General features: G+C 37.2%; 2 protein-coding genes across 9 annotated transcripts; one reads left to right on the forward strand and one right to left on the reverse strand.

The window, feature by feature from the left end:
- Nucleotides 1-11,481: 11,481 nt before the first annotated feature.
- Nucleotides 11,482-137,701, forward strand: Pals2 (protein associated with LIN7 2, MAGUK p55 family member). Of its 7 annotated transcripts, none has more exons than XM_046463496.2 (12): nucleotides 11,483-11,617; nucleotides 61,949-62,067; nucleotides 86,036-86,188; nucleotides 89,161-89,313; nucleotides 90,066-90,293; nucleotides 105,419-105,550; nucleotides 107,388-107,487; nucleotides 107,820-107,888; nucleotides 109,693-109,854; nucleotides 118,588-118,790; nucleotides 120,076-120,204; nucleotides 133,962-137,701. In XM_046463496.2, the coding sequence occupies exons 2-12, from the start codon at nucleotides 61,951-61,953 to the stop codon at nucleotides 134,136-134,138; spliced, it is 1,623 nt and encodes a 540-aa protein (XP_046319452.1). In that variant the 5' UTR covers nucleotides 11,483-11,617; nucleotides 61,949-61,950; the 3' UTR covers nucleotides 134,139-137,701. The 7 variants fall into 7 exon arrangements, with proteins under 7 accessions (XP_058441338.1, XP_046319452.1, XP_046319456.1 ...); XM_046463495.2 differs by having other exon boundaries at nucleotides 11,487-11,617; nucleotides 61,946-62,067; XM_046463498.2 differs by lacking the exon at nucleotides 11,483-11,617 and adding an exon at nucleotides 11,891-12,294 and having other exon boundaries at nucleotides 61,946-62,067.
- Nucleotides 137,702-142,175: 4,474 nt separating this feature from the next.
- Gsdme (gasdermin E) lies at nucleotides 142,176-215,289 on the reverse strand. 2 transcript variants are annotated; one of them, XM_046463502.2, is made up of 10 exons: nucleotides 215,187-215,289; nucleotides 192,130-192,359; nucleotides 185,665-185,857; nucleotides 161,240-161,411; nucleotides 160,688-160,808; nucleotides 156,547-156,711; nucleotides 154,548-154,675; nucleotides 152,826-152,991; nucleotides 150,679-150,752; nucleotides 142,176-142,920 (listed from the first exon to the last, which is right to left on the reverse strand). In XM_046463502.2, exons 2-10 carry the CDS (start codon nucleotides 192,338-192,340, stop codon nucleotides 142,687-142,689), a joined length of 1,464 nt encoding a protein of 487 aa, XP_046319458.1. In that variant the 5' UTR covers nucleotides 192,341-192,359; nucleotides 215,187-215,289; the 3' UTR covers nucleotides 142,176-142,686. The 2 variants fall into 2 exon arrangements, with proteins under 2 accessions (XP_046319458.1, XP_046319457.1); XM_046463501.2 differs by having other exon boundaries at nucleotides 152,826-153,027.
- Nucleotides 215,290-238,775: the final 23,486 nt, after the last annotated feature.

Consider the following 238,775-nt stretch of genomic DNA (forward strand, 5'->3'; position numbering starts at 1 on the left):
GACACATGTATTCATTGAACTGGTTAGTTTCGTAAGTACCTACCTGGTACAAATGATTGTATCAGGAAAGGAATAAAAACTAAGCCTTTTGTCAATAAGTAGCCTATACTCCACTTGGGATTAAAGAATCATAGCACAATATTTCTAAAGCTAAATGTCATCAAATCAGTTATATGGCAACATCTCAAAAGACTTCCCCACTTTTTCCTGTCTATAGAATCTCATAAAGGGCATAATATTAAAACATTGCCATAATTCTACTAATATTCCTTTAGCATATGAAGATATGATTAAGATGTAAGAAGAGAATGAAAAACATCAAGTTCATAATGATATGCAAATTATATTGATCTAATCAGTCATGTTTGCTGTCATAAAGAAGTCCACATGGTTATAAAATATTTCACATATTGTGTGAATGTTATTATAGTGTATATAATCATCATTAAGCACCCATCTGTGTAAGGCATCCTGCTAGGTACTATGCAAAAGGCTTTAATTAAAACACATTTAATTTCTATACTTTGCAAATCAAGATCACTCGTATAATTATCTCTGTTCCCCAAAAAGTTCACTGATACTTTGTTTCAAATTATTTGAGTAATCAGATCCCATTATATTGACACTTTCACTTACCTTCATAAATTAACTGTAAAAGGTGAATCCTGAAGAATGTTGATTTAACTAAGCTTATACATGTCATTTTCCAATTTATTTATTCATATTTATATTGATTTTTAAAAGGAATTCCTTCTATGTGACTCAACACTTAGCCATACCTTTCATTTTTATTTCTAAATTTATCATTTGATTTACAGCCTTTTTTCCTTAAGACTTCATATAATCACAATTTTTAGTCTTTTGGCTGTAGTTTCTGTCTTGGTGTGGATTTTTTTTTTTGTTGCTGATGTTGTTTTGTTTTTTTAATTGTTTGATTTAGTTGTAGATGGACACAATACCTTTATTTTACTTATTTGTTTTTATGTGGTGCTGAGGATTGAACCCAGTGCCTCACACGTGTTACCACTGAGCTACTTATCCCTATTGTGTTATTTTTAAATTCTATTTATAATTATATCTTTTAGATATAAATCTTCAGTTCAATTAGAATTTATATTTTGGATTATAATTTGAAACTGTTTTGCCAGTTATCTTCACATTATTAATTGAGGTTTTCATACTTTCTCTACCAATTAGAAATAATAACTTTTACATTCCTAAATCTCCATACATACATTAATTATTCATTAATCTCCTTATTCTTTCTCTAATACTGTGTAATTAACTTACTTTGTCTTCATGTATCAAATTCTGGTATAGAGCACATTTCTGTTGCAATTATGAATGGAGTATTTTCTTTGTCAGCCTAACTTTCTGTCTTCTTATTACACATATGGAAAATAAATCTTTCAAATCTTTGTCTTTAGTTCTATTAGCTATTTTAGTTGATTAACTTGGGTCATTACAAGAGAAAATTTCATTACCAATAAATAATGATAACTTTATCTCTCCTTTCCAATATTAACACCATATTGCTTATGTATCACTTCCCATAAATAATAACTATCCTTTCCAATGCTTATATCATATCACTTTATCTCTTCCCTTTTTTGTCTTATCACACTGGTTAGAACTTTTAGATCAATACTCAACCCTAATAGACAAAATGAAAAAATTGTCTTCTTTGAGAGGGAAAATAATCTAAATAAGAGCATTATATACTAAAAGTAATTAGCAAATGACCATTTGCTGTTCTACAACTATTATGAACCCAGTAATAATCAACAGTCACATTCATCTCTGAGAAGCAACTCTATCAAGCATTCTGTAGGTTTTGTTGATAACCCCTAAAACATTCTACCAGGTAGGCTTATTATATCCATTTTGGAGATGAGGAAAGGAAGGTTCTTGTCTATTTAAAACATGCCTGCTGGGTGTGGTTTAAGCATACCTGTAATCCCAGTGACTCTGGAGGCTGAGGCAGGAGAATAACAAGTTTGAGGCCAGCTTCAGCAACTTAGCAAGTTCCTAGGCAACTTAGCAAGACTCCTTCTCAAAATACAAAAATTTAAAAAGGCAGGGGGATGTGGCTTAGTGGTTAAGTGACCCTGGATTTAATCCCTGGTACCCCCCTTAAAAATTATAAAACCATACCTAAAGTCCTCAGCTCATAAGTAGTGAATCCAGAATCTTTTCTACCATATTACCTGTACACAATGACTTAATTCTGATAGGTGTAAAATGATATCTCTGATCAATTGACATAATGATATACTTTCATACACCTTGAATACTATTCAACATGTAAAAATTATATTTTGATTAGAATACAGTGAATTATAATTTTTATTTCTTAATTTTAAAAATTAGAATGAATCAAATAAATATTAAATATCCATAGTATGTGAATATCTTCATAACTATTTACCTAACCAGATCATGTAATTGCCTACTGATTACTTTGTAACTTAACATCTCATAAATATATAACTTTTCCCTTAAATCAATTGTCTGTAAGTCAGAACTCTATTCATGACCAGTGATAGAAACACATCTCAAATTAGCTTAAATTTAAAAAAAGATCTCATGAATTTATGTAACCAGGAAGTTCTAGGTAACATAACCACTCCTATGGTTTATGGGTATAGGAAGGGTATGGTGATTAGCAGCCCTGTCAGAATCTAATACAATGAATAAGGACAGATATATTACCCCAAGCAGAGAGATGGGAATTCTCATTGGTTAATAAAAATGACAAGTGTTCATTATAAATTATAAGCTCTTTTCTATAGTTTAAATGCATGCATTTTCCCTGAACTCATGTTGAAACCTAACTCCCAAGGTGATGGTATTAAGAGATGTGCCCTCAGGAGGTAACTATGACATAAGGGTGGAGCCCTTGCCAATGGGACTAGTGCCCTTGTGAAATAGGAGCATTTTGTCCCTTCTACCATGTGAGGACACAGAACCAAGGTGCCATCTATGAAGCGAAGTCCTCACCAGACACTACATCTGTTTATGCCTCCATCTTGGAGTTCCAAGGCTTCTAGAAGAAGACTTCAACTTCTGTGAGAAAATGAATTTCTGTTGTTTATAAGCTCCCCAGTCTGAGGTATTTTCTTATAGCAGCCCAGATGGACTAAGACAATTCCTTTTCAATCAACAGTTTCTTTAACTTAGTTGTATTCCTCAGTGACAAAGAATTATACAAGTATACACATGGATATACTTCAATAGATCCTGTTAACTATGAATCTCCCTTAAAACGATTGAAAGAACATCTATGACTTGCTTATGTTTTCTCACTGAGATAATGTGTGATGCATGAATCAGAAGGGGTCCTTTTTCTTGTTGCCTGCTATGTTCTCTTGAGACCAATTCTGAGATACTTTGGTGTGGAGCTTACTAGGTGCCCCTGCATCATTCTGTGGAAGGAAAGGGGACAGTAGCAGATTTGGACAGAGGGAGAAATCATTGTGCAATGCAGTTCTGAATGACAGCCTCAGTTTACCCACAGTGGCTACCCTGGAACAAAAATGGTCTCTCAGACTTGCCACACTGAGCTATCATGACTGGGCCATTATACTTCCATCTCCATCAGTCAGTCAGTGTGGACCATCCTAGGAAGAGCTGGGGTCATGTGTTTGATCACAGCAGGCTAGCTGCAGCTGATATGATATGATAAGATAAGGACTAACATCTGAAGGCTTTCCTTTGACACCTCCTCCAAGGTTGGGCAACAAGTCTTTTCTTGAAGGAGGCCTCATGGTGCATATTTGCATCTAGCATTCTCTACAAAGTTGAAGCCAATGGATATCAAGGTGGGAAAAGCAAGATAATAGTTTTTTCAATGCTCTGTTGCACATATTTTACATAAGTTGTGTTTTAAGAGTATTTCATTTAATTCTAGTACTATTTTTTTTCCTGGTAGAAAAGTGGATTTACATTTGGTAAGGCTAAATTGATATTCTCCATTCCTGTATTACTTGGCAAATTCCTGTACTTTAAATTTTCAGTGGAATGTATTGAGCCTTAAATAATTGCCATATCCTACTAAACAAGTAAAAGATACTCTTTAAAAACAAAACAAAAAACTCCTTTGGGGCTGGGGTATAACTCAGTAAGTAGAACACTTTCCTGGAATGAGCAATACCTGGAATTAGATTCCTAGCACCCCCGAAACAAAACAACAAAAAATACACACACAAACTCCTTTCAGTGTATTATTTATTTTTATTACTTACTACTTTTACTTTTTTATTTCTTGTAAAGAATAGTTAAGAATTTTTGCTTGTCTATCATATAGTTCTACTATAGCAAGAACAAAAATAGCCTTTGCACAAATTCTACATTGCTAAAATGCACGTGTACAATGAGTTTGCAGATCATGGTGATGAATCTGAGTTAAATAACATGTTACAGAGAACCCTTCATTGTGATGACTTTTACTGTAATTCATTCTGGTTGAGTTGACCTGAAAGCTACAAAGCATTCTGTATGAAGTGAGGGAAAGGCGGGAGTTTTGCACCATGGTTGCCTTCCATACTTCCTAGTGCCAGAGCCTGGGCAGGTGAACTTAACCCCTCTTCACTTGCTTTCTTGTTTATAAAACAAGGATGATTATGATTTTAATGGGATGCTCTACCTGAAGAGATATGGTAGTGTCTGAAACATAGGTGTGAGCTCATTAGATAGTTGTTAATCACTATTATGACCAAAGCAGAATTTTCCCCATATTTTATTAGCGCATTATAATTATATATAATGGTAGAATTTCTTGTTATGCATTTGTACATGCACATGATTATAATAATATAATTTGGCTAATATCATTCCTCAGTCTTTCCCTTTTCCCTCCCCTCCTCATTCCCTCTGATTTCTTTCCTCTACTCTATTTAAAGTTTTTACAACCCCCTCCCATCTTTCTTTTCCTTTTCTCTCTCTAGCTTCCACATATGATACAGAAAACATGACCCTTGACTTTCTGAGTTTAGTTTATTTCATAAAAGCAGGATCCCTAAAGACCTAGTCTTCCATATTTACCATAGCAGATATTTTAAGAAGGAACTAAGTGCCCTGTACTTTCTACCATGAAGGCTGTAGTATCACTTTAACATGAGCTATGAACTTTCTGGATTTTGAACAGCCAAACAGTTTTCCCTGGCTGTGTGTTCCCATATGCACCTACTTCCATCTTTGTTTGTAGATGGAATTCTGACCATATTTCAGTCATTTTATTTTTAAACACAAATGCATTAAATGCTTACTGTTTTAGGACTGTTTTACCCTTATGACCTCTCTCTGATCTTCTGGAGGAGTTATCAGCTATACAGTTTGACTCTGTGTTTTGATGCTTAATCACTACTAAGAGACTCTTTTGTTTATCTTGTCATAGGGTTTTTCAAAAACTGCTCTTGGGGACTTTATGCCTCTTTATCCCTCCAGTAAGATCAGGACAGTATCCTGGCACAATAGATATTTGCAGTTTGTTTTTTTTTTAAATTTCCATTTTCATATATTTTGGGAGGAAAGGATACCAGGCTTTAAACCCAGGGATGCTTAACCACTGAACCATATCCCCAGCCCTTTCCATCTTTTATTTTGAGACAGGGTCTCACTAAGTTTTAGGGCTTTGCTAAGTTGCTGAAGCTGGCTTTGAACATGCATTCCTCCTGCCTTAGCCTCCCAAGCTGCCAGGTTCATAGGCTTGCACCACTACCTGGTTCCATATAATTTTCAAACCTTTCTTTTAATACCTGAGCAGAAGTGCCCCCCCCCCCAAAACTCACATATATAGTAGTGGGAGAGATGAGTTTAGAAGTCAATCTTAAATGAGAACCCCAAAGGATTAATTAGATATGCATGTTGTCGGCCAGCAGGATAACCTCAAGCAGCTTTACCTTATCTGATTGTCCTAGTAAGAGCTTCTCAACTGCAACCCACATATTCAGGAACAAGCATTCAATTATAATTAACAACAATTTTTTTCACTCAATTTTCTTTAATTTTGGCAGTCCATCAGCTAACAGCTTTGTTTCAATAAATGAGCTCCTACTATGTACAGCACTGTGCCAAGCACAGCAGACTTTCTTGTACACACCACCCTGGGCTCACTCCTACCTGCAAGCAAGAGGGGGGTTGGAAACTGGGTTGCAATGAAAAGAACATAAAGATAAGTATTTCAAAATATAACTGATGCTATTACAAAGCAAAATAAAAAAGGGCTGTAAGAAGTAATCAAAGTATTACAGAAATCCAAATGAGAGCAATTACCTCTGTTTGGGTGAGGAGGAAAAGTAGGGTGTAAGATGGACATAAAAGCTTGGATTTTGACCAGCAAGAAAGACATTCCTGAAAAAACCAAGGGATAGAAACATAATGGTGCCAAGAAACGGCTGACTGTAATATTCAAACAGGAAACCTTGAATGTCATTGTGAATGACCTCAGGACAGTAAACACAGAATGACTGTACCATAAGCAGTTAAGGAGATGGGACAAAAATGACTGGCCTCTTACAGTCAGGTGCAGATTAGATTAGGCCAAGGAGGCTTTGAGGTAGGAAGGAGAGCAAGGAGATCCTATAGGGCCAGAGGAAATAGACAAGAAAATCCATTCCCATATCTTTGAGGAAGTGAGTTTCAAGAGAACTGGGTGCAGGCTAAATATATGCCTTTTAGGGAGAAAATAAGAGACGTAATAGAAAGGAAAGTGCCAGAGAAAACTGAAGGCAGGCTTAGGATGGCCAGAAGCAGTGAATTTGATTTTAGACATGTTAATCTGAGCTGTTATTGGCTTATCCTGATAGAGATACTCAACAGGGAGTTGAAAACGTGCCTCCAAAGAAAGAAGAGAGAGATGTGGGAGCACTGGTGCAAGAGCCCCAAGGCTCCAAGAAATTCCTTTTTAAAGGGTTTTCCTGGTTCTGGGGATTAAATTCAGGGGTGACCTACCACTGAATTACAACCCCAGACCTTTATATTTTTGAGCCAGGATCTAAATAGCCCAGGTTGATATCAAATTTTCGATCCTCCTGCCTAGCCTCCCAGGTAGCGTGAATTGCCCTGACCTGCAAATCCATGAGATTCTTGAAAAAACCAGGACTATTTTCTTTATATATACTTTCAGAAATCTCTTACAATCTTAGTGAAACATATTTATTTAAGAAGTGGGAGGAGATTAAGCAACCAGATAAGGGTCAGAGATGGAACAGAGAAGTAGGAGGAGTTTGTATAGTATCAGGAAAGGAGAGGTTCAAAAACTAGGAGTGGGTTTTACCTCCTCAAACACTATAGAGAGACTGAACTGCATGAACACTAAGCAAAGACCCCAGGCTCCACCATAATTCCATTATGTCCTACTAAGATGACTGGCATAGCACTTACCAAGTGATATTATAATTGCTTAGTATTTATCCACCATTAGGTAAAGGCTATTTGATATTGTTAATTGTTTTATTCCTAGCACTTATCACCAGTAAACTGGTAAATTAATAAGCACATGAATGAAAATGTCAGGTGTGAAAGTCAAATTCCAATGCTTAAATTAATAATGGTAAGAATAGGTAGGGATATGCCTCCCAACACACAGAGCTTTTCTTTTGTAAGAAACAACCCAAAACTTTTAAATTCTTACAACTATTGGCTTTAATAGTAATGATTTTTTAAAATGAACTGCTATTGTGCTTGGGGATGTTATTTCAGGTAGCTAATTTAGAGTAGAAAATTCTGCTAAGAATAATATTTTTGTTTATTTTTGATTATCTGTCAACCCGGTGGAATTTTGAAGAGATTAAGATTACAAGAAAAGCCTCTGACAGATATCTATGAAAGCAAGATTAAAACAATAATATACACAGTTAACTGTGGTTCAAGGTTTTGTAAACCAGTACCAGTAGGAATGCTCAGAGAGGTGGGAACAGTGATCTTCAGGCAGCCAGGTAAGACTAATCTAGGGAAGCTTTAGGAAGGAGATAAATTTAAGCTGTTTTGAAAGGGGACTATTCTAGTCAATTGGCAAAGAGTCTTAAAGCACAGGATTAGGTATTTTAATTTGTTTACTTGAGATAATTTGGAGCTACCCCAGTGTTCTGAAAAGACTTGGTATAAATGTTGTCTAGAAGATGATTCATTTCCACAGTTCTTAAGTCTGGCTGCATATTAGAATTACCCCGGAGAGGTTTGGAAAGTCCTGGTGCTCAGACTGCACTCCAGACCAATTAGATCTAGGGGTGGGACTCAGGCATCAATGTTTAAAAAGTTCTTTGGATGATTCCAATAAACAGCCAAAATTGAGTGTAGAGTACATTGCTCTGAGTGTAGGGTAAAATGCAAGCAATTAAGACAGAGGCTAGAATTGGAAAGGGTAGCAAGGAGTCTGGAAATGGGAGTCTGACCTAGCTTTGGTACAGAGATAAAAGAGGCTAAGCTAAATAAAATATTCTGGAGGAAAATTTGGTTGGACTTTGTGATGCATGTCAGTTGCAATTTTTCATGAAGTTTTCCTCCAGGAGCATTTCTGCTCTTATTGTGATGGATTAGTTGGAAAATGAACAGATAGGACTTGCTTTTGCTAAAATTTGGGGGTTCTTAACTATTACACAATTCTTCATTTTGTTGTAGCAAAGCAGGTCAGAAAATAAAACAATCATGTAAACCTTTTGGTCATATTTGAAGGAGGAAAATAAAAGCAAATGATGATGTTCTCCAATTAAGAATCAAAATACAGATTTTTAAATTGAATTATGATTAGGAGATAGACTATGGCAAAATTTTGATTCCTTTAGAGTAACCTTAAAGGAAATGAAAAGTCAGAACCTCAAGGACACTAAAATGAAAGATTCACCATTATTTTCAATCATAATGTTCACCTCTCCTACAATGAAGGCTTTGTAACAGGTATGGGAAATGAATGGGTGGTGTCTTAGAAATGATGACCTCTCAGCAAGGTGAGCTGGCAAGCAGTGATAGGAGTTCCAGGGTTCACATTAGATCATTTTACATTTGCTCTGATATGTTCCACCTTTAAAGTTTAGAGGAAGGGCAGAATGTCATAAGGTGGGGCTATTACTTATATAAAGACGTAATGTTTCATAATATAACCTATATAGCATTTGATAAAATATGGATACTGAAAGAAAAACTTCACTGGCAAGAGCTCCCTGGAAGGGAGTGATTGAATATAGTTATAGGAGGAAAATCATTTTTCTGATTCTGAGGATGAGGCTGAGACTTAAAATGATAAGCCTCTAGTAGCTGCTGTCATTATTTAGAGAACAGTTTTGGAATTGAAAGTAATAGATACTTGTTCTTGCTTCTAGATGTTGAGTCCCTGGTACACAGAGACAATGATGTTGGTCAGGGCTTATTCTAGATGTAAGTAGAGTTCATGTGCATGTTGTGATTTAAGGAGTAGAGACTACCCTTATACCCTAAAACTTCCCAAGCTAACTTTATCTTACTTGCCATGAGTGGAGGTGGTGGACTAGGACGTTGGAACATTGTTTCTACAAGATCCTTGAGAAAATAAAAATGCACTATAAGGGATCAGCAACACACCCAGAAATGTCACCCACACCCCAGACCTGCTCCAAGAGCAACTTAGGGCAAGTACACTAGCTGGGTAGGAGAGGGTGTGGTAAGGTGGGAATAGAAGAAGAGAGGTTTACAGAGTTGAGGTAGGGTGAAGCAGGGAAAAGCCATTGGGAATTCTGGGGCAGCAATTACCTGAGAAGAGAAGTCTGCTGATTCCCTGAGAAAAGAAACCACATGCTTTCCTACTGCCTCTACCTTGACAGGCTATTGGACCCATTCCATGTTATTTCATCCAGCTGGCCTGACTACAGGGGGTCACAACATCTGCCCAAAGTTATACTGTGCACTTTCGCACATTCAGGTTTCCTTAATTGCTTTCAATTTCCCTTCCTCAGGTTTGCTGTTCCAGGAAAGAAGGTTCTAAATTAAAACTCTAAAAAGTGCCCCTATGTATTAGTTTGCAAAATTAATGATCCTCATGGAAAAGCAAATTAATCTTTGATGTCTGGTTGAAGCTAAAGACAAAACTCACTGCTTTGAGCACTGGGCCCTCTTAACACCCACATCCCCATGGCATTATCTTCCTCCTTTCCATGCCTGCCACGTTAACATAACTCCGTCTCTGAATCCAAAGGGCCATGATACATTCACTAGTTTTATAAACATTTATGAAAAACCTGGATTGGGCAGCAGCTGTGCAAAGGTGCCTAAGAGAAACCAGGAAAGGATGCATAGAGGAAGCCACCTGATGTATTGTCACATGAGAAGTTTTACTCGCACTTTCTAAGTTCATGGTTTGAAAAGGCTGCAGTAAACATTTTGTTCCACTGAAATAACAACCTAATAGCTTCTTCAGCTTTAGGAAGAACACGACAGCTTTTCCAAAAACATCCATCCTTGGGCTGAGGGTTCGCAGAAAAGTCCAAGGGGATAGGGATCGGAAGTGCTTTGACTGCGTTGCTGTGGTTTTGTAGCTAGAAGCCTCTGCTGCACTGCGTTGCTCACTTCCTTTCAACTGAAAAATTAAATCTGCACTCCTGTCAAAATGTGTCATCTGCACACCCGGACAGTCCACAATTCACTACGCTCCACGAGGAGCCAGGACTGAGAGGATGGCGAATCCCCTCCGTTCCAGGTCTGGGAGGGCCAGATGTTTGGGAGGAGCTGAACAACTGTGTCCGGGGAGTGTCTGGCAAAGCCGGCTCCAGAGTTCCATGGGAGCTTTGGTAATACGAAAAGAACTAGTGTCGGTCCATTTCCTAGGGTGTGAATCACACTCTCCTGTTGAGCCCTTGGGAGAAAATTCATGAAGGACATGATGCTGCAGAACCTGACAAATACACATCAAAGTCAGGGGTGTGTAAGGGAGAAGGGGCAGATTTCCCATAGGCTTTTCTTTGAGGTTTGTTTCTCCTTTGTGTCCCTTGACTGGATACTTTCACTGTAAACTCTCAGAAAGGGCAGGGAGGGGCCTCTTTCATGCCGGGTGGAATATCTTGGCCAACAGTAAATGCTGAATGACAACGACGATTTCGGCCTGGAAGATCAGCGTGGACTGGGTGGGACAAACCCTCCTGCTAGACTACGCGGCGACAGCTGTGCCCTGACTGCGAGCCCGAGGCTAGGCGACTGGGCGCGCGCGGGTAGGCAGGCCGGGCGCTCAAAGGGGGCTCCACCTGGCCGCCGCGCCGCGGCCGAAGGGGCGGGGCCCGGCTTCCCGGAGGCGGTGGCGCCTCCTCGCGCCCGAGCGCGCGCTCCCCGGCGTCCCGCGCACGCGCGAGGCCGGGAGGGAGCGCGCCCCGGCGGCTGCAGCAGCGCGGGGAGGAGGAGGAGGAGGAGGGTGGCTGAGGGGAGGTTGGCCGCGCGCGCGGTGGCGGTAGCGACCGGAGCCAGGGCGGAGTGGGTGGCGACGAAGGGGGCGGAGGGAGGGGAAGGCGGGGGACAGTGAGAGACGCATTTCTAATACCCAACTACAAGCCCCGAGTTTGTAGATGGGGCTGCTCAGCGGCGCCTGCGGCTGAGGGAGAGCAGCGGCGGCGGCGGGAGCAGAGGAGCGGCGGCGCGGAGGCGGCTGAGGTGCGAGCCGGTGAGTTGCTGGGGCCCCAAGCCACTCGGGTAACGGTTTCGGCGCTCGCCGGCCGGCCTGGGGGCGCCCTGTTGCTTTTTTGCAGCGCCACGCGGGACCCTGGCCCGCCCCGCCCCTGGGCACCTGGGCTTCCGCGGAGGTGGGGGCGGCGCGAATAGGGAGGCTGTTTGCAGCTCCGACGCCCGGCCCGCCCGACTCGCGGAAGGGGCGCCCTGGGCCGGACACCTAGCTTGCGGGCTGCGTGCAGCGGTCGGGCGGGTAGGAGCGCGGCAACGTGTCTGGCGCATGCTGCTGGCAGCCGCGCGGCGCCTCGCGCTCTCCGGCGTGGCCCAGGCTGGAGCTGGGGTTGGGGCTACCGGCGCCTACGGCCCTCTCTAGGCGCGGAGCTCTGGTGCTGACACCCTCTGCGGCTGGAGTAGCGTTAAAACATGAATGGAGAGACGCGCCGGGGGCGGTGTTGCTGTGACTGACACCTTCGGGGTCAGTCCCGAGAGGGGGCGATTCCGCCGGTTTCTGGCTCTCTCTCGAGCTCGGAGTTCGGCGGGGAGGAGGCTTTCTGCAACTACTGCTGCTACTTCCGAGGCACGAGATTCCAGTTGTTTGGCCAAAGTGGTTGTGGGCAGAGCACGCACTGCTCCGGGGGCGTTCGCTGCAGAGACCGTGCCCCCTGATTTTAGGTACATTTATCCGGAACCAGAAAGGTGCCGGGGCCCCCCCTCGCCCTCTCCCTCCCTCTCTCTCGGGGCGGGGGGTGGGGGGTGGGGTCAGGAGGGAGTTGGTTGAAGGATCCCACAGTGTGATGACAGCTTGTGGATAGGTTGGTGGGTGTTTTTTTGCAGAAGACTTTTTGATACTTTATTGGGAGTTTAGTCTCAATCCTATCAGCTCCTGGGATTATATCTATTAAACTTCATCTGTTGAGGCGTGCATTTGTGTAGGTGGGGGAGGGAGAGGCGAAGAAGAGAATTGAAGACTGACCGGGAGGCTCAGAAAATTCTCCGCATTACTTATAAACAGCCGGTTAAGGTCAGGTTAGCCACGTTTTCCTCTTCCTATGGCTTTGAGAATTGTCGGAATATTACTTCATGCTTGCTGAATTGGTTACCTTGTAGTATAGCCAAGAACATTGCGGGGGAGGGGGGTGGCGGCATTAAAATGCTCTTCAATTGGAGTATGATTTAGCATTCATTTCTTCCTGTGAAATCTTTGAAATAATAGATCAGAAGCTTACATTTGTCAAATGTATTAGGCGAGATAATACACTGTTATTAATGAGGAGATAGTTTTGGTACATAGGTCTAACAAGGGACCTCAGCTAATAACGTACTGCTTATTTTAGGTGTCTACTGTGCAATTATGATAAGCATCCAGGCCTGATTATAGTTGTCTTCAGGGCCTGATTACTGTAAATAAAGAACTTTAGTGATTGTGTCATTTTGAGGTCATTTGTATCTTAAATCTATCATACATTTAAATACATATTTAAATACATGTTTGCTCAATGTTTTACTCCTTAAGGCCCATGTTTTTTTTCTTCTAGACTACGGTTACATAATACACACATGGTAACACTTTTAATTGCTCTAGTTTGTCCTATAGAGACCACACAGGGTGAAAGGAGTGTGTATGTCCTTATTGATGCCACTGAATTCTTTTTCCACCTAGAAATCAAAATGACTGCATGTCCACCTCTTTACACAGTACAGAATTCCCCCACCCGCTTTAGGGTAACTGTTGGATTTTCAAAAATGAATCATTTTTCTTAAACATTGGAGGGAGCAATTTGCTTTTTGGAGTCTCATTTCAGGCTGAAATTGTTCTATCAGACCACCCAGACTGCTTCTCCCCACCTTGTTTTAGCTTGGGATAAGCAAGAAAAATCTTGAGAAGCTGTGTTACCTTAAAAACAAACAAACAAACAAAACTGTTTTTAACATTAAGTTGGCTGTTTGAAAATTTACCATCCCTTTATATTATTCTTCAGTATTGAATAATGAATGGTTAGTGAAAGAAAACAGATGTTTAAATTAAATCCCTTTTGCATTTTTGACATTTGAGCCTTATTAAAAGTGGGTAGCATCAGCAAATTATTGCTGAGGAAGTTTCAAATAACACAAGGTTCATGTTAATCAAAGCCTGTTACAAAAATACCAATAAATAAATAAATAGAAGAGTCAAGAGGACTCATTTGAAGTTTTTACATGATTTAATGTAAGTTACCTAGTTTTCTGGTAAAGAAAATTTTGTTAATTTTACTTTCCAAAGTATTTCACATGATGAGGGATTAAATTTGTATCATACCTCTGCTTCAAGTAAATACTTAAATTGGAAGGGATGTGCTGATCTTTATTTCAGAAAGAATGAACACATGCCTTTTTCTCTGCTGCTTTGAGATATTGTCAGCTCTGAAAAAAATTATTCTAGTTTTGTTTTACCCATAGGTTCTTTCTTACCAAAATTAGTCTTCACATATGTAAATACTGCATCACAAGAGCAGATAACAGGAGAGATAGCTCTACTGATATGGTGCTAGTGAATTAAAATTTTTATTTTATTTTGTAGGGATCATTTTTGCTTAGAGTATATTGGTCAGTCTCAAAGAAGCTGCAGTGATTTTCCCACACTTTTTTTCTTTTCTTTTTTCTGTTTGTGTGTGACCACTGGGGGGAGACTTTACAGTTTAGCTTGACCAAATCCCTCCTTTGCCTACACTGGCTGCTAATTATCTTGGGCACTTTGCCAAACTGCTGGAAAGTATGTACTAAGGAGGATGCTCTCAGAATCCAGTCTTGATCAAGGTGTTTAATGACTTTTCTTTCTTTAACTCACTCCACACACACAAAGTACCTCTCTTTATATGCTGTATTATTTTAACAGTGTTGTTCTTGGGCTATTACTAAGTGGGCTAACTGAGGATCTAACATAGTATGCAAGAAAAGAATCATGACTGTTATAGTTTTCAAAGATCTAACTTTACTGACATTAATCTTAGAAGTACTGTAGCTTTAGTTACATGCTTGAAATACACAGATATTGTCTGAAAGGATCTGGAGAGATTATCTCTCTTCTGTGAGGTATATTATATCCAAACCTTTTTAAGCAGATTGGTCTCCTGTTTTTAAAAGCTTTAGAGGAGGAGATATTGAAATATCCCTTGTAACCAAGTTTAGTGTTCATTTCACTACAAAAGAGAATTTCATCCTTTATCAGAGTCATAAAGATAAAGAGTAAAGCCTACACCTTGTTGACCATTGAACTGTGGTTATTCTTATAAAGTATAACAAAGTTGGAAGTCTTGTTTTTACTCTTTCTATACCTGATGGTATTTTACTTTGCTAATACTCAATTCATAGTAGTGAACTCAGTAAACAAGCGATTTGGCATTTATAGTAGTTTAAGACAACTCAAGTTTTATGACTTTCCTTAATCATGATAGAATAATTTGAAGATGTTTTTATAATCTTTATCATTGTAAATTCATCTATGGAATAACAAAAAGGACAAAATTTGGAGTAGTGCCTATCATTGTGGATTGTTCTCCTTTTTTCCCTTAATATGGTTTTTCTTTTGTTCTAAAGTTCCTTTCTCTTCCTTCCTTTCTTCCTTATATAGTATTCTAGTAAAAATATGTTTCTCACTAACTTTCGGATTGTGTTAAATACTCGAGGATGGTAATTTCTAAAGGCTTATAAATTGAAATTATCAATAATTAAGAAAAAATGAGATTAAAAGATAGTACAGTGAGTTTTCTTTAAAAAGTTTATTTTCAAATCCTTTCACAACTCATTAGCTCCTATACATGATCTCATCTCTACTTACCTTATCAACGTATGTGTTTTCCTCTTAGACCTTCCGGTCTCTGAAAACTTTTTTCCATTCTCCTTTTTACTGTATTCCATCAAAATCCTGCAATTCTTTTTTTTCCCAGTAATACCAGTGTTTACTCGTAAGACTTTTGTTTGCTTGGTCTGGAACTCTTTTCCTAATCATTACATGACTGGCTTGCTTCCTAGAGTAGAGTAGAGTAGAATAGAATAGAATAGAATCTAGTCTCAAAAGCATTGCTATTTAACCATTCTTCCAGAATGATAGCACAGACTAATCTATCTCATTACTTTTTTTTGTAAATGTTTTTTGTAAAACATTTTCATTATTTGGAACTTTTATAATATTATCTGTGTGCTCTCACCAGAAGGTAACCCTGTGACACTAGTGATCTGGTTGTTTTTGTTTTATTCTGTGTTTCAAGAACTTAAGACATGTTCCTGGCACATAGCTATCATCAAATGAATAATCATTTTTAAAACTCTGAGATTATGGCCTGCCTGAGTTTTTGCTGTTAAAATATTCTATTATAAAATATGAATATATGGTAGGCTTTTTTTTTGGTCATAAGTAATTAAAGTCCATTCTATATAAATAATAGGGGAGTTGGGCATGGGTGGTACACACCTGTAATCCCAGTAACTCAGGAGGCTAAGGCAGGAGGATTGGAGGATTGCAAGTTTAAGGCCAGCCTCAGCAATATATAAAGGCCCTAACCAACTTAGCAAGACCTTGTCTCAAAATTTAAAAAATACATAAATAAAAAGGGCAGTGGTAAAGTACCAATGAGTTCAATCACCAGAACGGGGGTGGGGGGTAAGGCCTGTTGCAGAGTGGGGAATTATTGTTAAAATGTAGTGAATGCCTCATGGAATCTCAGTGCTGGAGCTTGGGAACTCCAGTGCTAGTAGAACACACTACATCTTTTTATTCTGTACCATGCTTTTGCCTTATTTCTTCTCTGGCTACAGAGGACCAATTCCTATTCCTCTTAATGGAAAATATGGCAGCCAGCAGCTTCTATGATTTCATGGTATTAGCCCAGACAACTAGAAATGGAGTCATATAGTACCAATTTCTTCCCTGTTTGACAAATTATATTTTATTACCAGATCTTGGTGTACTTACTGTGCCCCTGTGATAATTGATATATATCCTTGGTCATTCCCCAAAACTCATCTCTCCCCCTTCTTACTTGATCTTTAGGTCTAAAGCTCTGAAAAGTACTTTCCTAGGGATGTATAAAAGAAATGTCCTTCATGGGAAGAATTTACAGTTTGGTTAAGGAAGATATATGTATATACACATATATGTACATGTGTATGTAAAGGGGGAAAATATCATGATAATAATGGAGAAACTGGGAAAATAATTGCAATTTGTATCACAAAGACTAACTTCCTTAATATATAAAGAGTATCTGCAAGCCAGAAAGAGAAAGATCAACCATCAAATGGGCAAAGATCATGAACAGATAACTTTCAGAAAAGAAAATTCAAATGGTTCTTAAGCATATGTTAAGACATTCAACCTCACATAAAATACAAATATTAAGCAAAACAATGAGATACCATTTTCACCTGTTAGATTGTCAGATTTAAAAAGTTCCATAAACACTTTGGAAGAGGATAAAGGTTCACAAGTGCTCTCACATTGCTGGTGGAAATATAAATCTATAATCTATAAATATAATATCTATATATTATAATCTATAAATATAATATCTATATAAAAATATAATATCTATATAAATATAATATCTATATAAATATATAAATCTATAAATATAATATCTATATAAAGTTATATAGATATTTATGAGAGGGTAAAGAGCTAGTATACAATTTATTTATCTGAACACTAACATTTATTGCTATGTTTTGGTTTTACTCATGTGCTTTAGTTGGCTTTTTCACTGCTGTGAATAAAACACCCCACAAGAACAATTGTAGAGGAGGAAAAGTTTATTTGAGGGCTCAAAATTTCAGAGGTCTCAGTCTATACACAGCACTCCATTCCAGGGCTCCAGGGGAGGCTGAACATCATGGCAGAAGAGTGTGGCAGAGGGAAGTGCTCACATGATGATCAGAAAGCAGAGAAAGAGATCATTTGCCAAATACAAATATATACCCCAAGCCAAGCCCCCAATGCCCCTCCTCCTCCAGCCACACCCCACCTGCCTCCAGCTACCACTCAGTTAATCCCATCTCAGGGATTTATTCATTGATTGGGTTAAGGCTTTCATGACCCAATTATTTCTTCTCTGAACCCTCTTGCATTGTCTCATGTGAACTTTTGGGGTACACCTCACATCCAAACCATAACACTCATGAGACTACCTCATTGGGCCTTTCCCTCTTCTTATCCCCACTAAAAAGAGATTCCTTTTAGGGTCCTATTTAGTTTTTCTCCCACCTTCCCAGGCCCCGTTTCTTCTAGTATTTATAAGGTTGTTTACTGTGCCTGTGTGCTTGTGTACCTGCACACATGCTGGTGCGTCTACTGATGCATATTTGGTGACTGAATCCATCTACTGGTGCATATTTGGTGACTGTCTCAGGCTAAGCAGGCTTTCTACCACTGAACTCCAACTCAACCCCTACAAAGGTGTTTCTAAATCACTTGAGATTTTCGTATTCTTGGTATCCTTCATAGAGCCTAGTGCTTTGTTAGCTATTTAGTAGCACTGAGTAAAGATTGTATAGACCCAGTTCATAATTTTATATTTTTGGAAGAAATATTTTGTAAAATGTGGTAAATGTACTTGTTTATTAAGACAAGTGTGTGTCAAAGCAGTTTTCATAAATTTTGATGTATTATTTGTTATATTAATGGAACTTTACTTTTTCGTGTTTCCTCTGTTCTGTATATATAGATCTTAGTAGGGTCGGATAGATGTTGTTAAAAGCTGGAGGCACATAGGTCTGTTTCCAAAAATTTGTGAGAAAGGAGGAGGAAAATGACTGAGTAGATTAAAGGCCATATATTTAAGAAAGGAAAACTGAAGAGTGAGAGATTAGTTTAAGGAATTGGTGAAACTCAGAGGGACTACATTTTTAAAATAGGAAAATGCTAAGCTGATTTAGTTAAATGCATACATCAAGAATACATATTTAGTGGAAGCTGGGTGGGGTAATCCCAGCTACTTAGGAGACTGAGGCAGGAGGATCACAAATTCAAGACCAGCCTGGGTGATTTAGTGAGACCCTAACTCAAAAAGGCCCTGGAATGTAGTTCAGTGGGTAGAGTGTTTGGTAGCATGCACCAAGCCCTGGGTTCAGTCCCTATTACCCCCCGCCAACCACCCACTGTTTATGATATCTATTTTGTTTTATAGATCATTGGTCATTTTGTCATAAAGTAACTCTGATGTGGGAGTTCTCTACCTAAGTGGGCATCAATCCTTTGGAACTATCCTACACTAAAGGATTCTAATTAGTAGGTCTGGTGTGGGGCAGGAACATGTTTATATTGTTGAAGTCCCCAGGAGGCATTACTTGAGTGAAAATAATACGCACTATGGAATATTCTATTTAATAATCAAATCATTCAGCACAACTTATAGGTCCTATATCATTTAGAAAACCATAACCCTAGAATTTAGTCTGCCTCCCTGGTCTGTATTTAAGCCAGATCCACACTGTGACATACATCTCATTGGTTAGCATTGCTTTGCTCATATCCATACTCTTTTCGTCCTTTGCCCTCTTGTTTTTTCTTCAAGAAGCCATCACTAATTGACCTCATCCACAATTTGTCTTTTCAGCATGGAACAAATTATAATACAGCACTTATGTAAATGGCAAGTATGGAAGTGAGTGAATGATTTAAGTATTCATGTGAGTGAATGATGTAAGTATTTTGTTCATTGGAACCTTGAATATATATGACCAGTTTTCCTATTTGGACTTACCTTTTTTTCCTTTTGTTATGTTAAATGTTCTCTACACATTATCTCATTTGCTCATTGTGGATCCAAAATCAGATTTAAAAATCAAAATGAAATCCTTATGATTCTAATAGTTTCCTATAGCTGCTGTAACAAATTGGCACACTTAGTGATTTATAAATAAAAGCAGAAATTTATTCTCTCACAGGCCAGATATCAGAAATCAGTATTATTGAACCAAAATCAAGTTATCAGTAGGACCATGCTCTCTCTGAAGGATCTAGAGCAGAATCCATTTGTTGGTTCTTCAGGTTTCTGGTGCCTCTTGGTATTCCTTGGCTTGTGGCTGTACCACTCCAGTCTTAAAGGCCAGCATTTCTAATCTCTCAGCTCTGTTTTTCTCCTTTCTTTTCTCTATGTGTCTCTTACTTTCTCGTCTCATAAGATCTTTTACTTCACATCCAGAAACTCCTTTTCTTAATAAGGTAACTTTTATAGGTTCTAGTAATTAAGACATAGATTTTTAGGGACAGGATATTAATCAGCCTCCCATCATGATAGTTCAGATGGTTCAGAAAAAGGAACAGGGTCTAGTAAAAGTTCTTTTTCCTCATCCTCATTCATTTCTAAACTAGTGTTTCTCAACCAGGGATGATTTTGCTGGTCTTCTCCCCTAGGAACATTTGAATGTCAGAACTAAGGGGGATTGCTTTAGTGTTCATGGGGTTCAGGGGTTCTGCAAACAATTTTATAGGACAGTCCCCCACAAGAAAGAATTATCTGGCCCCTAGTGTCAGTAGTCCTGGGCTTGAGAAACACAGTTGTAAAGGTATGTATTACCAATTTTTGTGTATCGTTCCACAAAAAATTGTACGCCAATATCAGTATATATCATGATTAAAACCCTCTAATATAATTTCATCGGATTGGTGGTGGTTTTGGCTGATTGAAAGTTGATTTAGTGAAGAGTCATAAAGTACCTTATATAGTACATAATTACTTAAAAGTATAAATATATGTTCATACGTCAATCTTTTCTTGAGGATGCATCTTGGCAGGAGCTCTGGCTCATCATTCTTAACTAGTGTGTTGTCCTTGATAACCAGCTTTGGAATGTGAAACAGTGTATTTTATGACTCCTTAATTGTTAACACTTACCTTGTTCACCCTTAAGGGTTTTTTTTGTTGTTGTTTGTTTGTTTTTTGTCACTTGGTCTCTTAAAGTCTTTCCAAATCATTGAACTAGGTTTTAATATAAAGACCAGTATAACTACCATGGTCTTGCATCAAATACATTATACATAAAGAAAAAGAAATTATATTTTGTACAAAAAAATGACTAAGGAATTGGAAGAACTACTCCAGTTGAAGTTCATACACACACACACACACATATTTTTTTGTACTGGGGTTGAACCTAGGAGCACTTTAACACTGAGGTACATCCTCAGCTCTTTATTTTTTCATTTCTAGCCCTTTTTATTTTTTATTTTGAAATAGGGTCTCATTAAGTTGCTGAAGCTAGCCTTAAATTTGTGACCCTCCTGTCTCAGCCTTCCAAGTCACTGGGATTACAAGTGTAGCAGCACCATGCAGGCTCCTTTTTGTATCGTCTAACATAGTGATATAGTGAGAACTAATGCCACAATTGTTCACAAAGTCTTGGAAGTTTCAGGAAATTTTATTTAGTACTATACTGGAAGTTTGTAAATTACCATAGACTATTACTATAAATACTGTACTAACATGACTAGTTTAATGATGAGTTCATTTTCTGCTAAGAGAAATACTGATTTTTACTAATCATGAAAAATATTATTTAAAATCTTATTTACTGGGAAAATAATATTCATAAAGTTTTTTATATAGTTCAATCATACAATTCCTTGAAATTAGTTAATATAGTTTATTCTTTGATCTCTTAACATGGTAGGGGAGTTAGAGACGAGGTTATAACCTCAGTTTTTCTAACTTCTAGTTCTTTTATGTTAGTTAGGACACATGGCTATATTTAGTATCAACAATAAATTATCTGTCCCAGAATGGTGGAATTTGAAGTATACATCAGTATCATGAGATGTACACCAATGTGGAATAGGAAATGAAAGATTGACAGTGTCAACCTAATTCCAAAATTTGAGAAGTGATAACATTGTCCAAAGGACATACATGACCCATTAGCAATGATGGTTAAGAACGAAATTAAAATATTATTTTTGCTTTCCAAAAAAAACCCAATAAATTATCTGGTAGAAAAGTCTGGAGTTGCTGCTGAATTCAATATGCCTCTTATCTAAAATAGGGGTATAATATCTACAGGATTGAAGTAAAATTTTAATGGCTAATATAAATCACAGCCCAGAGTCTGGTATGTTTCAGGTATTCGGTAAATGTCTTTATCTTTTTTCTTAGTCAGGTACAATATTGAATGTACGGTGGATAATAGTGGTTGAATAAACATGTTTTTAGTTGCCTTTGCTTAATTCACAGCTTTCTTTTTCCTATAATATAAGAGGAAGGTCTCATTTAGTAGACATTTTTAAAGGAATCTTGATTTTAAAGTACTTCAATAACCATTGACTAAAGTTAATATCATTTTACATGACATTTCAACGTGTTTACTAAGGCGAATTAAATATTGGGTGGCAAAATGAACTAGGTAATCTCAGATTCCTTCCAACTTAAAGATTTTATGAAATTGACATAGTCCTGGTTTATTTCTCATGTGTTTCCCCTAAAAGTGTACCAAAGTTAAATAGTGTTTGGTAATGTAACATTTTGTTTTGAATAAAGGTCCATTTTCACATAATAGTCTTTTGAATGAATGTAGCTGTCTTCAAGTGAATATCTTTCTTTTTATTGCTAGATTGGGTATGTTCTATGTACATGATAAAATATTTTGTAGAATTCTTAACTTTAGTAACATAGATAATTTATCTCTTTCTCATCTTTTAAATATCTAAATAGTCCTTTGTATAAGAAACTTAGGTAACTCAGTGAAAAAAATTAAAGCATTGATGTTGTTTATTTTAGAAATAAAATGATCATGCATATTTTTATCCAAATTGATTAAATTGTTTTGATTTTCTTAAGTTAGTGTTCCTTATGAAGGAGAATAAATGAATAATTTTAAACCATGTTTTTAAGAATGTTGCAATATCTTTTTTTAAATATATTTTTTAGTTTTTTAGGTGGACACAATATCTTTATTTCATTTTTATGTGTTGCTGAGAATCGAATCCAGTGCCTCATGCATGCAAGACAATTGCGCTACCACTTGAGCCACATCCCTAGCCCAAGAATGTTGCAATATCTTGTGAGACAAAGTAGTCACAGTATACCCTCTCCAAACTTTAGTATAAAGTTCCTAAAAAACCTTAGGTAGACACATTTTTTCTATGAAGGAGTTTAAGACATTATAGGGTAAATAAGGTTAAGGAGACTGGGATTATGAATGAATCCATACAAATTCTTTTAAGGTTTAACATTCACCCAATTAAAACATTAGGTAGGACGGTGAAGCACACCTGTAATCTCAGCAGTTCGGGAGGCTGAGGCAGGAGGATTGCAAGTTCAAAGCCAGCCTCAGCATTTTAGGGAGGGCCTAGGCAACTTAGTGAGACTCTGTCTCGAAATAAAATATGAAAAGGGCTGGGGATGTGGCTCAGTGATTAAGGGCTCCTGAGTTCAATCGCTGGTACCAAAAACAACAACAACAAAAAGTAAAATATATCAGATTATCAACATTTTATTCAATGTGGAAATACCAGGTAATATATAATTAGTTTCCAGTCATCACTACTTTCTTGAAAGAAACTTTTGAGGATTTCCAGTCTGGGCCAAAATAAAGTGCTCATAAATACTAAAAGGAATTTTTGAGAATGTCTTGGGTGTCTTAGTCAGAACCTTTCTTAAGTGTGTACTGAAAGTATCTTCTATTCCTACTCTGCCATTTCTTTTATTCCTTTCTTTTGTCATCCAAACCTGGAATTCCCTCTTTCCTTCGCCAACTCCAAAAAGAATAACTAAGAATTTGTTATTATCAAGTAGAAATTTTCAGTAAAAGTAAATATGAATATATATATTCTGAAATTTCACATAAGGATTGCTTTATATAAGTTTGAGAAAAGAAACCACGTCTTTATTTCCTCTAGCCAAGCATCATAGGCTATGCTTTTTATTATTTTTACTATTAAATGTGTTAGGAGAAAACAGTTGTTCATATAAATGGTGTTATGTACAACACACTATAAGTTCTTAAAGAATTCAGAAAAAAATTCTCACCTGTGGGGAGAGACTCGTTGATTAATTTTGAATTGATTGAATTAATTTTGAGGCAAGTTTGAAGGCCCATTTAGCTCTACAATTGATTCTACAAAAGTAGGAGTTGGGCCATAAATTTATTAGGTATTGAATAACCAAGGGAAAAATAAAGCATACTTAGATGGGATGAGTAACATGAGTGAAGGCTTTTAGGTAGGAATGGGATGTGTGGTTGTGCAGATAGGAAATAAAAAGATGTAGTTAGAAAAGAGAGTTTATAGTAAGGAAAAATGTGAATTAGGTTGAGTAGATGGAAATCTAGGGTTTAAGAAGAGAAATTTAAACATTCCAGATGGCAGAAAACCAAAAATATTCTAATGTAGTATAGTTCTTAAAATATTTTAACAGGATCACTGTAATAGCTTTATGTCAGGCCAGCCTCCACAATTTTGCAAAACCCTGTCACAGGATAAAAAACAATTGTAATTTCAGTGGGACCTCTGGTGCTTTCAGCATGAACACCCAACTAGCATTAGTAAATTCATTTTAATTCTTGAAATATTTTAGTTAAGAAATATTTGAAGAGACTGCTTCTGTGAGCCTAGGAATTCGAGGGTAGTCAAGTGCATTCCTTTTTCCTTGGTTCTCTGAATAGCCCATTATATCTGGAGGAAGGGATTTATGTTAATGAGTAAGGTAGTTCTCCCTTCCCATTGCTTATTTATGATGAATTTATTTTTTAGGTAAACTTTAAAAAAAATGAATGTTACACTATAAACAATTGAGTATGGAAGAAAGAATGCACCATGTATATTAAATTTCTGTCCTTAATCCATATACTTACTCATTGCAACAGTTTCCAATTGAGTTATATTAGTAAAGTGTTTCTCAACAATTCATGACTGGCATTTTTGGCAGTACTGTGGTTTGGGTCTTGGGATTGTCCTGGACACTACTTAATGTTTTGTGCCCCTGTTCTCTCTCATAGTCACTGACAATAAAAAATGCCCTAATACACTACCAAATAATGCCTTGGGAGAGGTGTGGTATTGTAATTTTTAAAATTATACCATATGTTAGAAGACATGTTTTCAACCAGGCATATAACTAGTGACTATACTGTAAAGAAAGAATATTTGAGCATACATATACTTTGCAAGGAGGCCCAGAGAACTATGGAAGAACTATGCTTGCCTGTGAAGTCTTGTATTACAAGATTATTCAGTCTTACCTGCTTTCTACAATGATAGCATTACTTCCTTGTGTTTTCAGTTACCTTTTTTTCCTTTAGTGTTTTGTGATTTTTGAATTGTGCACTCTTGCTTAGCTGCATTTTTTTTTATTTAACTCATTAATTTATTTTTTTAAAATTTTTTTATTGTTGGTTGTTCAAAACATTACATAGTTCTTGATATATCATATTTCACACTTTGATTCAAGTGGGTTATGAACTCCCATTTTTACCCCGTATACAAATTGCAGAATCACATCAGTTACACATCCATTGATTTACATATTGCCATACTAGTGTCTGTTGTATTCTGCTGCCTTTCCTATCCTCTACTATCCCCCCTCCCCTCCCCTCCCCTCTTCTCTCTCTACCCCCTCTACTGTCATTCATTTCTCCCCCTGGCTGCATTTTTATTCAAGGGAATTCTGTGCAGCCAGGTTAGAGGGCACATTTCTCCAGAGATTTGCTGAGGTTTTCTTTGGCACCTGGGGAAACTCCCAACACAGGATCACTGTAACTTTTCTGCTTGGGGTTTTTTGAATCAGGTAGGTATATTTGAATCCTGAATCCTTAAGTGTAGGCTGTGATTACAAATTCTCAGGTGACATTTCTTCCCTTTAATGTGGACTAAACTGAGACTGCCTAATTTTCTTGTCCTCTTTGGCCAGCAGTCAGGCTTCTTACTATACTATTCTTTTACAAGGTAGGAGTTAGTCCTGGCCTCTTGTGCAGGGTTTCAAGTTGCAGTTCTCCATTTTTTCCAGTCTATGGCCTACCTAGCTGCCTCTGAACTTCTAGGTGCTGAAATTAGCAAATACACAGAGCAAGCATGATTTTAGCTCCTGCTTACCAGTTTGTTATTCCCCTTCGTCTTTGCCCAAGGGGATTTTCTTGGTGACTTACTATTTAAAAATAATTATTTTTTTTTGTGAGGATGTTTTTGGTATTTTATTAAGTATTTTTAGATGTTTCATGAGAAGATTAATTTCAGATTATGAAGTCTACCTTTTTGCCAGATAGCTAAGCCTCACTTATCTGCTTCCTAACCTCCAGGTATTTCCTAATACTTTGGTTTGCTAATCTCTTTCTCTTTCAATACCCTACCATCTAACTTCAAGTATTATTTTCTTAAAATAATTAAAAAAAAATCTTTAGTTGTAGATGGACATAATGTCCTTAATTTGTTTATTAATTTTTATGTGGTGCTAAGGAGGCCCAGAGAACTATGTAAGAACTACGCTAGGCAAGTGCTCTACCATTGAGTTACAACCCCAGCCCTGTTAACGTTTTCTTAATGTACCATTTTATAATTTCAGTGAGACCTCAGGAGGGAGGGACCATAAACTATAAACATGAATGTTCAGTCTTTGACTTTGACTAGACATGTCTAATAGTTTTTAGGCCTAAGCACATTAGAACTAACTGACCTGAGAAAAAGTAAATATCTGGGAATGCCTTTCCATTTCCATTCCATTTCCAAATCTAAACCTGTGATTTTAGATTTGAACTTTTTTAAAATTTTGTACCAGGGATTGAACCCGGGGGCACTTAACCACTGAGGCACATCCCCAGCCCTTTTTTACCTTTTCTTTAGAGACAGGCTCTTGCTGAGTTGCTTAGGGCCTCACTAAGTTGCTGAAGCTAGCTTTGAACTTGGAATCTTCCTCTTCCTGCTTCAGCCTCCTGAGCTGCTGGGATTACAGGCATGCGCCACCATACTTGGCTTAGATTTGAAGTTGAAGAGCATAGTCTTTAGCTGTAAAGGAGGTGAAGGAGCAGGAGTGGATGATGACATTCAGACCACTACCTCTGTAATTGAGTAAGACCTCACTGAGATGGGTGGCGTGTGTAGCAGTTGACCTACATGGGTATTTTTATGATAAATTCTAAATATTTAAGGTGAATCACATTATAGTGATTTGAAACCATAATTTTAAAATTTTATCAATTAACTGCATGTGTTTGGTATAATACAGAATTAAGAGTACAAAATGAATGAGATACCATGTATATATACTCAAGAGAGCTCACCAATTTTGTATTATAGATAGACATGTAATTTAAAATATGGTTAGTTCTCATGATTCATGGTAACTGTGGTCTATAAAGTTGCTGCAAACACCGAATTATTGAATATCGAACTATTTCTTTTAGGGGAAATACAGGATTAATTTCCTGTAAGCCCTTGGTCACAATGTTTTTATGAACTAGTCAATACATAACCTTGTTTTGGGTATGTTTCTGTTCAGAGACACCTTATTTAATGTATATTGTTGATAGTCAGTGACATTGAGCTAACCTCACTAATACTCATGCTTCAATATATATTTTCTCCATAATGCACATCACAGCTTTCTGTGTTAAAAACACCAGATAAGGGGCTGGGGATGTGGCTCAAGCAGTAGCGTGCTCGCCTGGCATGAGTGCGGCCCGGGTTCGATCCTCAGCACCACATACAAAGATGTTGTGTCCGCTGAAAACTTAAAAATAAATAAATAAATAAATAAATAAAAACACCAGATAACACTTCAGTACTATGATTGGGGCCTTTTATTTAGACAACAAACTTACAAACAAAAAGCACAAAAAATGTGGCACTAAATAGAGTGAAAAGGACTCTTGTTTTTGCTATGAGAGCTGAAACATGAAAGCAAAGTGTCACTTTGTTCAATTGCAACTGTGAAATATTGGTTGGACTCAAACTTTATAGCTCTGAGCATACCCACAAAAGCTCTCTGAGTATTAGTTTGTGGTTTACAAATAAATTTTAGCAAGTAGGCTAATTTATAAAATAAAAAGTCTATGAATAATAAGGATTGACTTATAATACATACTATACAATAAGTGCCATATATGCTAAATCTGATAGGATGGGACAAGTTGGGAAAGTTAAATGAAGTTATAGCAGTTTGAATAATGGGTTTAGGGTATAGCAAATGGTCTAATGTAGTTGGTATTAGAAGAGTCTAGAAGGGAAATTTGGACTGGACAGTTAACAGGAGGATATGAAGGCACTTATTGCCATATTATGGATCTTGGAGTTTATAGGGGATGAGGAACTAGTGAGTAATTTTAACCAGGGGAGAAACTGCTGAGAGCCACAGCCAAGTCAGAATGGCCCCCAAGAAACATGGTTGTAGTCCCATTTAGGAAAGCTTATTCTGATGGTGTTATTGGTGATTGCCCCTGTCCATTTTCAGTTTCTAATAACACATACTGAGTAAGTTTTAAAAGAGGGTTTTTAAATTTTTAGTTGGTGTGTGGGGGTGGTCTGTTTGTGTTTCTGAAAGTCTAAGACCACATCTGCTGATGGCTTGTTTGTTGGCAGAGGCCCAGGATAGTGTCAGTTATCACACGGCAGGGATCATGTCATGTGTGTATCCTGGTCTCTCTTCCACTTCTTATAAAGCTACCAATATTCACTCAGGAGCTTCACCTTGATGACTTTATGTAATCTTAATCACCTCCCAAAGATTATACTTCTAAAATGATAGTTGAATTAAATTTCCATAGTCTTAATATCTCACAATGGGGATTAGACTCCAGTTTAAATTTTGGAAGAGCAAGCCATATTCAAATTATAAGAGGTATAGGAGAAGTAAGAAAAGATAATAGGTTTTAGATTTAAATGTGAGAGATAAGAATATGAACTAATGCATAGATAGTGGAGATAGAGAAAAGGGGATGTTATTTGAACAATATAGGAGATATCAAAATGAAAGATCTAGTTGGCAGATTAGAGAGAATATGGGAAATTGAACAGTTGGATGATATTATTAAGAGAGGGAATATAGAGGAAGATTAGATTTGTAATGTGATAAGTTTTGGAAATGTTGAGTGTATGATGCTGATGGGACATTTTTATGGAGATGTGGGCAAGGAAATATGAGCCTAAGCTTAGCTTGAGAGGCATTGGACACTGGTAAATATCTGAATGCCAGGTCACTGTCCTGGTGCTAGAGGAGACAGAAGCATAAGTGAATCTCTAGTGAAGAGACAACAAGCAGAGTAAATTTCAGATGGGGACAATGATGAAAATGAAACTAAGAGGGTTGAGAGTATCAGGCTGTGTGTGAGGTGGGGCTGGTTTAGTTGGTTTTTGACTTTACTTTCTGGGGAGATGACATTTATTCTGAGAATAAAAAGAATAACAGTACACATGTAACTCTCTGGAAGAGATTTCAAACAGTAAGAAAGGAAATCGTAAAGATGGGGATTGGGGAAAGGGAATGAACTGGATACTTTTGATGAAGAGAAAGGAGGTCAGTATGACTGGAGATGAGCGGACAAGGGGGAGGGAGTTGTAGAAAATGAACTCACAGAGGTCCACAGATGGGGTGCCAGATCTCCAGGGCTCTGGCAGGCCGTGGACAAGGGTGTGGTTATTCCTCCAAGTACTGTTGGAAGCCTTTGGATCGTTTCAGCAGGAGGGTAACAAAATCTGTTTTATGTTTTGACATGATAACTCTAGGAACCCTGTGAAGAGTTCTGTTGAAAACTAGACTGAAAGGAAGGAAACAGGTCTGGTGAGGACTTTAGCAGAGATGATGGTGGCTTAGAATATTCGATAGCAGTGGATAGGTGAGGGAGTCACCTCCATCATGACTGAATTTAAGAACCAGTTTTTCATTGGATGTGATATGAATCTAGTGTAAGTGCTTGTATAAAGGAAATGTAATCTTGAATATAAACTGTCAATGAAATTCATTATCTAAAAATTATATAGTTTGAAATATTAAAAATATTCAAATTTGTGTATTTAATGTGGCAGTGATATCCTATGTACTATTTTATGTTTATTAGTACTTACTAGATGTATAAAAACAAAAACTTTCAGAGAGTTCTGATTATTCAATTATAACACTGCATATTTTCTTATAATTAAGATAATGAAGCTTTGTTAATTAAAGGTTAGGTCAATAAAAGCTTCTTCCAAGTAGGGCCACTTTGTTGTGAGAACACATTAGAAATAGCACTACTTAAGCCCTGTTTTAAAAAAGAGAATCTCTGTAGATCTAGCTTTTTTTGTTGTTGTTGTTCCTTCTGTCTGAGCACTACACTTTATACCATACTGTACTTCTGGACATAGTGTGGAGCATGGACTATGATGGGGAAGGGTCGGGGGAGAGTAGTTAAGAGACTTTTTAAATTTTAGGCCAAAGAAAATAAAAACTTTTTAACAAAAACTTTTAGCCCAAAGAATAAAAACTTTTAACAAAAGGACAGAGTGGAAATTGTAAGGAGATGACTGAGAGTTTTGTGAAGCTGGAAAAGATTTGGAGAAGAATTAAATATCTAGAGGTTTGGGAGAACAAAAATATTGGACAATTCTGGGCTTATAAGCTTTGGAGAGAATAGGCAGATGGTGATGTCATAATACACACGAGAGGCAAAAGCTATGGGGGGGCGTGTAGGCTTGCTTGGGTGGGTGAGTAGTTTTGAAAATGCTAAATTAAAGTCACCATCTGTGGGACTCCAGGGGAACTACATTAAGAAGGCAGTTGGAGAAAGGTGAGTGCTATAGCTAATATGTAGAAATCATCAGGTAGAAACTAGTTGAAATCCCAGAAGTAAATAAAATCTTTCATGAGAACAGTGAAACCTGAGGGATGCCTCAATAATGATGCCCTCAAGCAGGACAAGGTCAGAAGTTGTGATTGGCTTGTCAGGCCATTCCTAATCTTATTCGAGAAGTTTGCAGAGAGCAGTAGCTGAGAGGAGAATGAAGAGATGTCTATGCACAGTGCAGGCCCCTCTGTAGAGAAGCTTGTAGTGGTGGGACAAAGGAGGGATATGTCAGATATAACTTCAAAGGGAAGTGGGGTTCAAAATATAGATTTTAAAAAATAATTACATAAGATGGGGAAGATGTTTACATTTATAGATGTTGAAGTATCAGATGAAGAAGAGATATTAAAGTTACAAAAGAGGAATAACTCATGGATCATGGTCCCACAGCAGGCAGAAGGGACATAACTCATTGCATAGGTATCAGGAAGAAGGCAGCAGATTTCCTTCTGAGATTTGAGGAAACAAGGTAAGTTATTGTGCTGATGTATTTAATTCTACAAGTGGAAGGGAAGGTCAATAAATAATAAAGTATAACCTCTTTTTTGCTTTTTCTTTTCCTTTTAACAAAATCTGTTAATTTAGTGTGGACAATGTTTAAACAGTGGGTATGAGAGAACCCAAAAAAAGGAAAGCATAGAATTGTGTTGCCATGTTTAAAGCCTTGCTGATTTTTTTTTTTTTTTAAGAACCATGACAGTTTGCAAGTATTACAAACAAACAAACAAAAAAAAAAAAACACTTGGGAATTAGAATAGAAGGAAAGTACAGACCTGGAGAAAAGGGGTGTGGAAATAAGAGGCAAGGTGAGATGATTTCCTCATTTTTGTTTCCAGGCCTACCCATGTTGAGTGTGTACAGGCAAACTGTCGCTAAGCCACCAGGCAAATATTTTCAGTGAGTCTAAATGTAAAATATGCTATTAATGCTGTTTTCTCAAACCAAAATATATAAAGGGAGTTCTGTTAAAACAAGTATAATTATAGAAACCAACCTGTAAAATATTCTGTAATATTTGAAAATAGTATTTGTATGCAACCTTTTACAGGTTTTTGAAAGATACAGATTATTAAATTTTAGTTTTTGTTCCCAAATTTTCCAAAACATGGTACTATATATCTTTAATTGCCAAAAATGAAGCCTGGCAAGGATATCCAGTTGTCGCAATGAGAACAAGATACTAAAATAGTACCATTGTTCAATTGTGATTTCATCTGTTTAGAGTGCTCTTTCAATAGTGTGAATAAATTACATATTGCTTATGTTTCTTATAAACAGAAAATCATAGTAGAAATGTGGGGTTAAAGCCTAAATAATCTGTTCATTTTCGATAGGATACAATCTTTGTTTTCACCAGATAGGACCTCTTCAGACTTACTAAACATCTAAAACTTTAAATATCATATGCAAGTTTTTCATCTGGTTACATAGAATAAAAATTTTCTAATTGTGGACTATGTTGACATTGGCATGTTCCATGTGAGGATTCTCTGAGGTTGCCAGTGTTCCTGCCGCATTACCTGAGCATTCGTGCCTAGAAGGAAGTACTGAGTGGCATTGAAGCTTTGGAGAACAGAATTTGTTTCCCACCTTTTTTGTTGTTGTTGTTGTTGTTTGTTTTGTTTTTAACCATCAAAATTATATATTTTTTGCTTATTTTTAATGTAGTGCTTTGCCTTCCCTGCTTTAGAGGGTGGTATAAACAAAAGTTGAGTGAGGTAAGAATAAAATATTCTAAATTGATGAGTTTATTCTACTAGCTTATAAAATATTTTATATAGCAAGATGTTTCAGTATAACATAATACTACAAGCTGAATTACATTTGATGACAGGGCAATGATTTTTGAGCCTCAGTTCCTTATTAGAATGGAATTGGTAGTGTGCCAGTTAAGGAAAATGATTTAGGTTGACACCAGATAAACATGGCTGAAAGTAGAAGCAGTTTTATGATGATTTAAATAAAGTAAGATTGGCTGAAAAGTTTCCTTTGGTGTAAATTGAATCTTCATCTTTGCAAATGTAGAGAGTAATTTTATCTTTAAAGAGTGGAAATATTCTTTATATTTTACAGATTTTTAAATATTAATGTTTATGTGTTACATTTTAGTTGAATGTTTTACTAAAACATATTTCATGTCATAGTACATATGCATAAAGAAGAATTGAATGAAACATATCATTAAGGATAACTTTGTCTTCCCCAGGTTTTTAGCCTCATGGTAGGCAAGCCTTATACCACTGAGCCACATCCTCTGACCCAAGAGCTACTTGTTTTTAACTTAAGAAGTTGATTATAATTTTGTTACTTTTCTTATCAATAATTTAACCACCAAATCCCTACTAATTGTCTAAATCAAATTTAAGTGTATTAATTCAAATTTATCAACTTCATTTTCTTTTTTTAATATATTTTTTAGTTGTAGTTGGACATGATATCTTTATTTTGTTGTATGTGGTGCTGAGGATTGAACCCAGGGCTTTGCACATGCTAGGTGAGCACTCTACTGCTGAGCCACATCCCTAGCCCCCAACTTCATTTTCTAGAGGAGTGACTCCTGGACCCTTCTGGCCTGTCTATTATGCATTCCCTGTTCTGTGTTCTGATGCACACTTCTTAACCATCTTTGGAATTTCCTTTGTCTTTCTTCTGAGTTAGGCTCTTGTATCTCACATCTTCCATTTTGCTACTTTTATGTTTTATGCAGTAGCTCTTGGGTCAGGGGATGTTTTATTTATTTAAATAAATTTTTACTCATTTAAATAAATAAACCATGTTTATGATAGTTTAATGAAACTATAAGCAAGTCAGGAAATTATTTTTAATGAAACAATAGTTTAGCAGGGTAATGAGTTTTTGACTGGAAATGTTTTGAAAGGCATTGTTTTATTGTCTTTCATCTTTAGATGTCATCATTGATTCCTAACATTTTTTTTTGGTACTAAGAATTGAACCCAAGAGTGCTTAACCACTGAGCCATATCCCCAGCCCTTTTTTAAAATTTTTATTTAGAGACAGGATGTTATAGTCAGCTTTTTCATTGCTATGACTAAAAAGACCTGACCAGAACAATTGTAGAGGAGGAAAAAGTTGTTTGAGGGCTCACAGTTTCAGAAGTCTTAGTCCATACACAGCCAGCTGCATTCCTCAGGGCTGGAGGTGAGGCTGAACATCGTGGCAGAAGAGTGTAGCAGAGAGGAGCAACTCACCAGATGGTCAGGAAGCAGAGAGAGAGAGAGAGTCCACTTGCCAGATACAAAATATATACCCCAAATGTATGCCGCCAATGACCCACCCCTTCCAGACACACACCTACTCACCTTTAGTTACCACTCAGGTAATCCCACCAGGGGATCAATTCACTGATTGGTTAAGACTCTCTTAATCCAATCTTTTCTCCTCTGAACCTTCTTGTATCATCTCACACATGAGCTTTTGGGGGACACCTCACATCCAAAACATAACACAGGATCTTGCTAAGTTGCTTAGAGCCTTGCTAAATTGCTGAGGCTGGCACTGAATTGCGATCCTCTTGCCTCAGCCTCCAGAGCCACTGGGATTGCAGGCACGTGGGGCTGATTCTTATCCTTGACATGTGATTTTTTTCTTTCTGTATCTCTAGTGTTCTGAAATTTCACAGCAAAGTCTATTTTCATCTATTTTTCGGGTGCTCAGTGCCCCATTTAGTCTAACAACTTACAGTTTTCAGTTTTTGGAAACATTAAGTATTTCATTAACATTTGCCTCCTCTCCATTTTGTTATTTCTTTGCAGAGCTTGTCTTATTAGATGTCCTTAAATCAGTTCTCCTAATTTTCTGTGTTTTGTGGTGTTACTGTGAATTTATCTTCTATAATTTCTATTGAATTTTTTGTTTCTGCTTTTGTCTTTTTATTTTCTAAGAGCTGTTTCCCCTGAAATGTTCATCTCCTATGGCAATAATATTCTAGTTTATAAATATAATATATTTTTTTCTTCTTTGAGAATTTTAATTTTTGTTGGTTTTTCACTAGAATAGTTTCATTATTCTAAGTACATTTTAAAGTTGTTTATTTTAGTCTTTTTCATGTTATAGGCTTTTCTCAGTCACCTAATATCCCAAGGTTTTTCGCTCCTTGTTGAAAGTAGTACGGTAAAGTCTGGAGGCTCTGAATGCATATTGAGCTTCACTGTAGTTGGATTGTTTAGAGTAAACCTGATCTTCATGCCTGTGTCTTTTCTGTCAACTAATCATATTCTCTAGAGAAGACTTCACATCTGCCTAGAAAGTAAAGACCAGGCTGGCTAAAGACTTCTGATAGTCTACAGGAAGAATCAGGTGACAGGGTTTGTCTTGGCACTTAATAATCCCATTTTCCATATATTTTCATTGTCTTTGGTTCAGTAACATATCTTAGTCTTCCAAGAAAATAACCTTCTAGTTTTCATTTCTCTGTAGTAGAGGGTAAAGGGCAGAAAGAGTGAAAGTGGGAACTGGCGTACACATGGAAATAGTTTTTTATCCCAATCTCCTTGTTGTCCTTTCCCTCACCTTTGGTACTTCTGCTGCAAATTCCTGAGCTTTGAAAGATTTTTTTTGTATAGATGAAGTGGTTTAGAGTTTGTCTCTTTGGGTCTTAGTAAGTCAGTGACTCCTTTGTCTATATGTTTTATAGCTTCCCAAAGAATTTTTCTCTTTTTATCCCCATCTTTATAAATTTATGCCTTATAATAATACACGCACACATATACAAGTATTTATTGCATTTTTAGAGGATTTTTAAAATGAAAGCAGAAATAGATAAGTTTAGTTTATCTTTACCACTTTAATCATGCATTATGTCATTACTTTTATAGTTGCTTTTGCAAAACGAATACAAATTTATTTTTCCTTTCTCACAATTTCACAGGTAGAAGGTTTGTTCTTACCATATATTTTAGCAATCTCAGCATAGGAATTTTTAAAATTTCTTAGTAAGTCCAGAACGTCTACCTTCTACTTAAGGGAAGCACTTCATTGTTTCTCTTTGGTCTAACTACATTGCCAGCAACACTCCTTTTATGCTTTGGGGGCCATTGTTAATAAAATAAGGGTTACTTGAATACAAGCACTGCAATATTAAGTAGTCAATCTAGTAACTATGATGTCTAAGTGACTAATATGCTGGTAGTGTTTTGCAGTATAGATATACTTGATAAAGGCACAATTCATGTCCCAGGCTGAGCTGAGCAGATTAGTGTGAGATTTCATCATGTAACTCAAATGGTATGTAATTTAAGACTGTCTTGTGCATTTTTTTTCTCAGGGATTTTCTATTTAATATTTTTGGACCACAGTTGATCATGGGTAAATGAAACTGGATAAGGGAGGACTGCTATAGTGATTGCTGGAGAATTATCTTTCCCCTTGTTTTGCCAGGTATTTTAATTTAAAAACTATTTGGGAAATGGGAAAATATATTACGAATAGATGGATTCTCTTTGAATCTAGAATTCATTTAATAACCATTATAATGGGCTGAATGTGTATCCCTCAAATTCATATATTGAAATCCCAATTATATTTTGAAACCCTAATCCTGTGTTGGTTTTAGGAGGTATGGGGCCTTTGAGAGGTTAATAGATCATAGGATTGGAGCCCTCATGAATACAATTAGTGCCTGTATAAAAGGAACCCTAGACCGCCCTCTAGCTCTCTTGTCTACCCATATGAAGATACAGTGAGAACTCTGTAGACTAGAAAAATGCCTTCACTGGAACCAACCATACTGGTACCCTAATCTCAGGCTTCCAACCTCCAGTACTCTGGGAAATAAATATCTGTTGTTTATAAAACCACCTAGTCTGTGATGTAGAAGTGCCTTTTTGACAGCAGTTTAGTTTTTATGGTTTCACTTACCTGTGGTCATCTGTAATCTGAAATTAATACCATAGTACAATGAGGAATTACAAGATAGAGACAGACAGACACTACATTTTATGGTAATATAGTTATATTATTGCTCTATTCTAAGTTGTTATTATCAGTCTTTTACTATGCCTAATTTATAACTTAAACTTTATCTTAGGCGTATATGTATAGGAAGAAACAGTTATATAGAGTTCACTGTTGTCTGTGGTTTGGGACATCCATGGGGAAGGGTATCTTATAATGCATGGTTAAGAGAAGACCATTATGCTTTGTTATAGCAGTTCAAACTGAGTAACATAATCATGATCATAGACTTCTTTGGAATTACATAATGTTCAGGGACATTATTAGAATATGTGTCTCTTACCATTCTTCAACTTTCTCCTTAATTCTTGGTATTTTTACTCTAAAAGATTAAGCAAGAATATGAGAGAAAAAAGAAGATGGGTAATTTGAAAGACAGGAAAATTTTTGTATTTAATGTTTCCTTCTCTTTTAGGTTTCAGTTGTTAGTTCAATGGAAAAGAACTAACAATAATAAAAAGTTAGTAATAATTGTCTCTTTTTACCTTTTGCAGTTTAGGGAGATGGATAAGGAAATAAAGTGTGAAACATATTTTAATACTGCTCATCAGTAGCATCTACCATCTCTGGACCCTCCTGACTACAAATAGTTTCTAATGGATATTTTTTACTGTTAATCCTGCTTGCTTAATAATTTCAATTATTGTTCTTGCATGTATGTGTTTCATTCACCTGCTTATTCTGGAGCAAGTTGTTACTGGCAACCTAGTTTTTTCCATCTTCCTAAATTTTGCACCCACTTCCAAGTTTCTCAAGGATGTTTCTGATTCCTTCATTACTTCATTCGAATACTTGTCACAGCAATGGAAGTGATGAGAGATGGTTGGTGTTGACCCATTGAAATTTGTGTCTCTGCTCCTTCGGGACTAAAATTAAAATAAAACCAAATTGCATAGTAGCAATTCTAGAACTGGAAACATTTTTTTTTCATACTCAACACTCTTCTAGTCAAAATAAATTATTTTATTCCATGATTTTTCTGTATATCTGCTACTTATTGATATACATGCCCTCAGTGACAGAACGCAGCTTATAGTATTCGTATGCCCTTTGTCAGTCCTTTACAAAATGTCCCTATTTGTTATCTTTCCAGCCTCAGGGTATTCTCCTTCTCTCTATTTTAGGGAAATATCGAGATCATTTTGGTGATATTGGGGGCATAATACTTGGGAAATGCTGCTTATTATCTATGAATACAGCTGCAAAGAATGAGCAGGGTTTAGGGTCATTCAATTAAATCAATCTCTAGTATGTCTCAACCTTTTGGGGTCTTACTATTCTCATCTTAAAAATGGAGATAATATTTATCTCATCTAGTTTCCAGGAATGTTTCTTGAGTCTTAAATGCAATAGAAACTGTAGAAAAAGGAAATAAATTACATATAAAGTGATTATTATTTGAACTCAAGTAGTGGTTTAGAGCAATGCTTAGGATTCATTAAATTAGGGAAAACACCAAGATGAATCTTGAAGTAATTGATCAAAGGTGGGAAGCAATGGACAACTGACCTAAAAACGAAATTAAAGTAATGTAGTCTGAATATCTACAGTGGTGTGCAGGCATGATTCAGTGAAAAGAGAGATGTAAAGAATAAGAGGTTATAGAGACTTTTTTCTATTGATACACTTGATGACTTTAATTAAATTAGCATGTGTAGGGGTGTGTGTGTTTCAGCAGAGAAGTCTGAAAGAAAACTCTTCAAAAGGGACTCCTTGAAGCAACACTAATAAATTCTTCCTTGGTCACTCAGTAAAAATAGAAGATATTGTTTATTTTATAATTTTACAATTATGAGGGGGAAATAGTATTTCAGGAGAGTAAAAAACATCCTGTGAGGGGCTGGGGTTGTGGCTTAATGGTAGAGTGTTCGCCTAGCACGTGTGAGGCCTAGGTTCGATCCTCAGTACCACATAAAAAAATATATTGTGTCCAACTACAACTATCAAATAAATACTAAAGAAAAAATCCTGTGACTTATAATATTTATCAGAAATCAATATAGAACTCAATTCTTAGTAATCTCAGACTAGATACCATGGAGCTACCTGTAGGAACTACAGTTTTCATTTTGTGTGTGTAAGGCTACAATTAGAAGATAATGTTTTCATTTATTTTCACAATGTCTGTAAGTCTATTTCCTTTTTGAAATCTAAAAAGATTGTGATTTAGGTAAAATATTTTTTGACAAAAAATCTGATTTATAGGATGAAATTTCAAAATGAAGAGTAATTGTTAATGTTTCTTTCATTGCAGTTCTTATGTGTAGGCCTTGAAGAAGCTTAAAGTGTGCCTATTAAAGTTATTAAAAGATATTAGTTATGTGACAGACTAAAATGGCTTACTAGGAAAGAAATCTGTGAGAAAAGTACAAAATAATATAAGCCATGTATATTGAAGGGATGAATGAGGAGATTATCTTTGGAGAGACAAATCCATGACTTTTAGAAATGATGCCAAGCATTTCTTGCCTAATAAAATCTTCCATAAAATGGAACTTAATTTTATTAGGCAAAGTGATTTCCTTTAATCCTTTTGAATCTGTATAGAAACTGTTAGAAACCCTTTTTATATTGGCTCTTCAAATAGCAGGCAGTTAGTTGACAGCTTGGGCAAGTCATATATTAAATTATTTGTCACACAGTTGTATATAAATATATTAATTTTATTAAAAATTTAAGATATTACCAGATAAAGCCAAGAGCCTTTATGTCTGCTTTTAATCCCTGCTCCTTCTCCAGTGGTGGTTCCTATTATACATTGCTTTATATCTTCTAGACTTATTCCTATATATTTATATACATGTACTTATATAAAATTGAAGCATGCTTCATTTCTTTAAATACTTTTATAAATATACATGTATAAAATAAGATCTTACTGTATTAGTAATATAATACTATATACACTTGCTTTTTTCCCCATAGAAGAATGCATACTCCATATTATAAAACCATGTTATTGTTTTTAATTGACAATTCACAGGATGAGCATAATTTATTTAGCTATTCCCCTGTTGAGAATCATTGAGGTTGTTTCTATTTTTTCTTATGTTTTCAAATAATGTCACAATTAACATCCTGATATCTGCCTTGTTAGAAGCAATTTTACTCATATCATGATGATCTCTTTTACTCGATAGTAAAGTTGTAATCATGAAGGTTTAAGAAAATTAAAACCTTGAAGCTTATTTAAAACATTACTTAAATTCTGGTATTATTGGCATGAAAAGGTTGGCAGTGCCCTCTTCAAAAAAATCAAATATACGTGTGAGGTCCTGAGTTGGATCCCCAGTACTGAAGATGGGGGTGGAGGAAGCAAATATAAAACTGGGCAAAACTGTCAAAAACAGCCTTCCATATATACTGGAAATTGACTAAAGACAGTTAAAAAAATAAGCTTGAGGTAAGAACATTGTGATTCAGTGGTCTTTTTGCCCGGGATTTCCCATATGTATTTCCCCAAGCCTCCAAACTCAGCTGGTCAGAACTGAACCTTCCTCAGGTGCTGTGGAGTGAGTGAGTGTGTCTCCTCAAATTCCTCTGTTGAAACCCTAATTCCCAATGGGATGGCATCTGGAGGTGGAGCCTTTGGGAGATGATTAGAGCTGGATAAAGACATGAAGGGAAAATTCCTATAATGCCATTAATGCCCTTATAGCGAGATGAAGAGACAGCCCATAGTAGTAGTATTATAATATCCTGAATGACTTAAGACAATCAGTATTGAGAGTTGGAGTGAGTTTTGAGGGTGGAGTGAGAGGAGACACAAAAACCTATGACTTTGGTGGGAAAAGTGCTGGCTTTGGTTGGAAACAGCCGGAGAAAACCTGCTGCTTTGCAAGTTTGACATTGTGGACATGACTTGGTATAAGCAGTGGATCAGTAGAAATTTAATAGGGAAATCTTAGAACCATAGAAAGAATAACCTACACATAAGGAGACCCAAGAGAGCCTGGCAAAAGTGAAAGCTAAGGGAGATATGAGAAGGGGTTGCAACTTTGATTGCATTTCCCAGTCCACACACAGTTAAACAGGCAAAGGGTAGAAGTCTTGCAGGCTTGAGGTCTGTGGGTACAACCTTTGCCCAAGTCATTGGCTGATCATTAAGCTCTACAGACACCAACACAGCCTCCAGGGAGCCAGGCTAACCTCAACATAGGTGTCCTAGTTGCATACCTTGAGGGAAACAGATTCTACAGTTTATGGCCAGACTAATTACTGAATAACCTAGTAATTCTGAAAAACTAAAATGAATCCAAGTTGCTGTAATACATTAACATTTCAGTATTCAACACAAACTGCTAGACATTCAAAAAAGAAAAACTAGGAAAATGTGAACCATAATCAGGAAAAATAGTCAATAGAAACTGACATCTGGGTTTGGTGAAGTCTTTACATTGACTGTCTTAATATATTGAAAAAGTAAAAGAAAACATGCTAACAAGACAATGAATAGAAAATCTCAGAGAGACAAGTTAGAAAAGAAGAACCAAATAGAAATTTTAAATTTAAAAATATGTCAAATGAGAAATTCACTGGAGAGGCCCAACAGCAGATGTGAAGATCTGAGATGATAGAAAATGTGCAGGTAAATGGATGGAGTTACTCCAAAGAAATTAATATTTAACTAAAAAATTAAAGGAGAGAGAAAAGAAATATCCTAAAAATAAAAGGATAACAATAATTATCAGGAGTTGGAGAATATACTAAGTGAAGTAAGCAAATCCCCAAAAAACAAAGGCTGAATGTTCTCTCTGATAAGTGAATGCTGATCCATAATGGGGGCGGGGCAGGTTATGGGGAAAATGGAGGAACTGTAATTGGGCGGTGGGAAGGAGGAATGGGGGCAGAAAAGATGGTTAAATGAGATGGACATCATTACCCTAGGTACATGTATGAATCCACATAGGGTGCAACGATAAAACATGTACAACCAGAGAAATGAAAAGTTGTGCTGCAGTTGTGTACGGTGAATCAAAATGCATTCTGCTGTCACATACACCTAATTTAAATAAATAAATAAAAAGAAAGAAAACATGAAGATCAATAAAAAGACTTCATTCCAAAGAAGGGAGAAAACATATTTGTAACAGAGACCTGTGGGACAAATGTCAAACATTCCAAATACACATAATGAGAGTTCTAGATGAAGAGGAAGAAGAAAAAATGACAGAAAAGATATCTGAAGGGAAAAAAAATCCTAAATTTCCACCATATTTTGGTAAAAAAAAAAAAAAAGAAGAAAAGAAAAAAAAAGTGACATGCAGAGTTCCAGTAAGGTGGAAGAAGCATATCATCATCGTAGAGTGGCTATTTGCAGAACTGAAAAGCAAATAGCAAGCAGTTACAAAAGGTAGTCAGTCAGTAAGTTACACTAGATCAGTAATGAGGCATTTTATTATTGTTATTTTACTTTAGTGTCCCTGTCCCTGTCACCTGAACTCAATGTAGCTCTCAAAACTCGCTTGTACTCAATTGAAAAGCAGGAATGGGGTTTCTTGATGCTTGTCAAGAGTACAGAAACCTCAGTTTCTCTCCTTTTCTACCTTGTCCATTTCTGTGTTCTCTTGTATTCCAGTCCCCAGGAAATCCTCTGGCAGCAGCATTGGCACAGCTACAACAGAGGATCTTAAACTTTCCTCTTCAGTCGGAGGAGCTGTGGTTTCAAAAGGGTAGGGCAGATCCCTGTTATCTTTTTTTCCCCCTGTGTCTCCCACAGCTTGAACCTGGATATGAGTGTAGTGGTAGGAAGTATGTGTTGGAGTGGCATAAATAAAGCCACAGATTTCTAGCTTGAGAATTAGAAAATGGCATCCGAGAGAACTGGAAGTACCAGACCGATTATGGAGAGGGAGGAGGTCTGGAAAGAGACCCTTTCAAATTGTTTATATAGTTCTGGGTTCACCCCTGAGCTGTTCATTTGTGGATCTGACCCTCAAGAACATGATATAAAACGTGTCCTGAAAACTGTTAGGCCACTGTCCAAGTCTCAGACTAGCCAATAGGTGGCACCTATGTGGTACAGATCCTAATAGCATTATGAAAGTTTGAAGAGTTTAGTGACTTCTTATAAAATTAAATGTATGGCTTCCTAGTGACCCAGCAATACCACTTCTGGATATTTACCCCAAAGAAATTAATATTTAACTAAAAAATTAAAGGAGAGAGAAAAGAAATATCCTAAAAATAAAAGGATAACAATAATTATCAGGCAAATGGAAACAGAGTGAGGATATCATCCTGATATTAGATAAGATAAAATTTAAAAAAATTAAAAAGGACAATTCTTTTCATATAGAGTACCATTTATAAATATGTATCAAATAATAGCAATCTCCTTTATGAAGCAGGACTATAGGAGATGCAAGAAAATTCACTAATAATAGGAGACTTTAATGTACCACTTCTCAACCATATGAATCAACTGAACAGAAACAAGGGAGGAGATTGAAGATCTCACTATCAACCAACCAAGTGTGGTGGTGCACTACTATAGTCTTAGCTACTCAGGAGGCTGTGGTATGAGAATTGCAAGTTCAGGGCTACCCGTGGTGACTTAGTGAGACCTATCTCAAAATAAATATTTTTAAAAGGGCTGGGGATATAGCTCACTGGGGAGTGTTCCTGAGTTCAATCTCTAGTATCAAATAAAAATTTTAAAATAAATAAATTTGAAAAGCTGAGGATATAACTTAGTGATAGGTAGATTGCTCCTGTATTTAATTATCAGTACCATAAAAAAATAACACAACCAGTAGGGTAGATTTTATTGCATCCTCATGATGGAGAATATATAACACATTGAAATTCTATGAATACAAATTATCCTATAGTGACAGATCATTGGTTACCCAGGTACAGTGGGAGGAGAGATGTAAGGGCTTGGGGGCAGGGAAGGATTCAAGAGGTGTCTTGGGAACTTCTGAGAGTGATGAATATGTTCACTATCTTAATTGTGTTAATGGTTGCACAACTGTATTCATATGTCAAAATCCATCAAATTGTATACTATATCATTTGTATTTAAATTTTAAAGAACTTTAAAAAACAAATGATTATAGAAGTATGTTATTAGTTGCTATTATTTCATGAAATACCAATAAGGCAATATCTATTAAAACTTCACACTGTATATACCCTCTGAGAGAGGAGGGATATTTCATTTCTAGAAACTTATCCTGTAGGCATGCCCATATAACTATGTAAAAGTATCTGGAAACAACCTTAGTGTTTCACATGGAAAGTTACATAAAGTGTAAATAATACATATACACATTTAAAGTACTATATTTTACATATCTACAGATTACAATACTCAGTATTAAACAGGTGAGGTAAAGGTATTAACATAAAAATATGACTTCTAAGATACCTGGAGGATGAAAAAGTATGTAATGGTAAGTAGTACCTAAAACTTTAAATGGCAAGCACATACATAAGATATGCATTTCAAAGTGTGCACATGGTGGTAGATATATTTACTCAATCTTCTTAGAAAAGAGGAAAAAAATCTGTGAAAGGAATTCAGGTCAGTTCTAAACGGCCTTGTAAAGCAGTTTTTCATAACTCATTGGTGGCGAAACTGACTTGAACTGACATCAGGCTCTTTTCTTCACCGTACTTAAACATGAATACTCATATATATTTTTTTTTACTGCAGATAATTTAATGTCACATTTTGTTATGTAAAGTTTAAATACTAATTGACCATATCTAGAAAGCTAAACAATAATGGTAAATCTGACTAAAATAATTATATGATGAAGAACTATGATCAGGGTTATCTGATGTTTCCATACCCAGTTGGGGCCATAGGATTTTATACACAGAAAATACAATTTTATGCTAATTAATTTGAAAGATTCCTGAATGAACACAAATTTGTAAAACTGATAAAAGAAGAAAGAAAAAAATTCTGTGTTTTTAAGAAAAATTAAATCTTTAATGTAAAACTTTCCCACAAAGAAAATGGCTCAGTTGTCTTTACTGGTAAAGGAGGATAACTGTGACATACATCCTTGTGCTTGTAGAAAATCCAAACAAATCTACAGATAAACTATTAATATTATTAATGAATTAAGGAAGATTGCTGGATACAAGGCCAATATAAAATAAAATTTTAAGAAATATCTTAATAACACAAAACACTTGAGAAACAAATTAACCTATGAGAAGATGTCAAGAATATGACAGATAAAACTACTGAGCATATGAGAGAAATTGGAGACAACGTAGTTACTTGATGGTTTTGTACAATAAATACAAAGATTTCCTTGAGAAGATGTATATTGTGGAAAACTTTTTGTATTTCTTTATATCTTTGGGTAAAATACAAATTTTTCTTTAAGAAGAAAATAATTTTATAGATCATGGAAGACCTAAAGAGATAATTTCAAAATAAATATAAGTTCCATCTTTATATTTTGGGCTCCTAATTTTTATATATCTTCAGTGGAGTCCAGAGTATAGTACTTTAAAATTTCCTTTTATCAGAATTTGATTTTTTGTTGAGTTTTCTTTTAACTTTTTTCTGAAAGCATTGCACATAATAGAAAATTGTTATTAAGAAGTCAGATTGTCAGAAAACTATAATAGCCACTTTTCTAAGGCACATCGTTTATAATAAGAATATTAGTTCTTTATAAAATGGTAGTTCACTTTCCTTTCTAAATTAAACCTCCCATTCAAAGACAACAAAGTGTAAAGTTGTGAGTTAAGATGAATAAAATGAGGGGAACCCAGTATTTGAATTTTTAAAAATATCATTGTTTTTAAGTTGAAGAAAAACTACAAATAAATTGTTTCATTGATTAATTTTTCATCGACACTTTGAATAATTAATATGGTCACAATGAAATATGGTTGAAGAGACTAAGTTGCAGAATATGGATTAAGCAGAATATTTAGCATTTACATTTTAATAGATTAATCGTTTAAATAAAATTAAACTTATGAGTTATGTCAATGTCATTTACATATTACAGGTAAGGAAATAAATATGTAGTTAAGTTTTTAAAAATACTTCACTGGGGAAAATGAGATTAGAATTCAGAATTCAGTTCCTGTCATGCTTTAATTGCTCCAGGTGCTGTGCATCAGCCTTTATATTAGTGTCTTAGGAGACAATTCATTATTATTTTTATGACAAATAATAAATGAAGGACTCTTGATGGAAATGTCCTTGCTGCGCAACCTGGTTAAAGAAACAGTATGACAGTATCAGATAATTGAAAAATATCCTTTGACTTAAAAATTTTACTCTGAGTATTTACTTATTAATGTAGGACCACATGCATATTTTTTGGGTTTTTCTTTTTTGCGTGCTGATTATACCTGCAACAAATAGAAGCAACCTGTATATCTTTTAGTAGAGGACAAACTAAATAAATTTTGATGCATCTGTATTCTGAACTACCAGGTATCTTGAAAAGAATGAACTCCAATATGAAATGATCACTAAGATATTTTATTAAATAAGCAAGAACTGCATTTCTGTAAACATAAAATAATTATTCAAATACAGGCATAAATTTTTTTTTCCTGGAAAGCTAGAAAGGAAATCTTGAGGGAGAAGTTTAAAAAATTTTTAATATAGTTAGATTATTATCTTTTACCACATTGTGTGTATACATACATACTTTTGTGTTACATGTGTGACTGTGTAATGACTTTTAAAAATTATATATGTAAAGGATTTTTAAAGTTATTTTTCATCAAAACTTTGAAGTCTGTTATCTTTTGGTGGTGTTTAGTAATAAATGTCATGAAAGTTTTGTTATTATTCCTATTAAATAACTCTTACCTTTTTCTCTCTGAAAATATTTGTTTTTCCCCTTTTAATCCTCAGCATTCTGCAGTTTCAGTTAGGTAGGATTTGACCTAGGTCTTTTTTTTTTTTTTAATTAAAACCTCATGATTATACATAGTAATTAGGTTCATTTTGACAAAATTATATACATGCAAAGAATTTTATTTCAAACTCCATCCCCACTTTTCTTCCCTTCTTCCCTCCCCTATTCTCCGTCTTCTACTTTATTAAGCCTATACATAAAAGTGAAATTCCCTTTGGTATATTTATATATGAACATAACATGATTTTGTTAAATTCATTCCATTTATCTTCTCCTTTCCTCCTTTTCTCTCTCTGGTTGTCCTTCTACTCCACCAGTCTTCCCTATACTTTTATACTTTTATATCTGATTCCCTCCCCAGTTGCCTTCTTTGCCTTATTTTGCTCTAGCTTCCAAACATGTAAGAGAAAACATTTGAGCCTTGATTTTCGGCATCTGAGTTATTTCACTTAACATGATTTTCTCCATCCATTTATTGGCAAATGCCATTATTTCATTCTTCTTTATGGCAAGTAAAACTCTATTGTGTATTATATGCCATTTTCTTTCCATTCATTTACTGATAGGCATCTGAGTTGATTCCATAATTTTGCTGTTGTGAATTTATGCTGCTGTAAACATTGATATGGCTGTATCGCTGTAGTATGCTCATTTTAGATCTTTTGGATGAACACTGAGGAATGGGATAGTTGGGTCATATGGTGGTTCCATTCCTAGTTTTTTGAGGAGTCTCCACACTGCTTTCCAGAATGGTTGGTACTAATTCGCAGTCCCACCAACAATCTAAGAGTGTACCTTTTCTCCTACATCCTTGCCAACGTTTATTATTATTCATGTTCTTGATGATTGCTATTCTGATTGGAGTGAGATGAAATTGTAGTGTAGTTTTTATTTGCATTTTCCTAATTGCTAGAGATGCTGTACATTTTTTCATATATTTCATGACCATTTGTGTTTCTTCTTTTCAAACATTTCTATTTGATTCTTTTGCTCATTTATTGATTGGGCTGTTTGTTTTTTTGGCATTGAGTTTTTTGTTTATGTATGTATATATATATATTATATATATATATATATATATATATATATATATATATATATATATATTTCATTCATTCATTCATTCATTCTGCTTATTAATCTTCTGTCAGAAGAGTAGATGGCAAAGATTTTCTCCCATTCTGTAGACTCCCTCTTCATGCTCTTTATTATTTCCTTTGCTATGCAGAATCTTTTTAATTTGATGGCATCTCACCTGTTGATTCCTGGATTTATTTCTTGAGCTTTAGGGTCTTTTGAGGAAGTTGGTGCCTGCACCTTTATGAAGCAGTGTTGACCCTATGTTTTATAAGGTGCAAGTTTTCTGGTCTAAGTCTTTGATCCATTTTGATTTGACTTTTGTATGGCAAAAGGAGGGGTACAAATTCATTCTTCTATGTATAGATATCCTGTTTTCCCAGCACCATTTATTCAAAAGGCTCCAACATATATTTTTGGCACCTTTGTCAAATAGCAGATAAATTTGGGCTTATCTCAGTATCTTCTCTTCTGCTTGTCTTCATGTCTATGTTGATGCCAGTACTGTGCTGTTTGTTACTGCGACTCTGTAGTATAATTTGAGATTGGGTCTTGTGGTGACTCTGCATTGCTCTTCTTGCTCAGGATTTCTTTGCCTCTTATGCGTCTCTTATTCTTCCAAATGAATTTAAAGACTGGTGTGTGTGTGTGTGTGTGTGTGTGTGTGTGTTTCTATAAAGAATGTCATCGGTATTTTGATGGGAATTGATTGAATCTGTGTATTCTTTTTGATAGTATGGTTATTTTGACTATATTAATTATGTCTATCTAAAAACATGGAAGTAGACCTAGCATTTTTGCATTCAGTCTGCTCTGCATTTGGAAGGCCTTTAATTCTAAAAATTTGCATGTCATTTTAATCCAGGAACATTTTCTTCTGTCACTTCTTCAACAGTTTCCCTACCCTTTGTCTTTGATCTTATGAAACTCCTAATAGGCATTGCTAGACTTACTTATGTGCTTTATCTTTACTTTAGTATTTTTCATGTTTTCTTCTTTATTCTGCATTTGGAAAGTTGCCCTGACTCGATTCTCTGGATTAGCAGTTTAAACCTTATAATTTTTCATTTAGTCTGTTGTTGGATTTTAATTAGACAATAATGTTTTAATTGCCTCAAGATTTTGGGCTTCTTCATTTTTTCATTCTTAGTGGTGTGTTCTTTTACAAATATAGTAGCTTCTCACCTATTTCTGAGAATGCTAGCTAGCAAAAGTGAAATTTCAAAGTTGTATTCTCAGACTCGTCTGCCTTCTCCACCCAGCCACCCCCACTGCAGTTTAGTTTTTTCAGCTTTGTTCACTGTTGTTGATGTTTTCTTCAAATGTCTGGCGATCTGTAATTGTTGGTTATATTTATCAAGAATTAATCCATATTTAGATACCTGATGAGGATTTCCTTTGCAGTCCTGTAGGGTGTCATATGGCTCCTCCCCACATGAGCCCTTCCTGGAATAGAGGGCATAAGCAGACTTGAGTGGTAGGTTTGTCCTCAGGCAGACTTCTTGGAATTTGTAGGCAAAGAACAGGTGGGAACCCTTAAAGTAGCTACAGAAAGAAAGAAGAATGGTCTAGAAATAGAACATATTAATGCAAGGCTTTAAGTTGGAAGAACAGAAGGAGAGAAGGTGGTACCCATAGAAAGTGTCAGCAGTGTAGTAAGAGGAGTTTTGGGTTGTTAGAACAACTCTGGAACACTGCAGGCTTTTGATGGAGAACATTCATGTGCAAAAAGAAAATCTTGCTCCCCAAATGCCAGTAGTTTCTTGTTTGACAAACACTGCTCCCATTCCCTCACTCCTAGGCATTCTCTTCCTCCATCTCTGCTCTAGTGTCTTACAGAGAATCAGATTTATCTCAGCCTTTTCTTTCCTGTTTTTAGGCCCCAATATCCCCAGTAGGAACCCTTCCCAGGCAGAAGGAATGCTCACTGTCTCTAGAAAGAAGTTGGTGGTATTTAGGTAACCAGGGCACTCATGTGGGGCGTCTTTATTGCCTCTTATGTTTGCATCTCTGCTATGCCTGTCTTCTTTTGTTGTTGCTGACTCCCAAGTTTGGATTTTCTTTAAGAATCCTCAGCGGAATTCAGCACCACATTTTGTTTTAAGGCTTTAAATGTTGACCACAAATTCAATATTTTTAGTAGGATGAACTTAATTTAGTTATTCTTCCTAAGATGCTGTGCACTGGTGTTTCCTCTGGTTTTTCCCATCTTTATACCACTCACCAGCTCCTTCAAAGCATTAACATTGAACTTCTTTCCTGTACTCCCTCAATGTTAATAATGCACTGGAAGGTGTTGTCCTAAGACTTTTCCATGTATTATTTAGCAACCGAAACCCTAAGAAATAGATACTATTGTCATTTCCCGCTTAACAAATAAAACTGGCTTTAGGAGGCTAAGTCATTTACCCAACTTTTCAGGACCAGTCAAATGGCAGAGTCCAGGCTCTTATTCACTATGCAAAGACTCCACTCTGGCTTACTTCATAGTATTTGTATCATTATGCTTCATACATCTGTTTACAAACTCAGTTTATTAGACTAAAGTGTGTAGACTAATGTGGAGGACAGATAGTGTGTTTTCTTCAACATCTAACCCCATGTCTGGCATCTAATAGTAAATATTGATTGAATTTCAAGATATTAGTTTGAGAGCTAGGATATGGACAGCATATTTTCGTATAATAGAAAGTTGTTTTTGTTTTTATTGACTGGATTATCTTATATGATTTTATGGTTTGGATGTGAGGTATCCCCCAAAAGCTCATGTGTGAGACAATGAAAGAAAGTTTCGGGAAGAAATGATTGGGTGTTAAGAGTCTTAACCCAATCAATGATTTAATCCCTGATAGGGATTAATTGAGTGGTAACTGAAGTAGTAGGTATAGCTGGAGGAGGTGGGAATTAGGGTGTAGTTTTGATGTATGCATTTGTATCTGGAGAGTAGAATCTATCTTTCTGCTTCCTGATCACCCTGATATGAGCTGCTTCCCTCTACCACCCTCTCCCACCATAATATTCAGCCTCATCTGGAGCCCTGATGATTACAGCCAGTGTTCTGTTGACTAAGACTTCTGAAACTGTGAGCCCTCAAATAAACTCTTCCTCCTCTATAATTGTGCTGCTCAGATCCTTTAGTCACAGCAGTGAAAAAGCTGACTAAAACGTATGATCTGAGCTATCATGGTCAAATTACTTTTGTATCAATTTTTAATCTCAAGGTATCATGATCCAAATTTCAATAGGTTCTTTTTTCTCTATCATTTCTTATAAATGTATTTTTAAAAAGAATTTTGCTGTTTTATCACAAGCCCTTTAAAAATAATCTGTCTCTTTTATGTACTTCCTTTAAAAAAGTGCTTAAATATTTCCAAATATAGAATGAGATTGTTTTTTTCATTTCATGGATTCTGTAAATTATGCAGCATGACTCTGGGGAAATAATTGTTATTTTTATCTGTAAAATATAAGCAGATTTTCTTGCCATCTTATGAACATTTAATTTAGCTATCATATTTTCACTGAGGAATTCAGTTTATTTAATTAAATGAGTGTGAACATACCACTAAATGTGGTTAGAAAGGATTTTTAATATTAAAATAGGCTCTAATCTATTCTAATTTATTAAGAATAGCTCATTTAATTAAAGTTCTAAAATTGAGTAGAAATGCTTTGTAAAACAATTCTTATAATTATATAGGTGGGAAAATACCATTCATTTTATAAAATTTGGTTTACATAATGAACTTATATTATAGAAAGCTAAAAATATACTTATCAGCAATTAATACTTCTTAAAAACTTGCTATTTTAGTAGTTTAAGAATTATAGATATTCTTCTGTCTTGTCACCCAATTCATGTATAACTTTAAAAAAATTGTCTACAAATTATACCACATTTTGCTGCTTTCAGTACTATATAGTTATATTTGTAAATAAGAAGATATAATTAAAAACTATTAATGATTTTGATAAGAAAAAGATGTTATATTTTTGTGACAAAAGCTGTATTATCAAGAACACATGATGTGCCAGTCTGCAGCCTAATTTGGGGGGGACACAGGTTGGAATAAGACATAAATGATTTCTATGCACCGTAAGACTTAGAATTTAGGGAGGAAATTATACATTAAACAAATAACAAGATGTTTAATTGTATTAGGAAGCATAGAATATTAATAAGAATATTTATCCTAATTGGGGCAGCCTATAACATTCAAATCTGGCTCCTGAAGGATGAGTGTGAACTACGTATGTGAAGGTGGTTGTGCACATGTGGTGACTGGGAGAGAGCCATGCATCAGCACTAGGGGAAGATTAGTATGATGATTAGCAATATGGAACATTTTTTCATTTATTTATTGGCCATTTGTACTTTTGAGAAGCCTCTTTTCACATCTTTTGCCCTTTTTATTGTATTACTTGTTATTTTGATGTTTTTAAAAATTGTTTTTATATTCTGGATATCAATCCTCTCTGAGATGGATAGCTAGCTAAGATATTTGTCCATTCTATAGGTTGTCTTTTCACTGTTGATTGTTTCCTTTGCTGTGCTGAAGCTTTTTATTTTGATGTAATCCCATTTGTCAATTCTTTTATTTCTTGAGCTATAGGAGTTCTATTCTGGAAGTTGTTGCCTTTTCCTTTATCTTGAAGTGTTTTATGTTTTCCTCTAATAGTTTCAGAATTTCATGTCTTACATTAAAGTCTTTGATCTATTTTAAGTTGATTTTTGTACAGGGTGAGCAATAGGAATCTAGTTTCAATCTTCTACATGTATATATCCAATATTCCCAGTACTGTTTGTTGAAGAGACTGTCTTTTCTCTAGCATATGTGTTTAGCATTTTTGTCAAGAATCACTTGGCTATAGGTATATGGGTTCATTTCTGGGTCCTTATTCCATTCCATTGTCCTACCTGTCTGTTTCTATGCCAATTCCAAGCTGTTTTTGTGACTATAGCTCTGTTGTGTGTCTTGAAAATCAAATATTGTGATGCCTCTGGCATTGCTCTTTTTGCTCAGGATTGCTTTGGCTATTTGGGTCTTTTAATGGTTCCATAAAAATTTTAGGATGTTTTTTTCTAGCTTTGTGAAAAATGACGTTAGTATTTTAAAGGGGATTGCTTTTAGTAATATGATCCTTTTAACAATATTCTCCTAGTCATGAACGTGGGAGGACATCTTCTAGCGTCATCTTTGATTTCTTTCTTTACTGTTTTGCAATTTTCTTTCCTTTTTTTTTTAAATTTCCTTTTTTGGACCAGGGATTGAACTCAGAAGCACTTGACCACTGAGCCCAATCTCCAGTCCTATTTTATATTTTATTTAGAGACAGGGTCTCACTGAGTTTCTTAGCACCTCACTTTTTCTGAGGCCTCTTTGAACTCACGAGCCTCTGCCTCCTGAGCTGCTGGGATTACAGGCATGTGCCACTGCACCTGGCTAGTGTTTTACAATTTTCATTGTAGAAATTTTCATTCTTTTACTACTTTGGTTAAGTTTATTCCTAGATATTGTATGGTATTATATTTTGGTATGTATATCATTCTTTCTCAGCAAGTTTGTTATTAATATATAGAAAAACTAGTGATTTTTGTAGTTTATTTTTGTATCCTGTTACTTTGTTGAATGGTTTATCTGTTTCTAAGAGTCTTTTGGTGGAGTCTCTGGGTCTTCCAAGAGTATAGAATCTTATCATCTTAAACAGGATAATTTGACTTATTTCCTATTTTATTTCTCTTGTCTGGTTGCTTTGGCTAAAATTTCAAGTACTATATTAAATAAGAGTAGTAAGAGTGAACATCTCTGTGTCATTCCTAATTTTAGAGGATGTGCTTTCAGTTTTTTCACTTTCACTATGATGTTGGCTATGGGTTTGTTGTATATAGCCTTTATTAAGTGAAGGTATAATTTATTTTAACCTAATGTCTTTAAATCTTGTATCATGAAAAGATACTGCATTTTATCAAAGGTGTTTTGTGTCTATAGAGACGAACATGCGATTTTTGTCCTTGATTCTATTTATGTGTTGTATTAGGTTTATTGATTTGCATATATTGAATCATCCTTTCATCCCTGGAATGAAACCACCTGGATCATGGTGTACGTGTACTGTTTCACCGTATAATCACTGTTACCATGTAATCATTGCAGCCAGTTTTTTCAATCCAAAACTTTGCTATAATCTTTTATCCTGTAATGGTAGCATGATATAATTCTGTTCTTCATGCTGTTCAAAAGATAAACAGAGCAACAATGTATTCACTAGTAGGATATGGATGCACAATTGTCTTCTCACACATTAAATGCTGGGAACCTAGAATTCTCAGCATACACTTATTGTTAGTGTGTTTCCCAAAGCCAAGTTGTATGGTGTTTGGAGTGCTGCAGTACTAATGGTAATCATATTACATGAGTGGCACATCAGATAATAAAACCAATGATAGCAACACAGAATCTATGGACACAGAAGATTAAATTTTCTAAATCCATACTTTACAACCCTGTAATAATATTTTTCAAGTTAATATTTTGAGTATAACAAATAATGTGTTAATTTTTGTTTTTTTGGTTTTTCCCAGACTGGAAAAATGTTCACTAAACTGTGTGAAGAAGTGATATGCATTGATTTGGACATTCTTTTTTAACGAACATTCACAAGTATTCATTGCATCCTAATCTTACAATGAAAGACAGTTTAGTAATGATTTTTAAGTAATGCTAGCGCAATTTAAAAAAAAAAACATTTTATGCATGGTTACAAATCACAATTTTGCAAACAAGTGTATAAAATGTGCATTGATTATGTGGTACAATGTGGTTTGATCTTTTTAACGTGTTGAATTAATTTGCAAGATTATATTGAATATTTTTGCATCTATGTTCATCAAGGATATTGGTTCATAGTTTTCTTTTTTGTTGTTGTGTGTCCTTATCAGGTTTTGGTAGCAGTTTAATACTGGCTTCATAGAATGAGTTTGAAAGGATTTCTTTCCTTTTTATTTTGTGGACTAGTTTGAGGAGCATTAGTGTTAATTCTTTTATAAAGTCTGATAAAATTTACCAGAGAATCCTTCTAATCCTGGACTTTAGTTTGTTGGGAGACTTCATTACTACTATAGTTTCATTGCTTGTTATTGATTTATTTAGTTTCTGTAATTTTCTTGGTTTAATTTTGGTGTGGGTCATATGTTTTTAGAAATTTGTCTCTCTTTTAGATTTTCCATTCTGTTAAATATAATTTTTCAAAAATAGTTCCTAGCAGTAATTTAGAATTCATTGGTATCTGTTCTGATATCCACTTTTTCATCTATAATTTTGATCTGCTTTCTGTTTGGTTAATTTTTCTAAGAGTTTGTTAATCTTGTTTATCTTTTCAAAGAACCAACCCTTTGCTTCATTCATCTTTTGTATTGTTCTTTTAGTCTGTCTTTCATGCAGGGACAGCTCTGTTGAGTTTTCTTTGTTCTTATTTTCTGAGACCTTGAGATGCATCATTAAGTTATTTATTTGAGGTCTCTGAGTCTTTTTAAGATAAGCAATCATAGCTATAAACTTCCCTCTTAGTACTACTTTTTCTGTGTCCCACAGATTCTGGTCTGTTATGTTTCTATTTTCATTTGATTCTAGGAATTTTTAAACCCCACTTCCAAATTTCTTTAGTGACTCTCTGATCATTCAGAAGATTATTGTTCAATCTTCATGTGTTTGTACAGTTTCTGTAGCTCCTCTTGCTGTTGATTTCTACTTTCATTCCGTTGTGAACAGATAGTTCGTAGGAAATTAGTTCCTTTTTTGAGACTTGCATCATGACCTAAAATATGGTCTATTTTAGAAAAAATTCTGTGAACTTATTATAAGAATGTATGGGCTGTAGCTGTTGGATAAAATATTCTATAGAAGTCTCTTTAAGTCCATTTGATCTATAGTGTAGTTTAACTCTAATATTTGATTTTTTTGAGGGGGGCTCTAGATGATTTATTGATGAGAGTGGGGAACTAAAGTTATTCACTATTGTTATATTGGGACCTATCTCTCCCTTTATATCCAGTTGTGTTTCTTTTATAAAATTGGGTGTTCCCATATTTGGTATGTGTGTATTTATAGTCATTATTATCTTCTTGATGGATTGTTCCCCTTAGCAATGTTAGTGGCCTTCTTTATTCTAACTTGATTTTGTCTTGAAGTTTCTTTTGTCATATCTGACAAAAGATATGAGTGCATTAGATATGAGTGTAGCTGCTACTGCATACTTTCAGATTCTGTTGGGTTAGAATTGTCATTTTCCATTCTTTCACTTTCAGTCTGTTTTTGTCTCTGTTGGTGAGGTGAGTTTCTCACATGTTGGGTCTTTTCAATCCAGTTGACTAGTCTGTATCTTTTTTTTAATATTTATTTTTTAGTTGTAGATGGACACAATACCTTTACTTTATTTATTTTTTTGTTGTGCTGAGGATCGAAACCAGGGTCTCAGACGTGCTAGGCGAGCACTCTACCCCTGAGCCACAACCCCAGCCCTCACTAGTCTGCATCTTTTAATTAGAGAATTGAGACCATTTACATTCAGGGTTATTATTGAGAGATATATACTAATTCCAGCCATTTGGTTATTTTTCTTCTGATTATTTCAAATAACCTATGTTTATTTCTTTATCTCTTATTCATCTTAGAAGTTTGGTTTATTGAATTAGTAATGTTTCTTTCCCAGGTCTCAATTGTTTATCCACTCTTCTAGTGAGATTTGTTTTTTCCTATGCTCTCATGATAGTGTTTCTCTTGCTTCCTCTTCTGTGTGTAGGATTCTTTATATATTCTCTATAATGCTGGTTTAGAGGTCATGAATTCCTTTAGTTTATACTTATCTTGGAAGGTCTTTATTTCTCCTTGATTCTGAAGGATAGCTCTGCTAGATATAGTAATCTAGCTTGGCAGTTATTTTCTTTCAAAAAGGGCTTAGAATATTTCATTCCATACTTTCCTGGCCTTAAGAATTTCAGCTGAGACTAGACTTTGTGTTTTTCTCTCTCACAGTTTTCAATATTCTTTATTTGTTCTGCTCTTTTGGCAGTTTTACTATAATATAATGTGAAGAGGTCCTTGTTATATTTATTTGGGGTTCTAAGTTTCTGTACCTGAATGTGCATAGCTTTCCCAAGGTTTGAGAAATTTCCTGTTGTTATTTCACTGAATATGCTCTTTATGTCCTTAATCTGCACCTCTGTTCCTTCTTTATATATATGATTCACTACTTGGATCTCTAATTGTGTCCCATAGGTCTGTTCATTCTTACTTTTTTTTCTTTATTACTTCTGAATGTGATAATTCATCAACCTTGTCTTCAAATCCTAATATTCTTTCTTCCACTTGATCCTAGTCTATTGTAGAAGCTTTCAACTGATATATATATATATATATGTATATATATATATATATATTTTTTTTTATTTGACTTATTGAGCTTTTCATTTCCAAGATTTCTGTTGGGTTCTTTGTCAGAATCTCTACGTCTTTATTGAATTGTGCTTTCATATCCTACATTGTCTATCTTAATTCATTAAGCTGTTTGTTTGTATCCTTTTAAATTCATTCATCATTTTTAACATCTTTGTTTTGAATTTTTCATCCAGCATTTGATCCTCTTCAATATCTCTGGAATCATTTACTGTTATGAAGTTTTGGAGGAGTTGTTCATTGTATTCTTGATTAATCTTCTTTATACCTGTAATTATTTTCTCATTTCATTTCTCATATAGTTTGTGTCTTTTTATAATCAGATTAAATATTTGACTATTTTATTGTTCTTTTGAAATAGCAGCTATTTATTGGCTTATTGATTAAATCTTTCATATATTTGTATTTTTTATTGATTTCTGCTTTCCCTTTTAAATTCCTTTTTTGTACTTCTGGATTTGTAAAATTTTTTCTTTCCAGATTCAGAGCGGGCTGTTTTCTCATATTTTTTTCTCTTTGTTTGCCTTTTGCTTTTTATTTTTTATTTTTCCCCAATGATGATCAAGCTTAGGGCCAAACATATGCCAGGCAAGTGATCTACCTGTGAGCTACATCTCCAGCCCATTCTGCACTTTTTTAGTGGGAGGATTCTTCAACTTTTCCTGGCCATTATAATTCAATTTTCATTTTTTCTCCCTTTCCTCTTTCTCTTCCTCCTCCTCCCTCCTCCTCCTTCCCTTTTCCTTTCTCCTTTCTCCCTCCTCCCTTCTCCCCTTCCCCCTCTCCCTATCTCTCCCCCTTTTTCTTCCTCCTTCCTTTACCCCCTTCCTCTTTCCCCTCCCCCTCCTCCCCCTCCCCTCCCCTCCCTTCTTCCTCCTTCTCCCCTCCCCTCCCTTCCTCCTCCTCCTCCTCCTCCTCCTCCTCCTCCTCCTCCTCCTCCTCCTCCTCCTCCTCCTCCTTCTTCTTCTTCTCTCTCTCTCTCTCTCTCTCTCTCTCTCTCTCTCTCTCTCTCTCGGAATTGAACCCAGGGGTGCTCTACCACTGAGCTATATCTCCAGAGTCCATTTTATGTTTTTACTTTGAGATAGGGTTCTGCTAAGTTATTGAGGTTGACCTTGAACTTGTGATCCTCCTGTCTCGGCCTCCCTAGTTGGTGAGTCCTCTCTCTTTTCCTTTCTTCTCTTTTCCTTTCTTCTCTTTTCCTTTTCTCTCTTTTCTTTTCCTTTTTAACTGTGTTTCTTTGGAGGTTAGTGCTTCAATCTGAGTCTCATTCTTGATGCTTATTTGTTGATTCTTGATTTATTCAGATTTAAAATTAAAGAGCCTAGGTTAACTATATAAGATTTTCTCCAGCTCTAATAAGAATTCCTTTTATATGTCATCAAGTCTAGGTTCTGATTAAAGGGTCTATCCTCCAATGATTATAAAGGAAGAATGGAATTTGCAGGTAGTTTACCTTTGAGTTCTGAGACTTTCCCTTTTTCCTGAATCTCTTAAGTAAATTTGGGACATTTTCCCACCTCTTTTCAAGGCCCTCACTGCAAAAATTTTCATTTTTTCATTTCGATTTTCATTTTTTACTTCATATATGAAGCTGTTATGTACACTAGAATTGTCTTGTGGTTATCCAAGTCTGAGCTATTATATACTTTATCATTTTGTAATGTTAATTCTTTCTCATTACTTTTCTCTCCCCCACTCCTTTTTTTTTTCTTACCATGAATGTATTTTTTTCCCCCAAATTTGGTGAAGAAAGGACTTTGGTGGAATAAAAGGCAATTATTTGCATTTGAAGGAAAAAAATAATAGGAGGGATTTCAGTTAGAAAGTAACACCTCAGACTCTGTTGTTCATAATATTGGTGAGAAACTCTGCAGATCTTTTTAGTAAACTTGGAACAAACCCATTTATCATTATCCTTTGTTAAAATTATCTCACATTTTATCTTTTCATGTGCTTTTAGGATAATACAGTTAAAAAGAACTATGTATTATATTTTGATTGAAAGTCCACCCAATGTTCAAATTAGTTACAAATGATTGTCAGCCTTATAACATTTAGGATTCCCTTTCTGGGACATAGGATATTGGCAGATGTGTCAGAGTTTTAATTAAATTACTTTTGATAAAGAAGCAGTTAAAATTTATCTTCAAAATAGCCACAGGTATATTTCATAGTCACCAGCATTTTTCTACTTAGTTAATTAAGCACCAATAAAACAATAAACAGTTGAATTACCAATAATGAAGATATATTTTTAAAATCTTCAATACAAATGGAGATTTAAAAACATACCAGATAGTTGAAAACACTAAAGGATTATTGTTAATGTGATAGCTGTGTTAACAGTATTTGGTTATATTGTTTTAAAAGTGAATTTTTCTACATACACACTGAGATGTTATCTGGGATTTGCTTCAAAGTTGTGTGAGGTAGAAAGTATATACGAGTGTGAAACAAGATTGGTCATAAGTTGCTAAGTTAGAGTTGATAGTTGTTGGATTCATTATACTATTCTGTTTCCTTTTGTATATGTTTTAAATTTTCCATAATAAAAAGATAAATATAGAATGCCAAAGGAAAGAACTATAAGTAATTATGACAAGTAGAGCTAACTACATTGATAAAATCAGGACAAAAATACTTTTCAAAATTGATTCTGTGGTTCCCTGCCTGCTTAAAAGTAAACTTTGAACTCAAGCAAAGTTATTAAGTAGGCTTTGTTATATTCTTCACTTGATTTTAGCCAAAGGCTGAGAAGCAATGTTTAAAATATTGTTTATTTCCTAGTGTCTTCTTTCATCTTAGTGTAGTGTGGTTTTCCTCCTTCTTGGTTTAAGTGTACATTGTGTTGCCATTCACCTCTTACTTCTCTTTTCCTTTCTTCTCTTTTCCTTTTCTCTCCTTTCTTTTCCTTTTTCCTTTTTAGCTGTGTTTTTTTAAATATAGAGTAGGAGACCTAGAGGTGAATCTGTACAAATAAAAGCACAGAATAATGTTTTGGGAGGGGAATCATGGATAGAAGTCAAGAAATATAGCTAACAGAGTATTAGAAAAGTATTTGAGCATTTGGAAGAATACTGATAGAAATGTGATGATTGCTGGAACATTTGGAAAAAACTCAAGAGTTCTATATGAAAAGAACTGTTGATTTTATTAAAAATTCAAAGTTGGGGAAAATAGGGCAGATAAATGATTATCTCCAGTGACCCACCTCCTACCATCCACACCCCACCTGCCTATAGTTACCACCTAGTACAGTAGTCCTTTCAAATTAGGATGGTTTGGTTACAACTCTTTTAATATAATCATTTCATCTCTGAATATTTGTGCCTTGATACCGCTTTTGGGGGACACCTCATATCCAAATGATAACACACTGTTGGTTTTATTTTAATGAAGATAAGTATTCTAAAATTAACTGCAGTGTTAATAAATTTATTTTAAAGTAACATCAAAATGAGATAAAACTAAAAATTAATTCTAATAAAATTAAACTATAATATTGATTGAGGGAGGGAATCTAGCTTTATTGTCTTACATGTGCATTTGTCTCAGTATCAATTTTGGAAAAGACCATTTTTATGGGATTGTTTCTGGACTCTTGTTACTTGTATATATGTTAGTACCACACGGTTTTAATTATTATTGCTTGTTAGTTTTGAAACTAAAAAATGTGTATTTCATTCTTCTCACTAAAGATTATTTTTGCAATTCTGAATCCTTTGTGGTTCATATGAATTTTAGAATTAGCCTGTCAATTTCTGTAAAAAAAAAAAAAGATAGCTGTAATTTTGAGATTTTGATAGGAATTACATTACACCTGTACATCAATTTGGATAGTACTGCCATGTAAGCAATATTAAGTATTTTAGTCCATGAACATGAGATGTTTTTCCATTCATTGAGGTCAACATTCAATCTTTATAAAATTTTTTCATAAAATTTTAGTAAGCAAATTTTATGGGGTTTTTTTTGGGGGGGGGTTACATTATTGTTCAGCTTTTTTTTTTTTTTGAGGCTACTATAAAAGCAGTGTTTTGTTTTTTGTTTTTGGATTATTTGTTACTAATGTATAAAAATACATTTGATTTTTGTATATTGATTCTCGTATCCAAAACTTCAGTGAATTAATTTATTTATTCTAATAAATATTTTGTGTATTAGGATTTTCCATATGGAAGATCATATTTTCAAATAGAGATTGTTTGACTTACTCCTTTTTCATCTGGTTGCCATTTATTTATTTGTTTTGCTTATCTGCCCTGGCTAGAAACTCTAATACAAAACTGAAAAGAAATGCTAAAAAAAAAAAATGGGTAACTGGTTTCTTATTCCTCATCTTCAAGAGCAACCATCTAGTCTTCAAAGTTTGCTTCAGGTTGTTGTGGATGTCCTTTAGGAGATTTGAGAAATTTTTGTTTTACCCCTAGTTTGGTTATTAAAAAATATATATATTTTTCTCCTGAATCATGAGAGGGCTTTGGTTTTGTCAAATGCTTTCTTTTTTGTCTATTGAGATGGCATTTTTTTTGTCCTCAGTTTCTTGGTATATTATATTGATTGACCATTTTGTGTTCATATATTGGACCATTTTGTATTCCTGAGATAAATTGAACATGGCATTTGTGTACAGTCCTTTTTACATGTTGCTGGATTCACTTTGCTAGCATTTTATTAAAGGTTTTTGCATCTGTATTCATAAGGGATATTGACTATGATTTTATTGTGATGTCTTTATCAGGGAAACTGGTTTCACAGAATGAGTTGTAAAGTGATCCCACTTCTTGTATATATTTAGAAGAATTTGTGAGGAATTAGTTTTAACTCTTTATAAATGTTTGGTGGAATTTGTCAGTGATGCCTCATTCTGGGCCTGTGGGGAGTTTTTTGATTACTGACTCAGTCGTCTTATTTATTTATTATTGACTCAGTCTTCTTATTTATAATATAAAGCAATGCAAATTCTAACATGTATAAGGTGTAGTCTGATACAGCCCAAATTGCATATAAATTTTTATCCTGTTACGAATGCACAAGAAGTCAACTTGAAACTCATACTCTTTAACTATTTCGTTTTTAAAATGTGATTTTTCAGAGTGTTATTAATGTGTTTATTTGCATTATTTTATAATCGTTGGCTTAGAATTTAAGTGGTTTTGTTTTGTTTTATTTTGTTTTATGTTGCTTTTATCTCAGCAGCAATGCAGCAAGTCTTGGAAAACCTTACGGAGCTGCCCTCATCTACAGGAGCAGAAGAAATAGACCTAATTTTCCTCAAGGGGATTATGGAGAATCCTATTGTAAAATCACTTGCTAAGGTATATTGGTTTATGCATAAGATTGTTGGATTATGTTGGAAATCGTTTTTATAAAAGTCTTTTGAGATACTACTATTTTAGAACTTGGTTGATATGCTTTAGGCATAGTTAGCCAGTAGTAAGTAACCCTTATCACATAATGAAATCCTAATGTGGGTGAAAATCAGGCCACTTTTGCCCTTTCTGTTCTTCTTTAAATACAGAATGAAATAACACTAGTTTTTGGCCTAACGCATTTAAGGTTTAGAGAGATCACAGGAGCACAGTCTTAAAAAGATTTTGGTTCTACCTCTAGTTTTAATAAATTAATATTTTAATTGATTATTTTCTTTTACATTATCCACATGTACCTTTTTTCTCATTTATTTTCTTAACTTCCTTTATGTAGTACATTTAAAATTTTTCTTTTTTTGCATAAATTTGACATTTTAAGTCTGTTTCTGTAGTCAACTCTGGAGCAGCCTTCTTACTTCATTCATAGTTTACAACCATTTTTAGTGTGGGGGGGTCCACTTTTATTTCATTTATCCTACTTCCCCATATGATTATTAAGTATTTCTGAAGTATAATCCCTTCTACTTACCTCTGCTCTCCCATTCTTTACAGTTGCTCAAAATGGTTCTGGCTTCCAACAACGTATATGACATGCCTTCTCTGACCTCTCCTTCATATAGTCACTTCATTCTTTTTTCTGTTGTATACCTAGAATGTTGATTATATCCTCTCCTATGATCTTTTGAAGGCCAGTCTCTTGTTCAAGACTTCTAGAAAATCATACCTTTTACGAAGTATTCCATTAATATGAATTAGTAAATGATACAGATTTTTCATTTTGTTCTTGCAGTTACTTGTGCTAAGGTCATGTTATAAAGATACCTATGTAGAAATGAATCCACTTGCAGATTGCAACAGGAATTTTTATTTTTATTTTTATTATCTTTTATTGCAGTTTTCCCAAGTTTATTACTTATTCCTATATTTCAGTAATAATACACAGGATATTATTTACCTTTATGTTCAGACTTCTTGTCATTAATCACTTCACCTTGTTGAGATAAAGTAATAACTTCCAGGGCTTGTTAAAATAAGCAGGAGTGTTTAAGTCAATATTAAATAGCTTACCATGCATTTATATTGGTACTTTAAAAATAGTTTTTACCCTTTCCTTGATGTCAAACTGTTATTATTTTTTATTTCCATGAATCAGTTATCCCCCTATCCCCAAGTTTATTTAATTAAATGGCTTTTGATCTATAGATTTATAAACTATAATAATAGTGTAAGTCACTCTACAGCATGATTATAGCTTATACAGGTCTTTAAAATATTTTAAAATATTTTTTTAAAAAATGTTTTGTCTTTGCAATAGCATTATGAACTTAAAATATACTATTTTATATTTGTAAATTGAAAACTAAGACTCAAAGTAGGCAAACAATTTGATTAAGGTCACTTTATTAGTAAATGACAGAGGTAAGGCTTAGAGCAGTTGTTCTGGCTTTAAATTCTGTATTGTATCTACTGAAATACAGGTGTTGGGGTGTGTGTGTGTGTGTGTGTTCATTTCTTAACAACCTTTATGTATAATTTTTTTATTAATTTTGCCATTGATGATGACCTTCCAGAAGGTCATCTATTCATTATTATTAGCAGTTGAAATGACTGGATAACTTTTGAGCAGGTAAATTGCAACTGTACTCTTGTTAATGAAAAATGAAATAAAAAAAGAATCATCATATAATATTCAATATTCAAGCAGATTCTCCGTAAATAAAAGCAATGCTAGCTCTGTATTCCTAAAATGTATATAAAGAAATTGCAGGAGTAAGAGAAGACTTCTACTTCCAAGAAAGGGATACTGAATCACAGGCCAGTGCTTTCAATACAAGTAGAAAACAAAGAGGCGTGCATTGCTAGATATGCTGAAAGGTGAGAAAATATGACCAATAATCAGGAGAAAACAAAAGAAGCAGCACCATAGATAGATTGGACTTTGTAAATAAGCATTTTAAAATTACTAATATATCTTATATAATAAAGTTACTAATATATTAAGTTACTAATATATTTTTAATAGAAGAGAAAAACATGGAGACATTTAAAATATTATTAGAAAATCTGAAGTGAAATTAATTATAGACATTTTAGAACTCATTATTTAGGACACAGTATTTGAAATTAGCTCGTTTGATGTGATTAATAGAAGACTAAACATAGCAGAAGAGGGAATTAGTGAATTTGAAGATAAGTCAATAGAAAAATCCAAACAAAAGTGCAGACAAAAGAATGGAAAAACCAGGAAAAAAAAAGAATATGTGAAGTATAATCAAAAGATCTGACATACATGTAATTAATATCCCAGAAAGGGAGGGGAGGGGGATGAAGAAATATTTGGAAGTACAATGGTCAAGAATTTTCAAAACAATAGCATTAACTGTGACAGTTTCAGGAAGCCAAGTAAACTTTTGAACAGGAGAAATATAAACACATAGCTAGGAACATCATAAACTCCTAAAGCTCAAAGATAAAATGAAAATTTACAAACAACCAGAGGAAAAAAGACACATTACCTTTAAGAGAAAATAAGAATAATGGGTAATACAGAGTATGTTGGCACATGTCTTTAATCCCAGCAGCTTGGGAGGCTGAGACAGGAGGATTGCATGTTCAAGCCCAGCCTCAGCAATTTAGCAAGGCCCTAAGCAACTTAGTGAAACCTTATCTCAATATTAGAAAAATAAAAAGGACTGGGGATGTCGCTCAATGTTAAAGCTACGGATTTAATCCCTAGTATACCCTGTCCAAAAAAGAATAATGGGAGCAATGAAACAGAAACAATGAAATTCATAATATAGTAGATTGAAATTTTTAAAGTCCACCCCCCAAAAAATTACACTGCCACTTTTGCATTCCTTATCTAGCAAAAGCAAACCCAAAATGTGAAATCCAAAAAGAGTTTTTTTCCAGACAGACAAAATCTAAAAAAAAAAAAAAAAAAAACTTTTAAGAAGCACAAGAAGGCTAGAGTTGTTGGCTCAGCGGTAGACCACTCACCCAATACATGTGAGGCCCTGGGTTGGATCCTCAGCACCACATATAAATAAATAAAATAAAGGTATTGTGCCCACCTACAACTAAAAAAAATATTTAAAAAACACAAGAGAAAGTCTGGCAGAAAGGATGACAAAGGAAAGGGAATATTAATGGATAACTACAAAATAGTTTTGATTTTAAGATGAAGTAATAATGTCTTATGACATTTTATAAAACACACACACACACACACACACACACACGGAGATGGTAGTCCAAAAGGAGGAAGAGACTTAATTATCAAATAATTGTTAAAAAGACTGGGGATGTCGCTCAATGTTAAAGCTACGGGATTTATCCAAGAAGAGATAAAAGTACTGGCTTAAGTAGACTGTATGTATGTCAGGGATGCATATCAATACTTTAGGTTAAAAACCAAAAGTTACAAGAGTTAATTTATTTCACCCAAGTCATAAAGGAGAAAATATAGTTTGAAAATATTCTCACTCACTCCTGAAAGAACTAGAAAAGTTACCCAAATAAAGAGGAGAAACCGTCTTCAGATATTGAGCAACAGATAGCACAGGATTGTGATCCCTAGAGAAAGGAAACAATTGAGGTGGACATTTTGAAAACATCTGGGGTAATTTTTAGACAAACACAGCCCAGTAGTTTTGACAGTACTTGGAATTCTGCAGGGTCTAGGCTAACTGGAATTTATGGAGCAGAATATCAGAGAAGAGGAAACTGAACACAGAATGAGCTTTGGAATTCTACACAGGGATGTCCTATATCTTTGGCTGAGTGACCTGAACATGTTTGCAGTGTAAACCTCCTCAGTCTCAGGAAAGATCTACTGGAAATTAGTATGCCAAACAATTTCTGGAGCTCACCAAGGACAGATAATCATTAGAATTCCTGCTATCCTGAATATCTTCACAATACACAAGACACTGGACAGAATTCATATCCAGCATATTATAGAGAGTGGTCTTGGAAACTGATTTTATATATATATATATATATATATATATATATATATATATATATATATATATATATATATATATATATATATATATATATATATATATATATATATATATATATAATTTTGCAGCAGAAATAAACTGAGAATCTATAACAAAGTCATTTGGAAAACCAAAAAATCCCCAGACAGTTGGAAAGTAAATAGCATTATTCTTCTAAAAAACCATTAGTCTTGCCTAGGGATGTATTTCAGTGGTAGAATGTTTGCCTAAAATGTCTGATGCCTGGGTTTTCAATCCCCAGCACCTCAAAAAAAAAAAAATAGACAGTAACTAAATAACTATGAGTCATAGAAGAAATCACAAAACCTATTTTTAATTGAATGAAAATTTTAAAAAGACATGTCAAATCTTATGAAGGTACAATCAAACAATACTTAGAGGAAAACACCTATATTGAAAAGAACAATATTCCAAATCAGTGATCTAAATGTCAGCCTTAATAAAAATATAAAAAGAACAAATGTAATCCAATATATTCACAAAGAAGTAAATGATAAAGCTAAATGTGGGCCTAAAAAGACAAACTAGAGAAAAAAAATCAGTGTAACTTCGATATATCAATAAAACTGATAAAACTCTATTTAGACACAAATTTCCAGTATCAGGAATGAAAAAGAGAACATCACTACAACTCCAACAGACATTGTAGGGATAATAAGAAAAATAATGAGCAACCTTTTGACAGCAAATACAACTTAGATGAAATTGATTAATTCCTTGAAAGACACAAAAGTCCCACATGAGAATAGATAACCTCAATAGCCCTATATATATTTTTTTAATTAAATATTTGAAGTTTCTAATCTTCCTTGAAAAGAAGCTCCAATCCTAGATATCTTCATCAATAAATTGTATCAAACAATTAAGGAAGAATTATATTAATTTTGTATGTTTTTTTCCAGAAAAAAAGGAAGGAAATGAAACACTTCCTGTCTTGTCTTATGAAGCTAGTATTATGTGATTATTAAAACCAGCTGGTGAACACAGATGTGAAGTTCTTAAGAAAATATTAGCAAATCAAATAATACCAAAATACAAAAAAGATTATATTCCATTACCCAAATGTGTTTTGTTTCAGAAAATGCAAGATTGCTATAACATTTCAAAACTGATCAATGTATATCACATGTTAACAGACAGGATGAGAAAAACCATTTGATCAGTTAATATTTTCAGTACAAGAATTTTACAAAATTGAACATCCAGTTCTAATAAAAAATTCACCAAACTGGGAATAGAAGGAAATTCTCTCAACCTGATGAAAAGCTTCTATTTAAAATCTCCACAGTTAACATCATAATTCATGGTAAAAGATAGAATGCTTTTAAGATCAGAGGCCAGGTGAGGATACCCACTTTAATCATTTCCAATCACACGTACAATGATGGAGTTCTAACTAGTGCAAAAAGCCAAGGGGAGAAAAAACCAGAAAAACAGAAAAGAAAAGGCATACAAATTGAAAAGAAAAATAAGCCATCTGTATGTAAAGACAACATCAGCAGTGCTGAAAATCTTCTAGGTTTAGTAAGTAGAACTGTTATATAAATTTATGATGATCAGGGATATAAAATCCTCTATATAAATCAATTATATTTCTATATATTAGCAATAAAAATTAGTAATTGTAATTTAAATAATTAGGTATAAATTTTTTCACAATATGTACAAGACCTATAAAATGAAATCTAAACATTACTAAAATTAATGTTTTTAAACATTAATTACATTAAAATTAATGTAATATTACTGAAAATTAAAGGTTTATACCCATACCTATAATGCATATAGATGAAGTGATTAGAACGCTCATTATTCCTAAGATGCCAGTTTTCCCACACTGATTGATCTATAGAAACGCATAATCCCAGTCAAAATTTCAGGAAATTGATATTACTAAGATTCATAAAGAATCTACACTGACCAAAAAATTTTTGAAAAATAACAATTTGAGGTTTTTTTCAATCTGATTTCAAGAATTACTGTGCCCCTATAGTAAAGAAGATAATATAGGATCAACATTTATATCAACGGCACAGAATAGAGTCCAGAACGAGACAAAAACATACTGTGAACCAATTTTTTTTTAATGGCTTGGTAATTTATTGGAGAGATGTGGTCTTTTCAATAAATGTTGAAAATTAAATATGAATATCATCTTTTATGTAAAAATTAACTCAGATTACTGATCTAAAAATAAGAACTAAAAATATCAAAACTTCTAAAACAACACATACAGAAAGCTTTTGTGACTTAGAGTTAGACAAAGTCTTCTTTAAAAATTGTCAGTTAATAATTGTATATATTTGACCTGTACAGCATATTGTTTTATAACTTGTATACATTGTATGACTCAGTTGAGCTACATAACATAGGAATTACTTCACGTAAGACTTCTTAGAACAAGACATAAAAAGCATGAAACATAATAAAAAAAATTTGAGCAATCAAATTTTATCAAAATGAGAAACTTCCTCTTCAAAAATGCTGTTATCAAGAAAGGTAAGCTGTAGACCAAGAGAAAATATTTGAAATGCATATCCTGGAAGAGAACCTGCTTTTTCATTGCTGGTAGTAATACAAAATGGTACAACTACTTTGGAGGACAGTCTGACAGTTTCTTAAAAAGGTAAACATAGTCTTACCATATGATCCAGTGATAACACTAATTGGTATTTACCTGAGTCGACCATTTATATGCACACAGAAACCTGCACACAAATGTTACTGGCAGCTTTATTCATAATTGTCAAAACTTGAGAGCAACAAAGATGCCCTTCAATAGTTGATGTTAACAAAATGTGGTTCTACATGTTACAAAATATTATTTGGTGATAAAAAGAAATAAGCTATCAAGGTGTAAGAGAACATGGAAGAAACTTTAGTGCATATTATTAATTGTAAAAAGCCAGCCTGAAAAAACTTCATACTGTAGGATTCCAACTACCTGACATTCTTGATAAAGCAAAAAGTAGAGACACAGTATGTGTGTGTGTGTGTGTGTGGGGGGGGTCATTAGTGGCCAATATTTTAAAGGGAAAATGGCAAGAGAGGATGACTAGGTAAAACAGGGTGGGATTTTAGGGCAGTGAAGTTATTCTGTATGATATTGTTAAGATGGATAGATGACATGCACTCATCAAAATCCATGGAACTATACAACACAAAGAGAGAACCTAATGTAAAGTATGCTTTAGTTAATGTATAAAAATTGGTTTATCGATTGTAACAAATGTACCACACTAATGCAAAACGTGAATAATAAACTGTGTGTAGGGGCAGGGAAGAGTGAATATATGGGAACTCTCTGTACTTCTTAATTTTCTGTAAATTTGAAAGTTGTTAAATAAGTCTGTAGACTACATTAGGGTTCACTTTCTGTTGTACATTCATATAATGTCTTTATCTGGTTTTGCTACTAAAATATTATGGCCTAACAGAATAAATTAGGAAGTATTCTCTCTGGTTCTATCTTCTGTAAGTGATTGTAGAAAACCAGTATATTTTATTTCTTAAATTGGGTCAATTTGGGGCCTGAGGCTTTCCCTCTGGGGAAGTTATCAATTATTGATTTAATTTCTGTAGCAGATAATAATAATCATAGCATCCATATCTCCTTTGTTAATTTTGGTAGGTTGTCTTTTTCTTTTTTTAATTTATTCTAATAATACATTATAGTAGAATGCACTTTGACATATTGTACACAAATGAGCACAACTTCTCATTCCTCTGGCTGTACATGGTGCAGAGTCACTCCAGTAGTATAATTCATATATGTATATAGGGTAATAATGTCTGTTTCATTCTACTATCCTTCCCATCTCCAAAGCCCAATTCCCCGCTCTACACAAAGTTCCTTCATGCTTCCCTCCCCTCCCCACAGCATCCACTTATCAGAGAAAACATTCGGCTTTTGGTGTTTGGGGATTGGCCTGTTTCACTTAGCATGGTATTTTCTAGTTTCATCCATTTACCTGCAAATGCCATAATTTTATTCTTCTTTAAGGCTGAGTGATATTCCGTTGTGCATATGTACCACATCCATTCATCTGTTGAAAGGCACCTAGGTTGGTTCCATAGTTTATTATTGTGAATTGAGCTGCTATAAATATTGATGTGGCTGCATCATTGTAGTATGCTAATTTTAAGACCTTTAGGTATAAACCAAGGAGTGGGATATCTGGGTCAAATGGTGGTTCCTTCCATTCCAAGTTTTCTGAGGTATCACAATACTGCTTTCCATAGGGGTTGCACCAATTTGCAGTCCCACCAGCAATGTATTAGTGTATCCTTTACGCCACATCCTTGCCAACACTTCTTACTGCTTGTATTCTTGATAATTACCACTCTGACTGGAGTGAGATAGGTTGTGTCTTTCAAGGACTTGGTCCATTTCATCTACATTATCAAATTTGTGAGCATAGAATTCTTCATGTCTGTGGCATCAGCAATGGTCTCTTGTTTGTGATATCAGTCAATTTATGTCTTCCTTTTTAAGCTACTAAGGGGTTTATCAATTTTGATGTTTTTAAAGAACCAAGTTTAATTGCATTGGTTTTTCTCTGTTAATTTCTTCTAAATTTTATGAATTTTCTTCTAATTATTTTTGATTTAATTTTCTCTTTTCTTGAGTTTAGAAGTATAGATTGTTGATTTTAGGCCTTCTTTTCTAATATTTTTTTGTTCAGTGCTATTAATTTCCTTTTTAAACTACTTTTGCTGCATCCCACACAATTTTATAAGTTGTATTTTCATCTTCAGTTCAAAATTTCTTATAATTTCTCTTAAGACCATTTCTTTGACTCATGCAATATTGAAAAATGTGTTTTTAGTCCCAAAATATTTTAGAGGTTCCCAGCTATACTTCTAGTTCTGTTTTGTTAAGGTCAGACAGCATACTTCATAGAATTTTTATTCTTATAAATTTGTTAAGGTGTGTTTCATGACTCAAACTGTTCTAGTTTGAATGTTCTGTGTAACTGTGAGAAGAATATATACTCTATTGTTGCTAAATGAAGTATTTTATGGATGTTGGTTAGTCTGATTGATTGATGGGATCATCCAGTTTAGCTTAGTGAGTTTTTTGCCTGCTGGATCTGTCAGTTGCTGATAGAAGGATATTGAAGCCTCCAATTATAATAATGGATTAATCTATTTTTCCTTGCACTCTGTAAGATTTTGCCTCGTATATTTTGGTATTCATTTGTTAGGCACATGGATATTACAGACTGTTGTGACTTCTTAGAGAACTGACCATTTTCTTTTTTTTTTTTTATTGTTGGCTGTTCAAAACATTACGTAGTTCTTGATATATCATATTTCACAATTTGATTCAAGTGGGTTATGAGCTCCCATTTTTACCCCATGTACAGATTGCAGAATCACATCAGTTACACATCCATTGATTTACATATTGCCATACTAGTGTCTGTTGTATTCTGCTGCCTTTCCTATCCTCTACTATCCCCCCTCCCCTCCCCTCCCCTCCCCTCCCCTGCCCTCCCCTCCCCTCTTCTCTCTCTGCCCCCTCTACTGACATTCGTTTGTCCCCCTTATATTATTTTTCCCCTTCCCCTCACTTCCTCTTGTATGTACTTTTGTATAATTCTGAGGGTCTCCTTCCATTTCCATGCATTTTCCCTTCTCTCTCCCTTTCCCTCCCACCTCTCATCCCTGTTTAATGTTAATCTTCTTCTCATGCTCTTCGACCCTACTCTGTTCTTAGTTACTCTCCTTATATCAAAGAAGACATTTGGCATTTGTTTTTTAGGGATTGGCTAGCTTCACTTAGCATAATCTGCTCTAATGCCATCCATTTCCCTGTAAATTCTATGATTTTGTCATTTTTTAATGCAGAGTAATACTCCATTGTGTATAAATGCCACATTTTTTTTATCCATTCATCCATTGAAGGGCATCTAGGTTGGTTCCACAGTCTAGCTATTGTGAATTGTGCTGCTATGAACATCGATGTAGCAGTGTCCCTGTAGCATGCTCTTTTTAGGTCTTTAGGGAATAGACCGAGAAGGGGAATAGCTGGGTCAAATGGTGGCTCCATTCCCAGCTTTCCAAGAAATCTCCATACTGCTTTCCAGATTGGCTGCACCAATTTGCAGTCCCACCAGCAATGTACAAGTGTACCCTTTTCCCCACATCCTCGCCAGCACTTGTTGTTGTTTGACTTCATAATGGCTGCCAATCTAACTGGAGTGAGATGGTATCTTAGGGTGGTTTTGATTTGCATTTCTCTGACTGCTAGAGATGGTGAGCATTTTTTCATGTACTTGTTGATTGATTGTATGTCCTCCTCTGAGAAGTGTCTGTTCAGGTCCTTGGCCCATTTGTTGATTGGGTTGTTTGTTCTCTTATTGTCTAATTTTTTGAGTTCTTTGTATACTCTGGATATTAGGGCTCTATCTGAAGTGTGAGGAGTAAAGATTTGTTCCCAGGATGTAGGCTCTCTATTTACCTCTCTTATTGTATCTTTTGCTGAGAAAAAAACTTTTTAGTTTGAGTAAGTCCCATTTGTTGATTCTAGTTATTAACTTTTGTGCTATGGGTGTCCTATTGAGGAATTTGGAGCCCGACCCCACAGTATGTAGATCGTAGTCAACTTTTTCTTCTATCAGACGGCGTGTCTCTGATTTGATATCAAGCTCTTTGATCCATTTTGAATTCACTTTTGTGCATGGCGAGAGAAAGGGATTCAGTTTCATTTTGTTGCATATGGATTTCCAGTTTTCCCAGCACCATTTGTTGAAGATGCTATCCTTCCTCCATTGCATGCTTTTAGCCCCTTTATCAAATATAAGGTAGTTGTAGTTTTGTGGATTGGTTTCTCTGTCCTCTATTCTGTACCATTGGTCCACCCGCCTGTTTTGGTACCAGTACCATGCTGTTTTTGTTACTATTGCTCTGTAGTATAGTTTGAAGTCTGGTATCGCTATACCGCCTGATTCACACTTCCTGCTTAGCATTGTTTTTGCTATTCTGGGTCTTTTATTTTTCCATATGAATTTCATGATTGCTTTCTCTATTTCTACAAGAAATGCCGTTGGGATTTTGATTGGCATTGCATTAAACCTATAGAGAACTTTTGGTAATATCGCCGTTTTGATGATGTTAGTTCTGCCTATCCATGAACAGGGTATATTTTTCCATCTTCTAAGATCTTCTTCTATTTCTCTCTTTAGGGTTCTGTAGTTTTCATTGTATAAGTCTTTCACCTCTTTTGTTAGGTTGATTCCCAAGTATTTTATTTTTTTTGAAGATATTGTGAATGGAGTGGTTGTCCTCATTTCCATTTCAGAGGATTTGTCGCTGATATACAGGAATGCCTTTGATTTATGCGTGTTGATTTTATATCCTGCCACTTTGCTGAATTCATTTATTAGCTCTAATAGTTTCTTTGTAGAGCCTTTTGGGTCTGCTAGGTATAGAATCATGTCACCTGCAAATAGTGATAATTTAAGTTCTTCTTTTCCTATTTTGATGCCTTTAATTTCTTTCGTCTGTCTAATTGCTCTGGCCGAGAACTGACCATTTTCATCACTAACAAATGCCCATTTTTGTTCCTAGTGATTTTCCTGTTTTGAAGTTTGCTTTGTTTACAATTAATATAAGTAATACAGTTTTCTGCTAACTGATGTTAACATGGTTTCTGTCTCTCCATACCTTTTAATCTACCTGTATATTTTAAAGTGTTTCTTTATAGACAACAAATACTTGGATCTTGCTTTCCTAACCACTTGTTGTTTTCTAGTGTGTTTAACTCATTGATGTTTTTAGTGATAATTGATAGAATTGGATTAATATCTACAATATAATTACTATGTTCTAATTATTGCCCTCATTCTTTCTTTTCTTGGTCTGCCATTCATTTCTTACCTTCTCTGTTTTAACTGAGCATGTTAATAATTTGTTTCATTTTTCCCTCCTTTCTTAGCATATCAATTATACTTTTTAGTCCCCCCCCCCTTGATTTTGCAGTATATACATTTATGGCTAATCTAGATCCACTTCCAAGTAATACTGTATCAACTCATGGGAAATGTAGCTACTTTATGACACGATATTTCTAGTTTCTCTGTCCTGTCTTATAATATTGCTGTTGTTCATTTCACTTATTCATAAGCCATAATTAGCAGATTTATCATCGGTGTTCAAAATCTATTAAATAAGAATAAGAAAATAAAAAGAAAAATACAATTTTCTTTATGTCTTTTTTCTCTCTAGTGGTATATCTTTCTATAGATCTGAATTTGGACCTATACCTTTTTTCTTTTTAAAGAACTTCATGTAATTAAAAAGAAATTTTTTTTAAAAAGGAAATCAGATAAACTCTGAAGTTTCTTTAATAACATATGTTGCTTTCTTAGTTTTGACAAAAATCATGTGGAAACTTGCACATTGACAATATGGGGATTGGATGAGGGAGATGGAGGAATTTTTTTTTTTTTAAAGGAATTCTCTGTATGTTGGCAACTTTTCTGTAACTCTAGAATTATTTCAAAATTAAAAATAACTTTTAAAAAGAGAACTTCATTTAATATTTATTGCAAGGCAGGTGTGCCAGTGACAAATTCCCTCAATTTGTGTTTGCATTGTGACGTGTTTATTTCTTCACTTTTGAAGGATAATTTCAGTGCATAGATAATTCTAGGTTGATAGATGTGTTAGTTTTCCATTGCTATGGTAAAACGCCTGAGAAAAATAATTCAAAAAGACAAATGATTTATTTTGACTCATGGTTTTGGAGGTTTCAATCTATGGTCATCAGGTTTCATTGCTTTTGGACCTGAGTGGAGGAACAACATTATGGCAGTAGTGTGTGAGAGCAAAGCTGTTCAGCTCATGGCAGCCAGGAAGAAAAAAGAGCTTACTATTATAACAAAGTCCCTTCCCTTTGAACCCATTAATCTATGGATCCATGAATAGATTAATCCATTTATGAGGTTAGAGTCTTCATGACCTGGTCACCTCTCAAGAGCCCGCCTCTGAACTGCTTTGTGGGGACCATCAAGCCTTCAACACACAAACTTTTGGGGGACATTTAAGATTCAAACCCTAATAGTGAGTTGTTATTTTTTTCAGTGCTTTAAATATTGTACTTCATTCTTTAATTGCTTTCATAGTTTCTGAAGAAAAGTCCGATGTAATTCTTATTCTTGCTTCTCTATACATAAGGTGTTTTTCACCTTCTCTAGCATTTTTCAAGGTTTTCTGTTTGTTTTTGATTTTTCTGCAATTTGAGTATGATATGCCTCAGTTTAGATTTTTTTTTTTTTTTTTTTTTTTTTTAGTTTTTATCTTTCTCAGTAGTTCTCTCTGCTACCTGGATCTATAGTTTTTTGAAAATCAGTTTTTCATGTAATTGTTTCTTTTCTTTCTCTCTTCTTCTAGTATTATGATTTTATATGTATCTGTACCTTTTTCTGATTGTCTCACAGTTTTGGTTATTCTGATCTGTCTTGTTTATTCTTTTCCCCTTTGTATTTGAGTTTTAGGAGTTTGTATTGCCATATGTTCAAGTTCATTGATTCACCTTTGAGTTGTGTCTACTCTGAGCCTACTGAAGGTGTTTTTTTATTTTTTTTTCATTTATTACAATGTTTCCTTTTTCTAGTAGTTCTGTTTGATTTTTTTTTTTTCTTTTTACTGTTAGAACTTCCAGTTTTCTGCTTACATTACCTGTCTATTCTTTCATGGTGTCTCCTTTCTCCATTGGAGCTTAGCATGTTAATCATAGTTGATTTAAATTCCCAGCCCAATAATGCCAACATTCTGCCATATCTCAGTCTGGTCCTGATGCTTGCTGTGTACTTTGAGACTGAGATTTTTTTGTTTCTATTTTGTTTTCTATGATTTTTGTTGAAAGTGGGACACAATATGTTGGATAAAAGAAACTGAGATGAACAGACTTTAAGTGTGAGGTTTTTGTCTGTCTGGGATCAGGTTGTAAGTGGCAGAAGCTAAAATTTCCTTTGATGTCCTTCCTTTTGTCTCCTGTGTCTGGATTTCCTAGAGATTTTTTAAATAAAGTTTGAGATGTGCAGCTATTATTGATGTGAGGCACAAGAGGGAGAGAAAGGGTTCTGTTGATTAGGTTTGAATCTTAGTTTGTTTTTCCCCAACACAGGAACCAGGAAACGGAGTTGGGACAGAAATTGGGATTTTTCTTCCCTGCTGACTGCTTAGGTTCTGATAAAGTAGATTCCCTTGAGGACAAATCTTAAGGGAAACCAAATAAATGCTCAGTGAATTTCAAAATGGCTAATTTCCCCTTTCTCCTCCAAAAAGCATGAAGGATTTTCCCTCCAGTTTTCGTTGTGAGAACTTGGTAGGTGTCTGGAAGGTAAAAGAAGAGTGTGAAGGTCCCCCTAAGACTGGGCCAGCCCTGCCTCCAATTTCTTTTCTTTATTTTTACTCTCTACCTTGTAAATACTGAGCTCCAGCAGTTCAAGTAATTCTCAGTCTTTTTAAGTTTTCCTCTCCCAGTATTTATTGTAGTAAAGGTTTCTGTTCAACTAAACTGTGATTCTGTGTTTTCGTTTTGTGTCTCAGGTTTGAGGAATAGCAATTATCCATGTGACCTTAATTTCTCTGGTGAAGCTCAGAAGAGTTGTTGATATTTTTTTTGTTCAAATTTTCATTGCTATGAAGACAGAAGAAATGCTTTCTAAGCTCATAACATTCTGAATCACCTTTGCTTTTGGCAGCTGAATAATATTTCTTTGTTTGGCTATATCCCACTTCGTTCATCTGTTCAACCACTGATGGACCTTTGGGTTGTTATACCCTTTGACTATTATAAATAGTCATCCTATAAATATAGCACTAGTGCTACTAAAAATATTCATGCACAAATTTTCGTGTGGACATATGTTTCAGTTTTTTTTGGACATATACCTAGGAGTAGAATTGCTAGGTCATATGGTAACTGATTGTTTGAAGATCTGCCAGACTATTTTCCAAAGTGAATGAATACATGCTTTATATTCCTACCAGCAGTGCTGAAGAATTCTCATATCTCCATATTATCTCTAATACTTGTTATCTGAATTTTTGGTTCTAGCCATCCTTATCGTTTTGAAGTTCTATGTCATTGTGGTTTTGATTTGAATTTCTCTCATAACTAAGGATATTGAGCATCTTTTCATGCATTTAATGACCATCTGAATATATTCTTTGGGGAAATAACTATCTATTCAGATCCTTTGTCCATTTTTTCATATATTTTTTAAGTTGTGTTATTTTTTCGTTGTGGGATTCTAAGAGTTTTTTTTTTTTTTTTTTTACATTTTCTAAATACAAGTCCCTTTGAGAATTCTCTATCAGTCGTCTTTCAACATTCTTCAGAGTGTCTTTTTGAAACACAAAAGTTTTTTTTAATTATTTTTTCTTTATATCTTTCATGAACAATTTTTTTGTTCTTTTTATTTAAACCTGACAGTAGAATATATTTTGAATATATCTTAACATATATACTTGGGCTATAACTTTCCATTCTTGTGGTGTACATGATGTAGAGTTAATACTGGTTGTGTATTCATATGTGAACATAGAAGTTATGTCTGATTCATTCTACTGTCTTTCTCATTCCCATCCCATGCCTCCTGCCCTTAGCCCATATCCCACTTTCTGTCTAATCTGGAGAACCTCCACTCCCCCACATTTATTGTAAGTGAGCATCTGCGTATCAGAGAGAACATTCGGCCTTTGGTTTTTTGGGATTGGCTTATTTCACTTAGCATAATAGCCTCCAGTTCTATCCATTTACTGGCAAATGTCATAATTTCATTCTTCTTTAAGGCTGAGTAATATTCCATTGTATATATGTACCACATTTTAATTATACATTTATCTGCTGAAGGGCACCTATGTTGGTTCCATAGCTAAGCTATTGTGAATTGAGCTGCTATGAACATTGATGTGGCCATATCACTATAGTATGTTGATTTTAAGTCTTTTGGGTATATACTAAGGAGTGGAATAACTGGGTCAAATGGTGGTTCCATTCCAAGTTTCCTGAGGAATCTCCATACTGCTTTCCATCCTGGTTGCACCAATTTGCAGTCTCACCAGGAGTTTATATGTGTACATTTCCCCCCCATGTTCTCACCAACATTTATTGTTACTTATATTCTTGACAATTGCCATTCTGACTAGAGTGATATGAAATCTTAGTGTAGTTTTAATTTGCATTTCTTTTATTGCTAGAGATGTTGAACATTTTTCATATATTTGTTGAATATTCATATTTCTTCTATAAAGTGCCTGTAGAGTTCCTTTAATCATTTGTTGGTTGGGTTATTATTATTATTATTATTGGTGTTAAGTTTTTTGAGTTCTTTATATATCTTGGAGATTTAATGCTCTATCTGAGGTGCAGATGGCAAAGAATTTCTCTCATTCTGTAGGCTCTCTCCACGTTCTTGATTAGTTTGATACCATTCCATTTATTGCTTCTTGATTTTACTTTTTGCACTTTTAGAGTCTTGTTGAGGAATTTGGTTTCTAAGCTGACATGATGGAGCTTTGGGCCTACTTTTTATTCTAGTAGGTATAGGATCTCTGGTGTAATGCCTAGATCCTTGATCTACTTTGAATTGAGTTTTGTGTAGGGTGAGAGATAGGGATGTAATTTCATATTATTGCATATGGATTTCCAGTTTTCCCAGCACCATTTTGTTGAAGAGGCTATCTTTTCTCCAATGTATCTTTTATGGCACCATTGTCTAGTCTGAGATTACTATGTTTATGTGGGTTTGTCTCTGTGTCTCCTATTCTGTACCATTGGTCTTTGTATCTGTTTTGGTGCCAATGCCATGCCATTTTTGTTACTATAGTTCTGTAGTGTAATTTAAGGTCTGGTGTTGTGATGCCTCCTGCTTTGCTTTTCTTGCTGAGGATTGCTTTGGCTCTTCTGGGTCTCTTATTTTTCCAAATGAATTTCATGATTGCGTTTTCTATTTCTTTGAAGAACATCATTGGGACCTTAATAGGAATTGCATTAAATCTGTATAGCACTTTGTGTAGTATAGCCATTTGAACAATATTAATTCTGCCTATTCAAAAACATGGGATGTCTTTCTATCTTGTAAGGTCTTCTTCAGTTTTTTTCCTTAGTGTTCTGTAGTTTTCATTGTAGAGGTCTTTCACCTCTTTTGTTAGATTGATTCCCAAATACACACACACACACACACACACACACACACACATATATATAAAGGCTATTGTGAATGAGATAGTTTTCCTTGTAGTTCATTCATCACTACTGTATAGGAACACAATTGATTTATTGGTGTTAATTTTATATTCTACTACTTTGCTGAATTTATGAGTTCTAGAAGTTCTTTGGTGGAGGTTTTTGGGTCTTCTAAATATAGAATCATGTCCTCAGCAAATAGGGATAATTTGAGCTCTTCTTTGTATCCTTTAATTTCTTTTTTCTGTCTAATTGCTCTGGCTAGAATTTCCAGAATGATATTGAATAGAAGTGGTAAAAGAGGGCATCTCTGTCTTGTTCCAATTTTTAGAGGGAATACTTTCAATTAAAGTTTTTAATTTGATAAAGTCTAATTTGCTTACTTTTCTCTTCTTTCACTTGTGCTTTTGAATGCATATATAAGAATCCTTTTGTCAGATCTAAGATAAATGATTTACCCATGTTTCATAAGACCTGTATAGCCTTAACTCTTACATTTAGATCTTAGATGCGTTTGAGTTGATTTTCATGTGTGGTATGGGGTAAGGTTTGAACTTTTCTATAAGTGCCTATCCAGTCCATTAGTTGAAGACTGTTAATTTTCTCACTGAATAGTTTTGGCACCCTTGCCTAACATGCAACAGTTGATTATTGATACATGAGTTTTCTCTTGGGCTTTGAATTGCATTCTATGACTCTTTTGTCTATTCTTGTGGTATAACTACACTGTTTTGATAACTGTTGCCTTTAATGAGTTTTGAAATCAGTATCACTCTTCTTTCTTTGTGCTTTGAATTGTTATTATTGTCATCATTGTCATTGTTTATGGATATTCTGGGTCCCTTGCAGTTATTTAAGGATTTTAGAATCAGTCAGTTTCTACAAAGAAGTAACCTGTGACTCTAATGGGTATTGCATTGAATCTGTGGATCTCTGGGAAGAATTGCCATCTTAACAGGATTAAATTTTCCACTGTATAAATATGGGATAATTTTCCATTTATTTAAGTCTTCAATTTCTATCAACAGTGTTTTGTATTTGTCACAGTAAATTTTGCTTCTGTGTATCCTTTTTAATACAATTGTTAATGGAATTGTTTTCTTACAATTGATTTTATAACCTCCAACCTTGTTTATTGGTTCTGATGGTTTTTTAGAGGATTACTTAGGATTTTCAAAATATAAGATCATGTCATTTGTGAATAAAGATAGCTTTATCTCTTTCTTGCCCATCAGGGTGCCCCTTTATTCTTTGCTTAATTGTCCTGGCTAGACTCTCCAATATAAATATTGAATAGAAGTGAAGGTGGACACTTATTTTTTCCTAATCTTAGGGTAAAACATCTTGTCTTTCACTAGTGAATGCAATGGAAGTTTTGGATTTATACTACCTGTTCTAAACCTTGATTTTTTTTTTTTTTTGCATAAAATTCCGTATCAGTATCTATAGAGCTTCTTTATTCTTTGTAAAGTTGATGTATATCCATGTATGGATTTTTAATGAGCCTTCTGACAGATATTTAGATGGTCTTTTCTTTTATAAATTATGCTATAATATCTAACATTTCTCATTTTATTTTGCACATGTAATTATGTATCTTAAAGATAAATTCTTAAAATGATCAGTATAATTGTGTGGTGGATGTGGTCAAATTGCTTACCAGTATGTTTTCACTAGGGGGAAAATGTGTGAAATGTCTTTCTCTCATATTCTCACCAACATGATATGTTAGTTGATTTTTTTTTTATCCTTGCCAATCTGATAAGAAAAAGGATATTTATTATATTTTTAGTTTGTACTTCTTTTTTGCAGGGGGAGGAGGATACTAGGGACTGAACCCAGGGCATTTAGCCACTGAGCCCCATCCCCAGCTGTTTTTATATTTTATTGAGACAGTGTCTCACTGAGTTGTTTACAGCCTTGCTAAATTGCTGAGGCTGGCTTTGAACTCATGATCCTTCTGCCTCAGTCTCCCAAGCTGCTGGGATTACAGATATGTGCCCCAGAGCCCAGTTTGTACTTCTTTTATCATTGAGTGATATTATGGACCTTTTCAGTACATTTAAGAGGTATTTGATTTTCCTTTTCAATGAATTTTTGTTGTTTTTTTTTTCTCATTTCTTTTAAAGAGATGTTCTTTTTCTCATTGTTTTGTAGAACTCCTTTAAAGAAAATTAGCATTTTGTCTAATATAATTCCTGTTTTAACTCTTGTTCTTCATTTGTATTTTGATACTTAAGGAGTAGAAATTTTAAATGTTTACATAGTGAATTTTGGGGGCCTTTTTGGTATAATTTATACCTTCCAGATTTTATTCCATATTTGGACAGGTCTTTCCAGCTCAAAGATTATAAAAAAGATTCTTCTATATTTTCTCTGAATACTACTAAAGCCAAGCTCTTTAAAATATTCCTTGTTCCTTTTTAAAAAGTATGGTAGGTTTGCTTTTTTAATTGTTTTTGTTTTTTTTTTTTTGTTGTTTGTTTTTGGCATCTTTGTGGCTCTAGTCTATAGATTTTTTTTTTTAAGGGCAGCTTAGCAGTGTTATTTAGAAGCTTCGTGAGTACCTTGATACATAACTTACTAGTCTGAGAATTTGTACTCAATTTGGCTAACTGTGATTTCTGAGAAGTTCTTTGCTCATTAGAATTATTGTATTCTAATTTGTTTAAACCTGTTTCACCATATTTTCCAGAGTAAAGCTCATCTTTTTGATAACATATGCAGAAGCAAAATAGAAATTTACTTACCTATTTTTGCTTTGATTCTACTTTCTGCTCAAATTTTTATTTGCTTTGGGGTCTTCATGGACATGTCTGTATCATGTTTTAGGTCTCAAGAATAAAAGAAGTCATTGACTCTTAACCACAGCCAAACTTATTTCCCTTTACTTAGCTTTCTCAAAAATGTTTACTAAGCAGTGACTATATACTTACTTAGCCCTATTATAAGAAGATTGAAACAAAATTTAAGATATGTTCCTTACATTTAATGGGAAAAGGCAAGGGTTTGCATAATAATAATGCTAGGTATAGCTCAAGAATTTTGTTCAAAATACTTTTGTTTGCAAGCATACTTGGATTGTGCTTGAGTAAAATGCCCAGAAGTTTGAAAGAACTTTTTCTTATCGGCAGTTCATTTTTATAAGATGCAGTGGTGAATAGGATTCTCAGAACTGGACATATACAAGAAGACTAGGACTTATTTGTATAAGGTCCAAGAGTTCTAAAGTGTCAGTAATGACATGTTTTTCCAACCACTTGTGACAGGTGAAATATATTTTTATTGAGTTCTGGTAGCTTTCTAATAATGCTCTTTCTTAAAGGAAACAAGACTCATTTAGTCAAATAGCATATTGTTTATTTGCCCCTCCAGTCAGTTTTTAGTATTTCCCTTTGTTCTTTTTAGTTTCATTAGTTAAGTTCAAGTTGTAAGGCGTAACTCTTGAAATCTACTGACTTTCAGGTGAACTAGAGGTCCCAAGTTTTTCACAGCCTTTCAGAAGTTTAAAAACTATAAGTTAGGAGGCTGGGGTTGTAGCTAAGTGGTAGATTGCTTAACTAGCATGTGTGAAGCACTGGTTCAACCCTAAGCACCAAATAAATAAATAAATAACATTATTGTGTTCATCCACAACTAAAAATAATTTTTTTAAAATTTTTTAAACTACATGTTAGTAATTATGGACCTATACTTACTTTCTTGAGAAAAGTAAAATGATTGAATACAATTATATTTCAGAAATTGGATTTCCATATTAATATGACTATAGCTGTAATTTCACTTTTCTCTGAGAATTTATTTTCCAGTGAGATTCTTTTTACCATAAAATAATATGTGAGATTGATGTGAAAAATATTTAGGCATATGTGAGTTTGCTTATGGCACAATTCTTCTCTCCTATTTTATTTCCTCTTTTACTCTGACCATTAGTCCTTTCCACATTCCTATCTATCTTCACCCAAAAGGAGGTGAGTAGTAGGTAGATGCACATAGAAAGAAAGGGAAGAGATATCTGTGACAGTGATCATTTCTTTCCTGAAGTGTTGAATACTATCAACGTCAAAATAGTGACCATGTGATGGTCATATAACATGGGATTATATAGAAAATATGTTAACATGGTGCCTGAAAGTAGCAGGCCAGTCTTCAACCATTTCCTGGAGAAACAAATACTCTCTTTTTTTTTTTTTTTATTTCTCATACATGACAATAGTGGAATGCATTACATTCGTAATTATCCATTCACAGCACAATTTTTCATAACTCTCTATATAAAGTATGTTGGGCTGGGGATATAGCTCAGTTGGTAGAGTGCTTGCCTCATATAAAGTATGTTCACGCCAAATTATGCCTAAATTGTGGTAGAAAGGTGTATTAAGAATTATAATACAAAAAAAAAATCAACAAGTGCTCTTTATTGCACTTCCTTAGAGCAAAAGAGTGAAAGTCAGAGGGGGTAGTAATCTGAGCCATAGGAGTATCAGATAACTCAGAGAGAGAGATAAGTTAGAACAAAAGTAACAACACACCTATGCTAAAGAACCATGCTAAGAAGCAACAAATAAACTAGCAGCCTGTGAGAACATGTCTTATACATTTAAGTGAGCAAGAATTATACATCATCTATGGGAATGAATTATTTACTACAAAATAATGTTCGAGTGGCTCTCTGTATAGTAATCGTCAAATAAGCTTCAACAGGTAAGATATAGTATTACATACCTATATCTGCCATTTACCAGGAATGTGAACTCAAGCAAATCCTGTCACCTACTTTTGCATCATTGTCTTCATTTATAGAGTGAAGTTTTGAATAACTACCTGCTTTTGTGAACACACAAATACATCACATAAACATACAGAGTACATGGGGTGTAGCACTTGGTGCACACAAACACAAACCTCAGTACATATTAAAGTTCTTTCCTCCAATATTTTTAAGCTTTCTTCTTATAATACCATAATAATATCTGAATATTATAATTGTAGCTTTTTTGTAAGAAGTAACTAATTATGTAGATTAATTTACTTGCAGTGGTGATAATCATTCTGTAATATGTGTTGGGTATCTTCATCATCCTTTTCTTATCTGGTGTGTATTATACTTTTCACAAAATTACAAATTATATCCATCCTCATTGTGGGATTTTCTAGTCTTTAATTTTTTCTTATCTAAATCTAATAGAAAATTTTTCCTCCATTTAAATTACATTTGGCCTTTTGACATTTTTCCTTTTGTTTAATAACAGTTTTTTTTTCTTTATCAGTCTATTTCATATGATTTTTAAAATTTCCTTTCCTGAGGTCTTTCTTAAAATGTTGCTTAGTATATAATCCCTTCTTCTAATTAAGAAATCATTTCACCATATGTAATGGTGCACACTTGTAATCTCAACTACTCAGGAAGCTGAGATAAAGTGTTGCTTCAGCCCTGGATTTTGGTGGCAGCCTGAGCAACATAACAAGATACCTGTCTCTTAAAATAATAACTTATACTTACTTCACTCATGTGAATTACCTAGGAAAAAGTTTAAACAAAAAGTTCATCTTTAAAAATTAGAATATTGTTTTTGAACTCTAAAGGAACCATTTTGTGTGGTGGCAGATATAATAATATGTGAAGTATTACAGGAAACTAATAAAGTTTAGTTAATGCGGTCACCATTTGAAATTTGGATTTTTCCTCAGCACTTATAGAGATGAATGGGAAAATGTAAGATTTGTCATCTTACATGATTTTACTTAAAAATTAAATCTTAATAATTATGCTTTTCCATCTTCAACATCAGAAAGCACCTATTTGTCAGAAAAGCAAAAACTATTTATCAGCAAAGGTGCAGCCTGCTTTGTGTTCATTCTCAGTTTGAATTTAAAACTGCTTTACTTCCGCTATCTAAGGATAATGCTATTATGGTTCAGAGTGTATTTTCTGAGGATAAGATGGTGATATTTTTTAACAAAAACAAAACTTAAGATTAGAGACAGGAAGGTTCATTCTCCTAATTAAATATGAGGTCTTTCAAAGTCCAATTACTCTAAATTGACTTTTTTCTTTCTCTAAATGAACTGGTTTTCTTTCTTTCTATCAATCTATGTATTTATTTTTGACATTGCTGAGGCTCAAACCCAGAGTCTTGTGCATGCTAAAGACAGGTACTCCATTACTGAGATACATTCCCAGCCTGAATTTTCAAAATAGAAAATTAATAACTTTAAGATTCTGGAATTTTCAGAATGATATTTATCATTTTTTGAAATGTTAACATATGTGATGGTTACGTTCTTATTCTTTTTGTATGCTTAATCATTGAATAAGAAATAAACAATAGCATTCAGAGTTAGAGCCTTGACTAGAATGTCATAAGGAAATCCTGTTAGTGGGTAGGAGCATAACATGGTTTTTAGTAGTCATGTTTTTTCAGGGGTAGTCATAAAAATGAGTTTTTTATGACCTATAGGATAGGAATGGAGGCCAACGTTTATTATACTGCCTGGTATATTTACTTTAAAATTCAAATATTTCTACTGATAGAAATATTAAAATAGGTTTCAGTGAATCAAACCTCCAAGTATTATCTTTTAAAACTATGAAAAATAAATAAATGAAGAAGTAAACTATGGTCTGGAGCAAATGAAATAAAAGTACCATTACCTTAATAAACTGTTGTCTTCTCAGGCTCATGAGAGGCTTGAAGATTCAAAACTAGAAGCTGTCAGTGATAATAACTTGGAATTAGTTAATGAAATTCTTGAAGATATCACTCCCCTAATAAATGTGGATGAAAATGTGGCAGAACTGGTTGGTATACTCAAAGAGCCTCACTTCCAGGTAACCTTTCCCTACAGCTCTTCTCCCCAATGTTCCTGAAGTTCCTTAGTAGTTCATTTCCAGTTTTAAGTGATTTTTTTTTTCCTTTGGAGAATTACTTGAGGCTGTTTTTTATAAGTATATAAATTCCAATTTAGATATTTTAATATTCTGATATGCTGAAAATACATAAATACACAGATATAACTGTACATACTGTATAAATTTACAGAAATACATCACCATGGATTTTCCTGTGTGCAGTTAAAGAAAACAACATCCCTTTTCTAACATCAGGTATCATGCTAGCAAAATTTTCCTCACCATGAGAATGTAATTTTTTTCTTCTTTACTGCCACTTTGTTTCCCATTACTCTTTGGGGTCAATGATGAACATTTTTTAGTATTGCTTCTCAAGACTGGGGTACAGTTGATGATATGAAACAAAGGAGAGCTAAGGGTAGAAACTATTACCAAACATATTTATTCCATAGAGAAATAAGTACAGTTTAAAGTTTGGTCAGTAAATGAGTTAATCATTTTCACCAAGAAGAATCTCCTTCATCAAATGACAAAAAGATTTCTTTTAAAAAACCTGAATTAATCAGGATAGTGTGATATTGGGGAGTGTTAGGAAAATAAATGAATTGAAGAGAATGAAAACCCCAGAAATACATTCAGTCATATATGGTAACATGTTTTATGACAGACATTACTTTTTCATGGAGAAAGGGTAGTACTAAGATGGAAGAATGTCACGTTTTCCATTGCAAATTCCATTGCAAATTTCACGTTTTCCATTGCAAAATCAAATAGTAACACCCCTTTGCTTTTTCTCAACGTCTTTATGTGACTCTACAATAAATATGAAGATAACAGTGGGATGGTTCCTACATCAATCAGCATCTTTGGTACAAAAGCCGCAGAGACACATCAGGCACACATTTTATGCAGGGACTAGTTGATTGTGTCCTTATAAGGAATGCTAAGGTATTTAGGTTTTATCCTGGAGACAGTCAGAATCCTAGTGGAGAGAAGGGTATTGTACATATGAGTTTCCAACCTAAATCTGTGTGTGACTTCTGTCTGTCAACCCCTTTCCCTCTTATGATGTTGACCTACTGAAGAGTCCAAGCCACTGTCATGTAGAGTGTGGCACTTCCAGGATTTGTCTGGCTGCTGCCCTGCTGGGTTATTCAGTTATCAGTTCTATTTCCTATTACCAGAAGTTCTAGCTAAAAGGTTTCTGATTCAAATCCATGATTTAGAACTACAGTTCATCTTAAGTGATTTGCAACATGAATTAGACTGTCAGAAGAAGTAGAATACCTGATTGCCGCCCCCCCCCCACATTGTTGATTTGGTTCCTGAGTAAAGATGATAGTCTATTGTTTTCTACAAAATCTCCCCATGAAGTAATCTAGTCTATTATTATTCTGACGTTATATAAATGCTAGTTCCTATCAACCATTTACCTTCTAGAGAACATAAATTAATAATTCTTGCCTAGATCAATATTTTCATTAGTGGTTACAATATGACTTTTTTTTTTTCAAATTCTTGTTCTATTTTTATTAGCTGTGTTCTTTGATAAATGTAGAGCTTCTCATCAGAGGGGCTGTTACCCTATAATGGATTTCCTCCTGGAAAAGCAGAGAAATGCTAGATCCTTCTCTTTACCTATTTTCAAAGCAAAGACTTGTTTAAAATAGCATTTTCTTATGATAACAACTTAGTTTCATATGATAACAACTTAGTTTTTTAGTCTTTTTTGTGTTTTAAATAACATTGTGTACTTATTCAGTGTTTCAAGTATAATTACTCTTTGATTTTCAAATTGTCATGACTTTAGCCATGTGGACAGATTTTTAGTACATTAATCTGAAACATATGAGAGTTCTGAACTAGAATATAGGGAATTAGGAGTATGTAAGAAGTGGTTCAAGTAACAGAAATGAAAAATACTGCCTGAGAATACAGGGTGGACAACCAAGCAGCCCAGCCTAGAGTTTTGAATAACTTCCAGCATTTATAGGAAGAATTCTTAACATATGCATTTGGGAGTTCCTTTTGAATTTTTTTTCTCCAGTTTCTTACAAGTGATTTCATGAAATGACTAGAAATTACCGATTAAGCCAATATTCAGATTGGTTTTTTTTGTGAACTTGGTGTTATTTGTTCCCCTCTTCTATTTTGATTTGTTTGAATTTGTTGTCTGTTCACTCAAAATTTTTTTTAAATTTAGCATTATGATGAATATGTGCAACTGTAGTAAAACTTACTCCTTTAGGATAAGGGATTGACAAACATTTTAAATATATAAATATATAAGAAATTCCTAGAATGCTAGATCAAAATCATCCATGATAATAACACAGAGAGGGAATATAATTTTAAAATGCAGTATATGGAGAATCTTTACTAACTCATTTTTCCCTCAAAAATGTCTTTTATAGATTAAACCTTTATTAGTAGCAAAATTTTCTATCTCTGATATAAGGTGCAGATATTTATCTATTTTCTAATTCACATCTTTTTTAATACATTCCATAGGTATAGAAAATATATCAAGTTATTAACTTAGCAACATAAGTGTAAATATTAGGGTCCTTGTCATTTGGGTTTTTATAATACCTAATAAAATAAGAATTAATGATAAATACTAAATTATTTTGATGACCTAGGTTTGGTTTCCAGTGAGCATGTCATTTTAAAAACATGTGACTGAATTCTTTCAATCTCTTCAAGACTAAGACAAGAATATAATACTATTTGATGATGAAAATATTTAAAGCTATTTTATATATTTAAAGCTATTTTTATATTTCTGTAAAAATATTCTATATATATTTGATTCAATTCATGTTTGGGAATTTAATAATGTACGCCTGGGAAATTTTTAGTACACCACTGGGATAATGAACTAACAAATTATTTTTAGTAACTTATTCCATCAGTAGCTAATAACCACAGGCTGTGTTCACTTCTTACAGTCGCTCTTGGAAGCCCATGATATTGTGGCATCAAAGTGTTATGATTCACCTCCGTCAAGCCCAGAAATGAATAATTCTTCTCTCAATAATCAGTTATTACCAGTAGATGCCATTCGTATTCTTGGAATTCACAAGAGAGCTGGAGAGCCATTGGTAAGTAGATAAATCAGTGCCTTCTTAAATCTGAAATGTAAATAAATTGTGACTCAGTCACTACTTTTATCTGTTTTTTTTTCTTTTTCTTAACATAATCTGAAAACTTTTTATTAGTCTTTTTTACCCACATATAAACACACAGCTGACAGTCTCTCAAATTGATCGAGCATATAAAACTAAAAAGAAAAGTTTAACTTAGAATTAGATGTTAGAAGTATGCCAGTAGGTATCAAAGAATTCAAAAGAGAACTACTTCAATTCTTTCTGCCTTTAAAAAAATAATGAACTCAGGTTGCTTACTAATGATAGTATTAAAACATGGCATAAGGTTGGTTATTAAAAATTGAAGCCATTTTTCAAATACCTGTAAGTAGTGAAGTTCACTGTTTCTGCTCTTGTGGATCCTAAGAATAGTGGAATGAAGAAAAGGAAAAGCCAAGAATGAGAATGCACAAATACCCTTTCATATTTCCTTGACCTTCCTTTTATCCTGTGGAATACAGCCTAGATACTAGTATTTGTTTCATTTTTAGGGTTAACCTTACCAAGAAAGTTCTTTTTGATGGGTGCTGTATATTCTTACAATTGCATCTAGCTGAATGGGATTAAAATATTAAGACAGGATTGATCATGGGAAAAGTAAGAACAACTTATATAGCTTTGGAATTATTTCTTATATTCATAAATATTTACCTATTTCTTATTAATAAAATAAAATAAATAGTTATTCTATTTCTTGTTTCTTCTAGGGTGTAACGTTCAGGGTTGAAAATAATGATCTGGTAATTGCCCGAATCCTTCATGGAGGAATGATAGATCGACAAGGTCTGCTTCATGTGGGAGATATCATCAAAGAAGTCAATGGCCATGAGGTTGGAAACAACCCAAAGGAATTACAGGAATTACTGAAAAATATTAGTGGAAGTGTCACCCTAAAAATTTTACCAAGTTATAGAGATACCATTACTCCTCAACAGGTTAGTAATAAAAGTTTTGGTAATGTTAAGAATACCTAATAACCCTGTTAGATATAACCCACCAGTTGCTACCATTTTTGCAAAAGGAAAGAACTGCTTTAATTGTTCTGAATTGACTTATTTTGTCATGGGTGAATTAATGAATTTTTTAAAAACACTATCTTGCTATTATAAAGGAAATAGAAAGTACATTTTTTGTGAACACTGTGAACCTCTGTCCTTACATCTAGGTATCAGAAAAACCATAAATCCATTTAAATATTAATGTACAAACATTTTTGACATGTATTCCAGGCTTTGTATTAAGGCCTTTGAGAGGACGTTATGTATATCACTTCCAGATTAGTGTTCATGTGATAGGCTGAATAAAGAATGAAGCCAAAAAGGAGGATAGATACAGAAGATCTTGGACACTTGGTTTGCAGACATTTGATCTGTATTTTAGTTAAAATAGATATTTGAATAAGGGAATATTTTAACAATCAAGACCAACTAGGTTAACAAGTGGCTACTGTAGTTATTGATGGAGATGATAAAAATGTATGATGAAATTATAAAGAAAGAAAAAGAAAGGAATTGCACAAAAATAGTTGAAAATTATAGTAGTATTGGAATGGAAAAGAGGATTTTCAAACTTAGAAAACAGAAATAGGAAATATTCATCATTTTTTAGATTGATACCTCTAATGTTCAATTTTATTCCAAAAATTTATTATTTGATGTAGGAATGAAATTTTACATTTTCTTGCATAAAATATTGCCAAGGTATCTTCCTTCTTGTTTTTATTTTCCATATAATTCTTCAAAATAATATTTGTTGAATGCCTATTTTAGACTGTTCTCTGGAAAACAGGATGGACTATTTAGTTTTGAGTTCTACCAAATAAATGGAGCTTCTGAAAATAATAGGTTTATAATGAACTTTGATTGAAATGAAAGTGGAGAGCTTAGTTAAAAAAAAAAAGGAATTGTAAAAATAAAATGCATTAGTACTTAGACATCTCATGTTACTGTACTTTTCAGGCTGCCTTTGTTCCTCAACTGGTATATTTCCATTTGTGACAACATGAGACCTGTCTTGCACCTCCATAGATTAGAAGAGTAAAATCTAAGTTTTGCTATTTTTTATTATTTTATGTGCATTGTGATAGGAAGATCCCTTCAAACCCCCTTCCCCCAATGGTCTTAGCTTCAGAATTCCTACAGTTCACCATGTCCACAATGGACTTTACAGGCAAAATAAATTTTTGTGATATTAAGTTTCTATGTAGATTCTGTATCTTTTTAAAAATTTTTTTTATTTGTTCTAATTAGTTATACATGACAGTAGAATGTACTTTGACACATCATACACAAATGGAGTATAACTTCTTATTCTTTTGGTCGTACGTGGTGTTATAAAGATTGTGTAATCATATATGCACTTAGGGTAATAATGTCTGATTCATTCAACTATCTTCACTCCTCCCAAAACCCCTCCCCTCCCTTCACTCCACTCTAAGAAAAAGTACCTCTGTTCTTCCCTAGCACTTCACTCCTCCCAAAACCCCTCCCCTCCCTTCACTCCACTCTAAGAAAAAGTACCTCTGTTCTTCCCTAGCACCCCCCACCTTTATTGTGAATTAGCATCCAAATATCAGAGAAAACATTCAGCCCTTTGGTTCTTTGGGATTAGCTTATTTTGCTTAGCATGATGTTCTCCAGTTCCATCCATTTACCTGAAAATGCCATAATTTCATCCTTCTTTAAGGTTGAGTAAGTTTCCATTGTGTATATATACTACAGGTTCTTTATCCATTCATCTGTTGAAGGGCACCTTAGTTTACTATTGTGAATTGAGCTGCTATAAACATTGATGTGGCTGTGTCACTGTAGTATGCTGATTTTAAGTCCTTTGGGTATAAACCAAGGAATGGGATAACTGGGTCAAATGGTGTTTCCATACCATGTTGTACTGCTTTCCATAGTGGTTTCACCAATTTGCAGTCCCACCAGCAATGTATGAGTATACCTTTTACCCCACATCCTTGCCAACATTTGTTGTAGCTTTTATTCTTGATAGTTGCCATTCTGGCTGGAGTGAGATGGAATCTCAGTGTAGTTTTGATTTGCATAGATTCTGTATTGTGTACACTGAATAGAATGAAATGTGTAGATATTTAGTCTTGACTTAAGTATATTTTCCTATCCCATGCCTTCTGAAACTCTGGCTTTCACTTAGCCTTTAGATCTGGGGGAGGGGATTAAAATGGGGGAGAAGAGGTCCTACAAGCTTGTGAAGCAGACTCAGGCCTATCCGACCGTAAAAATGGAAAGACTATAACATGGAGCATCCCAAAGGAGGACTACAGATGTCCAAAGGGGGGCTTTTGAAAAAACGAACAGGGGAGCTATTACTCATTACATTGGAATAATAGACATAAGTCAGGACTGCCCTGGGCAACCCAGGAGCATCCTGCTAAGAGAAACTATGAGAAAGGAAGGGCATTTAGCCTCCTCAGCTCTGTGTAGTAGCTTTATCATATAGTTCAATAAATTTCCCGTCTCTGGTTTTGTTTTCTGCAGATTAAGTTACCTGCAGTCAACCAAAGTCTTAAAATGTTAATTGGAAAATTGCTGAAATAAAGAACTCATAAGTTTTAGATTGCACACTATTCTGATTAGCATGATGAAATATTGCACTGTCCTATTCTGTTCCAACCAGAGGATGAATAATTCCTTCGTCTAGTGCACCTATGCTGTGTACGCTACCTCTCACCATTCACTTAGTGGCTGAATCTATTACCTGAACACCAGTTGTGGTATCACAAAGCTTGTGTTCCTGCAACCCGTTTTATTTAATAACAACCCCGAAGCACAAGAAAAGTAATGCTGGCAATTCGGATATGCCAATTCAAAAGCCATAAAGTGATTCTTTTGAGTGAAAAAGTGAAACTTTGACTTAATAAAGAAAGGAAAATAATTTGATGCTGAGATCACCAAGATATACATCAAGAACAAATCTTTAAGCTACAAAATTGTGAAGAAAGATTAGTGCAAACTTTGTGTTCTCACCTCAAACAGCAAAAATTACGGCCATGTTGCTTATGAAGTGCTTAGTTGGGATGGAAAAGGCATTGAATTATAGAGTTTGGTGCTATCAGAGATTTCAGGCATCCACTGAGAGATCTGGAATGTGTTCCCATGGGAAAGTGCAGATTCCTATGCTATGGAGTCAGTTGCAGCTCTTCCTCTGGATTTCTGTAAATGTAGATGGAAGCCAGGTGGTCTCCCTGCCATGGTGGTATTTTTCAAAGCACGCCAGTAGATCATCTTTGTCAGAATTATTTGGGATTACTAGCTAATAGTCCAAAATCTGTATGAGACATAAAGATCTCTATTTTTAAATATGAGGACTAGGGTAATCTGGACATTGTAGCCAGTCTGAAGTTCTTCACCTTACATGTAGTTTAGGTTTCTAGAGGCTGTTCATAATTCTGTTTCTTCATTAGGACCAAACTGATAGGAATTCTCTTTTATTCATTGTTTAAGATCAGCATGACCTGAATACCAAAAATATTATAGGGAAAGAAATTACATTAAATTTCATTTAAGAATATACATGTAAAAAATCCCAACAAAATAGTGACAAATAAAATTTAATTGTGCTTAAAGGAGATCATAATATAACCATGTCTACATTGGATATATTGTGAGTATGCTAGCATAGTTTCATATTAGAAAACCCATATATGAAACTAGACACATTAACAAATTAAAACAGAATAATCTCAATAGAGTATTTGATAAAATTCAACACCTATTTTTTCTTAAAGTTTTTTATTTATTTTTATTAGTGAATTGTAGTTATACATAATATTGTGCTTCATTTTGAGATAATGATATAAGCATGGAATATAATTTGTTCCAGTTCAATTCCCCGTATTTCCCTACATCCTCCCGTGTTTCCCTTCCTCTACTCTACTGGTCCTCTATTTATTTATAGATTTTTTTCAATTAGTGCTTTATAGATATACATAAAGGTGAAATTCCCTGCTGTATATTTATATTTGTATTTAGCATAATTTGGTTAATTTCATTCCACCATTCCTCTCTTTTTCTGTCCTTCCTCCCTCCCTATCAACCCTCTGCTTCTCTGATCTCCCTTCTATTTTCATAGGGATTCCCCTACCAGCCACTTTTCCCCCCTTGGTTTGTCTAGATTCTATATATAAAAGAAAACATTCAACCCTTTTCTTTCTGTATGTGGCTTATTTCTCTTAGCATGGTGTTTTCCAATTCTAGCCATTTACCAGCAAATGCCATAAGTCATTCTTCTTTATAGCTGAGTAAATCATGCATATATACCATATTTTCTTTATTCTTTTTTTGATGGGCACTTGGGTTGATCTCATAACTTGACTGTTGTCAGTTGCACTGCTATAACATTGATATGACTATATCACTCTAGTATGCTGATTTTAGTTCTTTTGGCTAAATGCCAAGGAGTGGCAAAGCTGAGTCATATGGTGGTTACATTCCTATTTTTTTTTTTTTGAGGAATATCTTTACTGCTTTCCAGAGTGTTGTACTAATTTTCAGTCCCACCAATAATGTATAAGTGTTCCTTTTCCCCCAACATCCTCGCCAACATTTGTTGTTGCTTGTATTCTTGATAGTTTTCAATTTGACTGGAGTGATATAAAATCTCGATGTACTTGTGATTGGAATGTTGCTAGGAATGTTGAACATCTTTTCATATATTTTTTAGTCATTTGTATTTCTTCTTTTGAGAAGTGTCTGTTTAGTTCTTTTGTTCATTTATCTATTGGGTTGGTATTTTGGAGTTAAATTTTTTGAGTTCTTTAAGTATTATGGATATTAATTCCTGTCAAAGGAGCAGCTGGCAAAAATCTTTCATTCTGCAGGTTCTCTCTTCACACTCTTAATTGTTTCCTTTGCTGTGCAGAAGCTTTTTAATTTGATTCCATCCCATTTATAGATGCTTGGTTTTATTTCTTATACTTTAGTAGTCTTGTTAGGGAAGTCAGTGCCTGCACCTATATGATGGAGTATTATGCCTGTATATTTTCTTTTCTTTTTTCTAGCAGTTGCAAAATTTCTAGGTCTTGATCCACATTGAGTCCACTTTTGTGCAGGTTGAGAAAGAAGGATTTGTTTTCAATCATATACATATGGATATTCAATTTTCCTAGCACTGTTTGTTAGAAAGGCTATATTTTTCCCAGCATACATTTTTGGCAACTTGTCAAATACTATAGACTGTGTCTGCGTGGATTTGTCTCATGTTTTCTATTTGATTCCAATAGTCTTCGTGTCAAATGTTTTTGTGCCAATACCATACAGGTTTGTTGCTGTAGCTCTGTAATATAATTTGAGATCTGGTATTGTGATGCCTCCAGCATCACTCTTCTTGTTCAGGATTGCTTTTGCTATTCTGGATCTTCAAAATGAATTTTAGGACTAATTTTTCTAGTTTTGTGAAAAATGTCATTGGTATTTTTTTAAGTTGTAGATGGACACAATGTCTTTATTTTTATTTATTTATTTTTATGTGGTGCTGAGGATTGAACCCAGGATCTCACACCTGCGAGGCAAGCACTCTACCACTGAGCTACAACCCCAGCCCCAGTATTTTGATGAGGATTGCATTGAATCCATATATTGCTTTTGGTTGTGTGACCATTTTGACAATATTAATTCTGCCTATTCAAGAACATCCTGCTTCTAAGATCTTTGATTTCTTTCATCGGTGTTCTATAGTTTTCATTGTAGAGATCTTTCACCTCATTGGTTGGATTTATTATCAAGTTTTGTTTTGTTTTGTTTGAGGTTATTGTGAATGTCATAGTTTTCCTGATTTCTTTCTTAGCAGATTCATTATTGGATTATAGGAAAGTGATTGATTTGTGTATGTTGATCTTATATCCTGCTACTTTGCTGAATTTGTTTATCAGCTCTAGAAATCTTTGGTGAAGTTTTTTTGGGTCTTCCAAATATAGAATCATGTCATCAGCAAACAGGTAATTTGTATTCCTTTAATTGCCTTCTTTTGTCTGATAGTTCTAACTAACTAGAGTTTAAAGAACTATATTGAGCAGATGAGAGTGGTTTTTAGAGAAAATGCTTTCAGTTTTTCTTCATTCATTATGATGTTGATTTTGGGTTTGTCATATCTAGCCTTTATAATATTGAGGTTAAGTTCCTCCTATCTCTAGTTTCTCCAGTGTTTTTAACATGAATGGGTGCTGGATTTTGTTGAATGCTTTTTCTGCATCTGTTGAGATGATCATGTGATCATTATTCTCCTTAACTCTAGTTATGTGATAAGTCACATTTATTGATTTGCGTATGTTGAACCAACTTTGCATCCCTGAAATGAAAAGTTTGTGATCATGGTGTACAGTCTTCTTAATGTGTTTTTTGATATGGTTTACTAGAATTTTATTAATATTTTTGTATCTATGTTCATCAAGGATGTTATTCTGAAATTTTCTTTCCTTGATGTGTCTTTGGTTTTGGTATCAGGGTGATACTGGCTTTATAGAATGTATTTGGAAATGTTCACTCCTTTTCAATTTCATGGAGTAGTCTGAGACAGACTGGTGTTAGTTCTTCTTTAAAGGTCTGGTAGAACTCAGCTAAGAAGCTATCTGGTCTTGGGCTTTTCTTTGTTGGGAAGCTTTTAATTGCTGTTTAAGTTTCGTTGCTTGATGTTAGTTTGTTTACGTTTTCTGTACCTTTGTGGTTCAATTTGGGTAGATCATACATGTCTAGAAATATGTTAGTATCTTCTAGGTTTCCCTGTTTATTGGTGTATAAATTTTCAAAATAGTTTCTAATGATTCTCTGGATTTCATAACTATCTGGCAATATCTCCTTTTTCATCTCTAATTTTGCTTATTTGGGGCTTTTTTCTTTGGGTTAGTTAAGCTAAGGTTTTGTTCTTCTTTTTCTAGGACCTTAAAGTGTAATATTAGATTATTTACTTAGGATATTCCTTTTTTTCTTTTTTTAATGTAAGAGCACAGTGCTGTAAACTTTCCTCTTAGAACTGCCCTCATACTGTCTGAGGGATTTTTTTTTAAAATATTTTTTAGTTGTTGATGAATCTTTATTTTATTTATGTGTATGTGGTACTGAGAATCAAACCCAGTCCCTCACGCATGCTAGGCAAGCACACCACCACTGAGCCACAACCCCAGCCCCTATCTGAGGGATTTTGATGTATTATTTGTCTATTCTCGTTTGTATCTAAGATTTTAAAAAATTTATCCCTTGATTGCTTCTGAGATCTATTCATCATTAAAATGGTTTCTGTTTTTTATCTTGTTGATTTCTAATTTCATTTCTTTATGAACTGACATGATACAAGGAATTTTCTTTTTTTGTATTTGCTAACATTCTTTGTGCCTTAAAATATGATATATTGTAGAGAAAGTTCCATGTGCCACTGAGAAGAAACTGAATGTATTTGTTGATGATTTAAATATTCTATAGTTGTCTGTTAGCTCCATTTAATTAAGAGTATTTTTTAGTTCAGAAAAGTTTTTACATAGTTTGGATGACCTACCTAATGGTGAAAGAGGTGTGTTGAAATCATTCAGTATTATTTTTTTTAATGAGTTTTTTTATTTTTTAGTTTCAGGTGGACACAATATCTTTTATTTTCTTATTTTTATGTTGTGCTGAGAATCGAACCCAGTGCCTCACTCATGCTAAGTGGGCACGCTACCACTTGAGTCACATCCCCAGCCCACTCAATATTATTTTATTGTGATCTATTTGTTTCATTTTTTGAGGGGAGGGAGGGTGGTACCAGGGATTGAACTCAGTGGTACTCAACCACTGAGCCACATCCCCAGCCCAATTTTGTATTTTATTAGAGACAGGGTCTCACTGAGTTGCTTAGTGTCTCAGTTGCTGAGGCTGGCTTTGAACTTGGGATCCTCCTGTCTCAGCCTCCTGAGCCACTGGGATTATAGGTGTGTGCCACTGTGCCCAGCTTGATTCATTATTTTTAAATATTAGTAAATTTAAAACAAGAGGAAACCTCCTTTTATTTTAAAAAAAGAAAAACTGGAACAAATATTCTTATGAATAGTTGAATATTAGAAGCTTTCTTTTAAAGAGAGAAACTGGACTCTCTATTGGTCTGCCCGAGATCTCTTTATGTGCCAACTCCAACTTCCCATGGAGCCCCATTTCCAGCATAATAAATGAGCCCATCATAAACCAAGAGAAACTTGTTAATATGAAACACAACTGTGTATTGGTAGAAAGGAACTGCCCTCAAATGATAAAACCATCAATATCTGTTATAACAGATGATAGCTTCAGTTTTCCTTAAATTAGGAATGAACAGTATATGTTTGCAAACTAGGGAATTGATCCATTTAATAAGCTCAGCATTGAGATATAGCTGGCAACAAACACTTTGACCAATTCCAGCCATTTGAGACAAAGCAGCTGACAGAAATGTCACCCAGGATCCTAAATCAGCTTGGCACTGACAAGCTTGCGGACCCTGGCAGAAACTGGATGGAAAAGCACAACTTGCTACAGAGAAGAAGGGTGATCTTGTTCAGAATTTTGATGAGGATTTCAACAATGAAGCAAACTGAATTGATTTAACTTCTTAAAGAAATAATAATGAAATGTTAAGGATTTTTGACTGCTTTTAAAGTTTTCATTTGGGATATAACAACATATAGATCTGTAATATTTTAAATTCCAAGGCTCTTGGACATTTTTACTTTTTAATTATTCCTTATACTCAATTATTTGCTGTTAATTAAGTCAAAGAACTGAGAAACTGAAGTGTAAAACAAAGGTGAATAAAGTCTTTGCCCAGTTTAAAAAAAAATGGAAGTAAAGAAGGGTGTTCATTAGCACCACTTTCAGTTAATATTTTCCTGAAAATTTCACAAGCATAGTATGGCAAAAATAAATTGTAAAAACAAAAGATTTTAGAAGTATGACAAAAAATTGATTTTTTTGCATGAAAACCTCCCCCAAAATTATACATTTAGAAGTAATAGTTTAATAATTTATCAAAGTAATAGAAAAATAAATTAATATGCAACAATCACTTGATTATGTCATAGCAGACATCTAAAAACATAACTAGATCATTTACAATAGAGGCACAGAATGTCACATTTGTGTTAAGAATAAATCTAACGAGAAAAGTCAAGACCTCTACACCAAAAAAAAAAAATGTGAAGAGTTCTTATAGAGAGATCATGATATTCATGGATAGGAAGACAATATTGTGAAAATGTCAGTTTTCCTCAAATTGACTTATAGATTAAATGAAATTTCAATCAGAATTCCAGCAAGATTTTTCATGGCCTTTGAGAAGATAAATAGCTAAGACATTTTTGAGGCCAAAAAGGGAGGGGGCAGGAATAGGGGCTTATTGTATAGAAATTAAGATATTGTATTGGCATAGGAATAAATAGTATGATCAGTGGAATAGAGAGCTCAGAAAAAGACCTGTGTGTGCCCCCCCTACCCCTTTGGAATATGACAAAGACATCATTCAGTAAGAAAAGAAGAAAGCACTCAAGGAATGGAGGGAAATTGGTTTATTCATAGGGATAATATTTGAAATTGTCTTCCCATTTCATTCTCTATATTAAATCAAGTAAAATACACTTGGTCAGTAAATATTTGCAGTTATATTAGAAATCACAGTGTGAAATTCCATCTTATACTGTTCAATGGGCAAAATCAGTTGAAAGTTCGTGTGTAACAAGATGCAGTAATTTCCTAGAGTAGTTCTTAATATGTACGACTAGAAACAGGTTAACAAGCATGTAAATCCAAAATCATTACATGCATATAGTATAGTATTTTTAATTCAAAATAACTAAAAGCATACTTTCAAACAATATATATAGATGCAATTAAATCTATATACAAAAGGTAAAGAAAGGAGTTTGTGAATAAAGGTCCAGGGTAAGAGTCACCTTGGTTGGGGAAGCCAGGATGATGGAAGAGACAGAATGGAATAAGGACAGGAGGACCACACAGGCTTAGACTGTGTTTTGGTTGGCAAATCCATGTTGTTGTTCATTATATTATTAACCCTCATATGGGCCAATGACTCAAATGTGACAGAAATTTGAGAATTTTGATTAGCATAATTTTGAATAGCCTAAGCTAATATTTTTTAATAAAATTTTACTACAACAACTGAAACTTAAATTTGTGACCCCCAGATGGATTTGCCCCTCAAATCTTTTTTAAGCTATATTTATATATAGTCTCCTTGCTTGTCTCAAAATGTGTGTGTGTGTGTGTGTGTGTGTGTGTTTAACCAAGTAGTCCACATGCATATACTGAGAAAATCTTCAGAAAAGAACATCCTGATTTGCAGAGATTTTCTTCCAGTATCTGGCTTGACTTTTCATTCTCTTAACAGTGTCAATCATTCAAAGAGTAGAAGTTCTTAATTTGGGTAAAGTTCAACTTATCACATTTTCTTTTGTAAGTCATGCTTTTGTTGTTTTGTAAGAAATCATTATATAACCCAAGGTCAAAGATTTTTTTCCTTTATTCAAGAAGTTTTATAGTTCTGTGCTTTAAATCTAGGTCTATAACTGACCTACTAGGAGTTTATTTTTATATATAGTGTGAGGAAAAGATCAAAGTTGGTATTTTTTCTTTTACTTTTTACGTATAAATATTCATTTTTTTCTAGTTCTGTTTGTTGAAAGGAAAAACTTTCTTTCAAGCTCAGAAAATTTTTTTCTAGTTTCTTCAGATATTTTTTGACCCCTCTATTTCTCCTTTTTCTTTCCATTTACATAGCAGGCTCCTTGAAGTTCTCTCATAATTCACTAATGTGCTATTCATCGGGTCTTTTTTCCTCCATATTTTCCATATTGGATAGTTTCTATTGCTGTATCTTTGGTTTACTATTTTTTTCTTCTGCATTTGCTATTAATCACAACTGATTTTTTTTAATCATAGAAAAATTAGTTTTTATTTCTTTAGGTTCAAATTGTATGTGTGTGTTTGTGTGTGTGTGTGTATCATGTGTACACTTAACATGCCCACTCTTGAACATCTGAACACAAAATGTAAAATTAAAATAATGATCATACTGGCCTCGTCTATTGGTTCTATTATTTTCATCTTTTCTGGGCTACTCTTAATTGGCTTTTCTCCTCCTTCTAGGTTATATTTTCCTGATCATTTTCAGTTGGCTATCAGGCATCATGAATTTTAGTTTGTTGGGTGGTGGACATTTTTGTATTAGGAATATTTTTAAGTTTTGTTCTTTGATTCAGTTACATGGAAGTACTCTGATCCTTTGAAATCTTGCTTCTTAAGCTTTGATAGATGCAACCAGAGCAGGGGAAGTCTAGGGCATTGCCCTTCTGAGTACTCTACCTAGTGTCTCATGAATCATGAGATTCTTTTTTCCCCACCAACCTGGTGAGAATGGACACTATTCTTGACCTTATATGACCTCCTGATATTTGACATTTTCAAGTGCCCCATCAGTAAGGAAGGAGCAGCTGGGTACTTTCCTTATATGCATGCACTAAACAGGGGACAGCTAAAAACTGGAGGGAGTCCCTGTGATTCTTAAGTCCTCCCTCTCTGTAGCTTTCCTCACTGATACTCTTTTCAGTACTCTGTTGCCTTCTCAATCTTCCTGATCTCCCAGCTCATCTCCTCAACTTGGAGATCACCAGACTCCAGCAGTAGTCTTCTCGCCTGAGTTGCATCTGGGGACCTTTCCCTGTGCAATTAACTGGGGCAGATGTGCAGTTCATGATTTTGTTTGATGACATCTTGTAGAGATCACTGTCTTTCTTGCCTGATCTCTGATGTCTTGAGACATTGTTTCGTATATTCTATCCAGTTTGCTAGATGTTTCAGAAAATTTAAATTTTTGATTAAGTGAATCTTTCTCATGGTTCAGAAATCAAAAAAATCTAAGTAGGTAATCAGTTGTCTCCCTGTGAATCCTTTCTGCTATCAGTCTAATACCTATCATCCCAATAAGAAACTGTGCTGTTAGTTTTATCTTTCTGTAGTTTCTTTATTCATATGCAAGTAAATAAAAATTATATACTCTTACTCCCCTTCCACTTCCTTTTTCATGAAAGGTTTTCATGATATGCATGCTATTTTGAATCTTCTCTCTCTTTTATTTTCACTTAAGCATGCATCTTAGATCTTTCCTCTTCATACCTAAACTGCCTCCCCTCACCACCCTCTTTCACTCACAAATGCTTTTTTTTTTAACTGCTACAATAGTGTTATGTAACATAGGCTTATCATCAGTTGTTTAACCAATTCCCTATTGTTAAATAGTTAGGTTGCTTCTAATCTTTTGCTGTTTGGAATAACTTAGTAGTAGTCTTGTACATAAATCATTTTGCATGTATCTGATTAATAGAACTATTGAATCCATTCTCAGAAGTAGATTACTAGGTCAGAAGGTTTATGCATTTGTAATTTTCATAGTTTTTCCCAAATTGTCCTCCCAAGGGGTTGAACCATCTTCCACAAGTCTATTAGGGATATGGACTATTAGGTGTTTTTCCTATCTATAGAATATATCAAACATTTGGATTTATACTAGTAAAATAGGAATAAAATGTTGCAGTTTCAATTTGTTTTCTGAGGTTGATCATCTGTGTTTAAAAGTGAAAGGAAAGTAATTTTACTCTTCTAATTTTTGTTCATTCAGTTCTTATTTGTAAAAAAATAAGAATGTGAAATTGAAATGCTTTAGTTGATGGTGTTTAGTAACTTATTTATAAAGAACAGTTAGGGGCCTGGGTTGTGGCTCAGTCAGTGGGCAGAGCGCTTGCCTAGCATGCATGAGGCACTGAGTTTGATCCCCGGCACCACATAAAAATAGGAAAATAAAATAAAGGTATCGTGTCCAACTACAACTAAAAAATAAATAAATATTTTTTAAAAAAGAACAGTTAACATTCATACATAGCCTACTAGTGAAACACTTCAAGATTCAATTAATAAATAATTACATTAAATATAGTAAATTCTCCAATGATTTTAAAGTTATTATAGAATATCTATATCAAAGCTGGATTAATTGGTTTTTCAGGCAGATTTTACCTAAGTAAAACTAGGTTTAATCTGAATTTGAGCATAAGGGAATGATCCAAAATTAGTTGGATAGATGAAAACATAATTGTTCCTTCTAGAAATTTTTATATTTGAGAAATGTAATTTGTTTTCCACAAATAATTGTATTTCCAGAATAATTTTAAGGAAAGTAGGGGAATGCATATTTGAAATTTGGATTAAATTTGTAACTTTATGGTTACAAAATATGTTCCCACACATAAGAAGGACAAACATGGTTAGATAATAGGACATGGTTCTTCATCAAGCTCCCCTTTTATTAGAAATGAGGAACATGCAGGTATTTTATAACTATGTATACCATTTCCTTTTCTCTGCCTCATCTTAAGTACCTCTAATTTCTTGCTTCTATCATTTATAATTTGTGGGCAATTAATTAGAGAGGTAGTTTCTTTACCAAGTGAAACAATAAAATGGCCCAGAAGTTATTTATACTTTATTGATTTATTATAAATTAAAAGCTGGCTTTATTTATGCAATTAAAAATATATTTTTAGAGTTACATCAACATGGAGAGGCATCCAGCACACATGCGTCAGGTATGAAGTCATTCCACAGCATTCTCTGGTATTCCCTTTTTCTTCCTTATCAGTCAACTAAATTTACCTTGATTAAACTTACTTGTTTGGTTTTTTCCCCCACTTTCAAAACATAGAGCTGCATGCCATTGTCAAGTTATCCAGCTGACACATTTTAGCAATCTTAATATGTTTGTATGCTTGCTTTTTAGATACTTGTAAAATTGTATATCAGGCCGAAAAAAAATTGGCTAACTGATTTTTTAGCATTAGTTTTTAGCTTTTTCAAGTTGTTGAAAATGTTCTCAATGCTTTCTATCAAAATCATCTAATTTTAAATAACTAAATTTTGTCATATGTCCCCAAACTTAGTTATTTTAAAATTATTTTAGTATGCATCTATCATATTAATTTTTACCACACTAATAATATATGCACTTGTACTATTTGAATCTCTTATTTGGTTATAGTTATGGAAGTATAATAAACAAAATAGAGAAATAATATTGTTATTTTGACTAATTGTGTGCTTTCCTGCTTACTAAAGTATACCTGCTGATTAATACTGAGGCTATTCTTTAGAAGATAAAATTTGAATTTCTGTAAATATGTGTGAAAAAAGTCTGTTTTTAAAAAGCAATTGTCTGAACTTTCAAATGTTGAAAATGCTTAAATTAATTAGAATTCAAATTAAAGTGAACAAGCAAAATATCCCAGATAACTGACATACTTTTGTTAATAAAGCAAATTTAAAAGAAACATGTATATGTAAATGAATTTAAATTGGAAAATAGTTAAAAGGCTTTTTCAGTATTTGTCGTACAATTAATTTAGTGCTGATCATTTAAATATAAGTGATCATATAAATCAGAGCAAGTTAATTTTTGAAAACTATTTTTCATATTAGTTTTGGCCAGTGTAAATGTGTTTGATTAAAAAAAAATTACTAGGGATGAAAGTAGATTTTTTTAAATTTTCTTTAAGATTACCAAATGTATTTCAGGTCTAACTTCACCACGAACTTTTATATTTTAATTTTTGTGTCAGGATCCCTTTACAAAGTCAGTCCTAATATATCTGAAATATATGCCTTCAATCAACTGCATACTTTATTTCAGGATATTAATTGAAAAGTAACATTAAAAATTATGCAGCATTGGTTGAAAAATCAAATAAAAAGATTGGGGGAATGTAGGAAAATGTGGAATGGAATAATTGTCAAACTTTGCTGATTTAAGATTAATTAAAATACAATTTTAATATAGTACTAATGTTTACTGTTTTTTTCTGATGCCAAATTATGTTAATATCTAATAACTTGATTTTTACTTGTGAGAGACAAATTCCTTATTTGAAGTATTAAGTACATGTCACTTACAATTAAATCTCAGAGCTTTGAAAGGGAATTCAAAAATCCAGTGGCAAATAACTCATTTATGGTATTTTTCATTGTTATGTGTGTTTTAGGTATTTGTAAAGTGTCATTTTGATTATAACCCATACAATGATAACCTGATACCCTGCAAAGAAGCAGGATTGAAGTTTTCCAAAGGAGAAATTCTTCAGATTGTAAATAGAGAAGATCCAAACTGGTGGCAGGTTAGTATGCTTCTCAAATGTTCTTCAACTGCTTTTCTATTTTTAGTCTTAGATCTGGCCATTATCTGAATATTCAGGAGGAAGGTATTACCATTCCTTCCCTTATTTTTCCCACATGAACAGCTTCTGCCTCCTGGCTACTAATTTTGTGGAAAAAAAGAGCAAATTGCAAGAGAATTTGTGAGTATCTATTAATCAATTCAGAATTCACCCACCTATGGTACAGTTCCATTGGTTTAGGGATTCGAGTAATTGGTTCTTTCACATGGGTGATTGCATTAAACTATGCTATGAGCAGGAAGAACTCACTTGGGGTCAACCCTTTTGTATAGTCTTGTCTTCTCCCTTTCTGTTTATGTTCATGGCAAGTAAAGCATAATTTCTTAAGGTCTTAAATCTATTTGCTCACCTCTTCTCAGTTATTGAGAAATGAAGGTTTGCTATATTAGTTTTGTTTATGTCTTGGATTAAAATCTGTGAATAAAAAAAGAAATGTGTGTCATCACTATATTTTTCCCTTTCCCCATCTTCCGTAAGATATATATGGTGATGTTATTTTTCCTTTCCTCTAATACTGCTTTCAGAAAGTTTTAGAAACAGTAATGAGTGTTTTTGTAATTGTATCAGCAAACAATTGCAGTCAAAATTGGAAAAACTGACAAATCAGAAAGTCTGGAAGCTTTTTAACTGTCATGCCAAATGACTGTCTCATTAAAGAATATAGTATAAGAGGAAAGAACGTAGGACCAAATTAAAATTAACTGAAATACTGGTAACTTACGTTAACTCTAAAACCATTTACAAGATAAGAATAGTCTTACTAATGTGTCCTATATTTAAATTGAGATTTGATTATGTATAAGTGTACTGTGTGTTGAGAGAACCAAGAGATGGATAAAATTAAACAGAATCCATGATTTCTAGAGGTTTTCACTGAATGTCTTAAAATACTTATTTTTAAAATTTGCTTTCTTTTGGCTATGTCTTTTATTTTTCCATGTTTTTTTTTCTATGAATGTCATCATTTAGCTTTCTCTTCTAATACAGTCACCATTTTCTCAATCTTTTCCTGCATTTTGATAGTCTATTACTTTAATTTCCAGGGTTGCTAAAAATGATTTCAGGTTTTCTTTGCCAGTTGTAAGGATAAAGACAGTAACTGTGAAATAAGCAATATAGCCAAATCTTAGACTATTACTTAAAAATATCTTTTATTTTTATTTCAAGTGTTTTGAAATTAGATGAAGTTTTACCTATTTTAAATTTACTACCTCTCAGAATATTCAAATTCCTGTATATTGTCTTCATTGACTTGGTCTCAGGAAATAACAGTATAGCAGGATTATGATTAATAGTACATGTCTTACTAAAGGGTGCTGGATGAAATGTTCTCTTAACACATCTTACTATAATTGCCTTTTAGGATTTTTAGGTTTTTGTTTCTTTTGATGCTAGGGATGAAACCCAGGGTTTTGTGCATGCTGAACATATGCTCTACCACTGAGCTATACCCATAGTCCCTCATTCTGTATTATAGAACAGTATTTCTTTCCCTTCTTTGACTAATTTAATATTATGAACAAAAAGTGTTAATAATTGTAGAAGCCTGTATATCTTTGTATTTTGGTCTTAAAATTTCATCACCAAATAACATATATAAAGAATTTTAGGTACCAATCAATTCCTCAATGCTAATTAACCCAGTACCATGGATTTAAATCTAAAGGTTATTTTTTTTAAGTGACATTATTTTTACTGACCACTGCTTATCCTACTTACTAGAATATGGTCTCAAATTTTGGTCACTGAGGTATACAATTCATTAATTTGATTCTAGGCTAGCCATGTGAAAGAGGGAGGAAGCGCTGGTCTCATTCCAAGCCAATTCCTGGAAGAGAAGAGAAAGGCATTTGTTAGAAGAGACTGGGACAATTCAGGTGATGAGCTCGAAACAATAAGTACAAACAGCCCTTTGTTCTCACCTTTCTTTGCCTCTTTTGTCTAAATAAGCAATGGCTTTATTTAAGTATATCTAGAATTAATTCCTCCCATCTGCTTTATTTTCTCTCAAAATTAATCTTTTTGATCCCTTTCTGCCACCTACTGGTAGAGTATCAAAATTCAGTGGCTTAACTCACCCTTGCCCCCTTGAGCTTCCTAGGATGGGACATTAAGAAGATGATTGTCCCACTCTCATAAAATATCACAGTGCAGTTTTATCATATTCTGACATATTGTTTGCATTATATTGATCTTGTCATCCTTCCAGGACCTTTTTGTGGAACTATAAGTAGCAAAAAAAAGAAAAAAATGATGTATCTCACAACCAGAAATGCAGGTAGGTTTTAAATACTTTTTAAGTCTAAAATAACTTATATCATTAATTACAGAATAAGCTTTGAATATGTACTTTAAAGTGAATGTAATTTAGACTACTACCCACTTGCAAGGGTCTGGCTTGTGAACACATGGTACAATATAACAAAGGTTTTTTAAGCCCTTACTGTATATACTAACTGATTTTTGTGAGTGTAGTTTAAAAACCAAATGAATTGGTTAGCATATATGCAGGTATTAACCAATGGCAATGTTACAATTATTGAAACCATTTATTCAGAGAATTTTTAAATTATAATTTATGTGCTATTTCTAAAGGGCAGAATGCTTTTTATGAAGATATTAAAAGAGTTATGATTAAGGACAACTATATTCTGCCATAACATTGTCCTTAAGACTTCTGGAAAAATAGCACTGGACCAAGCAAATCTTAGCTTAATTAGGTAGAATTCTTTCTTAAATCTTTTGGTCTCAAAGAAAGAAGTATCTTTAACAGGAAAGAAAATGATAACCATGTGAGGTGATAGATACATTAATTAGCTAGGGGCACATGATCATCATTAATGAATTAGGATCATTTATGTGTCTCTACATCCAAACATCAAATTGTAGAGTTTAAAATTACTGTCAGGTGTACCTCAACAAAGCATAAAGTTATTTTTTTATAAATAAGATCTCAGACCTGTATCAGGTACACCTTGCCTGTCTGAAAAAGAAAAAGAAGAAAGATAAATAATGGAAACTACATTATTTAGAGTACTTTCTTGCCAGACATGGTGGTACAATCCTGTAATCCCTGCTACTCAAGGAGACTGAAGCAGAAGTATCACAAGTTCATCATGGCGTGGGCAATTAGCAAGACCTTGTCTCAATAAAAAAACAGGGCCTGGGATGTAGTTCAGTGGTAGAGCACTTTCCTAACATATGAAAAGCACTGGGTTTGATCCTTAGCACCACAAAAATAAATAAATGACATATTTTCTGAACTTCAGTCCTACCCCTAAAATGGTAGTAAATTAAAGTGTATACAATCAAAGAAATACTATAGGAAGAAGTAAGCTTTTTCTGTCCTAGTACTGGTGAAATCTACTTTGGAGAAATTGTATAAGGAAAGGTTGTTGAGATAATAACTTAAGTGTTATTACCATAGATTGGGAATTTTAGCAATAATGGTTCTATCAATAATGACAGGTAATATAATCGTTCAAATTCACTTTGACCTTAGTATTCATTAAATATGTGCCCCTAAAGCGTTTTTGAAAAATAGAAAATTTGTCTTTTTCCTGTTGACTAAGATGATGATTGGGATATATTAACTGAAAATAGTTTAGATCTAACATTTTATTATATACATAAATTTGAGGATCTTAATATTTAAATACCAGCATGTCGTTTATATGCATTTGGTATAGTATTTATTAATTTACTTCATTGGAAGGACGTACTCTGCACTCCTGTCCTCCATACTCAATATACCCTTTTTAGTGTAAATTTTACTGATCTATAATTTGCTTACTTGCACTAAAGAGTTGTTTCTACTGACAAATTGATTATAAAGAAACTTTAATGGATAAATATTTGATAAATAAGTATGATAAAATTTTAAGAGCACATGCTTGGAAACAGATGTTTAAGTCAATATATAAAATAATTTATTGTACTTTACCAATTTTTTTTTTTAAATCTGTGCTAAACAGGTTAACAATCAAGACAACAAAACCATCATTGGAAAGTATAGTAGATGATTTCTCATGTATAGGAAAGATAAGTAAATATAATGTTTTTCCATTTCCTTTTACATTTAGAATTTGATCGTCATGAAATTCAGATATACGAGGAAGTAGCTAAAATGCCTCCCTTCCAGAGAAAAACGCTAGTATTAATAGGAGCTCAAGGTGTGGGCCGAAGAAGTTTGAAAAACAGGTTCATAGTACTGAATCCCACTAGGTTTGGAACTACAGTGCCATGTAAGTTTTCTGTGTTTTCTTTGCTATTTATTTGTAGAAGACAATATGAATACATGGATCTGGGGGGAATTATTAATTATTGTTACTTCCAAATAAATTTTGATTATGCCAGTGAAAATAAACTGGTAGATGATACTTAAAAGCTTAGCAGTTCTTAAAATCATACTGTAGCAATTGACTTGCTGCTTGGTGGCAATTGTCTCTCCAAACTGTTCTGTTCAGAAAAGTTAGAGTTAAATGCAAGTGTTTACCGATTGAAGCAAAATTACATTAACTCAGTATTATACAACTGATATCTATCTGAAAAATTATATTTTTCAGCCACTGCAGTGTAAAGAAAAGGGGGAAGAGTCTTCCGGATTCTCAGGCACACTCAGGGTGGCAATAGCTTTTTGAATTTATGTGGTCTGTCTTATAGCTCTCAGTCCTGCAAGTTCATGGACCTGATTTCTGATAGCATATCAAAAGCAATTCATCCTTCATAGCAGCCAGCATTCATTAATAACACAAAGATTAATATATAAAATAAAATAATACTGGTGAGAATAATAACCATTAGGTGAATCACTCGCTCACTTTGTGATCTTTGTAATTTTCCCTCTTTTTGCATTGTATATTGACTTGGAAAGGAAAATAATGAGGTTTGAAGTAAACTTGGTGAGACTGGAATTAGATCTTAGAGTTGGATGATATCACTGACATTGTTATTATGACTATACGTTTCTTTCTGTTTCAGAGATGCATGAACTATTGTTGTGGGAGCTTGTGAACTTTCTTCCCTGAAAAAGCAGGAGACAGGCCTGTGTTGCCTTTCTAACTGCTCTTTCTGTGCTGACTTTTTAACACGGTATTCTTTTTTTTTTTTTTTTGTACTGGGAATTGAACCCAGCGGTGCTCAACCACTGAGCCATATCCCTAGCTCCCTGGCCTTTTTTTTTTTTTTTTTTTAAGTTGTAGATGGGTATAATACTTCTTTAAAATTATTTTTTTTAACAAATGACAGTGGAATATATTACAATTCTTGTTACATATATAGAGCACAATTTTCCATATCTCTGGTTGAATATAAAGTATATTTATGTGGTGCCAAGAATCAAACCCAGTGCCCCATGCATTCAAGATAAGCACTCTGCCACTGAGCCACAACCCCAGCCCTTAATACAGTATGCCTTTAGGTATATTAATGCCTTCAGGCCATTTTGAGTAGAATCTTAGTCTAAGATCACCACATATCTTTTAAATGAATTTTGGTTTCTCTGGTTTTATCCAGTATACTTTGAGATTTAATTCTCAGTGAATATTCTTATTGCTAAAATTTTTAGGAGGAAAAGGAGTAACCTTGTCATTGCCCTCATGTGCCACTGACAATCCCTTCAAGATAAAAGACTTTGGATTCCATTATAGGCTGTGTAAACCACAAAATAAAGACAAATCCTAGTTAAGTGGTTAACAAAATAAAATCTTCATTGTATCCAAAGTATTTTAAAACTGCAATTGTGGAATAAAGCTTATTCTTATCAAATTAATATGTGTATTATATATTAAACAAATAGTGCTTAAAGGCATACGATGGGAAAAATAACCCCATATTCCCTTACCCTGCCCATTTCTGGCCTACTTAACACATACATTCACTTTCCATCATTATTTTTGTTATTATTGCTAATTCTTGTGGTAGTTTTCCAAATTTCTTAGTAATATCTTTATTCTGCTATTTCCTACTTATCCGGTTTAGACTTTATCTACTGACTCCCTGATTACCCTTCTGATATAAAGATAGCTCTATTTTCAGTTCAGTTTTACTTTGTTAAACAGTTTCTCTCCCTCCCACTATCCAGCAATTGCTTGAATTCTTTTTTTTTCTACTCTTTTCCCCAGTTTATGTGCATGTATATTATGAGTTGTTGTTGTTTGAATGAAACTTATCCAATAATTTTTTTTTTTCCTTAAGACCTGACTCTGTCTGCACTGAGGATTGTGTGTTCTCTATTCCAGCTGCCCCACTGTTCACAAGTGGGTATTTCCCTATGTTGTTGTCCTAAGTTGAAGCTACTGCTCATGGATGCCTTTCTTTTTCTTACTTGGTTTTGCTTGACCTTATTTTGCTGGGCCATATCCTCTTGTAACTTCACAAGAAATGTTGTTTAAATTGTAATTTCTTCATCTTTGTATTTTAAGATATGTTTTCTGTCCTCTATTTGATTATTTAGCTGAAAGTTCTGGATTTTAAAAATCAAAAGATGTTACTCTTGAATCCAGTTCTATTGAAAAGTTCAATACCATTCTAATTCTTATTCTTCCCATACATTACCTGGTTTTTCTTTCACTGATATTTGTATTTGTTTTAATTTATTGTTTCTTAAAGAATTCAAAAATTTAGTGATGGTGTGCCTGGGTGTACATCTTCAGTCTCTCCCTTTTTGAATCTATTGTTCATCCTTTTACCTTTTTATTCTTTTAAAGATTACTGTGATTACTTTTTCTTTTGTCAGTTGATTATCATAGTTGTATTTTTCATCTTATGATTATTTTTTTTTTAGGGAGTAGTCCTGCCCCAACCCAGTACTATTTTTTTTCTTCATTCCTTTTCCCCCCCTTCTATCTCTTCTGTATCTTTAAGAATACCAAATAGATTAATTATTTTAAGATACTTTTATGGGCTAAATTAACTCTGTTTCCTCTGGGTTACTACTTCTGTTTATGGTATATCTGTGTTTTTCCTTTTATGTTAAAAGACTTTTTTTCCTTCATGTACTGATCCTTGTTTGTAAGTCCAGACTTCAAAGTGAAGTGTGAAAAGTGACTGGAAGCTCTGTGTACAGAGCAAGTCTTGACAACTGGCCAAGCGTTATTTTAGGGGATAGGCAAGGAGTCAGCTCTTTTATTGGAGAAGCCCATAATGTTGGTACAAGATATTTTTTCTTTGGAGTATTGAATTTCCCTAGAGAAGAATCTGCATATTATCTGTGAGAATAATCTCTAACTGATAAAGTTGGGGAGGAGGTTAGATATAGATCAACTCACTGCATATGTTTTAATAAACCCCCTCAATTTTTAGTTTCTTGCCTTTAAGTTCCAAGTCTCTTCAAGTTCTTTTGTTCCATTCTTATCCTTAATTCCCTTTCTTATCCTTAACTCCCTTTCCAGCACCATAGTTTGTGCCCTTGCAAAATCAGTTAACTGAGGTTAGTTTGAATGTGGTTTGATTTATGGTGTTCTGAGATTTACTTTTTTGCTTGTATTGGTTTCATTTTAGTTTCAAGGTTTATTTCCTTTAAATTTTTTTTTATCTTTTTAAGATTGTAAAAATCTTGCCTGTTGCAGTTCTTTGCCTTGCATGTCCAAGCATTGTCTCTTCAACATGGCCTATCTACAGAGTCTTTGGAGAGTGCCATATTATGCATTTTCCTTGCAAAGGTATTATAGTCTTCAACTGTCCCTTGCAGTGTTGCCCCAAGTTTGTATGCCGTGCCTCCCGCAGTCAGCCCTTGATTGTTTCCAGGACACCCTTTTCCCTCCCTACCTCCCAATTCCAGGCACATACCAAAATCCACTCATGCTCAAGTCCCTTATCTAAAAGGGCATAGTATTTGCATATAACCTATTATATCCTTCTGAATACTTGAAATTCTCTTATAACTTAGATACAATGAAAATGCTACATAAATAATTGTCATATTATTATTGTTTAAGGACTAATGACAAGAAAAAAGAAAGTCTGTACATGATCAATACAGATGGAGTTCGGTGTGGGGTTTTTTGTTTGTTTGTTTCCCCACCCAGGGCTGGTTGAATCTGCAGGTATAAAACTGGTGGGTACAGAGGGTTGGCTATATTATTTTTTCTTTTCCTTACCCTTTCTGTGCAGAGTACCTTCAGAACAGTTCAAGCATGATATCTTTTGGATGTGTATACACAGACATTAGCCTAGAGGAAAATCATTCTTACTTTTCGAGACAGTGGGAGTATAGGACTCCCACTACTACAACTGTCATCAAAGGCTTTTAGAATTCTCCTGGGAGGATAATTTTGCTATGGGAAGAAGAAAAGAAACAACAACACATTCCCCTCTAACTGGAATGGCTACATTAAACACCTCAAGCTTGTAATTCATGCCTTTTTGCTCTTGTCAGTTCCTGTATCTCCCAGACTTTTGAATTCAAGCTATGACTTCCCAAAGGCCTTCACTAACCATGCAACTTAAAGTAGTATCTCTCATACCTGGTGGTTGTATAATAATACTTACATTCTTGTTATTTTATTACCTGTCTCCATGTTAAAAAATATTTCCCATGAGAACAGAGTCTTTTGGACTTCTTTTTACCTGGTATAAAGATCAAGATCTGGTACATATTATATACCCAATAAATATTTCATGCATGAATAAATGAACGTTATGTAAACTTTTTCTCAGGAGTCACTAAAACATCTATGTAAAAATTAATTCTACAACTCAGCAATATAACCCAATTCAGAAATGGGCAGAGGAATTCAATAGACTTTTTTGCAAAAGATATTAAAATGAATAGTGAACATATGAAAAGATGTTCAATGCCATTAATCATTAGGGACATGCAAATCGAAACCACAATGATGTACCACTTCATACCCATATATTTAATAATAGCCAGTGTTGATGAAGATAGAGAGATAAAGGAAACCTTGTGCATTACTGGTAGATACGTAAAAATCATATACCCATGTGGAAAACAATATAGCAATTCCTTTAAAAAGTAAGCATATAATTACCGTATGATTCAGCTACTCCCAAATAACTGAAATATGAATCTGCAATATATATTTGTATGCTAGTGTTCATAGCAGTAGTATGTACAATAGTTAAACAAAAAAATCCAAATATCCTTTTATGGATAAGTGAATAAACAAAATGTCATGTAAATATACAATAGAATATTCTTCAGCTTGAATGATAAAGGATTAAAATTCTGATACTTGGTAATATATGAATTAACCTTGAAAATGTGCTGAGTGAAGTAAGCCAGGTACAAAAGGATAGATATTGTATGATTCCAGTTATAAATGAAGTACCTTCAATATGTCAAATAGAGACAGAAAGGGAAGTAGTGATTATTAGCTGCCCAGGGAGGTTATCACAGAGATTTTATTAGCTCTGGAGATGAATAGTGATGGTGGTTACACAAGATAGATGTGCTAATATCAACCACTGAATTGTGCACCTAAAGTGTTAAACTATGGCTATTTTTGTATATTTTACACCATAAGGAATCTAAATAATTTTTTGTTGTAATAGTGTTTTAATATTCCCACATCTAATTGCTACTTTTTTTAAACCATTCTATTTCATATGGATTTGGTAGGGGGTGGAGGCATTTTTGTTACAAATAAGGTAATGATAAAGTATAAACATGTAAATCTCAAATGTAAAATTCACAGATCAAAGAGTATATATATATATATATATATATATATATATATATATATATATATATATATATATGTTTCATCTTGATTTCCTAGTGCCAAATTAATTTCCGAGAAAGATGTACTATTACCTTTGGATAATCCTTTGAGTTAAGATTCAAATCTAAATTTTTATACAGAAAGTTTATGTATATCCATACATATGTCAGTTCACTTTTTTACATAATGTAGGTTTGTTTTACTCTTCTTTAAATCATTCATCTTGCTTTTCTAAAGCTTCAGAATAAACACTGAAAAGAAACACTGAGGGACTCCCAGCTCCAGGGCCCCTTCTCTTTGGAGAAGTCTATTACCATCACTTTTGCATTAAATCTGTTGTTTCTTTAAAAAAAAAATGAAAAGAAAAGAAAGAATGAAAACTGTGACAATATGATGTTTTGATACATGCATACATTGTGGGATGATCACATCAGGGTAATTAACATATCCAGCAAATATTTATAATTTCCTTGTGGTCAGACTTTTTTTTTCTTTCTTTCTTTCTTTTTTTTTTTTTTTTCATTGCTGGGGATCAAGCACTCTACCACTGAGCTACAGCCCCAGTCCTGTTCAAAGTATTTAAAATCTTTTTTGTAGCTATTTTGAAATAAACAGTACATTATTTAGTGTGGTCATCTTTCTGTGCAGTGGAACACTAGAACTTGTTTCTCCTAACTATAACTTTATACCTGTTAATCAAATGTTACCTTTGTCCCTACCCCAGCCTCTGGTAACCACTACTCTCTTCTCTACTTTTGTGAGTTAGACAGTTTTAGCTTCCAAATATGTCAGCTTATACAGTATTTTTCTCTCCATGGCTGGCTTATTTCACTTACCATAACATCCTCTGGGTTCATCTGTATTATTATAACTGACAGAATTTCCTGGGTTTTTTTTTTCAGGCCAAATAATATTCCATTGTATTTTTATACTATATTTTTTACCCAGTTGTCCATTGATGCACATTTAAGTTATTTCTGAATCTTGGCTATTATGAATAAGGCTATAATGAACATAGGAGTGCCTGTATTTCTTTGACATACTAATTTCAATTGCTTCAGTAGTGAGATGGCTAGTTCTTGCCTGATTTTTGATATGTAATATCCTTCTACACATTGGCAGGTGATATGGATGATATTTTATTAAAGTAGAAAAACATTGTTATTCCTGAGGAACAAACTACCTTATGAATCCTGCTCTTAACACTGACACCTTGAGTTTAGTTAACAAATTGTTTCTTTATTGTTTCCTTCCAAAATTTAGAATTTTTCCTGCCACAGGAATTTACTTCTAAGAAATCACATTATTTAGTGGCTCATTACGTAGGCCTAACTAATCAGTTGTATTCAATTTTAATTTCTGTTTTAGAAATGGAAAAAGGGGTATTTAAAAATGTGGTACTATAGAATTCATTTGGATTTTTTGTTGTTGGTATTTTCAGTAAAGAATGGGTTATAGTTAAAAATCATTTGTAAACTAAATTACATATCTCCAAGAATTAAGATTCTCTCAACATGTTGGGAGGGGCCGTGAGTATATATGTGCCATATACATACTTATTTCAAGCAGCATATTTCCTTATATGGTTTCACTGTAGGACTTCACACACACACACTTACTCACTCACCAAAAACAAAACAGCACTTTTCTAAAATTATGTTTGCAGCTATTGAACTAAGTCTTAGTATGTATTTATTTGGTAAATTTAAAGTTACTTAGAAGTTTTGTTATATCGCCACCTTTGGTGAATAATTTCAGGAAGAGATCCATGATTTTTTTTTTAAAGATCTTTTTTGGTATGGACACAGTATCTTTATTTATTTTCATGTGGTGCTGAGGATCGAACCCAGTGCCTCACATGTGCAAGGCAAGTGCTCTGCCACTGAGCTACAACCCCAGCCCGAGATCCATGATTTTGAATATGAAAATCCATCATCGCATTACTTATAACTAACTTTGGAATTTTGAAGATTCCAAAGTTAGTTATAAGTACTCTCAACAGTGGTCTGGAATGACCACTCTAGAGGTTGAGACTGAAAAAAACAGGAGATAAAAGGGAATCCTGTTGTACACAACAATCTCATTATGAATTAAACCCTTATTTTTGAGCTTGAGTTTGAAGTTTATTTTTTTCTTATGAAAGTTTTCTTGGTGTTTTATGCTTTGTCAACTTTCTATTTTGATTACTTTTGTATACTTAATGATTTGTTCAGTTATATATTTATAAGCTTTTATGGAAGTATTATTTTTATAATTGATCCTTCCAAGCTCAGATTAAGGTTAAGCTTGAAATAATACACATAGAAATTACTTTTCTTCCTCAAAGCTAGTGTTTAATGAAGTTGTCAGAGTACACCCTTTGCAACAGTTTGAAAGATGGTAATAGTCCATTCCTAGCACAGACCAAGTTTCAAAGGAGTTGTATGTCTCTGAAAATATCAGAGTTCTAAAATATTATACAAAAGGATCCTCTACTTCTGAATTTTGACTTGTGTTATTCACTCTCATTCATTGGGGAGGGCAAAGTAGAAGAGATTTAGAGATCACAATAATAATGAGGTGGCTGTTCCACCTCTGATGTTGAAATAAAACATTCAACAATTGGGAATATCAGTAAACATGGAACAAAGAGAAGTGGTTAGGCTTGAGGCAAGATAAAAAAAATAGGTAATTTGTGGATAGAACTATACTTCAGAAAATTGATATGATCAACTTAGATGAACTTTGCTTGCCTTTTGGACACTCAGTTTTATGTTCAAGTGGAAAGGATGATTCTAACAGATTCTTTAAAGGAAAAGGGAGAGCTGTCATCTGGAAAAGATGTTCACTTGCAACAAGCTTCACACTTTTAAGACTCAGCAGTAATTAAAAACTTGATTCAGGGCTCGCCTCTAGGCAAATATATTTTGAAATTTTAAATTGACTTTTAAAAGGACAGTTTTGATATGAATTTTATGTTGGTACTACCTCTTAAAACATTCCTTTTACTCGGGGGTCAGCAAAAATTTTCTGTGCAAGGGTCATGTGGTAAAACCTTAGGCTTTCAGGCCATCAGTCTCTCCCAACTGCTTCATGTTTTAATGGGAAAGAAATCATGGATAATGAATGAGCCTGGCTATGACCCAATAAATCTTTATTTTCAAAAATTGCAAGTAAGTCAGATTTGGTCATAGGCTGTCATTTGATAGCACCTGCACTACATGGAAAAGTGAGAAGCTACCTGGTTTATGTTAGTCCATTTTTTATACCCTACAGTTTCTTTGTACAAATAATTGACATTATTTTATTTAGTTACTTCACGGAAGCCACGGGAAGATGAAAAAGATGGCCAAGCATATAAATTTGTGTCACGATCAGAGATGGAAGCAGATATTAAAGCTGGAAAGTATTTGGAGCATGGGGAATATGAAGGAAACCTCTATGGAACCAAGATCGACTCTATTCTTGAAGTTGTCCAGACCGGACGAACTTGCATTTTGGATGTCAACCCACAAGTGAGCAGCATGGTTTCCAAAGCTGTGTTTAAAGTTTTTATTTCGGGGCTGGGGATGTGGCTCAAGCGGTAGTGCGCTCGCCTGGTATGCGTGCGGCCCGGGTTCAATCCTCAGCACCACATACAAACAAAGATGTTGTGTTCGCCAAAAACTAAAAAATAAATATTTAAAAAATAAATAAATAAATAAAGTTTTTATTTCCTGGGGAGCTTTTGTTTTATGTGTCTAGGGAGGCTGGTATTGTTTGTTTTGTCAGAGGTGGAAGGTGGGTTGCTCTTTCACTCTTTTATATTTTGTTGGTAGAGAATCTTATTGTGTATCCATCACTAGTTAAATAAATCTCTGATGAGTTAGCTAGCAAAGGGTCAAATAAGGATAGAAACCATGTGATTAAATCTGCAGAAGTTAGGTTTTGTTTATTTTCTCAAAATACGCAAATGCATGTGTTAGGAAATACTCAAGGCTGCAATACAAAGAATAAAAAACTGAAGTCCCTTCCCCTCCTTTCTCTGTTATGTCTGTGTCTCTCTCCACCCCGCCCCAAGTAGTGGGCAGCCTGCGCGCTCTTTCTCTCTCGCTCTCTCGCTCTCTCGCTCTCGCTCTCACACACAGGACATTCCCTTCATTCTTGTTGCGTGTCTCTCTCTCACCCCTTCCACCTTTTCATATACAGCCCAACCTCATTTCCCTTCTCAACGATAAATATTAATAGTTTGATATGTATATTTCTAGCCATTTTAGTAAGCCTTAAATACAAACGTCTATAATGTAATGGGTTTTTCTATTTTATTGTCATTACCTTTTTCATAAATGGAAGCATTTAATACAGATTATTTAGCTTTTTTATAAAGCAGTGGTTGAAGACCATGTCAGGTTCTGTGAATAATTTTTCTTCTTTGTGGTTGCTGCATAGTATATCACAATATGGATGTACATGTATTTATTTATCACTCTTAAGTAGTCAGCACTGAGGTTATTTCTATTTTTTCAATATTGACAGAATTTTACAATTATACAGAAAGAGTTTACATGACTCATGATTTTTGGATCACTAAATCTTACACTTTTCCTTTGTTTGAAGGAACAAAGAGGACTGAAACTGAGTTTACTACAAAATTAATGAATCACTATTTTAGGAAGGTACTATATGAAATCAGCAGAACAGTAGGAGAGGGAGTAAATTATGTCCGTAATCCTTAGGAAGAAGGCAGATAGACTTTGAGTTACACTAAAGAGTGGCATATTCAAGTTCTAATATAAATTGGTTTGTAATTATTTTACACAGGCACTGAAAGTGTTGAGGACGTCCGAATTCATGCCCTATGTGGTATTTATTGCGGCTCCAGAGCTAGAGACGCTACGTGCCATGCACAAAGCTGTTGTTGATGCAGGAATCACTACCAAGCTTTTGACGGTGAGCAGTTCTTTTCAGGCTTATATTTTTTATATTTTTTCCCTAAATTATTTCCTTTTCCTTTTCTTTTCAGTATGTTTAATTCTTCCTAGTCATACTAAACAAATAAATATACTACATAAATTGTTACAGAATAAAATTCTGTTGTTAGGATTTGGAACAGTACTACTATTTCTTGAGAATACTTGTACCCTTTATTTTAAAACAAAAATGTAATTACCCATTATAAAATGTAAGAAAATAACAGTATTATTGTTAGAATTAGGGGTTCTGTTGTTCAGTTTCTGTGTTTTCTCTTTTCTCCTCCTCCTCTTTTTCATATCATGAAAAGTTTAAGATACACATAAAAGAAGGAAAAAAGTGAGCCATCATGTGCCCAACACCTCCCTTCAATAATACATTCCATTCTTGTTGAGTTAAATATCTCCTCACCTCCTTCCTCACCTTGCATTATTTTTGAAGCAAAACTATATTATATAATCTATAGATACTTTAGTGTTTATCTTTGAAAGATAAGGTCTTTTTAAAACATGATAGTAACACTATTACACAAAAAAATTAATAAGTAATATTATATCTTTTTAAAAATATTTTTAATTGTATATGGACACAATACTGCCGCAGTCTGGCTGGGCACAATCAGGAGCCACTTGTCAAAAGAAACTAACTATATTTTTAGAACCACACACGACAAACAAAATAGTCTGTCAGGAAAAACCCTCAGAGCCTCAACTGCCACCACCGGCTTTCCCCAAGCCTCTCTCTCCCACACAAGCTTCTCTCCACCTCCCACAATCCTCCTGCTCTTAAGGCCGATTGGCTGGGTCACGTGGGCGGAGCCAAAAAAGTCCCCCAATGAGCAGCTCCGTGGTCTGAAAGGGCAGGGAAACAGTCCAATGAGCATCACCGCAGAGGAGCCAATCAGCTAGATGTTGCTGGGGCCGAGGAGCCAATCAGCTAGATGTTGCTGGGGCCGCTGTGAGCCAATCATCAGCCAGCAGCTGGAAGTTTGCTGGCAGCTGGAAGTTTGCTGGGGCCCCTTTGGCTGTGGCTCTCAACATCTCCCCCTCTCTGTTTAAACAACAAGCATGTGGCTTAGGGACCGTGCCTGTTAGGCAGTCCAATTCAACATATGGTCCTTACCCGTCATCGGATGAACTGACCTCTAGGCGTCAGCCTCCTGTCTTAGGTTGGTACCACTGCAATTGGATCATACCCGTCACTGACTACCGGTCCAGCATACAGCCATACTTGTGGATAGGCCTTTGCACCTGTGGGGGGGTGAGGTTCTTTGCCTCACCTCTGTTGGCCCCCAAATTTTAGACCATCACTAGTAGAGGAGGATGCAAAATGCCATGACATTAAGCCAATTGAGGGCTCCTAAATTGTACCACCGGTGACACCATCAGCAAAAATACTCCAGCACTACCACAATTCGCTGTACCAACAGATAGTTCACAATGCATACAGGTGAGCTCACAATGTGTCCAGGCAAGTTCTGCAAGCAGTTCAGTGATGGCTATTGTAGAAGCTGTAGATTGGTTTTATCTTTCACTTCACCAGCACTGGGATGAAGATAGGAGTTCTGGCAATAATGGCTAAAGAAAAAATTATGTAACATTCCAGAAGGCACTAAAAGAAAACAATTTTCTTAACATTTTACATTGTCTTCACCGGCACTGGGATGAAGATAGGAATTCTGGCAATAATGGCTAAAGAAAAAATTATGTAACATTACAGAAGGCACTAAAAGAAAACAATTTTCTTAACAATTTACATTATCTTTAAGAGAATTATTAAATATAATGAAAAGGAAAGGTGAAAGTAAACAAACAGATCTGTTAACCTTCTTTTTTGTTTACATATTAAAACAATCCTCAACAGTTGTTTACCCAATTTAAATTAAACCATATAAATCACGTGAAAAAAAAAATATTTGGATCCATTTTATCATGAGCGCTCATCATATATGATATATGGACATACGTACATTCAAACATATAACACAAAACACAAGTGTGCACACATAATATAATACATACAACACATAACATTATAGTAAAGGCCTTATAACTTTTTACAGGTGAAATCTCCATTGCAATGTTTAAAAACTCTATAGTCAAAAAATAGAACTGATCAGCAAAACATTAACCTAGGTCTGTATGAGCTCAAAAAACAAAATAGAACTTCATGATATGGCAAAGGGCAATAATAAAATAGATATTGAAAAAAGCATCCTGGTTCTGTTGCAGATGTAAGAATAGCCAAACTGGAGTTTTGGATATCAGTTGTTATGGATTTGAGCCAAATCATCTTCTTTTTGGTCTGTAGAAATCGCTTTAGTTAATCTTTCTGGAATCCAAATCGGCTGCTGTTCTCCCTGTGGAAACACATAAACAGACCCCCGACTCCAGACAATCACTGGGTCAGGACCTTGGTTAATCTCTCTGGAATCCAAATCGGCTGCTGTTCTCCCTGTGGAAACACACAAACAGACCCCCGACTCCAGACAATTACTGGGTCAGGACCTTTCCATTGTCCTGTTAGAATATCCTTCCAAAGTACCTTGGGCTTATGTACATTTTTTGGACACATATGCCTTTCCGCAGCACTAAGTCCTGATGAATCCAAATTTAAAAAGTTTAGAGTAAAAAGGGTTATTTTAAGTTTATCTTTGGGGAATATATACCCCTTCCCAATTCCTTCTTTTTGCTTTAATAAGTACATTTTAATAGTTTGATGAGCTCTTTCAACTATGCCTTGTCCCTGTGGATTGTATGGGATTCCTGTTATATGAGTAATGCCAAATGTTGAGCAAAATTGTTTAAAAGAGGTAGAAGTATAACCAGGGGCATTATCTGTTTTTAACTGTTTTGGAACACCCACAGTGGCAAAATTTTGTAAGCAATGAGCTATAACATCTTTAGTTTTTTCTCCGGCATGAAGGGAGCCCATCAAAAATCCAGAAGAAGTATCAACTGTAACATGCAAATATTTTAATTTTCCAAATTCTGGCAAGTGTGTGACGTCCATCTGCCAAATATGGTTAGGTATCAATCCTCTAGGATTGACTCCAAGATTAACTTGTGGTAAAAAGGTCACACAATTTTGACATTGTTTTATTATTTGTCTAGCTTGTTCCTTAGTTATTTTAAAACGCTTTTGTAAAGTATTAGCATTGACATGGAACTTTTTATGAAAATTTATAGCTTCTTCTAGTGTAGAGAAAATATGTATGTCATGTGTAGTTTTATCTGCTAAATCATTGCCCAAACTAAGGGCTCCAGGCAATCCTGTATGTGCCCTGATATGTCCTATAAAGAATGGATCTTTTCTGTCCCCATTGTCCTGTTTGTTCACAATTGTAGCATGTTCTTGGCCTGGCATCTAAAGCCTGTTTTACTGCAGCTGCCACAATTTGCCCTTGTTCATTAATGTCTCTGGCATCTAAAGCCTGTTTTACTGCAGCTGCCACGACTTGCTCTTGTTCATTAATGTCTCTACATAATTTAATATATGTGTTTAAATCTTCATGTTTCCATGGTCTAATGATATCTCTGCACCAACGATTCGCTTGCTCATAAGCCAGGTGTTTTAGTAATGGCATTGCTTGTTCTGTATTCCCAAAAACTCTGGTAGCTGTTTGAATAAGCCTATCTACAAATTCAGCATAAGGTTCATTAGCTCCTTGTATTACCTTAGATAATTGACCTTGTAAACCTCCATGTCCTTGTAAAGTCTTCCATGCCTTAATTGCATCTGCAGCAATTTGTGCGTATACGCCAGGATCATATGCAATTTGTTGCTGCTGATCCTCATAAGGTCCCTTTCCTAACAACATATCTAGATTTCTCTGAGGATAACCAGCTGCTGCATTTCGCCTAGCCGTCTCCTTGCAAAATTCCTCATTGGCAACCTTCCATAACAGGTATTGTCCTCCATTTAGCACAGCTTTACACATATTAGCCCAATCTGCTGGCGTCATGTTCAAGTTGTTAATGGATTCGACCAAGCTTACAGTGAAGGGTGCTTGAGGACCATAGGTTGTTACAGCCTCTTTTAGCTGCTTCACTGTTTTGAAATTTAAAACTTGGTAAAATCGCTGCCCTCCTGCCTCAAATACAGGGCATGTTAATATTTGAGATCTTGTCTCAGGATCCCAACTATCAACTGCGGGGGTTGGGGGCCTCCCAGCATATGGAGGTGGCGCTGTTGGTTGGACACTTACGCCCTCTGGTGATAGAAAGGTGTTAGTAGCAGTCTCCTGTAGAGGTGGTGCTGTTGGTTGGACACTTACACCCTCTGGTGATAGAAAGGTGTTAGTAGCAGTCTCCTGTTGTAACTTTCCCCCTGATGGCTTTTTCTGTTTTACACTTTCTTTCTCTGTCTGACTAGCTTGAGAGGCCTTCTCTTTTACTTGAATCTTTTCCTCTGTCTGACTAACTTGAGAGACCTTCTCTTTTACTTGAATCATTATGTCTTCTCCTTCCTCTACCATTGTCTGAACTGAAGGCTTTGGACTAAGCAAACAAGATATGAACGTCCACAATGGCAATGTGCCAACTGGCAGAGTCCCTGGGCTTTTCTTTTCTATTCTTTTTAAATCTTCACCATGATGGTTCCATTGTGATATATTCAACAACTCCTCCTTAAAAAGCCATGGGCTACATCTTTGTATTGTATCAACGTATGCCCTGATTGTTCTTGATTTTACTGAGATGCCTCCTTCCTCTAACAATTTACTTAACACTCTTTCAGTTTGTTTTTTACTAATTTCTGATCCCGTATTTCTACTATAATACAACCCAACAAGATGACGCCAAACAAAACCGAGACAGAATGAAATAAAAAGGGAACAACAAAAAGTCATTATAGCCTTTCTATCCTCCTGACATGTGCATCCATCCTTTCTCCCTATCTGTTCCTCAGACGTAAATAGTTTTTCCTCAGATGTGAGCGGTTTTTCTTCCGTCTCACTCATCTCCAGGGACAGGCAACTTAAAACAAAAGTGAAGCAAAATAAAAGAGGAATCTTAAAATGGCTACCCATCCTCTCGCCCTGCCCTCAGGGGCGAGCAGTTTCACTTACCCTCAGTCGCTCCCCGTGCGAGCCACCAAATGCCGCAGTCTGGCTGGGCACAATCAGGAGCCACTTGTCAAAAGAAACTAACTTTATTTTTAGAACCACACACGACAAACAAAATAGTCTCTCAGGAAAAACCCTCAGAGCCTCAACTGCCACCACCGGCTTTCCCCAAGCCTCTCTCTCCCACACAAGCTTCTCTCCACCTCCCACAATCCTCCTGCTCTTAAGGCCGATTGGCTGGGTCACGTGGGCGGAGCCAAAAAAGTCCCCCAATGAGCAGCTCCGTGGTCTGAAAGGGCAGGGAAACAGTCCAATGAGCATCACCGCAGAGGAGCCAATCAGCTAGATGTTGCTGGGGCCGAGGAGCCAATCAGCTAGATGTTGCTGGGGCCGCTGTGAGCCAATCATCAGCCAGCAGCTGGAAGTTTGCTGGCAGCTGGAAGTTTTCTGGGGCCCCTTTGGCTGTGGCTCTCAACACAATACCTTTATTTTATTTATTTATTTTTATGTGGTGCTGAGGATCAAACCCAGTGCCTCACACGTGCTAGGCAAGCACTCTACCGCTGAGCCACAGCCCCAACCAATAAGTATTATCTTAATATAATCAATATATAATCTATATTTGAATTTCTCCAAGTCTTAGAATTTTTTATAGCTTATTTGTTTAAATCAGAATCCAAATAATGTTAACATATTGCATTTACTTAATGCCTCCTAAATCTCTCTCTCTTTTTTTAGTATCTTTATTTTTATTTCTTTTTATGTGGTGCTAAGGATCAAACCCAGTGCCTCACACATGCGAGGCAAATGCTCTACCACCGAGCGACAATCCCAGCCCATCTCTTTTAAAATTGTTTTCAACTTAGTTAATTCAGGTGTAATTGATATACAGTTATCTGTACATATCTAGAGTACCCAGTTTGATAAGTTCGAGCATATGTATGCACCCATGAAACCATTCCAACCAAAGTAATGAACCTATCTATCATCTCCGTGCTTTTTCCTGTGTGTCTCTGCAACCACATCCAAACCATTTCCCACAGCATTTACCTCTTCCTGGTTTCTAGCAGACAATATATCTTGAAATCAGGTAGTATTAGTCTTCATAGTTCTTCTTTTTCAAGTTGTTCCATGTCTGTATTTAACTTTCTGAATATTTGAAACATAGTTATAAGTTAATGTTATTATCTTCTAGTCCTATTATTTATGTAAATCCTGGGACAGTTCTGATTTTTTTCCCCATTATGGATAATATTTTCTACTTCTTGCAATCCTGGTTATTTTTTTTTTTTTGGGGGGGGGGTGGTTGTTTTGTTTCAGTTTTTGTTTTTATGCCAGACATTGTGAGTTTTGTTTTGAGATGCAATTATTTGGAAATAGTTTGTTCCTTTTAGGTCTTGTGTTTATAATTTGTTAGTTAAGACCTGAACAGTTCTCATTCTCAGGCCCATTATTCCCCTCTATTGAGGCAAAACCCAAACCCATTTGGTGCTCTTCCAAATGGCCTGTGAATCATGAGTTTTTCTGTTCTGGTAGGAACAGTACTATTCCTGGCTCAGTATAAATATCTATACTCCTTTCTGGTGTTTGACACATGCACCATTGGTGCTCAGCTGACTTCTTCAGGGATCAGCTGCAAATTTCTAGAGTTTGCCCCCATGCTGCTCTTATCTGGTTTTCTGTCCTGCAAAGTTTTCACCTTGGGCTCTCTGAACTCCCAGCTCTGTCCTCAACTTAGTCCTTGGGCTCCTTTTAGGCTTTCCCTCCCCTGCAAACTCTTTCAAGGTTGTAAATGGGGGTATTCACAGGGCTTGCTTCATTTGTTTCCTATCTCTGGAACCTCTTTCATTGCCTAATGTACAGTGTCTTTCAAACTATTGTTTGGCATATTTTTTTTCTGTGTTTTTGTTGTCAGGTGGTAGGGTTAGTGTGGTTCCTGTTATTCCACCTTGGCTGGAAGTAGACATCCCTTCTGGGTCTTTTAATCTGAAAATTCTCACTGCCTGCCTCTTTCCCCTCTAACATTGTAATTTAGTTGTTGTTGTTGTTGTTGTTATTTTATAGGACATTTACCCTCTAGTGTTCCACAGTCTGGATTTTACCCATTCTTTCACTTTCGTTACATTTTCTTCTGTCCTTTCTCTTTCCTGTGAACTGATAGGTAGATCTAGAGGCCCAATCAGATGTAGATTTAGGTGGGTTTCATTGGGGGGTTTTGGTTTTTTTTTTTACAAGAAAAATTCATTTGTTGTATCTTATGTTATTACATCATGGTGCTTATGTTAGGCTGTCTCCCCTTTTGTGATAAGATTAAGTAGTGATAGGGCTAGAGTTGTAGTTCAGTGGTTGAGGGCTTGCCTTGCATGTGTGAGGCACTGGGATCAATTCTCAGCACCACATAAAAATAAATAAAGATCCATTAAGCACTAAAAAAAAAAAAAAAAATTAAGCACTGGGTTCAAAATGGTGACAAACTTTTTACCTAATGATTTTAGCAAGCTTTTGCTCTTTGCCTGGATCAGTTATTGTTTTGTTTTTAGGAATAACAAAGTGGTAATATTCTAAGTTTGTTATTCCTTCTGCATATATAAAACTAGAGTTCTTCTTTAAAAGACCTCAAAAATTTATAACACTGAGTGCCTATTTTTAAAAAATAGACTCCCAAATAAATACACTTATGCTCCACCTCAAAGCCTTAGAAAAGGAAAAACAAATTAATTCCAAAATCAGTAGAGGACAAGAAGTAATTAAGATCAGAGCCAAAATTAATGAAATGGAGAATAAAAAAATAATACAAAGTATTAATGCAAAAAAGAGTTGGTTCTTTGAGAGGATAAACAAGATTGACAAAGCCGTAACTAAACTAACCAAAGAAAAAGAAACTGGGCACTGTGGCGCACACTTATAATCCCAGCAGCTTGGGAGGCTGAGACAGGAGGATCACAAGTTCAGAGCCAGTCTCAGCAAACTCAGTGAGACCCTATCTCTAAATAAAATACAAAATAGGGATGGGGATGTGGCTCTGTGGTTGAGTGCCCCTGGGTTCAATCCCTAGTACCAAAAAAAACCGAAAGAAAAGACCTAAATTAACAAAGTGAAAAAGGAGATGTCATCACAGATACTTCTGAGATCCAGAGGAAACTTTTGAAAATTTATACTCCAGTAAGCTGGAAAATGTAAAAGACATTGACACATTTCTAGATACATATGAAATTGAACCAGGAAGCTGTAAAATACCTAAACAGACCAATATCAAGTACTGAAATTGAAACAGCAGTTAAAAGCCTTCAAAGAAAATCCCAGACCCAGATGGATTCTTAGCTGAGTTCTACAAGTGTTAAAGAATTAACACTTGTCTTTCTCAAATTATTGCATGAAATTGAAAGGCAGAGAACACTCCCAAATACATTCTAGGAAGCCAGTATAACTCTGATATCAATACCAAAGACACATAAAGGAAAGAAAACATCAGAACAATATCCCTGATGAACACAGATGCAAAAATCCTTATTAAAATACTAGAAAACCACATTCAGAAAACACATAAAGCAGATAATATACCATGATCAAGTTGGTTTCATTCAAGGGATACAAGTTTGGCTCAACATACACAAATCAGTAAATGTAATTCAGCACTTAAATAGAATTAAGAACAAGAATCATTATAGTGGATGTAGAAATGGCCTTTACTAAAACCCACCACCTATTTGTGTTAAAAACACTGGAGAAACTATAGGGACATAAGAATTTAACCTCAACATTATAAAGGCTAGATATGACAGATCCAAAGTCAACATCACACTGAATGGAGAAAAACTTAAAGAATTTTTTCTAAAATCAGGAACAAGACAAGATGTCCACAAGATCACCACTTCTATTCAGTATAGTTCTTGAAACTCTAGCCAGAGCAATCAGGCAAGAGAAGGAAATTAAGGAAAAGAAGTCATCAGACTATCTATCTCTCTTTGCTGAAGACATGATCCTATTTTTGGAAGACCCAAAAAACTCCACTAAAAACTTCTAGAACTGATAAACAAATTTTTTAAAGTAGCAGGATACAAGATCAAATTGCTTTCCTGTATTCCAATAATGAATCTACTAAGAAAGAAATCAGGAAAACTATGCCACTTACAATAACCTAAAAAAAGAAAAATACTTGGGAATTAATCTCACCAAGAAGGTGAATGTTCTCTGCAATGAAAACTACAGAACACTGAAAAAATTAAAGAAGACCTTGGAAGATGGAAAGACCTCCCATATTCTTGAATAGGCAGAATTAATATTGTCAAAATGACCACACTATCAAAAACAATATACAGATTCAATACTTTCCTATCAAAATACCAATAACATTCTTCACAAAACTAGAGAAAAACAGTTCTTATATTCATTTGGAAGAATAAGAGACCCAAAATAGCCAACACAATCCTGAGAAAGAGGATAGATGGAGCAGGCGCCACAATACATGAACTCAAATTATACTACAGAGCTATAGTAACAAAAACAACATGGTATTGGCTTCAAAATAGACATGAAGACCAATGGAATAGAATAGAAAAGAAATCACATAGACAAACCCAGACACTTTTGTAGCCAGCTGATAGGGATCAGATACCATAATGATATAGGGAAGATCACTGGAGTTAATATAAGGAGATTGAGAGGGAAGGACAGGAAATAGGGAGAAATATGGAATGAATTTAACAAAATCATTGTATGCATATATAAATGCACAACAGGGAATTTTGCTTTTATGTATATGTAGAAAGAACAAAAGTAAGATCAATAGAAGGAGAACAGGAGGAGGAGGGAAGGGAAAAAGCAGGGGAAAGGGATTGAAATTAAATTTCATGCATGTATGATTTTTGTCAAAATAAACCCAACTACAAGGTATTACTATAATGCTCTAGTTTATGGAGGAAAGGCAGGATACATGCCTGACTCTACCTTTATGGGTCAGCTTGCAGAATAATGAATGGGTTTGTTCCCTGTGGCAGCTATTATTCCTATAGATGTTCAAATTGTCCCATCGTTGACCAGTGTGAGCCTATTTTAGTTGGTGCTGAATAGTTTTTTTATGAGCCCAGTGGTCTTGGATAACTTCCTTGCTGTCTGATATGATAGCTATTCTAGGCTCATCATTTTCATTTTCAATTCTAGGCCAGAAATCAAACATTTTTCAAAAATGTTTTGGTTTCTTTTAGAGTAAATGGTATTTTAAGACTGTAATACAAGGATGCAATGCATATTGTCTCAAGGTTAATCATTGTTTTTAGCTAGACCTTTTTATATTAAAAAAAGCTAGGATAGGGCTGGGGCTGTAGCTACTCGGCAGAGCACTTGCTTAGCCTGTGAGGCACTGGGCTTGATCCTCAGCACCACATAAAAATAAACAAATAAAATAAAAGTGTTGTATTCATCTACAACTACCAAAAAAAAATTTTTTTAAGCTAGGATACATGCTTTTCTGTTTGTACATTTAAAGGACACTGTGTCATGAATTCATACTGATTTTTCCCAAAATCCTTTTATCTTAAAACTAATTCCTTTCCTTATTGCTGAATATATATCATAGTTTTCAGAAACATTGGGAAAGTCAGACTATCACATAATTGTTCATTTGTTTTATCTGACAGTACAAATACAACAGTCTGAGAAAAAAAAATCTTATCAACAGTACCACTTCTGGTGTGATTTCTGTGAACAGCCCCCCGCCCCAAACACATATGCCCAGTTCTTTGTATCTTTAGAACACATACCACCAAATCACTCTGGTTTTTTTTTTTGTTTTCATTTTTGTTTTTTGGCGGGGTGGGTACCTGAGATTCAACTCAGGGACACTCAACTACTGAGCCACACCCCCAGCCCTATTTTGTATTTTATTTAGCGACAGAGTTTCACTGAGTTGGCTTAGCGCCTTGCTATTGCTGAGGCTGGCTTTGAACTCTAGATCCTCCTGTCTCAGCTCCCTGAGCTGTGGGGCTACAGGCATGCACCACTGTGCCCAGCCAAATCACTCTGTTTAATGTGACCTACAATACTTCCTATGTACTTAGGTCAGTTATTATTCTTTTTGATGCTTAAATTATGCTTTCTTCAGCTAGTAAGAGCCTATTCAGTTTGACTTCCGAGTCTTTTTAATACAACCCTAGTAGTTTTTGATTCTTTGCTTCCTAGTATGACAGGCTGTTCCAGGTTATTCTTATGTATTTCCTGACAGGGAACCAGCCATCCAGATGCCCTGATTAGAGATAATCTAGGCTTTCAGGGTGTACATTCAACTCTGTTGGACATAGTTTCTAGGCCTTTCAGTGTCAGAGAGAGGATACAATTTTTTGCTTTAAAAAACATACACAATTAGCTCAACTTGATAGTTCCAATTCAAATTTTATGTTTTATTTGCCTTTTTGCTTCTTATGCTAAAAGTCTTGGTTCCTGATGACATTAACATATTTCTTATTTTGCATATATATAAACAAAGTATACACATATAATTTCTGAGTAACTCTTAATAACAGTATGGTTTTGAAGTTTTAAGTGTCAAGACTTTTATTTAATATTTGAGGATATAGCTATCCCACAAGGTATTGAGTTATTTTGTTTTGAAGTCATTAAAATAGTTTCTTTCTATATGATTAGGCCACTGAATTGAAACACAGGTTTGTTTCATTTTGATTTTGATATCAAGGTATTACCCTTTTTTTCTATTTGCATTTAAATTTGTTGTATAATTCTGTATAACATTTTCGTAGTTTCAATGTAAATTTTAAAAACAAATCTACCTTTTCTCTGTCCTGTCCACTCTCTTTCCTCCCACCTACAAAGGTGGTCATTTTTGGTAACCATTTTTTTTTAAGTATATATGGTTACCTTCCTTCCCCCATTTCTTATATAAAAGGTATCTTAGTCTCTTAGTCTGTATAATAGAAATAGCATATTCTGGAGCTTATTCTATAAAGAGATTCTTTATTCCCCTTTCTGTCTATATTTCACTTTTTGTTACAGGACTTTTTTTTAACAAACCAGATTGCTAATGATAATAATAGGTAAAACTTGTTTTCATGTTGAATTATGATCTTGTTATAAAATTTACCATCAAAGGTATTTTAGTTGTTTCAAACTTATTTAAAAGTCTCCAGGGAAGTGTTCATGGGTATTCAGGTTCCTTGGTCATAGTGGTGAACCCACTTCTCTGTAAGCTTTTTCTTAGGTGTTTTCACCAAAACCACTTATATGCCTCCATTGTTATGCTGATGATGTACTAGCTAGCCTAGACCTAGGATACTTGCCTTGTCACCTACTTTACGTCTCCTTTTGGATGTCTCACAACCACATGGGTGTCTGCTACATACAAAGTAGAACTTTTTGCCCTCCACCCCCCCCCCCAAAAAATCATGCTGTCCTCGTCCTGCATAACCCTTACTCTACATCTTCTATAGCCACCCATTTACTCAAACTGCAAATGTAAGCACTAGCCTTAATGTATTCATTTTCTTCTCTTTCCACATGTAGCCCATCAGCTAATCCTGATGATTTTATCATTAGAATAAATGTCCAGGCTGGTGTCTTTTCCACCCTCTCTGCCACCAACCTTGCTGCATCCACTCATGTCAGATCACATTTCCCTTCATTGTATTGAAACCCTCCAGGCCCTAGCCCTAATCCCCAGCTCTCCATCCACTCTGGTCTTCTTTTAGTCATTTAAATATACCAGGCCCATTGCCCACCTTTGGATTTTCCTCTGCCTGCATTGTTCTTTCTACTGCTATACACATGACAACCTTCTTTTTTTCCCTTACTTTTTTAGCATGACTTTATCTAGAGCAGATGTTAAAATTCTTTATGCCCAATTTGTTTCTTTTATAGCACTTATTACAACATGTAATTTTTTGTGTTTATTTATTTGTTCCTTACCTGTCTGTTTCACTAAAAGTTAGGAACTCTTTCTGGTATTCATGTTTATATCCATCAGGTCCAAAACAGTAGCCACTTTAATATGAGCTTGGTAAATATTTGTAGAATATACAGATATATAATGAAATTCCCAAAACACTTGGAATTTTATGAAAAGCTCTGCCTGCTCATGCAGAACCCATTACTGAAGTACTCCCTACAGCATTCCAAAATGACTAAATATTTCATGAAATATAAATAATACTAACACAAAAAAATAACTAAAAGTGTGTATGAGTGTATGTTTTGGTGGTAAATGGCTAGCATGTGGGTAGTCTTCAAAACACACTTAAGATTCTGAGATTGTTAGTAAATTGGCTTTTATAAATAGCCACTACAAGTTGGACCCCATGATTTACATGGGCCAGAAGATAAAAATCTTCTGAAATAGAAGAATATAGAAACTAGAAGCCAATAACCTGCAATAATTCTTTTATTACTTTAGATTAACTTATGATTATTGCTAATGATTGTTGTCAACAGCCTTTCAGTTAGAAATTTTGTCCAAATATCAATGAAACAGAAGGTACAGAATATTCAAAAATACACCAAAGTAGGTGAAAAGAGTAAGATGAATAGATGATAATGTCCTTTTTTAAATTTTGAGGATTAATATCAGAATTAAAAAAAATGTCCAACCTACATATTTCTTACTTTTAGTTTGAGCAAGTAAATATGCATTACAATACAAACATTTCCTTCTAAAACTCTTCAACAGGACTCTGACTTGAAGAAAACTGTGGATGAAAGTGCACGGATTCAGAGAGCATACAACCACTATTTTGATTTGATCATTGTAAACGACAATCTCGACAAGGCCTTTGAGAAACTACAAACTGCCACAGAAAAACTAAGAATGGAACCACAGTGGGTCCCAATCAGCTGGGTTTACTGATGATTCAATAAGGTTAACAATTAAATAAAACTTTTAAAAAGTGACTCAACAAATAAATCTTGTACTGAGAAAGTACATGCACAGATAGAAGATACCTGCCAAATCTAGGCATTTTTATTGTGTAGATTGAGATAACAGTACACTATTCTGAATTTTTATATAAAATGTGGTTGAAAAGGTGTACTAATATATAATTTATCTTAATTTTTCTAACTTTCTATGGATAATCTTTCTATTCATATCATAAAGAAATGCGTTGAAGCATTTTGTATATGTTTTGATTTAGTACCCTTGCCTTTTTCATCAAAGAAATTTTCCAGTCATTCACACTAACATTGGTCTCACATTTTCACTGTGATAATGAATACTTGAAATAGTTTTGTAAAGCTGTTGTTTAGTTCGGTATTTAAGTAGTGAAGGGTCACTTACTCTAATTAGAAGAAAATAGTAGTTATTGACCTACCTTCTTGATCAAATTTCTTACAGAAACAAAATCTTAATGTCAGTGTCAGTTAGTCTTCTACCATTTAAAGACTTGAACATGAAAAGTCTGTTCAAGGCCACATATTTTTCATTATTTCAGAGATGTATGGCTATCCATTCTAATTTGTACAAATAGAATAGTCTTTTCATTTGTCATTAGTGAAAAAATGAAGAGCAATACCTTGCACTCTCCTATGAGGTTCTTCTTTTCATTTATTGCCGTGACATGCTGATGCTAACTAATTTAACATATACACATAAGCTCGGGCTAGAAGCAAGGTCATGCAGACTAAGAGAGTGCCTTATCCTGTAAAACCTTACACAAAATGATGCTTAAAGAAAGTTTATTTATTTTATATGTAAAACTTATTTGAACCAATTACTTTAGTTTTCCTTAAAGAATATGGTCAGCAAAATATGGCTCTGCAAATTTGTGTAATGTTTGACAATTTAAGTTTGCAGTTAGTAGTTTTTTGTTGTTGGTTTTTTTTTTTTTTTTTTGTGAATGATCATTGTGCTTTTTGAAATACATGATCAATAGGGTACTTGTTCTATTTGTTGCGTCAAAGATTAAATCCAAGCCAGACACAGTGGGACACACCTGTAATCCCAGCAGCTCTGGAGGCTGAAGCAGGAGAATCGAAAGATCAAAGCCAGCCTCAGCAACAGCGAGGCACTAGGCAACTCAGTGAGACCTTGTCTCTAAATAAAATACTGAAAAAAAAGGACTGGTGATGTGGCTTAATGGTTAAGTATCCCTGAGTTCAATCTCCAGTACCAAAAAATAAAAGATTGAATCCACTGAATAATTTACAAAATTTGAGAGTAACTGTCAGCTGTCATGTACGCATACACGTATATACACACACAATACATATGTATAATATTACATATACTATGTACTATGTATGTTAAGTAATTTTTATATTTTTTTTATATTTCTCTTAGGAAACAGACTTTTTTGTTTAATGATTAGGAAAAATGTCCTCTTTAAATGCATTGATATAATACACAAATTTCCACATTCACCTCTGTTAATATCTTCTTCAGGATTCTTGGATGGTATAAATTCTTCCTAAAACATATTCAGATATGCAGCCATCACTATGTTACAGTTAACTTTTCATATATACAATATTCACACTTTTAAGGGTTTGGTGCTTAACTATTGATGATCATCTTTGTCTAGTGGCCTCAGACACCTGGCTGCTGAATGTGTTTCTCCCCTCATCCAAGCTGTCACATGGAGTGCCAGCTGGGAAGAGAAAATATATGGCAATAAACAGTATTCACACTGTGTTTTAAATCATTTTCACAATGAAATGATATACACAAATTGCTGTATTATTAAAATTGGAAAGCTATAGATTTTTTAAAGTTCTAATTCCAGAATCACATAGCCGGTTCATAAATTTGTTTTTCTTTTAAGCTACATGAATCAAACGCTCAGTATCAAGTTGGTGTCCTGTGACTTAATGTTTTAACACACTGTAAAGTTTAAGAGAAATTTCAGTTCTGCACTCTCAGGAAATGCACAGTATTATCCAGTGTACCTTCGTGCTGCTCCATGAGGCCTATCTAAACAGCTGTGGGATAACTCTTGCAGCACAGGAGTTTGTCCACAAAATATTTCTACCTTCTTGGTACAACAGAGATGACTTTCACATATATATTTTTAGCCTTGTGTGATATAAAAATGCATATTATCTGGAATATAGTCTATACTTAAAGAAATTATTTCTATAATAAATGTATTTATAATTGATTACATAATTAATGCAGATTACGTTCCTCCTAATATGGAATGAAATGATGCAATTTAGTTCATTTCAGCATAGATGCAAATGCTGAAGAAAAATAAATTCAGAAAAGTTCATTGTATCTCAGTGAAGAGTCACCAAACTTTAAACCCAAACAAACTAGCAGTGCTGTGCTGAGGCAAAGAGGCCCAGAGATTCTACCCTGGATTCTTCCTAGATAATATGATCAAAGAAATGTGTACAAGATAATAAGACTTTTTTTCTGAAAGCTTTACTGAAAAGAAAATGGTTTACAGTGATATTGAACAATTATAATAGATACAGTACACACACACACACACACACACAGGTGCTTTGGAGATACATGGTGTGTTGATACATGAATGCAAATGAGGGTTGCTTATGGACTGTGAGTGTCCACGTTCAGCATTCAAGGCATGACTATTTATAGACATTAAAGGTTATATATTTTCAAATGTTTAAATGCCCATAGAAGTAAAGTCCCTGAATAAGTCATTTAACTAGAGCTACTGGAGTATGCTTTATACCCTACAAGTAGAATTTTCACTTTCATTACAGGTATGATTTTATTAGGCAATCTCCATTTTTATTTGATATTTATATAATATCAAATGTCAAATACATCAGGGGTTTTTTTTTGTGGCCAACTTTGTACAATTGCTGACCATAGTTCTAAAATAGAAATTGTTTCAGAAAACCAGTATTACTATAGCAATAGTAGCCTAAACCCAGATTCTAGAATCTAGTATAATAGCCTATAAGGAGTTACCTTTAAAACAGCAAATTGGTTATTAAAACAAATTTAGAAAATAATCCATAGTTATACTCAGTACAAAAAAAATATAACCCAAATTAGCAATAAAAGCCAATAGCATGACATTACAGATTATGACCAGATATTGTTTTGGCCATAATATCCTAATGACAATAAAGCACTTAGATATAACACATGTCATGATCCTGTGATTGGAGTTGATTTTTAAGATGGATAGCCAGAGTTAGGTATAATTTTGGATTAAAAAATTCAAAATGAAAAAGCTTTGAAAATTGGTCAAAATAATAATCTACTTAAATTTTTTGTGACTTCTGAAACAATACTCCATTATTCAGAAATCACAGGCTAGATAGAACAATAATTTTACATAATCTTTATACTAAATATGGAAAAGGCAACCCTGAAGTTTTATGTACATAGATCTTTTTTTAATGTTTGAGTTGACGTGTGTGTATACACCTCTGTGTTTAATATGTGATATCCTCTCAAAACATACAATTAATAAAACCAAATATACTCACCAATTTATGATAGCCAGTGTTCTAAAATTTTTAATCTCAAATTCCTAGGTAATTAAAACTGTTTTAGATTGTTTTGAAAGGCTTGATTCTACCTTTAAATTGACATTAATCTCCTTTCTGAAAAATATATGAGAAGTTCAGAAAATTATTGTTCATGATTATAATTTAATTTCCTTAAGGAAAAAAAAGAGTTCTGGATGGAAGCATCTTGGGAAATATTTAACCCTTCAATTTAATTTGTTGATAAGATTCAGGCTTCAAAGTTGTGAGACATGCCACTCCTTGTTTGAAGGGATTTGCTGTGAGAATTCATGTAATAACATGTAATATATTTGAAGTTCTTAGGAGAAATTCAATATTTTAAATAATGGGATATTGTATATAGTGCAAGCAAATATTTACAAACTTTTAAGAGTACATTTAATTATTCAGCATCTTATCAGTTTTTATGTAAGTGTATGTTATATACCTGAGGAAGATGATGTTCTATAGTTTTGTAAGGTTATTTTTTAACTGCATATTTATTCTAGTTTTTTTTCAAGTTATATTCTTTTTTTAAAAAAGATTTCTTATATTCCATCATGTTACCATGTGTGTTTCTGGAATGAGTTTTGAAAAATTCACAATCAAATGTGAGTCCTCAGTGCATTAGAAAGCAAGAAAATGATGGTATCGCATTTTTAAGGTAAGAAGCATGACTTATGCCACTTTGGCAAAATAATCTCTCATGATAAAAGTGAAAATAGTGTCCTTCTAGCTATGATCCTAATTCTTCTACCATGTGATTTTTGATAAACTTTACATCTACCTTTACATTTGTTATTCTACTTGTTAAGTAGGCTTAAGTTAATACTTGTCTTCGCCTTAAATGATTCGGAGTCATTATTTATAACTGAGATGTGGTAAGTATTTATTAGGTTACTTTATTAAATGTATTCACTTATTTTGAGGTTACTTTTCTTTCAGTTCCTTTAAACTGTACCTCTTTCTGAGGTCATGCAGTGGATGGTAAACACCATTCAGGAATCCTACCTCTAGGTTTAAAACAGCCCCAAGGATGCAGTTCCAGCCTGGAAGAGGGTCTGCTCTGCTTTCTCAGCTATCCTAGTGAGGAGGTCCTTTTTAGTTTAGAATCCCATTCCAAGTCCAAACTTTTAGCAAATCTTATGCCAACCAGACTACTCACAAAATATAAGTAAGCAGTCCAGTACTCTTACATCAGAACAGACTGATCTTTGCCCCTTAAAGCTGCCCTACTTTATTGTTATGCCTAAAATTTATCACTGCAGCCCTATTACTTAACCCATAGTGTTAAGTTTAACAGACATCTATTTCTTTATAGGAAGAAACATTGACTGTTAGGTCTCATTAATGAACTTCAAATTTCAGATAATAGTTATTTCTCCTTAGAACTGCTTCTTGGCCACTAGTCGATAATGCAGTGTTATGATAAATCTGATTTATCTTCACACACAGAAGGTCAAAAGCAGCAGTTCTTCTTTTTCTCCTTTTTCATACTAGCCTTTGTTGTTTTCTATTTTCTAGCACAACTGAGAACACGTCTATAGTTAAAGATAAATGCTACTTGTATTTTGGAAATTAAATGATTTACTAGTAATAAATCAACCTTCTTTGAGTCCCATGAAGTAAGTAGTGTTGCTACTATAAAACAGAAGCCAAAGTCTTATTTTTTGGTGCTGGGGATTGAGCCCAGGTCCTTATAGAGCATGCTAAGCATGCCCTCTACCAGAGTAAGCTAAGCCCCCAGCCCTTTAAAGTAAAAGTCTTTATTGTACTTCATCCAACAGTGTAAGCCAGGGATAGCAACACCTAAAATATGACAGGCCATACATTAAAAAATTGGCTTTCCTCCTATCAGTCAAAATGGCCTAAGAACTTAGAGGAAAACTAATGAACTTACTGAAAATGGAAAAAAATCACAGCAGTAAAAATTCATCAGTTAAGGACTGGGGATTGTAGCTCAGAGGTAATGTACAAGGCCATAGGTTCGTTCCCCAGAACCCAAAACAAAAAATCTTCATCAGTGTAAATTACCGACATCAAACCAAAAGTCATTACCAGTTAAAGTGTATGTTTCTTATTTTCTGAAATAAAAGTGGATAATTGTATAAGTAACATTGCTTTTAAGACAGAAAGCTTGTTCTGATAAATGTGATCCTAGAGAGAAATAACTTAGTCTGTTCAGAAAGAAAGAGATTTGATGCATAGCTCCTCTACATCTGTACTTAAAATATAAGGTGAATAGTTCTTTGGGCTATGTATCCTCTTTTAAGAAAAAAAAATTGCTGACTGGTTCTTGTATTTTCAATAACATTTTTTTAAGTGGTATCTTAGATTCTGTTGTGGAAGAATAAACAGTAGGGTTCAGGAACAAGTGCGATTTTCTGGATGTTATATGTTGAGCTCTTTTAGGGCCCATGAGGGATATTTGATGTGAAACCTTGCTTCAGGAATTTTTTAATCCTTTTTTTTTCCAGTTCATTTCTGATATATCTTTCCTTTGAACACAAATGCATGCTATTTTTAACCTCTAGTCTTTGAAGTGATTATTGAAGAGAATATTTTTTTTAATGGAGGGCAAAATGCTTGTTAGCTATCTAAAAATCAAAGCTGAACAAGCTGCTTAAGTTTCTGATGAAAAGGTTTAAAAATAAAAATTAAATGCTATTGCTTTCTAAGTAATTGTATTCTAACTAGTTCCTGTATAAAAAAAACATTACTGCTGTTCTTGTATAAATAAAATTTTCCTGGAGTACAATTAAGTATTGATTTTTCAGTAACTTTCCCATTAATTCTTTTCACATATTTCCATATGCTATCAAGAACAAAAATTATTGAAATGTTCAATTTGTGAGATTACATACTCCTAGTAAAATATTTTTGTACATATAAAGAAATAAATATTTACTATTGTAGAAATGTAGTGTTTCATGTATAGATAGAAGTGATTTGGAGACAAAATAACAGGACATCAGATTAGCTTTGGAAATTTTTTTTTAAGTACTAGTAGTCTGTAAAAAAAAAAAGTTCCTAACGTTATTATTTTTTTTATCTAAATAAATTTTTTCCTTCCTCTGTTTTTTAACAAGGAAACCCTAATCCTTGTTTCCTCTATTCTAACCTCAGCAAATGTCTGGCTTTTAAAGCCCACACACTGAAGGAAAGAATTGAAGAATTGGGGAAGATTAAAATATAGAATCATGAAAACAAGTCCTCAGCTTAGGTGGCACAAGTGTAAAGGCCATTTCCCAGCTCTCCAGGAAAGAGAGAAACTCTGGGGTGTAAGACAATAAGCTGACCTGCTGCCCCACATAGCATAGCCCACTGTCTGCAACAAGAGAGGATGTGAACCCCCCAAGGCTGGCAAGAGATGGAGGCACAGCCAAGGGTTCACACAGGAAACCTTTGTCAGAAAGTGCCCTTTGCAACTCTCCCAAGTTGTTTTCCAGCATTCCATCCTCACATGTGAGAAGTTGCTAGTCTAATGTATTTCAGATGTCTCCAGAGAAATTAGGTTTTTGTATTATTCATTCTTCCATCTTAAACAAACTTTGTTTTGTTTTGTTGTTGTTTGAATTAAGAGGATAATACATACAAAATCCTAACAGGAATAGGAAAAAATCTCCCTTTGCCTCTTGTCCCAACTTCTAAGTCCCTGAAACCAAGGGAGCCAATGCTTGGTTTCTTGTAAACTCTTTAAATGCATATCAATATGTGAATGTTTCTTTTTTACACAAACTCATATTATACATTATTTGCTGTTCTTTATCTTCAGAAAACATGGCAAACAAAGACACATTTAGTGTCACCAATTTAATATTGCTCTCATTTTGCATATTCCTTTCCAACTTGTATATAAGGTAATTATTTTTGTATAGTTGCCACCACAATGTACTTTACTTCTTTCCCCCCTACATAGAATAAGCATTTGCATAAGGCATAGTGTCATCTTTTAATGAGTGATGAAAAGGTGTTTGCTTTATATTTTCTTTGTTGATGTTCATTAAACTCTAAGGGGAAGAAGGGGACTAATGTATTTCAGATGTCTCCAGACAAATTAGTGTACAAAGTTGAGGTTAAAAAAAGAAATGTGCTGAGCAATATGCTTCCCTAACCACTGTTCTTCCTCATCTTTAGTGGCTCCAGGTTCCAGATATATTACAGCAGATCCTGTTGATGGAACCTCTTGGGGATGCAGTCTAAGCTATTTATGATAGAAAGAAGTCAAAACAGAATAAAAAGCAAAAAAAAATTTTAAAAGTTCAAGTTTTCCTTGGATAGAAAGTATAGCAATGACAAATTAAATTACTACATGCATAGGAACTTTGTTCTAGATGTAGAATTAGCATATTCATCAAAACAAGGCAAGGCTAGAACCCATAGGCAGGGTTTTTTTTAATATTAGTGTTGAATTTGTTTTGTTTCATTAGTAAAATTTTGTTTTGCAGAAGAATACTCCAGGAACATTTACAGTTTATTTTTTAATCATCAAATATGTACAGTGCATCCAATACATAGCCAATTTTGTGACAAGAAATTGTCTTCCCTCAGCAGTCAAAATTTAAAATGAATTTTTGGATTAAAATGTCAAGACTATTCTGTGTTCACATGTAACAGAAAGTGGAAAATGTAAGAAAGTGATAGATGGAACCATTATTCTGGGGGAAAAAATAAAGGTTTGAATGTACACTAGGTTGGAATCTCAACTCTTCTCAGGTCCTAGAATCTATCTTGGATGTGGGTATCCACCATTTACCAGCATAGGAGAGATTCTAATGGAATGAAACTGTTTCAAGAGTCCCTTGTGTCATTCAGAATGCAGAAAGTCAATACTTAATGTGTTTTTTAATTCATTTCATTGATCAACTTTTAACATGCATTAGACCTAAATCCCAAATTATTATCTTAACAATTCTGAAACATACTCAGCTTTGCCAATATTGTGTGCTTCTGATTGACAAATGGCATTACTCATGTTCTTTGCCTAAAGTATAGAGTCCATTCAGGGTAATACAGAGAATTAGTGGGAAAACATGAGAATCCTTCAGGACAACAGCTTTCACAGATGACTGTAGTCTCTCCAGGTTAATATTGGTTGAGGCAAATAAGCGTTTCACAATCCCAAACTTCTCTGTATCTTTCAGAGGAGCCAAAATTGGGTCTTCAAGATCAGATACTCCACTATCAGACAAAGCATGGAACTGAAATGACATATTTAAACAAACTCAATTTAAAATGTCATAGAAAATCCAGTTTGACAGCAGCACGTTTCTAGGTAATTATGGAAAACTTGTGAGATGTAACAACATATATTGATCTAGACCACGACCTGAGACTTGATTTTTAACCAGTTTATCCCTAGAGTCCTCTGTCTGCATCCCCAGCCTGAACTCTACTTTCTTTCTAGACCCCATTAACTATAGTAGCTTAGGAAGATCAAATTTATATCTTTTTCATATATCAGTATGTAGAGTTCATCATTTTTTTGTTTTTATTGAGACCTAATTTGTACATAATTATAGGGTTCATCATGGTAAGTCACTGCATGTATACAGTGTGTAATAATCAAATCAGGGTAACAGGCATTTCCATCCCTTTAAATATTAATCATTTTGATATGTTGGGAAATGTGTGCTCTTCTAGTCATTCTGAAGTATATCATAGATTTTTTTTTTTTTTAAACCAGGGATTGAACTCAGGGCACTCAGCCACTGAGCTGCTAAGCACCTGAGCTGCTGGGATTACAGGCATGTGCCACCATGCCCAACTTTTTCATAGATTGTTTTAACCTGCAGTTATCCTACTGTGCCAAAGAAGAACCAGAACTAATTCCTTGACTCAATGTTTGGTTCTCCTGAGTGAACTTTCCCCCACTCCCTCTCCTCTTCTGGTCTCTAGTGACCTCTAGTCCACTTCATTCTTCATTGTACTGTGATAACATGTATTTGTCTTTCTGTGTCTGGTTTACTTCACTTAAAATGATTTTCAGTTCCAGCCACATTGCTGCAAAAGATAGGATTTCATTCTGTTTTATGACTGGATAATATTCCATTACATATGTAGACCACATTTTCCTTTCACCTACCCTAGAGCATCTTGATTGTGCCCACATTTTAGTGGTTGTGAAAACAGTTGCAATAAACATGTGGATATAAGTATCTTTTGGTATAATAATTTTAAACTCCTTTGGGCATGTACTAAATAGTGGAATTTTTTAATCATGTGGTAGTACTGTTTTTAGATTTTTAAGGAAATTGCCATACTTTTTCATAATGGCTACACTATACCTTCCCACCAACTGTATATAAGAGTTTCCCTTTTCTCTACATCCTTGCCAGCACTTTCTTATGTTTTGTCATTTTGATGATAGCCGTTTTAACTGGGGTGAAATTATATGTCATTGTGATTATGATTTGCATTTCTCTGATGATTAGGGATATTGAATCGTTCTTTATATACTAGTTAGCTTCTTTTTAGAAGTGTCTGCTTAGTTCTTCCCATTTTTTAATTGGATTTTTATAGTATTCAACTTTTTTAGTTTCTTATATATTGTGGATATCAATGCTTTGTCAAATGAATAATTTGCAAAAATAGCATTTGTATATTTGAATAGATTTTCTCCCATTCTTTCTGTTATTTCCTTTGCTGTGTAGAAGTTTGATATAATCCCATTTGTCTAGTTTTACTTTTATTACCTATGCCTTTGAGGTTCTATCTAAAAAATCATCGTCAACACCAATTCTTGAAGTATTTTCTTGCAGTGATTTCATAGTTTTAACATTTAAGCCTTTGATCCAGTTTGAGTTGCCTTTAATATACAATGAGATGAAAGGATTTGGTTGCATTTGTCTGCATATGCATAACCAATTTGGCCAACAACATTTATAGGAGACTCTTTTCTCTATGTTCTTGGTGCCTTTGTCAAAAATCAGTTAACTGTATGGAGGTAGATTAAGTTGTGTTCTGTTCCATTAATCAGTGTCTTGTTTTCATGCTAGTACCATGCTCTTTTAGTTACTGTAGCTTTTAGTGTGTTTTGAAGTCAGCTATTGTGACGTCTCTAACATTTTTCCCCTCCTTAGGCCTTATATCAGCCATTATGGGTGTTTTGTGGTTCCCAATGAATTTTAGGATTGTTTTTTCTATCTCTGTGAAGAAAGTAATTGGCATTTTCATGGGAATGGCATTCAATCTATAAATTACTTTGGGTTGTATGATCATTTTAGCAATATTGATTCATCCAATTCATAAACACCAACACCTTTCCATTTTTGTGTGCCTCCATAACTTCTGTATATTTCTATTAGATCTTTGCTCTATAGTATGGTTTAACTCAGATGTTTCTTTGTTTGATTTTGTCTGAATGATCTGTTCGTTGAAGAAGTGGGGCATTGAAGTTCCAACTATTATTGTATTATATTTTCTCCCTTTAGATCTAGTAATATTTGTGTATTTGGATGGTCCCCTATTGAATGCATATATGTTTATAATTGATATAGCTTATTGCTGAGTAGAAATTTATAACAATATATAATGATCTTCTGGCCTTTTTTATACTTTATTTTGATTTGATGTTTGCTTTATCTGATATGAATATACCCACTCCTGCTCACTTTTGGTTTCCAAATTTTCACTTTTAGTTTGTCTTTACCAGTGAAGTGAGTTTTAAGAAGCACATAGTTGGGTAGCGGCGGCTTCTTCATCAATCCATTCAAGTAGTCTGTCTTTTGGTAAATTCAGTCTACTTACTTTCCAGGTTATTAGAGATAACTTCTTCCTGTCATTTTGTTGTTTTCTACCTGCTTTGTATATTTTTTGTTCTTTTCTACTTCTCATTGTTTTTGTGACTTAGTAGTTTTGTGTCATGCAAAATTCTTTTTTCTTTCATGTATCTACTCCTCTAGTGACTTTTTATATTTCTATGTGATTTCATGATGGTAGTACTCTTTTGTTTTTAACGTAGGATTGATCTTGTGGTGAATTCCCTCAGTTTCTGCTTATCAGGAAAAGACTTTTTTCTTCTTTTGTTTGAAGGATAATTTAATGGGTCCAGTTTATTGATTGACAGGGTTTATTTTCTTTCAGTGTTTTGAATATATCATCTCATTCTCTCTGACCTTTAAGGTTTTGCTGGGAAATCTGTAAGTCAAATGGGCATTCCCTTGTATCCTTGTATGTGACTTAATCTTAAAAATAGCAAGAGAATAGCTATTTGTGACATTATGTACTTTTGACATTATGACTATAATACTGTGGTATAGGTCTATTTTGGTGAGTCTAGTTGGGGTTGTTTGAGCTTCTTACATCTGTATATCCATATCACTAAAGATTTGGAAAATTTTGGGGTTTTCTTCACAAAAATTGTTTTTTCAGCACCTTTTGCCTTTCCTCACCTTCTGGAATTACTACAATACCAATATTTGTTTACCCAGTGATGTCCGATAAATCTCATAGGCTTTCTTTAATTTTATTTTGTTGTTGTTGTTGTCTCACTGAGTTAATTCAAAAGACCTCCTCAGATTCAGAAATTCTTTCTTGGGCTTATTCTATTCTGTTGTGGAAACTCTCTATACTGTTTTTCATCTCATTCTTAAAATTTTTAGCTCCAGAATTTCTGATTGGTTCTTTTTATTATTTTTATCTCTTTGGTGATTATGTCATTCATATCATGAATATTTTCCAATTCTTTGTACTTTTTATCTGTATTCTCTTGCATCTCACTGAGTTTCCTTTGGATCCTTATTTTAAATTTCTTTCTCAGCCCTCATGGTTATACAAAATTACATACAAGAGGAAGTGAGGGGAAAGGGAAAAAAAAAACAAGGGGGAGAAATGAATTACAGTAGATGGGGTAGAGAGAGAAGATGGGAGGGAGGGGAGGGGAGGGGGGATAGTAGAGGATAGGAGAGGCAGCAGAATACAACAGACACTAGTATGGCAATATGTAAATTAGTGGATGTGTAACCGATGTGATTCTGCAATCTGTATACAGGGTAAAAATGGGAGTTCATAACCCACTTGAATCAAAGTGTGAAATATGATATGTCAAGAACTATGTAATGTTTTGAACAACCAACAATAAAAATTAAAAAAAAAACTTTGATCATTAAATTCTAAACCTAAAAATAAATACATATATTCTCAAAAAAATAAATAAATAAATAAATTTCTTTCTCGGGCATGCCATAGATTTCCTTTAAGTTGAGATCTGTTTCTAGAGAATCATTGTTCCTTTTCAGTGGTGGCATATTTCATTTCATGTTTCTTGTGTCCTTATGTTGTATCTGCACATCTGGTGCAATGTTCACCTCTTCCAATTTTATAAAGTAGCTTAAATAGGAAAACATTTTTGCATTTAGATGGGGTATAGGATTTAGTTGGATAGGTACTTTGTTTGGTTACAGGGTAACTCACAAGCATCTGTGTGCTTTTATGTCAGCAGTGTCTATGAAGGCATCAATCATACAGACTAAAGCAGTTCTTTGCAGTATACACAAGCTTCCACAGGTGTGTGTTTTCAGGCTCCACAGTCAAGATCTGATGGAGCTGGGGCTTGTGGTGGCTGGTTGCAGTTTCCACAGTCTTGGTGGTGTAAGATGTGGACAAAACTCCTCCAAGGTCCCTCAGAGCCAGCATAGATTATGCCAAGTAGTTTGGCACCAGTGGCCACAGTTCCGAGACAGAAGATTAACAGGACACCATCCACAGAACTCTCAGGACGGAATGTGGGTGATGCCTGGTCACATGGCACCAGCAGCACTGGTGATGCTGGGGCCTTTGGCAGTGGTAATCATGGGCTCAAGCAAGATCTTGGAACATAGAGGGAACTTTCTCGATGCCCTATAGGCAATTACATCTGGTGCTGGGACTTGTCACCACTGTTACCCACTTTTCCTGAAGCTGTGGTTTTGTGACTTTTGGCAGCTCTGGTCCAAAGTCCACAGGCAATATAGGAGATGTTCCCTCCATTGTTACTTATCTATAGAGAGCATGTACAGATCACATTTGCACTTGCAGTACTGGTATCAGTGTTCCTGGAGATGTAGCACATGGGAGAGATCTTATCTAGGTCCCATAGATTGAGCACAATTGGTGCGCTGAGGCTTTGATATCTGCATTCCTGGATGCAGACATGGATGGGAATGTCCCTACGTCACACAGGGCAAGTGCTGGTGGGGCCAAGGCTTACGGCATTGGTGGTCCTGGAGAATATGAAAGGGGCCTTCCTCCAGTTCTCGGATAATATTGAGTGGTTTTGAGGCTTTTTGCACCAGCAATTATATAGTACCAAGGCCTTGGGCTGGGAAGAGAGCATCTCTAGTTCTCAAAGAGGGTGGGTTTGGAGCTCCTGGTAACTGGGTTCCTCAGTGGGTACTTTCCCATCACCTGATGGACAGGTACAGGTGAAGCCTGGAGTTTATAACAGGGGCTACCTTCCCAAGGCTGTGAGCTGGTGAGGAAACCTTCCACAGACAAACATGGAGCTTATGGCCATGGCTTGTTCTAAAGCTGCAGCATGCTAATGGGGATGTTTTTTGCCCATGGAAGGACTACTAGACTAGGCAACTGCTGGCCCTTATGCCAAGATGGCATGTAACAGTGATCACTGTAGAGTTCTAGTCGCACTGGGGAGGCTCTTTGGAGCAATTTAAATCTTGTAAGTACTGTGAAGTTCTTCTACACTTGCCCGCTTACCCTTTCCCAGTTGTGTTCCTGGACCCTGTCCAGGAACCAGGGTTGAAGTTATGAATTGCTTTGCTCTTTTTTTCTCAAGGCTGTCTTTCTGACTCTCTATGCTTTTTAGGGTTCCTGTCACTTCATTGCTAATTTCCAGAGTTCTCCCTCAGTTACTCTTCTGGAAATATATTTTTTCCTTTGCTGCCCTGACTCTTCTCTGTGGCAGTTGCATGCAGAGTACCATTGTTTATCTTCTGATTTTCGGGAGGGGGCGGGGGTTGTTTGTTTTGTTTTAAATGAAAATGTCAATTTCTTATGTATTTGCAGGCGTTCTCAGAGGTAGGTACCATCATTTGTTCAACTATGCTTCCTACCTCAAGAAACATTGCCCCTGCTATTTCTTAAACTGGTAAGACTTTCTCTCCAAATTTTCACATCACCCTTCCCTTTGCATCCCTCTATTGTCAGCTGCAAAGCCATCTCCAAGGCCTCTTTCCTAATCCCCTCCTTAGGCCCACCACACATTCCCACCACTATTAAGTTACTCCATTGTCTCCCCAAATTTACTACATGAAACAGCTCCTTGATAGGAACTGTTTGCCCTTTCCTCTTTCTAAACTCTAAGCTGCCTGTGAAAGCAGAGATCATTTACGCTGCCTAGAACACCAACACAGAATATTGAAGTAACGTAAGTTCTTCAGAGGCTACTTTGGAAATCGCTCTAATTCCCAAAACATTTGAAATATTTAACTTGCTTTTAGGGTCTTGATCTATGCCACTCTTAGGGTCTTGATCTATGCCTGTAATGCTTTTTTTTTTTTAAAGAGGATAAATTTTTTTGTAATGAAGCAGGTCTATAAAGTATGCATAAATTTTTAACTGTTTCTGAAGGAAATCCAAAAGAAATTCCAGAAATGTTCAGAGCAACATTTTCAGTAATGAAAAGTAATATGCAGCTTATCCAGGTAACTGAATGACATGCATTGAAATGTACAAACACTTGTTGTGTTGATCATCAAAATCAGCCTCATGAATCTACACCTTTGTAAATTCACCAAACAGAGCTTGCAGCACAGTGTAACCACTGGTTAATAAAACTGTTTGGCCCAGATGGTAAACTATGGATTGAACTTTAGAGAGGGGATTAGTCCTGCTCTTTTAAGCATGAGTACCACATCTCAGTAATTTCAGCATGAGCTACACTGTGCTTGCCAGGGACTGCTGAGCAGCATCCAGCTGCCTTCTCTAACCACCTGCCAACCCCTTTTACCCATAGGCACTTTGGGGAATAAAAAAGACTATAACTGACCAAAGGGGCAAAGTTAACATTCTCTACTGATTCTAACTTTTGGCAAATGTGTTAATGTACCTGATAATGTTCTTCCAAAACCCATCAGACAGAAAAAAGGCAGATGCAGGTAGACTTTGTACCCTATTCTTTAAAATATATATATATATATGTATGTGTGTGTGTATATACACACACACACACACACATATATAAGTTTTAGGTGGACACAATATCTTTATTTTACATTTATGTGGTGCTGAGGATCAAACCTAGTGCCTCATGCATGCTAGGCAAGCACTCTACCATTGAGCCACAACCTCAGCCCATGTACCCTATTCTTAATCCCTTTAAGATACTCCTTCAGAAGGCAGAGGCCTAGCTATAGAGAGATTGTGTGAAGACATAGGAAGGTCTCTTTCAAAAAAAAGACTTTTTGTGTATGTCTTTGTTGAGCAACCTTCAAAGGGCAAACAATGTTAAACAGAATGCCATTCATTGTGCAACTCTTAAGTGTGCTCTACCAGCCTCTCCTAGTACATGGGGGCAACACAAAGATAAAAATCTGGAACTAATGCACAAGGAAGGGGACTATGAAGTATGAGTTTGTTGGGGGAAGAATTAGTCACAGGATTTTCTTTTGTATATACTTCCTGAATGTAATTAATTAGTCTGAATTCTTGGGGAAAGCTAACTTGGTAAGTGCAGAGCTCACAGTTGCTGCAAAAGAACACAGCTGCTATTTTGCTAATCATTACCTACAATTAAAATGATGACAGTTTCTATGACCAAATGACATACCAGTTTAAGAAATGGCAGGGGCAATGTTTTCCCATGAGATGGGCATGTACATTATATATAAAATTGAGTTTACTGACAGTACCTGCTTAAACTAGCCTGAGAGCTATATGTGTTTATCAGTTGCTAGGAGTCTACCCCAACTTTAGTTCCCCATTCCCATCCATCCTAAGATCCAATCTGGGAAGTTCCTTACCAAGTAGCACAGTGCAGGAATAATCTTCAGGTTCCAGCAAGTGCCCAGTAGAGATACAGCATTATCTGGCATTTCTAAAGGAGGAAGGAAAAAAAAAAAAAGTCACTGTCAAAAATTCATTCATGGAAACAGCCAGTCCCTGGGTGGTACTGGTGTACTTTCCCACCAGCCATGCAGGGGTGAGTGATACTCTGTCATTGTTGATTGAATGGATGGTTCTAAATGGACAACTTCCCCCACATTCTCATGGAATCTCTTGCTCCAAACCAAGAAGATGAAGATGGAACACACATACAGCGTAGTAGAAAGATCACAGCAGCTGAGCCCCTGTCATAGCCATGTCATCTGACCATGTTTCCTTTAATTTCCAGGTGGTGCCTGAGCACCATGTAATCATTATCTTCACCCCTTATTCTTGGAAACATTTTTGTACCATATTACTCAGAATAATATGGATTAGGTGCCAGGGCACAGAATGAGAGAACAGCACCTGCATTATAGAGCTTTCTGCTGCCACTCAACTATGATGTCCTGTACTAGATATGTTCCCCTTCCTCCACACCTGGGGGTGCCTAAAATGTAATATAAGCTCCCCCAGTGTGTCTTGAACTTGAGTGAATTATGTTGACTGCTCTTTCATGTACCAATTCAGTTTTACAAATGAGGTCTGAAGAGTCCAGAGCATGTGACTTGCTTATGGTCACACGTATGGAGGAAGCTTTCCAGGAGAAAGGTCAGATTGTGGGACTGAAGTACTGATAAAAGCTAAGGGTACTAAAAAGCAAAAATAGGTTTTAGGACTCAAAGAGGAGCCCATTTTCTGCTCCAGCAGCATCCCTATTCTTAGAAGACTGTGTTGTCTAGAAAAGAAGGTCAACTCAGAAGGACCCGGGGTTTGCAAAAGAGCTTTAAACTAGCCTGCCCTCTGCTGTGACAGGCCAGGAAGTGAGATCCCAGTCCAGAGAGATGGAAAAGGGCAGCAGGGAAGCACTGGTTTAGAAACTGGCTGCACTGAAAGATTTCACTGTCTCTGAGCTTCCAGCTCAAAAACAGCAAGTATCTCATGCTGCAGAGAAGGTCTAGGATCAGGAAAAAAAGGGGAACTGGTACATTCTCCCTGTCAGCCATGTGCTACATATTTGACATCACTATAAATACACCTGCTACATATTTGGCAGCCTATAAATAGATGTTTCAAGAAGTAACAGGGTATGTGATGAAAAGGCCTCTCACAAGCTGAAGAACTCTGGCCTGTGGATCAGGTCCTGATAGAATGTCTGTAATCAAAGATTCTAATACAATAGTGTTAATATTGAACTAAAGTCTCTAGTGGAGATCCACAGGGCTCTCTGTCTTGTCCTGTCTTAGTCAACCAATTAAAACTTTTATCCATACTCTCAATAAGACATAGAGCATACATTCATCAGCATATAGAGCTGGGAGACATCCTCTCTGATAATTGCTTTTGTAAACTTAAGATTCCTGGGCCTCCATTTTTGTGCAGTGTTGGGGAGGAACCCTGAATGCATCAGTGCTCTAACTAGCAGCTCTTGAACTAAAATCAGTAGTGCTGGTTAGTCCTGTCTTGCCAAAGAGGGAACTGAAAACCCAGCTTCTTCACAAAGGGTGACCGCAGGCTCCTGGCCTGGTGAGATTTGATGGCAGAGGCAAAGAGGTGGGGCAGGCAGGGGCTACTACTCCCAACAAGCCCTGCCCCTAGCCTGGTGCACAGGGACACAGAATTTCTGCAGCCTGGAACTGTCATGGAGCAGCAATTAAGTTTGCCAAGGGAAAGGGGAGGAGCAGGTGCCAAATGAAAGTGTCTGCACCACAGCACTCCCACTCTGGTTCCTGTCACAGGTGGTATTATGGAAGATGATTTCCAGAGTCCGAGGAAAGTCCTGGCTCAGGGAGGGAAGAGAAGCCTTCCAAGAGTAGAAGAGGCTCCAGGTGGACAGAAAGGCCAGCCTCATGCTGGCCAAGCCTCTCTACCCACCTTCCACTTCCTACCCGCCCTGTACTGGAGAAGAGGGATCTGTCTGTACCAAACCTTCCAGTCACCATTCCATGTGCCCTGAAGCATGTACAGTAAGCAACACAGTTTCAAAGCAGCCATTTCTCTTACTTTGTTTTGTCCATTTCCATACCTGCCAGTGCACTGACCAAGAAGTAGGCTGTGGCAAAGAGCTTCTGATTGCTGACCTTATCCTCAGGGCCAGGACGCTCGCCCTGTATCCTGCACCCCACCAGCCGCAGGAAGGCTGTGAGGTCCTGCTGCTGAAGGGGCTTCAGCTCCGCCATTGCCTGTGCTGCCTGCAGGGAGCAGACACCACCAGCCATGTCATCACACTGCAGGGCAAGGGTAGAAGAAAAGAGGATGCTGTGAAGCCATGGCCGAGCGAGGGTGCCCTCACAGGGGTTCACGCACATGCTGCATGCCCTCTACCTTCTCCCCAGTAAAGCAAGGTGCTGAGCCCTTTCCACATTTTGAAGTTACCCATCCATAGTGTTATTCCTCAAAGAGGGAGTAAGCTGAACCTTACCCATTTACTATCCTTTTACAGGAGACATGTGAGAACTATTGGGTAAAAACTTCTAGATCAGGACAGGATTTGTTGATTCAGAGCAGAGACCAAAAACAAGTCATTACAAACAAAACAGATAAGAGAAACATAAAAGCACCATTCCCTCTGGTAATTCAAACTCTGAAAAAGGTAGCCCTCTCAGCCTGGTATGTTTCCAGCCAGCCCCAGCAGCTGGCAGGGGTAGGGTGGCCCTGTAAGGCAAACCAATTCTGACCACCCAGCTCATTCTCCACCCTCAGCCTCCAAGTCCAGACTCAGTTATGCAGGAGCTGCCCCTACACAGGCTGGCTTCTCCAGCATCTGAAGGCAGCTGATCCTCTGTCCACAGGGGGCCAGCCTGACATTTTCCTCTTGAAAGAAGCTATTTTAAGAAGTAAAAAGCAACAGGCTTTTAAAAACATTTGTGTTCTCCCCAGGGCTAAGCTCTGCACCCTCCAGAATGCAAAGGTGTGCCTGCGGGGAGGTTGAGAAATTTCATTGGTAACTAAACTCTTTCAGCACAATCTAATTTCAAGAAGGAAAAATACCATGAATGCTTTGCTGGAACCATAAAGCATTCAGTCAGTTAATTCCAACTCCCTGCAGAAAGAGAAAAAAAAAAGACAAAAAAATAAAAATGACACTACAATAAAAAGATTTCTAAAGCCACAGCTCTGTGTGTGTGTGTGTGTGTGTGTGTATGTGTTGTGCTGGGGAATCAAGTCCGGGGCACACGTGCCAGGCAAACACTCCACCATTGAACCACATCCCCAGCCTAGCTTCAACCTTTTTAAGTGCAAAAGGTCTAGGCATTTGAAGGGTGGACAGCTTATGCTGAAGGTGCTCAACTCATGGTGAAGGTGCTCATTCACAAACTGAAACAATGTGGTCACCAACCAAAAAATGCTAGGAGCCACCAGAAGCTATAGGAAACAAGGAAGGATTCTCCCCTGGACCTTCCAGGGGACCCTCCCAACCCCTTGATTTCTGACTTGTGGCCTCCAGACTGTAAAAGAATAAATTTCTGTTTTTTTTAAGCCCTAAATTTGGTCAGTTGTCATGGCAGCCCTAAAAAAATCATACATCCCTCTCTGCCTGGTATCAGCTGCCTGTCTGCCTTTAAAATATTCAAGACTTATTAATAAAACTAAGAAAGCAAATAGATAAGGTTTAGGAGGCTGAAAAGGAGGTGGGGAAACGTACCACAATTTCATTCTATCTCAAGATAGAATGCCTAACAAGTCTAGCCCATGCACATTTCCAGAACAGACAGATAAAACCCTGCCTTGAGATGTCCAGTCTCACCACTTGCTCCAGGACCATAAGGAGTTCCTCATCAAACAAGACCACCAGGAGGAGGCTGTGCAAAGCTTTCTGTTGCTGCTCTGGCAGTTCCACAAAGGGGCGGAAGTTCCTCGCCAGGAGCAGAGATGCTGTGAAAACAGAGCAGACCCGGAGTCAGACTGCTGTGCACAGCTCCGCACAGCATGGCGAGGCCTGCTGCTTACTGCTAATTGGTACCCATTCTTCCATAGCCATTTCCAGCTGCAGTCAGTCATGGAACTCAGAAATAAAGAACACTGAGTTAAACACCACTCCATGTCTTTCAATCACTAAGCAAACTCTTAACAGGAAGGGAGAGAGGGAAAGAAAAGAAAGAAAGGAGGCCCAGTTTTGTATTTCAGGCGTCAGCTTAAGTCTAATCAATTATTTTCTGGAAGTCAGACTTCCCGTTAGCATGATTTCTGTAGCACCAATTCTCAAGGCTGAAAGACTAAACATAAGTCAGTGCTTTTACAATACTTCAGAGCCATACAATTTCTAAAATACATTCTTTTTATGTCCTTTCTTTACATTGCATATTTTGTATCCTTTCATATTTAATGCATGATTTTCAAAGAGGCTGGCACCCTATGTTCACAGCAAACAGCTATGCCATGGTCTCCCTCCTTTCCTCCTCCCTGTGTACTGAAGATGAGTTACTCACATCCTCTGCAGGATGCTTGGGAGCCCTTCCCCTTATAATCCTCTTTAAGGTTGTCAAAAGCTTCTAATAAATTAAGCCCAACAGAGATTTTTAAGGAAAAAAAAAGATTTCATAAAACAATGCATTCATGCATAGGGCTGATACTAATACATAAATGCAACACCTCTGTTGATAAATTCCAGCAAAAAATGGTAGCAGCTCCACAGACACAGAACTAGTAACTGACATTCAAAAACCTTCCTGTGAATACAATTAGGCCTTTGCCAGCCCCAGCCTGAAGAGAAACACTGATTGTCCTCATTAGGATCTGAGACACAAAGACCAGGCGGGCCCCTACCCCACTCCTGCCCAACATGCACCGCTGCCCACTGCCCCCCAGCTGACTAGAATGGCCAACTCAAAGGTGGGCTTGGGGAAAAGGAAGCAGGGGAAGCCCAGCCCTGGACTGCCTTTCACTTCCATGCAGTGCAGCTGCTGCTGTGCTGCTAACCCACAACATTCTCTAATAGTCAAAACTCCCACTCATCACCTACCTAGACGGGAAAGACCTACAGGATTTGGCCCATAATGGCATTCTTCCAACACTGACATTCTGTGGCAGAATCAACAGGACACAGCAAAGCCTGTTGAGTCTCTCTTCTTATCTATCAAGTCAGAGTATATTCTGAGCCATTCCTTGCTTTTGCCACAGCTCTTACCTAACCACTTGTTTCTCCTTTTCCTTGCCCATCTCCTCCTTCTACTGCAACAAAAAAGAAACCAGCTTTTTAAAACACAACATGGTGAAGAGAAAAAGGAACTGCTGCAGGCACCTCCCAAGTCCTGCCCCTTTCCCACTGGCATCATGTAGCTCTGGCCATGAAGAGAAAGAGCCTCTGAGACAGCACTGTGCGGTGCTGACAAAGTGCTGCTTGTCTTGGCGATGAAGCCTGAAATATAATGAAACAGATGAAAAACCTGGGTTTTTCTAGCTGTTCTTAGTAGTCAGCAGTCTTCCATCGTTACAATGAAAGAAAAATGCCAGGCCCCCGACTTCTCCAGTCCTCAATCTCCTCCTACCCCTACCCACCGAGGGTCATTCTTCCCATAATTTCTTCAATACATGGCGCCCAACATCTGGCCTTCCCTAAGACCTAACCAAGTGGGGTTCAGAGGATTCAGAGGCAAAGCTGCTCCCTTTTTAAAGATTTTTTGTGAGTCAGTGAGGAGTCACTGATCCTCAAGGACACATTACAAGGCCACATCCTATACCCCGGGGTACAGGATTTGCTTAGCCATCAACTAGCCACAAGGCAATACCCACCCGACCATGAATACCTTGTTTTAAAACACTTAACGGCCCATCCTGGGAAGACTTCCCATGCCCAGCATCTGGCATGTCCGCGAATGCAAACTCTCGAAAAGCCATGGGGTCCAGGTAGATGGAGTCAATTCTCCTCTCATGCTCGAAGCCACCGTGCTTCCCTTGGAGGAGGCAAAACTCTACAGTGCAGGAGAAAAGGACAAGCCAGAGAGCGGGTCAGCCCAGCTGTAGCACATCTTAGATCTGCCTTGACCCAACTCAGGCTGGGGCAGAAAACACATCCACCTTCCCCACAAAACCCACCTTATACACCTTATGCTGCTAGACCCAAAACTCAGCACTCCCTTCAAACACAGGAGCAATGGCTGTTCCTCACAAAGCCTTCCAGAGTGGAGTCTCCAAAAGGCAGGAGGCAAGCTTCCACAGGAATGCTTCCTTATCTTGATTTGAACAACCTCTGAACAAATGCAAGCCACCATGTATGAAACAACTGGAGAAATTCGAATACTCATAATATTAAAGAATTATTATGAGTACATTTAGGTGCATGAGTAATTATATGGCTATGTCTTAAAGGAGTCCCAACTTCTCTTTATTAATGAAGGGAAGGATCTCTGGCATGAAAAAAGAAACTACTGACATAAAAGGACATGTTCTATATGAATCTATACAAGTCTTTTTTTAAAAGACTTATTGCTTAAAGGTACTGGAATATTTATAGATGAAACAGTAAAATGTCTCCAATTTGCTTCAAATCAATCCAGTGGAAAAGCAGGGAGGTGGTAAAGTTTTGGGGAAAAACATGAATTGTCCTGGTTATTAGCTCTACTTTGGAACATAAGTGAAATTTCTGTAATAGGAAGGTTTGCTTTAATAATAAAAGAACTGTTTCCAGAAACACTTCCATATTGAGAACTCAGCTAAAGCATCTAAGCTGTGGGTAAAAATAGCAGGTATTGTGTTATGTTTTTGCTAAGCAAAATCAGTGCACGCACTCAAGAATCTGGGTTCCCTCTATGCTTCTATTTTGTAATTGGGGTGCTTAGAGGCCATGGTGTGAACATGTGGCTGGGCCTGGAAACAAACATCTTAGGTTCGTGGCTAAGAACCTCACAAACATCTTAGGTTATATAAGAAAAAGACAGATCAACAAGAGTCAAGCCATGAATTCACTTGCTATGAATTTTACATGACACAGAGCCTCCATGAGGAGATGAAGAACCCAAAGAAAGTTACACCTGAGTGGTTTTGTGTTCCTGTGATGCAGAGGGAGAGTCATGGAGAAGCAGGACAGGACAAGGAAGCCGAGGGCAGCTTCGGACCCTCTTTCTGGGTGGCTGCCTCTCCCTGCTCCAGGAGAGATCCTTCCTCGCTTTATCTGGGGCTTCCCAGGAGATGGGCACCGAGGCCACAGTGACGTTCTTGCTTCTGACATTTCTTCAGACTCTTTCAAGATATTTCGGGGTCTTGTATGTTAAGCCCCATCACAGTGAAAAAGAACCAGGAAAAGCCTCCTAGGTGAAGCCATGCCTAAACATCCACAGATCGGCTCAGAAGGAGCTCGGTGGGCAAGGAGTGGAGGCATGCCCCAGGCCCCAGATGGGAGGGGCAGCCAGCACAGGCTGGGGAGTGGGTTCCAGGATGTGGACTAACACTGGGGGATATCACTAGACGGTGGATTAACACTGGGGGACATCATTAGACGGTGGACTAACACTGGGGGACATCACTAGATGGTGGACTTACACTGGGGGACATCACTAGACAGGTGGTGCTGGTGATGAGAGCGAAAGCTGGGAACACAGGCTGTGGCCAACTTCATGTGTGGGACACAGGGAGCCACAGAGGTGTTTGAGCAGGTGAGTGAAGTGATCCGATTTTTATGTTAAAATAATCCCATTAGTGGTACTGCTAGGATGGAACAGATGGAGCTAGATTCAGAGAAGCCAGTTAGGAAACAGTGGCAGTGCAGGTGGTGTGGCTGGGACAGGAGTCAGACTTCTCACTGTCTTAAAGGACAAGCAGAGTCCCAGCCCAATGTCATCTCACCAGAGGAAGAGAGGTGAGAGACACTTCTTAAGGGCCCTCAGGTTGATAAGGCTGAGTCAGAACATTCTGTGGCAAGGGTGACAGAAACATGGGTTGGGGGGGTAGAGACAGAGAGAGAGAGAGAGAGAGAGAAGCAGAACCTGTTCCCAGTCAGGCAGTGAATTACCAGAACATCACATCAGTAGGATCACCAAAGGCAGAGGGAAAAGGTCCCTGGAGCTCCCGCCCAGGCCAGGTGTGGGAAAGGAGCCAAAGGAAGGGCCTGAGGTGTCCCCAGGGTACCTCTTCCCAGCAGTACAAAGAGGAGTTTATTTTAAAAGACAGTGGAAGCCAGCAAAGAGACAAAGCTTGAAACTGAAATGTAAACAAGAGCCAGACCAGACACGGCTGCACACACACACACACACACACACAGAGTCCAAGAAGAAAGAAGCTCCCCTAGGAGCAACAGGACTCCCCAAAGTGCTGCAAACACTGGATCGGCAGGCACCAGGAAGGTGCTTGTGTACCTAAGTCCCCAGCATGCTTATGGACATCTTCTAGCATGAGCCAAAATTTCAAAAGGCCTTACAAAAATGGCTCATTGTTCATAATCATCAAGGTATGGAAATAATATGTCTATTGATGAATTAAATGGGTAAAGAACATGTGGTATAGATTACACAGTAGAATAGTATTCAGCCATAAGAGAAAATAAAATCCTGTCATTTATGACAACATGGATGAATCTGGAGAGCATTATATACCAGATATAAAGACAAACACTGTATGATCACACTCATATGTAGAATCTAAAATAATCAAACTCACTGCAGCAGAGAATAGAACAGTGGTTGTTAAGGGCTTGGAGGTAGAAGAAATGGAAAGAGAGTGGTGGAAGGGTGTCCAGTTTAGTTACAGATAAGTTCTGGAAATCGAACACACAGAATGGTAACAACAGTGAATAATGGTGCTTTGTTAGCCAACACCTGGAATCAACTTCAATGCCCAGTAACAGAAGAATGGGTGAAGAAAATGTGGTACAACTACGTAATGGAATACTGCTCAGCCATTAGAAAGAATGAAGTCCTGTCATGTGAGGCAGGGTAGATGAGCCTGAAGGACATTATGCCGAGTTAGTAAGTCAGACACAGAAAGATAAACACCACATGAGCACTGTCACTCCTGGCCACTCTTGTCCCCTCCACCTGCCACACAGGCTCCCACCCTGTGCTCCCCTCATGTCATTCTGGAAGCAAATCACAGACATTTTACCATTGCATCTGTGAAATTTCAGGATAATTTAAAAAGTTTTTACAAACGTACCCCTAACATCATCACCAGACCTAAAAAAAGTTAACAATGTGTTAACCATTTGCTTATTCATGTCCCCAAGAAGCTGTAAGAGGTTACAACATGAGCTCTCCTTGGGACCAAAAGGGAAGGACCATGAGCATCTAAGATAAGCAGACATTACTAAAACTAAAACCTTATTTTCTTTGAACAATAACAATGACACACTTGTGATCAGCAGAGGAAGGTCAAGTTTAGTCAATAACAATGACACACTTATGATCAGCAGAGGAAGGTCAAGTTTAGTCTTTCTGGCTTTATACTGGGGCAGGGAAGGTGGAACGGAAACAATGAGGATGATATTAACAGCCAAGGTGGAAGTTAACAGGTGACCCAGGCACACTAGAATTTAATCTTCACCGAAGCCCAAGAGAGAACCCTTTCCCTTTATAGGGTTGGGTAAGCTGCATCTCAGTGGGATGCACAGCCGGCCAGAGACCTCACCAGAGGTCATGGTGTCAGGTCAACACCCCGTCTGCCTGCGGAGCCAACGTTCCTATCCCTCTGCCCTGCTGGTGGGACCTGGCCCCATGCTGACATTTGGCGGAAGAGGTGGCACTGCTCTGGGCCTCCCTCACCAAGCCCCCACACAGTGCTGCCCACTTCACCAGGACCCAGATATGGGACACTCCCAAACTCCTCTGCTATCTCTTCCCTCTCTCGCTATTGATGCCCAAAGCAGAAGGGGATCCTCTACAAGAATGTACCCCAAAGGAACATAGGGGGGTGGGGAGTGGGGGTGGACACACAGCATCCTTCGGAGGCAGCACTCACCAAAGCGGCCATCCAGCTCCACATACAGTTCAATGATTCCATATGCAATGGTGGTGGCAGCTGGGATCTCCAGCACAACGTTGGTGTCCTTGGTGACATTCCCATCCTCCATTGCTGACACCTGTAGGCAAGAGCACATACTCTGACACTCCCTGACTCCTTTCTGCCTCCCCACTGTGTGCATCCTCTTCTACAAGGGGTGCTAAGACAAGATCCATGGAACTTAGTAGGAATGGGAATAGGGCTGACATGGATACGGATCTAATCCTTGTCAGCATCATGATGTTTAACACATATTCCCAAGTCAGTGGCTAACCGACTGTGGCACAAAAGTGCACAATAACCTCAAGTCCTGGATCCAGCAGTGACTGAAGCTGGATCGCCACAAATATGGCAACTACACAGGCCAAGAAACTCTCGTTCACTTGAGTTGTATTTCTGTCAACTTACTAACGAAGTCTCTACCCAAAGAGGCCCCTGACCATGGTCTCCATGGCTAGGACCAAACCGGCTGCCCAGGCCTCGGTCTCTTCAGCCCCTGGCCTTACACACCTGCACCGTCTTGGTCTGGATCCCCACCATGCCACCGCACTTCTCCTCGATCTGAACGTGCTCAGATATCACACACTTCTGTGTCGTCACGATCTTCTGTATCAGGACACACAGGACCTCATTCCTCCTCTCCAGCACCTGCTGCAGCACTGGGTTTTTCAGATTTATTTTTCTGAAAAAGAAAAATGGTCATGAGTGACGTAGAGCCTCGGGGAGGTGTGAATTTCCTCCTCTAACACAGATGGCGGCTGAGAGCAGACAGGTGACAACAAGCTTCGTTGATTTCCTGGTGATAAAGAAGGCAGGTCACCCAGAAAGGCATCCAGCAGCCTCTCCTGAGGCCACCTCACACACGCTCCAGCCACCTTCTTGCGTTCACTATGAGACTCTCAGAACAAAGCCACTGTGTGAAACTGTGGGCCTTTTAACTAGGTCAGGGGGACATTTCCACATCACCTCCTTGCTTAAAAGCCTTCAAGTGCTACACCTGTCCTACACTCACCCAGGAGAGGAGGCCTCATGGATCTGGCCCCTGGCCCCTGGCCAGTGCAGACCTCCCCCTCCCCCCGCGCAGCCTTCTCTCTGTGCCTTAAACACATCAGGCACATGCTCTGGCACCATGTCCCCCAGCTGTTGCATCTCACTGACGCACTGTCACCTCCTTGGGGAGGTATTCCCGGTGCACTCTGCCTACAGAAGCGCCCCACTCAGGTGATCACAGCTTAACGCCACTTCTCTAGAGAGTAAATTTCCATACAGTTATTTTTCTAGCTCATTCCTTTATTTGCTCATGGCCTGCCCCTCAGTCTAGAGTGCACACTCCAGAGGTGGCCCCGGTGCCCCCTGTGCACTGCTTACCTCAGGGCTGGATCAGCACTCAGTACACAGGAAGGGCTCAATATTTTTAGCAAAAGTGAATGAAGAAAGCATGTGGGTTTTTCCTCTTTTTGCTTTAAGGAACAGGTCCAAGAACATGGGTGCTTCCATGCGTGAAAGAGACACAATATATGGCAGATGGAGGAGAAGGAGGGTTTGTACTTTGGCTTAGCACATGGAGGGCAGGTGGATCTCTTCCCTTTTGCTGCATTGCAGTGGCCAACATGAAGTTCAATCCCTTTGTGACTTCTGACAGAAGCAAAAGCCATGAAAGGCATTCTTAAACTCCTTCTCTCACCCACGAGAGGATCATGTCTTCCCCTCTTTCCACAGAGCCAAGACAAAAGTACCCAACAGAAAGGGTGATGAATTTGGGGTTGTGTGAGGACACTGGAAAGGTCAGCAAATTGGCAAAGTGGTCCAGGTTTACAGGAAGAAATGTGTCATCTATATTGAACAGGTGCAGGGAGAAAAGGCCAGTGGCACAATTGTCCCTAAGGGCTTTTACCCAGCAAGGTGGTGACCCTGGGCTAAAAGTAGACAAGGGTTACAGAAAGATCCTTAAACAGAAAGTCAAAGTTTGCCAAGTAGGAAAAGGGCAAATAGACGAGGAACAAAATGATCTTATATACAACTTTCACTTCAAACTGGTAAATTATAAAGGAAAAACTATTTCCAGGAGAGTGAGGGAGAACTCTGGAAATTAGCATAAAACTGACGGAAACCCTTAACAGCGGAGAGAGCGAGAAGACCAACTAGAGGAAAAATAAAACAAAGCTATTTGCAATTTCAATACCAACTCCCACCCGGGTGCAGGGAACGAACACTATGGGGTTTCAGGAAAGTGTCAGCAACCAGATCACAGCATCAGACCAGCAGTCCTGACTGCAGGAGAATTCCACCATCCTTATAAGCTTTAAATCCAATTTGGAGAGCTCCCTGGTCTAAAGTAAACTTCTCTGGGGCTGAATGTGATGGTGCACACCTGAAATCCCAGCTACTCAGCAGTAGGATCCCAAGTTCAAGGCCAGCCTAGCAACTTAGCAAGACCCTGTCTCAATATAAAAATAATAAAGGGATGGGGTGAAGAGCGTGGGGATGCAGCTCAGCGGCAAACTGTCCCTGGGTTCAATCCCCAGTGCTGAAAAATAAAGTTAACTATCCTGTTCCAAAGAAGGAACCTACTTTGAGCTTTCCCCAACCCCTAGAACTCAAATTACTACAATAGCCACTGCTGATGCTATCTTGCTTTAAGGGTCTTGCGGCCAGTTACCTGAACCCGTCAGAAGCTATGGGCCAATATCCATCCCACTGGGCAAAGGGCAACATCCTCAGCATCCTGCAGCCTCAGGACCAGTGGCTGCCATACCTCAGGCATGATTTCTATCCACACTTTTCCCATGGGAACTAAGGATTGGCCTCTGGGACCATGGCATAAATATCACCTGGGTCCCATAATTCCAGGAATGTGTGTAACAGTGCTAGAAGTTTCAACTGCAGTAAGTAACCCCATGGAACACAGGGAAGGGAACATAAAGGGGACTGACCCCAGCATCACCAGTGCTCATCTCAAGAAACCTGGGGAAGCTTCATGCTGTGGCTTCTGGAATCCCATGGCCAGGCATCTCCCACTTCATCATAAGACTCCAAGAGAAAGTTTCCTTCATACCCTCTGGCTGGGGGAATGTTGGTTGCCATCACTTGGCATCACTCATGCAGGCCCTGAGGGACATGGGGACAGTCCTCTACACATCTCACCCCACCAGGACGGTGGTAGCTATCACTACAAGCCCCAATGCCATTAGCTCTTGACACTGTGGAACCTGAAGACACATACATTTGGAAGTCTGTGTCCACTACAAAGTCATACTCCTAACTTCACAAACCACTTTAGCCTTCAGAGACACTGCTGACACGAATCCATAGATGCTTGTGAGTTATCCTGTAACCAAACACAAAGCACCTGTCCAACTGAATCTTAAACTCCATCTCACATAAAAGTAATTTGCACAAAAACTGCTTCATAAAATTGAAAGAGGCAAACATTGCACCAGATGCATGGACACAACATAAGGACACGAGAAACAGGAAATGAAGCATGACACCACAAAGGAAAACAATGACTCTCCAGAAGTGGATCTCAATTTGAAGAAGTCTATGGCATGCCTGAAAAAGAACTTAAAATAAGGATCTGAAAGAAACTCAGTGAGATGCAAAAGAATACAAATAAACAACACAAAGAAATGAGAAAAACATTCAGGACATGAATGAGAAAAAATGCAAAGAAATAGAAATAGTGAAAAGAAGCCAGGCATGGTGGTACACAGCAACATGACAGGAGGATCTCAAGTTCATTACCACTCAGAAACTTGGTGAGATCCTGTCTCAAAAAGTAAAAAAGGACAGGGGATGTAATCAGTGGTAGAGTGATCCTCAATCCAATCCCCAGTACAGAAAAATAAAATTAAACAAAAAAGAGTAAAAAGAACTACTGGGAAGTATTGGAGCTAAAATTTTAATCAATAAAATGAAAAAAAAAAAAACATAATAATGTACACACTGGGTACAATGGTGCACACCACCATAATCCCAGCAACTTAGGAGGCTGAGGCAGGAGGATCACAAATCAAAACCAGCCTCAGCAACTTACTAAGACCTTGTCTCAAAACAAAAAATAAAAAGGGTTGTGGATGTAGTCCAATGATAAAGTGCTCCTGGGTTTAATCCCTGATACCCTCCCACACTCACACAAATGTGCATAACAGACTAGGAAAAAAACAGAACAAAAAATTTCTGAACTTGAGAATAAGTTTTTAGAATTTACACATTCAAATAAAAAAAAGCAGTGGGGGGTGGGTGTGGGAGGAGAGGGGAGGAGGAGGAAAAGAAAGAATTACAAAGAATGACAAAATCCTACAAGACTTATGGGATACATTAAATGAACACATGTTCACATTAGGGGAATTCCAGAAGATGAAGAAAAGGTAAAAGGCATTTAAAACTAATTTCTAGCCCCCAAACTTCTCAAGTCTTCAAAGACATATGCGCATCCAGATATAAAAAGTTCAAAGGATCCCAACTAAATTAAACCAAAATAAACCTTCATCAAAGAATATAATAATCAAAACTACAAGGCAGCTGGGCACAGAAGCTCACACCTGTAATCCCAGTAGTTTGGGAGGCTGAGGCAGGAGGATCTCGAATTCAAAGGCAGCCTCAGCAATTTAGCAAGGCCCTAAGCAATTCAGTGAGACCCTGTCTCTAAATAAAATATTAAAAAAAAACTAGGGATGTGGGTCAGTGGTTAAGCATCCCTGGGTTTAATCTCCAGTACAAAAAAAAAAAGAAGAAGAAGAAGAAGAACAAGAAGAACAAGAAGAACAAGACAAAGAAAATCCTAAAACAGCAAGAGAAAAGCACTGCATCACACATGAGCGAAAACCCATTAGACTTAGAGTAGCTATCTCAGCAGAAATCTTGATGGCCAAAAAGAATAGAATGGGATGGTGCATTTAAAATACTAAAAGGAAAAAATTGACAACATTAATACTATACTCAGCAAAATTATCCTACAAAATTGAAGAAGAAATAGTTTATCCCAGTTAAGCAGAAGCTGAGAGAATTCATCACTATAAGAGAAACCCTACAAGAAATACTTGAGGAAGTTCTACACTAGAAGGGATAATAATTAGTAGGAATGAAGGGATAATAACTACCATCATGAAAACACATGAATATAAGAAACTCACTATGAGAACACACACACAAAAGGAAAAAATCAAACCTTTGCAGGACAGAAAACTATAAAATCACAAAAATAAATGAGAGGTGAAAAAGAATAACACTTAAAAAACAAGTGGGATATACAATTAACAAAATGACAGGCGGAAGCTCATACCTTTTAGTAATAACATTGAATATAGATGGATTGAAGTCATCAATAAAAAGACATAAACCAGGCTGGGGATGCAGATCAGTAATACAGCACTGCCCAACATGTGCAAGACTCTGGGTTTAGTCACCAGTACCATCAAAAAAAGCAGGGAGAGGGAGACAGAGAAGACAGATTAGCTGGTGAATTAAGAAAAAGAGAGAAACAGAGGGGTGAGGGAGGAAAACAAGAGACCAACTACATGCTTTTTACAAGACACATAGGCTAAAAGTGAAGGATTAGAAAAAGATTTATCATGCAAATATAAACCAAAGTGAGCAGAAGTATTCATGCTCACATCAGATTAAGCAGGATTTAAATCAAGAACTAAAAAAGAGACAAAGAAGGTCATTCAGTATATGTTGATGAAAAGATCAATTCAGCAAGAAAAAAATTGTAACTATATATGAACCCAACATGGAACCACCCAAATATATAACATAAATAGTAATAGATCTAATGAGAGCAAGAGTGAGAGTGAGAGACTCTCTAATACAATAAAAGTTCAACACCCATTTTTCTCAATAGTAGTTCATCCAGACAGAAAATAAAAAAAGAATCTGAGTTGAGCCAAATCACAAGGCAAATGGACCTAAAGGAATGGATAGAATGTTTTCATCCAACAGCAGCAGAATAAAACAACAAATCAACAACAAAAGGCCAGGCAAGGTGGCGCATGCCTGTAATCCCAGCAGCTTGGGAGACTGAGGCAGGAGAATCTCAAGTTCAAAGCCAGTCTCAGCAATTTAGCAAAGCCCTAAGCAACTCAGTGAGACCCTGTATCTAAATAAAATATAAAAAGGGCTGGGGATGTGGTTCAGTGGCCCCTTGGTTCAATCCCCGGTACCAAAACAAACAAAAACAAAAACAACAAAAAGAATGGAGTGCATATAAATACATGGCAGTTGAAGAAGATCCTCATAAATGTCCAATGGGCAAATCAATTAAATTAAAAGGGAAATTTAAAAATTCCTAGAAATAAATGAAAATGACAATAGCACAGCATATAAAAATTTGCAGGATCCAGAAAGCCAATACTATAAAGGAGATTTATAGAAATACACAGCCAAAAAACAGAAGAGTTCTAATAACCTAACAATATACCTCCAAGACTTAGAAAAGCAAGAACAAATCAAACCTAAGGTTAATAGAAGGAAATAAATAGGAAAGACTGGAGCATAAATAAATCAAAAGTAAAAAAGAATAAAAAATAAAGATAAAACAAAGAGTTATTGTTTGAAAGAATAAAATTTACAGGTTTTCAGCTAAACTAAACAAAATAAAAGAGAGAAGACCCAAATACATAAAATCAGAAATGAAAAAAGAAGACATTTCAATTGATATCACAGACATAAAAAAGGATCAAAAGAAACTACTATGAACAATTGTGCTAAAAACAATAAAGCCTAAATAACTACATTCCTGAACTCATAAAACCTACCAAAATTTAATCAAGAGGAAATAGAAAAATCTAAATAGACCAATAATGAGTAATGACATTAAAGTCTTCCATCTAAAAAAAAATTCCCAGTCCTAATGGCCTTACTGCTGAATTCTATAAACATTCAGAGAAAAATGAATTCTAATTATACTTAAACTATTCCCTAATAGTTTAAGTTTATTCCCAGAAATCAAAATGGAAGAAACTCTGCAAAACCCTTTTGAGGCCAACATCACACTGAAACCAAAAAACAAAACAACAAAAAAGAAAACTACAGACCCATATCCTGATGAACACACATGCAAAAATTCTCCAAAGAATATCAGCCGACTGAATTCAACACATCAAAAAGATCATATACCATGACCAAGTTCAATCCATCCCAGGAATGCGAGAATGGTTCAACAAAGGTAAGTCAGTAAGCATAATACCACACATCAGCACAATGAAGGAAAGAAATCATGTGCTCATTTCAACAGGGGCACAAAAAGCATTTGATAGGATTAAGCATCCTTTCATGATGAAAATCCCAACAAATAAGGTTTGAGAGGAACAGTCCTCAAAATACTAAAGGCAATATATTTAAAAACCCATAGCCAATATCATACTGACTGTGGAAAAGTTGGAAGCGTTTTCTTCAAGATGGGAAAAATGATTATGATGGTAGCGGCTAGGATGTAGCTCAGTGCTAGACCCTAGCAAGTGCAAAGCCCTGAGTTTGATCTCCAGTATGTGGGAAGAAAGTATTTAATAAAATACTGGAAGTCTAGCAAGAGCAATTAGGCAAAGAAAGAAATAAAGAGTCTCCAAATTGGAAAGAAAGAAGTTAAAACTATCCATGTGTGTGGGTGACATGATTTTATACACACACAAAAAAACACTAAACATCCAAACGAAGCAGTTAGAACTGATAAATTCAGTTAAGTTTCAGGATGCAAAAATCAACATACAAAAAACAGTAGCATTTTAAAAATACACAAATAATGAAATTGCTAAAAAAAGAAATTAAGAAAGCAATCCCATTTACAATAGCTACAAAAAAATTTAATTTAACAAAGGAAGTAAAAGATCTCTACAATGGAACACTCTAGAATAATGATGAAACAAACTAGAGAGGACACAGAAAAATGGAAAGATATACCCAATTTGTGGATCCAAAGAATCTATATTGTTAAAATGACCACACTGCCCAAAGTGATGTACGGATTTGAAGCCATTCCTATCAAGGTCGTGATTCTCTTCACAGAAATAGAAAAAAATAATCCCAATTCCTATGGAACTGCCAATACAATCCTGAGAAAACAAATAATATTGATGGAGGCATCATAACAGCTAACTTCAAAACACTCTACAAAGGTATAGTATCTGAAACAGCATGGTGCTGGCATAAAGACATGTACAGACCTGTGGAATCAAGAACACAGAACTTCATCCACATTTGTATAGCCAACTTATTATTGACAAAGGCACCAAGAACATACAGTGGAGAAAAGACAGTCTTTTCTATAAATGGTGCTGACAAAAATTCCGTATGCATATACAGAAGAATGAAACTAAATCCCTTCCTCTCACTGCATGTCATTGTATGTAGGCCATGATTTTTTATATAGGACTCCAAAGACACAGGCACTAATAGTAAAAAGAGAAACAAGAGATTATATCAAACTAAGAAGCTTTCACACAGCAAAGGAAATAACCAACAGAATCAAGAGACAACCTGTAAGTGGGAAAAAAAATATTTGTAAACTAATCACCTGACAAAGGTCAGATATCCAAAATACACAAGGAACTCAAAAAGCTGAACAGCATAAAAACAAACATTAAAGAACTAAACAGACACTTCTCAAAAGAAGACATATAACTAGTACATTAAAAAATTTCTCAATCCAACTAATCGTAGTTACAATAGCTACTGTCAAAATGACAAAACAAAAAAATTGCAGGCAAAAAAGGGAACTCATAAACTGTTGGTGAGAATGTAAATTAGTACAGCCATTTTAGAAACTGATATGGAGATTCCTCAAAAAGCTAAAAGAGAACTACCATATGATCCAACAATTCCACTACTGGTACATATTCAAAGGAGATGAAACCATTACATGAAAAAAATACTTGCACTCCCTTGTCTATTGTAGTACTGTTCACAACAGCTACAATATACAATCAACCCAGATGCCCTATGGTGAATGAACAGAAAAAGAAAATGTGGTCTACATACATAATGGAATATTACCCAGCCATAAAACAGAATGAAATTCTGTCATTTGCAACAACATGGCTGGAATTGAAAATCATTATGTTAAGTGAAATAAGCCAGAAACAAAAAGACAAACACGTGTTCTCGCTCATTTGTAGTAACCAATACACTGAAGAATGGAATGGACTACTGAAGGGTAAGGGGAGGAAGAACAAAAAGAAGTTCACTAAGGGGAATCAAAACAGTGAGCACAAGAATTACTTTTAATTCTTCTTTAGCAAAGTAGGGTAACTGCTGTTAAAACAATCTGTATTTCAGAATAACCAGAAGAGTACAAAATTCCCAACATATCAAAATCGTTAATATTTGAAGAGATGGACATGCCCCTTGCCCTGATTTGATCATTATACACTGTAAACATGCACTGACTTACCATATTAAACCTCATAATGATGTACAAATTAGGTCTCAATAAAAACAAAAAATTAAGAGGCTATACTTTTTCCAATGTATGTTTTTGGCACCTTTGTCTAGTATGAGATAACTGTATATATGTGGGTTGGCCCCTGTGTCTTCTATTTTGTACCATTGGTCTACATGTCTATTTTGGTGCCAATAACATGCTGTTTTTGTTCCCATTCCTCTGTAGTATAGTTTAAGGTCTGGTATTGTGATGCCTCCTGCTTCACTTTTCTTGCTAAGGATTTCTTTGGCTGTTGTGGGTCTCTTAATTTTCCAAATGAATTTTATGATTGCTTTTTTGAGTTCTCTGAAGAATGTCATTGGAATGTTAATAGGAATTGTATTAAATCTATATAACATTTTTGGTAGTATGGCCATTTTGGTAACATTAACTCTGCCTATCCCGGAGCATGGGAGATCTTTCCATCTAAGGTTGTCTTCAATTTCCTTTTTTAATGTTCTGTAAGTTTCATTGTAGAGGTCTTTCACCTCTGGTCTCTTCAACAAATAGTACTGGGAAAACTGGAAATCCATATGTAGCAAAGTGAAATTAAATCTCTATCTCTCACATGCACAAAACTCAACTCAAAGTGGATCAAGGACCTGGGAATTAGACCAGAGACCCTGCACCTAATGGAAAAAATAGCAGGCCCAAATCTTCATCATGTCGGATTAGACCCCGACTTCCTTAACAAGAGTACTAAAGCTCAAGAAATAAAATCAAGAATCAATAAATGGGACGGATTCAAACTAAAAAGCTTCTTCTCAACAAAAGAGACAATCATTGAGGTGAAGAGAGAGCCTACAGTATGGGAGCAAATTTTTACCACATGTACATCAGATAGAGCACTAATCTCCAAGATATATAAAAAACTCAAAAAATTGAATACTACAAAAACAAACAACCCAATCAATAAATGGGCTAAGGAAATTGACAGACACTTCTCAGAAGAAGATATACAAGCAATCAACAAATAAATGAAAAGGTGTTCAACATCTTTAGTAATTAGAGAAATGCAAATCAAAACTACTGTAAGATTTCATCTCACTCCAGTCAGAATGGCAGTTACAAGAATACAAGCAATAATAACTGTTAGAGAGGATGTGGGAAAAAAGGTACACTCATACATTGCTGGTGGGACTGCAAATTGGTGCAACCACTCTGGAAAGCAGTATGGACATTCCTTGGAAAACTTGGAATGGAACCACCATTTGACCCAGTTATCCCACTCCTTGGTCTATACCCCAAGGACTTAAAATCAGCATACTATAATGACATAACCACATCAATGTTTATATCAGAACAATTCACAATAGTTAAATTGTGGAACCAACCTACATGCCCTTCAATAGATGAATGGATAAAGAAACTGTGATACACACACACACACACACAGACACACACTCACAATAGAATATTACTCAACATTAAAAGAGAATAAAATATGGCATTTGCAGGTATATGGATGGAGTTGGAGAATATCATGCTAAGCAAAGTAAGCTAATCCCAAAAAACTAAAGGCTGAATGTTTTCTCTGATTAGTGCAGGCTGATCTATAATGGGGGGAGGGGAGGCGGCAATGGGAAGAATGGAGGAACTTTGAATTGGGCAAAGGGGGGTGCGGGGAAGGGTTATGGAGGTAGTAAAGATGGTGGAATGAGATGAACATCATACATGTATGATTGCATGAATAGTGCATCTCTACACCATGTATAACCAGAGAATTGAAATGTTGCACTCCATTTGTGTACGATGAATTGAAATGCATTCTGCTGTTCAACTAAGTAGAGCAAATAAGAAATTTTTTTAAACATGATGCACTCTACATACTAGTGTATGAAAAAGGCAAATTCTGATCTCCTAAGATACTGCAGCTAATGGTTCTAGAAGGTGGAGCTCAGGGTGAAAATTCAGACATAGGACTCAAGGCAAACTGAATAAAACCAAGCCTCAGGTCCTGATCTGTATCAAATTAATTACATCTTACAAGTTTTCCCACTCCTTTGGGGGAATTTTAAAAATAATTAGTTTTGCTTTTGAAAAATAATAATCTAAAAATATATTATCATTCAATTTTGTGGAGTTTCTATGCCATTTGTGAGTTTGTTTAAATGTGTCATCTCAGTTCCATCCTCTGAAAATGATTACAATAACCTATGATATATTTCAAAATGACTAAAAAAGTACTGAATTCACAACACATAAAACGTTTGAAGAGACAGGAAGGCCTGCTATCCTGATTTGACTACCACACACACTGTATACACATATTGAATTATTATAATGTACCCCATAAAGATATACAAATATTATGCCTCAATTTAAAAAAAAATTTAAAAAGGTAGCTGGGGGCAGCGGTGCACCCCTATAATCCCAGCAGCTCAGGAGGCTGAAGCAGGAGGATCTCGAGTTTAAAGCCAGCCTCAGCAAAAGTGAGGTGCTAAGCAACTCAGTGAGACCCTGTCTCTAAATAAAATACAAAATAGGGTTGAGGATGTGGCTCAGCGGTTGAGTGCCCCAGTACCAAAAAAAAACCCAAAAAAAAGTTTAAAAAAAAAGACCAGTATCCATCAGCACACACTATAGAGCAGACATACTTTCAAACCAGTCATTTCTAACATTCTCTTTCTGCTAGTTTACAAAGTTCCACCTTCTAGCAGATCATAGGAAATTGATTCGGTTGAGTACAGTTAAGGTGCTGGCTCATGCCCACTTGAACACACACATCAGAAGCAGCGTCACTGGCTACAATCCCTTCATCAAGGCAGAGGAACTACTGGGGTGGGCTGTTAGGACTCAGATCTGACTGCCAGGTTGGAAATCACTGTACCATTAAGTGCCCTCAACAGAAGCCACTAAAACAGAAAAACCTCAGCCTAGACCACCCAAGCTCCATTGCTTAAAATCCCCACCTCCCTCCAGAACCCACTCCAAACACCAAAAGAGGGGGTGGGGGAATGTACCTTCTGCATCTGACAGCACAGTTCTGGAAGGCTTGCTGGGCACTGCTGAGCGCCCGCAGGATCCCTGAGGGGTCAGCCCCACCTGGGAGCAGGGAGCAGAAAGCAGCTCACTCAGGGACATGGCCATCATGGAGGCTCCAGGTGCCAGGGAGGAGTCACACCCCAACTTATGCAGCCCCAGGGAAATCCTTCACTGGGCCAGAAGGGCAGGCTGCACAGGCAGGCCTTCCCTGCTATTTCATTGTCAGTAAAGAGGTCAAGTCCCTGGGATTCTGTTTCCCAGGTCAGTGCTGCCACCTTTTGGGAGCCAAATGCTGGACAAATCTAAGTCTCCAGTTAGGAAGAGACCTCATGGGAACAGAAAGAGAGAGAATTATTAGGGAAAACGAATTGAGTTTTTGCAAAACAATTTCTGGAGGGAATTCTTCCCCATCTCTTCTCCTCAGCAACACCATCAGGCCCCAAGCAGCCCCAGGAGGAGTCCAGGTGCTTCCCTGGGAATAATGTCCACAGGTGCAGACCTAGAACAGTTCAAAGGAGTTGGCCCCTGGCTCTGACCTTCCTCACCTCAGAGCAGGAATCACCAAGTTGGGAAAGCAGTCATATGTCAATATAACTTGTTTATTTTATAATCTTACATGTCTTGTTTGCACTGCTAACAGAGATCATAAAAACCCTGGATTCAGGGTTTCTGAGATGGGGGTAAAAGAAGCTCAGAGAGGTTGAAGACAGTAACAAAATCACACAGTTAAGAAGCCCAGGCTGACCTTCTGCAAGGCCCCAGGTGGCCACTGCAGCCCCACAGCTGCTGTCTCCTTCCTCTGGATGACAGCACCCTCGGGCTATGGTAGTAGTTTGACCTTCATCCCTATTAACTCCTGTATTGCTGTTTTCTTTTCCACATCTGGCTGCTGGGGCCCATGCCTCAGGCCAGCAGCTAAGCAGGAAGCAGGATTCAGGCTTTTAAGGCATCCATCAGCAGCCCAGGCCCAATCCTAACAAAGCTGCCTCCTTTCCCAGGCTGAGGTTTGCATTTCCATTTTCTCTATTTCTAATGCTTTCACAACCCCAAAGGTAAATTCAAAAAAAGAAACCCAGAGAAGCTTTTAAAACTCTAAAGATATCCAAAAGGAGGGAAGCAGCTTTGTTTTTCAAAGCATAAATGCATTCTGCAGGGTCCCTCCTGAAGGCACAAGGAGGGAAATTAATTATTAAGGAAAATGAATTGAATTTTTGAAGGTCTGTCTTCTGCTGCAGGCCACCATCCAGTCCTGTTATACTCTAGACACCACAGGTAGTTACTGCTGTCACCTTCCTCTACCAATTATAATTATAATATGGCATTGAGTAATTTTCAATAGATTTCTGATCAGGCTCTTCAAAAACAAGGGTCTGTCACAACACAGGAGGAATCAGCTTTGGTGGCATCTGCTGAAGGGAACTCATGCAACTCTAAGGGACCCACGTGATAATCCAGTTCTGAGATAGAGAACAAGATTGCTCTTAGGAACCACCTATGATCCATCCAGTAGTGATGGCTGCCTAGCTACAGGGAAACACATTCTGAGACTGAGCCTGGGCTGGGAGCAGGGAGGAGAAAGACAGCTGGGATTGACTGGCAATGTCTTCATGGTCACAAGGGGGTGGTCCTGAGCACCTGGATCTAATCCAATGTCTCTGCTCACAAATGGAGAATGCAGCCCAGAGGTTACAGACTCCCCTGAACCCCAGGACACATCCATGGCAGGGCCCAAATCAAGACATGTCTCTTCTAACTCCTAGATCGGTGCTTTCCCCACTACATTGCTTTAAAAACCAATAAGAGGCAAAGGGACAAATGCATTCTGGGGAAATGCTGCAACATTGCCAGAACTGGTTTCAACATCTGCCCAGGAATTGAGATTGGGATGTTAAAAAGCCAAAAGGAGATGGCCAGCCTACCACTGCAAGAATGTAAAGCAAGAATTACTAACCACAGAATGTAGATATGTTTTGACAAGTAAGGCTTTAGTAGTTGAAGGATTTCTCCCAGAGGGTTTTGATTTATCCGCTATAGCTGCAGTTAAAAGAGAAGGAAATGTGTGTTCACAGACCAGCTGTAGAATAGAAAAACTAATTCCATGGACATTGCCTGTAAACTCCATGGCGTGGCCCTCCTGACCTTCCTTAAAATGGGAACATCCGCTTCTTTTGATAAACGGCCTCCTCCAGCCTCGCCCCACCAAGCCCCAGACTCAGTAACTGTCTGTAAAAATCCTGGAATGCAAAAGCTGTTGCCTCTCACCCACTCGTTTGCCCCTCCAAGGAGGTGCTGCTTTCACCCTTTTAAAACCCGTCAGCTCCTTGACAAGGAAGGGGAAGGAAGCCACACTCAGCCTGCACGTTCCATAGGCAGTGCCCTGTATGCTCTGCTGGGAAGGCGCCCCACCTTCTGCACCCCATGGGCATCCCTGAGCCCACCCGGCTCTGCGCAGGTGGAAGGGAGTGTGGGGCAGGAGAGGAGCTGGGGCTGAACTAACCCCGTTGTGTATCTTAACTGCCCTCTGAGCCAATTCTAGTCACTCCATTTTTCTTATCAAGAATTGAGGAGCAGCTCTGCCCATTGAAACCTGAGGAACAATCTACTGGGGGCTTCTGGAAGATTCTTCTCCATTTTTAGAAGAGTCACATGGAACAGACCATTTGCCTGCCTCTGGACCTTGTCTGCAATGTGGCCACCATTTAGGGACAAGAGAACTTAGAGCTATTGGAATAGAATCAGGTGGAGGCTGACACAAGAGTCCATGCAGCCACTGAACTGATCATCTGTCATTAACCCTTTGGTTAGCAGCACTCACCCTACTTCAGGTTGCATTCCTATGTGAGGTTAAAAATGTCCTTTGCAACTAGATACCCTAAGTAGTATGTGAAGTTATTGTCACCCTTATTTCACAGAGGAATGAGAATAGAATTCATAAGCCAATGACCCAAAGGACATAGCTAACAAGGGTGGAATGAGAATGCCACTTAGCTGACTGGCACAATTCAACCTGAATGGTCTTCCCTCTTCCTCCTGCCTCTCCCTCCTGGGCCTACCTGCAGAAGGCACTTAATGCATGCGAATACATAAGGCTGTGTTTCTGCCTAATTCCCCTAGGAGGGCTCTTTGAAACTGAGGCAGCTGCCAACTGGCTCCAAGCTACCAACCGTCTCTACTGCAACACTAAAAGAAACTTTCCCACCTGTTTAGCTTCCTGTCACTGTAAAAATTACCCAGTTCAGTCAACATAATGGAGCGAAGGTTTTATTTTGGCTCACCGTTTTAAAGGTTTCAAGTCCATGGTCGCTTGGCCCTTTTTGCTTTGGGCCCATCATGACACTGTACATCATTTGTAGGAATGCGTGGCAGAGGAGCTGTTCACATCCTCACCACTGCCAGCAGCCAGGAAGAAAGAGAGGAAGGGGCCCAGGTCCCAAAGTCCCCTTCAAAGGCACACCCCCAATGACCTGACTTCCTTATTCCAGGCCCTACCTCCTCAAGGTTCTGCCACCTCCCAAGAGTGCCACAGGCTGGGGACCAAGCCTCTAATACATGAGCCCTGGGAGGACACTTCAGATCTACAGTATCACATATCAGAGATGCTCAACCTGGAAACAGGGACAGGAAATCTCTAGAAACCTCAACTACTGTACTCTGGGATCTCCTTTCCCAATATACAGTAGCCTTCCTTATCTACAGTTTTGCTTTCCACAGACATCTGAAATCAACTACAGTACAAAAATAGTAAATGGAAAATTCCAGAAATGAAAAATTCTTGAAGTCTCAAATCACACTGTTTTGAGTAGTGTGATGAAATCTCCTGCCAACCTGACTGGCGTATGAATCATTCTTTGTCCAATGTATCCTCCGTATATATGCTACCTGCTCATTAGCACTTAGCAGCCAGCTCAGAATAGATCAACGTCAACATCATGAGGTTTATGCTCAAGTAACCCTTATTTTACTTAATGATGGCCCCAAAGTACAGAAGAGTGATGGCTAAAATTCAGATATGCCAAAGAGAAGCCCTGAAGTGCTTCCCTTAAGTGAAAAGGGGAAATTTCTCAATAAGGAAAGCAAAAAGATTATGTGCTGAGGTTGCTAAGATCCACAGTAAGATGAATTTATGAAATTGTCTGTGGAATTGTGAAGAAGGAAAAAAACTCAAGCTAATTTTACTGTCAAATCTCAGCCTGCAAAGATTATGACCACAGTTCATATAAGTCCTTTATTGATCATCTCACTTCATCTCATCATGATGTTATATTATCTCACATCATCATAACAAGGGTGAGCACTCTACAGTAAGGTATTCTGAGACACTTCATTCATATAATTTTCATGATTGTGTTGTATTTTATTATTAGTTGTTATTAATCTCTTACTGTGCCTAATTTATAAATTAAACTTTATTATAGGTATGCATAGAATAAAAGAGTATACATAGACTGAGGACTATCCTTGGTTTCAGGCACCCATTGGAGGTCTTGGACCACATCCCCTGCAGTTAAGAGGGGACTACTATAGTGAGAAAAGCTTTCCCGGACCCACCCCCTCTTTCTGCTGTGTTGAAGCTGAAGATGACTTCAAGATTGCAAACTGCAGGAAAAATTAAAATTAGAGCATAATGCACATGACTACGAAAGTGACTAGGCCACCCGCACATTGCAACTGCTCCATCTCCAGTCACATTAGTTTCTAACACCTTAATCGCATACAACAATTCAAGGACAGAGACAGGAAAAAATGACTAAGCAATTATAGAATGTTCAACCTTTTAGGCAGGGTAATTAATTAACTGCCACCAGGTGATGAGATTCAGTAAGCCTGAAAGATGATAAACCAAATGAAGCAGATGAAGAGAGGAGAATTCATGCAGCAGCCTTTGGAAAAAATGTTTTTCTCTCCAAGCTCTGTGCATAGCAGCTGGAATGGAAAAATCATGTGCTTTGTGGACCTGGCCTTAAATCCTGAGTCCAGGCAAACTAATTAATTTCTGAATTTCAGGCTCCTCCGATAAAGATAAAGATAAACCAATTACTCTTTCAACCAAGCAGTACTTAGTATGCTGCAGGCACTGTGCCAGAGCCCACGGCAAACAAGAGAGGCATATGCCAGAAGTTTTGGCTGAGAATCAGGCAGCTGCAACAGACAGTACCCCATGGTGTTGGTTAGCACCCCAACAGAATTGGGGAATGTGGCTCCTGAAGAATGGAATATTAATCCCAGGGACTGAAGTAGATTCAGCATAATGCCCTGGAGAAACTGAGGGGGTGAGAGATGAGGCTGGAGAGTGAACATGAGGCTTTGTGAAACAGAGGAACATGTGGACACCATCCTAGGCATAGGTAGGTGTTAGCTGGGAAGTGACATGATCCTACAGGTGGACCTGCGGAGAATCAGTTGGAAGGGGTAAGAGGGTGCAGATAAGAATTGGTTGGTGAAAGAAATAGTCATGAGGCTGGGGCAAGAAGAAAAGGTAAAACCAATCTTTGAGAGCTTGAATCAGCTGGTAAGAGACTAGGCATAGGAAAGAAGGCAAAGGGGGAGCCATGTCTGATCCCCGGGTTTTTAGCTAAAGCAGATGGACTTATGCCACACCAACCAGCTTTTCTGCAGGAGAAGTGCATTAAGTGAAGTGAGAAGTTTAGAGATGGACAGAGTCCCTGTGTCAGACACTATGAACAGCCCAGGTGGAATGCATCCATCTGTTCACCTGAATTCTAACTCCTCACTTGTTCCAACCAACCCAGCCATAGACACTGGAGTTCATCAATTCTAAGACACATTTTTTTCCCCACATTTTAACATCAAGATGGTTTTAAACTGATGGGTGACACAGTTTAACAGACAATGTTCTTTCTCAGTGGTACATAAAACAATGGTGCCTCTTAGAATAGACGCCATCTTGGATTTGATAATAAATGATGCTGTTTATCAGTCTTAGAAGAAAACAGTACTTCAATGTCTCTCCTTAGGACTTAAGTTCTACCTAATTCTAAAGACTTGAAGTAGCCTTTATAAGTGAGGCTCACAGGACAAGACAATTTCTGTACAAAGACATAAACCTGGGAACAAATATTAGAAAGTGTCCCCAGCATGTCCATCCCTCAGCCAAGGGGGTTACCAGTAGATCATGTTTACACAGAAGGAACAACAGAGGGCCAGACAGACTTCCAGGAGTTCACAGTCCCAATAGTTAAGCCTAAGGGCAAGAGACAAAAATAATTCAGGGGAAAAAATAGTAATAGTTTGACTGAATTTCAGATAGCACAGAGATGGCTTTGGCCTGCAGGTCTCAGGAAAGACCTCTTTTAAAGAATAGTTTTGATGGGGTCTTGAGAGCTTCATAGGTGTGCTTCCAATAAGGCATGTGGTAACCAAGACAAAGCTCCTGAAGGTCAAATAGATATTGGTCAAGGGCTCCCTATATCTTGACTTAAGAATTGAATAAGAATCTGCTACAAATAAAATATGGATCAATAAGAGCTCGTGTGTTTTCCAATGGTTCTATGACACAGCTACATAGCTGGGTCAGCCTGTCAAGAGCTATCTATGGAATATGTATGGACTAAATCGGCACAGAAGCCTACTGAATAGGAAAATCTGATATTTGAGAATTTCCAGTGACAATCCCACAGGGTAAGATCACCCAGATGCATGTGAATTTCTATTCAGCTTCTGCCCAGTCCCACACAACCTCTCAGAGATGGGTGTAGCCTGCCAAGATGCCAATCAATCTGTGACTACAAGACATCATGAAGCAGGACTCTACCCTTGAAATCTTATCCCTGCCTTTAATGCTCTCCCTTAAATACAGTCGGAGCCATTTTTTAACTGTTAAGTCCCAACTTTTGTGTGGGCTGGATCTATCAGACATTCTGCACTTAAAACTATTTTTCTGACTTTGTCTTTTATTTCTTTATTAATTATTTCAGACAGTAATTTTCTCAGGCGGCTTATCCCCTCCTGACTAAGAAAAATGACCCCAGCTAGGCTCTTGCTGCCTCGAGGTATCAGCCCTCATTTGGGAAGAGCACAGTAAGGACAGACCACCCTCCCACTGGCACTGAGGGTCATTAGTCACTCCACGGTGGAGTTCAGAACACAGACCATGAAGTTGCCTGTATCTTCCATGAAGAGCTGGAAGAGAAGGACATCAGAAATGCCACAGTCAAAAACTCTGAACACCTCGAATCATCTCATTTCTGAGTGCCTCTCCCAGCCTCAGCATGCCAAGTCAACTCGTTCCTTTGGAGAGCTCTCACCTGCCTGAGCTGGCAGGCAGGCTTCAGACTGACAGCACCGCTCCACTCAACCACCATTAGTGAGAACATGCTGCGCGCCAGGCACCACTCTGCATGCTATTTAGATTCTCTCATCAGTGAAATCCTGGGCAATGAAGGCAGAAAAAGGTGGGTCCTAGGCATTGTTTAAAGATAAAGATGCCATATTATATTACTTATGATACTATTCCTTCGATTTTGTTTCCACTACCTATTTTTTTTTAATTAAAAAAAATTAGCCTAAAGTTTACCACTCTACAATCAGTCAAAAAAAAAGAAAGAAAGAAAGAAAGAAAAGAAAATCCCTGCACCCACTAACACCAAGAGCATAGAGAAGCATTTCTAGCCTCATCGGCTCCTAGACCTTAGGATACCTTCACCTGCTTCATTCTCATTTACAGGCTGCCCCTCTAGGAAAAATGAAGCCAAAAAAAAAAAAAAGAATAAATGAAGGGAGCAGATTCAGGAAACTCTCATTTTGCAAGTGCATGTGGACAGAAGTCTTTAAATTGTTAGGCACAAACTCTCCATGAAAAATAATAATGCCAGGCCTGGATACAGCACAAGGACAAAATGGAATGATTTTCAAACCCTCCACTGGCCACGGGGAAACTCATTAAGTAGAAAAGGAGACCAGTTCAAATTTTGTTGCATATTTATTTTTCAAGAAAGACATGAGCTCTCACAACCCCTCCCCTTGAAAATGTCCTAAATAAAATAAGAGCTACTGGTATATGGAAAAGGTACTCATGAGAGCTACTGCAATGCCTTTAAAAAGGTCAAATAGCTACAATAAAGAGTAGCATTTTTTTTTTCTTTCAGTGCTGGGATTGCACTCAGGGCTGCTTTTTGCATGCTAGGCAAGCCCTCTGTCACCGAGCTATAGCCCCAATCAAGAGTAGCAATTTAAAAAAAAAAAAATGTAAAGCTTGTACAATGTGGAGGGATTTAAATATAATAGGACTCTGAGTAAATTTTAAATATTTTAAATAGTCGTAAAGATTTATCTGTGTCACCCACCATTGCTTTGCATTATATCAGTTTCATATACTTAATTTGGATTTCCTCATGAAGAACCCAACTTCTAATTACTAAGTACACACAGACAAAGGTAATCTGCTTTACCAAAATGTGTTTTACAATGTGGTTAAACAACAGAAGTGGGATGTGTCTTTCTGGCTGATAGCACCTAATCCCCACGTAGTCATGGAAAGCACAAAATGGTGCCTTTGCTGGAAAACAGCTGGAAGCAAAGCCCAGAGCTCAAGGGGAAGGAACAGGTGTGTTCACTGCAGGTTCCACTTGCTTCTAAGTACTTAGCCAGGAGGAAACCTTCACACACTGTCTGGTCCAGCTATCTCACCTACAGCTGGGGAACTGAGGACAAGGGCTGATTGACTTACCAAGTCCACAAAAGTTATTTATCAGGAATAAACTTCTCCAGACCCCAAGAGATTAGAAGCAACAAACCCGTGGCAAAAGGTGGGGTGGGTTGTCGCTGTTATACTTTAGGCAATGACAAATGGCAGCTCAGGATGGAAGACAGGCAGAAAAACCACAGAGTTTATTACACAATAATATTGACATTAAGACTAAAAATGAATTCTAGTCATTAGCAGAAGGCTCTATAAGTTGATTTTTCTCCATTAAAAAAGAAGGGGGGTGCTGGGGTTTGTAGCTCAGTGGTAGAGTGCTCACGCCTCTCATGTGTGAGGCACTGGGTTTGATCCTCAGCACCACATTAAAAAAAAAATAAAGGTATTATGTCCATCTACAACTAAAATATATATTTTTAAAAAAAGAGGAAGGAGGGGCTGTGGTTGTGGCTCAGCAGTAGAGTGCTTGCCTTACACATGTGAGGCACTGGGTTCAATCCTCAACACCATATAAACATAAATAAACAAAATAAAAGTATCGTGTCCATCTACAACTAAAAAAAATATTTTAAAAAATAATTTTTTTTAAAAAAAAAGAAGGAAAATATGTATACATCTTAGATTTCTTTCCACTGAGAATTTTTAAGATAAACCTAGAGGGCCCATTCAAAGGCTCCAAGTATCAGAAGGCTAATTCCCAGGGAATGCCTTTGTGCCCAACAATGCTAGATAAATGCCACTTATACACATGATTGTTTTTCTAGGATTGATTAAGTTTTTTGAGATGCACATACATTTCATAGATGATAAATCCAATACTTTGATTTCTAAGGGCTAAAATAACCTGCATACAGATGACAACTTATCTAAATGACCAGAAATAAAAATGACTGACTGCAAATAAGCCCTCAGGAACATACAGTACTTAAGCATCACTAATCACCACTCCCAAGGCCACATGTGTGTCAACAGCACCTTATCTATGCTGATGATGTTGTAAGAGTCCAAAGACAGGCAGATGACATGGATAAGAATTTATTACTCCCGTGTGAAATAACAATAATGCTAGCTTTACCAATGACCATCTCAGGACTGGGAGAGTTGTACCTTCCCTCTCTCTCCCCCTTTCGCTACCCTCCCTTCCTGGGCAGCTCACCTTTAGCTCTTAGCAACATAACAAGGAAGAGACAACTATGTGATAAGATAACTCTTGCATTCCTAGGACTTAAATTTATTCTATGTTTTATAGTTTTTTATTTTGTGGTATTGGGGACTGAACCCAGGGCCTTGTGCATGCTAAGCCTTGTGCTCTACCACTGAGCTACACCGAGCCCATGATATTTATTCTTTATCATGCTCCCAAGGCCTCCACTTTCTGGGCTATCCCTTCTCCTATTATCTCTACAATCAATAGGATTCTCAGAGTCTTCCCAGGTGATCTTATCCCAGTGTCCAGGCCCCTCTAGGTGAGCAGGCCTAGCTACTCCCGTGTGTCTGTTCAGGATAGGACATATCTATGTCCCCCACTAGGCAGCCTCACAGAGGACTCAGATTCACAACACTGCCTTTACATTCATGTTCCAATTTAACTACTTGAATCTCTGCCAATTTCTTTTCTTCACAGTCAGTTCAATCATGTTTTAGAGGAAAGAACAGATGATTTGAAGTCAGGAAATCCTGGGTGGAAACCTAACTCCAGCACTCAAATTGAACTCTGGGCCTAGGAACAAATTTCATCCTCTTGGGCCTCAGTTCACTAATGTATAAAAAAAGGAAAGCTATGCAGAGGAAAAGAAACGATGGGTATAAACTGCCTGGCACATAGAAGGTTCTCCTTTTCTTCCCTGACTCTCTCTATGCCCCCCCCCCCACAACTGTTGGCTTTAGTTTCTTTCTCTCCAGAATGTTTTCTTGCATTCATATCAGAGACCCCACCCCCACGTGCTTCCTGCTGGCAATAGCTTCCATACCTGAATCCTGAAGAGTGTTTTAAAATGTGTGTCAGGAAATGTGACTAGAGAGCATTGCCCAACTGTGGTTCTTGAAATAGAAATAACAAGACTGCAAAATCTAGCTTAAGAGGGGCTATGTGAAGACTGAGGGAGCCAAGAGAAACCCTGGACTCCCCCAATCTTTCTCTTCTTCTCCTGTTGACAGTGTCACCAGATTTAGCAACAGAAAATATAAAGTGCCCCGTTACGTTTTAATTTCAGATAAACAAATGATTTTCTAGAATGTCCTAATATTGCACAGAGAAGGAAAATGCCTCTCCAACCAAGAAAAGGAAGTAAGAAAGAAAATAAAGATCGCGACTGTCAGAGATGAATGTGCCTTCCACTGGTGCCACCAGAGAGCTTAAAGTTCTTTCACCAAAAGGGGTTGCCCAGTGGAGCCCCAATTCCATGGAGTCGTGGAGTCCCAGAAAGACCATTGAACGTGGGCAGTTACTGGACAGGTACAGTTTTTTAAGACTTCAGCTGCCCATCTGTACAAAATCCACCCACCAAATGCTCTTGATATGTGTGTTTTATGGTATATTTTATTCATTAATATTTAAACATAATTTTGTTCAATGAGCACATATTTTATATTTCAACCTAAGAACACTGGAAAAGAGGAGATAAGGCAACCATAGTTAGATACAAGTGAGTTTTCTCTTAATTCATTTGGATTTGAATTTTCTATCATAAGAGGGAAAAAAAAGGTGATAAAATTACACATGAAAATGAACATATGGTACTGTATAAACTGAAATATCATCTCAATTGGGTTAGTGCAATAACTTCCCAATTGGATTCCTGGCTTCTTCCTATCCACCCTTTTCTCAAACCAGTAGCCAGAATGACCCTTGTCAAAAAAAAAAAAAAAAGAGTCAGATCATGTCATTTCCTTGCTCAGAATCCTCCAGGGGCTTTCTAGCTCACTCTGTGAGACAAAGTCTTTCCAATAGCCTTTGGGGTCCTGCAGGACGTGGCTCTCCTCTAGTCTTCCTGGGTCTTCCCTGGCTCTCTTGGCTTCAGCTACCCTGGCCACTGCCCATGACATCCTTGCCCAGGACATTCCATGCTCATTCTGTCCCCTCCTTCAGGGCTTTGTCTCATGCCAGCTTCTCTGAGTGCCGTCTCTGGCCACCACTCTGAGCACATCCTATCCCCGCTCTCTGCTATATTTGCCTCCAGTCCACTGATCTCATCAACTGATGAGATGCCTATGTTATTTCGCCATGCATTTTGTGTTATATAGTTTGTGTCTCTCCCCACTAGAATGCCAGGCAGAAATGATGGCATCTAGTTCACTACAGCATCCTTAGCATGGACAACATCACATGGCACATACAATCCTCTCAATCAAATTATTAAAATGTTGAATAAGCATAAGGTAAAAATAACGATGAGCTGTCATGGGATAAAGGGTATTTACTGAAAGATGAATGAATAAATGCAGGGTTTTCTTTAAGAAAAGTAGAAAAAAATATTTTATCCCTGAAGTCCCTTGCTTGCTCTCATGTTTTTCTTATTAGAACAATAAAAAGAACCAGAGAAGGTTCATCATTTTTCTGCTTCTGATATTAATATTCTAGATGCAGGACAGAGCTTTTACACTGTATAGCATTTTCTAAATCATAAGATTGGGAGAAAGGACCATTTGCTGAAATAATGTCCTTTTAAAGTGCTTTCCAGGTCTCTACCCTCAGGCTAAGAACAGTCAAGAAATTCTAAAATGAAGAATGTGCTCCTTATGAAGTTTCAGCACAATGGGCATCCAATAAACATTTGTTGGTTGGAAAAGTTCGCATTTCTCACCCTTTTAACTGAACAACCTTTAAATGTGAGATGTGTCAAAATCCAAAATGCCAAACCGGTTTCTCATTACCTCTCGGCCGCGTCTCTGATGAGCTGCTGCAGGTCCACCTCCTGCTTCCTCAGGGTTCCAAACGAAGACTGACTCTCCACCAGGCCTTTGCCTCCAATGTTCAGCTTGACCTTCCCCAGAATGGTCTCAATGGTCCCACTCACATGGTTTTCAAACTTGCCCTCGTATTTCACAAAGTCGGACTCCACGACCACTGCAATGAATGGAGAAGAAAAATCGGAAGACGAAAAAGCCACTTGTGTCTCAGGTCACCTAGCTTCTAACCCTGCCCAGACTCTTGGGAAACATGCTGCTGGCATCCGAATGGAAAGCCAGCACTATATTTTATGTAAAAGCAAAAGAAACGGAGCCACCACAACTGTGTGTAACCAGGAGCATGCCTGGAATTGCCTAGACTCCCTGGGTGCTTTTTAGACTTTTCAATCCCAATGTAAGTATAGGAAAGTGCACAAAAAGCATCAGTGCAGTTCAGCAAATCATTTTCAAGTGAATATTTCTTTAACCACAGTTGTGGTTTGTATACAGTGTCATCCAAAAACTCCTTGTTAAGTCAGGAATGTTCCAAGGTGAAATGATTGGATTGTGAGAACTGTAACCTTATTAAAATAGAAATTGGTACCAAGAGTGGGGTCATTGCTGTGACTAACCTGGCCATGTGGTTCAGAAGCTTTGGGAATGGTTTGCAGGAGACATTTGAAAATGCAGGCTAGAGAAGCCTTAGAATTGTGTAAGCAGAGATTAATGGGCAATTCTGGCGGGAGCTCAGAAGACCAGAATCTTGATAGGAAAGTAGACTCTGCTTATAAGGTTTCAGAGGAAAATGAGGACTCTATTAGTAACTGGACTAGAGATCATTCATGTTACATTCTGGCAAAGAAGTTGTCTACCCATTGCCCATGTCCTGAGATTTTTGGTGAGGCTGAATTTAAAGGTGATGGACTAATTAATCTGATAGAGGAAAGTTCCAGGCAGCATAGCATTCAGTCAGTGGCCTGGATTTTGCTGGCAGCTTTTATCCAGGTTTACTGTAAGAATCAGGAACAGTAAGTAGAGTTGAAGGGGACCAAGAAAGGTAGGCTTTTTGAAGAGATCATATCTTCAAAAGAAATGCTAAGTACTTTGCACAGAGGAAACTGGGAAGATACCTCAAGGGCATCTCAGGAATTTGCAAGATCACATCCACTTCCAGGTCAAAACGGAAAATTCCTTTGAGAAGAGATCATGGGAACACCCTGCTTCCATAGCAGAGCCTAGGAAGTTATTTCACCAGATTCAGCTGCCCAAGCATTCAGAGGTTGCCGCAGCTCTGGTTCCAGGGGGACCAAATATGTACAAGCTGACAGCAGACCTTGGTGTCATCCACAAGATGCTGGTTCTGCAAGAATGCAAGATACTAAAGTTCAGGGGTCATGGAGGTCACAGTCACTAAGATTTCAAAGGAAAGGCTGGGAGGCCAGGTAAAGTATAGCAGGCTGCCCCTGAGACATGATGCATGGAGCTTTGAAAGTGAAGCCAAAACTGAAATGGAGACCACAAGAATTAAAAATGTCAGCAACATGGACTGTTTACCACAGTTGCTGGCTGCAGAGGGAGCCAGGCTAAAAGAGAGGCCCTGTGCCCGGCAACCAGCAAGGCCAAAGGGGTGTACTGCCCACACCCTTTGGAGAGCCCATCTCACAGCTACGTGTCAATTGATGTTGTACACAGAGTTAGCAGACCTGTTTGCCCAGCTGGGTTTGAGTCTTGCTTTGGCCTTATCACTTCTTTCTATGCCCCTATTCTTCCCTTTTGGAATAAAAATATTGGATTGTTTTATTTTTACAGGGGCTCACAGCCAAGAGTTTGCCTCGAGTCTCAGATGAGACATTAGACTGGGACTTTTGGGCAATACTGAAACTCTCAAGACTATGAGACTCTTACAGATGGACTAAATGCATTTTGCATTGTGAGATGGACATGAGCTTGGGGGACGAGGGGTAGAATTCGTGGTTTGGATATAAGGTGTGACCCAAAAGTTAATGTAGTAATGTCCACAGGTGACATGATTGAATTGTGAGAGTTATAACCTTAAGAGTACATCCTAATTTGAATGGACTGGATGGTAACTGTAGGTCAGTAGCTGGAAGAGGTGAGTCACTGGGGGTGTGCCCTAAAGGAGTTCATCTCCCCTGCAGCCTCTTCCCCCTTCCCCATCTGTGCTTTCTGACTGCTTCCCTCTGCACACACTTCTGCCCTGAAGTGTGCCTCGCCTTGGGCCCAGAGCATTGCAACCAGCTGACATGGACTGAGACATCTGAAACCATGAGCCCCCAAAAACATTTCCTCCACATTGTTCATGTTGGATATTTTGGTCACAGCAACACAAACCTAACTAATCAAACACTATCCAGTAAAGAAACAGAGAATTTTAAATGTGTGGTTTACAAGAGTAAACTGAAAAGGAATGGCAGGTGGAAGACACCTAAGCCCTCATCATAATTGCACCCCACCTGCTAGAGGAGTGCCTCAGCATCTGGCAGGTCAGCCATCTGGACCTGTCCTTGGTCAAATTGCCTTCCCATGCACCAGTCTTGGAGAACATTCCCTGTCCCTCATTATCTTCCCCAATCAGATAATTTTCTTCCCATGTTTACATTTTCCCATCTGTCCTCTAGCCATTCTTTATCATGCAATTCCTTATCACTGTCCTCCTTATAAGGTCAGCTGGACATGCCCAACCCCTCAATCACCATCCAGAAGCTCCAAGATTCTCTCCCTTCTTCTTTCCTCGTTTCCCAGATGCTAAGGAATCTGCCACCACTACTGGTATCCCACCTTCAATCATGTCAACTGGCAATTACTATTCCTCATCTGGCCATATCCAGTGATTGCTATCAGAGCTCCTTAAAGGTCTATCCTTCTTATCTGAACTCTAAAGATAAATATCTGCTGATCTCATATGTGAACTAGAGCTTCCTCTTGTCTCCAACCTTCTACTGTTCTCCCGTGTGTGTGTGTGTGTGTGTGTGTGTGTGTGTGTAAGTGCGTGCACTAGAGTTGAACACAGGGCTTGGGCATTCTAATCGCACACTCTACTACTGATATCACTAAGCTACACTGAAACCTCTGTTCCCATTTTTAATCAAAACAGGTACAACCATAAAATAGTCTCCATCATCACATGGGTAAGGATACATTAAGAACCTGCTAGGAGCTGAGCATGGTGGTGCACGCATATAATCCCACTGGCTTGGGAGGCTGAGCAGGAGGATTGCAAGTTCAAAGCCAGCCTCAGCAACTTAGTGAGACCCTGAGCATCTTAGTAAAATCCTGTCTCAAAATAAAAAATAAAAAGACCTGAGGATGTAGCTCAGTGGTTAAGTGCCCCTGGGTTCAATCCCCAGTGTAAAAAAAAAAAAAAAAAGAGCCTGCTACTAACTTCACAGTTAGACTTTTCCATTTCTCTGATCCAAGGTTCTATTGGGCTCCTGGGTACCCTTCACAAGGGATTAAAACCCTTGTGAATCCATACACACACACATACACCCAGAATCCATACACACACACACACACACACACACACACACACAGCCTCAGCAGCTGCATTTCTTTCAAACCAGTCAAGAAAACCCACTCCTTACCCAGGGTTGATAAGTCATCAGCATTCATTATTTTTGCAATTTACAAAAAAGAGCATAATTTTTCACACCACCACCCAAAATAAGAAGTCTATGAAAATGCTCTCAATCCAAAGCCTTTCCTAGTTAACATTTTGCGAAATACAAACACTTTGGGAAATGCTTTGGGAAGCAGGGTGGAGCAGACAGTAATAGTTTAAGATCATGTCTTTGCTCTAATATTACTAACTGGAAGATCTTGGGTGAGAACTTTTTTTGATACAAGGCCTCACATATTCTAGGCAAATACTCTACCACAGAGCTACATCATCAGCCCTGGAAGACTGGACAACATTCATTTACTTGCATCCCAGATTTTCATATGCAATTTGCAGATAACCAATGATACCTACCTGATGCTGTTGCTAGTTGATGTATAAGAAGGAAGAAATACAGCCATGGCTCCATCTATCTATCTATTGGGTTTAGACTAGAGCAGCATTCTTTTCTTGTAAACAGGACAGTCCTAGGTTCTACAAAGTGCTATACAGACAGAAGTTCTATCTTCAGTACACCCTTCTGGATTCAGGCTTGTTACCACTGTTGGAAACTGTGTCTCCAAAACTAGCTACACAAAGTGGGGATAATCAGGACTTTGTGTACTCTGGGACACCACCCTAGTCACACCTCCTGAAAAGATGTCATTTGCCCATACTTCTACATCAGTCATCCACTGCTGCTGGTGGAAAAAATGAGGGGACCAGCACGCTGTCATGGAACTGCCAGGAACCAAATCACTGTCCCTTCCACAATCACTCCCCTGATCAACAGTCATGCCAGGGCTATTGGGAGCAGGAAAAAAACACCTAAAGGTGAAGCATCCTAAATCATCTTGGTAGATAGAGTAGGGGACACTTTTCATAACTGCTTTAACACCAACATGACAGAATCCAGGATGCGCTCTGACCTCAGATGATGATCATATTCTTTATCTGCACTGACAGTGACTGGTCTCACCAACTCAATGTGGTTTTCATAATCTTTCAGGACACCACAAAAAGCCATTTTATATCACAAAGTAGAGGAACTCCAATTACTCAGGGACCCTTGGTCTATTTGCTCCTACTTATTTTTAGTTATTTCACAATTCAATAGAAATTTTACTAGAAAGCATACAAATCCAAGCTAGGGCATGATGAAAAACTCATATCAATTCATTCTCCCCTTGCTTGGCAGCTCCAATGGGCTGACTAAAGAGAATACTGGCTGGAGTACTTGCCTGGAAGAAAGTTTGGAGACTCTTTTCCCCTTTAATAGAAATACAATCACAAAATTAGAGAATTTTAGAGCTGAAAGAGGACTAAGACATATTCCATCCACTAATTAAGAACTGATGAAGCAAGGCACAGTGGAGCACGCCTATAATCCCAGAAACTTGGAGGCTGAGGCAGGAGGATTGCAAGTTCAAGGTGAATCCTTTCTCGGTACAAAATAAAACAAAACAAAACTGATCCAGTATTCTAAGAATCCATGCTAAAGTGATTACTTAAAAATACCCACAAAAACATAAATAAAATGTTCACTTCAGCCTTCTTTATTATAAACACTAAATTGGAATGGTTTAGCAAATTAGGGTGTATACACACAAAGGAACAATGTGTTTGTTGAAAATATCATTAAAATACTTAAAACTATGGAGAAAACTTACATAAAGTTAAATTAAAAAATTAAAAAGGAGTGCATTAAAAATTAGTATGATTCTAATTCTGTTTTTTAAAAGTTAGATGACAAGGCCAGGAACGGTGGTACACTCTTGTTCTCCCAGCTATGGAGGAGGCTGAAGTAAGAGGATTGCTTGATCCCAGATCAAGGCCAGTCTGGGAAACATAGCAAGACCCCCATCTCTAAAAAAAAAAAATAAAATAAATGTTAAAAAATTAGATGCAGAGAAGAAAAGACTAGACTTCTGTGTTAATGGAGATTAACCAGCAATGATGGAATTTTTGTTGCTCTTTTTCCTTCTTTACCTGTCTATATCTTGTTACATAGTCATCATACATCACTTTACGATGGGGACAATTTATGGGAAATGCATTATTAGGCAATTTCATCATCATAAAAACAGCATAGAGTGCACTTATACAAACTGAGGCAGCTAAGATGTCACTAAGCAATATGATCATAAGGGACCACCATCTTGTATTCAGTCTGTCACTGACTGAAATGCTGTCCTTGACTGTACTATAATATTGCGTCCAATTTTTTGTGCAATCTGTCTGTTGACAGCCATCAAGCTCCGCGCCCCCCCACACTCTTTCTCTTCTTTTTCTGTTGCACATCCAAACTAGTAAGAAAGTCCAGTTGCTCCCTTCATTGATGCTAGAGAAAACTACACCACACAAGCTCCAATCAGTACCCCATCTCCGTCCAGTAATCACAATAAAAACTGAGCCTGTCTCCTTACCCCTTCTCTGATTCCATTTTTGGCCCAGTCTGACAGTCTGCCTTATGCTCCCTAGAAGGTACTAACCCTTTACACCCCCTTGGATAGGTATGTGGCATCACCAATATCAACGCCAAACAAAATTTTGAGTAGGGACACATTCCACTTATGCTGAGTGCCCACAACATTTATGATGGACATGACTGACTTTTATACCAAAACTGAAATAATATTTTTAAAAGATTAAGCTGTCATGTTGTGCATGCAGAATTTCATTCATTTTAAGTAAGGATATGTTTTTAAGATAGTAGGCAAAGAAAAATGAGAATTAGTTAGAAGGTATCACCTCAATTCCAGGGAACACATGTCTCAAAGAAGATCCATCTTATGTCTGGGAATAATTATAGAATACACAAAGAAACATACCTGGACTCAGAAATTGATCTTCTGTGAGTACATCTCCAAGAGTGACAGATAAAAACTGGTACTTAGGTCTCTGCCAGCACCAGTATCTCTTCTTTTTGGTCACCAGACTTAGAAGTTGTAACTTGTCAGAGTCATTTAAGTTTGATACAGAAATCAGGTTACCGTCAGCATCAACTTCTTTAAGAAAATTCCTTGTTGCTTTGGCAAACATTTTGAAGGTACCAGATTACCTGAAAAAATAAGATTATCCTAAAATCAAATGAAGTTATTATTTTGTGTCTTTTTTTCCTAAAATATTTCTCCCTAATCTCAATCATTCATATGAAATAATATTTTCTCCCAATGAAGCCCTCTAATTTGAGTTCAGTTGATGACAAAGAAATTAAATTGAGATATTGAAAGACAATATGTGAATCAGTCAGGATAAGCTAGGTTATGCTTCTGGAACAAACAATACTCACGTCTCAGTGGCTTATTGTTGATCACAATCCAGGATGGGCTGAGAGCTCTATTTATTATAGTCATTGAGATCCAGACCAAAGGAAAAGTCACTGCCCTAAACATCATCAGTCATTATTTAACAGAAAGAATTCTGGAAGTTCTCACACCTGTAATTAAATGCTCTGGCCCAACAGGACACATGGCATGTTCACTTATAACTTATCAGAGCTAGTTACACAGTTTCATCCAACCATGAGGGTGAAGAAATACAATCCTACCAAGAATCTGGAAGGCAGCTGAGCGGGATAGTACATGCCTTTAATTCCAGTTAACTTGGGAGGCTGAGATAGGAGGATCATAAGTTCAAGGCAAGGCTGGGCAATTTAGAGAGACCCCGTCTCAAAATAAAAAATAAAAATAGGTGGGGATGTGGCTCGGTGGTTAACCATCCTAGGTTTCAATCCCCAGTACAAAAAAAAAAAATCACCACTTGAGCATTTGAAGATTTTGTCATCTGTGATGGGTAGGGGGTGAGGCATCCTGGAACCAGTCCCTTAGGGATGATTGTGTTCTCTGTAAGGTCAAAAGTGTCCTCTACACTGTGATCCTTCCCATTCAGAAATGAAAATTAACTTGCTATTACTACTGAACCTAGAAATAATAGCAGAGTCACAATTTAGCTGGAGAGAAAAGAAGAGACACACTGGAAGATAGAAAAGAAAAGCACTACATTTAGTGGAACAGGTACAATACTATCAACAAACGGTGTTGGAAAAATGGGCTGACCTTCTGGAAAAAAAAAAAATCTAATTCCTCTCTTCTACCACATGAGGAAATTCTCAATGGATTAGCAGTTCCTTTGAGGAAAAATAAAACCATAAAAGTAGTATGAAAAAAAAAATACAGAGAAATGTTTGTACAATTGTAGGATAAGAAGGGCCTTCACAAAGATAAGGAGCAGGGTTGTAGCTCATTGGTGAGCGTTTGCCTAGGACGAGGGAGGCACTGGGTTTGGTCCTCAGCATCACATAAAAGTAAATAAATAAAATATTGTGTCCATCTACAACTAAAAAATATTTAAAAAGAAGAAAAAGGGCAAACTGAGAAAGTGCTAATAATATTTATAACAAAGTAGGAAAGTGCTTATAAAAAAAAAAAAAAACACTTTACAGATCAGGCTTTAAAATATCCCAGTAAAAACAGGGAAAATAAACAATTCACCATTCACAAACTACACAAATCACACACACACGTATACTTACTTGTATATAATTTAAAAATTACATTTAAAAAACACAAATTGAAACAATATTTAAAAAAAAAAAACCTATCCATGGTTAAGTTGAAATTTCTAATAGAGAAAGCTATGTTTCATAGGGTTTGCACCCTGCTGCTTGGCCTGGTTACGTGGTCAGATGGTTTCATAGAATTTAAGAGCAGGATCTTAACCATTTTGCTTTGTTCAACATGAATCTCCTCTAGGGCATCAGTTCTTCTTTAAAGTACTTTTACCTGGATTATTATGAAGCAGTTGCTACCTGAGCCTATTCTTACATATTAACAGTCAAAAAATGAACATTTAAGGAAGAAATTCTAAAATATGCAAGGAAGATCTATTTTTTGCAGGTGTGAACCCAGGGGCACTCTACCACTGAGCTACATACATCTCCAGCCCTTTTTATTTTTTATTTTGAGACAGGCTCTCACACAGTTGCCCACGCTGGCCTCAAACTTGTGATCCTCTTGCCTGAGACTCCAGAGTCACTGGGGTTACAGGCATGCATCACTGCACCTGGCTAAGAAAGTTTGTTTCTGAAACAATGAACAACAAAGATGAACCACTAAGTATACTCTGGCTCCCATCTCAATTTCATCTCTCATAAAGTATACAAGTATCTTGCATTCAATGGAAGACTCATTTATTCATTTACCATAATCATTTAATGAATCCTTCATTGATTATTTTTGGGTACACACTAAACTCAGGAACTGTGTTTAAGCATTTAGGATACAGAGATTTTAAAAATAATAATAATAATTTCTCCTTAATGAGCTACTAGTTTGGTGGCCAGAGAAAAAATAGCTAGGTTTTATGTTAGTTATGGGCACAAATAGCTACATGGAATGAAACAAGAAAAAGGCACATAAAGCCAACTGGAGAGAGGTTCCCTGTCACCTCAGTCCTCTTGAAGTTGATGCACCCACGAATCAACTTTTGTAGGCCAAGAAGAAGATCATCAAGGGAAGGACACCACGATGCTACTCTTGCAGAGGAGCACAGTTTAGAGCAGTGGGGAGTTGCAGGTGGGGGGCGGGGAGCTGGGGAAGAGAGTACAGGAAGATGGGCCATCGGCAAACTGGCGACGGCCCAGAGAACACTGGGTCATGTTGCCATGCTCAGACCCTTTTCTCGGCAGGCTTGGGATGTCTTCTCATGCTCTGGGGTTGACTCCTGCATTGAGTGCAGGGCTGCAGAGTGGGGAAGAGCCAGGGGTAAGGCCAAGGAGGCCCCTCGACCAGGGCCTGAAGGCCCATGCCCCCCCCAAAGGGGAGCCAGGGCAGCAGGAGCCACTGGAGGGTATGACTACAGAGCCATGTGATCAGAATGGTCACCTAGAAAGATCTCCTGAAAGCAAAATAAGAAACGCACAGCAAATAGTGATAGTTTGAGTTCTTCTTTACCCATGTGTACCCTTTAATTTCTTTCTTCTAATTGCTCTGGCTAGAGTTTCAAGGATGATGTTGAATAGAAGTGGTGAAAGAGGACATCCTTGTCTTATACCAGTTTTTAAAGGGAATGCTTTCACCTTTTCTCCATTTATAATTAAGCTGGCTTTGGGTTTAGCATATATGGCTCTTACGATGTTGATGTATGTTCCTACTATCCCTAGTTTTTCTATGTTTTGAACATGAAGGTGTGCTATATTTTGTAAAATGCTTTTTCTGCATCTATTGAGATGATCATATGATTCTTGTTTTTAAGTCTATTAATATAATGTATTAAGTTTATTGATTTCCATATGTTTAATCAACCCTGCATCCCTGGGAAGAATCCCACTTGATTGTGGTACACTATCTTTTTGATATGTTTTTGTATGCGATTTGCCAGAATTTTAGTGAGATACATCAATGTTTATAGCAGCTCAATTCACAATAGCTAGACTATGGAATCAACCTAAGTGTCCCTCAATAGATAAGTGGATAAAGAAAATGTGGTATATATACTCAATGGAATATTACTCAGCTTTAAAGAAGAGTAAAATTATGGAATTTGCCAGTAAATGTTTGGAGCTAAGTAAAATAAGCCAATCCCACAAAACCAAAGGCCAAATGTTTTCTCTAATATGTGGATGCTAATTCACAATAAGGCGATGGGGGAGGGCACTAGGGAAAAATAGCGTTACCTTAGATTAGGTAGAGGGAAGTGATGGGAGGGAAGGAGCGGGATGTAGGGATAGGAAAGACAGAAAGATACTAGAATGAAACAGACATTATTACTGTATGTATATATGTGACTGCATGACCAATATGATTCTGCAACATGTACACACAGAAAAATGAGAAATTATATCCTATCTATGTATGATACATCAAAGTGCATAAATGCATTCTACTGTCATGTATAACTACTGAAAACAAATAAAAAAATATTTTTTTAAAAAAAGTAATGCACAGGAGGGAAACAGATATGAAACAAAAAAGAAAACAATAATGCTCTGAACTCTACCAGTGGCCAAAGGACAGAAGTCTGGTTGGATGAAGGGCGATGGTGATGTAAAGGAGACCCTGAGGATGTCCTCCAAGGAGCTCAAGTGTGGGGTTGAAAATAAGAAGCCAGTTACCAGACAGGGATTAGACAGGAAGCAGACTGGTGGGAACAAGAGGTCAGTAACTTCTGCCATCATCCTTGGGATAGGTGCGGAGTTTATTTTTCCAAACACAAGGAGAGAACTTTTAATGAAACAGAGTCTCCCCAATGACCTGTATGAATTTATCCTGCTAGTCCAAGAGAAGAGGCCCAGAGTGGCCTGCCTCAGTTTACCATTGGTGTCAGGATCTCTATTTTTATGGTTTCTATATTCTTTTCTGGGACTGAAAGGAGTCTCAAGCTGAAACTTGCCTTCAGATTGAACAAGTTTCTGTAGAAGCAAAATTAGACTAGCTGTTAAAAAAAACAAAATAACAATCCATCTGATGTGGATGGCAAAGCCTTGGTAATGATACCAATCCCCCTTAGAGGGATTAGAGGGTGAAAACAAGGGAACTCCTAAATTAATCTTTAATGATTTTTTTTTCTTTATCTAACATCAAACACAGCCAATTTGCCTGCTTGTCAGGGTATGCTGCTTTGGGGAGAATTAGTGAAATTGGATATTGCTCAGTAGGTTTTCATTAGAATCAGGTTTATTCAATCATGTGATTCTTAGAAAATAATCTCCTAGTGAAGTTGATGTTGGAGGTTTCTCTTTTGTCACTAAGCTTGTACCCATGCTACACTTTCATGGTGCAAAACTGTGAACCATGGCCAGGCATGGTGACACCTGAAACCCCAGAGACTTGGGAGGCTCAGGCAGTGGATAGTGAAGTCTGAGGCCAGCCTGGGCAACTTAGCAAGACCCTGTCTCAAAAATAAAAACAGAGAGATGAGGATGTAGTTCAGTGGGGTAGTGCCCTGGGTTCAATCCCCAATACCAAAAAAAAAAAAGAATTCTAGAAAGTAAACTATATGAAAAAAGCTATACCCTGAGAAATCTCATTCCTGCCCATGTCCTTGTCTTTTCTACCATTTTATTTCTCTTCTGTTCAGTTATATCACCTTCATATTTCCTTATACAAATACATGTCAAAAGGGGTCTACACAGTGTTCTGCCCCTTGCTTTGTGTCATGAAACAAAACTTCCTAGAGATCATTCCACATTAGTACCTCTTTACAGATGCATAGTACTCCCTCCCATGAATTTTTTTTCATTGTTTATTTAATTTGTCCTATAATGCTCACTACTTGAATTGTTTCTAAAACTTTTGCTATTTTAAAAATACCACTAAGTACTCCTATATGTACATATTTTTCATGCATGAGCAAGTGTATCTGAAGGGTGGATTCCTAGAGGAGGGATTGCTAGATCAATGGGTAAATGCATCTGTAATTTTATGGGTTGTCCCATTCCGCAATCTCTCCAATAATGTGTGAAAATATCAGTCTCAGCAATAGTGTGTTATAAAACGTTTGTATCTTTGCCAATCTAATTGGTGAGAAATGGAATCTCAATATAGATTTAGGTTGTTATTTTAATACAAATGAAATCAAGCATCCTTTAGTTTGTTTAAAGCCTTTTTTATATTTCTTTTTTAAAACTGTTGATGTCTTTGACCCATTTTCTGTTTCTAGAAACTTTTAATAAGATAGAGAGATTATCCAAAATATAGGCTAGAAAGGCAGGCCCAGGTCAGCCCAGCCAATGCCTGCAGAGCCTGCACTGTGTCTGTCCGAGCTGCATCTTTGAACACATTGCCCAACACCACCATCCGGCCCACCCCACCCAATCTGACACTACATCTGTGAAAGTAGCCGCCTCCATCTTGGGACACCATCACCACCATCTTTAGTTCTGGCAAATCCCAGCTTGGAACACCAGTTGGGTAGGAGAGTTATTGGAGCCCTGCAAAGGCACTATAACCCTGAAATGTGAAAAAACAGTAACACTCCAGATACTCAGTGCTAGAAAGAAAGACACACAAACAGCATGGGAAAAAAAAGGAAAAAAGGTGTCCCAAATGAATCAAAATACTAAATTATTAGAATCCATGGGCAGCACAACAGAAGAAATGACAGAGAAGGATTTCAGGATATACATAATTTAAAATTTCTGTGAATTAAAGGATGATATCAGAGAACAAATACAGGCAGCAAAAGATCATTCTGATAAAGAACTACATAAGCAAATACAGGAAGCAAAAGATTACTTCAATAGGGAGATAGAGGTTCTTAAAAAAAAAAAAAGACTGAAATCCTTGACATGAAAGAAACAATAAACCAAATTAAAAGTTCAATTGAAAGCATACCAACAGATTAGACCACAGGGAAGACAGGACTTCAGACAATGAAGACAAAATATGTAACCTTGAAACGAATATAGACCACACAATGAAGATAGTAGGAAACCATGAGCAGAATGTTCAAGAAATATGGGACAGCATAAAAACCAAATTTAAGAGTTATTGGGATAGACTGGGAAGATGGCGGCGAGGGGAGTGCATTGACCCCGTGAGCTGCTTCACTGTGTGGGAGTATGACAAGTCAGGACGGCTAAAGGCTATCTTGTTAGGAATTTCCAGCAATAGTGGGGTGCTCCGGAACCTGGAGGAAGGATTTCCATTGCACGAGGATCGGCTACGGGGACTCAAACGCGAGAGGTTTGTCACACGGAGGGTAACACTGCTTATTCAGCAAATCGCCCCGCGGCTAGAGTCTGCAGCGCGCGCTGGGAAACGAGGAGATAGCGACGCAGGGATACAGCGCTGCAGTTTCTGCCAGCCGTGCAAGCACCGTACTCAGGGCTGAATTCTGGGTTCGAGATGGGGGAAGGAAGCGGTCCATGTCGGTTCTCCACACCGGTCAGACCACGGAGGAGGCCAGCGGCCACCATGTTGGAAAGCTGACGTCACCATCCCTGTTTTCGACTGACCGCAGCTCATTCAGCCATAGAACAGGTAATTTCAGGCTGCCATTCGCCTGTGGCTTGCAGACAGATTGCTCAGGCTCAGTGCCTGGGTGCTTCCTAGTGCCTGCTCTTATCGGAGCGAGCACCGAGCGCGGGGCGGCCGAGTTCCGGCTCCCAGAACCGCCCTGGCCCAGGGCTGGGGAGCCTGCGGAGGCTGCTTCTTGGAGTCTGCTCTTATCAGAGCATACACCGAGCACGGAGCAGCCGAGTTATGGCTCCCGGAACTGCCCAGGCCCAGGGCTAGGAGCCCACGGAAACTGCTTCTCAGTCCGGGTCCTGCTGAGGGCCGGTCAGGACTCACCCGTTGCTTTGGTTGCCTGGCAAGGGGAACGAAATGCTGCCATTTGCATAGGATACCAACATGGCAGAGATCTGATGTCATCGGAAAGCGGCGAAGGAGAGAACTTCATCAATACCAGTGGCGACAGAAACAGTTGGTCTCCTGGTAGGGGGGGTGAGGCACAGACACCCGAGTCTCTCTCAATTTGTCATCGAGCCAGAAGGGAAGAGCCGGGCCGCTGCCAGCGCCCTGAGCAGGCCCAGCGGCTCGCCGGCGTGGTGACCGCGTGACCCCAATTGGAGAGGGGGCGGAGCGGAGCCGCCACCCACGCCCGCAAGGTGGGCAGACCCGCGACCCAGTGGTACACGGGCGTGGTAGGAAGGGCAGGGCAGAGCCACCGCCCGCACTTTCAAGGTAAGCAGACCTGTGACAGACTGGAGGGTCAGGCCCAGCGGCCTGCCAGCGTGGTACACACGTCACCCCAACTGGAGTAGGGGCAGAGCAGATCCTTCGCCCACGCCCGGATCAGGCCCTGCCGGTGTGGTGGTCACATGACCCCAATTGGAGTGGGGGCGGAGCGAAACCGCCACCCGTGCCCGCAGGGTGAGCAGACCTGTGACCAACCTGCAGATCAGACACAGCGGTCCGCAGGCGTGGTAGGAGGGGCAGGGAAGAGCCGCCGCCCGCGCCTGCAAGGCAGGCAGACCTGCGACAGACCGGCGGATCAGGCCCAGGAGCCTGCCGGCGTGGTAGCAGAGTCGCCGCCCGTGCCAGGAACAGGCCCAGCGACCTGCCGGCGGGGTAGTCACGACACCCCAATTGGAGTAGGGGCAGAGCACAGCCACCACCCGTGCCCGAAAGGTGGGCAGATCTGCGACTGACCAGCGGGACAGGCCCAGTGGCCTGCCGGTACGACAGACACGTCACCCCATTTGGAGTAGGGGCAGAGTAGAGCCGCCGCCCGCGCCTGCAGGGTAGGCAAACCTGCAACCGACCGGCGGATCAGGCCCGGTGGCCTGCCGGCGTGGTACACTCGTCACCCCAATTGGAGTAGGGGCAGAACAGAGCCGCCACCAGCGCCCAGAACAGGCCCAGTGACCTGCCGGCGTGGTAGTCAAGACACCCCAATTGGAATAAGGAGAGAGCAGAGCCGCCGCCCACGCCTGCAGGAAAGAAACGCAAGCAGTATGAAAAGACAAGGAAAGAAAGGACCACAAGCAATGCAGGTCAACTCAACTTTAGAAGAGGTAACAGCTGCAGCAGATGGAATGTCAGATAAAGAATTCAGGATATACATGCTTCAGATGATCTGGAGTATCAAGGAAGACATTAGACAGCAAAATCAGACAATGAAAGATCACTTCGACAATGAATTACGCAAACAAATCCAGGAAGCAAAGGATCAACTTTACAGGGAGATAAAGGTTATAAAAAACAAACAAACAGAAATTCTAGAAATGCAGGAAGCAATAAACCAACTTAAAAACTCAATGGAGAATACTACCAGCAGAGTAGAACACTTAGAAGATAGAACATCAGACAATGAAGACAAAGTATTTCAACTTGAAAAGAACATAGACAGCTCAGCATGACTGTTAAGAAACCATGAGCAGAACATCCAAGAAATATAGGATAACATTAAGAGACCAAACTTAAGAGTCATTGGGATACAGGAAGGTACAGAGCTCCAAACCAAAGGAATGAGCAGTCTATTCAATGAAACAATATGAGAAAACTTCCCAGACTTGAAGAATGAGACAGAATCCCAAATCCTAGAAGCCTACAGGACGCCGAATGTGCAAAATCATAAGAGATCCACACCTAGACACATTATAATGAAGATGCCCAACATACAGAATAAGGAGAGAATTTTAAAAGCTACAAGAGAAAGGAAGCAGATTACATTTAGGGGTAAGCCAATCAGGATAACAGCTGATCTTTCAACACAGACTCTGAAAGCTAGAAGATCCTGGAATAACATATTTCAAACACTGAAAGAAAATGGGTTCCAACCAAGAATTGTGTATCCAGCGAAATTAAGCTTCAGGATGGAAGATGAAATTAAAACTTCCACGATAAACAAAAGTTTAAAGAATTCGCAGCTAGAAAAACATCTCTTCAAAACATCCTCGCCAAAGCATTACAGGAAGAGGAAATGGAAAATAACAATGAAAACCAACAGTGGGAGGTAGGACAGTAAAGGGGGGGAAAATAATCAAAGAGGAAAACAAACCATGTTTAGTAACAGAAATAAACAAATATGGCTGGAAGAACAACCCATATCTCAATAATAACCCTAAATGTTAATGGCTTAAACTCACCAATTAAGAGACACAGGCTAGTAGAATGGATCACAAAACAAGACCCAACAATATGCTGCCTACAGGAGACGCATTTGATAGGAAAAGACATACATAGGCTGAAGGTGAAAGGTTGGGAAAAATCATATCACTCATATGGACTTCGGAAACAAGCAGGAGTGTCCATACTCATATCAAATAAAATAGATTTCAAGCCAAAGTTAATCAAAAGGGATAAAGAGGGACACTACATACTGCTTAAGGGAACCATACACCAACAAGACATAACAATCATAAATATTTATGCCCCAAATAATGGTGCAGCTATGTTCGTCCAACAAACTCTTCTCAAGTTCAAGAGTCTAATAGACCACCATACAATAATCATGGGAGACTTCAACACACCTCTCTCGCCACTGGACAGATCTTCCAAACAAAAGTTGAATAAGGAAACTATAGAACTCAATAACACAATTAATAACCTAGACTTAATTGACATATATAGAATATACCACCCAACATCAAGCAGTTACACTTTTTTCTCAGCAGCACATGGATCCTTCTCAAAAATAGATCACATATTATGTCACAGGGCAACTCTTAGACAATATAAAGGAGTAGAGATAATACCATGCATCTTATCTGATCATAATGGAATGAAACTGAAAATCAACGATAAAAGAAGGAAGGAAAAAGCATACATCACTTGGAGAATGAACAATAGGTTACTGAATGATCAATGGGTTATAGAAGACATCAAGGAGGAAATTAAAAAATTCTTAGACATAAATGAAAACACAGACACAACATATCGGAATCTATGGTACACATTGAAAGCAGTTCTAAGAGGAAAATTCATTGCTTGGAGTTCATTCCTTAAAAAAAGAAAAAACCAACAAATAAATGATCTCACACTTCATCTCAAAATCCTTGAAAAAGAAGAGCAAAACAACAGCAAAAGAAGTAGAAGGCAAGAAATAATGAAAATCAGAGCTGAAATTAATGAAATCGAAACAAAAGAAACAATTGAAAAAATTGACAAAACTAAAAGTTGGTTCTTTGAAAAAATAAACAAAATCGACAGACCCTTAGCCATGCTAGCGAAGAGAAGAAGAGAGAGAACTCAAATTACTAGCATACGGGATGAAAAAGGCAATGTCACAACAGACACTTCAGAAATACAGAAGATAATCAAAAACTATTTTGAATACTTATACTCCAATAAATTAGAAGATAGTGAAGGCATAGATAAATTTCTTAAGTCATATGATCTGCCCAGATTGAGTCAGGAGGATATAGACAACCTAAACAGACCAATATCAATTGAGGAAATAGAAGAAACCATCAAAAGACTACCAACTAAGAAAAGCCCAGGACCGGATGGGTATACAGCAGAGTTTTACAAAACCTTTAAAGAGGAACTCATACCAATACTTTTCAAGCTACTTCAGGAAATAGAAAAAGAGGGAGAACTTCCAAATTCATTCTACGAGGCCAACATCACCCTGATACCTAAACTAGACAAAGACACTTCAAAGAAAGAAAACTACAGACCAATATCTCTAATGAAACTAGATGCAAAAATCCTCAATAAAATTCTGGCGAATCGGATACAAAAACATATCAAAAAAATTGTGCACCATGATCAAGTAGGATTCATCCCTGGGATGCAAGGCTGGTTCAATATATGGAAATCAATAAATGTTATTCACCACATCAATAGACTTAAAAATAAGAACCATATGATCATCTCGATAGATGCGGAAAAAGCATTCGACAAAGTACAGCATCCCTTTATGTTCAAAACTCTAGAAAAACTAGGGATAACAGGAACATACCTCAATATTGTAAAAGCAATCTATGCTAAGCCTCAGGCTAGCATCATTCTGAATGGAGAAAAATTGAAGGCATTCCCTCTAAAATCCGGAACAAGACAGGGATGCCCTCTCTCACCACTTCTGTTCAACATAGTTCTCGAAACACTGGCCAGAGCAATTAGACAGACGAAAGAAATTAAAGGCATAAAAATAGGAAAAGAAGAACTTAAATTATCACTATTTGCAGATGATATGATTCTATACCTAGCAGACCCAAAAGGCTCTACAAAGAAACTATTAGAGCTAATAAATGAATTCAGCAAAGTGGCAGGATATAAAATCAACACGCATAAATCAAAGGCATTCCTGTATATCAGCGACAAATCCTCAGAAATGGAAATGAGGACAACCACTCCATTCACAATATCTTCAAAAAAAATAAAATACTTGGGAATCAACCTAACAAAAGAGGTGAAAGACTTATACAATGAAAACTACAGAACCCTAAAGAGAGAAATAGAAGAAGATCTTAGAAGATGGAAAAATATACCCTGTTCATGGATAGGCAGAACTAACATCATCAAAATGGCGATATTACCAAAAGTTCTCTATAGGTTTAATGCAATGCCAATCAAAATCCCAACGGCATTTCTTGTAGAAATAGAGAAAGCAATCATGAAATTCATATGGAAAAATAAAAGACCCAGAATAGCAAAAGCAATGCTAAGCAGGAAGTGTGAATCAGGCGGTATAGCGATACCAGACTTCAAACTATACTACAGAGCAATAGTAACAAAAACAGCATGGTACTGGTACCAAAACAGGCGGGTGGACCAATGGTACAGAATAGAGGACACAGAAACCAATCCACAAAACTACAACTATCTTATATTTGATAAAGGGGCTAAAAGCATGCAATGGAGGAAGGATAGCATCTTCAACAAATGGTGCTGGGAAAACTGGAAATCCATATGCAACAAAATGAAACTGAATCCCTTTCTCTCGCCATGCACAAAAGTGAATTCAAAATGGATCAAGGAGCTTGATATCAAATCAGAGACACGCCGTCTGATAGAAGAAAAACGTTGGCAACGATCTACATTCGGTGGGGTCGGGCTCCAAATTCCTCAATAGGACACCCATAGCACAAAAGTTAATAACTAGAATCAACAAATGGGACTTACTCAAACTAAAAAGTTTTTTCTCAGCAAAAGAAACAATAAGAGAGGTAAATAGGGAGCCTACACCCTGGGAACAAATCTTTACTCCTCACACTTCAGATAGAGCCCTAATATCCAGAGTATACAAAGAACTCAAAAAATTAGACAATAAGAGAACAAACAACCCAATCAACAAATGGGCCAAGGACCTAAACAGACACTTCTCAGAGGAGGACATACAGTCAATCAACAAGTACATGAAAAAATGCTCACCATCTCTAGCTGTCAGAGAAATGCAAATCAAAACCACCCTAAGATACCATCTCACTCCAGTTAGATTGGCAGCCATTAGGAAGTCAAACAACCACAAGTGCTGGCGAGGATGTGGGGAAAAGGGTACACTTGTACATTGCTGGTGGGACTGCAAATTGGTGCAGCCAATTTGGAAAGCAGTATGGAGATTTCTTGGAAAGCTGGGAATGGAGCCACGATTTGACCCAGCTATTCCCCTTCTTGGTCTATTCCCTAAAGACCTAAAAAGAGCATGCTACAGGGACACTGCTACATCGATGTTCATAGCAGCACAATTCACAATAGCAAGACTGTGGAACCAACCTAGATGCCCTTCAATAGACGAATGGATAAAAAAAATGTGGCATTTATACACAATGGAGTATTACTCTGCATTAAAAAATGACAAAATCATAGAATTTGCAGGGAAATGGATGGCATTAGAGCAGATTATGCTAAGTGAAGCTAGCCAATCCCTAAAAAACAAATGCCAAATGTCTTCTTTGATATAAGGAGAGTAACTGAGATCAGAGTAGGGACGAAGAGCAGGAGAAGAAGATTAACATTTAACAGGGATGAGAGGTGGGAGGGAAATGGAAAGAAAAGGGAAATTGCATGGAAATGGAAGGAGACCCTCAGGGTTATACAGTGGAGGGGGTAGAGAGAGAGGAGGGGAGGGGAGGGGAGAGGTGGGGAAGGGGGATGGTGGAGGATGGGAAAGGCAGCGGAGCACAACAGACACTAGTATGGCAATATGTAAATCAATGGATGTGTAACTGATGTGATTCTGCAATCTGTGTATGGGGTGAAGGTGGGAGTTCATAACCCACTGAATCAAAGTGAGGAATATGATATGTCAAGAAATTTGTAATGTTTTGAACAACCAACAATAAAAAATTAAAGACAAAAAAAAAAAGAACACTAAATAACGATTTCACAGCATGAAGTATAACTGTGGACCATTCAGAAGCAGCAATAGAAGACAATCCAACCAACCATGTAGAAATCAGAAATTGGATTGCTCTTTGGAAACAAATGTCATGAGCAATTGTAAGGATATTTTTTAATCTATGCAATAAATATAATCTTTTATGTGTAAAAAAAAAAAAAGAGTTATTGGGATAAAGGAAGGCATAGAGTTCCAAACCAAAGGAATGAACAATCTATTCAATGAAATAATATCAGAAATTTTTCCAAACATGAAGAATGAATTGGAAAACCAAATACAAGAGGCTTACAACAGGATGTCAAATGAACAAAATCACAACAGATCCACACCAAGGCACATTATAATGAAAATGCCTAGCATACAGAATAAGGAGAGAATCTTAAAAGCCATGAGAGAAAGGAATCAGATTACATATAGGGGGAAACCAATTAGGATACCTACAGATTTTTCAACCCAGAACATAAAAGCGAGAAGATCCTGGAACAACATATACCAAGCTCTAAAAGAAAATGGATGTGTGGGCTGGGGATGTGGCTCAAGCGGTAGCACGCTTGCCTGGCATGTGTGCGGCCCGGGTTCGATCCTCAGCACCGCATACCAACAAAGATGTTGTGTCTGCCGAGAACTAAAAAATAAATATTAAAAAAAAAAAGAAAATGGATGTCAACCAAGAATCTTATATCCAGCAAAATCAAGCTTTAGATTTGATGATGAAATAAAAGTCTTCATGATAAAAAAAAAAGTTAAAGGATTTACAGCTAGAAAGCCTGCACTACAGAACTTCCTCAGCAAAATATTCCACAAGGAGGAAACGGAAAAAATAAAAAAACAATGAAAATCAGCAGAGGGAGGTATTACACTAAAGGAAAAACTAATCAAAGGACAAACCAAGTCAATAAAATATCAAAAATAAACAAGAATGGCTGGTAATACAAATCATGTTTCAATAATAACCCTGATTATTAAAGGCCTTAACTCACTAATCAAAAGACATAGACTGGCAGATTAAAAAAGAAAAAAAAAAAAGACCCAACAATATGCTGCCTCTAAAAGACTCATCTCATAGGAAAAGACATCCACAGATTGAAGGTGAGAGGTTGGGAAAAATCAAACCACTCACATGGACTGTGGAAGCAAGCAGGGGTTTCTATACTCATATCAAATAAAGTAATATTTCAAGCCAAAGTTAATCAAAAGGGATAAAGAAGCACATTTCATACTGATCAAGGGAAACATACGTCAATAAGACATAACAATTATAAATATATATGCCCCCAAATGATGGAGCATATACTTTCATCAAACAAACTTTTGTCAAGTTCCAGAGTCAAATAGACCACAACACAATAATTCTGGGTGACTTTAACATAACTCTTTCACCACTGGATAGATCTTCCAAACAAAAGCTGAGCAAACAAACTATAGAACTCAATAAAACAATCAATAACTTAGACTTAACTGACATATATAGAATATTTCTACCATCAACAAGTGAATACACGTTCTTCTCAGCAGCACTCTAAAATAGGCCATATATTACGCCACAAAGCAACTCTTGGTAAATACAAAAAAGTAGACATACTACCCTGCATTATATCAGATCATAATGGAATGAAATTAGAAATCAATGATAATTTTTTTTTTTTAAAAAGCTACTCCAATACCTGGAGACTAAATAATATGCTATTGAATGAACAATGGGTTGCAAAAGACATCAAAGAGAAATTTAAAAATTCTTAGGGGTAAATGAGAACACTGATGCAACATATCAAAATCTCCAGGACACTATGAAGGCAGTATTAAGAGGAAAGTTCATTCCTTAAAAGAAGAAAAAAAAAATCAACAAATAAATGACCTAACATTACATCTAAAAGCCCTGGAAAAAGAAGAACAAATCAACACCAAAAGCAGAAGACAGGAAATAATTAAAATCAGAGCTGTAATCATTTAAATTGAAACAAAAGAAAAAATTGACAAAACAAAAAGTGGGTTCTTTGAAAAAAATAAATAGAATTGATAAACCTCTAGCTATGCTAATGAAGAGAAGGAGAGAGAAAACTCAAATTACTAACATCCGTAATGAAAAAGGAAATATCATGACAAACACTACAGAAATATAAAAGATAATCAGAAATTATTTTGAAAACTTGTATTCCAATAAAATAGAAAATACCGAAGGCACTGATAAATTTCTAGAGTCACATGATTTACTCAAACTGACCCAAGATGTTATACATGAATTAAACAGAACAATTTCAAGCAATGAAATAGAAGACACCATCAGAAGCCTACCAATCAAGAAAAGCTCAGAACGAGATGAATACACAGCTGAGTTCTACAAGACCTTTAAACAAGACTAATACCAGTACTCCTCAAATTATTTCAAAAAAAGAGGGAACACTTTCAAACTCATTCTATGAGGCCTATATCACCCTGATTCAAAAACCAGGCAAAGACACATCAAAGAAAGAAAACTTCAGACCAATATCTCTAATGAACATAGATGCAAAAATTCTCAATAAAATTCTGGCATACAAAAACACATCAAAAAGATAGTGCACCATGATTAAGTGGGGTTCATCCCAAGGATGAAGATTGGTTCAACATATAGAAATCAATAAATACAATTCATCACATCAATAGACTTAAAAGACTCATATGATCATCTCAAAAGATGCAGAAAAAGCATTCAATAATATACAGCACCCCTTCATGTTCAAAACACTGGAAAAACTAGGGATAACAGGGATAACTGGATACAGGGATATCTCAACATTGTAAAAGCTATCTATGCTAAGTCCCAGGCCAACACCATTCTAAATAGAGAAAATTGAAAGCATTCCCTCTAAAAACTGGAACAAGATAGGGATGCCCTCTTTCACCACTTCTTTTTAAAATAGTTCTTGAAACACTAGCCAGAGCAATCACACAGAGGAAAGAAATTAAAGGGATATGGATAGGAAAAGAAGAACTCAAATTAGTACTATTTGCCAATGATGTGATTCTATACATAGAAGGCCCAAAAATTCCACCAGAAAACTTCTAGAACTAGTAAATGAATTCAGCAAAGTAGCAGGATATAAAATCAACACCCATAAATCAAAGGCATTTTTGTATATCAGTGACAAATCCTCTGAAAGAGAAAAAAGGAAAACTACCCCATTTACAATAGCCTCAAGAAAAATAAAATACTTGAGAATCAACCTAACAAAAGAGGTGAAAGACCTCTACAAAGAACACTACAGAACACCAAAGAAAGAAATTAAAGAAGACCTTAGAAGACGGAAAGATCTCCCTTGTTTTTAGACAGGCAGATTATAAATATTGTCAAAATGACCATACCATCAAAAGCAGTACACAGATTTAATGCAATTCCAATCAAAATCCCAATGACATTCCTCATAGAATTAGAAGAAGCATTCATGAAATTCATCTGGAAAAATAAGAGACCCAGAATAGCTAAAGAAATCCTTAGCAAGAAGAGTGAAGCAGGTAGCATCACTATACCAGACCTTAAACCATGCTCAGAGCTAGAGTAACAAAAACATCATTGTATTGATACCAAAATAGACTTGTAGACCAATGTTACAGAATAGAGGACACAAAGACAAACCCACAAAATTACAGTTATCTCATATTAGACAAAGGCACCAAAAACATATATTGGAGAAAACAAATGATGCTGGGAAAACTGGAAATCCATATGCAACAAAATGAAATTAAACACCTATCCTTCACCATGCTCAAAACTCAACTCAAAGTGGATTAAGGACCTAGGAATTAAACCAGAGACCTTGCACCTAATAGAAGAAAAAGTAGGCCCAAATCTCCATCATGTGGGATTAGGCCCCCACTTCCTTAATAAGACCCCTGAAGTGCAAGAATTAAAATCAAGAATCAATAAATGGGATGGATTCAAACTAAAAAGCTTCTTCTCAGCAAAAGAAACAGTCAGTGAGCTGAATAGTGAGCCTACATCTTGAGAGCAAATTTTTACCATGTGCACATCAGATAGAGCACTAATCTCTAGGATATGTAAAGAACTCAAAAATCTTAACACCAAAAAAAACAAATGATCCAATCAATGAATGGGCCAAGGACCTGAACAGACACTTCTCAGAAGAAGATATACAATCAATCAACAAATATATGAAAAAATGTTCAACATCTCTAGCAATTAGAGAAATGCAAATCAAAACTACTCTAAGATTTCATCTCACTCCAGTCAGAATGGCAGCTATTAAGAATACAACAACAAGAAGTGTTGGCGAGGATGTGAGGGAGAAGATACACTCATATACTGCTGATGGGACTGCAAATTGGTGCATCCGACATGGAAAGCAGTATGGAGATTCCTTGGAAAACTGGGAATGGAACCCACCATTTGACCCAGCTATCTCGATCCTCAATCATACACAATGGACTTAAAAACAGCATACTACAGGGACACAGCCACATCAATGTTTATAACAGCACAATTCACAATAGCTAAATTGTGGATCCAACCTAGATACCCTTCAGTAGATGAATAGATAAAGAAAATGTTATATATATACACAATGGAATATTACTCAGCATTAAAAGAGAATAATATTATGGCATTTGCAGGTAAATGAATGGCATTGGAGAAGATAATCCTAAGTGGAATAAGCCAATCCCAAAAAATCAAATGCCAAAAGTTTCCTCTGATACAAGGATGCTGATTCATAATGGGGATGGAGCAGGCAGCATGGGAGGAATAGATGAACTTTAGATAGGGAAAAGGGAAGGGAGGGGAAGAGAGGGGGCATGGGGGTAGGAAAGACAGTGGAATGAGTTGGACATCATTACCCTAAGTACATATATGAAAACACAAATGGTGTGACTCCACTTTGTGTACAACCAGAGACAATAAAAAATTCTCTATTTGTGTAATGTGAATTGAATTGTATTCTGCTGTCACATATAACTAATAAGAATAAATAAAATTTAAAAATTAAAAAAATATATAGGCTAGAAATTAACGGTCTGCCATGAAGCGCTAGGAGGCAATACAGTGCCACTGTCATTCTCAAATATTTTGAGCAACTGGTCTAGCCAAGGAAGATAAAATACATGCTCAGGTTCAAATGAGTGAAGGATCTAGAACCCACATTGCCAACCGAGCATGATGCACATCTATATAATCACAGCGGCTTGGGAGGCTGAAGCAAGAGGACCACAAGTTCAAAGCCAGCCTCAGCAACTTAGCAAGGCCCTAGCAAATCAGAGACTCTGTCTCTAAATAAAATATAAAAGAGGACTGGGGATGTGGCTCAGTGGTTGAAATCTCAACTAACCGGAAGTCAGATTTGGATTGAAATTTCCAATGTTGCAATTTGGAAGTATATGGAAATGGCATCAGGGAAGATAGAGCTCACATAGTTTATGCCTAAAAAAAAAAGTGTTACACAGAACCTGAGCTCACCTAGAGCCTTAAGATGTGAGCAAAGTCTATTCAACTGCCTCTCTAGTTTCACAGCTCAAAGCAGATTATAACCCAGAGAGCCAAAGTAAATGTGGTAAGGACATCATAGAGTCAGACTCCTGGACAAGAGACCTGGAGAGAAGAGACCAAGTAAGCAAGATCACAGCAAGCAAAATGCACAGCCAACTGGGTCCACTGGCTTGTGGGCACAAGGCATCTTAAAAGTAGCCTCTAAAGTCATGACTGCAGGAGAAGACACTACAACCAGTCAAGACTGATGGAGTCATAGACATAACCTATAAATTGCAAGAGACCTGACTCTTTCTCATATCCCCTGCAGGATTCTTCCGCAGAACTGCTCTGGGCCTCTGCTAGACTAGTTCTAGGGGAGAAACCTCAACATCAAATACACTAGATAAAGCCGGGCAAGCATTTGTTGAGTTCCTCCTTTGTGCTAGGCATTTGGCTTAATGCTTTGTACATGTTTCCTCACTTCCTTTCACAAAGCCTAGGAGGTAGGAACAGTTCCCATTTTACAGAAGTGGAAAGTCAAGTTCAAAGACATTATATAACTTCTCAACATCATGAGAAGTAGAGAAGCATCACTGACATCAGGGAGCTGGTGTGGGGCTTTCAGCCAGGCACTGGTATGGCAAGGAGCTGGCTTGGCATTCTCCTGCTGAACATGAGTGATGTCTCAGGGCATCAACATTAGGCAAAGCCACTCTGTGATCATGAATCAAGACAAAAACAAGACCACCCCGTAATCATATCTGGCCACAGACCAAACACGAATATTGTCCAAACCACAAAAATGACCAAATACCACCTCCCACTCAGTCCTGGTTAATGAGCAACTGCTGCTTCTTGACCAACCATAGCAGTTCCTCTTTATGAGCTTCTCTCCTTCTAGACAAGATTTAGGAAGGTAATAATCATAGAATTTCCTCTACATCCTGACAGCATCTGACCCAGAGCAAAGCCCCATTTCCCTAAACCCTTCCTCCAAAATCACCTGCTACATACCCAGGGTCTTCCTTGCTGCAAGGTACAACAAACCCAACATGTCCAACTCCCGGTCTTCAGCTGGAGGGCCTTGGATGTATCCTAGAGAATGATTGCTGGGCCACAATCCCACCCAGATCCATGGAAGTCCAGAACCAGTGCCTTGGACTGCCTTGCTCTGCTGTCCTCTGTTCAATTCTTTCTTTTAAAATTTGGACTACATATGACTCACTTTGGAAAGTCAGAAAATGAGTTTGAAAGAGTAAACTTCAGTTGTGGTGGAACCAAAAATCATTGTAGTGGAACTCACACTATTTCCCCACTGTCTGGGGAAATGAGACATGGCTGAACTTGTGTGCTTGTCTCATTGTTAACAACTTCAACACATTTTGAATTATTTTTAGTTTTCTAAATAACAAAGTGAAATTGAATCTGCTAAATTAAAACAGAGGTGTTAAATTGTTATAACTTCTGGTGTCTACAGTCCAGTACCTGAGTGCATTTTTTAAATGAAAAGACAAATTAAAGATACTCTATCATCTCTTCTGAAAATAATAATCAGTATGTGAAACGAAGACATACTGGTTGCAAGACAGGCATAAGGTTAAACAAGGAGAAGGGATGAGGCAGCAAAGGTTGTTGGGAAGCGGAATGGATAACAGAAGATGAGGCCTGATTAGGAATAGAGAGGAGGGCTGGGGGTGTGTAGCTAGGTGGTAGAATGCTTGCCTAACATGCAAGAGATCCTTGGTTCCATTCCCAGCACCACAAAAAAATTAACCAAATAATTTTTTAAAAATAGAGCAGGGCGCGGTGGGGACACCTGTAATCCCAGCAGCTCTGGAGGCTGAGGCAGGAGGATCACAAATTCAAAGCCAGCCTCAGCAACTTAGCCAGGCCCTAAGCAACCCTGTGTCCAAATAAAAAATAAAAAAGGGCTAGGGATGTGGCTCAGTGGTTAAGTGCCCCTGAGTTCAATTCGTGGTACCAAATAAATAAATAAAAATAAAAAGAGAAAGCAAGAAGAAATTCTCTGAGCACCTGGAGAGTTCAAAAAGAGTGAAAAGAGTCAAGCATGGTGGCACACACCTGTAATCCCAGTGGCTCACAACTGAGGAGGATTGCAGATTCAAGGCCAGCCTCAGAAATTTGGTGAGGCCCTAAGCAATTTAGCAAGACCCTGTTTCAAAATTTAAAAATTTTTAAAAAGGACTGGGATGTGGCTCAGTGTTTAAGTGCCCCTAAGTTCAATCTCATTTACTCTGGAGGCAAGTTCAAGGCCAGCCTGGGCAATTTAGCAAGACCCTGAGGAAGGAAGGAAGGAAGGAAGGAAGGAAGGAAGGAAGGAAGGAAGGAAGGAAGGAAGGAGGGAGGGAGGGAGGGAGGGAGGGAGGGAGGGGTGAATGAGGAAAGGAAAGAAAGGAAGGCATCTTTAGGGACCCAAGGAGATTTCTTAATCTATCTAGTAGTCTGGGCTCAACTTCTCGTTTTCCTTTTATGTACGTATGAATGTATGCACACTATTATTGCAGTACTGGAGACTGAACCCAGGTGTGCTCTACCACTAACTTACATCCCCAGCTCTTTTCATTTTTTATTTTGAGATAGGTTCTCACCTAGTTGTCCAGGTTGAACTCCAACTTGTGGTCCTCCTGCCTCGGCCTCCCAAGTAGCTGGGATTACCAGTTTTTGACACACACCGGGCTCCTGACAGTTTTCCTTTCTGACAGATTGTTGGTAGTGGATTTTGAAGATTATTAATTTTATTCTACATTTACTCGGCTGCTTCTCACACCTCACAGCACTTTTTTCATTCCACTCTAACTCAGCCTCTAGTCTGTTGGTCTGTCTGACTGCCTCTTGAGGGTATGGACCTCAAGACATCCATCCCTCTCACTGTCCCATTCGGCCCCAGTGGTGGGTCCTGTGTTGGTTCGGCCTACAGCAAATGGGTAAGAAGTGCACTCTGGCCTTTCTAGCTTAGGTGCAGAAAGGGTCCAGAAAGGGTCCAGAGTCGTCCACCTAAGGCCAAATGAAGCACCAAGGCAACTGTTCAGTCATCTGGTCCTTCTGGGAACATCAAGGAGGGTAGCGGGTGGGATCTGGCCTCTACCCGAAGCGCTGGCCCATTAGAATCCGGGCCAAAGAGGTGGGGCCAGAAAAACTGAATCCCTTGTCTGCTCCTGGCCTTGGTCCCCACCCCATCTCTCATGCACACACGCCCCCATGCTGGGGAGGCCTCGGCAACACTCAGGGAAGACACCGGAAAACAAGGAATGAAGAGGGGTCAGGGTGGTGAAGGGATGCGGGGGAAAGAAGGTGCCAGCTGCCCTAGCAACACCCACGAAGGGAGAGGCGCGGGCAAGAGGAAGAGGGGATGAGAAAGGGCTGGTGAGTGCGAGTCGGGGAGAGGGCGATGTGATGGGATGGAGTCTGGGGCCGGGAATAGGGAGGATGGGGCGCGACAGGCCAGCCAGGGGGGTTCATCTGCCTTGGGAGGGAGGGAGGGAGAAGAGGGGTGTCCGGGAGAGATCGCGCCTCGCGGCCTCGACTCGCGTCTGCAGCGGACACCGGGGCAGATAAAAAAAAAAAAAAAAAAAAAGGAGCCGCAACGGAGTCCTCAGCTCGCGCCCGCCGCACACTTACCGCGCGCCACCGCTCGGTCCCCCGCCGCCGCGCGCTCCCGCCCGCGCCCGCAGTCAGAGGAGCCCGGCGCGCGCCGGCCAGCAGCGACGTTCTAGGAGCCAAGAGGGAGGGCCCGCTGGGACCTTTGCTCGGTCCCCGCCCCTTGGAGTCGCGGGACCCGCAGGGAAGCCGCGGGAGGAGCGGAAGGAGCGTGCCCAGACACTGGCGGAGGGGCGCGGCCTGGCCAGCAGAGACGCAGAGGAGAGCAAGCCCGGCCACGGTTCTGGGCTCCGGGGACGGCCCGAGACTCTGAGCAGGCCCAGCCAGAACTGGTTCCCTTCCTTCGCGTGACACCCGAAGCCGGGTCTCCTGGGCCTCGACTTTGGCCAAGGCACTGGGAGAAAGAGAGCTCGGTGGCCTGCTGCCAAAGAGACCTCACCCCCGGGGTTGCAATCCATAATAGGATGTGAATTACAACTGTGGCTTCACAGTTCCACCAGAAAAGTCCCAGGCCACCCTGGCCGGCGCGAACCCCTATTGTTTGTGCCTGGGAGCTTCGAGATCTGTGCTGTGACTGGGTTAGCAGTAAATTAGACTCCAAGCTCCTTGAGGGCAAAACCAAACCTCACTCACATACTAGGTACTCAGTAAATCCTGAAGGAGGGAATTTGAGCATGGCTGTAATAATTGTTTGCTGCTTAACTGAGTTGAAAAATTATAACCTTTGAGTCAGCGTTCATAAATCATGTTCTCTTGTGCATTAAACAAGAGAAAATAAAATTTCTGCACTCAGAAAACTTTGAAAGACTTTGTGGCTGCCTTCAAGCAAGGAGAAAGTGGGAGGCAGGGCTATGTCTTGTGCCCCGTCTCTACATTGCTGTTACCCACCTGTGAAGCCTTCTCTGGCTATGGACATTGAAAAGTGCTCCTCTCCCCCCCCCCCCGCCCCACACACACACCAGCAGAAACACTTCTAATTCCTCTCCTGCTTTATGTTTCTGCTTTGCACTTATAACCATCAGCTAGACTGGGTTTATAATTCTTATTTCACATATTATTCTTTTCTTCCCTAAAGTGTCAGCTCCATCAGGGATTTTTGTCTGCTTTGTTTACTATACCCAGTTCTAAACTTAGAACTTTTATTTGCATGGTATATATTTAGTAAATAGTTGTTGAATTAAGGAATGGATCTTCTTGTTTCTCCAGCTAAACTGTGGAATCTTATGCATCTGTGCAATAGTAGGCATAAAATTACTGCTTGTTGGATGAATGAATAAATAAAATAAATAGAAATAATTGTGGACCCTTGGGGTTCCTTCCCTTGCCAATGTAATTAGATATTGAAAGAAAGAGGAAGCACTATCCCAGACTGGTCAAGAGGCTTCATGGATAATATCAGTTCTCTGTCTTAATAGAATTATGTAGTGATACTAAGGTTTGATTGTGTCCCCCAAAGCATACGTGTTGGAAGTTTAATACTCAGTGTACAGTGTTGAGAGGTAGGAACATTAAGAGGTGATTACATCATGAGGGCTGTGCCCTCGTGAATGGATTGATGTCATTATCAAAATAAATTAGTTATCATGGGAATCAGGTTTTTTGTTTCTTTGGGTTTTGTTGTTGTTGTTGTTGGTGGTGGTACTGGGACTTGAACCCAAGGGCACTTTACTGCTTAACTACATCCCCAATCCTTTTTTATTTTGAGACCAGTCTCACTAAATTGCTGAGATAATCCTCCTGCCTTAGCCTCCCAAATCACTGAGATTACAGGTATGGTCTCCTCGTCTTCCTACCCCTGTTCTCTTCTGTTTTCACTTTTCTCCCTCGTCCTGTCTCCCTGCCTTCCTCCCCACTTCCCTTTCGTCCCACCTTCAATCTTCCTGACATGAGATGATGACGAAGCAAGAAGACCCTTCTCAGCACTACTTGACCTTGGACTTCTCAGCCTCCAGAACTGTAAGAAATAAATCTCAGCTCTTTATAAATTGCTGGGTCTCAGGAATTCTGTTCTAGCAGCACACAGTAAACTAAGACAAGTGATGACTCTAGCTTGTTCTCAGAGCTTATTGCCTCCTGACCTAGGGCATTAACCTTAAGAACATCCTCATGAACACCATGTTCATGCAGTTCCCACCACTTCATGGTTGCCATCTAGCTAGTTCTCCATCTAGCTAGGTTGCCATTTGTAATTGGGGCTGCTTGAGCTTTTTGGTGCAATGATTACTTAGTGACTTAAAATTCATTCACTCTTTTTGTCCTATCCAATGCCTTTAAATTAAATACCTGGGGAAGACAGTAATAGTATTAGCAGCTAAAATGCATGTGGCACTTTCTCTGCATGCAATAATTGACTCGTTTAATCCTCACAGCCAATTAGAAGTTCAAGCTGAGAGCTTGGAAATTACCTAGGAAAGACAGCTATGACTTTAACCCAGATCTCTTGGCACCACCTGTTTTTAACCCACCATAGGGTACAGACTACCCCAAAAGAAAATAGGAAACACAGTAGAGGACACCCCACTCAGCAGTGTTTGAACCTTCCCTGAGCATTGGGAGGGAAAGAGGGATTATGCTTAAGGAACACTCCCTCCACCCTATTCTCCTACTCTCCCTGTCTAAGGTGGAGGAATATGGCAAACCATAATTTTTTTAACGTTATTATTATTATTATTATTATTATAGATTTCAGATGGACCAATAAGATGGGAGGTTTAGGCCCAACTAGAAAAAAGAAAAAAGTAAGTCAAACCAAACATCAAACCCCAGCCTTCTCACTCCATAATAGGTATATTGTCTTAGCAAAATGGAAATAGAAACAATTTCCAAGGAGATAAATTGGGGTGGTCATATTTGCTTTTCAAAAGATTCATTAAATATAAACTATGTTTCAAGTTGCAGAACTTGTGAAACATGCAATGGTGGTGCATGCCTATAATCCCAGCAACTCAAGAGGCTGAGGCAGGAAGCATGCAAGTTCAAGGCCAACCTCCACAATTTAGTGAGATCCTGTGTCAAAATAAAAAATAAAAATAAGAAGGGCTAGAGACATAGGTCAGTGGTGGAGTACCTCTGTGTTCAATCCCTAGTACTGAAGAAGTTTGGGGAAGAATTTCTGAAACAAATCAGTGATGTGTTGGGTATTCCCCACTCAATACCGAATTCTTTTTTTTTTTTTTAATACAGGGAATTAAACCCAAGGACACTTAAACACTGAGGCATATCCCCAGACCTTTTTATTATTATTATTATTATTATTATTATTATTATTATTATTATTATTATTATTATTTTAAACAGAGTCTTGTTAAGTTGCTTAGGACCTCGCTAAATTGCTGTGGCTGGCTTTGATTCTCCTGCCTCAGCCTCCTAAACTGCTGGGGTTACAGGCATATGCCACTGTACCCAGCTATCCCCAGGTTTTTACATAGGAAATGATATGTAAATGGCAGCAAAAATTGGTAAAATTCACTAACAGAGTATATTTCATAAATGAACACATAAATAAACCAGCTCTGCCTGGCTGTCATAACTACTTCCTAATTCTATGGAAGCTACTCTTGGAGACCTGGACTCTTTCCAGTGAATAGCCTCTATGGACAGATAAATCATAGGCTTTGAATGAGTCGGATTTGGGTCAAATCCAGCCAGCACTTACTAGCTGAATGACCTTAGGAAAACTGCATGACTTCCCACTTAAAAATTACTTAGAGTATTGTCATGAGATCATGTTATTACTGAGCACATAATAGAACTCAATAAAAGTTTTCTTTCCTCAATTAATTACTTTAGAGTTAAAATTGCCTTTAAGTTAAGGCAAAAAAATGTTCACCTTTTCGTAAATGTGCCTCTTACCATATTAACTGTTTCCCAGAGGAACATAACTACTAACATAAATTATAATAAAATTTGGCATACATTGATATATACTTTTAAACTGATCTCATTTACTCCCCCTAAATCTCAAAAGTACTTTCTAAACTGGAGATTGTATTGCCAATGCATATTACTTACCAATTACAGTTTTAAAATAAAAAGTTTAGCTAGGCATGGTGGCACATACCCATAATCCCAGCTACTTGGGTGTCTCAGGCAGAAGGATCATAAGATCATTGCCAGCCTGGGCAATTTAGGGAGACTCTGTCTCAAATTTTTTAAAAATGAAAGGGGCTAGGGGCTTCCTAGCATTCATGAGGTCCTAGGATTAATCCACAGTACCAGGGATGCAAGAAAAAAAAATTAAAAGTTTATGGAGGATTAAATATAGTCCAGAATTAAGTCTTCTTCAGTTTCCCAAATGTCTCTTGTTCAATTGCAACATACAGATACTGACTTGAGAAAAACTGAAATTCACTTGGCAATCAACAAATGATCAGCCAAAATTGTCAATATTAAAATTCTCAACTCAAATATTACTGAGTAAATAAGGAATGATGAAGTAATTTGCTTTGCCAGTTATCAACTGCTGCATAACAAACTACCACCAAAACTTAGTAACTTGAAACAACAACCATTTTATTGTTATATCTCCTAATTTTACACATTGGAACTTCACGCAGGCTCGGTTGAGCAATTTTTTTTTTCAGTCTCATGTGGCATCAGCTGGGGTCACTCAAAGCAATTTAGCTGAAGGAAGACAAATAGCCTGGTCCAAAGGGTCTAGATGGCTTCATAAATGTCTTCATCCATTCAGGCTGTTTTAATAACAAAATCATAGGCCAGGTAGCTTATAAACAGAAATTTGTATCTCACAGTTCTGGAGGCTGGAAGTCCTAAGATCAAGATCCTAGCAGATTCAGTATTTCCTGGTTAATAGATGGGGATTTCTTTCTGAGTCCTCACATGATGAAAGATGCCATCTTCATGATTTAATCAGCTCTCCAAAGGACAATTTCCTACAGCCACCACATTGGTGATTAAGTTTCAATATATGAATTTGAGGAGAACACAACACTCAGACCATAACAACCTATGTTGGTGCCCTGGCAGGGATGACTCAATCAGGTTATCAGTCAGAGCCCCAATGTATATGCCTCTTCATCATGGTGGTCTCAGGGCAGTCAAACTTCTTATACAGAGGCTCAGGGCTACAAAAACTCTCTAAGTAGGTAGGTTCCAAGAAATAAGTTAGCAGCTTTGAGGCCTATGACTTAGCCCTTGAGAACCCAGAATGTAACCTCCAGAGCAGTTTATAGCTGAATCAAGCCCCAATTCAAAGGAATTCTATTCTGCATTTCTAGGCTTCTCCAATCACACACTTTTTTTTTTTAAATAACCACACTTCTTTTTATAATAGAATATGGCATTAAATAAACAAAGTTAATAAAAGCTTATATTTTTCCCATTGTTCACATAGAAACAAATATCATTGTCAGCATTAAGGAGACTTGCAGAAGACATCCACCAGACGTCAGATTTACAGAAATATACAGAGCTATGCAAGCTTTTTTCAACCCATTATTCTTCTTCTTCACTATTGTCCGTGCATTCAACATCTTGTTAATTCAACAAATATTTCTTAAGGATCTACCATGTGCTATAGGGAAGCCTAAAGTTCACCTCCCCACACCTTTATTCTTTTGGGGATCTTGCAACAAAGGCAGATTAACAAGAGAAAAAGAAGTTTACTAATGTGTACAAAGCACATTGCAGAGGAGAGAACTCAGTGCAAATAACTCAAAGTAATGGCTTAGAACTCTGGCTTACATAGCATATTTAACAAAGAACAATGAACTTATAGAGAAATAACAGGATCAAAGAAAGCAATTTCAGCTTCCAAAGGTGGGACACTGTGGGAAGGTAAGTACATAAGAGGAAACTAAATATGTGGAGGAAGGTTTACTTGCAGATTCTTCTGGAGTCTTCTTTGGGCTGATAAGGATCTGTATGAGTCTCTAGGAAAGGGGAATTTATATCCTATCTTTGCAGAAAAGTTGGAAGGTAAGGAACTTTTCCTGTTTGCTGGTTCTTAATTGCCTTAAACTCAAAAATAATTATTATGCCAAAGAGACATATTTTAGAGTGACATTCTGGTTGTATTCGATGCCAAGCATTATATTAACTACTGAGAACCATAAGAATGAGCTAGGGAAATGTGGTCCAGGCTCTCTGTGTCCACAAAGCTTTGCAGTCTACCTGGAAAGGCAGACAGAGAAACCATAAGGATAAAGGGTGAGAAATACAATGTCCAGGTGTCGGGAATAACGGGTTGGGGCATATAACATGATAGAGGACCAAAGGTGGTTAATTAAGAAAAGTAAATTAGGGTAAACTGACTGAGAAAACAAATAAACACCCAGATTATGACTCAAAGAGTACTCTTGTTTTATTCAGTAAACAATCAAAGTTGGTTCTAGGCTGTGGGAGGTAGGGGTACAGGAGATCAGTCTCTGTTCTTTCGGGAACCAAGCTGGTGGAAGCTGTACCATTTTTCACTCCAGGCTGCCAGGGTTCTTCGCACAGGTATCTCCAGCAGGCAGATGAGGAAAGACCCGGAGACGCCCAGCTTATGGGGGATTTGTATCCTTGCACGCGGCCAGCACTTTTATGTACCTTCCTTTGTCCAGAAGTCAGTCATATGGTACCTCCTGACTACAAGGAAGGATAGAAGTAGTCTTTGGGTTCAGGGGAAAAAAAAAAACTGGGTTCCCAGAGCCATAGTAAACTCAGCCACAAAATGCTTCTGAAAGGATAAATAGGTATTGTTCCAATCAGAGATTTCATGAAGAATCTTGAACAGGGCAGCCCCAGATAGTTAAACTGATTAAGTTTAAATAATATATTTTCAGATTGTGTAAACATTCTATTTCTAAAAAAAAAAGAACTGATGGAGAGTGATATTGGCCAAATTATATTGTGATATTATGTGCATGCACGAATATGTAACAGCAAATCCCATCAATACGTACAACTATAGTGCACCAATAAAAATATGTGGAAAAAAATTGAGCCCTTTTTAACCCTCCACCTGTTTTAAAGGTATCTAAGAACACTTGGAGAAACTGGAGAGAGATGGCAAGAGCAGTGTTTCATCTAAAACAATTTATTACCAATAAAACTTCTTAGCTGAGTTGTAATTGGAGGGGGAAAGTGGGAATTGTACACACATTTGCTATTTGGTAAGGTCCTTAAAGGGGCTAATTGCAATGGAGGAAGCAATTTGGCAAGAAGAAAGGTATTTTGGCATCTGACTGATTGCCAACGCACCAAGTCAATTCATTTCTTAGTCTGAACAATGAAATACAAAATAACTTTGGAGGTTGAATCCTTTCACCTGGGCACTTTTGACACTATAAAATGTTTCATTCTTCCCCAAACTATTGGCACTAGTAGATTTTTTTTCCCAGATACTATATTTTGAAATCTTCAAGCTTCTTTTTCTTTTTTTCCCAAAGAACTGTGCCTGTCATCTCACCACAAGGCTGGTTCTCTGAGGAATGCAGGCAGCCAACAGGAAATGGGCTCCCAGAAATTTCCAATTTCAGGTAAGTTTGCTTTCTTAAATCCATCTTCCCTTGCTGCCTCTTCATACTAAATGAGAAAAACATCAATGCCACCAAATACCAAACAAACCCCACTGTCACTGCCAGTATCTGATTAACACTTACCTGTATCATGATTTAGGAATTGGCACAAGTGCTAAGTTTGAGTCCCATTCCTGCCTCCTATTTGTCCTCCCATCGTTGGTTTTCTCACCTATTACACGGAGTAACACTAACATCCAACTCACAGGGCTGCTGGAATTAGCTGTCTGGCACCCAGTAAATTCGTGATGAATGGTAGGTATTATTATTAGTTTCTGATTCCCTAGATTTCCATTCCATTTTGCAAACATTGTTGCGTACTTATTGTATACCTGAATAAAGGCAGGTCACTGTCCTTATGAAGCGTACAACTACTAGAGGAGTGACTTGCTGAAAAAGCTTTAAAAGAACCCAGCAATTTCACCTGGGAGAGGTAATGAAACAGACTGATAGGAGTGGATCCAGACAAGCCCAGTGGGTATGCTTGAAAGTTCCTGAATTCTATTTCTCCCTTGTCACCAAGAAAACATTCACATTAGAGGGCTAAGAAATCTAGGGAAATTTTTAATTTAAAATCTTTTATTATCTCAAATATCTTCAAAAACCTAAAACATTTTCTTACATCACAATTTAGAGGCTGATTTCCTCTTTTATGTCTTGTCTGATAATTCTCCATTACCAAGAAGTCCAGAAAAACACCGCTTTTGATGGCTTTCAGACATGTTTATATAATACTTTATTAAATGCCATCTGCTTTTGCCTTATTAATGTTTTATTAAGGACCATCTGGTTGTTGCTACAGATCATATAGACTTTCCAATGAGGCTGTTCTTACCCATCAATAAATTATAAATTATAATGTGTCATTATTAGCAAAAGAAATCAAATTAGGTAATCAAAAAAGCAGAAGGCCAAGACACCCGTGTCCCAAGACCACCCCCAACTGGCCCTGTGACCAGTACAGCCCTTCTACTTCTTGGGGCCTCATATGTTTCACCTGCAAATTAAAGGTTAAACTCAGTCTCTCAGGACGTTACTTCAGTCTTTAAAATTCTGGAGAAATGCAAACACAGTGCTGTAAGCTAAAGACCCAGGAGCACCGGGAGGGGATTCTGCTGGGGAAGGCAGGAACACAGCTACTGGGCTGCACCTGGAAAAGATGGACAAAGAACTTGTAAAACTGAGGCTGGGTGTGGTGGGTAATAGTAGTGACTCAGGAGCCTGAGGCAGGAAAATCACAAGTTTGAAGCCAGCCTGGGCAAGTTAGTGAGATGCTGTCTCAAAACTTAAAAATTTTTAAAAAGGGCTGGGGATGTAGTTTGGTGATTCAATCCCCAGTATTGCGGGGGGAAAAAAAGGAATTGGTAAGATTTAAGTTTTAGGTTGGGGATTGGGGAGCAGGTAGGGCAGAAGGGGAGGTTTATGAAGATTTGGAGGATGAGTGGCCAAATAAGACCAGAAAGTAGGCAGAGACCAGATTGGGGAAGGCTTTGTATGACAACGGGACAATGGCATTTAGAGATTCTCTCTGCACCTCTTTACCCCTTTCTTGGCCTCAGCTCTTCTTTCATCCTTGGGAACCATTTAAATAGACCTAGTCCAATGGATTGGTCTCTTTGGTAGATTAAACATTACCCTTAAAGCAGTTTCACAGTGCGGCACACAGGTGACTTGTGAGCCTAGAAGCCTTGCACCCTTGAGATGTGAGACTTTGGCCAATTATTGTACAAATGTTTTTTTTTTTCTCTGTGTGCGATGATATGCTATAAATTGTATTGCCCTAAAGCAGTCTCACCAAGTTAACTTGCTTATCAGATGATTTTCATCAACAGTTCAAACATACACAGCATTTATATTGAATTGTATTATAATAAGTTGCATTATGTCTTCTCATGTTAATTCAGTGAATGAAAGAAGATAGACAATTCCCTCAACATATTCATTGAACCCCTAGTAGGTGCCAGGCACTGGAGAAATAGTTGTACACAACAGACTTAATATCTTTTATAGAGCTCATCCTTTAATGAGTGAAATTGAAGCCAGGTTTAAAGATAGGTAGTTAGTGTAGTTAGGTAAATCAGGTCTAATATCAAGTAAAATCGAAAATGAAGGCCCTGTTGAGAATGGAGCCCAGGAAAGCAGAGCAGCACTTGGGGAAATTGAAATGTTAATGTTCCCAAGGCCCAGAGCCCATTCTAAAGAAATGTTAATGAAGCAGCAAACAGGCAGGTGCTAATCAGAAGCGGCCCCAGGCCCTTCCTGCCCAGATTACTCCTCTGGCCTATCTGCCCCTCACCTTTTGGGTCTCCCCACCTATATTCTATCACTGCAAGATAACAGAACAAAGGACAGGAACATGGACAGAAATGCGGGAAAGCTGAAAGAAGACCTTAGCTACAAAAGAGAGAAGACCTCCCCCCTTCCATGGATTCCACCTCTTGGGTCCCCTTCTTCCTCCGGGAGAAGTCTTTTCTGCTGTCCTTAATAAAGCTTCTACTTTCCACTCTAACTTGCCTCAGTGTGCTTCTCTGGTGTTATACTTCAGCATTGGGGAAGCCCAAGGACTCATCACCGGTAAACAGCGTTGTTAACAAAATGACAATCAGCAGGACAAATAAAGAGACAACACTTCGGTTCCTGTTGTGGTCTGTGAAGCTTGAAAGACATCACTGTATGGAAAAACAAGGGAAAAACTGAACAAAGTAAAAAAAAAAAAAAATCTGCAACCCTGCTTAGATCTGTGAGGAAGTGAGGTCACAGTGCAAACCATTGCCTTGGGGAGACAGACACAGCATCACACCTGAGCTGAGGAGAAACCTGTAGGAACCAATACTAGAGCAAGAAAGCCCCACCTGTGATTGACAGCCACTGGGGGCTCACAATGGACAAGTCTGAGTTAAAAGCCTTCCACACTGTGAGTTCTACCTAGGAGAGAGCTCTTACCAATTTCTTACCATAAATATCAAAGGAAAAAAAAAAAATCTCTCTCGCTTTCAGCAGGGGGAGGGAAAAGTAGCCATTTTGAAATATTCCAGAACATTCAGTTCTTCTTAACAAGAACTGCCTTCAAGAAAAACTCTTTTACTGAAACCTAAATGATTGAGGTTTTATCAGATTCTTATTCAACTCCAGACCCCTATAGCCATTCTGTACCACTTAGGTGGGATAGTGGACAGAGAAGCAGTTGTGAATTTCACAGCCCAGGGGCACAGCTAAGACTGGGTAATGAAACAGACTGATGGGGTAGGGGTGGGGTCTGAAATTGTTAGCAGCTTCCCCCTGTTGAGGTGTAATCTGAAGGACTTGCCTCAACCCCACCCCAGGGCCATGTACACTTAGAGATTGTCACCTCCCCAAGCCTATTTAACACCTGCTAACTAAATCCACAAGTTTCCTGCCTTTTGTCTCATTTCTCTGCCTCTTCTCCTTGTGAGAAATAAAGTCTGTTGGTCCATTTTCAGAATATAGTATTTAGCCTTAAATGTAAAATTTTAAAATTAGCCAATCACCTGGAATATAAGCCCGAGCTCCTCCTATCAGAGCAATGGGCCGTGCCGTGCCGCCCTTAGGGACAAAAACAGGTGGACTGCTGGCCCGAGTGTGCTTGCTTGGCAGACTTCAGCGGGCAGTGCCTCCTTCTGCAGAAGTAAAGTTTGCCTTGCCAAGCTACTTCCAAGCACGTGTTTGATTCCTTGTGGCACCCCAGTATCTCGAACATCCTTTAAAAGCTCTGCTCACCCTCAGAGATTTCCAAGATACAACTTTTGAAACAACAGGCTTCTTCCATCTTCCTTCGATGCTGGCTTTGAATAAAACCTATTTTCCAGTCAATCTGTCTCCAAATAGTTCTGGAGCAGTGAGTGGTTTAGCTTAGCTTCTTCCTCAGGGCTGGTATTGTGCCATCCTTAACAATAATAGGACCATAGGGCTGGCCCTTCTTTCCACACCTCAACACCTCACCCTAAAGGTATGTACCACGGTTTCTTTGCTCAGCACATTATATCCAGCTTGCAACAAAAAATTACAAGGCATACTGAAATATAAAAATAAAAGTTTAAAAAGACAGAGCAAACATCAGAACCACAACAGATGTGGCAGAGATGTTGGAATTATCAGATCAGGAATTTAAAATAACTATGATAATATGCTAAGGGTTGTGATGGAAAAAAATAAAGAACATGCAAGAACAGATACACTATAATAGAAAACCATTTGGTTTATGTTCATTTTTCCTGGCACAGAACTCCTAAAACTCTTGGAACTCCTGAATGACAAGATTATCTTTGGTATGCTAATGAAATAACTCTGGGCTAAGTGACTTTCAGTAACTTCAGGATGGGGACTAACAGAAAACCTTGTGATTAGAGGGTTGGAACTTTCAGCCCCATCATCAGGGAGGGGGACAGAACTGGAGATTGGGCCAAATCCCCAGATTAAACCAATGATTTAATCAATCATGCTATAAAAACTCCCAATAGTGAGGGAAAGTCTGGGGAGTGATATTAGCCAAATTAAATCATTATATTGTGTATTATGTGCATGTATGAATTTGTAACAAGAAATCCCATCAGTATGTACAACTATAATGCATCCAGAAAAAAAAAAGTGGGGAAAAAAAATCAATCAACTCCCATTAGGTTCAAAGAGCTTTCCAGTTGGAGAATACCCCGAGGTGCTGACTGTGCCAGGAGAATCATGAAAGCTTTGCGCCCCTCCCCTGTTCTTTGCCCTATGCATCTGTTCCATTTGGCTATTCCTGAGTTGTATGTTTATAATATAATAAACTATTAATAGTAAGCAAAACCTCTTCTTGAGTTCTATGTGAGTCATTCTAGCAAATTATGGAACCGGAGGAGAGACCTGAAAGAACTTCCAAATTTGTAGCCAACTTAGACAGAAGGGTGGAGTTCATTGGGGACTTGGACCTTATAAGTGGTGTCTAAAGTGGGGACAATCTTGCAGGACCAAGTCCTTCACCTGTCTACACTAACTCTGGGAGTTGGTATCAAAATTGAGTTGAACTATTGATGCCCAGCTGGTGCCAGAGTTGGAGACTAGGAGAATTGGCTGGTGTCAGGAAATATTCCAGAAGAACCTGAGAGTAATGTGGGCAGAAAGAGGAGAATTCTATGAACAGCATCAACAACAAAATTCTAGAGATTAAAAACACAGAAACATACATAAAGACGGCCTCTATTGGGCTCAGTAGTAGACGGGGTACAGCTGAGAAAAGAAGAAATATTCTGAGCTTGATGATAAGTCAACAAAAACTTCCAAAATTAAAAGGAAGAAGAAAAATGACTGAAAAAAATTACTGAATTTCAAAATTGATAGGAAAATTACAAAAGATCTAACATAGGCATAATGGAACTACCAGAACGAAAAGAGAAAGAGAAAAGACCAGAAGGGCTGTAAGGACTGATAGCAATAATAACTGAGAATTTCCTGAAGCAATGTCGGATACCAAACCACAGATCTAGAAATTTCAGAGAATGCCTAGCAAGATAAATGAAAACAAAGCAACAACAATAACAACAAAACAAACAAATACTACAGCTATGCATATCGTATTCAAATACAGAGAACCACAGATAAAGATCTTTTCAATAAAATATAAGGTATATTAGATAGTGGTAAATGCCAAGAGGAAAAAAATAGAGAAGGGACCAAAGAGTCATATAGTGGGTGTCAGGGGAGCTTTTGACTTTTTGATAGAGTAGCCAAGTGAAGACTCCCTGGAAAAGTGACCTTTGGTTGGAATTATTATGAGCTCTTGGATTCATAGTAGACACATTAATGATGCTTTTATTTGGAGTCTGTAACTAGGCCTGCATCCTGATCCTGCCACTCACTGGCTGTGTGACCTTGGGCAACTTTCTAGACTCACTGGGCCTCCATTTTGAGGAAGACAAGATGGCGGAATATACTAAGGTGTCAAACAGGTATATCCAATATACCTGTTTGCCACCCACATTGCCATGGCATCTTAGTGTTAGACCAGGACGCAAGGAAAGACCACTGATTCCAATTAAAATCAAATTAAAGCAAGCTTATTATTTCGACCGGCTGGGCTGCCTCTCCCTCCCCAAAATGGTGGGAACAAGGCAGCCCCAAGGCTTCTTTGTGGCCCAGTTTTATAGCCCAAAAAGTTACACAAAGGGGGGTTACAGATAACAACACTCTGAGGAGCATAACACAAGTTTACATTTTTGCTGGCCCCGACATCAGAATTTATGGAGATCTTAGAGACTCAGAGAGGGTCGTTATCCGGTCAGGGAAGGCCAGAATTTATGAGGCGTCACTAAGGTTTAGGAAAGGGTTGTTATCTGGTCAGGGAAAACCAGACATGGGTGAGTTCAGGGCATGGGCAGGCATTCCAAGTAGGTTCAGAATTTGCAGTAATTTGTAGTAAAGCCGAAATTATCTTTTCATGGTTTTATGTCGAGATGCCCAATTTTAAGAAAAGATCAGGTTGGGTCTATCATTAGCCACAAGTTCTGTGGAGGGCTTTTCACTATAGCAACTCACCCAGAAGTTCTGTATTCTAATTAGGTGAAAATACAATAATCAATAGGAACCAATGGGGCAGGACCTCCAATCAGGTCTGCAGGGAGGGTATAAGAGAAGACTGCCCCAGACACTTGGGCCTTGAACCATTCTGTCCTGCTCTGCCCATTCCACTTTGTGGAGTGTACATAACTTTCAATAAAGCTACACTATGGCTGCTCCTTTCAATAAAGCTACACTGTGTCTTGCTCAATTCTTTGTAGGAGATGCTAAGAACCTGGACACCAGCTGGACCTTCCACAGCTAACAATTCTACATGTACAATTTATACTCCTAGTGAGTGCTTGAAGGTTACAGGATGACGTCTCAAAGAGCTGAGGAAAGAGTATGAAGACTGTCTTGAGTGGAGCCTCATATGGAGGCTGTAGCTTCACTTGATATGCAAAGGTCCTAGGTAGGGGCAAACCTGCTTGAGAGCAATAGCTAGAACCTGTTATTACTGTACCCTTTCCCTGTATTCATGTGCAGCAGCCCCTTAGTTATGAGGGCTGCTGAAATAGAAAGAGCTGTTCACATGGATTTAGGGGATCCATGTCTATGCTGGAAATTCTTCATTAACAATTAGTTGGCATTTTTGTTTAATATGAAAAAATTTTCTATCATCACTGATGAAGAAGCTTGACTAACATACATCTGTCCCAACTTTCACATGCTGATGAAAGTATGTTTCTGATGGATTCCAAGGGATGTTACATTCTCCAAGGTAATAAATGCCACCATGGGAAACCTTGGAAAGAGCTGGAATGTTAGAAACCTTTCAATAACCTCCCTGTGCTCCTAAATACAGGATCCCCATCCCCTGCATCATCTGACTCCTGCCCATCGCTGCCTTCACTCTGTGGCAGAGGAGGCTCATCGTCTTCCTTCAGTTCCTCATATGGGCTGAGAAAGGCTGCACTCCTCCCCGTAGGGCTTTGCTCAGAAGGGACTACGCTGTCCCCAACTATTCATGGGGCTGCCTCCTGTTTAGTTATTTTCTAAATTGTACTTTATTGTTTGCTACTATTTGTTTAGTGTTTGTTTTATGTAAGTGCCATGAAGGGGGAATAGTGCCTGTCTTTGCTCTATCCCAGGATCCCATACAATGTTATTCATAGATTCGGCACTCCACAAATATTTGTTTAATGCATTAATGAATGAATGGACAATCCACTGTGGCTGTGGATTATAGATAATCGGCACAGTGTTTGGCATACATTTGGTGCCTAATAAATGATATCTGTTGATTTCTTGGACACATTTCTCATCAGATTCTAGTAGTCTCCATGACTAACTTGGCTTTAAATCTTTGCAAAAGCTATTGGAATTGTAGGAATGGATTTCTGCATAGTTTAGTAATTTTGCAGACATTCTAGTTGCTAAAACTTACTTGCTACAACTAGGGTGTTTTTTTCTGACAGACTGCCTCTTCTAGGTAATGCATCTTTCATTTATGAAAAGCTATGAGGCTGGGCGCAGTGGTACACACCTATACTCCCAGCAATTTGAAAGGCAGAGGCAGGAGGATTATAAATTTGAGGCCAGCCTCACCAATTTAGAGAGGCTCTAAGCCACTTAGTGAGATCCTGTCTCAAAATAAAAAATTAAAAGGGCTGGGGAATGGTTCAGTGGTTAAATGTTCCTGGGTTCAATCAATTCTTGGCACCAAAAAAAAAAAAAAATGCTATGAGATGAGACTTTATTGTAAAAAGTGAAGAGTCTAATTGTTTGAGACTTGGATTCTCACAAGCAATGAAAATCCAATAAATAGCATTCAAGAACCTATGGTGATGAGGTGAGGCCAACTTCCTATGTGTTGGATAGAGGTGATGGGAATCGCATTGTTAGGGAACACCATGCTCTTGAACCCTAGTCAGCTTCCTGCTTTGGGAGGACCCAGGCCAAAGGGAATGTTCAAGCCAGAACTCAATAATAGAATAAGCTTGCTCTCTTCTCCACCTTCATTCCTGAAAAGTCCATCTTTAGTATCCTGGAAACTCATCAATGATATAAATAATTTTTAGTTGTAGTTGGACACAATGCCTTTATTAAAATTTTTAAATTTATTGTTATGCGGTGCTGAGGATCGAACCCAGTGCCCTACGTGTGCTAGGCAAGTGCTCTACCACTGAGCCACAATCCCAGTCCCAATAATATATATTTTTAAGAATCTAAATTCCATTCAGGCTTCTGAGCCTTTGGGGTATAAGTGAACTCAGTGTTTATAATCTTAGATTGTTGTTTGACTCATTTGGGTTATCACTCTGCTTGATGATTAAGATAGCTCAAGTTAAATAGCTGGTACCTGAAGCACACTTTTAAAAAGTAAAGTTTGATAGCTTAAAATAAAGAGCTATTACATTTTAGTTCAAATCATAAATCCACAAACCTTCATTTTAATAAGGCTTATAACTAATTTATTTTAATTTTATTCACATTGATAGCAATTCACATTGTTCTTCCATTTACTATTTTGTAATTGGTTCTCTTTTTTCGGTATGCTTTATGGAGACCCAGTTTTAGATATGTTATGCAGATCTAAAGAACTTTTAGATCTAATTGACAGTCTTAATCACGTTGGAATTTGTCAGTAGAGCTCCCTTTTCCTCCAGTGTTCTAAGAGACCTTCTGCTTCTTAGTAGTGATGGCCTTTTAGCTTTGCACTTTGGCTTTGGCTGAGCCAGAGGACTAACACATACAGCTGGACTCCTTCTGTATTTGCAGGTTTTGTGTTTGTGGATTTAATCAACCAAGGATTGAAACTATCTGGGGAAAAAATTGTCTGTACTGAACATGTACAACCTTTTTCTTCTTTTTATTTCCTAAACAATATAGTAAAGCAACAATTTACATAGCACTTATGTTGAATCATGTATTAAAAGTAATCTAGAGATAGAATAAAGAATTTGAGAGGATGTTCATAGGTTACGTGCTAATACTATGCCATTTTGTAAAGGGAACTTGAGTATCCATGGCTTTTGGTATCTGTGGGGGTCCTGGAGCCAACCCCCTATGAATACCAAGGGGCAATTGTATTTGGAGGACTCTAATCCCTAGATGAATACTTCCTAGAATCCACTGCTCTTCTGAATTGGTAGAACTCTTTTTGTCAGCTGTGGAAAGTTCTGTGACTCCTACTTCCTGAGGTTATCAGAAGGCTCAAATGTCATAACCACATCTTCCTTTGTTCCCAGAATAACCATTTCTTTGCTTTTTCTTCATAGTTTCTGATCTCTTTTTATTTTTAATTTTCCCCAGGCTTTCTAGATCTGTCTTTGAGATACAAAAATCTCCCACTTCTCTCTCTCTCTCTCTCTCTCTCTCTCTCTCTCTCTCTCTCTCTCTCTCTCTCTCTCTCTCTCTTTGTAGTACTAGGAATTGTACCCAGGGCCTAGCACATGTGATGCAAGCAGTCTACCATTGAGCTGCATCCTCTACCATTTTTATTTATTTTAACACAGGGTCTCACTAAGGCTCAGGCTGACCTTGAACTTGTCATCCTCCTGCCTCAGTCTGCCAAGTAACTGGTTTAGAGGTGTGCACCATAACACACTTCGCCAGAAATCTCTTTTGAAAGTATGTGAGGTCTTGGTTTTAAACCAATCCTTCTTTAGTATTGTGAGGATGGCCTGAGCCTAAGCAACTCCATTTTAAAAACTCCAGTTTGAAACCTGCAGTCTCACCAGGCACATCTACAGAGTCCTCCAGTATGGCCTCAGACAAGTTACTTCGCCTTACCCTGATAAACAGAGTGAAGCCTCTGGCAGGCTGTCCTTGCCTGATAGGAAGGAAAGGTGAGAAGATCAGGGTAAAGACCACAAGACCAGATGTTTCTGACACCAGGGTAAATGGGTGGTAACTGATAAGGATTGAAAGGGTGGTCAAAAGCCCCCAAATTTAGTATAAATAGTAGAGCTAATGAACAGAGATTCAGCAAGCCTCAAGCTGGAGAGCCTGATGAGGACCTGACATCCCATCACTTGTCATCGTTTTTCTGATCCTCTGCATGATCCTGACGGCTACCACCTCTACTGCCTCGTCTAGACCTGGTGAGAGCTGCAACATCTCCCTACGACCCTCTCCTCAACTGTCATCCACTCCACACCAGGAAAAGCCTGCCTTGATTCTGGACTTGATCACTGAGGTCTGAGTGAGTGTGCATCTGCTGGACGTAAAGCCTAAGGCTTAAGACTTTTGAACTTAGCATGCAGAGGGAATGTCTGTCATTAGTCTGTCATGATTAAGTGTGTTTGAGTGCTTAGAATTAATCTAGAATTGTTTGCTATGAATTGATTATGTCTATTGCAGTGCCTAGCATTAAGGATTGTCATTTTCTTGACCAAGAACTTATAGAGTAAAATTATATTGAGTAATTTGAGTGAATAAAGCATTGAAAGGTGCAGAAGTACGTGGACATTCTTTATTTCTCCCCCTCGACTGCATATGTCGCAATTTTGTCCCTTTGTGACAAGTATTAAGACAGGAATTTTTTTTTTTTTTAACAATCCATTTTTCACCTTGAACTAGAACCAAGGTCTACTGAAAGATGTCATTGCTTTCCCAAAACTTCAATCTCATGCTCAATTCTCTTTTCAAGATGCTGGATCTGCAATCTCACCCATGCTTATCCAGTTTCTTTGGAACTGATCCAGATATGGAACGTAGCCCCTGGCTTTCATTTACATAAATACCACCCACACAAGGCATATGTGCCTGGAAGATGTTGAATGCTTGGGGAAGTAGAGTTTACAAGAAAGCAAAAGCAAAGCAAGCAACTAAATGTTGCACAATAGGTGGCCCTGGGATTTTGCCATCTCTCTGGTTTCCTTGTCTTCTATTGATCAGAGTGTCATATTTTACCCACAAATTAATTATCCCAGGGAAGACAGCTCCTTTTCTAAAAGGAATTCCAATGCCAGGTTTTATGGTAATTTCTTCTCATCTTTTTATAAAATATTAGTAGACACATTATGTTCTTATCTCTATTTTAAGTCTAAGAAGGCAGAGAGCTTCTATCAGATTTCTTAATAACTCAGGAAATGGGAAGGGGCTGAATTTTAATCATCTGTTCTGTGTCCAGCACATGGCTAGATAATTTTTTTGATATATCATTTGTACTATGAAATCTGGGTAGTTATCCCCATTTAACTAATTTGGAAACAGAGATGCGGGAAGCCATCCATGAAATACATGAGGACCTTCTCTCACCATGAAAGCCAGGGAGAGATAGGCCTGGCATTGGGAACTATCTGTGGCTCTCCCACAGCAATAGATTGCCCAATGCACGTGGCCTTTCCCTCCACTCTGCTAGGAAGGTCCTCATAGTAGCTCTGGAAATGGGCATAACCCACCTGTTAGGAACTGAACAGCCCACCTTTAACCTTTTTTGGAAAAGAACTTTCTATAGAATCTCTTTGATGTCTCCCAATATAAATAAAGCAGATGCAGGCATCATTTTGCTAGAAGCTCGATCTGTCTGATCAGCTTGCCTGCCCCCGCTTTTGAAACTATTTTCTATGTTTTTTTTAACGGTTTTATTTCTCTTAGCTTTTATTTCTCAGCCAGCTCATTCCACTGAGGGGAACCCCATTTCCACCACCCTCCAGCGGGACATGGGCAGGACAGAGAGATAAAATAATTTGCCTACAATCATGTTATCAAGAATGCAGCAGCGTTGACAAAATACACTCTACTGTTATGTATATCTAAAAAGAATAACAACAACAAAAGAAAGCAACATCAGTTGTGTAGGGTGGCATACACATAAAATCCCAGTGACTTGGGAAGGTAGGAGAATCCCAAGAGGCCAGTCTTGGCAATTTAGTGAGATCCCCGTCTCAACATAAAATCAATCAATCAATCAATCAATCAATCAAGGGTTTGGGATATAGTTCAGTGATAGAGTACCATGAGTTCAAGTCCCGGTACTGAAAAACACAAAAAAGAAAATGTTATGGTTTAAATGTTAGGTGTCCCCCAAAAGCTCACATGTTAGACGATTGAAGAAGATTTAAAGGAAAAACAATGGGTTATGAGAGCTTTAACCCAATTTGTGAATTAATCCCCTGATAGAGATTAACTGATGGTAACTGAAGGTGGGCAGGCTATGACTGGAGGAGATGGGTCCTTGGGGGTGTGCCTTTGTGGTATATATTTTGTGTCTAGCCGGTGGAGCCTCAGTTGACTTTCTGATTGTGTCCTGAGCCACTTTCCTCCACCATCCTCTTCCACCATGATGTTCTGCCTCTCCTCAAGCCCCAAGGAATGAACTGGCCTTCTATGGACGGAGACCTCTGAAACCAGGAGGTTTTTTACTTCTCTAAAATTATTCTTATCAGGCCTTTTGGTCACAGTAGTGAAGAATGCTGAATAAAGCACAAAATCAATACAATTATGTGAAATGAGTAGAATTTGATACTTTAAGACTATCCAGAGCTTCTAGGAACTCCTTAACATTGTGGCCCTCCCTCCCATCCTTCTGCCTCTTAGAATCTTTACCAAGATTGAGTTGTGGTAAGGATGAGCTCTTGGGGACTGGTGATTGTGGATGTAGTGGACGTACTTTTGAGAAAAGAAAAGACTCAGAAATGAGAAGACGGACAGGGTGTGGGCAGACTCAGATTGTATTTATCATCATGAGCTAGTTCCTGAGTTTAACTTTCTATTATAAACAATGTCAAATCTATACCAAAGAAAATAGAATAGTATAATTAGCTCTCTTATATCCATCATCCTGCTTCAGTAATTATCAAGGTATTGTCAATCACCAGCCCCTGCTACCACCATTGTTTATTCTGAAGCAAATTCTGTGTTTTAGTTTATAACCAAGTCTTCAACCCCTCACCAGGATGATGATGATGATGATGATGATGATGATGATGATGATGATATAAGTACTGGGGATTAAACCCAGGTGTAGTCTACCACTGAGCTATATCCCCAGCTCTTTTCAAATTCTTTTATTTAGAAATAGGGTCTAATTTGCAATTCTCCTGCCTCAGCCTTCCAAGTAGCTGGGATTACAGGCCTGCAGGATTTGCTTTTATGTCATTGAAAAATTCAGTCAAAATTAATGCCTTAATTAAAACCTCCTGCAGCACCTATCAGCTCTATTAAGCAAATGAGACTGGTGACATGACAACCAAAAGGGTACTCATTCAATCTCACTATTAAGTCACTATTCCCACCTCTTGCTCCATGTAATTTAGTTTCTGTACCAAGCTAATGCAAATTATTTCCTTTTATCTCATAAAAGGCTAGACATTCATTTAAATGTGTCTGCACCTATAGTCATAAAAATAGTACTAAAATGTATAAAATCATGTGCCCCACCATTCTCCATTAGGCACTATGATAAGCAATTTACGTATATAATATGCAGTTTACATTACATATATTGTGTATAGCTCTGATCTGCATTTAACAAGCTATTTGGTCCCAAGACACTTTTATGTTCTTAAAAACTATTAAGAACTTCAAAGAGCTTCTGTTTATATGGGTTATATCTACTGATATATATCATATTAGGAATTCAAACTGAGAAGTTTAAAATTATTAATTCATTCAAAACACCAATAATAAGCCTATTATATGTTAACATAAAAACACTCTTTGGTTGGACACAGTGGTGTGTGCTTGTAGTCCCAACTGCTCCAGAGGCTGAGGCAGGAGGATATGAATTCAAAGCCAGCCTCAGCAACTTAATGAGACCCTAAGCAACTTAGCGAGACTCTGTCTCAAAACATGAAAAGGGTTGGGGATGTGGCTCAGTGGTAAAGTTCTCTTGGGTTAAATCCCTAGTACCAAAAAATAAAAACAAACAAAACTCCATAAAACCTCAACACAAATAAACAATAACAATAAAAGATAAAATAAAAAACCCAAAAATCTTTCAATAAAATACAGCTATAGTGAAAAACAAAAAACCCAACAACACTAAACCAGCAAATTAGAGGAAAGAATAGCACTGCTTTATAGTCTTGTAAATACAGCAGAATTTTTCTATTTGCTTCTGCATTAATTTGTTGCCATCTCACATGTCATGTAGCCACATGGCTTCTAGAATATTCTATACTTGTGATAGAATGAAAAAGGTACATAGTGTCTTAATATTTTTATGAAAATAGTTTAGCCCTGCTTACATATCTCTTGTAGGGCTCCTGTCCCCAGACCTCACTCTGAGAATTGCTGGCTTAAAGGCTAAGAGCATTCGTGTCCTGGGTTACAGGGTTCACATTCTGACTCACAGGGTTATATTGTCAACAAGTGACATAACGCAGGTATCAGTCTTCCTGTGTGACATAGGGACAGTCATGGAGCCTTAGAACAGTGCCCCACAGGGAGCCAGAACTCCATATACAGCAGCAACATCAGTGACCCTCATAACCACTCTCAGGGGTCTGCTCCAGTTGAAAACTGAAGAAACAGAGGCTCAGCACTGCAGAGCCAGAATTCAAATCTGATCTTTTTGCCCAAAGGCTGAGCTTGAAACTGCTGTGTGACATATAAGTCATGCTGAGCTGTTTTGAGCAAAGAAGGATGATAAGCAGATTAATTATGACCAGATTTTAGAAAACTCTCTGGTGGCAGCTTAGTGTTCAGATGGGATGGAGCTGGGACTCAGAGAGAGGTTCCATTCTACCAGGTAGGAACTGAGGAGGACAGCTGTGTGGCTGTGGGGTGTGAGAGGAGCTTCACAGGGAGGTGGGGCAGGGCTTAGTTTCAATGAAGTTGAGAGATAGACAGGGGTCTAAAATTACATCTGGTTTTGTGTGTGTGTGTGTGTATGTGAGCTTTTGAGACAGAGAACAGAGGAGTGAACTATGCAGGGAAGAAGATGATTTCCTTGGATATACTGGGTTTGGAATTCCCCAGGAATTCCAAGCAGGGCTGTCAAGGTCAGCAGAGGTCAGGCATGGAGGGCTGGCCAAATTGCTGTTATATGTTCTCTTTGAAGGAGGGAAGCTATCATTCTAGATGAAGTTGGCCAAGGCACTTGCACTCCCAAGACTCACATTGCTAACAGTATGTGATCCTTGGATCCTAACAGTAGTTGACCTTTCCTTCCTTTGGTTAAACTTTAGAAAGTACTTTCTGGAAACCTCAAGAGAAAAGATTTCTGCACCCTTATCCATGGGTACCTACAGACCACATTTTAAGGTCAGTTAGGTGTCAGCAAACTGCAGTCTGCAGTCCAAGTCGTGCCTGCCACATCTTTTTTTTTTTTTTTTGTAAATAAACCTTTGTTGGAACACAAACACACATTGATGTCCTTGTTTCTGGCCACTTTCAGGTTACAACAGCAGAGCTCAGAATAATAGAGAGCAGGTGGTCCCAGAGCCTGAGATTTTACTCTTGGGCCTTTCCCAAAGAGAGCTTGCCAGGTGCCTGGGACAGAATGCTGTACCTTGAGTTGCAGTGTCACTACATCCTGTGTAAAGTGCTTGTTAGAGTTTGGATGTGATGTGTCCCTCAAAAGCTCATGTGTGAGACAACGAAAAAATGTTTAGGAGCAATGATTGGGTTATGAAAACCTTAACCCAAT

Source organism: Marmota monax, unplaced genomic scaffold, assembly GCF_021218885.2.
Source record: "Marmota monax isolate L192 unplaced genomic scaffold, Marmota_monax_Labrador192_F-V1.1 WCK01_AAM20220418_F8-fsc00057, whole genome shotgun sequence".
Classification (NCBI taxonomy): domain Eukaryota; kingdom Metazoa; phylum Chordata; class Mammalia; order Rodentia; family Sciuridae; genus Marmota; species Marmota monax.

What these genes read in the sequence shown, in the direction of transcription:
- Pals2 (XM_046463496.2), top strand. Translation starts at nt 61,951, where the DNA reads ATGCAGCAAGTCTTGGAAAACCTTACGGAGCTGCCCTCATCTACAGGA. An exon ending in TTGTAAAATCACTTGCTAAG is followed by an intron (nt 62,068 to 86,035) that starts GTATATTGGTTT and finishes TTGTCTTCTCAG; the next exon opens with GCTCATGAGAGGCTTGAAGA. An exon ending in AAGAGACTGGGACAATTCAG is followed by an intron (nt 107,488 to 107,819) that starts GTGATGAGCTCG and finishes TCATCCTTCCAG; the next exon opens with GACCTTTTTGTGGAACTATA.
- Gsdme (XM_046463501.2), bottom strand. Translation starts at nt 192,340, where the DNA reads ATGTTTGCCAAAGCAACAAGGAATTTTCTTAAAGAAGTTGATGCTGAC. An exon ending in ATCAGAGACGCGGCCGAGAG is followed by an intron (nt 161,412 to 185,664) that starts GTAATGAGAAAC and finishes TTTCTTTTTCAG; the next exon opens with AAAAATAAATCTGAAAAACC. An exon ending in TTCCTGCACTGTGCTACTTG is followed by an intron (nt 142,921 to 150,678) that starts GTAAGGAACTTC and finishes ATGTCATTTCAG; the next exon opens with TTCCATGCTTTGTCTGATAG.